This window comes from Natator depressus, chromosome 5 (assembly GCF_965152275.1).
Source record: "Natator depressus isolate rNatDep1 chromosome 5, rNatDep2.hap1, whole genome shotgun sequence".
NCBI lineage: Eukaryota > Metazoa > Chordata > Testudines > Cheloniidae > Natator > Natator depressus.
In genome coordinates this window covers 82,346,039-82,617,497 of record NC_134238.1, presented here as the reverse complement: position 1 = coordinate 82,617,497, position 271,459 = coordinate 82,346,039, and the positions used below count along the sequence as shown (strand labels likewise).

At 40.3% G+C, this 271,459-nt stretch overlaps 1 protein-coding gene and 1 long non-coding RNA gene across 5 annotated transcripts; both read right to left on the bottom strand.

Moving 5' to 3' along the window:
• Nucleotides 1-20,692: 20,692 nt before the first annotated feature.
• On the bottom strand, nucleotides 20,693-26,153 carry LOC141988217 (uncharacterized). Its single transcript, XR_012639699.1, has 3 exons — nucleotides 25,317-26,153; nucleotides 22,524-22,590; nucleotides 20,693-21,750 (listed from the first exon to the last, which is right to left on the bottom strand). It is a non-coding gene; the product is annotated as an uncharacterized LOC141988217 (long non-coding RNA).
• A 56,774-nt stretch (nucleotides 26,154-82,927) lies between these two features.
• On the bottom strand, nucleotides 82,928-271,059 carry AUH (AU RNA binding methylglutaconyl-CoA hydratase). 4 transcript variants are annotated; one of them, XM_074953088.1, is made up of 10 exons: nucleotides 270,824-271,048; nucleotides 258,034-258,101; nucleotides 257,850-257,937; nucleotides 219,137-219,223; nucleotides 187,488-187,580; nucleotides 186,429-186,485; nucleotides 97,478-97,665; nucleotides 89,442-89,492; nucleotides 86,215-86,262; nucleotides 82,931-84,432 (listed from the first exon to the last, which is right to left on the bottom strand). In XM_074953088.1, exons 1-10 carry the CDS (start codon nucleotides 271,020-271,022, stop codon nucleotides 84,355-84,357), a joined length of 957 nt encoding a protein of 318 aa, XP_074809189.1. In that variant the 5' UTR covers nucleotides 271,023-271,048; the 3' UTR covers nucleotides 82,931-84,354. The 4 variants fall into 4 exon arrangements, with proteins under 4 accessions (XP_074809187.1, XP_074809189.1, XP_074809188.1 ...); XM_074953087.1 differs by lacking the exon at nucleotides 258,034-258,101 and having other exon boundaries at nucleotides 82,935-84,432; nucleotides 270,824-270,883; XM_074953085.1 differs by lacking the exons at nucleotides 82,931-84,432; nucleotides 86,215-86,262 and adding an exon at nucleotides 86,351-86,555 and having other exon boundaries at nucleotides 270,824-271,059.
• Between the last annotated feature and the right edge of the window lie 400 nt (nucleotides 271,060-271,459).

Sequence of the window (271,459 nt, the reverse complement as noted above, 5' to 3'; positions counted from 1 at the left end):
ATCATTATACTGGTTTCAGAGGGGTAGCCATGTTAGTCTGTACCATCTTTTCATGTTCTGTATATTTCTACCTGCTTACTGTATTTTTCACTCCATGCATCTGATAAAGTGGGTTATAGCCCACTAAAGCTTTTGCCCAAATAAATTTGTGAGTCTGTAAGGTGCCACAAGGACTCTCTTGTTGTTTTAATCATTATGTTGTGTTTGCTTCTGTATACTAGTCCTACTCCCTCTAAACGTCCAGTCCTACTCCCACTAAAGTCCCTGATGAAACTCTCGCAGAGTTGAATAGAAGCAGAAGCAAGTCCCAAGTGAATAGGTGAAGTGCATCCAAAAATGTCATTTATTTGACCTGGTATGCCTCGTGATACACATCTGCTGTGCTCTTGATCTAGTAAAAGATACTTCCTTACCCACCTTGTCCTGGGATAATATCAGGTTACATCATCCCATCACATGACATGATGTAACACAGTAATACGTGACACACTATAAACAGATGCTGTGTCAATCAGTCAAAGGAAACACCATCTTGTTTGGAAAACAGATGGCTAGCCGTGTATACTTGCACCTACAGAGAGGACAGCAGATATTTCACAACTGGAAGATCTCCAGAGAGCGATATTGACTTGTAGTGGGACGTTAATTACAAGTCTGTCACTCTCACAGCATTTACTTTCTCTGTGATGCCCCTTTCAGAATTACAGATCTTTGTGATCAAGTATTAATTGCCTCCACTTACAATGTTTCTGACCCCAATTCGTGAGAGGAGGGTTTTGAGGCGTTATTTGGCTCTCAAATACAGCAAAAGAACACTTGGTGGCACTCATTCAACATCATTTTTGCCTCTCCCCCCACCATTGAGGCTTCTGTGGGAATCTGAGAATTAGTTTTTATTTGATGGTTCCAGATAGTTGAGACATGTAAATCATTCTCCTTAAATTAAATTAATGCCAGTATTTTGTCACTGTGGACCAAATCCTGAAGTCTCTACTCAGCTTTCAATCAACTCTTATTCAAGTCAGCTTAAACAGAAGGAATTTTGCCCCTGTATTGAGTAAAAGATGAGTAAGGACTTCAGGATTTGGCCATATAATAATGATATAGTAAAGTAATATTTGGCTAGTGCTTGCTAATTGTGTAGAATAACATTAAACATTTCCATGCATAAAATGCTTTGAAATCTCTTTTAATATTGCACCTGGTATTTCACGCCCCCCTTCCATCACTCCATTTAATTGTTTTGTTGCCCTCCGTCAGTTCCACACTTCTCTTTGCCTAGACTCCATCCTGTCTTGACCACAGTTGCAACATGAACCCTGATGCTGAAGGAGCAATTAAGATTGACTTCCAAAATTTCACACCACCTATGGCCATATTTCCTAAATAATAGTTGTATCCCAACCAACATCATGCATCTCAGAGTGCTTCTCCCTACCCAGGAATACCATACCCTGATAAAAACATAGGATAGCAAGTAAACGCCATGGCACTACTCACAATGGAACAACTGAAAAGGAGGTAGAGAATTGTGCCTCATCAATATTCTGAGGATATCCCAAGCTATGCCTGTGGGTGACTCCCCTTTGTGGGCTTGTATGCATATTGAACTATTAGGAAAACAAATAGGATTCAGCATCCTATAGGGATTAGATAAGCATTTGCCCATAACTACTCCAAAACCCTCTTATTCCAGAAATGAGTACAGCCACTCATGAACTAAGACCCCCACCAAGGACCATAGCTTCATCATGTCAGAGACTGTTCAAAGACCTCACAATCAGCAAGGAAATTCTTTACTGACCTTTACAAGCAGGACACCATCACATTAGCCAGGCATGATATGATGCCATGAGATAGTGTAAAATCTGATTGAAGAGGGTGGGGGGTTTAAAGCTCAAGTCCAGATGTCCCTGGAACTCTTCATTTATTATACTCCCAATATAACACATAGCGCACAAAACAAGGAAGTTTGAAACAGATCAGTAGTTACTAGTAGGTGTTCATATTGAGAAAGGGTTTTAGGTAATTGAGCGAAGCTAAGCATAGAAGGCATCCTGCCTTCAGAAGACTGACCCACAGGTGATCTGAAGTCACTTCACTTCATGTAACTTGGTCACTGTGTGGCTCGCCACTGGCTCTGCATCTATTAAGCATTTATTCCTTTCTCAATAGTTATTGCCCGTGTTCACCTTAAAAATCTTCACCAGCTGCACCATTGGAGCTTGTAAGTTCTTTGAACCAAGTGCACATTTAGCTTGCTGTGTATTTGACTAGCTATGCCTGCATGCACTCTGCATCTATGTTTAGATGTAAACCCATAGACTTAAGGAAATGTTCCACTGCAGATGTTCACTATACTGTTTTAAAATAGCCAATTTCTTTTCAAACCAAACGATTCAGTGGTTCTCCAAAAGACAGTGTCCTATGCCCAAACCAAGTTTCAAACTTCAGAGGTTTTTGCAAAGACACCGCAAAGAAAATTTTAGCCAAAACTGTGAATGTCTTGGAAAGTTAAAAGTGTGTGACAGCAGACTTTCCAATAATGGAAATTGTTTTAAGAGCTTAAATATAGTGAGTGCTGTAAAGCACCTGCTACATAGCACTAAAAAGAAAAGAGACAAATATAATGTATTGAAAGGCACAATGTATATTTTACTACAACTATGGAGACAAATATTATGAAAATGTGCTTTCCATATCAACAGAATACACAGTATACACCCGTATTGTACACAGTTCACTTGCAATAATCAAATAACCTTTCACAAAAAAGGACTAAACCATGAGTCATGAAGGGCAGTGCCTCAATGAACAGCTTTGATGAGCTTTCCCCTCACAAGAAGGTGGGGCCATTTTGTACATGAGCTCCCATTGTCATCAGCGGTTTGTACAAAGAATTTAAATTACATCATGCTTTATTGTGGATGTTATGAATTTTGCTAAAGATTAATGACTGAGGGATGATGGCCAGATGCAAACCAATACCATAGTAGCTAAAAGGTTTTCTTAATATTAAGGAGGCAGGTAACTGCAATGAGCTCCCCAATAGATGGCACTGCTGGGATAAGTTATTTTGTGACCCAGTGTGCAAATCAGCTCCGAGAACAGACTGTTAGGACATACCTTGTATATAGTTATAGACTTCACATCAGAATGCTGGCATTTTCCAGACTCTCAGCCAAACAATTGCTTAGTGAGATATACACAGCTTATGTCTCCACAATTTCCAAAGGGTTAAAAAGGGCTTAATAACTTGGAGCGTGGGAGGCGTTTGTGCTATATTTGGGGAAAGTGCTGAAAAGTAGGTCAGGTGCCACAAGAGTAGCCAGACAGGCTACTGGAAGGGGGAAATCAGCTGTTCTAGGCATTGTAAGTTTAGGCCTGGGCAGTTGCTATGTAATTAGGAACCCTAAGCCTTCAAACAGAGTAAACCCTCTTACTGTAACTTAATGAGTCTTTTTCATAATTTGCTCTTTGTCATTAGTAGACGCTGACATAGCAGTTACAATTTGGTAGATCTACCTCTCTATACACATCTGGACTTTTACGGAGACCCACTCAAGGAATTGGAAAAACAGGCACTTAAAATGACAAGTGAAGCACAGTTTAAAGCCCTACATGCACTACAACTTTTAACTGGTTTTATAACCAGCTCATGACGTGGTTGGCTCTACACACTGTTTATGTCAACAAACAACTCAGTTAATAGCAGGTTAGTAACTGTGGCTGCCAGCCACATGCATAGGTTGGCACATGGGTATCTTCCTTTAAGTAGACAAGCACAAGGCAAGGCCAGCTCAAGCACATTTAATTGGCACTAGTTTAATTGGAGCCCCCCTCCAAAGCAGCATTCAGTGTCCCCAGTGCAGGAAAGATGGGGGGAAGCCAGAAAGCAAGAAGAGACCTTTTCCATCTGAGACACCAACAAGTTTCACAGACTGTCTAAATCAGATCTAAAGTTTGGGATCCCTTACTTCTGCCTGTATAACTAATTTGGCCAGTCCTCCTTCCTCCGATCTCTCTGTGCGGTAGAACATCCCCGTATGTTTTTCCCCACCTGCTGCTTGCTGTGTTTATTTTCCACACTATCTCATCTGCTGAAACCCTGTGGGATTGCCGTCCAGATGACCTCCAAACACACTTACATAAACATGATTAGGCAGTGTGGCAAGTGCAGATATGTAAACATGACTGACAAATGGGTGTGTTCTGCAAAAAGCTTCTGTTTGGACACAACTTAATCATGTTGCAGTGGAGTTAGATGAGAGTGTCATTAACTGGTTACAAAACCACAGCTATACTGGCAGGGCATGAATTGAGTTTTTTTAAGTGTTATTTGTATAAAGTTCAAAAGCTCGATAAATTGTTTTGGACGAGAGCCCCAGGTTTCCTTGAATAACCAGAGAGAGCAAACCCTGGGGGACACATTTTGGAACATTGGTACCTCTATTGTGCCTTAAGATCCCGTGTCTGCACCCACCAGGGTTGACATTAGGGTGGCCACTCATCCATCCCAGAATACTGGACATTCCAGTTCTTCTGGGAACAGTGTGCATTCGCCCCCACCTGCGTGACCCCACCCCTGCCAGTCTTGTATGCACAATGTATGCAAGATCACAGCACAGGAGGAAGCCACTATGAAGAGCACCCTGTCCTGCCCTCTCCAGCATGATGATGCGAGGTCAAATCCTGGGAGATGCCATTTTGAAGAGTGCACCACCCCACCCCTAACAGCATGACCTCACATGTATGGTCATGCCAGCTGAGGCAAGGCAGCGCACTCTTCAAAATGGCATCCTCCAGCTGATACTGTACAAAATCCTATCTGGTTTTGTCTCAGTACCAGATGGGGGACAAATCTTAAAAAAGCAGGACTTGTCCCATTTAAAACCAGACGAATGGCCTGCCTAGATGATGCACAAGTCACTAACAGAATTACCAAATGGAATTTAGTACACAGGGCAAGCCAAATCACATCATAACATAACAATCTATTTTTGTTCTAGTCTATTTAGCTTCTTATATTATGATCCATACTTCAGTATCTGAGCACCTTCCAGGAGTACATTAGGCAACATGATAACATTTACAATGTGACAACTCAATCACGTATAATGTGCAATCAGAATAAAGTCCAGACCAGTAACTATATATATATAGTTGATGCTTTAATAGGGCCAGTTTCACAAAGCTGCAAACAATTATGAGTCATATCAGCTGGGAGGAAGAATTTAATCAAACAATGTGAATAATAAATGGGAATCATTTAAGAACACCTTACTGGAGGCTGAAAAAGCTACCATCCCACAATTGAGGAAGATGATCATATTGGTTAAAAAAACTGACCTGGTTTAGAGGGGAAGTAAAGACAGCTAAAATAAACAAATAAAATAATATAAAACCAATAAAACATATAAAGGGAAAGTGGATAGAAATCAAAAGTTAGGAATTGTAGAAAATTGATAAGGGAAGCAAAGAGACACAAGGAGAATTCTATGGCCTGCCGAATTAAGGACAATAAGAAGGAGTTTTAAAAATATATTAGGATAAAAAGAATCCTGACAGTGGTATTGGTCCATTACTAAATAGAAATGGTAGAATTATCAATAATAATGCAGAAAAGGCAGAAGTTTTTAATAAATATTTCTGTTTTGGGGGAAAAACAGATGATACTGTCTCACCATATGGTGATGATTCCAGACTTTCCATTCCATTAATATCTCTGGAGAATGTTAAGCAGAAGCTACTAAAGTTAAATCAGCAAGTCTAAATAATTTGCACCAAGAGTTTTAAAGGAGCTGTCTGAGGAGCTTATTAACATTGATTTCCAATAGGGCTTGGAACACTGGGCGTGTTCAATAAGAATGGAACAAAGCTAATGTTATGCCATTTTTTAAAAAGGATAAATGTGATGACCTGGGTCATTATAGGCCTGTTCACGCCTGATATCAATCCTAGGCAAGATAGTGGACTGGCTGATATACGATTGGATTAATAAAGAAGTAAAGTAGGGTAATGTAAGTAATGCAAATCAATATGGGTTTATGGAAAATAGAATTCTGTCCAACTAATGATATATTTTTGATAAAATTACAAATTTAGTTGACAAAGGTGTTGATGTAATAGACTTAGACATCTGTAAGTCATTCAACTTGATACTGCATGACATTTTAATTAAAAAACTAGAACAAAATACACATTAAATATACTAGAAACTGGTTAACTGATAGGACTCAAAACGTAATGGTAAATGGGGAATCACAATTGAGCAGCTGTGTTGCCGTGCAGTCCCACAGGTATCATTTCTTGGCCCAAAGCCATTTAATATTTTTATCAATTACCTGGAAGAAAACATAAAATCGTCACTGACAAATTTTTCGGATGATGCAAAAATTGGGGGAATTGATAAATAATGAAGAGGACAGGTCACTGGTTCAGAGCAAGCTGGACCACAAGATAAACTGAGCACAAGCAAACAATACGTGTTTTAACATGGCTAAATGTAAATCTATACAGCTAGGAACAAAGCATGTAGGCCATACTTACAGGATGGGGGACTCTATCCTGATAAGCAGTGACTCTGAAAAAGATTTGGGGGTCCTGGTGGATAATCAGCTGAGCATTAGCTCCCTCACTGATTCTGTGGCCAAAAGAGGTATTATGATCCTGGGATGCATGAACAGTGGAAGCTCCAGTTATTTTACCTCTGTATTTGGCACTGCTGCAATCACTGCTGGAATACCATGTCCAGTTCTGGTGCCCACAATTGAAGAAAGATGTTGATAAATTGGAGGGGGTTCAGAGAAGAGCCACAAGAATGATTAAAGGCTTAGAAAAAATGATAAACTCCAAGAGCTCAATCTATTTAGTATAACAAAGAGAAGGTTAAGGAGTTGTTTGATTACAGTCTATAAGTATCTCCCTGTGGAACAAGTATTTAATAATGGGCTCTTCAATCTAGCAGAGAATAGTGTAACATGATCTAATGGCTGGAAGCTCAAGATAGACAAATTCCGACTGGAAATAAGTCATAAATTTTTGAGAGAGAGTAACTAAACACTGGAACAATTTACCAAGGGTTGTGGTGGATTCTCCATCACTGACAATTTTTAAATCAAGTTTGGATGTTTTTCTAAAAGACCTGTTCATGGAATTAGTTCTATGGCCTGTATTACAGAGGTGGTCTGGATAGATGATCACCGTGATCCCTTTTAGCCTTGGAATCTATGAATCTACACAACATCTGTCACATGTTCTCTCACCTTCTCCCCAGGGGGAAAAGCACGTAATGGAATGTCTTGTTTTGGAACTTTTAAAAAAATTATACACACGCACACGTTGATATATGTTTATGTTAGAGAAGTCAAGATCAAAGAAATGAGCCTTGCACTTAGAACAGAAGGTGGTCCTTTAGTTCCTGGGAGAGTTCATTCCATAGTCTCAGACTAGCCCTCAATAAAGTCCTGCTTCCTGCACAGATGAGCGTTACCTGTATTGTAGAGAGTTCTATTGGGACAGAGGAGCAAAGTTGTCAACCTCAGCTTCCATCCCAGAGCTTTCATCAATCTTTAGATACCCTGGGAGGGACTGTCATGTTAAGCCATGTCGATCCTCCCTCTTCATGAAGGGATAAGCTGTCTTTCTACCTACTTAGAAAACTTACAGGAGCCAACATATTGTGGGTGCAGGGAGGGAAAAGATACAGCTTTCTGTATATTAAATCCCTTCATATTGCCTTGTCTAATTCCATTCAGGCACACTTGTACTTGATATATTGCTTTTTCATCCACTGTCAGCCATTAGCAAGAGGGTAGAAATGTATTTTGACATGTACTTAAAAAGGCCTCTCTCTCTCTCTTTTCCCTTCCTCTTCTGTTTCAAAGTTTTAGAAGCATTTTTGACATTAAATTTTCCAAATTTGTAAGGTTCAAAGAGGTGGCTTTTATGAAAAAATGAAATCAATTACCTATCTCTGTTGAAAATGATTTTCAATTTAAGCATTTTTCACTTTAGCCTGATTAAATACCAACGAATGAACACGTTGTACACATAACAAAAGGGTCACACATTCACCAGCAACTGAGAAAATCACCTAGCAATGGAAAAACGTAAGCGTATGGAAGAGGATTGTGCCCAAACAATGGGAGGATTATCAGAAAATAAACTTCAAAAGCTAGCAAAGGGAAAATGCATTCTATCCATGGTGCAATATCTGGATGTATTACAGCACCATCTGTCTAGCTGTCTCTACGAATGCTGCAGCAGGGTAACTATTCCTGTCCCCATCTCTATTAAGGGAAGTACCCGTCTCCTTTTCCATCATCTCCAGATCATATTTGTGACATGTGGGAGAAGGGAAAGGATAGAGTCCCCCCCCACTCCCATCTCTTTTGGCTTGCTGAACTTCACTTGAGTAGTCAACAAGGGAGACAATTAAAGGGTGAGCCCCTCCTCCCTGTCCACACCTTTAAAAATGTCTTCTCTAGCCAATTGACAATCAAGCAGAGTCTGGATTCATTAGTATTCCAGACACACTGCAAAGATTTGCTTTTCCTGATTATTTGAGGAGGAGTTGGGCTGAAGGCATTTTATTGAGATGTATACTATAGAGGGAATTTTATTTATAGGTTGGTATTTATTAGACCCAGATGAGTTGTTCATTGTGTGACATTATCAAATGCAAGTGATGTAAAATCACCCCGCATGTAACGTGGATGTGCATTGTGCGAGGTTTTAGAAATCAAATTACTAACTGTGTTAGTGAGACAAGGTGTGTGAAGTAATATCTTTTACTGGACCAACTTCTGTAAGTGAGAGGGACAAACTTTTGCGCCACACATCTCTCTTCTTCAGGTCCGGGAAAGGTACGCCAAGCTTCACAGCTAAATGCAAGATGGAACAGATTGTTTAGCATAAGTAGCTAGAATCTGTGCTAAGGGAACATTCAAGGTAGAGTGTGTCAATATCGTTGCAGCACTAATGGGGACACTCAACTTTGCTCCATTATCTGCAGTTTGGTGGCCACTGGTTCTAGGTGGCATCGCCTGGAAAGATTCCATGTGGAAGAAAATACATGATAAACCCAATTTCCATCATACCTCAACACACTGTTTAACAGGATTGAAATAATGGTAATCAAATAGCAACAATGTTATTTTAATTTGTAATGGAACCTGGAAGTCAGTCAGTAGCACACATTTGCTTATTCAAAAGTGAAACATTTCTCTTTGCTCTAGTGAATGTAAATAAGATGCTTCACTCTCTAACAGCTAGTTCAGGAAGTGTCACTGATGGGGAGGCTAAGATAAAGAACTGGTGTACACTGACAATCATAAAATAGGGAGAATCCACCGTGAAGGATAACAACATTAGCACACACCATCAGATTACACAAATGTTGGTATAGGAGCTGCTTCAGGGAGGTGAGTGAGGACTCTTTCAGAAGTCAGTTAGGAGAATAAGTACCCAAGGCCAACTACTTGCTGTCAAAATAGCAAAAACAGAGAAAAAAGTATGTTAGCACATCAGCCATTTTTAAACCCACTGAAAAAAACAGAGTTTCTTATAGCTGTAAGTATGCATAGCTCAATTAGCTAGTAATATCACTGGCCATCACCACACACTGTGTGGTGTAAAGCTTACTGCAGTGTTTCCTCCCATGATTTGTTGGCTGACACAATGTTCATGATCAACTGATCTAAGTTCCAGCGCAAATGTTTTCGGTATTGCTGTTGCATCAGTGTCAGAGGGCAAAATATTTTGAGTTTTTCTACTCTGCTTTAATATCTTTCTGGAAGGCACCAACATGAAATGCTCCATACACATCCAGCGTGGAAAGAAACGGCTTCTTCTAAAACAAAGACACATCTGTCACTGTTATACAGTATATGCGTTTCCACAGTCTGCAGAGTGGAAAAAGCTCTTTCGGAAAGTAGTTGAAGTTGAGGGAGGCAATAAAAGAACAGCATGAAGCACTCTATAAAATGTCAACAATAATTAACAGAGCGTTTTAAAGTCTGCCAGTGCTTCCCAACAGAAGGCACTATCAGGTGCTGGTTCGGAACCTTCTGACTTTACATTCCCAAGCCTCTGACTTCTAGTGCCATATGCATATGCCTTTAACACACAGGCTATAAATAACTCCCTTACATTATGGACATTAAGAAACATTTTCCCTCAGTGTGATTTGCTATCAATAGAAAAATGGAGGGGGGAGAGAAAGGAAGCAAAGGAGGTGAAGTGAAGCATAGATGCAGGAAGACTGGGCTTTGCTACAGACTTGCTGGGTTACAACGGGAAAATTCCATATGTCTTGATTTTCGGGGGCGGTGAGCATCCACTGAGCCCATTGGCTTCAACAGAGTGGTTGGTGCTTAGCATCCCTGAAAAAACACCACATTAAGCTCTGTGCCTCAGCTTCCCCATGGGTGAAATGGCAATAGCTTGCCTCCTTATCTCACCGGGGTATTCCGAAGCTTTATGCATGCCTGAAAAGCTATTTGAAACCCTATTATGGAAGATGCTGTAGGAGTGCCAACAGGATGAGCTGATGACATTTTCCCTTCCTCTTGTGTTCACAAAACCCAGAAGTGAATTCAGCCCACTACATATTACTCTGCACTACTATGGATCTTCATTCTAAGGATCTCAGACAGCTATATAAGCATTAATGAATTAAGTCTACCAATATTCCTGAGAAGCAGGAAAATATTGTACTCCCCTTTTCACAGGTAGCAAAACTGTAGCCTTGTCTACAGCAGAGAAATCTCCACTGATTAGTCCCTCTCAACTGATTGAAAAGCACCTTGTAGCAAAGTACTTCAAATGGTTCTCAGGAGGCAACAACTGGTGCAACTTATCATTGAAATGTGTGAGGTTAAGCCTGGAGTCTCAGTTAGCTGAGTGTCAATGACTTGCATGCAAATGCAGATGCAGTGCACTGGCAATCACTGTACTGTCAACACTGATAGCTCCTTCTGCCAGTGAATCTCCTTCATTCACTAGCTAAGAGATCCCTCTCTCCTGCCCACATCCCCAACAACATTCCCCCTCAGCCCACAAATCCCCCTAGCTATAGTTCCTCCCACTAGCTATGCCCCCACCTACATTATCCCACCTTAGAAATTCCTTCTTCTTCAGCTCTGCAGGCCCTTGGCTAATGATCCCGATGAAATATAGATCAAGGAGGGCCACCACCCCATCTGAATTGGTGTAAGGTGTAAGGTTGGCCTTATGGCAGATGCAAGGACAAACCTTAATCAACTGGGGTTTTCAGAGCATATGCCATCAATTATTGTTTTACTTAATCTATGCAAAATAACTGCTAGAAGCACAAATGGCTGAGTGCTCTTGTGTAGACAAGGCTGGAGGCACAGAGCAGTTAAATGACTAGCCCAGTATGCCCATGGCAGAGGTCAGAATAGAACTCGGAGTCCTATCTCTAGACCACATTGTGAGCTCCTTTTAACAACGGAGAGTAAAACCACTCTGTGCAAGATATATGTCATCATGGAAATTACTCTTGAGTCACAGGCTCCGCATTATCACATCACAGCACGATCAAACAAAAAGGAGATGATGAGCACTAAGGGAAAAAGAATGGTTACTTTGTGTCATTTACTTCTATGGTCTGCTAGACAAAGTCACAAAGGGCAAACATTTTTTTCAGGCAGATGCTCTTTACCCAGACATCAAACACTTCTCATGGGTGTCTGTCACAGACGTCTTCCTATCAAAGGCTTGGCATTTGTTAGATGTTTGTCTGGATTTTCCATTACAAAGTTCAAGATGATCGTACTGGGCCACACCAGAATAGCAGCAGAAGCAAGCCAAAGTAGCCAAAATCAAAAATGGTTTTAGTGAAACTAATCCAATAGGGTAATGTGATCCCTGACTAACACAAAGGGAGAGTAGAGTTTCTGCAGCCTCAGCAGACATCATGAAGGGAGGAACCACAGATCATTTTCAGGCAGCCTAGCTCTGATACCACTGAACTGTAGGAAAACCAGTGCTAGGAGGTGGGTGCATTCCCTAATGGATTTTACTGTTTGTAAAAGCTACGTGTCCCACGAACAAGGTGTGTAGGAGAATACCTTTTCATCTTTACTATTTATTCACTGTGTCCTGTGAATCTATTTTGACATGTATACAAAATGTTCAAATGTGTTTAAATATAAACATATTTTATAAGGAGCCAAAGAAGCAGGGACAATAATGAAAAACACCTGGAAGTTAATAAACTTAACATCCTGTTACATGCTACCTCCACCCCTAGATCAATGTCCATAATGCAGTCACATATTTTTTCTCTCTGTGCATCACATTTGTCAAGGTTCCTTCCCCACTCTGAACTCTAGGGTACAGATGTGGGGACCTGCATGAAAAACCCCCTAAGCTTATTTTTACCAGCTTAGGTTAAAACTTCCCCAAGGTACAAACTATTTTACCTTTTGCCCCTGGACTTTATTGCTGCCACCACCAAGCATCTAACAAATATATAACAGGGAAAGAGCCCGCTTGGAAACGTCTTTCCCCCCCAAATCCTCCCAAGCCCTACACCCCCTTTCCTGGGGAAGGCTTGATAAAAATCCTCACCAATTTGCATAGGTGAACACAGACCCAAACCCTTGGATCTTAAGAACAATGAAAAAGCAATCAGATTCTTAAAAGAAGAATTTTAACTGAAGAAAAAGTAAAAGAATCACCTCTGTAAAATCAGGATGGTAAATACCTTACAGGGTAATCAGATTCAAAACACAGAGAATCCCTCTAGGCAAAACCTTAAGTTACAAAAAGACACAAAAACAGGAATATACATTCCATTCAGCACAACTTATTTTATCAGCCATTTAAACGAAACAGAATCTAATGCCTATCTAACTAGATTGCTTATTAGTGCTTTACAGAAGTTCTGACCTGCATTCCTGCTCTGGTCCCGGCAAAAGTGACACACAGACAGAGAGAACTTTTGTTTCTCCCCCGCTCCAGCTTTGAAAGTATCTTGTCTCCTCATTGGTCATTTTGGTCAGGTGCCAGAGAGGTTATCCTAGCTTCTTAACCCTTTACAGGTGAAAGGCTTTTTCCTCTCGCCAGGAGGGATTTAAAGGTGTTTACCCTTCCCTTTATATTTATGACAACATTTGAGGCCCAACACCCAAAGTACTCTGGCTGGTCTCCTCATTGCCTGAGACATTTTCCTTTCTTCGGCCACAAGCAAGTGGCAGTGGATTAGGAAAGTGCTTCCAGCATCTACCAAGGCCACAGTCCATGGTAAGGAGAGAGATATATCCACTGAGAGTTAGCCTAACTTTCTGTGGAGGTTATCTGATTCTCTTTCTCATAGGGAGAGGGAAGCCAAAGGTTATGTTATAGGAGTAGGTCAGCTTTCCAGAGCTCTCCAGCGCTAACATTTGGGAGCATCCAAGTCACCTAGGCAGATACCACCACCCCTTCTATTTGAGCTGGCACAGAACATCCCTTAGGAGCTCAGTAAGCCCAAATATTTCCCTTTAGTCACATTCCGTCATGAGACAGGAAGATTTAACATATCCCTATCCTCAACAATGGAAACAGATGATAGGTGAAGCTGGTAGACCCTTCCTGGATTCTGAATGGGCATCCTTGTCCTTTCTGGTTCCTCCTTCGTGTCCCAAAGTGTCTTCATTCTTCGCTGTGATGGCTCTTCCATCTGTCCAAATAGAGTCTCATCATGGTGGTTTCTCATGTGACTGAGCCTCCAGATTCTCATCCAGTAATTTCATGGCCTTTACCAGTTTATTCTGATGGTGCTCGCACACCCAAGTCTGCACTCTCCCAGGCAGACTTTTCAAGTATCGTTCCAGCATCAGTATGTCCATTAGTTCCTCTACTATTTCAATCTTGAGTTTGAGTCTATAAATTGCCCAGTCAATCAGCACCAACAAAGAAGTGTAGTACATGCCCAAAGACATTTCAAAACCTCCACCAGTACTTCTTCTAACACCATGAATCAGTCCAACTAACAGTATCCTCACTCAGGCCCCAATTCAGGGCTGCCAAATGGGTAACTCAGGATACCACTTCTCACTGAGCTGCAGCAGCTGCCTGCATGAAAACGATCAAGTAAAGCTATGGTTCATTTTCCAGTTCCAGTGTGGATAGGAAACAGCTACATACAAACTAGAGTTTGCTGGCAAATTTCTGAGTCTCTAAAAACTGTTGCTCCTCCTTTTTCATATATTGCAATAAGCCTGGTCAGCAACAGCCTGGGTTTGATGCTGCTATTGTCTCTGCTGTCCCATTCTAATTTCAGGACCAATTCAGTTGTACCCACTTTGTGAAGAAAGTGTTCAGTTCCACCTCAACATCATCTGTAAGCAGGTGCAGTTCTACCTGCTCTTAACACAGTATGCACACTGGCTAGCTTTCACATTCACCCCTTCCATCTGTCTTTGTCCCTCATTTTAAACCACACCAACCCTCCTTCCCCTCCCGCCCCCATCCCCCCCACTAAAAATTTCTCCTGAATCTGACTGTCCTATTTCCTTTCAGGGCCCTTCTACCCATGCCCCTGCTTCCCTCTGTCTCTGCCTCAAGAGAACTCACACATTTTTACATTCTCGGGTTCGAGCTAATAGGACCAATTTAATCTGACATCAGGTTGAATCAGAAAAGAGCTCTGTATTTCTATGCAGCGTCCTAAAATCTGATTCCCTACAGGTAGTTACACTAATATTTAATTATGGCTCTGTACAGATGTTTTCCACTGTGAGGAAGTCACTGTTACATAGGTTTTACAATTTACCATTGAACATTTAGTACAATGTATACCCCAAACCACTCTCTGCCCCAAAACAGTGATGAATATTAAACGCTTGGCTTCTATCCTCCACTGTAATGATTCTGACCTGCATGTTACAGAAATAAAGAAACTCAGCACAAACTCTCCTTACTTTACCTGGGGAAAGCAAAAGAAAGAAAAAAAATCTTTTTCCAAGAGATTCCAAAAGGAAAGCTTTAGATAGCTGGAAAGAATGTGTGGCATGCTGGGAAAACTAGTTTATCCCATCATAAGATCATTAAACTCTGCCTGGATTTTTTCTGAGAGTTTTTTGTTTGTCAGTTTTGTTTTTTATCTTTTCCACATAATCTGATTGTTAGTTGGCATATTTTCAGAAAGAACTTTCACATTTAAAAGTGCTACAGTTGTGACTGAAATAAGAGCTTGTTATGCTCAGAAAACCCCTTGGCAAAGTGCCTTTTCGATGATAGAAAATCCAGCTCATTACAGAAGTAACAGTAATGGGAAACTAGTGTAAAGGAGAAAAAGAAAAAAATAGATAAGCATTTCATTCTGGATGTTTTTTCCCTGTGGGACAATATGGCCTCTTGGACCTGTGATGTCACCCCGGTCTTTAAGTAATCTAGGGCTTGTCTACACTAAAGGGCTACAGCCGCTGTAGTGTGTCTGATGAAGATGTTCTAAGCCGATGGGAGAGAGCTTGCCCATCGATTTAATTACTCCACCTCCACGAGAAGCAGTAGCTATGTCACATCACTTTGTCTACACTGGAATTTAGGTTGGTGTAATTTATGTCATTCAGAGGTGTGTGAATTATTCTCCCCGAATGACGTAACTTTTACCAAAGTAAGTGATAGTGTAGCCAAACCCCTAATCTCCAAACAAACGAGCGTAAAAAGATTTGAAGAAAATATGTTAATAATTAATGGTAGAGAGTGGAAGAAACCCAACAATGAAAGCAATTCTTGTTTTCTAACCTGGAGAACAAGTTTTCTCTAAACACACACAAGGAAAGAGATTACCACATAATGTAGCAAAGCAATGAAGTGAAACAGGATACACATCCTATACTTGAAAAGGTTTCAGCATTTCAGCTATTCTCAGCCAAGATGCAAGCTGTCTAACAGAGATATATTTGGGATGTAATGTCACAGTAAGTCTGTGGAGATTCATAGATTCCAAGGCCAGAAGGGACTATTGTGATCATCTAGTCTGACCTCCAGTATAACAGGCCAGAAAACTTCCCCAAAATAATTCCTAGATCCCTGCCATTTGATTGTTATAATCTGACAGCGTGTGCTTCCAAAACAGGCCTGTTTGTTTCCATAGCTATTCCTGAATGGAAACATCTATCTCATTTGTATTATCTTTCTAGTGTCTTATAAGTCAGCAGTTGCATAATGTTACCATATCAAACCTAATCTTTTTTTTGAACTGGATACTTGAATTGCATCGGTACTTTTTAAAGTATGTTGTTTTTGCACTTTCACTTCTAGTTCTCTGACTGAGCCTTTAGTTTAGATATGGGGGTGACGGGTGGAAGTGTGGTTTGGGTTTACATTCAGGTCCAATTTTTTTCTGAACCCTAAAACTTAAAGGCTGGGTGGTTTGGATAAACGGTTCCCATTTTTGGTCCACGTCTATATAAAATATGAGGCAGGGGTTTATTTTAAGAAACTAAAACCAGGATGGTTTGGATATAGGTCTCCAAATAGAAAGTTTCAGAGGATTCAAATACAGAGTTCCAGTTTTTCCTCATTCTATTTCTGGGTAGTTTTTATCCTACCTTTTCTGTGATTTTCTATTCTCAGACATTGTTTGCTTCCCTGTGTTTTCAATGGAGCTTAAAATTAAATTAGATTAGTTTTACTTCTGCGTTTGCAAACAAAGGTCCAAAGTCCCATATCCAGGTGTAGTTCAACTCCCAGGCTGAGTCAATGAAGTTAGTCTACATCTGTGTATATGTACTACTTTACACTTGTGTACCTGCTATCAGAATCAGGACCCCTGGCTTCATTTCTCTTTGGAGAGACACAAACAGTACTCTGTGGAATAAATTCTGAACTCAGACTGGTGTGTAGCTATTTGATTTTAATGGATTTATTCTGGATTTATGACAGTGTAACTAGAAACAGAATTTGGCCCACAGTGTCTCTCTCTCTCTCTCTCTCTCTCTCTGCAAAGTCTTCATGGTCAAAATACGGAATTTCATCAAGAGGCAAGTTGGGAATCTGCAAGCTAGCAGCAATACTTCTTAAAATTACTGCAAACTTTGTTTCCATTGTGTATGTTGATACTGGCAAAATGCTTGTTTTGGTTTTCAGCAGTCATTTGTGCAATACAGTGCAGCCACTCTGAGCAGATATACCTTTGAGAAGGTCGTTTTTGTTCAAGTGACTCTGGACTGGAAACCTAAACAAATGAATTAAATATGTCAGTGGGCCCACTCTTCCATCCATGCCAAATTATGAATTCTATAGCACTTGTCATTTCAATTAGAGGAAAGAGTCAAACCATGAGTATCTCAGTTGGAGGAAAGAGGATATTGCATTTTCTTCTTAATGGGGAAGACGTGGAATGCTGCTGCCTTATAATGGCCAAACACATCCTTGAACTTCAAGATATTCAAAGGCAAGGTAGAAAATGGACACAACAAAAGCAGCTCTGAATATTAGATTCACTTTTGCACTTCATACCCAGGCAAAATGCCTATTAATTACACTGGGAGTTTTGCATGAGTAGGGCATGCAGGATCAGGCCCATTATATTGTGCAAGATAGAAATTCATAACTATTTAGAGTGTGCCTTATTACTTTTCATAAAGTAAAGTATGACTACATGCTGCGCTCGAAAGTGATATTACAGGGTAAAAAAGTGTGTTTTTAATTTGGCAGGTTTGTAATGTAAAAAGTTACAAAACAAGTCACTTTTGTGAAGTACTTGTCTTTTACACTCAGTAGATTGCAATCCAGTGATGACTGAACATGATATTTAAACAGTGGTGATTTGCCAATGAGTTACATGATCAACAAGAACTGTTAATGTTTTTTTATTCTAAACCTTCTCAAAATGTCAAGTGTTCTTGTCAGCTGCGTGGAAGTGGCATAAAAGTAACTTTTGAAGATGCTGTTGATGAGTTACACTGGGGAACACACTATATAGACACTAAAATCATATTCACAATATGTTCTAATCTCTTACTGATGCAAAAGGATTTATGCACTTAATTCACATTCCCATTGATGGCAGTGCAGTATAGCCTGAGTTTTTCCTCACATAAAGACACTGGACACTCTTAGTTAACACCAAATCCTACCTACTTCTTGTATCTATTCAGGCCCTAAGAAAATAAAAATATAGGACACACCAAGGACATCTCTCTCTACGACCCTGGTCCTGGTGATTCTGACACAGTCCTCATAATAGCACCATTTTTAAAATCTTCTCTGTGCAATTCCAGGGAGCTCCTTCCTATAGAAGTTCACCATATGGTCCCTTATGGGTTAATTCAGAGGAGGGATGATACAGTGGTTACGGCATTGGTATAGGACTCAGGAGATGTGGATTCAATTCTCCGCCCACCACAGAATTTCTGTGTGACCTTAGGTAAGTCACTTAGTGACTCTGTTCCCCATCTGTAAGATGAGGATAATAGTGCTTCTCTACCTCCCAGGGGTGTTGTAAAGATACCCACATTAAAAAGTCAGAGGTTTTAGAAGTACCTAAGACATAGACTTACCTAAGACAGAGCAAGAGCCACCACCCAAGCAAACCCTGTTGTTTAATCCCTACAGGTTCTGGTCCACCAGCAGTAGATACAGGGGGTAGGCAAAGTGTTGTTGGCCCAGAAGGATCCCTCCTGAAGCCCTATGATCCAGTATACCCAGTCACAGGAGTTTGTCTTTGTCCAGCTTGTCCTCATCTATCCCTCCACAAATGCGAGTCAACGCCACACCATTCCATTTTGTTGCAAGCACGTTCTTTCCATTTCCAGCCACAATGTTTTGTCATGGGATTGGCCCAGCATATTTTCAGGCTACTCAGTGGTCGTTTGTGGTCTCTGGGATCCAGTGACTGATGTGGGTTGTCCACCTATTGTCTTGCCTGTGGACTACATGACCTGCCCATCTCCGCTTTGCGTCGTACATCGCCTGCACTACATCGGTCACCTCTGATCTTCTGATTCGCCTTCTGATCTTCTCATTTGGTATTTGATCACAGGAGTTTAGGCACATAAATCTCTCATGCCTACTATAAACATGTAAACAGAACCCTAGAGACTCCATTTTTCACTCAATCTTTCCTGAAGCTGCTACTTAAATCGATGGGTGCTTGTTAATGGGAGTAAAAATGGAATAAGAACTCAGAGCTAGATCATACCTCTATATAAAAATAAGGGCAGGAAACACCACAAGGTTCTTCACAGAGTTTCTTCTCCATTCTTCCTTTGATACAGTGGGGTTTCTCCCCCACATCCTGTGGAAGAAAGTAGTGGTCCACCCCACAAATGCTATAGACCTCAGGCATCCACAAGGAAACACAGTGCTATCCTTGTGAAAGTCCTGTGGTTCCTTGGCAGAACTGTGCTCCATGCTGGACTCACATTTCCAGGAATTCCTGGGTCATAGGTGCCCCTGAAAGTCCCATGTGCAGAGGTGCTCAAGGGAAAGTCAGTACACCTGCTGGCTATATTTACTTTCCTTCCTGATCTCCGCAGGGTGTGGGGCAGAAGGTTGAGGGAAGACAGGGAAAATGCACATGCTCCTCCTTGGTCTGCACATTGCATCTTGAGTCCTTCTGCTCTCCACTCCATCCATACAGACCCACTAGGAACCAGGAGAAAAGGAAAAGCTGCCACAAAGGCAGCTGTCCCCATTTCTGTGCAGAGCAAGAGAGGTCCATGTGAAGATCCAAAAAGCATGAACAGGCCCTGTGAAAGTTATTCAGGATACAGCCTCTAATGAAACAATGAAATACCTATTTTTTCTTAGAAAGAAACAAAGTTTTTCGCTGAATGACACTTCAGTAGATGTTGAAATATAGACTTCATAATTCAAAATAAACTCAAATCAAAACCCCAGATTCAAACACTCCTAAATTCTGGGGAGGGATGTGAAAAACCAGATCTGGAGCCAGTCCTGAAATCTGCAAATGCATCTTCCCTATCATGGTACTAGGCTGAATCAGGACCTTGGCTTAAAAAAACACAGGAGCTTTGGTGTATTAACAATCCAGATCGGGAACTGAACTTTGCTGCTTAGATGTATCTCTAATCAAAATAGATTAGGTCCGATTCTGTAGCATACCTCCAGAAAGACCTTGCACCTCTGAGCTGCTCTAAGGCCTCCAACGGCTCCATTGTATTTCTTACAGCAGCTTCCACCCCTGAACTACATTGCCATGTGTCCTATCCCAGGGCTTGTGAGGGGGGTAGTGGCAGGGCAATTTACAGTGACCTTGGTGGGGGAATTTTCCCCTCTCACCACCTGTAGCTCTTTTATGGCAGCAGAGAGGGGCTGGAGTGGGGAACAGAATCTACCACAGTACATGTGCAGAAGTATGTACTGCAAATGCAAATGCTCTAGACACAAAAGTTCTATGGCGTAAGGAGGAAAGATAACGCTGGGTGACCACACTGAATTTTCAGGTTTCAGAGTAACAGCCGTGTTAGTCTGTATTCGCAAAAAGAAAAGGAGTACTTGTGGCACCTTAGAGACTAACCAATTTATTTGAGCATAAGCTTTCGTGAGCTACAGCTCACACTGAATTTTAATTTCTAAATCCTATTGATTTCATTTTTTCCAAGCATCATTGTGGCGGTTAAATGACAAGACAGAACACAGCTTTTAGCAAGCAAGCAGGCTGGTCTCCGCTAACAGGCTTTTTCCTGTCAGCTTTCCACCTTCCCCTTTATTCTCTCTCTCCCCCCGCGCATTACATTCTCCAACAGATAAAAGGAATACACTGGCTTTGTTTAACATTCTTATTTACCAATTTCTATCTACCGCATTCCTTGCTCTCGGGCCTTGAGCCCAGTCCTGAGAGGCTTCCCACGATACATGTCATCTTGGCGAGATTCCAAGGTTGATGCCCTTGGATGGAGCAGTGTGTGCACTACTCCTACACAACACTCCGCGTGTGCCCTGAATGTTGCCAAGCGCATAAACCTTTATGAATCCTACATCCCCTCCTTTTTTGTTTATTTGTGCTCGGCCATCTCATGGTAGCCATCAGTTTGCATTTGCAAGCCAATTAACTCCCGGACAGACAAGGTCATAACTCGTGGAGCCTGCCAGGGCGGATCTCGACAAAGCCTTAACAAAAAGGGAATACATTGTACACAGCAGCAGCAAAAAATAAGCTTAAGAAGGTAAAGTGTAATTGGCCGGGCCCCAATTAGCCATGCTAGAGTACTGGGAAGAGAGGTTAGAGTAAGCAGCGAGCATCATCTCATTCCCAATTTCCTCAGGGTAATGACATACTGAAATAAGGCACGTACCTAACAATTCTTCAGCTGCTACAAAATCAAATAAACAAAACTGGGTAACATTTGCTATTGAAGCCAATCTTTCCCATAGGTTATATGTCATTCTGGCTCGTAACGGAGGAAGCGCTCCCGAGTCAACCCCTCCAGGAAATAGCAGGCACAAAAGGCATACAATCAGTACAGAATTAGCAGTAATTTGGGCGAGAATTGCCACAAACAAAGTCTCAGGAGCCTCTGGCTGTTGGTTTGCTGCCAGTCTTCATTGAGCCGCGGCGACCAATGCTTTTACTGCTCCGCATGTCACGGGCTGGCTTGGGACGCTACATCTCTTCCATCTCCGTCCCGCCGTTGTCGACCCGGGAGGCACCGCGTTCTCCTCCAAGGTCAGCTGAAACTCCAGTATGGGGTTCGACAGCCCCTGGTGCCATGCCATGCTGTTTCAGTGCCGGTCGCACACACCGGGCTGGAGCCCACAACGGTCCTGCAGGAAGAAACACAGCAGCATATCCCTGACCCCAAGTGATTAAAGGCACTGGGCCCAACCATTGTGGATCGGGCAGCTGACGGTAATAGACACGTGGTCTTTCCGGTACCTCGGACTTGTGAAAATGCCGATCTGCGGGGGTCTGCTGATCTGCGTTCAGCATTAAATTATTTAAAGTAAACAAAAGGATATGCAGTTGTTGCTGAATGTCTCCTAAGATTCGGAGACGCAGCTCCCCTTGTTTTAATTGTTTGTCAAGCAAGGTTTTTTAGCGTGCGATTTGCACGTTCAACAATAGCTTGGCCTGTGGAATTGTAAGGGATCCCGTGTTTGAGACGGACGTCCCATTGGGCACAAAAGGTGGAGAGTGCTGTGGAGCAATAGGCTGGGGCATTATCCGTTTTTTTCTGGCTCGGGTGACCCAAAACAGCAAAACAGGCTAGCAAATGGTGAATAACTTTGGGAGTGGCTTCCCCACACTGTGGGGTTGCCCAGAGGAATCCCGAATAAGTATCAACGGAAACATGTAAAAACGAATAGGGGCGGAATTGTGGCACGTGAGTAACATCCATTTGCCACAGCTGATTCGCTGCGGTACCTCTGGGGTTAACGACATAAGAAAAGGTAGGGGCAGCAGCGGCACAGTGGGGGCAGGAACGAACAATAAAACGTGCATGATCAGCAGGAATGTGAAACTATCGGGCCAAAACAGAGGCAGACTGATGAAAAAAGGAATGGCTTTCAATGGGGTCAGAAAAAAGGGAATTTACCTGACCACGTAACGCGCGATCGGCGCGCGCATTGCCTTCAGTGAGTAGCCCAAGCAGAGGGGTATGACTGCAAATATGAGCAACAAAATAAGGGAAATTACGAGTGGTGATGAGATACTGTAAGGACAGAAACAGGCAAAGGAGGTCCGCATCGACCTGAGGGGTAATGAGGGCGAGGGGTAAATGATCAATTACCTGATAAACATAATGCGTGTCCACGATCAAATTAAAGGGACAATCAGCAAAAAATTAAAAGGCCAAAATAACAGCAGCTAGTTCCAAGGACTAGTAAAGCTCTCCAAGCGCTGTGCATGCAAATATTGTTGTACAAGTGAATGAAGCGCTTTCAGCTTTTCTAGAGGGAAGGGCCACTGGTCAATCCATACGGGCTCTAAGGATTGCCATACCAATGGTAATGCGGATGGCAAGGTGGGTGAGGGAGGATTTTGGGCCATTATATATTAATATCGAGGGTGGTGTCCAGCTTTGTAAGTAAATCACGGCCCCAAATATTGAGGTGGACAGGGAGTACAAAAGGGCGGATTGTAGCAATGGCACGGCCTCCTGGTTTAGAGACCGTGACCCAAGACAAACTTTGGCGCCCGGGTTTGCTACCCCCGATCCCCCACAACTCTTTAGAAGGAACTGTTGGCCAACCGACCGGCCACTCTGGATCACGAATCACCGTAACATCTGCTCCAGTGTCCACCAACCCTGTAAAAGGAACATTATTTAAGAGAAGTGTTAACTGAGGTTTCGAGGGGCGGACCGACATTGTTAGAGCAACAAGTGGAGAGGACGTATTGTGAGACGGTGACTGAGACAGCGTCAATCCAAAGCCGCCTCCGCCCCGGGCTCAATCCTCTGCGGCTGGCACCTGATAGGGGACTAAAATCAATTGTGCAATTGACCGTCCACGCGGGAGCGACTGCGGAAGATGGGTCCATACCTGAACCTTAATAACGCCGGTGTAATCGGCGTCAATGACTCCTGGGATGACAAAAAACCCCTGTTTCCCAGCGTGTGAGCGAGGGAGAACCAGACCCACAAATCCGGCAGGGAGAGGTCCCGTCACCTGTGTAGGTATGGCGCAAACCTCCCCCGGCAACTGAAAATCAGCGTCCTCCTGCATAATCAAATCAAGCCCTGCACTTCCAGCAGTCGCCGCCCTCATGGAGTCTATGGATTGTAAGGCAGAGGAACAGTTGTCTGAGTGGGAAACACCCCCGTTTGGCCCTGGGTTCGGGGGGGACCCGTTGTGCGGTTTCCCGACCCGCTACGACACTGATTAGCCCAGTGATAGCCCTTCTGACACTTGGCGCACTTCTTTGAGGGGCGGGCGGGCGCCGTCGATGAGCGGCACTCCCGCTGAAAGTGACCCTCCTTACCACAGCGGTAACAACGCTTCCCCTCCTTCCCGCTTTTCCGCAGGGTGGCGGCCAGAACTCCAGCTTTATGGGCTTGGGTTCCGATGTTTTGGCACGCCCGCAGCATGTCCGACAGCTCTAGAATTCCAGAGGCTTGTGCAGCCTGGAAAGCACGGCGGCAATCCTCATTTGCATTTTCAACCGCCAGTTTTAACAGGATTTCCTGAGCTGCCTCAGGGTTATCCACCTGTCGGAGGATAGCCTCCTGCAATCTGTTGGTAAAATCCAGAAAGGACTCTGATGCACCCTGACGGACACTGGCAAAGCTTTTAGTAGGCCTGCCCAAATCCGGGACCTTCCGGAAAGCATGCTGGGCGCAGGTGGAAATAATGGGGAAGACGGCCTGAGGGAGTTGAGACTGCAGCTGAACAGTAGCAAACTGGCCCTCCCCTGCCAACTGCTCATAAATGATACCTTGCTCTCTATAAACCTGGGCCTGGCGTTCCGCCATCTGCCGATACTCACTAAGCCAAATAACATACTGACTAGGTGTCAGCATCATGCGCAACAGCGCCTTCCAGTCTTCAGGGATCAGGGAGTACCCACTACCTAGCCCTTCAATGAGACCACGCACATACGTGCTAGTCAGGCCGAACTCGCGAATCGCTTTCTTTACCTCTCTGATCACCGAGTAAGGCAAACTGACCCAGTGCCTGGCCGTCGTCCTGCCAGGTCACCGGACAAACTGAGACCAGATCAGCCAGCTCCTCTGCTGTAATATCTGAGCGAGTCCTCGCTGCATGAACCTTTTGTTGCACCAGCGAAAGCCCCTGAGCAGATGCAGACGACCCCCGGGGGGCCCCGGAGCATGGGGCCCCACGGGCGGAGGGTAATCACACACCGGCTCTGGTGGGGAAGGCCAGGGAGGCGGTGGTAATAGAGGCACTGGGGGTGAAGCAGGGGGAGGGATGGTTGCAGGAGCGGACGGGGGTGGCGAAATCGGCAGCCCCCTGTTGGCGCGGGAGAGGGTCTTTCTGAGGCGACACACTGTGTCGCATCGCTAGGAGGGGGGATGGCTGCAGGAGCGGACGGGCGTGGCGAGATCACCAGCCTCGCGAGGGAGGGCCTGTCCGAGGCGACACGCTGTATGGCGTCGCGGCAGAGGTGCCAGGCATGTAAAGCCTGCACGGGCACCCAAGGCTCTTTGTGCAATGTCTGGCCCAACCGCTCCCAGTCCGCTAGCTTAAGGGTTCCGGCTTCAGGGTACCACGGGCACTGGGCACTCACCTCCTGTAGCAGGAGAGTGAGTTCTCGAGTGGGGCAGTCATGCTGAGCCTTATGCAGCAAATACTGTAGCTCATTGCGGTGTTGCACTTGCAAAGCAGAGAGGGAGCATCCCATACTTACCACAATGAAAAATACTCACCGGGATCCACGAAGCGGATGAGTGACGCGTCTGAAACCCTTGCCGGGCGAGGTGAGTGCTGAGGGCCCCACGTTTGGGCGCCAGTTGTGGCGGTTCAATGACAAGACAGAACACAGCTTTTAGCAAGCAAGCAGGCTGGTCTCCGCTAACAGGCTTTTTCCTGTCAGCTTTCCACCTTCCCCTTTATTCTCTCTCTCCCCCCGAGCATTACATTCTCCAACAGATAAAAGGAATACACTGGCTTTGTTTAACATTCTTATTTACCAATTTTTATCTACCGCATTCCTTGCTCTCGGGCCTTGAGCCCAGTCCTGAGAGGCTTCCCACGGTTCATGTCATCTTGGCGAGATTCCAAGGTTGATGCCCTTGGATGGAGCAGTGTGTGCACTACTCCTACACAACACTCCGGGTGTGCCCTGAATGTTGCCAAGCGCATAAACCTTTATGAATCCTACACATCATCATCATTTTTATTTTATTTTATTTATTTATTTGCTGGTGTAACACCACTAACTTCAGTGGATATATTTCTGATTTATACAAGTGCAAACAGAGCAGGAAAAAAATCCTGTCTTTGCAGCATGGTTGTCCTGTGTCAGCCTCCCTGTGGCCAGCGGCATCAAGATATTTGGTTGAGCCCATTTACAAAAGTGAAATATGCTGTGGTGGTGGTGTGCATTAGGCTGCTGAAAGCTACAGTCAGAAGACAAGAACCTGCTTCTGAAGTCTTACAAGATAACACCCCCACTGAGGTCGTGGTCCAAGCATTAGAGCTACAGCCTTAGGCCAGAAGGGCAAGATAAGGATTCCACCAGACCCTATTAAAATATCTTTCTTGACTAACGAGCAAGGTTTTTTCCTCAGAGTTTCCCAAAGATTCCTGTATTAAATACTGGATCTTTTGAGACACGTGGCGATATGGTTGTGTGCCAGAGATCCGAATTTGACAGTTTTGTCACACATCACAAGATCCATCCCTTATAAAGAAACGTGTTTGAGCCCAAAATGTCTGCATGCCTCTGTGCACTACCAGCAGAACTACTACTTGAGGCTGCCCTTTCGCAAACAAAGATCTGGTTGTGAGAGTGGTTTGTGTATCTACACTTTAGACATATACGGGGCCAAATTCATCCTTCAGTTATACCACCAGCAATCCAGAGTAACTCCACAGACACATAGGTTTGGCCACAATTTGGCCCAGAGCATATGTGCCAGAGCATTCACAGAGATGAGCTTTATACATAACTGCACTTCAAGGATATTCTGCAAACAAGCATAAAAATCTAGCTGCAGTGTGAGATTTGATGTCTATTTTTAGTATATGTAATTTTGTGTCTACATCTTTTCATGTGACCTGTAGCAAATATTACTGCAGGTATTGTTTCCATTAAGTAAGTCTTTCAGAATTTGATTACTTTCAAGTAGCTAACAACTCCTTTGAAATCAGTTAGCAACACTGGTAGCTTCTCCAGAGCAAGGAATCCATGGCCAAACTACTTATTGTTATTTAATCTAAACGTAAAGACAGTTACACAAATATAGCAAATATTTTCATAAACATTGGAAGAACCAGTAAGCCACCAATATTTGCTGTGCTTCAAGGTCATTATGTATATTTGATGACTTCTGCTTTTGTAAACATGATGTGCATTATTTGGTTTAAAACCAAATGTGCCATCAGTTAGTTATGATACTTTATAGAATTACAGATTCATTTACAGATATAGATATATACAGCACATGGATTGACAGACATACAAGGATATGCAGCATCTAGGTGAACCCACCTCCAAGAGTACACAGTGTGTGGATTAAGTATAAGTGAAACAGTTAGAGCTGCCACATCAAGGTTAATGAGATGCTTTTAGGTTCCCAGTCCATCATCACTTCTTCTGGCTTCTCGTGTAAATGGGGCAACTGAGCCAGTTAGTGAGGTTGCGTAGCAGCATACTGTACAGCAGACCATGGCCACCATGCACATTTTCCCGTCCTGTCAGCCACACCTAACTAATGCTATCCAGACAATAATAATTTTGGGCAGTTTGGCTCTTCAACTAATTAACTAGAGGGATTGAAATATTCCTCTACAGCATTAAAACAAAGCAGCACCACTCTACCGTCATAATAGGGTTCACAATAAACTTCATGAACGACCAAGCCACTTACCCCGCAAAAAGAAAACCCAACAACAGGACATGTTAGCTGACTTGAGCAGAGTTATTTCCTTTGACTGAGGACAGGTCAGAAGCAAGAAGCTTCTACCAATGATGAAGAATACTTACTTATCGTTCATACCTTTATCTTCAGATACTTTAATTAATCCTCACACGCACTGTGGCAGAGAGAATAAGTAACTTGGCCAAAGCTACAGACGACATTAGTGTCAAAACTGGGATTAAAATTCAGGAATGTCTCGCTCCCAATCCCGTGCTGAGACTACACCTCTCTCTTTATAATGATAACTGGCTGCCACATGCCAATCACGTTTGTTTTCTGGTGCTTTTAAAGGACTCAGTCCTGCTCCCACTAAAGTCAATGCCCAAAATCTGTTGACTCCAGCCTCAGGGACAGGGACGGTGCACAGTCTCTATGCACAGTGTCTAGCATAATGGGCTCCCAGTCTCAACTGGGGCTTCTATACTCTACAGTAATGCAAGCAAAATAATAATGTGGCAGCCAGCATAAAACTGATGTCTGGAAGAGGCCATCTTGCAACCTACAATTATCTGGGTTGTTAATATTTAAAGCTCAAGCATCTGCCAGTTAATAATGTGGTCAATTCAATCATAAAGTAAACTAAAATAAATATTACAGTTTAATAGTATTTTTAATGTAAATGCAAACTTTAAAAAATAAGACTCTTGAAGATAATTATCAATTTCAACTGTTGCCTGACTGACTAGTTCCTGGAGATTTTGTCATGTAGGGCCCAGTTTTCAAAAGAGAGCACAAGTGCAAATGCAGAAATCCACAACTTACATAATGGGCAGTTGTCCATTACAATTTGGGATGTGCATGTTTAACATACACATATGTGCTATTACCCAATTTCTGTGTGAAAAATCTGGGATTGTTAATGGCCTAGTTTGCAAAAGGGCTGATCACATGCAGCTCTCATTTACTTCATCTGGAGTATGAAAAACAAGCCCTAAGTGACTTGCCCAAGCCCATATAGTGAGTCACTGTCAGTGCCAGGAAGGAAACCCAGAAATTCTCCCAGTCCCTGAGTCCAAACACTAAACACTCTCATCTGTACAATAGGTTGACTCCTCTCTTATTCCTACCTTTATGTAATTTACTCATAAAGTTAAAAAAAATAGGGCATACAAACAGCTCCATCATCTTTAATGAATAGCAAATAATGCCAACTAGGGCAAGTAAATATGTGTGAAGCACCACTCGTACACCCAGTAACTTGCATGTGTGTCACAGATGGTTTTATTGAAGAGCCAAAAGAGAGAGAGAGAGAGAGAAAAGAAAAAACAAGTTACAAGCCACATGAAAAGAGGCAAAAAGAATTTTGTGGTATAAGAAATTAAAAGAAAAATACAAAGCCATTCCCTCTCCTTGAGAATGTATAGACTAATCTCTACATAAGTAGAAATAACAGCTCTTTGAAATGGCAATGATTTGCTTGGAAAACATTCATTAAAAACGTCCTGCAATTATTGACTCTATCATTATTTCTTGGCAACATCTGAGTCTTGATGCATCTTGTGTTTTCCATGAAAAGCAAAGCATTGTTTCGGGGCGGAGGAGGAGCCAAGGACACTATATTTGAAATATGCGCTTGGTGACATGAAACTGATTGCCCAAAGGAATCAGGATAATATATATTTGTGTTATTGTACACGTGAGTAGCTTGAATCATGTACTGCTCTCTCTCTTTGTTTGGATTATGCAGCTCGCCTGGGCAGCCATCCAAAAGATTCACATTAAATTCTAGCTATATTCAGCACAAAAGTCATCTAGCATCAGAGGATCAAAGTTACATCAACCAACAAGCACTAAGGAATTGATAAGCCGCTAAAATTAGGTCATCTCCTAGCAGCTGCTTTTGATGGATGAAGTGGAATTTAGCCTCAGGTTTTCTATTTAAAGATCTGTTACAGCATCTTTTCCTGCAGCTACAATGAGAACACAACAAAGTATAAAGCTTCTGATTAAATGTTTAATCATTTCTATTTACTCTTCTGATTGTTTCTGCCATGCCACAGATTTACAGCAGTCTGTATTTGCAGTTTTGCTAGACATTTTAAACCCACACTGCAATATTTAGAAAGCTTTATATTCCTATCAGGAAAGGCTAACAGGGGATATTTTTCTTCTATTTGGAGTAAATTTTGCAAACATGTTTACTTATTTTAAAGGAGTATATTGGCAAATAATGGGCTTAAAATGAACCTATCTTCAATTGTCTTAATATTGTGTTCCATTACAAAAAAATCTATCACTTCATTATTAGGAAATTTTTAAAATTTTTAATTTACAAGGACCTACAGGAATCTTTTTGTGTGGTTTTATGCTCTTTTTGTGATCCCTTCAGAAGTTAGCTAATAAAATCTTATTGTGAAAACTGGTTACCTTATCAGTGAGGGCGATTCTCAGACAAAATGGATTCATGCTGACTTCTGCCCCATTACAAAAAAGAAGAAAATCTGAATTGCTAATAGGGACTGATTATAGGATCTAGTGCTAGCCATTCTCTAGAGCAGTGATTCTCAAACTTTTGTACTAGTGACCCGTTTCACACAACAAGCCTCTGAGTGTGACCCCACCCCCCTTATAAAGTAAAAACACTTTTTTTATATTTAACACTATTAGAAAAGTTGGAGATGAAACAGGGTCTGGGCTGGAGGCTGACAGCTTGCAACCCCCCATGTAATAACCTCGCGACCCCCTGAGGGGTCACGATCCCCAGTTTGAGAACCCCTGCTCTAGAGCACTGGTTCAAAGAGGAGCCTAAATAGTTCGTGGCTGAAAATTGTTAACATGATAACATAGTGTCCTACGTGAGTTAGTGGTTTCAATCTAGTACCAAGACCTCACTATAACCTCAGCCTGCAATTGGCTCCATCATTAGTGTCTTAGCAGAGAGATCAGGGATGAAATGACCATGAAAACTGAAAAAGTCACTTATCAGTAAGAAAAGAAAGCTATGATTACTTGACCTACTAAGACAGGAGGATCTGGTTCATTTCGACTTCCTTTTCTACATGAGAGTAATTGGACTGTCATGTTCATGTCTTCTCTGAAGAGCAGTCTGTCTCATTTCTCTCATTTAAGTGTGCTGAGGGTTTGGCAGGGAACGTTCTGCTCTTCTAAGAGAGAACAAATGCCATTGCAAGACCATTGACAATATTTCATTAGATTGTATGCTTCTCTACTTGTCAGTTTAAAAATCTAAACCAGATCATCACCATTTCCTGGTTATGATTGTGAGTTTATATGACCCCATTCATTAGGCAATTTGTATTACAGAATACCATCCGATTATAAAAATCAAGTAATGAAGGAACATAGGTGTCTGCAAGACTGTTTGATTTATGGCAGTGTGCTTTGTGGAAACAACATTATTTGCTGGTCTTTGAGAAAATAGCTACAGTACTTTACACTAAAAAAAAAAAAAAACCAGGTGAAAAGAACATTAAGGTTACAAAAGTCAAGCACCCAAGAGTTGGGAAATGCCAGAACTAAGGTTGCCTGTGCAACTTGAATCCACCCCCTTGCGCATATGCATTCTGACACAGGTTTTAAGGCTACATGATCACACACTTTTTTTTGGTAGGATCTCCTGCCTCATTCAGTGAGAGGGAAGCTATTAAATATTTATTTTTACCCTCATCATTCAGTGTGTCCCCTTGGGCTTTATTTACTGTACACCATTCAAAGCCTGTACTGAATGTAGAATTATTATTATTATTATTTGACTTTTCTATGGTTCTTTCATCATAGTATCTTGTTCTTTACAAACATTAATGAATTTATTTTCACAACACGCAGGCACGGTATCTCATTTTCAACACACGGGGATCTGAGGCACAGAGCAATTAAGGCCAGAGTTGTCAAAAATGTAAAGTAATTTTGAGTGCTTAATTTGAGATGCCTGTGTCCTGATTTTACAGAGAGTTTAGTGTCTTATAGAACTTTATATATGCAGAGCCCAGCTCCCATTGAACTCACTCGCCACGCTGAGGGCTCAGCACTTCTGCAAATCAGACAGACCCCAGGGTTTCAAGTTGGATACCCATAGAATGAGAAATGTTACACTGGTCGTCCATCCATATAAAAACTTTGGTTGATATAACTTGCCCAGCATCACACGGAAACTTTGTGGCAGTGTCAGGGATAGAATCCAATTCTCTGGGGTGGCATTCAGCTGCCTTAACCATGAGACCATCCTTTCTCTTCTTGCAATCCCCTGCCCCATTCACAACACACCTTCCAATTTCTGCAACAAATGAGACGGGTCCTACAGACAACAGTCTCCTTCACTACACAATCCTGATTCATACCCAGAGCAGGTCCCTCTTGCGCACTGAAAGAGGCAGGGGTCCTGTGGGAAAGCTAATATGTGATCATGTAATTAAAGACTATCATAATACATACACACAGGGGAATCTAATTAAGGGCACAAGCAATGTCAATTCTGGCATTTCCTAACTTTTAAGTACTTGCCTTTGCAACCTTAATGTTCTTAGAACATATTTATTTTTATGAAAATTCCTATGCTTAAAAATATATATGTAAAAAAATTCTATCATGTGGAACCATATTGACACCCTGCATGGGTCATTGTCAAGGTTCCTCCCTCACTCTGAACGCTAGGGTACAGATGTGGGGACCTGCATGAAAACCTCCTAAGCTTATCTTTACCAGCTTAGGTCAAAACTTCCCCAAGGTACAAAATATTCCATCCTTTGTCCTTGGATTGGCCGCTACCACCACCAAACAAATACTGGTTACTGGGGAAGAGCTGTTTGGAAACGTCTTTCCCCCCAAAATACTTCCCAAAACCTTGCACCCCACTTCCTGGACAAGGTTTGGTAAAAAGCCTCACCAATTTGCCTAGGTGACTACAGGCCCAGACCCTTGGATCTTAAGAACAATGAACAATCCTCCCAACACTTGCACCCCCCTTTCCTGGGAAATGTTGGATAAAAAACCTCACCAATTTGCATAGGTGACCACAGACCCAAACCCTTGGATCTGAAAACAATGAAAAAGCATTCAGTTTTCTTACAAGAAGACTTTTAATAGAAATAGGAGTAAACAGAAGTAAAGAAATCCCCTCTGTAAAATCAGGATGGTAGATACCTTACAGGGTAATTAGATTCAAAACATAGAGAATCCCTCTAGGCAAAACCTTAAGTTACAAAAAAGATACACAGACAGAAATAGTTATTCTATTCAGCACAATTCTTTTCTCAGCCATTTAAAGAAATCATAATCTAACACATACCTAGCTAGATTACTTACTAAAAGTTCTAAGACTCCATTCCTGGTCTATCCCCGACAAAAGCAGCATATAGACAGACAGACGTTTTGTTTCTCTCCCTCATCCCAGCTTTTGAAAGTATCTTGTCTCCTCATTGGTCATTTTGGTCAGGTGCCAGCGAGGTTACCTTTAGCTTCTTAACCCTTTACAGGTGAGAGGAATTTTCCTCTGGCCAGGAGGGATTTTAAAGGGGTTTACCCTTCCCTTTATATTTATGTCAATTCTGGCATTTCCTAACTTTTAAGTACTTGCCTTTGCAACCTTAATGTTCTTAGAACATATTTATTTTTATGAAAATTCCTATGCTTAAAAATATATATGTAAAAAAATTCTATCATGTGGAACCATATTGACACCCTGCATGGGTCATCATCAGGGTTGGGACCTTTAAATCCATAGCACAGTCCTCTACCACTCAAGCTAACAGAGTAACTGGCAGTAGAAGGCTATTACCTTGTGTGTGGATCTGCCACCATAGGGGGATGGAGAGACAGACTTTGCTAGACAGAAAAGGACTGTCAAAACATGGGAATAAGGGGTTCAATATCAGGTTTTGTAGGCGAATCTGCTCAGTGATAACAGATCAGTGTATCTTTGTCTTCCCCAGCCTCTCCTTCTACTCTAATCCACAGCCTCTCCCAATCTCCTGTCCCCTTTGTTTCCATCTCATCTTCTACCCCCTCTCCTCTTGCCCCTGTCCCCTAAATGACCCCCTCAAGGAGTGAACTCACAGCCCTGGCTTTAGCAGGCAAATGCTCAAACCACTGAGCTATGCCTCCCCCCCCCAAGACCCATAATATAGAGAAAATGGCTGAATACGAAGGGGAAAAATCTTACTGTCAGGAAGTTAGATTTTGGACCAGACTTCCAAGTGAAATAGTAAAAGCCCCCTTGCTTGACAACTTTGAAACTAGACTGGACAAAACACTGATCCTGCAAAGGCTCCCAGAGGCTGGCCTGGAAAGATATATCCTAACAGAACTTTTCCAACTCAGATTTCTGGATTCAAACTGGTCTTGTATAGGACAGTTGGCAACGTTACAATGATCAGTTATGCCTGGCCATACTGGTCAAAGAACAGAACATGCACAGCTACCACTGTGGTGCCTTTCACACCTCTTTGCAATGGTAATAGCAGAATATGTGAAGTATCTCACACCCCCTCTCCCTTGCCATAGATAGGAGTTATTCAATCATTTATCAAATGTACACAAATTCCTTTTCATATGCAAATATACCATTTGCCTCAGAGCTCTAGCCAAACAGTTGTGCAGTGCTTTGTCATGAAGATAATATCTTTAATCACAGAGTCCCTTGTTTCCATTCTCTTGAACAGGTGTTGCATAATGTCAAAGCTATTGTAACATCATATTTATTTGTTAACGGAGTGTAATGAATACGTTGTAAGGACATGAATGTGTCAGTCTCATGGTTAGGGTTAGTGGTTTCATGTGATGTGGTATGTGTAGGGTAATGGCATAGACTCAGAGATGCAGGAGTACATTACAGCAAATTTAACTGATGTGGCCTGTTTTAGCTCTTCTCATTTTTGGAAATAAGAGAATACATGAAAGACTTCATTGAAAATGAATACATTGTTCAATGTGGTTAACTCTACACTTTGGCTCCACTCCCATCTCCTTTATAGGTGGGGTCTGTGTGTGACACTTTTTAAAATAGCATCATCTAAGTACAACAGATTTATGCCATATCAGAACAGATATATGGGTCCACCTTATCTGGTATCTTGTTTCACACAATAGTCTATCATCAGATGTAGCAGAGAAAGTTGACTACCTCTCATCCTCAGAATCTAATTTTTAAAATGTGGGTATTTATGGGGAAAGTAAAAAAAGCCTAGCATCTGTAATTACACTAGCAAAGGCAAGCATTGCAAGATCAATCTGTTCTTATGCTTCATGGCATAAGCTGCTCCCAGGCCAGGGACAGTCACCTTCCTCTGAAAGGTCTGATGGTAGACCATTGTGTGAAACAGGATACCTTACTAGCTGGACCATGTACTTTTTCTGATATGTCATGTATGCACCTACAGCTGTAAGCACTATGACCAGCGCTGTTTTCACGGTCCACTTCACCCCTTTCACACACTCAACAATGCCAGCCTAAAGGTCTCTTTCATTTCCTTCTCTCTCCCTGCTATATTCATGTCTTCTCCTATGAAGCCACCCCCTAACCTGGTGTATGGAATGACCTCCAAAAACCCAGAGCAGCAGACCCTACCCTCTCTCATCATTTAAATTCCATCTAAAGACCTACTTCTTCCACAAGACTCATAGATAACAGAACTATGATAAATATTCATTATTATCCATTATTTTATTTATTCTTCCAAATAATTCCAACAGGTTAGAGAGGCATGGGGAAAAGTCATGCAGGTTTGGTTTATATCGTACTTGGCTCATCTACTATAGGTGCTGTATAACTAGAGTTTATAACAATATTGATATTATAGTAGTGCATAAAGGCTCCAACCCAGATCAAGGCCTCATTGTGCACTGTGGAAACACACTCTGAGCTAGTCCCTGCCCATAGCTATTAGTCAAAAACATCAAAGAGGAGGTCATTTGCCCAGCATCACACAGCAGCTCATTGATGACAGAGCCAGGAGTAGAACTCAGGTCTTCTAGCTTCTAGTCCAGTGCCCTGTCCTCTAGGCCATGCTACCTCCTCAGCTGTCTCTCTCCGTCTCTCTACCAAACTATTTATCAGCCTTGATAATTGGCCATCATCTAGTTCTCCAGCACAATAAATGCAATGGTAAACTAAACATTTTTGTTGTTTGTTTAACTATTGATAATTAGTACCCGCAGAATGTGTGAATGAATGTTCTTAGGATCTAATGCAATTTAATTGCATAAGTCGTTACCTTTTTCTCTGATAATGCCTCAGGTTTATTACCTGTAAAGAGTAACCTCAGGATAGATATTTAAATCATGTCAGTTACATAAGTCACATGAAAAAATCTCATTACACAGTGTGCAACTAACAGCAGAATCAGGCTAAAGCTGAAGAACAAATGAAATGCAACCCTTGCTTCAAAGGTAGGGATGCCATGGGTTGCTTAGTGAATACATGGCCCTGAGCAGACTTGGATCTTGGCTATAGCACATGGAGGCTAATTAAAGCCCATTTTCTACCAGAGGTGTATCGACAAGCAGGACAAAGGCAGGTCTCAAACCTCTCCCTTCCTAAAGAAAGTGAAAAACACTACACAGAATCCGCCAAACTGATAGTCCTGCTGAACTCATACACAACCCAAGTTTTTCCATTACATACAATTTTGAGACGTGAAGTATCTGTGGTCAATAATCATTTTCTATCAGATTGTCCAGCTCACCCAAACCATTAAATGGTCGTATTAGCAACTCCAAGAGAAGTCACTCATAATTGGTGGGCAAAAATGCTTTGACAACAGCACATAGCAGGGGAGCAATACCGATTGTATGTGTAAACACAAAACAAAAATATAGACAGATTGATAGAAAGGGGGCAAATTCTATTCCCAATTATATGTGTGTAGATTACTCCAGTTGAATTATCCTGGATCTACACCAGTGTAACTGAGACCAAAATTTGCCCAGTAAGTATAGTGTATTTTATCTTATTATAAATAGTCAATAACATGCTTACTGATATCCAATGACTATTAAATTAAAATAGTATAGCAGCTAGAAGGCTAGGAGGCTTGGCTGATGTAGGTTTTCCAGAAACATTTTCCCCTGCAGAAATAGACTGAACAACATGTTCTAATAGTAAAATCAATATCCTCCCTCTATTAATTTAGAAACAATATTTTTCATTCATGGGATTAACCTATTAGGATTGCACTGCATCATTTAAGTGATGATGGGAGCAACATCCCATTTTATGAGGCAATAACACAGGTCCAAAGCCAACCTGTCTTTTATCCTTAATTGGAAAGAAAAACTGGAAATATTATTGGAGAGAAAAAGACCAGGCCCTTCTTTTTCAGCTCTTTCACTAGAAGCCTTTTAATATTTGTTTTCAAATAAAATGATTAAGATTAAAGTCAGTCTAAGTAAATCTGCAGTGGAACAAGAAGCCATATAGCAGGAGAAGGCACAGAAAGCTCAGCCAATGTAACTCTGGCTTTATGAAAATTCAAGTATGTCTGAAGGTTTGGGAATCTACATGTACAGAATGCAACTATGGAAGGTCCCTGGCCTTTTAAAGTGAGGAGACAGTAAAATTATTAGAATGCTGAAATGATGTGACCCGCACACACAGATAACAAATTACTTGAAGGAGTCTTAACATCAAGGAAGAATCTTACTGGCAACAAGTGACTGGATTGGTTGAAAGAAGAAAAGGAGTACTTGTGGCACCTTAGAGACTAACCAATTTATTTGAGCATAAGCTTTCGTGAGCTACAGTTCACTTCATCGGATGCATACTGTGGAAACTGCAGAAGACATTATATACACAGAGACCATGAAACAATACCTCCTCCCACCCCACTCTCCTGCTGGTAATAGCTTATCTAAAGTGATCACTCTCCTTACAATGTGTATGATAATCAAGTTGGGCCATTTCCAGCACAAATCCAGGTTTTCTCACCCTCCGCCCCCCCCATCATGTGCCAGCAATGCCCCTCTGCCATGTACATTGGTCAAACTGGACAGTCTCTACGTAAAAGAATAAATGGACACAAATCAGATGTCAAGAATTATAACATTCATAAACCAGTCGGAGAACACTTCAATCTCTCTGGTCACGCAGTTACAGACATGAAGGTCGCGATCTTACAACAAAAAAACTTCAAATCCAGACTCCAGCGAGAAACTGCTGAATTGGAATTCATTTGCAAATTGGATACTATTAATTTAGGCTTAAATAGAGACTGGGAGTGGCTAAGTCATTATGCAAGGTAGCCTATTTCCCCTTGTTTTTTCCTACCCCCCGCGCCCCCCCAGACATTCTGGTTAAACTTGGATTTATGCTGGAAATGGCCCACCTTGATTATCATACACATTGTAAGGAGAGTGGTCTGTTTGGATGAGCTATTACCAGCAGGAGAGTGAGTTTGGGGGGGGGGTGAGAAAACCTGGATTTGTGCTGGAAATGGCCCACCTTGATTGTAGGGAGAGTAGTCACTTTGGATGAGCTATTACCAGCAGGAGAGTGAGTTTGTGTGTGTATGGGGGTGGAGGGGTGAGAAAACCTGGATTTGTGCTGGAAATGGCCCACCTTGATTATCATGCACATTGTAGGGAGAGTGGTCACTTTGGATAAGCTATTACCAGCAGGAGAGTGAGTTTGTGTGTGTGTGTTTTGGGGGGGGGGGTGTGAGAAAACCTGGATTTGTGCTGGAAATGGCCCACCTTGATTTTCATACACATTGTAAGGAGAGTGGTCACTTTGGATGGGCTATTACCAGCAGGAGAGTGAGTTTGTGTGTGGGGGGGGCGGAGGGTGAGAAAACCTGGATTTGTGCTGGAAATGGCCCAACTTGATTATTATACACATTGTAAAGAGAGTGATCACTTTAGATAAGCTATTACCAGCAGGAGAGTGGGGTGGGAGGAGGTATTGTTTCATGGTCTCTGTGTATATAATGTCTTCAGCAGTTTCCACAGTATGCATCCGATGAAGTGAGCTGTAGCTCACGAAAACTTATGCTCAAATAAATTGGTTAGTCTCTAAGGTGCCACAAGTACTCCTTTTCTTTTTGCAAATACAGACTAACACGGCTGTTACTCTGAAACCTGGATTGGTTGAGAGAGTCTAATTGCAGTGTAATTCAGGGCAGAGACACTCTAGCCATTGTGTATAACCCTTAAAATAAGCAGAAATAGAGCCAGGATTCCAAAATTATTTTTTAAAAGAGTTCCATAACAACAGTCTCCACCAAGCCAGCTATTAACTGCTCCATAACACTCACTGATAAGTCTTAAGGTTTTGCTACCATGATCTCATCCTCAATTTTCATTATAGAATAGACTAAGGGTCAGTTTATCATGCTGAAAAAACTGAGGCCCTAAGTTCAAACAGCATAAAGATATTAGCTGTTGTGTTTCCTTCCATCATGTCCCCAAAGCTGTGTTTACTTGCTAAGAAATCTTGGAGCTTTCTCTTTTCTTCTATAGAGAAGTCTTGGGTACCTAAAGGTTAAAATCAGACTGAATGTAATAACTAGCACGATGAGAATCTCCACATTTGTAAGGCACTATTACTCCTGAAATGCTCAGCAATGACACTTAGAGCAGTGTAATGTGCTGCGTTCACATGCAAGACAGACTTGGTAAGAGATCGGATTCAAGAAACAGGACCCCAAAGCCGAGTTGTTTGTTTGAAACATCTGTTGTTACCTGAGACTGGCTTAACTAACATGTCATTCATGAAAAAGTGTTAAAATGACTCTAAGGAAGTTTCTTTAATGATATTTACCCATCAGATTTTATTTATCCATCCTCAATCAAACACTCCCCAAACTTGTAGCTGATAAGCTATTATTTCACTCAAATTATGCAGTGTTTCCGCAAGAGCTTTCAGATTATAAATGGATCTTGTCCAGACAGGATACTGCCATGTGTCCCCAAATTATCAACTGACCTGTATTAATCCAGAATTTGTGAAAAGTTATTTGGCAAAGCAGCAACAGAGCTATGGGAGCAGAAGCTACACATATTACTGCACCCCAAGCAGAAGTGACAGCACTAAATTTGCATTATGGAGGTATTTCAAAAGGCTACACCTACTTAGTGTAAGTAAAGAACCCAGAGGGAGTGTTAATTGAAAGTCAGAGAGGTAACAAGCTATGAAAATAAGATTAGAAGAGTTCCAGAGAAAAAGACAGGCTCAACACATGACAGAGAAATTATTCATAAGACCAACCACTGTACTTGGAAAAATTCCATAAGCAACTGATTATATCTTAATATATTTATGCTAAATTCAGAACTGTGAAAGACAATTATTGAAGATGCTAAATCCACATACTGTAGAAGCCACATGGGGACAGATTGACCCTGCCTGAAATTCAGGATAAAGTCCAGAGAGGTTCTACTATTTCCTTTTACTTGCCCACTATGCTCCATTTTGACGAGTGGTAGTATGGTCAGTGCCAGCGGAAAGACTTACTGCAACTTGAGACACCCTAAGTAGCAGTTGTTTGAGTGCCATTATGCAAGGCAGGCTTATCTAACTTACAGGTTTTCAGTTTTATTTTTATTTAGTGCCTCTAGTGGTCATGTGATAAAAGAATCTAAAAACCAACAAACAGATGAAGAACTTTACATCATCTTCAAACATGCATAGTCTAGTGAGGACCGTTGTGCCTGCCAGAGTGACCACGGTTGATGGCATTGTGCCAGATATTGTGTAGTGAAGTTCCCAGATCTGGCTCGCTCCTACGAATTCATGAATCTCTGGGGCAGCCCCGCAAGTGACACCAGATAGGGTCACAGGGTATGACCTTTGCACATGGATGTAGAGCTTGAGAGCACAGTATGCTGGGGTAATTTTGTCCATCCTGGTGACATGGCTGAAGAACATGCAATGCTGCTTTTGAATATAATGAGTGATTGAAGGAGGCCAGATCTTTGTAAGATTGCCCTTGTACAGAGATACTATGACGCCATCTTTCCATTTTGCTGGTACTTTTCCTGATGCACACACTATTAATAGATGATGCAGGCTGATGTTCACTGGTTCCAAGGCACCTTTGAGCTACTAAGGTGGAATACCATCAGATTTCATAGAATATCAGGGTTGGAAGGGACCTTAGGAGATCATCTAGTCCAACCCCCTGCTCAAAGCAGGACCAATCCCCAATTTTTGGCCCAGGTCCCTAAATGGCCCCCTCAAGGAGATGCAGCAGCATGTCCATTCTATAGTTTTTGGATGGTTTTTGTTCTTACTCGAGTGATGGAGGACATTACAGAAGCAGCAAATACATGATGATAATCAATTTTTATATAATAAATTGTTCTATTTGTTTTAAGTTTTTTTGATAGTGCCCATCACAGGTGTATCTAAGTAGTGACTACTGACATTTATATCCCCTGCTCATTCAGAGAAGAACTAATTTGATATATTATTAGTGTGTCTCACTGGAGGATTTGTTGTGACTGGAATTCACAATACTAAATACGGCACCATCCATTTGCATAGTGCTATCGCATTAAATACGTCCAGTGCTGCCATGGTGTTGAGAATATTCTTTGCTCTTTTTCTCCCCTACCCATATTACCAACACTGGATTCTGGTGGACCCTTCTTGCCCTCCCCATTAGATTAACAACAGTTCTGCAGCACTAGGGGTGGAATCCTAGCCCCATTGAAATCAATATAAAAACTCCCATTGACGTCCCAGCAGCCAGGATTTCACTCCACTGCTATTATGTAGTGCAGCAGCCTTTTGTACATCTAGGTGGACTGTTCAAGCCCTATTTCAAATATATTTTAGTTGTAAACCTACCCCAGAAACTGTGGAAGGCCCTGACACCCAGGAGGCTGTGTGGCGGTTGGACCTGCTGCCACCAAACGCAAAAGTGTCAGGCTCCAAGAACTGCCTCCTTACCTTTGTCCTTGATTTGCCTTTAGGAGAGGGACAAGGCAAGAAGTAGTGAGGACAACATACGAGAGCAGTGGCCAGCAGAGGTGGGGAAAAGCTGCCAAATCCCAGTCTCATTGCAGGTATCTCCTCTTCTTTCTGGGAAGAGGTGGAAACAGTTGGTGGTTTCCTGCAAACTCTTTGTTTGTCTGCCCCCAAACTCCTGTGGTGGCCCTCTGGAGTGGCACTTGTGGCAGGCAGAGACTCACCCAGGGGATGATCAGGCAATGTTCTCTTTTGGCTGCCACCAGGAAAAATGGGCAAAAGGCACTGAAGAGTGATCAAGGGTCTGAGAATGGGGAGTGGTATTGGAAAAGATCAGCGGGTCAGGGCCACCAAGGACTTGTGCCTTGAGAGGGTGGTGTGGGTTACAGTGAATATGTTGGGTGGGTAGCACAAAGGGAAGGGCATGGGAACAGTGCATTTCAAAGGTGTGTATGGGTGCCCTATTTAAGTATGGCCTTGGGGTACCATGTGAATATCATTACACCCAACTGGTCTTAAGTTAGTTAGTGGTTTTAAGCAAATCTATTAAACTGTCTGTGTCTCAGTTCCTCCACTTATAAAATGGGGATAATATTTACTTATCTGCCTCACAGAAGTGTTATGAGGTTTCCTTAATTAAATATCTTCACAGTTCTTTAAAGATGTAAGGCACTATAAAAGTATCATTTGACTATGCACAGTCACACAAGGTGTGCTTTCACTTTTCCTTTCTTCTCTCATTTTATACGCACAATGGTCAGGAAATTCAGTTATGCTCCCCAAAGCATGTGTCATTTAGCCACAAAACACACATACAATAGAAAATGCTACATGTGAGCAAGGAGGACTGAATTATAGTTGATGTGGGACTCATAATCTTGTATATTTGTCTTGTGGGTTTATACAACTTCTCAAGCATAATATTGTAGGGAGTTCTCAGCAGTTAAGAACCATGCAGTCTTGTAGCTAGCAATCTCATAATTTTGATATATCCTCCCCTGGTTAAGAAGTCAATTGAGTCATGCTGATTTACACCAGCCAAGATTCTGGCCCAGTTAGCTCAGCTGCTTAATTTGAAGACTGATTCTTATAAGCTGTATTTTCATTTTACTTGCACACACACAGTTATGTTAAGGTGATACGCCTAAATTGAAGGCCCTGTAGTACAGTCCTCATGAATTTACCATGTATTTAGCAACAGCAAATACACTAGATGGAAATGGAGTTGCTCATTCTATTTGTTGTTGTTATCAAAGTACTTAACCTTGTATAAAAGCCCAGCTTTACTTAGCATGGAATAGTTGCCTTCCAGTATTGAAGCCTATGTATTTCTGTGGACCTGTATCCAGCCATTTTAAGTCAACAAACATGTCTTTTCCCTGACCCTTTTGAGCTTTTGTTCAAAAGTCTGAAGGCTGCTTACTGACAAGTGATTTGTTTCCATTAGAACATGCCTCATTCTAGCCATCCGTGACCATTTTGTACTTAGGGCTTTATAAGCAGCACGTCTCAACATTCCTAAAATCCCAGAGAGGATCTGAAAATAGAATAAGAAATGAGCATTTAAATTAAAAGCAACAGCCCTTGCATGAAGCTGCCAGGTTTTTATGGTAGATAGTGTCTTTCTGCCCCCCTTCTTCACAGGATTGTAAGCCATATTTTCCATAATATTTTGCAATGCCATGGAGGTTTGCATTCACTCATCTATTTATAGGAGTCTGTTTTAAAGTGAAACAGGTGTCAAGTTGAATGAGGTTGTTGCCTGCATACATGTCCTTTCTGGAGAGGGTTGGGGGGAGTTTTACTACTTTCCGCACTTGGGGGATTTACAGTTCAATGCTAATCTCTCGGTGAAATAGAAAGCAGGGGAAGGGGAACTTAGTTTTCTACCAAGGAGATGAAACGTTCTCACTCCTCACACCATAGGGCCTTTGCTTTTATTTCTTAATTTGTTTAAAGTGAATTTAGTAATTGAGAAAGATGCCAGATGGCCCATCCTGAGGAATTAAATCCTCTATACAGCCACAGAACAGGTTTACCACAGATAGTGGGAATACATGTTCCCACCCAATCCTTGTGCCACTCAACCTTGTCCTAAGAGGATCATCTCTAAGACACAAATGTTAGTCCAATCACCATGCATCTTCAATCCATGGCCTCTCTTATGTTATTTGTGGTATGGTAGCACCACAGAGGAATTGTCAGGGATCAGGGCCCCATTGTGCTAGATGCTGTACGGGCAAATAACAAAGAAGACCAGCTCTTGATCTAGAGAGCTCACAGTCTACATGTCAAACAGGATGCAACAAGTATATGAAGCAGACAAATGGATTGGAGGTGGGGTAGGATGAGGTATTAATAAAATAGAGGCTAGCGGAAAAGCATGTCTCAGCTTGCTACTTGCCTTCACTCTGATTGCTGTGTTAGCAGTTTTTATTATATTAACACTAATACCCCAGGAACTGGAGTGAGGCTGCAGACTCATTTCACTTAGGCCAATGAACAGCCCTGTTAATCGCAACCTGTATCAAACTGAGTTTATCATCAGTCATTACCATTTTAGCAGTGCTCAAGAGCATGCCAGGCACTTCACAGTACAGATAAGGAGATGTTACTCCTGCCCCAAGGAGCTTCCACGATAAATTCAAACTTGACAAGGGGAGGAAGGACATAATCAAGAAGATTATGTACAGCTCGATAGACTAAAGAAATTCTTTGTTTAGGGAGGCTGATATTTTTCTTTTAAATAAATTAAATAAGTAGGGACAGTCTGTTAAGGTTCATGCAGGTCTTCAGAGGCGATTTGAAAGAGAAGGGAGTGAGTATCCTTGCACTCCAGGCACATGGAGAAGCAGGGAGGAAAGAACACAGACAGGTGTGCATGGTGCATTAAGGCTGGCATCGCTGGTGGAGTGGAGTGGAGAGGAGAGGGTTGTGGGGGTAAGATAATGGATGTGGTTGGATAAGTAGGGACTTGAAAGCAAGGACAAGAAGCTTGAATGCAATGCTAGTTTTGAACTGTGATTTTGAGGTGAAAGGCCCCATCTGCCACTATCAGTCTGCTTCTCCAGTCAGTGTCACTTGTGGTGGTAGGATTTGGTGATGTTCACATTTATTTGACCAAGACCTGGACTGGTAAATCCTATAATCCTCTAAAAATATGTACATGTTTAACTACTATTAAAGAGTAATTCAAAAACGTTGGCCCATTCAAGAATAATGGACAGTGATTTGTGGTTCCTTGAAAGAGAAAATCCACAGGGGGCCATCAATGCTATAACAAGGACTAATGTTTCATTAAATTAGAAGTGTAAAAATCTAGCTGCTGAGTAAACCAGGAACCACTAAATTCATAGAATTGGATGTTGCCAGTCTATAAACAAAACTAAATTATGCAGGCTTCAATTTCTAATATTCCCCAAAAGATCCTTGTAGGCCGAAGATACCCCACAGACTAGAGTCTATTGGTGGTTACATTGTTTTCCAATGAGTAGCACAACTCTTTCTCACTCGTCCCATTTCTATCATCCCTCAGGCTGTATTATACGTGACAAAGTTTCCACTCACAGAAGGATTTAAGGCTTATGTTTTAAACTAGAGAGACTGAAACAGCTTGGGACCTGGCGATCTGAAAGGATAACAGTGTAGTTGCCTTTAGTGGTGAAGCTGGAGCATGAGCATCCCCAGGAAGTGAGCTGCTGGCAGGGTGTTTTCCATGAATCTCCCTCCTGGTTCCAACAAAGCCCAAATTTGTTAGCCTCTTGAACCCTCAAAACTCATATTTTAAACTGTCTATTTTTATCTTGTACATTGCCTGAAGCTTAAGAGAAGCACTAAATAAACTGAAATGAACAGACGTAGCACGGCTACCTGTTGTTTATATGTTAACATACAAGCGCACAACTCAGTCAGTCTCCAACAGAACAGGTACATTCACACTAGTTACAGACATTGAATCACAGAAATGTAGGGCTGGAAGGGACCTCAAGAGACCATCAGGTTTAGCCCCCTGCACTGAGACAGGATCGACTAAATCTGACAGGTATTTGTCTAACCCAATGACAAGGATTCCACAACCTCCCTTGGAAGCCTATTGCAGAGCTCAACTACCCTTATAGTTAGAAAGTTTTTCCTAACATATAACCTAAATTTCCCTTGCTGAAGATTGAGATGATATCTTCTTCACCTTCCTTCAGTGGACCTCGAGAACAATTGCTTACTGCCATCTTTATAACAACCTTTAACATATCCGAAGACTGTTATCAGTCTTTTTTATCCTTTCGCTCATAGGTCAGCTTTTCTAAACCTTTTATCATTTTTGTAGCTCTCTTCTGGACTCTCTCCAATTTGTCCACATCTTTCCTAAAGTGTGGCTCCCAAATCTGGACACAATACTCCAGTTGAGGCCTTACCACTGCAAAGCAGAGCAGAAAAATTACTTCCCTTGTCTTTACAGATGGCACTCTTGTTAACACATCTCAGAATTATATTAGCATCTTTTGCAAATGTGTGACTTTCTCTGGAGAAATCCATGTTGATTATTACCTATTATCCTGTAGTTGCTTACAAATGAATTGTTTAATAATTTGTTCCAGTATTTTTCCAGGTTTTGAAGTTAGGCTGACTGATCTATAGTTCCCCTTGTCCTCTTTGTTCCCCTTTTGAAATACAGGCACTATGTTTGCCCTTCTCTAGCCCTCTGGGACCTCATCCATCCTCTATGAGTTCTATGATAATCACTAACAGTTATATATTTTTGATGGATAATATCAATGTTTATTTTAAAGCTTTTTTATTTTTGTAGGAACCAATCCCTGTACAGCATGCACTATCCATGCAAGATTTAGTCTTTACCTCATTTTACAATCCGGGCTTATTTTCCCATTGTTATCTTGTCCATTGCAAATGGTTCCTGGATGTTCCCCCTTTTCTTAACTAGTACAGACATTCTGCTTCTACTCTGCTGATCCATTTACCTCCCTAATCCTGTCTCCCAAAAAATGAGGTCTCACCCATGTCAAATTACTCATGTCAAGCCAAGACTACAACTCTGCATTTTTTTATGGACATCTAAGATGTTGAGCTGATTCCCCACTATTTCCCCTCTTGTTGCTCTATTACCCTATTGTAATTTTCCATCCAATGCTCTGTTAAGGTTACTTTTAAATACTTACCTGTGGGCTTTTGTCACCTATCCCCTTTGAATTCATTTTTAAAGCCCTCCTCACTAGTTTGGGAAGTCTGTGTCCAAAGAAGAAGTGGACCCCATCTCTTTCCAGCAGTACTTTTTCCCAGAGCAGCATCCCATTGACACCATTGGTGCAGCCATGCATTCATCGCCAGGATGTGTGTGTTCCTGCATGGGCTCTGATGCTCAACTGGGAGGTTGGACAAGAAAACCACCTGCACCCGAATCCTTCATCCTTACTCCCAGAGTGCTGGAGTCACTGCTGGTCTGCTCAGGGTCAAATCTGGCAGTATTATTAGAGCCCACGTGGATGAACAACATGAGGTAGTGGTCAGAGGGACACATGAGCCTTGGCAACCCATCTTTCTCTAACAACTTGGATGCAGACTTTAGACAGGCAGCACATCCTGGGACATCAGATCAGATCAGCAGAAGAATGTCTCCATCTACCTCAGGAGGGAGTCCCCAAGCACCACCACCCTACCTCTCCTCCTCTTGGGTGTGATAGCCATGAACCTGCCAGCCTTGGGGGAAGGTGGTTCCTCTTCTTCAGCTACTGGGGGTCTCCTGTTGCCAGTACAGCATACTGTTTTTTGGCCTCAATAGATGGGTGGAAGATGGAGTACTGTCTACTGCCTAAGGTAGCCAGAACCCAGTTTCCTCCCCCAGTTCCCTCCCTGGTCAAAACCAGGATCTGGGTTGAAGCCTTTAGGGTCAGGATGACTGTTTGACCAGGGCCCCTAAAGGTGCAGACAAAGGAAGAGCTAGCAGCATCAACAACTATCCCACGCTTCAGATTGGATAGGGACTCAATCCTCAGTTGTAGCTAAAGGAATCATTTCCCAGAACAGCAACAGACAGCCTGTGCCACCACTCCTATGCATTATTTCCATCCGCTCATATCCAAGCAAACTCCTCTAGCTTGGATTAAATGAATTGGAACAGAAACAAATATAGCCCCTGGTGGCTGTAATGTTACTGCTGCCCATTTTTAGGGCTTCATCCCTGACACCCTCTCAACCTGACAATTAAAAACCAAGCCCCAAAAGGATCAATTTCTTTGTCACTAATTGCACCTACTGGTCCCTATCTAGGGCTTTCCCCCCATCATCTACTCCCCTATCTCCTACTCACAGTGGTGCCTCTTATACTGGCTCATCCCATCCTACAGTTCTATTCAGATTACAGAGATTCTGCCTGTTAACCTCTGCCAAATTTCCTCACCACCTTAAGCTTGAGTGTGACGTATGTCTACACTGTTCTTTCCATTCATGATGTATTTTCAGTATCTGAAGAACAATGTGTCTCAAGGGTGGCAGAACTAGACTGAGAGTTTCTTGACACTGGGGCAGTAGTTTGAACAGTGCTGAGCACACTGTCGGTGCTCAATAAATAAGAAAATAATAAGTACAATAAAAGCAAGTAATGTGCTGCTAAGGCTGCACGCTCACCTTTCAAAGACGTGTCACCCTTAGGGAGTTCATTTACATTAACATAAATATTCCATTAGTAGAACCATTTATAACGTACTTCTCTCTCAAGAGGTATTTTGCAACGTGATTCTTCAACCACTTATGATTGACTAATGTATATCACATTTGAATAATATAATAAGACAACTGAGTTAAGTGATTGACTGCCTGGTGAAAAACAGTGCTAATTTTCATTAAAAGCAAGCAGCAGTCTCTTAATTTTCTAGAAAATTTACTGCAGTATTTGGCTTACAAATAAAAATATTTCAAGAAAAAAATTCAAATGCTATATTTGTTTTTTAATGAAAATCTTTGGAATTACCACTTCTGTACCATTTCCAAGTTATTTCCATGATCCAGAGCCAAGAATAGCCAAGTTCTATACGTTTGATCATTACCATGTTAACATTACCTAGCAGCAGTTGTGAACGGGACAGTTTTTACACCTGAGGTTAAATCCACCTCTAAAAAAAACTGGAAAAATATATTGGGAAAAACGTTCTTCCTCATGAAATCCTGCACTGATCTCTAAGGGTTGGAAGAGACTTGTTAAGAGAGAGTGAGTAGAATATTAGAGATGGGCTGAGACAAAGTATCTGTTCTGTCTGGGCTACTTGCTGGTGTAATACTTCAGAAACCATTAGTAATAAGGATAGTAACAAGCTGTGGCTATCTGGTTAGATCAAAAATATACCATGACTAATAAGAAACTCTGCCCACCAGTACCCAAAATAGAATATCTTCCCCCAAATAGAATGTCATCATAAAAAAATCCCACCAAAATGAACAAGGTGGTAGGGGAACAACACTAAGTAAAGAATATATTACAATTTAAGTTTAACAAGCCTGCTAGGCCAAGCCTCCTACAGAGAAGCTTCGAACACACTCAGCTAGTGTAAAGTGGCAAAGCTCCACTGACTTCCATAGAGCTATGTCAATTCATTACATCTGAGGACCCAGCCCTGGAGATGCACCACTACTCTGATGTTTTACATTACAGCTCACTGAACTAGTGACACCAGATTTCCACTCCAGGCAGATGGAAATCTGACATAAGGGTCATTTAAAGTGTAATTATTCCCACTGTATCACAGTTGCAGAACGTTTATTTGTTCTCTGCTGATTTACTGTGAAAATTCAAAAGCTTGACTTCTGCTAAAAATTTACCTCTAGTGAGGTTCCAGCAGTTATGTGGAGATGAAATTATATATATATATATGGAGCCTTGAATTAATGTTCCTATAGGAACATTAATTCAAGGCTCCAGAAAGAAGTTTTGCTCTTTTCTTAAGGCTTGCTACCTGCAAAGATATCTTCATTTCTTTTCTCATCAGCGTAAGTCTTTGCTTTTGCATAAATTAATTTTTAAAATCCCTAACATGAAAAAACTTGGAAGGAGGCATTTTCATTTTAAATCAAATTTAACAATTTCTTCTCTACTGTAATAGCTTTAAAGCCACAAAGTGCTTTTACTGAATAAATCACATAATTTCTTATGCTCACAGCAGATGATGTTTCCACAGAATTTCTCCATTGTATTCAGAAAGGTAAACCTCAGAAAAATTACCTGTTTTTAATTAGTTTCTTGGACAGTCATGTAATCTCACTAGAGAACCTTCTTTTAATACAATTAGGCCTTCCGATACTAATGGAGAGCCTTTTTTTTTTTTTTACAACACACTTATAGCTGGCTTTATTTAATTTTTTTTTTAAGAGGGTCCCATTCACTTCTCATATCCCTATTTGTGATCACAATTACTGCAACTGGGTGAACAACCTGAGTGTTCATTCATGCTAATGGCCATTTGACATTTGTTCTGTCCAATCTGTGCATGTGCATATAAATGCACAATTGCATGTAAAAGAGGACATCCACTTAAAAAAAAGGAAAAAAAAAAAGATTTGGCTCTTAAAAGTTACACACAAGGCAAAAAACAAGTTAGGAGTATATATGTATGAGATTTTTCTATGTACATAGAGCCTTATAAGTTAAGTGATCTCTACTATCTCCGAGAGTCACGCCAATTACAATCTATTGAGAGTAGGAGTTTTCTTGGCAACAGCTGCTGCAGGAAATTATTTTAGTTTATGTGACCAAGGGTCCAATATTTTCAACTGTGTGTATATAAATTTCCTTTGTTGGCTGAACTACCGGAGCTGCTCTTTCAGGCACTGCTTCAGCAAAGTACCTATGCATACACCTAACTTTAAGCATGCAAGTATGTCACATCCTTAAAGCTAGGCAAATGCTTAAGCTTCTTACTGAATCAGGGCCTTAGTAAAGATAGGTTTACCTACCTTACAGTGACTGGAGATCTTTGAAATGCTTTTGTCCATATAGATCCCACTGTAGGTATGCGCACAAGGCCAGAATGGTTTAGCCAGCAATGTCCTTTGGGCTGAGCATGCACCATATGCTCCCTCACACCCCCTTCAGTGATAGTAATAAAGGTAGAGTAGCCCCGCTGCCACTCAGTTCCTTCGCTAATATAGAATATCTAAGTAAGGACTCTGTGTCAGTGGGACAGGTGAGCAGGTCGTGGGATCAATGTGGAGAAAGTCATCTCCAGGAACTCCAGTTACTCTAAGTTAAGTAACCTGTCTTTCATCTTTGCACATTTTTCCACATGGCTCCCACTGTAGGTGAATGACTAGCAATTACCTTTCCAGGAGCAGGGAGACAGGAGTCCTATTGAAATAACAATTTTAGGACACCCCCACCAAGTTGGGCATCTGATCCAAAAGCTGGCACACTGTAATAGAGACTGGTAAACATATGGAGAGAACTCCAAGTAGCTGCCCTACAAAGCTCAGAAACAGGGTCTCCCCTGAAACAAGCTACAGCTGTTAACTGAGCCCTAACTCGAGGGGTGTGTGTGTGTGTGTGGAGTATGTAATTTTTGTTAAGTATAGAAAATGTTAACGCAATCTGTTTCCTGCTTAGAGAGGTTTTGAGAGGAAACAGCCTGCCCTTTAGACTTATCACTAAAGCCTACAAAAAGTTCGGATGATTTATGAAATGGCTTCATTGTAGACAGGTAAAAGAAAATAAAGCCTGTGGTGTTTAGCCCCAGGAGGGTCAGGAACCACTACGGTAAGTAGATTTTCACATAAATAAATTTATACAAAATCATATTTTGGTAAACATTTTTCATGTGGCCCGAACATAATTCTGTCTTCATGACATACAGCCTATGGAGGGCTAACCACCAAAGGCTGAATATCACTCACCCTGTGAACAGAGTTGATAGTTACCAAAAATGTGGTAGTAACAGAGAAGTGATATAATGAACATGATGACATGAGTACAAAGGAAAGGACCATCAAAGACCACATTCAAGTTCCAGGAAGGAAATGGCTCCTTAACTAGTGGTTCCTTAACCATGAATTGGGCCCTTTAAAAATTCAGAGCGGGGAGAAGTGCGTGAGGGAGAGGAATGGCCATATGCAGATATAGCAGCCAGATGAACTCTAACAATGCTGATAAAGAGTCCTGAATGTATCAAAGACAGCAAGTAGTCCAAGATAGTCGCAATCGAAGAGTCCAAGGGCTGACTGTGTCTCTGAATGGAACACAATGAAAGAAACTTCCATTTAGCTTTATATGTCCTCTAGCAGAGGCCTTTCTGTTCTGAATCAAAATCTCTTATACAGCCAGTGAATAGTTTCGGTCCACAAAACGTAGCCAGCTAACCTCCATGCTGTCAGATGTAGACACGCCAGGTCCAGACGTAGCACCAGGCTTTAGTTCTGTGAAATGACACCTGGGAGGTTCAGAAGTAGAAAAGGTGGTCTGATTAACAGATGCATTTGGTTGGAGTACCAGAACTAATGTGCCCAAGCAGGAACTATCATTACCTAGGCTTTGTCCTGACTTACCTTTCTGAGGCCTCTGGGAATTAGCAGAATGGGAAGAAAGGCATAAAGCCTTCTTTTCCCAACAAAATCTATCTGCCAGAGATCCTGGACTTACTCCTCCTTTATAGCCGAACGCTATAGTGTTCACATTGGTAGCAAGCAGGTCCATTGAGGAAACCTCCCAATTTAGGAAGGCTTGATCTAGAACCAAGTCTCATGAATGATGGAGCTTTTTCTGCTTAGTTCATCTGCCAAATGGTTTGGGGTACGCAGAAGATGGAGGGCTATCAGGCTGATCTGATGCAGGTGTACCACCTTGTGACATAAAAGGGAGATGATCTCACTCACCCTTATTTACTAGATGAGGAATAATTATTACTCATAATTTGTGTCAAACTGCATTTGGATTGAAATTGGAATTCAATTAAAAGTGCAAAAAACAGCATTTTAAAACGTTTCTATTAGTTAAATAAAATAGTTTAAATGTGCAGGATGTGACAGAGAGGGCAATTTCCTCCAGTATGCCGGACAAACCTTATTGAATTAAGTTAAAGTTTATTGAATTAAGCTTAAGTATTTTAGGAACTCATTGAATTAAAACACAATGTTTATGTGTTATTGTGGTATTGTATGTAACTTGTCTAGGATTCATAACTAATGTAAATGTTGGGAGGTGTTATGAACTTCAGTGGACTGTTTAAAACAATAGTTTAAAACAATGGGTTAAGAATAAGAATGAACTGTTAGTTGAGTAGGTGTCCTGGGACATATTTAGGAGGAGGGGGATGCAAATCTTCTAGATCTATCCTTGCAAAGCTGTGCCTTGAGCAGGAACCCATTGTCTGGCTGACTACCTATTCAGGGTCTCTTCAAACACCCAAACTGGATAAAAGAGTGACTCTCAGTTCAGAAGTGTGCCTGTTCTGAGCTAACAGATGGTATGGACTTGTGACCATGGAAAAACTTCAGGGTGGGAACTGAAGGACCTTTTACTAGCTAGAGCCCCTTGTTGGAATCAGGGGGTGATTCTCTGGTAAGCTTATTGGCATGTGTGTCCATGGTAGCCAACAGGGGGACAGGAGGAAGGGGATGATTGCTATTGATTTCAGTGGGAACAGGATTAAGCCCTATTGCAAAAGAAGAGGATTTGGATCTGGTTTAGAAAAATAACTGGCAATAGGGAGGGGTGCAGAGAAAAACTGCCATGTGAAGGCAGGGGCTTGTGGAATAACCACAGGAAGTGCTGATGGGACAGTGTGAAACACAGGAAAGATGAAGGGAAGTGGATTGACAGGCATGGGGGCAGAGTGTCAATATGCACGGAAGGTAAAGGATCTGGTCCAAACCACCCCTTGCATGCTATAAACATTTCTAAGAGCAACACTGGGCTCCCTGTGGCAGACAGTTCCAGAAACATCCTGGAGCACTAAGAGTTAATATGCAAGACGCTGTTTAAGCTTGACGTGTCAAGAGAAAAGCAGCTGAAACATATAAAAAACAAAACAAAACAGAAATTCCAGCTCTTAAACCATACAGACACTTAATGCCTGCAACCTGGTTTAAAACAACAAACTCCAAACAGCTGAACGTTCAGGGGACATTTGATCACATACAGTTACGAAATTGTGTCAGAAAATATGAAGCTTTCCAGAGAACTTAGCTTGCAAACTTGCCTGGGGGAAGATGCTCACCAGTTACGTCTGCTAACTACACAAAGTACTTATGCTAAGCAGTGTTTGTAGTAATGGGCTGAGCCAGTTTACAATCCTGCAGGTGCTGCTGAACTTGGGCAAGCTGGGCAGCCTGTGGGGAGGTCAGGTGCCTTTTCCTGAGTGCCTGGAGAGAGCTGCACTAACTTTTTACAAGGTTCCAATGCAGCTATGTAATACCGATGAGTAATAAACAAAAGTCTATACTGCAACTACAGTGAGCTCTTATCTGAAGATAATTAAATCCAGCATCCTGCTAAATGGAATTCAAACAGGGAAGAACTTTTAGTGCAAAAACATTCTTCATGAACATTCATTCCATTTACAAATGGCTGCTCAGTTTAACCATATTTGTGCTTCTTTTTATTTGCTAGTCATGTTCTCAGAAATATGCAGGAAATGAGCTGTTCTTGTACAAGTACCCTTATTCATATGCAAACAAGGCTGTTTGTGCACGAATAAGCATGTTCACTTTTATTATTCTTGCAAAAAACATTTTAGCCATCCTGTCAAGAAGCAGAAATACCATGTGACTTAGGTGGCCTATTACATTATAAAATTAGGTCATGTCTACACTACATCTTCTTCCCTAACAATTCTCAGTATCGTTATCAACATAGCAACAACAGTGGGATCTCTCGTGTAAACAGGGGGACACCAGCTGCCAGTGTTTTAACCACCATATCTAAACTAGCTGTGAACAGGGTTAGACGACACAGCAGTAACGATTGGTGCTACAAGTTAGTAGGATGGGTGGTAGCACCTTTAGACAACTTTTCCTAAAGTTTCCCAGCATAGTCACAGTTATAGTGATTCCATAAAGTGAACAGTTATCAAACAGCCCATAGGCTGAAAATTAATTGTCCATATTGTCACAGATACCAGGCTAACTGCACGGCTTACCTCTCCTGGTCTCTTCAAGTACACCCTTGCTTTGGTGTCAGGCCTCTGGCCATCAGCTTTCTCAGGATGAAATCATGCCATTCTCGTACTCTCAGACTCGTTGCTAAGTTGCAGTCCCCTGTTTATCAACCATGATTTACCTCACCAGGCCTGGCTTAGGCTCAGACTCTGCAGTTCTGGTGCCTTCTCTGAGAGCAATGACAATGGTACCCAGTGACCAGACAGACTCGTTCAAGCAGAGTATTATTTATTAGAACAAAAGCTATCCGAGAAAACTATCTTAAAAACAAATAAACCAGCCTATACTCATGCCTGCTTTTCCCTAAGGATTACTATTCCCTGGAGCTGGGATGGATCAGTTCCATCAAACTCCCTCTGCAGAGCCTTTCCCTGTGTCAGTTTGTCTCCCTGGATAGCTTCTGACAATTGACCCTCCTTCTTTTCCTGAGAAGGGTGTTTTAACTATTTAGTGTTCTTTTGATCTCCAGGCTCCCAGCTTCCACAAAATAATGCTTGCAATTTGTTGGAGACAGGATCCTTAAAGCTAACAGTTTGTCTGATTGTCTTTCAATTCTGTGCCTGAGTGTTCTTATCAGGAAAGCGATTGTGTTGCTTTCATGCATAGACCTCATTCAGTTACAGTATTATAGGCATATAATAAATATTCCACTACTCCCAATGTAAGTTAGATCAATACAGTCATAAAGGAAATTTTAACAACCCACTCTAATTATACAGTGCCTTTACTTCCCTGACCAGGTCACACAGCGTTCATAAAATTATTATATCTCAGTCTTCTTGGATTGTATAGCAGTTCCACAACCATGACACACGCTATTCGGAGAATACTTATGAATATCTGTGAAAATATTAAGATGATTTGTGCACTGCAAGAATTATCGATTGCATAATTTATTCACAATGAATAATTCAAACGTCAGGAGATGCAAATAATATAATCAGGTAGCATAGGTCCAGCACAACTGCATGTCAAGCAATTATTGCATGCGTACGTAAAAAGTGTAAACTTCCTGATCTTTAGCTTGTAATCGCAATAATAAGTTTAGGGGTACAATGTTTTCAAAGGACTAACCTCTTCTCCCCTAGCTAGTCATTAGTCCCATTAGTATCATTTTTTCAACGGTTGCTTATTTAATTTCCTTAAAAATTAGTTTGACGAGGTCTTTATTTTCAAGTCACTTTTAACTGACCTCTTTAGTCATTTTTACTCATGGTGAGCATGGCTTAGCATCCTTGATCATGTTACCTCATAGATCCTCCTTAATTTATAGGACTTGATTCTCAGAAATGCAGAGCTGCTGCTCCCATTGAAGTCAACAGGAACTGAGTGCACTCTGTACTTTTGAAGTTAGGGTTCATACTCATTTAGGTAGAGATGATTACATTTCATATTAGTGTGCTAATATACAATTCAGAAACCTCTCTCCACTATTGTGGTAGTTTCAGTTGACTGCAATGATTTTGCTACCTGACTTGAATTCCTGATGCGGAGTCCCTCATCTTAGTAGAGGGTTCTTGACTCTGGAATTCACTCTCTCTTGCACGGTGCAAGAACCTGAGTTTCGTAACCTATGGGCCTGGTGCTAGACACACACTTTCACCTTGCCCTTTGATTTGGGTTGGTAACTGGGTAAACATCAGTCCACAAAGGAGTGGAAAAAGTAGTATGGCATGTGATCTGCTTAAATTGCAACAGTTCTTTTACAAATTTTATATGCACCCAGATAGTGACCGATGTTGCACGCATCAAACAAAACATTAAACTATATTTTTTCCTTTTTTTTAAAACATTACATGAATCTACTTTTGCTGATGGGTAGCTCTAAAGATTGATCTCTATTTAGGAACAGAACACCTATAGCACAGTCAGCAGCAGTGTGACTTTCTCCACAGTGTCTCCCCAATGGACACAAGCCTGACAGCCTCTCAGGGTCAGCGCTGGTGAATCCCCAGCAGTGATGGTGTGATTAAAATAAAAATCACTCAAATCCAAATACTTCTGAAGCTCAAAAAAGTCCCACTCACCCCTTAATGGTAAAATCCTGAACTAATACCCCAGGCACCATAATCTAAAAACCAGAGCATGCCTAAAAAATCTCTTAAATTTCAGATATGCCGGGGTTCCCCATGTATTCTGTACATTCAAACAACTCTACTGGGCAACCCCAAAGCCTGTGTAAAATCAAAGCAGTGGGGTGGAACCCGTTACCCCTGCTGCTGCTGGCCGTGTGTTGGAGTTCCCCACTGCTGTGAATGCTAGGAGTGCAGGGTAGGGCTACTACTCCTTCCTCTTACAGATTTGACTCCAGTGTGAGTTTGGTCTGTGTAAGGCCTGGAGGACTGAAGCCCCAGTGAAAATGAGCAAAATTAAACTCTGGTGTAAGCCTGGGGAGTTGTACCTGGACCTAATATGTGGGATGATCTGTTTAGCAGCCACCTTTTAAAATATATTATTATACAGACAAAATATGTTCATCATTCCATGTTCAATCAAAGATGGGGGTTGACTCACTGCCCTTATGCAAACTAAGTTGTATAAGCCTGTTTTTCACAGCAGTTTAAAAAAAACCCATAAACAATGCGTTGAAGTTCTCAGTTATGAAAGTTAAAAATGTTTAATAAAAGCAGAACTCACTCAGCTTTTTCAGGATCCTTCACACCCACGTCTGGTGCAGTGTTTACTAACTGCTTAAAATAGAAAGTTGGAACTTAATACACCCTTACATTTATCATAGTATTTGAGAATCTATCCAAACACTAAGCATCACGGAATTGGAATTCACTTCAAACAGAATAGCCCTGTAAATAGTCAGATCATCAGTTTTACATTTGCAGAGAATGTAATTGTATCCACTGAGATTCCACACCTACTCCAGCTAACAGAGGCAGGGTGGAAAGAGAGAGAGAGAGAGCAAGAGAAAGAAAATTTCACTTTATAGAATATTCCATCCAAACTATTAAGTTCAGGCCAGTTTTAAGATGACAGTTATCATGGGGGTTGTTTCTTTGTAACAAAGATAAAGTGTTTTTCTGTACTTTTTATTTATTATTATTAAACACATTTCTAAGGGACTGATCCCCATAGTATCTGGTTGGCCAAACTTAAGGAGATTAATTCAGCAGTTAATGAATGTGTAACACAAATTGGGCTTCCCAGTAGGTTGTCAGTAGTGTGATCTACAGTAATTAAACAGAGATTCAAGAAAGATGATTACAAATAAGGTAAATGATTTTTTTAATTGCAGTGATTACTACTGAATTTACAAAATCAATAGGATGGCATCAGACCAAAAAATTACAAGAGTCAATCAACCTGCTATCATAGGATCCAATTCTAACTCCCTTACATCCATGAATAGTCCCATTGATTTGAAATCAGGCCCTACAGGTGCAGGTTCTTTGAATGAAATGTGAAATCAATGGAACTGCTCATAGAGTATGTTTCTGCTCAGCATGACCGAGGGACATAGATCTGTGCTTATCACAAGCATCACTATTCCGGTGACATTGAGCAAACAGCCAAAGCATAGGCACCAGAACAATATGTAAAGTTCCTCTGATCATGCTTATCACAGAGCTGTTCTTGTGGTAAGTAAAGTGGCATTGGAAACAAGGGGGAGTAAGAGAGTATGGCAAGCAAGAACACCAAGGAAAAGGGTAGAGGAGGGGGGCAACAGGAGCCTTGAGAGCCTGGGGAAAGGAACAGGGAACTTGAGAGGGGAGAAGAAAATATGGTTTAAAGACTCAGCTCTATGGATTATATAAAATAAAACAGGCACATTTGGAATTACTAGCTACAATTCTGTCTCAGGGTTCTCATGCTTATGTATGCCTTGTTGAGGTTTGTTTCTGGTTTTTGACATCAGAAGAACCCACTGATGAAATTCTAGCCCCATACTTCAAAGGCTGCCTGTTTTGTTTTATATAATACACAGACATGAATTCTGGTTCCATGCCCACTGCCTGTTATTTATTCAACATGACAGCCACACAGAAAGAAGTTCAGAATATATTTAGAGGGAATAAAAGCCTAGACACCAATGCCACAAGCCACAGCTCTATGGGTGCGGGAGATATTTTTAGCAAAGCAGTGTTCAATGTTGTGGTAAATCAACATTCTTGATTTGAATAAAAGCATTGGTTTGTGAGCAGCAGAGTTCAAGTCACAGACTGTAAAAACCAAGATCTTGCTCTCTGTCAGTACAGGAGAGTTGGATTAAAATTCGTTTCCAGAGATTTCATTGCTAACCAGACTTCAGGTTTCAGCTCATCTCAGTTTATCACCTTTAAAGAATAGGTTTAGAGTACACTAATAACCTGACAGCATGACTGCATTTCCAGCTGCAGACACTGAGAGCTGGTTTGCTATAATTCAGGGACCACTTCTGATCTCACCACCGCTGATTCTACACCGCAGTAACTCCATTGGCTGCAATATTTTATTCCTGATTACTACCAGAGCAACAGAGAGGAATCAGGCCCTCAGATGCTGAAAAAATTCTAAGCACAGGTCTCTGTTTGCCTCTTAACCTTACGTCAGGCTCATTTAATCCTAGATTGGGAGAAAAAAATCCTTCAGAATTCAAGAACACCCTAGGTTTGACCTCAGTGAGCAATGAAATGCCTAACAGTATGTATAGTCACAGAAGATCTTTACCCTCAATTTTAAGTATACGTCAGTGCAGGACATGACTGAACAGGAAAAAGTACACTAGATAGCAAGAACAACAAGAAAATGTCTCTGAAGAGCTAATGCCAATCAAAAAAACAAAGCAGCTTGGTGAAAAGTGTTCCAGTAAGAGAAATAACACTAAAAATTTAGCCAATTAATTTTAGTCACCCAAAAATTTTCAGGAAATTTATAAAGTCCAATTGAATAATCAGATATAAAATCAATTTGGCTGACAAAAAACCAGTATGAGGACACAAAGGAGGAGGAGGACACAAAGGGCCTGGAAGAAACCACAAGATGGAATAAGTCTAAGGTCTAGCGTTAACTTAATCCTTTCACTAGTTGTGCAAAGTAAGTCCAAGATCTACACCTACTTTGCAAAAAGCAGTGAAAGGACCAGGTTGTATGTAAAATATTTCTTAGGCCCAGGTCCTGTGAAAGCTTTCACATGCTTAACTTTACAGAAGAGTAGTACCAATGAAGCCATGTAAGGTTGGGCACACATACAAGTCTTTGAAAGTAGTGACCTTAGATTATAAGCTCTTTGGGACAGGGAATGTGTCTTTCCTGAATGTGTGAGTGCTCAGTATAGTATGTGTGATACCAGAGTATGAATAATAACACTATTTCAACATATTAAACTTTTCATTGGAATACTGTCATTTGGAGGAACAGCTGATAAAATATCTTCATGCATTCCATTCTTTCTGAGGTAAACTGGAAATGCTAAGTCAGAAATGTTTGACATTTCATTTTTGTGATGATTTCATTTTACTAAAATTAATTTTGCTAAGAAGAGATATAAAAAAAAGTCCTTGTGACTGTAGTTTTAAGGCCTGAAAAAGCAAGAGGAGTTTCAGGTGCTCAGCATGTCTCAGGATAATGTTCTCCATGATGATATTCCTGATAAGCATATTTGCTGCTTATACTTATCTTTAGAAAGAACAGAATCTAGGCTCTCTGTTACCCCAGACTTGCAGTACTATTTCAAGTATATAAGTACTTGTATATATTTATTTCAAGCTTATAAGTACATTCAAGTACTATTTCAAGGATATAAGAATTAAAATAGAATTCAATTATTTAATGAACGCAAAGTTGATTAGATGATTTATCTCTGAACTCTTCACTGATTCTTAAAATCTGTTCTGCTGTAAATGTCTTACTGTTTGGTGACTAGAGTATATAGGGCAAAACTGTTACTCTGTTCACACTGTGTGTGTGTGTGTGTGTGTGTGTGTGTGTGTGTGTGAGAGAGAGAGAGAGAGAGAGAGAGAGAAGTTGACCAGAAAAAGGAAGGAGGGAGTGAGCATGGGCTTTTCTGTTAACTCTGTTGACAGTACAACTAAGGACATGAATGTGTGTTCTGCAGACATGGTGGTCCAAATACCAAACTACACAGAACCCTGCTAGGATGATATCATGATACTTTTTTAAATAGATGTTTTCTGCGTGCTCTTGCTCAGAAAATGAACGTGTAGGTCTTACAAGACACCAGGTATTCACCGTCTGAAGTTGGATGTCCCTGATATGGTGACTTTTCTACACAAGCAATGTATTATGGCTAGGGAAACGAATTAGCTGAGTTTTTGGTTGTTGTTTTTTTTCAGTCTCAGGAGTGATGGCTGTATGGTGGCACATGCAAACTGAGTTTGTGATGTTAATGCAGTCATAGTGGACAAGTGACCACATCATTAAAAACCATCGTTATGGACATCCATTTTCAGCACAATAGCCAAAAGATGAGGATCATGGAGACTGAACCAGCCTTTCAACCCTAGAGGTCTTTCCTGCGTAAATGTTGCTTGGCAGCATCCATTTGAACTATACATGAATAGAAATAGTATGCAAGCAGCGTGGTCCTGTACCAGTCTTTCCAAACAGGGCTTTGTAAACCAGAGCTCCTTTTGCTGGCTCAGTTTAAAGAGCACATGCTATACTTTTAATTGATATTATGCCATTCCAGACATTAAAATCATGTTGAGTCCATGTAACTGATAATCAATTTATTCCACATCTAAAACCAGAGCCTTCAACTAAAGAAGGGAATATTAACAACAAACCTCAGGTCACCTGAGTCAGGTGTCCATTGTGCATGATGCTGCTTTTGAGGACACTGCTAATGTCAACAATTCAAGCAGCCCTCTGTGAACATTTTAAAAATATTAATAAAGGAAAAGTTAGGGCCTGATCCAAAATCTATGGAAGTCTTTCTAGAGATTTCAGTGAGATTTGGATCAGGGACTCAAGGAGAAAGGGATGCCTCTCCCCCAGAATGGGTGGATAATCCTAATGGTAATATTACTGGTAATGGGGAATACAAGGCTTATAAATAAGTTGACTGGAGCACTGATGAGAACTGAGAAGAGAGCTGCAGTTTAATGCAACGCTTCGCTGTCCCAGTGTTTGCTTTGTTGAATCCCGAGAATGGACATTTGTTAATTTTAGCATGTGCCTTTAGCAAGTACGCATAGGGGTTTACATTTTTGCTGAGCCAGCCTAGATCGGTAATAAAAACGTAGTCACATACAGCAGTGAACTGGCATTTGAGCAACTCAACCCATTTCGTAATCTTTGGACACAACTGAAGCTGTGAGTTCATTTGAATTCAAATATAAAATGATTTGGTGAGCAAGACAACAATACTCTGCAATTTTCTACTTTACATGCTTATTAGATAGATATATTTGAACTGCTACTGTATATTGCTGGTGCTGATAAAAATTGTCACACGTGCATACAACACCTCTTTTATCCTCATTTCTGAGGGTAACTGCAAACTCTCATCATCCACATAGTTGGAAGCATAAGCAACAGAATATCTCACTACTGAAATATGCAAGACTTGCAGACCTACAAGTAGGTCCAATGGATATTTTAAGAGAACGCTGATGTGAAAAAGGTAATAAGGGGGAAGAATGGATAATCATGGCTGTCAAGTCACACATGCTGTGTGGGTAAGACCTGCCCATCAGCGGCTTCATCTACAGATCCCATTAGCCATCCACAATCTAAGCCCAGATGGTTGTTGGCTGCAGTTGGAGATGAGTTTCTTATCAAGGTTTAGGCATACTTCTATCACCATCTAAGGGAGTCCTGACCACGAACTCTGCCTTCCTCTTAGCCTAAAGCCCTAAGATAACATTAGGGAAGAGAAGAGGGAGAAATGGGATAATATATCTCCAAATATACATTGCAACAAGCCCATTTAATGTGCTGTAGAAATATGGCACCAGGGTAGAAATGGACTATTTCATACTTCTGGCCAATTGGAGTAGAACTACTACTACGCTTTTCAGAAGATCTCAAAGAGATTTCAAATCATTAAACCTTTCACATCACCCTTCTGAAAAGAGTATTATCTCCATTTACATATGGGGAAAATGAGGCACAGAGCAATTAAGTGACTTACTCAAATTTACACAGCAGCTCAGTGGCAAATTCAGAAGTAGAGCCCAAGAGTCCTTACTGCCAGGCCTACTCTCCAAACCACTAGGCCACATTCTTTCCCCACAGGACACGTGTATGTCTGGCTGACCCCTCCATTATTCCTGTTAATAAAAAGACACTTTTCTAGCAGGAAAGGTGGAATTTTAAGGGCCCCAGGACTGTACAAAGCAGGTCAGAGACAGGCAATGAGATGGGGAAATTAGCTCTTTCCATATGCACAACCCAAGACTGGCTTTTGCCCTGCAGAACCTTAATTGCTGGTGATGATGTACAAGAAGGAAAAATAAACTCTGTAATCTGGGTTTACGTTCATAGAGCTGCTTGTTAGAAATGAAATATCTTTTTGCTTGGAGTTTGAGCATAGTTGCGCTGGAATCACTGAGACAAGAAATAAGGAGCCCCACAAAGCCATTTATGACGTTATTTTTCAAGGTCAGAACCACATTTTAACTCAAAACAGCTATTAGAGGCTACACTGCTGTAATGTGATGAGTGCTCCCAACATCCTCCTGAGGGAGAGTGCTCTGCACCTCACAGGATCAGGCCTAGAATTTCCAGCCTCATGTGCACAGAAAAGTTGAGAAATATGCCCTTTATCCAGGAGTCAATTAGGACTAAATGTTTTGCATGTACCAAAACTGAGCACAGTTCTGGCCTATGTTACCTCTGGCAGACACTTACAATCTCCCCCTGGGATAGGCTCCTCAGCCCAGTTCTCTCCCCCATCCCACCCCCGCCAAGATGGCCAGGTTATCCTCTCAAGTAAGATGGCCCATCTCACCCCAATAAGCACACAGCAACCAGCTGTGATGATATGTTTATTTAGCCTTTGATACACTCTTCTGTTAAAGCCCATCTGACCATGGGGGCCTAGATGTTTTTACACACACACACACACTCACTCACTCACACTCTTCTCTATGTTTATAATAATTAGCAGTTTTCCCTTAAGGGTAAAATGTTCTGCAGAACAACTGCTCCTTGTTATGAAATAATGTAAACGCTGTTGGTGTGGTAACATTTTGTAACAGGGTTGCATTGTGCAATTAAGACTGTGTGGGTCACATAGATTACAATGCACCTGGAGACACCAGTAATGTCCTGAAGGCTTGGAACAGTAAATAATATATTGACTTATAAAAAACGATCCAACCCCTACCATGTCCTTTTACAAGGAGTAATTAATTAGGAAAATTGAGCTCCATGTAGTTTCCCTAACTATAATTATCCACCTGGCTCCACAAACATACTTTTCCCTTTTATTTCCCATTGTTCCCTTCCCCCTATTACCTTGTAAATATTAAAAAATAAAATTAGGACAAAAGACAGTTGTTCCTCTTCCCCCCTTTTCCTTTAAGGAAGTGGGGCTGGATTCTCCAACCCTCACATGTGCTAAGAAGTACTTGCTTACACAAGCAATCCAGACTGTACACATGAATAAGTGCTACTCAGGACAAGGGTCATAGAACTGGGCTCTGTTCTTTCAGGCTCCTTTGCTTTGCCTTAGCATCTCTTCCTCAGCCCTGCAGCTGAAAATGTAGAAACTTGCCAAATGCTCATGTTAGCAAAATGAGTCCTATTGCCAGGCACATTATATTTTATTTATTTAACAAGGGGGTATTTTTAAGGCAGTCATTGGGATAAACCTGGGCAGCAGCATGAATGAAATAATTATACAGTATAGAACATTTTTTCACCTCTTTGTTTAATTCCAACAAAGAGCAGAACTGTTCGTGGCTAATTTTACAATCTCTGCATAACCAAAGCTTCCATTAAGCACACTGCAGACCACACAGCTGTACCTGCACAAACACAGTTGGCTCTAGGCTGCAGCCTATCCCATCCCATCAAATATTGGCACTATGGCTGCCTGAGGATCCCATCTCCAGACAGAATAACGGCTTCAATCCCACAGTAACCACATCTCCATCTGGGAGAAGTATAAGCCAGTTGTTCAGCTACCTCAGTGTGCCTCCAGGTTTCTTAGTGTCAGAAGGCAAAAAGGGATAATTAGACCATCTAGTCTAACCTCCTGTATTATCACAGGCCAGAGGATTTCACCCAGATACTCCTATATTAAGCCCAAAGATTTTAGTAGACCGAAGCATTTCAGTTCTCAGGAGATTTAATTGGGTGCCACAGGCAGAGAACAGGAGACTGCAGTGCCACCAATGCCCATGACCCCTGCAATGGCAGGGAATTCATTAGGTGAGATATGCCTAGGAGATCCAAGAAGGTGAATCACACCCCATGCTACAGAAGGCAAAAAAAATCCAGAGGTGCTTGCCAATCTGACCTGGGCAAAAATTCCTTCCTGACCCCAAATCTGATTATCAGTTTGACCCTGAGCAAGTGAACAAGACACTCCAGTCAGGCATCTAGAAAAAGGATTCTCTGAACCATCTGAGAGCCAGGGCCGGCTCCAGGCACCAGCAAACCAAGCAGGTGCCTGGGGCGGCAAATGTAAAGGGGCGGCAAGACGTCGGGCGCTGGGGCGGCAATCCGCCCTCGGCGGTGGTGGGAATTTGGCAGCTGCTCCGTCAGAGCACTTTTCGCACTTGGCAGCAATTCAGCGGCAGGGATGCGACTCTTCTTCAGTCGCCGGCAGCAATTCAGCAGCCGCACCATCACTCCGCCTCCATGTTCGGCAGCAAGGTTTTGGGGGGTTTTTGTTTTTTTTTTTGCTGCTTGGGGCTGCAAAAACGCTGGAGCCGGCCCTGCTGACAGCACTAGTCCATCCCACCCAATGATGCATCTCCAGTGGTGGCCAATCTCTGATGCTTCAGAGCAGGGTCAAACCCCCCTCCCTCCCTCAGAATATATCTCATGAAATGTACATGGGTGGGGATTCCTCCCTGACCACCCCAAGTGATTGACTGAAACCATGAAGCATGAGATTTGATTATAGTCATTATCTTAATGCAAAGCTGCAAGTGTTACAAGAATGCTGTGGGTTATGTTGCCAATCCTGTTCTCCCCACGGCCTATGAAGGAAGGAATGAACTGGAGACTCAGATTCACAGATTCCAAGGCCAGAGAGGACCATTATGACCCCCCAGCCTGTCCCCCCTTTCCCCTCACACACACTCACAGACCACAGGATTTCTCCCAGAAGCCAGATTAAAGCATATTGTTCAAAAAGATATACACTCTTGTCTTAAAGACTCCAAGCGATGGTCTACCACTTCCCCTGTTTCAATGCTTAACCGCTCTCACAGCTAAGAAACTACATTGTATTTCAAGATTGGATTTATCTAACATTAACTTCAACTGTCTCGGCTAGGGAGTTCCATTACCAGGTCCTTCTTAGCTCAGGGTTTGGGGCTAGTGACATCACTGCAGTATCAAAGTGCTCCAACCAGAAAAATCTGCAGCTAGTGGGAGAATAGTTTGGAGGCTCTCCAGACAACCGTGCATTACTGCAGGGTTCCAGGGCAATCAGTGCTCGGAGAGTAAAAGTGGTGCAGGTTGGAGCAGGAGCAGGTTTTACAAAGGAGATAAGTCAGGGATAGATGAAACCTGTGGTAGGAAAGAATGAGGCATATGTGGAGTTGGCAGGCTAACAAAAGGTTTTTGTTTGTTTGTTTTTTGATAGAAAACTCTACTAACACCTCACCCTTGAAATATAAAACTGGAATCTTTGTAAATCAAATTATTTTAATACTGTACTTCTTTTCTTTGCTACTTTTTGTGAAAATGAAGATTGTTCTATGCCATCTTGTCACTTCCTTAATCACATGGAACCACGTAACCCGCCTATGCTTTCTCCTTCCACTCTCTAAAGAGCAATGGAAAAGATCAGAACTGCCTGAATCACCTTCAGAAAGATGTTAAGAAATACTATTTTCTTCATTCTCAGACTGAATACTCTAAAAATAATCTATGTTTCTTTGGCTTAAAAAAAGCGACAGTTTTTATCCTCAATTATCTAACTGGTACAGACAGTGTGATGTGTCCCAGTTTTCCCTCCTCCTGCCTCACTGCTACTGCTGTAAAAGCTGTTGGTTACTCCCGTATATATCATTGTCCCTTCCTCAAGCTAATGTCTGGCCTGCATCCTTCCCTTATTATTATTTATTTGTATTACAAATACAATAGGCACCCTATTGCGCTTGGAGCTGTACAAACATTACGAAACAATGCTGCCTCTGAAGATTTCATAGTCTGCTGCTGCTGCCATCGTCTGTCTTCTGTCCATATTCATTTCCTCTTCTGATCCCAGCTTTGCTCCGTGCTTCACATCAGAACCCAAATCCACTATCACTTTGACTGCCCCTCCTTGATTACTTCCATGGCCCTTACTACTGGATCATCTTCCCCCAGGATCCAGGAACACCAGGTGAGGGAAAGGAGAGCTGACAGAGTCAGCAGGGGGAGTCAAAGCTTACTAGTATTGTTATGTGGCTGTAGCCCCTGGCAGAGCCATCAATGGGTTGCGCTAGGCACACAGCTTCCAAAGTTTAGTTATGCAGCTGGAGTAGGTTTGCAGTAGCTAGTGCGAATGTGCAAGTCTACAGCCATATACCCAACCCTTGTTTGGCTTACTGAGGGCTCAGGATTACTAACAAAATTCTCTCTCTCTCTCTCTCTCACACACACACACACACACACACACACACACACTTGAAAAACAAAGGATGCTGAATAGAAACCAGATTCTTTAAAGGAATTATGTTTTGGAGCATAACATGTTGAACTCTTTTCTTTAAAATAGCTTATAAATGATGAGGCAAAATAAATTCCTGATCCTGACAACTGCTGAGCTCCCTAGACTCCACTACAGATGCTCTGCACTTACAGGATCTGGCCTTGAGGAATTGAGGTCTGTTGATATAATACTGCCTGATTATATAACTTTCAGTATATTTATATTTTTTACTACAATAGCAACACCCTACCTCAAGGTGACCCAAGAACCTGTTATTTGTTCAGCACCCTGCACCTATTGTTCAGGACTATCTTCACCAATGGTGCCATATAGATAACAATACTTATTCATTTCTTTTACTTGAAAGGCTTACGTTTGATTCCTCTCTGCACAGGAACTGCCCAGAGTGACAATCATCAAGAACTGAGGTAATAGTGCTACACAGTTGACCTATAGGTACTTCTGAAAAATATTATATTCTCTTATTGTTATGTAAGCCGACTAAAAGCACAGCCAACCTCCCCCACTTCTCTGTCATCCAGTAGCTACTTCATCAAACCACAGATCTACTCCAACAAATGGTTTTAAAAGAGAAGTAAAAGCCCTAGTTGAATAAGACCTATTATGAAGGCTTTTCCCACACATATAACTCACACTCCCATTTTAGTTTTCATAGTTACACAAAACTGGGTGTGTCTGAATATCTGTTCAGCAGAGCTGAAGCTGTTGATTTCAGGCTCATTCAGAGTTTAAAGTGTAATTCATGCAGTTGCTCCACAACATTAATGGAAGAGAAGGTCTCATCAATCTGATAAAGTGTCTTTACAACAACAGATGGTAATTTGTTGACACTTAAAGCTTTAAATGGACTCTCTTACAAAAGCACTTAAAAAGCTTTCTTTTTTAAAAAAAAAATCACAAGTGTACATATACTTTAACCCAAAGAAATTGCTGACAGATTTGTTTTCAGCCCAGCAGAGTAAAGAGCTGACAACATATTTTTGCAGGGTCTGGTAACTTGGGTCTATTTTTAGGCTTTTTTCTTTAAAAAACATACACCAAAATAGCAGTGGGTTTAAAAATCACCATCTGCTTCTAGCAGTGAAATAATTCTCAGAGGAATGGATGGGAGGCATAAAAAATAAACTGATATTCCCCACAGTAAGTCACAATTTTGTATTTCTCAATGGTGTTTATCTAATTACACAATAAAGGAGAGTCTGAGTTCTATTAGCATTTAAGAAGTCTATTGAGCTATTAATTCTTCACCATTATATAAGCTGTTTACAATTCTGTTGCAAATCTCTGACTGGCAAAAGCCACTGTTATTATTTTATAAGTTCAAATAGCCTAGAACTGTTGATCTTTAGGGCACACAGCTGAGTCCATCTATTCTCCCTGGCTTTAACAGAGGTGGTGAGCGGTGGTGGGTTTTTTTTTTTTATTGTCTATGTTCTGCCAATATTCTTTTGGTTCTGGGGTTTGGGTGAAACTGACAGAGTTGTAATTTGTAATAATTGTATCTTTAAATAATTTCCAGGGCATAGAACCATAGTTAGGCACTCTTTTCTGTATAAATTAAAATGAAATGTCAATAATAAGATATAAATTTTCTTCTACTGTACTTCATGAAAGATCAATCTATTTTTTCAGGTATTAACATTAATGATTTTAAACTTTGGAAAACTCAGAAAACTACAATGAACTGTTTTAAACATTATACTGCATGGTTTAAAAACTAACCACCTTTTTTAACCTAGTGAACATCAGGAAGAAGCATTTCTGTTTATCTAGCTTGTAGCATCATTTAGGTTAAACTTCACACTCCACTGCAAAGAGATGGCACAAGCATAGGCCCAGAGGTCCATATAATTTAGTATCCTATCTGATGGTGGCAAGTACCAGATTCTTCAGAGGAATGTGCATGAAAACAATTATGGAATAAACTGCCTACAGGGAAAGTTTCTTAATCTTTGTCAATCTGTGATTGACTAACATGCCGAGGCATAAGATTACATCTCTCCTAAAAAATAAACTTAAATGTTACAGTCAACACGGCTTTTGTAAAAGGAAACCATGCTTCTCCAATCTATTAGAATTCTTTGAGGGGGTGGCGGGGGGCCAACAAACAAGTGGACAAGGGTGATCCAGTGGATATAGTGTACTTGGACTTTCAGAAAGTTTTTGACAAGCTCCCTTATCAAAGACTCTTAAGCAAAGTAGGCAATCATGGGATAAGAAAGAAGGCCTTCTTATGGCTTAGGAACTGGTTAAAAGATATCAAGGATCTATACGGGGACCAATGCCGTTCTACACATTTATAAATGATCAGGAAAAGGGGGTAAACAATGAGGTAGCAAAGTTTGCTGTTCTGGGTCCAGTTCTTTTCAATATCTTCATCAATGATTTAGATAATGGCATTGAGAGTACGCTTATAAAGTTTCAGAGTAACAGCCATGTTAGTCTGTATTCACAAAAAGAAAAGGAGTACTTGTGGCACCTTAGAGACTAACCAATTTATTTGAGCATAAGCTTTCGTGAGCTACAGCTCAATGCATCCGATGAAGTGAGCTGTAGCTCACGAAAGCTTATGCTCAAATAAATTGGTTAGTCTCTAAGGTGCCACAAGTACTCCTTTTCTTATAAAGTTTGTGACCAATGCCAAGCTGAGAGGAGTTGCAAGTGCTTTGAGGGATAGGATTGAAATTCAAAATGACCTGGACAAATTGGAGAAATGATCTGAAGTAAATAGGATGAAATTCAATAAGGACAAATTCAAAGTACTCCAGTTAGGAAGGAACAATTAGTTGCACACATACAGAATGGGAAATGACTGCCTAGGAAGGAGTACTGCAGAAGGGATCTGGGGGTCAGAGTGAATCATAAGTGAAATGAGAGTCAACAGTGTAACACTGTTGTAAAAAAAGCAAACATCATTCTGGGATGTATTAGCAGGAGTGTTGTAAGCAAGACAGGAGAAGTAATTCCTCTGCTCTACTCCACACTGATTAGGTCTGAACTGGAGTACTGTGTCCAGTTCTGGGTGCCACATTTCAGGAAAGATGTGGACAAACTGGAGAAAGTCCAGAAAAGACCAACAAAAATGATCTAGAATATATGATCTAGGTCTAGAAAATATGACCTATAAGAGAAGATTGAAAAACTTGGGTTTGTTTAGTTTGGAGAAGAGAAGACAGAGGGGACATGACAACAGTTTTCAAGTACATGAAAAGTTGTTACAAGAAGGAGGGAGGAAAATTGCTCTTGTTAACCTCTGAGAATAGAACAAGAAGCAATGGGCTTAAATTGCAGCAAGGGCGGTTTAGGTTGGACATTAGGAAAAACTTCATAACTATCAGGTTGGTTAAGCACTGGAATAAATTGCCTAGGGAGGTTGTGGAATCTCCATCATAGGAGATTAAGAGCGGGCTAGACAAACACCCATCAGGGATGCTCTAGATAATACTTGTCCTGCCATGAGTGCAGGGGACTGGACTAGATGACCTCTTGAGGTCCTTTCCAAGTCCTATGATTCTATGAAAATTACTCAAGATAAGTTAAAGAGTTACAAAGGGATCTTACAAAACTTGGTGAGTGGGTGACAAAATGGCAGATGAGAAACAATATTAGTATGTGCAAAGTAATGCAGTTGGAAAACATAATCCCAACTATACATACAAAATGATCGGGTCTAAATTATTTGTTACCACTGAAGAAAGAGATCTTGGAGTCATTGTGGACAGGTCTCTAAAAACATCTGCTCAATGTGCAGCAGTCAAAAAAGCTAACAGAATGTTAAGAGCCATTGGGAAAGGGATAGACAGTAAAACAGAAAATGTCATACTTTTACTATATAAAAGTATATATATAACTTTAAATACTATATATGTAACTTTTACCATGGTGCACCCACACCTTGAATATTGTGTGCAATTCTGGTGACCACATCTCAAAAAAGAGACAGAATTGGAAAAAATACAGAGAAGGGCAAAAAAATGACTAGAGGGATGGAACACCTTTCATATGAGGAGAGATTAAAAAGAATGGGACTGTTCAACTTAGAAAAGAGACGACTAAGGAGGGATACGATAGAGGTCTGTAAAATCATGAATGGTGTGGAGAAAATGAATAAGGGAGTGTTATTCACCCCTTTTGATAACACAAGAATCAGGGGTCACCCAATGAAATTAAAAAGCAGCCGGTTTAAAACAAACATAAGGAAGTACTTCTGCACACAACGCACAGTCAAGCTGTTGAACTCATTGTCAGGTTATATTGTGAAGACTAACTGGGTTCAAAAAATAATTAGATACGTTAGCCACAATGGTCAGGGACGCAACCTCATGCTCTGGATGTGTCTAAACCTCTAACTTCCAGAAGCTGAGACTGGATGACAGGGAATGGATCACTCAATAAATTGCCGTGTTCTGTTCATTCCCTCTGAAGTCTCTGGCACTGGCCACTGTGGAAAGACAGGATACGGAGCTAACAGAACCTTGTTCTGACCCAGTATGGCCATTCTTGTGTTCTTATGTTAGCTTAAATGGTACATAGGACCTTCTGTGGGATCTCTGCAGAGGGGTCAACTTCACTTTAAGTTCACTAAGAGTTTCAGAAAAAAGGATCAGTCCTTTACAGCCAAGATTCCCAGTGACCTCACTGGGGATTGCATATGCATTAGGAATGCAAGACCAGAATAATATTAGAGATGCTAAGTGTGATCCAGTCCCATTATGTGAATGGAAAAAAACTCCTATTGGCTTGAATGGGAATTAGATTGAACTCTTAGTTTTAAATATTCACAGGTTATACGATATTAATTACTGAGGATAATTTGATTTTTTATGTATGTATTTATTTATTTAGCATATTCACCATTAATGAATTGAGTGAAAATCAAGTCACATCAGAGATTAAAGATAATGTCTATAAAATGGAAGAAAGAAACACCCTGAAAACCAACAACAATGAAAACACACCCAAGTACTCTGCTCTAGTCATATAGATCAGTGGTTCTCAAATTTTTTTTTCGCTGACCACTTGAAAATTGCTGAGGGTCTCGGCGGACCACTTAAAGATCTTTCCAAATGTTGTTTGTACCGTTAGCTAACTATTGTAAAGCGCTTTGGATAAAAGCGCTATATAAAAAAAACCTTAATAATAATAAAGTTTTTTTTCTACAAATAAAAGCAGCCAACTCATATTTTAATATCTGTAGTCTTACCTTTCTAATGTGATGGATGTGTCCTCTCTCCCCTGCCACAGTAGCCCCCAAGCTGGGGCTGGGATGGAGGGGGTCTGTCCCTCTCTCCCCCACCGCGGCAGCCCCGGAGCTGGGGCTGGGAAGGAGGGGGGTCTCTCCCTCGCCACAGAGTTGAGGCTGGGAAGGAGGCCCATCTCTCCCCGGCAGCCGCAGCCCTGGAACTGAGGAAAGTCGCCTTTCTCTGGCCGCTGCAGCCCTGCACATTCCAAATTCCCCCCACCCCCTCTTCTCACCCCACTGCCTGCTCCCACCTACCCCCTATTCCCCCCAAGGCCACCACCTCACCTTACATGTGCATCTTCTCCAGGTCCAGGCAACTAATTAGTGGAGCCACACCTGCATGGTTCCACTAATTAGGTGGGTGGCCCTTCATTCTCTCATTTGCAGCCACCCAGGCACGCACCTTAGAGGGAACTATCCGTGGACCACCTGAATGGAGCTCCCGTGGACCACAGTTTGAGAACCTCTGATATAGATTATTCCAGGTAATAAATCCCCCACCCCCAAATTATGTAAAACATCATTACTAATTGCAGTGCTTCTCTTTGAAACAATATATCATGCAGTAATAGTACTCTCCCCTCCTCTTACTCTACATTATAAGCTTTTGTTATTTAAATGTGATGCTTCCGATTTTGTTAATTACATGGGATCACGGAATGGGACCCCGATTCTGCAATCTGATCCTCACAGGCAGAACCTTACACCCACATGGGGTTCCACTGAAATCAACTGGGTTCTGCACAGGTACTTGTACCCTGAAACAAACTACAAGAATCAGGTAGAATGCCATCACCCTCTGTTGAACTTAGTGGGTGTTCAGGGCACTCAGCTACACACGGGAGTTGATCAGCAACTTGCACAATTGGACCTTTATAATGGCACATCAGAGCCATAAGATTTCCTTCATCATCCATGGATTATAAATAATATGGACTTCATGATGTGAACAAATCTGTTTTGATCTTTTTTTAAAAAAATTAGTGCATGTAGGCTATGTATAAATTGACTCTCCATAGTAATTTCCTGCAAGGGTTTAAACAGTGAAATCCCAAGGGTAAATAAACCAACATTTCTTCCCTTTTTATCTTAAAAGTGTCTAAAATGAATTGGTTGCTAAAGAAACCTGATAGACTTGTGACACACTGTTTTGAAATCCTTAGTGGAGTTCATCTGAAACCTCAGCATAATTGGCATCTTATCTGCGTACTATTCCAGGAAGAAATGCATGGCATTTCGTCATCACAGCTGAAAAACTAGCTGGCTCTGCACGTAGGCTCAGGGAGAACAAGGGCCCTTAGCTATAATGAGACCATGCTGGTAGCTAATGCTTAGTCAGAGTCTGCTTTCTTGAGCATTTGCTACTGCTTGTAGTAATTGGAATGCAGGAAAAGGCACAAATTAGAGAACACATGCAAAAAGTCAATGTTTAACTTCTTTATTTGCTTTCAGTTAAGATTATATTCTAAGGAATAGAACACAAGTGGTAATATGGTAATATTCCTAAACCATCCCTCCTAGTGGAATATTAGTCCTAGAGCCCTTACTCATGCATGCAGTTCTATTTAATGTAACTGGACTATTTGCAAGAGTAAGGATTACTCACATAACTGAAACAATGAGGAGTCCGATGGCACCTTAAAGACTAACAGATTTATTTGGGCATAAGCTTTTGTGGGTAAAAACCCCACTTCTTCAGATCAAGGAGTCTCCATGCATCTGAAGAAGTGGGTTTTTACCCACGAAAGCTTATGCCCAAATAAATCTATTAGTCTTTAAGGTGCCACCGGACTCCACGTTGTTTTTGTGTATACAGACTAACATGGCTACCCCTCTGATACCTGTCACATAACTGAGAGTGTCAAGAGCAGACAATTTTCAGGCTGGCATTTAATATGACTGAATAAAGGGATTATAATAAACAGTGCTCTCCTTGTGATGGAAAATACAGCATTTCAAAGAAATTCAAAGAGCAAGTTGATGATGTGGGCTGAATTTCTAAGCACGCAAAACAACTTTTTTCCTTAACAAAGCTATGAAATATTCTGAACACATAGCAATCAACACCAGGTGTAGAAAATAAGGTATTTTGGATGGCTCTTCAGGTTTGAGGGAAAGTGGGAAAGGGACAAAATATTTATTTGTATAAGTTTTTGACCTATAGAAAAAGGGAATGGAAAGTCATGGTCATTCAAGGATTAAACATTCACAGCCTCTGCTTGGTAATGAAAACAGCAGGAAAAGCATGGAGTATCATTTAGGAGACCTAATTAGTATTGCCATTAACAGAGTAGAAAACAATGCCCTGCCTATATAGCTGCTTAGAAATATCACATTGATAGGGAAATGGTGAGAGAAGGGGACTGAGAAATTATGGAGATTTTTTTTAAAGTGATCAGTTTTAGCTATGAAAATTTCAGGAATAAAATAATTCAGATGTAATATTTAGGAAGAATCAACTAATTTGTGGCCAAATCCTCAAGGCCTTGCTGAGTAAAAACTGAGTCTATACTCTGAATCATAGAATATCAGGGCTGGAAGGGACCTCAGGAGGTCAGCTAGTTCAACCCCCTGCTCAAAGCAGGACCAATCCCCAATTTTTGCCCCAGATTCCTAAATGGCTCCTTCAAAGATTGAACTCACAACCTTGGGTTTAGCAGGCCAATGCTCAAACCACTGAGCTATCCCTCCCCCTGAATTTTTTTTTTACCCCACTCCCCCTGCAACTCTGGATGTTTGCCTGAGTAAAAAGTTACCTCAGCATATTGCCTCTAGACTCAGAACATGTTCTTTTTATTTGTATGTATCTGTGAACTATAATCTTATGTAGGGGAGTAGAACCCATGAATTAACACCAGAGTTACTTCATTTAGGACCAGTGTTCTCTCATAGCAGAATAAATACAGAGCAACTTCAGCATCTTCAGTGGGGCTATTATAGGTTTACCCTGCTATAACTGAGAGCTGAATTAGGCACACACTGGACCAAATGCTGACCTCATTTATATCTGTTTAGCTGCAATGATTTAAATGGGGCTTCAGAGAGCTAATAAGGGCAGCTTAGCTCATTTGCTGAACACTGGAAAGAGTTGGCCAAGATTTTCTCAGGAAATTCAAACTTACACAAGCAAAGGAAAAACACTGTGAATGAGACGCTGCTGTGTGCAAAAATTAATCTTGGGTGAAACTTTAACCCCTAAAAATAAATCGTGTTTTCAGTTCCCCCAAACAGGCTTCTCTAGTCCACTCTGAAGCTTTAAAGCAGTAGTTAATCATGTACAGTACACAATATTAAGCAGTAAAGAGTTCAGTTATTCCTGAAACATATTATTTTGAGGCTATGTTTGAGTCTTCCATATTTATGTGATGAGAGTTATGTCACAAAGTTAATCATTCCCAGGACACTAGCATTCAGGGTAATGAAAAACTTCTTGTGCAAGCAGTCATTAATCAGGGAGTATAACATTGCATAATGTTTCCGAAGCATGTGTTATGTGATCAGAGTACAAGGCTGCATAATACAGCAAAGTGTTTGTGCCATATGCTGACCTTTTCTAAAACAGAAATGGAGCCATGTGATACGTCGCTCTTGCCAGCAGTCATTTATTGCCAATAATTAAGTTTGATGATATGAAGAAACACAAACTTCTATTCCTTTGGAGTTCTGAAAGGAAGAAGCTTTGAAGTTCCTGGTTTCTGGCACAGAGTGGAGTATAAATATGGCCAAGTTGGCTTGGATATATTACTGTTGTCCATTATGAACACCACCCCGTTAAACTGGAATCATGCACTCAATTCAAGTGGTTACTGGCATTTACGTTAGAGGAAACACATGCCACTTTGCTTTGTGATCCAGAAGAGCATAAAGGTTGTAGGAACAAAACAGCCAAATGTATGAATGCTAACTCAAATCTCAATACATCACAGTAACATTTGATGTTCTTAAGCAATAATTTAGTAAGAATATATTACTTAATCTCCCCTACCATATTACACAAAAGAACACTTGTGAAACACTCCAAACAAATATGCTGTAATTACAAGAAATAAAAAAAAAAGCTTGTGTAGTACAAGATGTTTTTGTTACCCGGAATACACATATCTGTGGAGGTACAGTTTTAATTAGCTATGGAAACAAGGCTTTAGAAGCTTCAATGAGCAATCTTAAACCTAAGCGTAGCAGATATAGTGTGCATATATACATATATATCATAGATACATGTACGCATTGCACAAAATGATCCAGATCCTCAGGTATGCTGCAACTGCTTTGTGCTTCACTGCTGGTGAAATCTGGCTATGGTGTTGGAATAACCATCTCCAAATGATCACCCTAGCAAAGAGCTATCCTTAGATTGTGTTAGCACAGCATGGAATCTCCCTATGCAATTTCCTGCCCCCAGTATAGGCGGTGTATGGTTGAGGCTTCCTTGCACCTCACTGATCCCCAGCTCCTGTTTTGGCCCTTTAGGACTGTTGGCAGCGGAGGCACCGACTCCAGGGCTGGAGCACCCATGGAAAAAAAATAGTGGGTGCTCAGCCTCCACCGGCAGCCCCGCCAATCAGCCACCCCCCCCCGCCCCAGTGCCTCCCGCCCGCCAGCAGGCTACACTGATCAGCTCCTTCCCCTCCACCACCACCCCCAGCTCCTCCCGACCTCCGATCAATGGCATGGAGGAGGTGCTGGGCGGAAGGGGAAGGAGTAGGGGTGGGGGGCGCTCTGGGGAAGCGGCGGGGGTTTGGGGGAGGGTTGGAGTGGGGGCAGAGCTTGGGGCACAGCGGGGGTCAAGCACCCCTCCAGCAAATCATAAAGTCGGTGCCTCTGGTTGGCAGCTGGTGTAACTAGGGAGACCAGATCAGCACTTCCAGTCTGTAGGCATTAATATGTGTTAAATAGCTCCTATTCTATTCTATTCTATTCTATTCTATTCAGGTTCTTATGCTGTGATCATCACCATAGTATTTGAACACCTTCCAGCAGTGCATGTTCCATCCCAGAGCTGACTGCATTTCAGTGATCGGGGAATTGCTTTTTGATATATCTTACCTGTGGCAGAGTTGTTTTGAAGCTTAATTAACATTTCTAAGATGTAAGAAACTCCAAAATTACAAAACATTCTAAACTCAGGCACACACACTGGCATCTAGTGAAAATATTAAAAGGGGGTCTGTAGAAGTGTATTAAAAGTGTAGGAGCTAGAAACTTTGTATAACCCCAAAAATAAATGGGTTATTTGAAACCTCTGCTTAGATCCACTTCTCCACTCCGGCTTGCAAGACATATGTGCTACTGGGTTTCTACTGCTCCTTCCCCTGGGCTGGAGATGAAGTTGTGCCAGGAAAGCAAGACCCAAGGTTTCATACAAGTTGCTCTTTGTGTTCCATGCTCCCATGACATCAGCCATTGGGGAACTTTTCATTTTTACTTATTTAATTAAATGTATTATTTATTTATAGTTCATTGATTAAAACAAAAAATAAAATAAAATAAAAATAAAAATGTGGACCTCATAACTAGCACTAATGCTCATCTCACATCTGTATTGTGGGGTGGAAGGCACTGGATTCACAAAGGTACTTAGGTGCCCTGCTACCCAGTGAAATTCTGAGCCATAAGTTAGGCACCCAGACGCCCCATGCATTGTATGGGGAGAGTTAGGCATCTAAGACAGACATTTTTAAAAGTCAGCAGGCTGAGTGAGAGCAGCCTAAGCTAGCCAGAGGAAAGAGGCAGGGAATAGGGGTTGCAGCCTCACAGGTATTCAGGTGTCAAACTGATGGGCTGGAGGAAGGAGACTGTCTCTGTTCGGTATCCTCAGATATGAACCTTCCCCTGGAGTTAGGCACGTGCCTAACTCCATGGGAAGGTTTCTTGCGGCAAACCAGACACAAAGAGAGAGACATCCCCACTCCATTATAGCCAATACCCCTCTGGTCAGAGCACTCATCTGGGGGGTGGAAATTCCAGATTCAAATCCTAGCTCTGCCTGATCTGAAGCAGGGAAGTGAACCTAGGTCTCCCACATGCCAGATGAGCGCCTTACCTACCAGGCTATTGGGTATTCTACTCAGTGAACACCTATGGGATCAGGCCCCACAGGCAAGATAGGTGTGAGAATGCCAAGTTTGAGAATCCCACTTTGGGGCCACAGGCACTTGGGCTTTCACTATGGCTCCAAGCTGCTTGTTAGCTGTGGGGTGGCATCAGGACTTAGGTGACTGTGCACAAGCCAATCAGTGGAAACTTAGCCATCTATGGGGTTAGGTGGCAGCTGAGTAGAGGTTTTGAGAATGTCAGTGTCACCTGAAGAGGCAGTTAGTGGCCTAAGTACCATTGTGAATCTAGCCCCCGGTATCTATGACACGTCAGGTGCAACTGTATGCTGCGACTCTAAGAGGTGCAGCACACAGACAGTTCAGGGTGAGGGGGCTAAGATGGCCTGGTTCTGGCTATTTCGGGGGCCAGCAGTACATGAGGGCCAGACTTAGGTGCAAGGAAATTCCCTCCCTCATCTACTCTAGACTCTGCCTATAGCTCTGACAATTAGCATGGTAACTCAGCTAATCAAATTCGATTTAGAGCCCTATTGTGAGTAAATAACAGCTCTAGGACACTGGTTCCACACAATGTTTTAAAAAATTCCTACTTTCCTAGCATTTCTACTTTTTAGAATGATGGACTTTTTAGAATTCTTACATACCTGGAAAATACAAGTAACAACATTGTGTAACATGAAACACAGCCCCTACCTTATTAAAGATTCTGATACTGCAGACACTACTGGGAACAGTACTTGCTACTGTGAATAATTCCATCAGAGTCAATGGGGCTGTTCTTTTAAGCGCTATCCAACATGACTAAGGATTGGGCCAACAGTAGCTCCAATCTTGCAGTTTTTACAATGAATTATACCAATTTACAGAAATAGTTCGACAAGTGTTCAATTTTAGGAAGCCAGTGGAACTACTCCTTGGAGCACGAACTCATCACATGAGTAAGGGATGCAGAACAACACTCTATCTACAAGAGCACTCGCATGTGTTTATTTATATTCAGCTGTAATGAAAGCACAGCAAACTTTTCCGATACCATTTAAATGTTAAACTTTGTCTTCCTGAGATATACTATGCAGAAGATCCAGAAATAGTTTTTTGCACAACTTGTACCTCTGGCATTTGATTTTTTTAAATATGTTATGAAAATTTGAGCCAAAGATGATATCACGAAGTCCCTTATGTTTAAAGGAAAATGTTAAATCAATTAGAGATAGCTGAAATAAAGGAACGATAATTTTTTGTTTCACACCAGTTTGCAGTGTAAGTTCTTTAAATATAAAACAAAACTTGTTCACGTTCTTTTGAAAGTGATTGTATTATGGAGTGTGAAAGCTGGAATGTACTCATTTCTTTAACACAAATATGGTGTTATAAACGTTTTACTAATTAACACACGCTTTAGAAATGATAAACAGAGTTGGAATCACTAATCAGGACTTTGAAGTCTTTTGTGCACACACACAAAAGCAATGAAACTTATAACATTCAAAACACAAACTTGCACAGGGAATTCTTTACCAAGTCAAAGGTTTTACATTTGAGTGCTTTACGTGGAAACCCAACAGAAACTTATTACAACACAAATTGCAGTCAAGTTCAGGGTATTGAAAGGAACTGCTCCAGTCTGACAGGCCAAACAATTTGTATGTATGCATAATGAATTCTGTAAGATTAACAAAAACTACATTGAATTCTATTCAGAAGCTGAAACTGAATGTGATTTGAAGCTATAATATATAAAATAAAATGATAGTTTCAGATTCAGTCTTTCTGTAGAAAATACACAAACCATTTTTATGAACTTGTTAAAACTGTCCTATTAACACTTATTTAAAGTTTTGTGTTCATGGTGATTAAACTAATCTGTTCAGGTTCTCATATCACATCCATCACCATGGTACCTGTGCATCTAGAAGAGAATACATGTCCCATGAAATAAAACCAAAAAATAGTAAAATGTACAGGAGAAAAAATGAGTCCTTTAAGAGAGTCATGCATGGAGGAGACTCATGACTTTTTACTTTTTGTTAGTTTTGCTAAACATACCTCTCATTTGGTTTATCTGCTTATTATTCTATCTCTTCTGATTGTTTAGGGGTAGCTGTCTCTTTTAAAAATTATTGGTAAAAGTATGTATGACAAGCACACCTTGGAACAAACATATCATCACTCCCCACCCACCCACCCCCATCGTAACTGCATCATTCCCATTATATGGTGTACATCTGTGTCTTGTTGATGGTGTTATTAGTTGTAATGCTTGAGAGATTCAGGCTTTTGGCCCAAAAGAAAGAAATGAAAGCACAACAGATCTGATCATGGGTGAGTGTACAGCAAAGAAACATCTTACAAACAAAAATAAGAAGTGGCTGTGCATGATGTATACTAGTGCTTATTATTTTGAATGCAGTTGGTTAAGAGAGCTGCTGGACAGCTACAGTAAGAATCATGGATCAGAACTATGAACAAATATCATTGCTTGCAGACTGACTGACTTTTTACTGATTTGACAGAAACACAGACCAAACCGAAATGCTCCATAAACCAACACATTCAAAGTGATCTTTAACTAGCTCAATAACCTCAACAGAATCTGAAACATTTTGACAGTGGGGAAAAAATTGTCAAGCGACAGAGTGACTTACCGTATATACTCGTTCATAAGCTGAATATTTGTGGTAAAAACGTGACGCATCAAAGAGCGGGGGTCAGCTTATTAACAGATCAACACCAAAATTTGATGATTTAAAAAACTCTATGAAATCATTGAATTGAATATCTAATACATTATCGTTTTGTTTATCTGGAGTGTCTGCAGGCATGGAGCCCCTCAGTTCCCTGTGGCCGCTGTTTGCTGTTCCCAGCCAATGGGAGCTGTGGGAAGTGGCACCACTTCCCGCAGCTCCCATTGGCTGGGAACGGCAAACCATGGCCACTGGGAACTGAGGGGCTCCATGCCTGCAGATGCTCCAGGTAAACAAAATGTCCCGACTCGCCAGCGGCTTACCCTGACGGGCCGGGAGCCGAAGTTTGCCAACCGCTGAAATATAGGGTTGGCTTATGAAAGGGTCATATGGTTTTTACCATTTTTACTTATCCATCTTGGGGAGGGGGGTCAGCTTATAAACGAACTGGCTTATAATCAAGTATATACGGTAAGTCATTTAGACACTTCTGAAATTTTTACCCAGAGAGTCAATAAGGGTTATTTAGAAAATATGTTAGTATAATAGTAATTGAGAAAAGTCAGTGCTTTAAGATTAATTCATTCATGGATTTTAAGGCTAGAATGGACCATTTTGATTATCTAGTAAGATCAGCAGCAAACTAGGGTATGTCCACACTGCAGCTGCGAGCAGGCCTCCCAGCCCAGGCAGACAGATTCATGCTAGTAGGATTGGAACTAACATGCTAAAAATAGCTGTGTGAACATTGCAGCTCTGGTGGAGACTCAAGCTAGCCACCCAAGCGCAAGCCTGCTTCTGAAGTATTATAAATATGAGTTTGTTAAGAGAGGGGATGAAAGATGCTTATGCCCCCACACCCCTGCCACAGAACAATCTTTCAGGAAAGCTAAAGAGAGCATATAAGGCACTTATACTGCAGCTAAAAAAGGAGAGACAGAGTGTATGTAATGGAAAACAGAATTCTGCCAGAAACTGACAAGGCTGAGCCCCAGTATTTGAAGGAGTGACAGATAGCAGGTATAATGAGCAGAGGTCAGATTTAGTGAGAGAATTTTTTGCCCCAGTACCCCAATTCAGGAAGCAGAATTCTAATATTGACATTAATTAATCAAGATGAAGTCATCATGATGTTATTTCACTTACAATTTATACATACACAGAGGTCTCTCATATATCTTTTGCTGAATAGTTTTCCCTCAAAACTATTCCAGGATCATGACTTACAAGTACTTTGGAAAAAAGTCTCCATCTTATACTCACTTTGCAATATTATTCAAACTGCTGACTTCAAGAGAAGGACCTTAAAATGCCACAGCATGGCCACATTTTTCCCTGAGAAAAAGGAATGTTGTAACTATTCTGACAGCAAAATATTTTACTTAAATCAAACCTCCTAGCCTAAGTCAAGAATTTACACAGTGGGTTGAGCAGACAATTTTTTCTGCCATCATATTTCAAGTCAATAAAATGTTTTCATATACATGTACTGAAGTTATTTAATCAGTGCTTGTTAGAAAACTAAAGGAAGCTCAATAACCAGACCGTATATCATAGTTATGAGACACAAACCATTCAGCATAGCCTTAATAGTTTTTCTCCCATTAACATAATTATTTCCTACTCAGTAAAAATGAAAATGACATTTTAGCATTTTGAAAATAGGAGAAAATGACCTCAAAGGCTTTATATGACTATCAAAACACGCACCAGTGCTTTATTTGCAAATTATCATGCATGAAATGGTCAACTCAGCAAGTTTATCACTCAGCAAAGTGCGTGGTCCACCAGATATAATCAAATTTACATGTAAAGATATGGCTAGATACGAATTTTAATGAGTTCTTGTCATTTCATGTTGATCAGCTGCTATATCACCATAGTTCTGGAGAGTGACCATAGCTAATGTTGCAGAAACAGCAGAACATGCAGAAGTTTCACAAAGACAATGCAAATCAAACATAAAGGAGGTTGTTTCCATATAAGTAAGTTAACATCTGATTGCTAAGCCACATTTACTTACCAGTAAAGTTAACAGAATATTTTAAAGAGGCCATTTTCCATGGCACATATACACACATAGTACACTTCAAAGTCCAGAGGTTTATGTTCCAACAGAGGAAAAGAGTATTTCAATTCAGAGCAGGTGTATATTAATACAGTATTATTAGAACCTGAAAAATGGTCACACACAAGATCCAGCATTTTGGGGCATAAGGAAACTTTCTAGCTTTAAGAATGCGTTTAACCACAGCTCCACAATAAAAAGTTTAATACAGCCTGGAAATAAAAAAACCAAAACAAATGGGACGTGAATTAAAAGTTACTCACTAGTAGACAGTGTTGGTGAGATGATGTTTTGGAGGAATCTGGGATGAGAGGCAAGGTTTACCATACAGCCGTGTGTGACTGAAGGCTGAACATGAATATAGAGTAACACAGAACATCACTGAATAGTAGTCTCAAAATGAAGTTTATCTTACTTATTACAGTATGAGACAAGTAAATACAGTTTATAATCTTTCAAACAATCATTCTTCTGATTTCCACCAACTTTATTAATAATTTACATATTCAGCTAGAATAGACAGTGAACCATGATTTTTGGTTGATATACAGAATCATTTAGAAATCAGATTTGGTATAATTTCACATTTTTGGTGTGTAGAAATCATTTATTTTGATAAAATGGTACAACAGACAAACATTCCATACCACTTTATAGGCTTTGTCTATTAAAAGAATTTACTTTTTTTTTTTAAATTGTGGAATGGTTAGTTTCATACATATGAAATAAAAGAAATGCTTATGAACCTGTGACCTTGCAAATATACAGAGCAACCTTCATAACCAATGCTGAGTATGACTTGATACATATTATTGGGCCAGGCACGTCTGGACATATTCCAGATGCTGTAATGTAGGTAGGGTTTGCTTTAACTTTTGTGGTTGTGATATTCCATGCGCTGAGGCAAAGAGCAGCTGAAAGGTCCTTCCATGTTTATCTCATTTGTATTTTCAAGGCATCAGTTTCTCCTATTCTCCCTTGTAGCGAGGGGGCCTCTTTTCTTTAAAAGCAAGAAGACCTTCAATTCTGTCTTTTGTTGGAATAGTCTACAAAGAACAGATTAACTCTGTATTATCAATACCAAAATTTAAAAAATAATGTATATTGTCACCTTTCTTTAATGGACGCAATCTGCAGACTAAAGTGTAATACAGAAATTACAAAAAGGTGTGAAAACACTCTACACACAACTGATTTACAGACTGTGGGCCAGATCTTCAGTTGGTATAAATCAGTATCACTCCACAGAAGTTACTTCAGCCATGCTGACTTACACTAGTTGAAGATCTGGCCTTCTGTGTTTTAGGATAATTATTAAACACACTTCTTTCAGTACCGAAAGAACAGTTTATCATTAAAGCTATAAAATAAGAAGACCAAAAAAACTTAATTATTTTAAACCCACAGTTATACTTTCCCAGGCAGTCTAACACTGCTGACAGTAGATGCACCCAGAACTACTGGTGAGAGGTGGGCGGGGGGGGGGGGGGGGGGAGAGTTAAAATTCTCACAAGTTCTTGAATGATCAACTACAGTGCCTGCAGTATTTCCTTATGTAACATGTAAATACCACCTTTGGAGGGGATATGGCAATGGTTTGAAGAGATTAAAAAGATGCTGAAGTGATGGGCATATTAACAATTCCTCAGATAGAGTAGCCAGATAACAAAACAGGCTCTTGTTCTACTGTCTAAATGATCAAGCCTCATATCACTTTAGGTCGTCATCAAAAGTTTACTCTTTAGTTTGAAACCCTGCTCACACCTATAAAATTAAAACTACATAAAACTAACCATGCACTGTACGCTTACTTCTAACCATGCAATTCTACTCACACATTTCATAGTCTGACCTCCTGCATAATAGAGCAAAAGGACTTCCAAGTATAAATTCCTGCTTCAAGTTCAATAGCTGTACTTGATCTAAAGCAGCCAATCTTGATTTTAAAATTTCCAGTGATGAAGAATCCATCACAACACTCTGTACATTTTTTCAATGATTAATTACCCTCCTGTTAAACAACTGCATCATATTTTTAGTTTGCATTTGTCTAGCTTCAAGTTCTAGCCACGGGTTCTTATTATACTTAGATTGAAGAGCCCTCTATTATCAAATTTCAGTTCCCACTGAGGTACTTCCAGACTTGGATCAAGTCACCCCTTAATCTTATACACTAAACAGATTGAGCTCCTAAAATCTTCCACTGTAAGACATCTTTTCCAATAATTTAATCATTCTTGTGGCTCTTATCTGAACCCCCTCCAACTGTTCAACATCGTTCTTGAAGTGTGGAAACTAGAACTGAACACAGTATTACAGTAGGGGTCATACCAATGCCAAATACAGAAGTAATATAATGACTCTACTCTTACTTAATTACTTACTACTCTTTTTAAGGGGTTGGGGTAAAACATGCAGGGAATCTCTTCCCTCTGTGTAGGCATCAAGGCAGAATCTCTCTAGTTTATGGATGAGATTATGGACCAGATCCTCAGGCATTATATATCAGCATATCTCCACTGAAGTCAACAAGGATATATCAATTTACACCATCTGAAGATTTGGCTCTACATCCAACTTCCGCTTCCTAAATAGCCCCTTTATACAAAGGGCTTGATTTTGTCTTAAACTCCACTTCCTTCTTTAAGATTTCCATGTAAAAAAAATCGAAATGGCTAAGAGGAAGGGTTAAATTTCATATCCAAAATGCTGCTGGGAGAAAATATAAATTATTTTCAAGCTGCATTTCTGTATGATTTTCAATGCAGGCTTTAACTGAGGGGTTTTGTTTTGTTTTTTGGGATTTTTTGCATAATTGTGTTACATACCTGAGCATAACAGGCTTCTTCAATTGCTAAGCCTGTTACTAAATCCACCTGGGAAACAAAAATTAAATATTGTAAGAGTGAATAACTTTCTGTACATAGCACACACTTTATTCTCTGACAGCTAACTCAAATACTATATTCCTATATCCCAAACATTAAAGTAGTCCAGCAGAGTCCCTCTTCACAGTATCTTTATGCAGAAATTCTTCACTGTCCTGTGGTTATGGTGTAGGGGCAAGGTTGCGGAAGATTGGCGAGGAGCTAAGTGGTGGACTGAGTACGTGACTGGATGTAAGCGAAGGATGCAGGCAGTTTCAATGAACTTTGTCCGACAGACCCTGCTAAAAGATATTGTAGCATAGCTCAGCATATTTTTCCCTATAAACAAGTCAGTTTATGTAATAAGCATAAATCATACATATAAGAATGTAACCAGCTGTTGACCCCATGTAACCTCAAGAAAAGCACGGAGAATATAGAGCTGCAGAGGACTCCCCCTAGGCGGAGTCCTGCCTGGTCAGCTGTCACGAACGGCCAGAGTCCCCGGCAGCCCCTCCGCACGATCTAGGGGCTCCCCGCGCAGATTGGAGAGTAAGTTCTTCCTTCCTTCCTTCCTTCTTTCCTTCCTTCCTTCAATAAAGCATAGTTTACTATTCTTAGGCCTGAGCGTCCTCCTTTCGCTGGTATCTCCCCCCCGGTCCTTGCGGGCACATATGGGTTGGTCAGTATTTTTGTAATCAGTTTCCTTATTCTGTGATGTAATCACTATTTAATAGACTGTCAGAAATAATAGGTGAATGCACAATGCATTGTCTTACTACAAATTGTCTTTGGCTAAAACCCATTAATTAGCTGCATATTTTAATTGTTTCAGCTATTACTGGGCAGAAACCTAGACTGCATGTAAATCAGTCATTAATTATGTTTTAACAAACAAGTTTTGAAACAGTTATCTTCCAGGATGAGACTTTCAGTATGTAAGGAAAGCACCTAGAACATGATGAGTGCTACTGAAATACAAATAATAAGTTGAGATACTTAATCTGAAAAACTAATTATACCTAAGAAGAAGTTACTCACCACCATACAGTATAAAGAGTTATACCTCCTGAAAAGCAGGCCAGATGCTATTTATGTCAATGTTTATTATGGAACTTTATCTTACATTTGCATCAGAGAAGTGCTCATAAAGCCCACCCATTGTTTTGAGAAAACATGTTTGACCCAACTGCAATTTCAACACTTAAAAAAGGGATAATTTCATGATCTTTTCATACTTCAATATATAGTACATAGTGAAAAAACAGCAATCATATACTCAGACATATTTTTGTGAAATATGGTAATACATTGATAAGGTACATATATTCCTGATGTGATATAATATGTCTCCTTCCATTATTTTATTACATAATCTTATTAATACATTTTACTTATATAAATTGTATCATTTTTACATGTCCTTTATTTGCTGTATCAATAATATGCATTGATATATATATATATATATTTATTGTCAAGTTTATATATATATATTGATATATATATATAAACTTGACAATAAATACATTTACATCCATGCATTTTACCTATTATGATTCCAATGTTGTACAATTTAAAATATACTTCAATTTTAACAAACTATTTTAATAAATTAACTGATATATATATATATATATATATATATATGTATGGAAGTCCAATGAATTACAAAGTGTGTTTCTCAAGAAATGCTATTACACAGTCAGCAGTCACATGGTCAACAAAAGCTTTGGTGGTGCAATAAGACTGCCAATAACGGACAGACTGAATACCCACGCAGACCATCTTAAGGACCTAGCTAGAGACTGATCTGTAGGAGCTTGATCTGCCAGGAACCTATATCTCTTAAGGACTTGTCTTGATGATGAAAATATATTTCTCCCACATATAAGGATGAAACCAATTGTGATCTTGGACTGCCTCTGGGACCCTCTGAGATTTCTTTGTGTGGTGGCCTGAACAGCTGGCTTATTTTCCTCCTCCATTATTTCCTCTTCATTTAGCTACCTCCTTTTCATAAGTGTCATCTATTACATCAGCAAGCAGTTTTTCTACTAGTGTCTGAAAGCTGGCACCTTGTGTACCACATGGGGTTTGTCAACAAGGTCATTCTGACTCACCTACCTACTGTGTCTGGGACTTAGAATTTTTCTTTCAAAAGTTTCTCCCTTGTGTACCACTGAATTCAACCTTGGATTTATACCCTTAAAAAACTAATTTGTATGTGTGAGCTTAATTTACACCCTTTGTGTACTTTTCAAATTAATCATTAATGTAACCCTACTGAACTCAGTTGTTTGACTAGTTGTATGTCAACCTTTAAAACAAACAAACAAAAAACCTAAAACAGAATACATCCTTAACTTATCCTGTTATATTGAGGTTTTACATTGCAAATGAGCTGTGATCACACTCTTCTCTGGGCCAGACTGTACTCTAAGTTGTGATGCTGCAAAGATTCATGCCTGTGCTTAACTTTAAGTATCTGAGTCGTCCCATTGAGTTCAGCAGGAGACTCATAGGCTTAAAGTTAAGCACAAGTGTGAGTCTGCTCAGATCTTAATGAACTCTAGAGCTAGATCAATAGAGAGCACTCAGGAGTGGTTACTCGGCATGTCTTTTTGCATTTAAATCAGATTCCTGATATTATGTTAATACTATTCTATTCTATACTAAATTATTATAAGCAGCAATGTCCTTTTTGGCCTTCAGTTTTACTGGAAAACATTTATCCTGTTGATGGTGGGATGGATTTTCATATAATTTAGTTTTAAAACAACGATAGTTTTTACAGCATCCTGCACATGAATTTAGGAAAGCTTTCTTCCTCACCCTTTGACATGAACTAGTATTCAACAAGTTGTATGTTTACTTTCTAACATTAATAATTAGCACATTGTATCAGTTATAGCAGAGGTGGAATTACCAAGTTTTGGTACTGTAGTGCCCAGTCAGCATCAACCATATCTTCAGGAGCAGGATGAAATCAATATGAAGTCACAAAAATAAGAACCATTGCTTTACTATAGACTGGATTCAACCAACTAGGTTTTGAAAGACTATATGGTTTGTAATTTAAAACAAGTCTAGAAAAAACATTAATTAATTTTTAACTCTCTATTTTGGGAACTGTTCCCTGCCCTCTAGGCTTCCACTCACTGTTACCAACAAATATATATCCTTACCTCCATCCCTTGATTGATTGCCAATTTTGCAACTCTTATTGCTAGAGGTCCCTAAAATTAAAAATAAATTAGATAGATTTACATGTCAGCAGATACAGCAAAATTATGATGTAAAGTGTCTACATATGAATGCTATCATATTAGCACTCTGTAGGCTTTGTCTACACTTTTGAATAAGTAATGTGACCATGATACACACTTTCTTCCAAATATATGTTTCTAGAACTAAAAACACTAAAAGCAGCATATAATTTTCAAAAACGATATGGTACCAAAACAACATAAAAAGCCTAAATTTTAGAGGTGCTGAACACCAGCAGCTCCAATGGACTTAAACTTGAGTTGTGGGTGCTCAACACCTTTAGAAATTAGGTTCAAAGTAACCAAATAATGACGGTACTATAGGACTCTATATGATCTACTATATTATGTCCTCATGAGCATATAATAAAAAGACATGGAAGCACCTCAACAAAAAGAAAATAAATCAAAACTAGCCTCAAAACTAAAATGCATAAGCTGCAAAACCATGCCAGCAGTCAGATTATGGTTGACCTCTCTCAGACCGTGCAAGGGAGCGAGGGAGACAATGCAAGAAGCTCAGTGTCCCACAGAAGGGCCAGGAATGATAGGAATCCTTTCATTCAGGGGGTGCAGGGCCGGCTTTGGGTTTTTTGCCGCCCCATGCAAAAAAAGTTTTGGCCACCCCCCTCCATCCCTTTTTTTTTGGCTTTTACACGTTTGCACTTTGCAATGTTTTTGTTTTGTTTTGACTGTTTAAAATTTTAAAAAAATGAAAACAGAATTTGTAGTTAGTGAAATAAAACAATTTCCTACTTGTGTAGTCATTTAATTTTAACAAAATCACAATTACAAACAATTTGGGTTCAACTATACACTGTAATTAAAAACATTAGTGTCTTCCGGTTACTCATAAATTAAAAGAATTTATATGAACTGAATTTTTCTGGTTTTTATACATGCGTAGTCTTTTAATAATTCAGAGAAATCTAAATTTTTTGCAATGGTACTTTCAATGAAATTAATGCGAGTCTTGACAAACGATTTTGAGACATGGTGGACCTCAAATAATTTTTTAGTAATTTCAGCTTTGAGAAACTGCTCACCAGAAGCCACTGATACTGGTAATGTTAAAAGAATGCATAATGCTATAGCAGTGTTTATAGTGAAATAATCATTTCTTGCTATAAATTCTAATACTTTTAGAGGAGAAGTTTTAGGACTTATTAGCTCAGATAAAGGTATTAATTCATCATACATTCTACTCCATCAATGTCAGCAGCGTTATCAGTACTGAGCGCTAAATGTAGGTTTTGGCAGTGCTTCATGAGGTCTTCTTTGGGAAACTGATTTTTAATATTTACAATATCGTATAAAAATTCAAAAGTTTCACAATGACCATGCAACCGATAAAATCTTTCTTCAATGGAAGTTATAGCTACATCCAAAATACAATAGAAACATTCAACTTTAAACCTTTCTTTTGGATCAAGAATAGGATCATCATGAGCCTCATAACAAAACTGTCTTGTTTTTTTCTGAGGACGAATGAATGGTTGAGGTGCAAATGTTGATTCAAAATCAAGATCCTCTGCTATTGTTGTTGCTTCTTTGCAGTTTCTTCAAATCCTTCATCTGAATGGTACTTTTTAAAATATTCCAGCATTTTATTCAAAATCATCTTTGCCTCGCATATGTCTATGGTTATGTTTTGTGGTCAAACTAATTTGATTTAGAATATTATGCCAAATAACTGCAACATGAAAATTGAAACTGCATCATTTTCTGAGCCAACATTTCAGCTTCATGTCGAAATGAAGGATCATATAACAAGTCCTGGCTTATTTCGAATAGTGCATTGTAAATCTCTCCTGATGAATATCGGAATGGACTAATAGCATCCTACTTTCCCATCTAGTTTGACTTAGAGGTTTAAGTGTGAGTTTTTGTTCAAGATGCTTCTTCAAGACTGCCCAACAGTGTGTGAAAGCACTAAAAAAGTTGTAAATTGCTTGCACTGTGGTAAAATATGAAACGGCATTTTTAGATGATTTGGCGGCATCATTGACAAGCAGATTGAGTGAATGCTCATGGCAAGGAATGAAAAAAGCTTTATTATTTAAATTCAATATTCTTTGCTGTTTTCCTGCATGTCGTCCTTGCATGTTTGAGCCGTTATTGTACCCTTGGCCATCTGTGAGGGCTTTCCCAGTAGTTTTGTTCACTTGTATAAATTCTAGAAAGTGTTCACAAATTTTCACTTCTGCATTTTCATCAGTTTTCACAAATCGTAAAACTATTGATGTTTGCTTGGTTTTGCTCAGATCAACTATAACATTTGGCATGTTTCAAATTCGATAAAATTTCATTACGTACTCCATTAGAAATTAATTGTATTATCTCATGTCATAACGATACAGCTAAGGGTAGCCTAGAATTCCTCCTTACCTGTAAGGGGTTAAGAAGCTCAAATAACCTGGTTGGCACCTGACCAAAAGGACGAATGGAGAAAGAAGATACTTTCAAATATTGTGGGGGGGGGGGAGGTTTTTTGTGTGTGTTCTCTTGGGAAGCAGAGAAGCATCAGGTCAGAAAACTCCTTCTCCTATAAACCATCCTAAAAGTCTCTCATATTACAAAAATTGTAAGTAAAAGCCAGGCAAGGCGTGTTAGATTATCTTTTGTTTTGCTTGTTAATTTTTCCTCTGCTGGAGGGAGGTTTATTCTTGTGTTTTGTAACTTTGAAACTAAGCCTAGAGGAAGTTCTGCTGTGTTTTTGAATCTTTTGTTATCCTGTAAAGTTATTTTCCATCCTGATTTTACAGAGGTGATTTTTACCTTTTTTTCTTTTTTTAATAAAATCCTTCTTTTAAGAACCCGACTGATTTCTCTATTGTCCTAAGACCCAGGGGTTTGGGTCTGTGATCACTTTGTAACCAATTGGTTAGGATATTATTCTCAAGGGCTTGGGGGGATATTTTGGGGGAATAGGAACTCCAAGTGGTCCCTTCCCTGATTCTTTGTTAAATCACTTGGTGGTGGCAGCATACCCTCCAAGAGCAAAGAATTTGTGCCTTGGGGAAGTTTTAACCTAAGCTGGTAGAAATAAGCTTAGGGGGTCTTTCTTGCGGGTCCCCACATCTGTACCCTAGAGTACAGAGTGGGGAGGGGAACCCTGCCATGGTGGCAGGGCGGTGGGATCATTCTGAACCAAAAGCACAATAGGATTTTTAAAAGGACATTTTTTCCCCCCTTTTGGCTGCTTGGAAAGCAGGGAGGTTTGTTTTTTTTTAAGGATTTTTTTTTTAAAGCTGGGAGCACCTGGAGTTCTTTTTTCTCTACCTGAGGGCAGGGTAGTTAACCTCCCACAGGGGAATTCACAAGTGTTTTTTTTTTTCTTTCTAGCTCTCGGGTTAGGCTACATTAAACACAGAAAGGCTAGGATGACTGACCGTGACATCTGAAAGAAATTAGAATTAGCCAGATTTGAAGCTGATAAGAGACAAAAAGAACATGATAGACGGATGGAGGCAGAAAAAGCTGCCCGTGAGAGAGCTATGGAGGCCCAGAGGGAGGCCCAGAAGCATGCTCAGGAGGAGAGGGAAAGAGAGAGGAAGCATGAACTGGAGTTAGAGATGGCAAGGGCTAAGCAAAATATACCAGACAACCCTAGCAATCTTTCTCCAGGTACCGCTTCCCATTCCAGAAAGCTCCCCACCTACAAGGTAGGCGATGATACAGAGGCCTTCATAGAAAATTTCGAAAGGCCCTGCCTTGGGTACAGCATCTCTGTAGACCAGTACATGGTAGAGCTGAGGCCACAGCTCAGTGGACCCTTAGCTGAAATGCCTAAGGAACACATGAACAGTTATGAACTTTTTAAAAAACAGGCCAGAATCAGAATGGGGTAACACCCAAGCATGCCCGTCGGCGGTTCAGAGCCCTAAAGTGGAAACCGGACACGGCGACATCTCATTTTGTGTATTTTTACCCAAATAATGGGTGTGAATCTTTCCATCTTTCACTCTTCAAACATGCTCAGCCATAACACTATCAAATTTTTCCAATAACTCAACCTATTTCAAGAAATTTCCACTGTTATTCTCATATAAAATATCCGAGGATCCATGGAATGCGAGGCACTGTTCGGCTAGGAAATTAATGATTGCCAGTAAACGTTCCAACACAGCTTCCCAACATAGAATTTCTAAATTTAGTAGACCTTGCTGTACCGCATCCATTGTTGTACCAGAACGTAATCGGTTTGCAGCTCAATCCAATTTGTCAACGAGCGTAAATGATTTTTTGATGTTTCATATTCTTTCAAATGCTGATGCAAATTTTGCCAGTCATTAAAACCTGCAGTTGCCATAAGACTGTCCGAGTTACAGAACAGTTTGCAGCAAAAACAAAAAACTACATCTTTGGTCTGTGAATACACTAACCACAATCTATTAATTTGTTCCACATTTTTCTCTTCATATTGGATGGCATAAATTGACGATTTGACTCATTAAATGGATATTCAAATGTAGGATCTAGTTTTGAAGGACTTTTTTTCACAATAATCATTAGCATTGCATCGGTAATTATTGTTGGTCCAGTACTTGGACTCCATCCTATGTCAGTCTCTCCACCTTCCAATAATTGTTCTTCAGTTTTAGATTTGGATAACAGTTCTTCGTTTCTGGACTCTTCAGCTGAAGAAGTAAATCTTTGGATGGATTGTGATTGTTCGTCTTTATCAGTTAGCTAAGATAATCTTTGGTAGGATTGTTGTTCATCTTTATCAGTTGAAAAAGATAATCTTTGGTTCGATTGGTCTTCATCAGTTGATGAATAATCACTTTCAATGCATTGCTTACAGCTTTCTCTTGATTGTTGACTTTTTAAAAATACTTATTTGACGTACGAGATAGTTTTTCTAATTCTTTTTGCCATTTCTCTCTTTGTTGCCGGTAAGCAGCACCGGAAAGCAGTTTTCATTTTTGTCCTGGCATTTTAGCCCTATAATCACTGGCACCGACGCGACATGGAAATTGGCGCAAATGGCGCCGATAGGGCGGCACAGTAGACACAAGTAATTGTGATTCCTGATTTAATTAATCAATAACTGTTAACGTTTACACACTTACGCACATTCACATTATGAGTGACCGTATCACGATGTGATACTTTTCACGTCACACTCCTATCACACTACTGGAGATTTTTTTGATCTTCATGTATTATTTTCTTTTTGTACATTCGTGGATTTTTCCGAAAAAAAGAAGGATGGCCAGAATGCTGCCCCTGGAAATGTGCCGCCCCAAGCACATGCTTGCTTTGCTGGTGCCTAGAGCTGGTCCAGAGGGGGTACAAGTACTTTGCATAGCTAGGGCCCCCACAGGCACTAGCTTCTACAAACACACGTATTGGCCAAAAGAGCTGGTAGGATGCAGAGGGGAGAGGCTAGTGCATTCTCTTCAATGGTTATTTAGAATTGTATATGAGACACAATGCCATCAGAGCTCCTATTAGAGCAGTTAACCTCTGCACTGTCTCCAGTGTGAGTCTGTGGATACAAATAATAATCCAGGTCCTCTTTCTTTTAAAATGCATTTTTTCATATGTTTGATAATAGGGTTTTAAAAACAAAAAACAATACTTATTTTCAACGGTAGTTAAATTTACTGTATAATTTGCAGTATTTTCCACCCAAAAAGAGGGATTTCTGCAGTTACTGTGGCAAGCCAAATAAAGTGGTGAAGTAAATGAGAATTTTATTTTAAATGGCGCTCAATATAGACCAGGATCTGGATGGGATTAGTCTTCCCGCAGAGCCTTCAACAGGGAAGAGGATTTATCAATAGCTCCCCAAAAACTCAGTCATATTCTGGACACTGGTGATTCCCCCAAAAATCTTCTCTACTGCCCATGTGGAAAGTCTTCTGAAATGTTTCCCTGAAGATATTCCATTTCTGTTGTGAGCTCAGTATCAACCTGCAGTGCTCAAGGACTGTTCATTTCTCAAGGGCCGTGAAGCACATCAAAAGATTATAAATTTGTTATAACAAATAAATATCAAAACAGTTCCTAACCCAAAGAATTTATAATCTACAAGATAGATAAAGAAAAACAAGATACATCTGGGAGATCCAATGGAGTAAGTGTTGTGCACTTAAAATACATATGTGTATGATTATATATATTTTCATTTTAAAAAATTAAAACATCTAGAATCTCAGACATCTGAGATCAAAGGGAAGAAGTGGCATCTTTTGTGGATTGATGGGAGGAAGAAGAAAGATACAGATTAGGCCATGATCAGTTTTCTCATGGATACTGGGGTGGGGAGGAGGGAGAGGAGATTGGTGAAGACTGATGTCTAGGGCAGAAAGGGGGCATGTCACAATCAATCATCACCAAGGTTCTTGCAGCTTTTTCCAGAAGGTCACACTGATTTCTTCCTAGAGTTCTGGTGTTTTGGGGATGGAAATCGGTCTAGTTCCCTCACGTTTGCACGCCACAGTGAGGGAGGATGACAAATTGGTGTTTTGGTTGATGGTTCAGAAGAAAACAACTACTGGATGCACTGCAAGCAGAAACACTGATATGTGTGCACTTTATTGTGATTGAGAGACAGAGTGGTCAGCTACATAAACAGAGATGGATTAAGAGTTATTGAGGCCCTGGGCACAAAGAACATTTGGGTTCCCCACACCTTGGAGGCCCAGGGGTGCTGGAACCAGAGGGATCCAGGGAGACCATGCCCACTCACTTTTTAACATGGGCATAGTAGCCTTGGGCATGTGCTGAGTGGTGGTGGCAGAGGCTGCACTTCAAGGTGGGAGAGCTGATAAGACTTGCCTAGGACAAGGTGGAGTGTCTGGGGCTCCCCACAGTGTCCTTGGCTCCTTGGGCAGTTCTTACCATGGCCCAGCTCCAGCTTCCAGCTTGGCAGTAGGTGGGACCTCGGGGGAAGAGGTGGAGGAGGGGGTGGATCCCAAGGGGGAAGAATAGGAGCAGGGGTGGAGCCACAGTTCCAGCGGCAGTGGCCCCCCACTTTTACACTGGTTCCGGTGCTCCTGTGCGGGCCCCAAATTGGCTAGGGCCCCTGGGCACAGGCCCCATCGGTTAATCCTCCACTGTTCAGAAAAGTTCCCCCACCATGCTCCCTGACTGATTGCCATGAAAAATCAGATAGCAGATTCTCTAGTCAAGGAGAAGCCAATAGTGACATTTCAAAGTAAGGCAACCCATAATTAACTTATATGAAGTCCTCTAATGCTGAATATTTGGAGTATGGCTGTCTGAAAGTAGTCATATTTCAGGTCTTTCTGCCACTGTTACATCAAGTGAAAGGAAAAGAGGGCATGTAACCTAAAGCAGTGCATGAGAATGATGATATCACTGTGCTGGTGTACGTAGTCCAGAAAGCAAACAAATGAGCCTTCCAGTAAAAACAATATGTTGCATAAATGGAAAAAGACATTAATTTTGGAAATAAATTTTACTGTTAAGTTTCCAAGGGGATGTTAGTAACAAATGTAAATATGAAAAAGAATGAGGATTTCAACAGTCACAGTGTTCACTTAATGGATTTTGTACATGCAGAAAATCTGTACATTTTACTATGGCAAATATATTGAGAAATCCAGACTCCCTGAGCCAAAGGATTAAGAGAAAACTTAATATGGCTAGAATAGTAAGGAAGAGGACAGGCCTCTATTTTCACTTGACCTTTTTGTCTTTCTCCTATCCTCAACTGTTTCCCAAAGTGTTCAATGTCATTTCAATAGTAATATTGTAGTCTCCAGAATTTTTTAATTTGGTAAAAAAATAATCTACAATGTTAATTTGAAAGTAAATAGGAACACAAAACTTAACAGTGCAGACGTTAAATCGAGAGAATGGTAATTTTCTTCTTGATTTACCTGGTTCCTTTTCATATTTACTATTTAACCATTGTACTATACTACTGTGAACTAATCCACTCCATAACAAAATCAAAATACATCTCCATTATCTTGTACCTGAGGTAAAAATTCTTGTGCTAGGGCTAAAGCTCTTCTGTAGGCAGCATCCCCTGATTCATTCTGTTCCACCACATGACTGACCAATCCTATTGATTTTGCTTCTTCGCCATCTACAATACGTGCAGAGAAGATGAGTTCTTTTGCTAGAGATACACCAATCATACGAGGTAACCTCTGTGTCCCGCCTGTAGTTTGTAGAAAACAGAAAATGCAAGCATAAGTTTTATGGAAGTTTAGTCGAAACACTAGATGCTATGCTTTAAATTGCCTGATTTAAACATTGCCATGTTTAAATACATTACAGTTTATTTTGTGTACACACACACACACAATTCGTACTATACTATGATATATGTGAACATAGTAAGATTTTGCTATGTGCCTGAATCACTTTTGAAAATGGGGTCTAGGCTCCTAAGTCGCTTAGGCACTTTTGAAACTTTAACCGTATAAAATCTTAGAAAGAGGTTTCTTATTTACTGATAACAGTTAATATAAAAACAGTTTCCATTAATCAGAAGCCCATTTATTCATAATAAACCATAACTTAAAAGGACAGCTACTTACTAGTAACTGGTTTTCTACAAGCATTTTTCCTATTTAATCTGTGTATTTATATGGTATCCATAACCACAATACAACCACTTTTGCAGATCTATACTCTAGGTAACATGCCACAAGACTCCATACTGCATCCTCTGTGGCCAGACATCGATTCTACCCACAGACTCAAGCACAATAGGCAACATCTATAAAAAGACTATGTCTAGTGTTGCCACCTGGTCGGTTTTGTACTGCCTTGCTGGTGAAAAGATTAATATACCTTTTTTATTTTTTCACTTGGCACACATTAGCGTGCTCTACAATTGACAGCCCTGGTAGCCTGGACTGCAGTACCATGTTAAGATAAGGTAAGAAAAGTGATAAAATAACATATAAATACACATATTGTGTTACTGGTTTGGTCTGGTTTTTAAATGAGTCTCTAAAACATTTTAGTAATAACTAGCTCTAGTCAGCACTAGGACCCTTTTGGCTGTTGGTGATGGTGTGGCCAGTGGCCAGTTTTTGTTGGTAGGGTTGTAGCCAGTGGCCGTTTTGTCTGCGTCTTGGAGGTGGCAACCTTATCCATGGCCCACACTTTTCCACTTCCATCCCGCTGTTTGAAATCTAGCACAGGACTACAAAGCAACAAGGACATAGTGTGACAAGCATGGATCTGTAGAAATAATATTCTCAGAGAGCTTTAGTTAGTGGTAGTTAGCTTTCCTTTCTACTTCAGGAATTACTTCTGTGAATTCCCACTTTCGGGTGATTAACAAGCAGAAACAATTTCCAGAGAGTGGCTGAAGAGTGCTTAATTGTTCAGAGAATAACCAATTTCCCCAAACAATCATGCAATATGAATGAGAGAGTAACACTGAGTACAGCTCTGAACAGAACTCCACATGGAAGCCTTACAACATCTTACAAATAGATATGTCTTTGAAGGCTAACTGTAGAAGTTACCTTTGCTCTAGTAGAATGGGCTCTAAAACTATCTGGGATTGGGACTCTTGCTTTGACATGGCAGGTCTGAATCAAGTATCTAAGCCATTTAGGCAAATTTTAAATAGAGATTCTTCCCATCCAGGATTATTTCCATAAACACATGAGAGCACAGGGCAAGAGAGAAAAAGTATGTGTGGTGGGGTACTTATGGGGGAAATCCAGGGAGGCAAGTCTGCACTAACTGAATTAACAGGTGTTCAACCAATATAAAATGGATGTAATTTCAATTTTAAAAATGGCAGACTAAATCAATATTTAATTAAAGCCAATCTGTTTCTTTTACTGCTGTTTTCAAAAGTATTTAAATATGTCTCTGGGATAAAATAAGCTAATTGGAAATAAATCAAAAGCTTTTATGATTCAACTTTCATTTATTTTTATTATGTGCAACCAGCTTTAGCACTACTGTGTTCATTTTCCTAAAAACATACCTGGTTTTCAGTGCATTACCCAATACTAAGATGTGGTTGGCAGATTAAAAAATAGTGTCTTGTAACAAAAATTGAGATATGGGCTTTGGCAAAGGGTGGCTATAGCTGCAATAAACATTTTTACATTAATGAAAGTTAAAATAAAATGTCTACAATAGCAGCGAAAGTGGTTGACATCCCCCCTTTTCGAAAAAATGGACTTGCTAACACAAGAGAATTTTAATCAAATGGCCCCAGTGGTAACCCTAGTCTAGATAAAGCTCCAGCAGCTTTCTGAGCTTTTACCACTACATCAGTTAAACCTGATCAGAGCAGCCATTCTATGTTTGTAATTCCAATTTAAGTCAAGGGGAGTTTTTATACAAAAAGAATATAATATCACAGCAGGGTTTAACTGACACAGTGGTAAAAATGCTAGCAGCTGCTGGAGTACACTAGATCTCCTACTAGTGTTACCAAAGGTGCAGCTGAATTTTTTTGTTAAAATTATTTTATATCAGCAGGAGAGAAGAATCAAAATAAAGTCCCTCTCCTGAGGTAAGGTTTATTAACAAAAGGTACTTTCACAATCCTTTGAGGGGGTCAACAAGCATGTGGACAAGGGTGATCCAGTGCATACAGTGTACTTAGGTTTTCAGAAAGCCTTTGACAAAGTCCATCACCAAAGGCTCTTAAGCAAAGTAAGCTGTCATGGGATAAGAGGGAAGGTCCTCGCCTGGATCAGTAACTGTTTAAAAGATAGGAAACAAAGAGTAGGAATAAATGGTCAGTTTTCAGAATGGAGAGAGGTAAATAGTGGTTTCCCTCAGGGGTCTGTACTTGGACCAGTCCTATTCAACATACTCATAAATGATCTGGAAAAAGAGATAAACAGTGAGGTGGCAAAATTGGCATATAATACAAACTACTCAAGATAGTTACGTCCAAAGCAGACTCCGGAGAGTTACAAAGGGATCTCACAAAACTGGGTGACTGGGCAACAAAAGGGCAGATGAAATTCAATGTAGATAAATTGAAAGTAATGCACAATGGAAAACATACTCCAAACTAAACATATAAAATGATGAGGTCTAAATTATCTGTTACCACTCAAGAAAGAGATCTTGGAGTCATTGTGGATAGTTCTCTGAAAACATCCTCATGAAAACTCAATGTGCAGCGGCAGTCAAAAAAGCAAACACAATGTTGGGAATCATTAGGAAAGGGATAGAACAGAAAATATCATATTGCCTCTATATAAATCCATGGTACGCCCACATCTTGATATTGCATGCTGATGTGGTCACTTCATCTCAAACAAGATATATTGGAATTGGAAAAGGTGCAGAAAAGGGCAACAAAAATTATTAGTGGTATGAGACAGCTTCCATGTGAGGAGAGATTAATAAGACTGGGAATTTTCAGCTTGTAAAAGAGATGACTGAGGGAGGATATGATAATGGTCTATAAAATCATGACTGGTGTGGAGAAAGTAAATAAAGTGTTATTCACTCCTTCAGATTACAAAAGAATCATGGGTCACTCAACGTAATAAATAAGCAGCAGGTTTAAAACAAATATAAGGAAGTAGTTCTGTACACAATGCACAGTCAATCTGTGGAACTCTTTGCCAGAGCATATTGTGAAGGACAAGACTATAACAAGGCTAAAAAAAAACTAGATAAGTTCATGGAGGATAGGTCCACCAATGGCTATTAGCCAGGATGGGCAGGGATGCAAAACCCGGCTCTGAAGTGTCCCTAGTCTCTGTTTGCCAGAAGCTGGGAATGGGCAACAGGGGATGGATCACTTGATGAATACTTGTTCTGCTCATTCCCTCTGAAGCACCTGGCATTGGCCACTGTCAGAAGACAGGATACTGGACCATTGATGGACCACTGATCTGACCCAGTATGGCTGTTCTTACTTTCTTATGTATGTATATTCCAAAATAATACAAACCCCAAGACTAAGCCATCTAGAGCACATGACTTATGAGGAGAGGCTGTTGGAACTGGGAATGTTCAGTCTGCAGAAGAGAAGAATGAAGGGGGATTTGATAGCTGCTTTCAACTACCTGAAAGGGGGTTCCAAAGACGATGGACCTAGGCTGTTCTCAGTGGTACCAGATGACAGAACAAGGAGTGGTGGTCTCAAGTTGCAGTGGGGGAGGTTTAGGTTGGATGTTAGGAAAACTTTTTCACTAGGAGGGTGGTGAAGCACTGGAATGGGTTACCTAGGGAGGTGGTGGAATCTCCTTCCTTAGAGGTTTTTAAGGTCAGGCTTGACAAAGCCCTGGCTGGGATGATTTGGTTGAGGATTGGTCCTGCTTTGAGCAGGGGGTTGGACTAGATGACCTCCTGAGGTCCCTTCCAACCCTGATATTCTATGATCTCATCTTCAGTAGGAGTTACAGACATTGACTATATGCAGGATCAGGCTCAAGATGAGTTAGCATGTCTCTCTCTAAACCTCATCTCTGTGCCAAAAAATGTGAAGATGCTCTTTCAAAAGGATTGCTTAATACACTGCTGTTCTACCATCATCTTGTAAGTTAATTAACATTTTTGCATTCCTACTGTATATGTCTTTTCATTTTTCATCCGAAGAAACTGTCACACTTTAATCAATGTCTATCCTTGTGAACAATCTAAGTGTGCATCAGTACAGAGCTGATGTCTTTTCGAGAAGAACAGGTTCCTCAGAAGTCAACCTTTTTACCACAGCCTGTATCAGAAATACAATCTTGAAATACATCAGATTCAGCTTTTGATAAAAAACAAACTCTTTGTCCAAATCCGAAGGTCAGGATTCTTATATCTACTGACTGCATCTCTTCTGTTCCTTCCTTGGTCACTCGTGCTTAATATATTTTCCTACTTATCTATCTTTTCTTCCTTTATTGTTTTATCTTCTCTGTTACTGCCTCTACCAGGAAATGTTGAAAACAAAATTTAATTGAGCAACAATATTTCATAACTTTGACCAAACAATGGATATGTTTAAGCATGAAACAATGCTTATGGATGAAAAATGTTCTCTTGCCAGTATCTTGCACAATAAGGATTAAAGAGCAATACAACAGTACACACTGCAAGGCCGTTAAGCAAACGAGCATGTTCTCTGGTTAACACTCACAGAACATTAGCCAACAGTTCAGTGCATCATTCACATATTCAGCAGTAAACACGGCATATATTCAAAAAAGTGTCAAATTCGGTCAAAGATGTACATAAGTTACATAAATCTGCAGGGGAAACAGCAAGAGTATACTGTAGAAAGATGTTCTTTTTTGATAATACATACAAAACATAGAGTTCCTGCCAACCTCAATCAGAACTAAAGGAAGTAACACCCAATTTTCAAAGGCCCTACTTAAACTAGTCATTTCATCTAAAAGTAGAACGCTACTTGATGGAAGAGTATTGTTGCATTTTTTCAAATTTATTGTCACATTATTTCATGGACTAGTATTCTGGTATTTACTGACTGTGCTGATACAAAATAATTGATCTGCAGCTGCACTATAAATGCATTCTTACCAGAGGTACTGCCATTTAATGCAATTGTAAATGTCAGGTTTAGATGACACTCCAGCTGATGTGAAAACCAACACTGGAAAAGACATTTAACTACTGGTATGAAAATTATTAAACAATGGCATTATTTAACAAAATCTTGATTTTCTAGAGAGATATATTTAGTGTCAGTAATTTATCAATTAAAAAATATAAAAATATAGTACACAACTGGTTTGGACTAACGGAATTACATGAACAGTTCCCAAAAGCATATCCAGAATGATGAAGTAACTAGCTTACTGGAAATAGATTCATCATTCTGGCAAAAGATATCTAAAACTAGTAGGTTTTCAAAGTTCAAGGCTCCATCACAACATATTGAGAAAAATCCTGTGGTGATAAAAAATCCAATATTTAATTCAATCATACTGTCATTCATTAAACCACGTAAAAATAATGTTATCTTAGTTACACCAACTTTTTTGATTTACATTAGGCTGGCTTAATTGTGATGCATTTCATTTTTTCTTTTAAAAAGGCCACTACATATTTATAATAGTTTATTAACAACTAACGGTGAGCCAAAGTTCATCAGCCACAGATTTCCCAGTTATTCAGGTCAGCCAAGAAATGTCTGGAATCTCTGCTTCATGGTTCCCATACAAAAGGAAAGGGGAGTAACAGACTTTCTCCTACTCATTAAGACTGTTATAACAGTGTGAAATACATATATCTACTGTAAATTATTTTCCATCTTCCCTCAACACAAAAATATCTGAACTCATAAGTAAGCTATATAGATAAAAGTATGATAGATAAGATAGAAATATACCACCATTTTTAACCATGTTGCTTGTTTTGTTATATAAACATACACACAATTTTTTTTATTTTTATTTAAATGCATCTGCCATCTATTCACAATTCAAGATACCTCTCCAAATTTAAACATTAAAAATCTAAAATGTATCAATAGAATATTTAGGTTCAAATTTCCAGTTACACAACTACCAGTTTACCCCTTGATCCTGCAAAGATTTATGCACATTACTTAAGCTTCTGTTTAAGTCTTTGCAGGATTAGAGCTCTCCCACAAAAGAAAAACTAAAGATCCAACTCAAGTTATATAGCCTAGATCCCAGAAACAGGCCCCACTGGGATTCAAAACTCCTCCTGCTCAAAGGTCGCTGAAACCTGTAGACACCTAAACTTACTTGGTGCCTAAATTTCTGTTGTAGCTGTTCCCTAGGCACCTATGTTTCTAACTCTGGGAATGTGCATTGCTGTCCCACTGTTGGAATCCAGACACCTAAGCTTCAGTATACTTTTTATGCAGGTTGCCCACCATTGCTCTATGGGTATGTCTACACTACAATTAGATACCTGTGGTTGGCATGTGCCAGCTGACTTGGGCTTGTGGAGCTGTTTAATTGCAGAATACATGTTTGGGCTTGGGCTAGAACCAACCTCTGAGACCCTTTGCCCCCTCCCACAGGGTCCCAAAGGCTGAGCCCAAAAGACTACACTGCAATAAAAAAGGCCCTCAGCCTGAGCCTCATGAGTATGAGTCAGGTGGCATAGGCCAGCTGCAAGTTTTTAATTGCTCTGTAGACATATCCTGTAACATTTTGTAGCAGTCTTTCACTGCAAACGCTATTCTTGCTATAAGACCAGGCAGTTTAATTTACAAATCAGACCTTGACTGTCACACACAGTTTTAATCACATATATGTAACTACAACATAGACTTGGTTGATTTAAACATCCTAGAACACTTCAAATCTTCCCCCTTGCTTTTTGTTTTGTTTTTTTTGGGGGGGGGGGTGGGGTGGGAAGGGGGAGGAAGGGCTTAAAAAAAAAAAGCCAGGAGATTGAATCAGTAGAGGGCCTAAGAATGTGAGAAAGCTTACAAAATGACAAAAGCTTATGTGACTTATTAACATGAGACACTCAGATGTAAAGATGTAAATACACTTTTTAGAATTCATTGGAAGTTAAATATTCATAGGCTTCATATCAGACAGATTAAATGTTTTGAGTAATTTGTAAAAAAAAAGATGAGACTTTTTGATAAAAGCAATCACTTTTTTAAGAGGGTGTAAGACTAAGAATGGATTCCCTATATGTAGACATCTGCCCATGTGAAATGCATGAAAACAGAAAATGAATCTGAAAGCTTGTACTTAGAGATAGCAGATTTGAAGGAGTAAAAATGTCTTTGGGGTAAATGAGTCTTCAAAGTTATAGCTGGGGAACAATCAGATCTGTTTGCCTGACATTATTAAACATCTGATTCACCAGCTACAGTAGCCATCATTCATATAGTTTGAAATACTTTGACTCCAGGTAGTGACCTAGTGATACAATAATAATTAGCTCATCCTGACAATGTAGAAATTGACAATGCAAGACCACTTTACAAAGAAATTGAGTGAGGAGGAAAATTATACTTAAATATATTTAAATACAACAAATGAGAGTGCCCATGCATATTCCACAAGCTACCTGCCCTATAATACATATAGCCCTTGGTGGAAATATTGTTTATATTGTTCTGAAGTACTGCAGTAATAGAAATTAAAAGAAGCCCACCGCGCACACACACACACTAAAGCACAATCCCCAGCTTGGTGCAGATATAAGTGAATGGCCCAAGAGAAAGTCTATCTAGCCTTATTAGAGCTGTGCCCACATATTTGTGAACAGAATCAGCTCTTGGCAGCAACAGTAAGCTGGCCTAATGGAGTGTACTGTTATTTTGTATGATCATATCTAGATTTCCAATCACAGGGACTTTAGCCCTAATATTATTTAAGTATAAGAATTTTTACCTGAATTTTAAATAACTGATTTCATACCTTCTATTATCTCAGTCTCGGACTGGTGGTGCCAGTAACAAAAACAAGAGAATAGAAATGCGAAAGTCTTGCACAATAATTTAAAATAGAACAAGCAAAATGCATTTAGATTATCACAGGTGGAAAGGTATTTCATTTTGGTTTACCTGAGAGGATGAACCCACAACCCAAAACTGGGGCATTGTTTTAAAATCAGATAATCTGAAGTCTTAGCTGTCTGTGAACAAGTAGTCAGAAATTTTTTCCTTCCTCAGCTGACCTCCTCCTCAGGGAAATCTATCACTTTCCCTCCCACCTGCCATACAAAGAAATTAATCATTTTGCTGAACCCCACAAAAATACAGAAAAGTTAATCATTTTCTTCTACCCCAAGTTTCATCAAATCCATCTGCTCTCAACCCTCCCCACTGAGAAGTCCATCTGCTCCCAATCCTCCAAAATTAATCTATAAATGCCCACCCCTGAAATTCTCTGACTCATGTGGGGCTCCAGAAGGAGGATTTGCTGACCCTTCTGACTATTGATAGCAGAAGTCCAGGGAAAAAGTAAAGCAGCAGGCTGTAGCTAGGACTAAAGCTGCATGCTTCAGCAGCCAAGTACCTTGAGCAGCAGCAAATCTGTGGAGAAGGAGAAGTTCTGTAGCTAAGACAATCAGCACAAATGAATGGAGACGGAACAGACCAGACCAGGATCCCAAAGAAGGGACCACCAGGCAGGTCAGTCAAAGCCCGTGTCCAACTACAGAGTAACTCTACTCATGCTGCTAAAGACAAATAATTATTATGGAGAGACTAGCTGCATCACTCACAATAGTTCAGGCTGAAACAAGACTTGTATTACAAGGGCATTTCTGACTACCACCTCCTCCAGTCTCTCTAACTTAGTAAAAAACTAACTGAATACCTTCAAAATTAGTAAGTGTATTCTACAAACTTCGTGGTAAATCAGAAAACTGGATTTTGAGAAACCACTTCTGATATTTTTAACTAATCTGTTGTTTTGAAATCCTAACTTTATTTTGTTTGCTCTATTTCACTTATTACTGTATCTAAAAACTCCAGAATGACCTTCTGTTCTTTGTCTCTATGAAGAGTGGTCCTCTTATTGTTATTTTGCAGATGTAGTGGATACCTGATGAGATATTCACAGCTGCAATTAAGTACATACAATCTGTAGACCACCATGCATATATATTTTATACATTATTTTTGTATGGATATTTTAATTTGTGTCTAGAAAGTGGCATTACTTGCCATTTTAGGTAAGGATATCTCTATGCAAGAATAATTACAGGACATATTTGAAATTCTTTATCAATTAAACAAGAAGTCAATATAAACACAAAATATACACAGCTACAGCATGTATTTTATATGACATATTTCATATACCAATTTTATGTGCTTCACTGATTGTGTGTGTAACTTAACACAGTTCAGGCCTGAATTTTCAGAGGTAGCAGGGCTTAAATTCTCATAGGTTTCGAGAGCTCCCCCACCCTCCACTCAACAGGCTATAAAAACTCTCAAACTCTGCACCAAAGTAACAGAAATACACCTTCAAAAATGTTATGTAAGGGACTTGCCAAGCATCACATATGAATTTTATGGCACAGCCAGGGATTGAACCTAGTTTTCCCAAGTCAGTCAATTGTCTTAACCACAAACCACATCTTCTCCTTTCCTATGTAGGTCTAACAGACAACACCTTTATTCACTACACAAATATGAATCATTCACCCATCTAATGCACTAAATGAATCAGAGCACCTGTGGAAAATAGAATATGATCATTTTTCAGAGTAGCAGCCATGTTAGTCTGTATCCGCAAAAAGAACAGAAGTACTTGTGGCACCTTAGAGACTAACAAATTTATTAGAGCATAAGCTTTCGTGGGCTACAGCCCACTTCATCGGATGCATAGAATGGAACATATAGTAAGAAGATATATATATACATTCAGAGAAGGTGGAAGTTGCCATACAAACTGTAAGAGGCTAATTAATTAAGATGAGCTATTATCAGCACGAGAAAAACACTTTTGTAGTGATAATCAAGATGGCCCATTTAGACAGTTGACAAGAAGGTGTGAGGATACTTAACATGGGGAAATAGATTCAATATGTGTAATGACCCAGCCACTTCCAGTCTCCATTCAAACTCAAGTTAATGGTATCTAGTTTGCATATTAATTCAAGCTCAGCAGTTTCTTGTTGGAGTCTGTTTTTGAAGCTTTTCTGTTGCAAAATTGCCACCCTTAAGTCTTTTACTGAGTGGCCAGAGAGGTTAAGTGTTCTCCTACCGGTTTTTGAATGTTATGATTCCTGATGTCAGATTTGTGTCCATTTATTCTTTTGCATAGAGACTGTCCGGTTTGGCCAATGTACATGGCAGAGGGGCACTGTGGGCACATTGATGGCATATATCACATTGGTAGATGTGCAGATGAACGAGCCCCTGATGGTGTGGCTAATGTGACTAGCTGTTATGATGGTGTCACTTGAATAAATATGTGGACAGAGTTGGCATCGGGCTTTGTTGCAAGGATAGGTTCCTGGGTTAGAGTTTTTGTTGTGTGGTGTGTATTGTTGCTGGAGAGTATTTGCTTCAGGTTGGGGGGCTGTCTGTAAGTGAGGACTGGTCTGTCTCCCAAGACCTGTGAGAGTGACGGATCATTTTTCAGGATAGGTTGTAAATCTTTGATGATACTCTGAGGTTTTAGTTGGGGGCTGAAGGTGACAGCTAGTGACATTCTGTTATTTTCTTTGTTGGGCCTGTCCTGTAGTAGGTGACTTCTGGGTTCTCTTCTGGCTCTGTCAATCTGTTTTTTCCCTTCAGCAGGTGAGTATTGTAGTTTTAAGAATGCTTGATAGAGATCTTGTAGGTGTTTGTCTCTGTCTGAGGGATTGGAGCAAATGCGGTCGTATCTTAGAGCTTGGCTGTAGACAATGGATGGTGTGGTGTGTCCTGGATGGAAGCTGGAGGCACGTAGGTAAGTCTAGCAGTCAGTAGGTTTCCGGTATCGGGTGGTGTTTATGTGACCATCGCTTATTAGCACAGTAGTGTCCAGGAAATGGACCACTTGTGTGGATTGGTCCAGGCTGAGATTGATGGTGGGATGGAAATTGTTTAAATCATGGTGGAATTCCTCAAGGGCTTCTTTTCCAGGGGTCCAGATGATGAAGATGTCATCAATGTATCGCAAGTAGAGTAGGGGAGTTAGGGGACGAGAGCTAAGGAAGCGTTGTTCTAAGTCAGCCATAAAAATGTTGGCATACTGTGGGGCCATGCGGGTACCCATAAAGCCTGGAAGAAAGAAAAGCAGCAGCCGAAGAGCCATTTTGTCTGTGTTCTGACAGGAGGTTCAGTTCTATGTAGCTGCTTCAGAGTGATGCAGGATGGTCAGTGAGTTAAAGAGTGTACTCAAGACAAACAGAATGTTCCAAGAATTTAGGAGCAAAACTGTAAAAAGTTTTATTGTGCATGCCATAATGGTGATGTTTGCAGTTTATAATTTAGACAAATCTGGAACAGAGAAGGCACCACTCTGATCCCAGGAATATCCCCCTGCTGAATTTTAAGTTCCTGAACCAAGCTCCTAAGATGCAAGAGCTCTTCAGAAATACAGAAAAATTAACTAACATTAGTAAAACTGCTTATATATTTCACATTTCTCATTCTCAGAAACCACAGCACCAGTTCTGTGGAAATTTTTTTTATAAGATCAACCCAAGGCAGACAACAAGCATGGTAAATTTCAGCGCAACTTGTTATAGTCTGGTAAAGTTATAAGAAAATGAAAAGGGGGATGGGGTTGAATGGTAAATGTTAGGCAAACTTAATATACAGGTAGTACCAACACCTACTAAATAAAGCATGAATACTGCCTGTTTTGATTACTACAAATGAAGCCACTTCGTGGCACATTTTTTTATTTACTTACACATTCTGTTGAGGTATAATACGATAATAAGGGTTTAGTACATTTGGTGCATTTAAAATGGTCTCCTTTGTCCTGTACTCATTCTGGTGAAATAGTCTGTTATTTTACTTTATTCACATTGGTAACACATGTTTTAAGAAATGGATTTCACTGATTTCACTGTTTTCCAATTAAAATATTTAAAAGGTCTCCCTTGAAATTATATAAACAGTTTTTTAATTGTATCCTCAGCAGGCACAAAGCAGTATAGTTCCATTGACTTCAATGGAGCTAAGACAATTTACACAAACTGAGACTCTGTCCCTACTGTTTATTGCTTCAGAACATTGACATGACTTTCCTCAATAGTACTGCTCTTCCACTGTCTTCCTTAGTCTATGTCACCTTCTATCCAATTTATAACATCTACAAAAAATAAAGTTGTCCACTTATAGGAAATCAAAAAGAAAGAGCTGAAACAAGCAATTGTTTCTAGGCAGTTGCTGTCCAGCTGTTGGGGTGCAAAGGGGAAAGTAACATCACTAAGAAGGGACCTCTGTTACTCATCCTACCTGCTACTGTGACATAATAATGGAGAGTTAAAGTCAGTGACTAGTTCATAAAATAGAATCCAAGAGGTATGTAGATAATGAAAATTTCCCCTCCTGAAACCTCTGAAAGGGAGAAGTGTCAGGATCTGCTTGGTGAGACTGGGGGTAGGGTTGCCATGCAGATGCCCTTGTCATGTCTTCTCCAGAACAGGAGGGTGGGCACCTTTAGACACTTAGAACATTAACGTTCCATTAACATATATTTTATTTTTTCTTTAAACCCTAGATCCATGATACAAGAGAGGGGTTATTTGGAAGTACACAAGCCAGGCGTCAAAAAGTGGTGAATTTATGTCAGTTAAGCACAAATAGCTAGCATGGTAATTGGGAACAAATTAATATTAAATAAATAATTAAATATTTTAAAAGATCTGTTAGTAGATGCCACTGGGGATAGTTTATATAAAACAAACAGGAACCCACATAGCACATGCCTATCACAACATTGATCAATTTGCGTGTATGTTATAACCTTTTCACCCATTATAACCTGGCTCTAGCACCTCATCCCCCACTCTAGATGAATACCAATCTGTTGGGAGTTGACTTCCTAAACTTCCAATCCCCCTGAGTATGGATAGTGACTCATCAATGTTCCTAGCTCTAGGTCTCTGAAGCACTCCCCAGAATACAGACCCTGTGTCTGACATCTTACTTGGACAGTAGGACACTGCAGTCTGGCCGCCTTAGACTCTGGAACAAGTCAGCCCTCCTGAGCTCCGTGTTGCTTTAGACACATTCCCCCTCTGTTCACTTGATTGTGGGAGCTCTGGTTTCTAGTTAAATCCTTCAGGGACAACACAGCAGTTCCTCATGGAATACAGATTTAGGAAAGGAATTTCTTAATCACAATTACTTTACTTTTGAAAGCACACTAAAGAGTTATAGATATTTGGAAAATAACAAAGTTATGAATGCATCCCCCTTGAGTCTGATCACATCCCTCTTGCGAATTCTGGATTTAGTCAGCAAACTTATGCCAGGAAGCTTGTCCTGCCTTCTTGGACTAGTCTGCTCACATGTCATGTTGGTCAGCACCAGTTCAGAGAAGCAGTAACCTTTTAAAAATGTGTATTTCCCCTTCTTTGTTATGTGCTCCAGGCTGAGGAACAGCAGCACATTTTCTCAGCTCACCTTCTCTGTAGAGCGTTCTTGTGGGTTACTATTATTAATTAGGATTACTTTTGTGCTTGCTAGTCATGGACCAGGACCCCATTATGCTAGGCACTGTACAAACACAAAACAAAAAGATGGGAGATGGTAGTAGAGAGAGAATCAGAGCTGATGTCTCTCTCATTGTCAGCCCGCGCTGAAGTGTTCCACACGGAAGCATGAACACAATGTCCAGAACAGATTGACCATGGGTATTTAATCCAACATGAAGGTTACAATGTAAAGTGAAGTTTGCAATGAAGGTTACAATCACAAAATGGCATTCACAAAACAAAATGCAATTCACAATTGGACACAGAAATCCCCCCAATCTGTCATATCACCCTTAAGTTATCTGTCTTTTTAGATGTAAACTCATCAGAATAGAGATCATGCCTTTCTCTTTGTTTGGAAAGCACCTTAGATACAAAGGGTGTTACTGCAATATAAATATTAATAATAAAGATATGTATTTTGTGGGTTACTTCATTCCCAGCTGACTTCAATGAAGATAGACTTGGTATGAATTTTGCCCAGTATATTGATAGCCAAAAGGCTGGATCCTTAGGTACATCAGAGTTCCACTTGGTACTAATGAGATGGAAAGGGTGGGTAGAGACATAAGAGACCTTTATTTTCTCTGATCCTGGGAGCAGCCAGGAACTAATTAAGACCACCTGCAAGTTACTACAGCTGCAAGTCTGCTTCAAATTTATGACAGAATAGGTCCCAGCAGTCAACATGGACAACCGGAGTGCAGTGTGTTCCTGCCATGCCTCCTCCCAGGTCCTATGTAGATAGGGGTAATTTTAGGTCCCTTATCTGCTGCTGGAGCAGCACAAATGGCATTACCCTGCATCAAGGATTTGGACTTTTTTATATAAAAGATGCACATAATTCTGTACATCTGCAAACACTATACTTCAATGTTTCAGTATACATCAACATTTCAGACATACCAAAATTTTAAGGTATATCAAGCCACTTTTTCTCTAAATCTCACCTGCAGTCCTTCTTCTCTTTAGCTGACGTTTAACTTTTGCTGTAAAATATTTTGTGATTCTATGAATAAAGACTATTGTACAAAAATAATTGTATTGCACTGAGCATATAGTACATGACAGTTTACAAGCAGTTTTTGAGGTTACAATGGACCTTTGATAGCAGGTCTCATTATTAGTGTAACAAGGACTGAAACTTTTAGACTAGCATCAGCTGTACTTAAAGGTCACTCAGATGGACAATTTTTGGTTATCAGCATACTGTAATTCTTTAAAACTTGAAGTTAATATTGATAAGGACATACAAACTAGGACTAAGGAACACTAACCAACTTCTTAATCTGTATTAATGATTTAACTTTAAAAAGAAAAAAAAAAGACCAAAAGAGTAATTTTAATTGGAAAAAGTGTACATACTTTAGGCACACAAGCAGAAAATACTGCCTTTTTGAGCATCTTTAGCACTAAAATACCTAAATATGTTTAGCACTACATTTTAGATAATACATTGGATACTTATGACCTAATCTGGTACTCATTCCTAAATTTATATTGTGAATAGTGAAATATGTGTGATCAGGCCATCTGCCTTAGATGCTTTTATGTCTGCATAAGATTGGATCAAGGGATAAATGATTTTTTCATTTTTCATTGTGTATTACCGTGTAGGAATACCCAGAAATCTAATTAGATTAAATACCAATATTATAGCAACCAACAGTGCATGTATTCTGATAAAAAAAGATTTTTCAAAAACACCAGACTATGGACCAGATTTTCAAAGAGCTTCAAATTGGATTATAAATTTTGTACATCCAAATGCCAATTGCATGAGCAAGTTTTAAACATTTGTACATATAAAAACTATGTTTAAAATAAAATACAAAATAGTAAAATAAAACAGACATTTTACTTTTGCTGGGATTTCAGCTTCTCTCTCAATACATAAATTACATGCTTTAAATTTCATATCGACACCATATTCATTCAAACAATATTACAATATAAAAATCATGGACAATGGGGCATAAAATAGGGTGTTAAAATGTTTGATGTAATATTGAATAACAAATCAACATTTTTATTGGTGATTATATTAATAGTAATTATAATGAGGGCTGTCAAGTGATTAAAAATTAATCGTGATTAATTGCACTGTTAAACAATAATAGAATACCATTTATTTAAATATTTTTGAATGTTTTCTACATTTTTAAATATATTGATTTCAATTACAACACAGAATACAAAGTGTACAGTGCTCACTTTATATTTATTTTTGATTACAAGTATTTGCCCTGTAAAAAACCAAAAGAAAGAGTATTTTTCAATTCACCTAATACAAGTACTGTAGTGCAATCTCTTTATCATGAAAGTTGAACTTACAAATGTAGAATTATGTGCAAAAAACCCCTACATTCAAAAATATATATTTTTTTTAATTTTGGAGGCTGCACGTCCACTCAGTCCTTTTTCTTGTTCAGCCAATCACTCAGACAAACAAGTTTGTTTACATTTGCAGGAGATAATGCCCACTTCTTGTTTACAATGTCACCTGAAAGTGAGAACAGGTGTTCTCATGGCACTGTTGTAGCTGGTGTCGCAAGATATTTATGTTCCAGATGCGCTAATGATTCATATGTCCCTTCATGCTTCAACCACCATTCTAGGGGACATGCGTCCAGACTGATGATGTGTTTTGCTCGATAACAATCCAAAGCAGTGCAGACCAATGCATGTTCATTTTCATCATCTGAGTCAGATGCCACCAGCAGAAGGTTGATTTTCTTTTTTCGTGGTTTGAGTTCTGTAGTTTCTGCATCAGAGTGTTGATCTTTTAGGACTTCTGAAAGCATGCTCCACACCTCATCCCTGCCAGATTTTGGAAGGTACTTCAGATTCTTAAACCTTGGGTCAAGCACTGTAGCTCTCTTTAGAAATCTCACATTGGTACCTTCTTTGTGTTTTGTGAAATCTGCAGTGAAAGTGTTCCTAAAATAAATAATGTGCTGGGTCATCATCTCAGATTGCAATAACATGAAATATATGGAAGAATGTGGGTAAAACACAGAGCTGGAGACATACAATTTTCCCCTAAGGAATTCAGTCACAAATTTAATTAACACATTTTTTTCCATCAGCATGGAAGCATGTCCTCTGGAATGGTGGCCAAAGCTACAAAAGTGCCATGCAAATGCCTTTTCTCACTTTCTGGTGACATTGTAAATAAGAAGAGGACAGCATTATCTTCTGTAAATGTAAACAAATTTGTTTGTCTTAGCAATTGGCTGAAGAAGAAGTAGGACTGAGTGGACTTAGAGGCTCCGAAGTTTTACATTGTTTTGTTTTTGAGTGCAGTTATGTAACAAAAAAAATCTACAATCTAGCATGGAGGATAGGTCCATCAATGGCTATTAGCCAGGATAGACAGGGAAGGTGTCCCTAGTCTCTGTTTGCTAGAAACTGGGAATGGGCTACAGGGGATGGATCACTTGATGATTACCTGTTCTGTTCATTACCTCTGGGGCACCTGGCATTGGCCACTGTCGGAAGACAGGATACTGGGCTAGATGGACCTTTGGTCTGACCCATTATGGCCATTCTTATGTTCTCATTTGCAAATTGCACTTTCATGACAAAGAGATTGCACTACAGTGCTTGTCTGAGGTGAATTGAAAAATACTATTTCTTTTATTTATCATTTTTACAGTGCAAATATTTTTAATAAAAAATAATATACACTTTGATTTCAATTACAACACAGAATACAATATATATGAAAATGTAGAAAAATATCTAAACTATTTAATAAATTTCAATTGGTATTCTATTGTTTAACAGTGTGATTAAAACAGCAATTAATCACAATTAATTTTTTTATCGCGATTAATTTTTGAGTTAATCGCATGAGTTAACTGTGATTAATCAACAGCACTAATTATCATTACTCAGTTAATAATAACAGTAATGGACGACTGGCCTGGACAGGTTGCAAGCTAAAAGACATATACACAGAAGATGAGAAACTGGAATGCGCTTGTTTCCCTCCTACACAAAAATTATAAACTCACTTCTTGTGTGCCTCACAGAAGTGGGTTTTTAAGAAGCACATGAATGAGAAGAATGTAGACTTGGTGTTCAGTGGTAAGTTAACTGTGGCACAAAGAGGGTAAGTGAATTGCCCAAAGACTCAAATGATCTTGCCTTTTCTCTATTCCTCCCTGCCTCTTCCACTCTCATCTGTGCCTTCTTCTATGTAAACCTATAAGTCTGGAACACTCTCTTTGACCTTGTTTTCTTTGATTCCTTCCTCAAGGCTCTCTGTGGGCATGTGGAATGCTGACACAGAAAAGCAAAGACTACTTCAGCTACTTTGTAACCATTTTAAGAATAAAAAAAGTACTTAAACTTGAAAAAAAAATAGCAAAAGCAAAACAATCTATGCAATTCAATCTTATTGATTGAGCATTTTCTCTCACCGGCTACTTACCTTCTCTACTACTGAAGTCATACTCTGAAGCTGCTAAGGCATTTTTTAGCTAACACAACTTCTACCTACCCTTGAAGTAGAAAACTGAGGATTCAGCCTGCCCCAGCCAGTACATAGTGCTGCTTCAAGTGCAGCATTCAGGCCAGGCAGCAGCAAACTGAGGCTCCAGCATAAACTACATTCACACAAATAAAGGAAAAACATAATGTTCTGTCCACTTCCAACTACCACACCCTCTTTGAAAGAGTCTGCTTGTTCCCTGATGCCTTTAAAACACATTTAAAAAAAGGAATGTTTCTTTACTTATCAAAAAACATTTAGGAATATTTAACTCATCCACCAAATACACACATTTATATCATGTATATTAGTGTGTGCTCCTATTTTTCTTTACAGGCACTCAAACCTTTAGGAGTAAGATTTAGTTGTCAACAGAAAACTCAGACAAAAAAGCATATCAGCCATCTGAATAAAGTTGATTTGTCTGCTTTCACAGATCAAAATGTAGACAACAGTAAGATAAACTCTTGCATAGCTAGGCATTGATATCTCTTTTGGCAATCTTTACTTTTAAAAATAAGTTTGTTTTTGATTATGGTTGACAACTGAAAAATAAATCCTTTGTTGTGGATACCAGAATATAGATGATGAAAGAGGGAGGCAAGGCAAGAAGGGAAGCTAATGTTTCTGAATACTGACACAGAGTTTTGTAAGAGCTGGCTCAAATAAGTCTCTGGAGCCACAATGGTTCTGTGACATAACTCAGGAAACAATATTTCATAAATCATTTTGTCAAACTTCTTTTTACTGTGAGCTAACTAACCCATGCAGCTGTTCTTTTAAGGTGGACTACATAAATGCCAGTTAATTTGTTGAAATTTCCAGAAGCTCAAGAAGAACACACACACACAGATGAGGATGAGTTAACAGTGGCTATGGGAAGCTATTTTACTTCCTGTCTTATTACACTTATAATTGAGTATGAAAAAAAGTGAATAGCAACTATTACATATTGATGGCAGATCTCAAAATGGGTAAACTATTACACCAAATTAGCTAAACTAGATTTCATAAGATTTAATTTTAATGTATTTCAGGTTTAGTGCTGGAGATAAAAAGAATAGATTTTATATTTGTATATTATGTTGGTCTAATGGAGAGCTCCCGAATACTCCCAGCTCCTCTACTAACTACGAGCAAAAACCAGAAGCCCAGCACTTCAATTTTGGAAAAGGGAAGTGTGGGGTGCCTAACTCCTCCTAGCCTCCAACCTTCATGAAAGTTCAGGAGTAGGCTTGATGAGCTGTGGTGAGAACCCCACCAGAGCTCTTCAGCTGGAACATGGTAACCATTCAATAGAATTAAGATAATGAAGGTGAACTGAGGTTCATTTGTCATTTGTGGCATAAATCAGGGGCTCTATTATCTTCTATGACTATCCTACCTTATATCACTAATTTCTAGAGAAACTCCTCTTTATTTAATTTGTCCTTCTTGGCAAAAGTACCGTATATACTCGTTCATTAGCCTGCTCGTTTATAAACGGACCCCCCAAGATGGATAGGTAAAAATAGTAAAAACTGTATGACCCTTTCATAAGCCGACCCTATATTTCAGGGGTTGGCAAACTTTGGCTCCTGGCCCATCAGGGTAAGCCACTGGCGGATTGGGACGTTTTGTTTACCTGGAGCATCTGCAGGCATGGAGCCCCTCAGCTACCTGTGGCTGCAGTTCGCCGTTCCCAGCCAATGGGAGCTGCTAGAAGTGGCACGCTCCAGGTAAACAAAATGACAATGTATTAGATATTCAATTCAATGATTTCATAGAGTTTAAAATCATCAAATTTTGGTGTAGACCCATATATAAGCCAACTCCTGCTCTTTGATGTGTTATTTTTTTACCAAAAATATTTGGCTTATGAATGACTATATACGGTACTTAAAAGTTGTTTTGTTTTTCCTGCTCCGCTGCAATTTTATCTTCATAATACTAAGTTTCAATCAAGATTATGGTACAGTCTCCTGTAATGGCACTGGTTTAGGTGACCACAAATTTTAATTTGATTGGAATTGAGTCTAACAGAGTTCAATTAGTAATGAAAGAGGTGCCGGGGCTCAAGCAATTTTTTTACTTTCATAACTGATGCAGCAAGCCCAGAGGTGCCAGGGCTATGAACTATCATGCCTAGAGGTGCTGGGGCTCAGCCCTGGCAACTAGGGTTGCCAACTTTCTAATCACACAAAACTGAACACCCCTGGCCTGCCCCTTCCCCAAGGCCCTGCCCCTCCCCTGCTCCGGCTGGGGGTGCAGGCTCTGGGGTGGAGTCGGGGATGAGGGGTTTGGGGCGTGGGAGAAGGCTCTGGGCTGGGACAGGGGGTTGGGGTGTAGGGGGGTATGGGCTCCAGGTGGGGCCAGAAATGAGAAGTTCAGTGTGCGGGAGAGGGCTTTGGGATGGGACAGGGGGTGCGGGGGGGGAGGAGGGCTCTGGTTGGGGGTGTGGGCTCTGGGGTGGAGCTGGTGATAAGGGGTTTGGGGTGCAAGAGGGGGCTCAGGGCTAGGGCAGGGTGTTGGGGGAGTGCAGGCTCTGGGAGGCAGGTTGGGTGTGGGAGGGGACTCTGAGCCGGGGCAAAGAGTTAGGGTGAGGGAGAGGGTTCAGGGTGTGGGGTCAGAACAGCACTTACCGCGACTCCAGGGACCTGGTGGCCACTCCCAAGAGTCGTGCAGAGCTAGGGAAGGCAGGAAGCCTGCCTTAGCCCCAGGACCCCGCTGCTCCATCGACCACACTTTAACAGCCCAGTCAGTCCCTTTTTGACCGGCCATTCTGGTCGAAAACCAGATGCCTGGCAACCCTACTGGCAAGCCAGGGCACAAATTAAGCACTGGAGTCTAAAGAGTTGTGTTAGATGCTTCATTTTTTGATACTATTGCTTCTCATTTTGTTCCAGTACTGTCAGTTTACAGCCATCAGCAGCTGTACGTGATCATTAGGCCCCATCCCAGTTACTTACAGGCCTTCTTAGAGTTCAGTTTGGGACCCCATGCTTTTAAGAATTGACATTTTCAGATTGGTGTTAATTATTAATGATTATTATACATTATCTGTACCTATTATTTTTATTATTCTGAAGACCATAAGCTCAATTCTCCCCTACTTCCAATCTCGATTTATAGCTCCCCAGTTCTGTGCCGGCATTGATACAGCATGAGTTACAGTAGCCTAGAGCAGGGGTTTATCTAACTTATGTTACTGGCATTAAGCTGAGTACCCACATAGTTAAGCAGAGCTCTATCTGCCCTCTGGTACAACCCTCCGCCCCTTGGGATGCTCTCTAAGTTATAGGGAGCTGGAGAACTCTCTGCTGGCCATTTACAGCCACAATTTGGCCCCTTTATTTCGTCTGACAAGCACAAAGAAGCTGGTATACAAAGAATCACATTGTAATCTTTGACCTGATGCAGCTGAGGAAATCTTGGTTTGTGGCTTCCAGTGGAAGCTACTCTGCGCATACAGGATTGACGTTGCATATCCTATTTGGACCTAAATATAGTATGATCTTTATTCTGTAATATAAATTGGCTAGGAACACAATTTTGACTACCTACTTTAAGAATTCACCAGCCTTCCCAGTTGTCATCATAACTTACTACTTTGCAATTACGGATATTACAAATCTATTTAAAAATTAACACCAATAAAACTAAAATTTTGATAATTCCTTTTTGTAATTTGATTCTGGACTAAGTTTGGTAGGATGATCATCAGACTCTCCTCTTTCCTAAATGACTAGGGGTTTGGAGTGTTAATGGATTTAGCTCAAGGCTCATGTTTGCTCTTTCTTTTCCAAAATGCTTGATTTCTACCCATGTCATTTAACACTGTCAAATGTTCATGCATATTTTTGTAAAATATACATAAAATATAGGTCTGATTATTGTAAACATTGGTCTTCTTACTGTTAAGTCTTTCACCAGTGTTCATTTAACCTATTATGGATATTTGAGAATATAATATTGCATTTATTTCACTGGGATCCTGATAAACAACATTTAAACTATGAGGCTGCATTACAGACTAAAAAGTTATTGCAAGCTTTCCTGCTCCTATTAAACTTTCACATTTTCACCATATAATATTGATCAATCTGAGAATGACAACTATTGGACTTCTATTTTATTTTTACAAAACTTAATGTGAATGTTAGCAGACCTGGTAGTAACACTGGTGGGATTTTTTTTGGTAAAATTCAATAGTGTAGACAAAAGCCACATACACTAATAATGGTAGGCTGTGCGCCCAAATGCTTACATAAGTAACAGTAATGGTTTGGACTTAGTGTTTTTCATCTGTAGATTTCTAAGTGCATTACACAGATTGGTAGGTATTACCACTTCACAGAATTCATAACTAAGCACAGAAATCTGAAGCAATTTGTTTGGGGTCACTATAATCTATTGTATGCATCTAGCAGGCTGGAGATCTGGACTCTGTTTCCCAGCTCTGCCACAACTTTATACGTGACTTCAGGCAAACTGATTAATCTCTCTGTGTCTCAGTTAGCCCATCTTTAAAATGGAAATGATAATATTTGACTGTCCCATGGGGTGGGTATGAGGCCTTACTAAATAAGGTTTGAAAAATGTAAAGCATTAACATGGCCACATTGGAAAAACAGACAATGGAACTTCAGGCTTCAAGCCCTCTATTCCTTTCTGCAGGTCAAAGTGGACATTTTGGTGAGCTGGTAACAGCAGATTTCCTAAAACTCTGACCTGTCCTGGGAGGACATGTGTCCAGGTCAGTTTGGAATCAGGGCTAAGAGAGATATGGGCAGGCAGTAACAAACAGCAAGGGCAAAGTAAGGGGCAACCAACAGTAAAGGGGATAAAGGTAATAAACAGTGAAGGGAGGTGGGAAGGGGAAGCAGGCAGCAAACAGTGATGGGGGACTCAGGCAGGGCAGGAGAGGCAGGCAGCAAAATGTGGGAGAGAGGAGATCCACAAGGGGGACATGCACTGCAAGGGGGAGTGGATCATGCAAGACAATGGTGGTGGGGATCTAACCCGTCTCTTTCCCAGTCTGGCTCCTCATCCCAAACCCAGTCTTCTCACCCAGACTGTCCTAGTTTCCAATTCCATCTTCTCATCTCAGTGCCAGCCTCCTTGTCCAGTCAGTCCCAGTCTCCCTCTTCCCCCAGTTCTTCATCCAATCTCTCTCTCCCTCAACCCTGGCCCCCAGTTGCTCTCCTTCCTATACACATACATTCCCCATTCCCACTGGCTCCCAATCCTAGTTTCCCTCCCTGGGATCTTCATCCAATTTCAGTGCCCCCGCTTCTCCCCCTGACTCCTTTTTCCAGTCTTTCTGGGCAGCCAAGTCCAGTTCTCTCTCCATAACCTGGCTCATCATCACATATCTCCCCACTCCTCACCTCCTTCACCCTGTCCCACTGCTTCTCAATCCCATTCTCCTTGCCCAAATAATCCCAATCTTCACCCCCACCATCCAATCATAACCACCCCGTCATTTACTGGCTTCCAATTCTCCCCCTTTCCCTTCCCAATTCCCAGTCACAGTCTCCTTGCCCAGCCAGTCACAGTGCTCCCACCCTGGGTTTGAGTCCGCACTGCACTGCCCAGCCAATGGCTCCCACATAGTTCCCTGGGGGAGGGATAGCTCAGTGGTTTGAGCATTGGCCTGCTAAACCCAGGGCAGTGAGTTCAATCCTTGAGGGGGCCATTTACGGATCTAGGGCAAAAATTGGGGATTGGTCCTGCTTTGAGAAGGGAGTTGGACTAGATGACCTCCTGAGGTCCCTTCCAACCCTGATATTCTATGATCCCCTGCCCTAGTCTTCTTGTTCAGGCAATTCCAGTCAGCCCCCTCTCACCTCAACTCCTAGTTTCTACCCACCCCCCAGGCTCTTTGTCCCAATCTACTCATCCCGCAAGACCAGCTTTTGTCCCCTTGAATCAGGCAGCTTCCTCCTCCATGCTGCCTGGGCCCAGCATGTCACTGAGAGAACAGGGGAGACAGGCTCCCTGTTCTCAGTTCAAATGTCTAGGTCTGGCATGCCCACAACAGTCCAGAACTCCACCTGCAGGGAAATTTCTGCTCACTCCTGGGCTGCAGCATGCTTAGTGAGGATGGACTTTAGCTGCTAAAATTGAACTCTGTATTGAACATGTGCAAACTGTGATTTTGCAAAAGCTTATAACTTGGACAAAACTGGGCAGATTTTCATGGTGATGACCAAAGGCCCATTCCTGACACAAAAGTCATTCCACACCAAATTTCAAATTCCTGCTCCAAAGCATGGGGGTCCTTGACCTTCTCAAAGGAAGGTCAACATAATTTTTTAATATGGGCCAAACAACATATTTTTCCCTTCCTTTGTTCTCAGAAATGGCTGAACTGTTTTGGCTGCATTTTTATTTTTTAATTTTTTATTTTTTTGAACATTTCAGCCTGAGGCAGACACTCGGTCATGAAAATTTTAGCTCAAATGATTAAAGTTTGCCAAAGTTATAAGTAACCAAAAACAGGGTCTTATAATGGAAAGGCAACCTTAATAACAGGCAGTGCTACCAACCCCCACTATAAATAAGCATAAATTTGTTTAGCATAGCTGGAATAGCACAAATTAATTTCAATGAAGAAATAATATTATGTTACAAAAGTAATGTGAATTTTGAAATGTGTTTCTAAAAACGATAGGAATTTAGTTTCCTATATACATCACCTTTGATTTGAGAAAAAACAGGTATAGGAGACACAGAAGAAGAGATATGTCAAAACCATTAAAATTAGAATGATCTACCATATTACAAAAACAATTTAATTTGTTTACACTGCCATGTCATGTAACACAATGTGATACGGATACATCATCAGAACTCATTACAATGTCATATGAAGTGCAACAAGATTATTATGTGATGCTCTAAGAATGAAATGAAATGTAACAAAGTAATGCAGTGCGTTGATGAAATTTCATCTCCACTTTAAATATTTTAGAGATTTTTCTTTTTACATCTCCAATTGTCATCATGAAGTTATTTTGTATCTTATCTTAAATACTTCAGTGCTCCAGTTTATCCTCATGACCACAATGGTACAAGGAGGTCAGGACAACCTGCTCTGGATGACAGGAAGCACAAAAATAACTCTGATGGCTAAATATAATATCAACAATAATAATAGATACTGTGGTAATATCAACAAGATACTATCAGTTTGCTGAAAGTTAGGAGTTGGGGTGGAATCTATTCAGAAATCCCTTTGGTATTCTCTTCACACAGAAGCCTAGAAACTATTTTATTAAATATTAATAACAACATAAAAGACATTTGGGCTTATTTTCATTTTAATTAGCCACAATATATATGCCATTCACTTTGAAACCAAATGCTGCTCCTTTGAATTAACCTGCAGGGGGTACTGGAAAAGTGAGGCAACCAGCATTTAGATATTTCTCCTCTCTCCAAGAGATAATTAACATCTAATCTTTGTAAACCATCCTAACATTACCTGATCCCCATATATGAATCTTATATTGATTCCAAAAATTTAAGCACTATGGGTCTATTATAGCACCAGGTCAGCCATTTCTTATAATCCAGCAGAACTCAGTAATTGAATAAAGATACTAACACTGCATCTAACTGCTGACTCTGCAGAGGGAACAAGAATTCATACTGGATGAGACAAAACTTACAGTAATCACTGAGGGAGGAAACCAAACAAGCATATATAGAGCCAGTTAAATTTTTCAGGGAAAGATCAGGGCGACCAAAGCACAATGACCTAATGCTAGCCAAAGCAGCCCAGGGGAATAAGAAACGTTTTGGAAAATAATACTGGGGTAAAGAATGAGAAAGTTAGATAATCAAAACACAGAAGAAGAAATCAGTGATAGTTATAAAGAGGCTGAGATACTTATTTGAATCGATCTTTAATAAGAAAAATAAAGAAAAGCAGATATAAACTATTACAAAGTAATGAAGACTTTTCATTATAACTTATGAGCACAACAACAATTTTTTCACCAGCCTTATTCTCAAACATCTGAAACATTTTGGCTTAACCGCCCCCTCCCCACCCCACAAAAAAATCAGTCTGAGACAGACTTGGCATAGAAAATTTCAGTCCAAATTGTTGAAGGTTGGCAAAGTTATAAGCAACTGAAAACAGAATCTTATAATGGGAAGTGTCAAGCAAAGGCAGTGCTATGGTCCCTCCCTATAACTTTGCTACAAGCCCTCCCTATAACTAACTACAGATATACACATATATATATATATATATATATACACACACACACACACACGCACATATATACACATACACACAGGGACAGTGGAAGAGTTTTTCACCTCCGCTCTGGCCCCTGGGCTGCAAGGCCTGTGCTATGCCTAATAAAGGAGCAGAGCAGAATCTCACCCATGGTTCTCAATACCATATGCAAGCCAAAAACCAAACTGACTGAGGTCAAAGAAATCTAACGCTTTTGTTGTCTTGTCACAAACTTCCCTAAAAACATGTTCAATCCAGTGCTTATGATGCAGAATTTTAAGTGTTTCATAACCTATCATACGTAAGAAAAATGGGATAGACCTGACAAGTTGAAATTGACAAATGAGAGTCTGGGTTGTTCATATGGCAGTCAAGGACTAATCAGTTTGTAGGTTTGGATACAGGTAAGTTACTGGCAACAAGTAAGTAATTTTGAGAACCTTTTCCATCCACTCTCACTACAATTTTAGTTAATGGAAAACAGCAATTCAATATGAAAGACTATTAGTAACACCGTGAAAAAGATTTCATAAGATCTAATTACAAAGAATCTATTTTTACAAGCTAAAGCACAGTAAACATAATAAAAAGGAATAATTAACAAAAGACAATTAACAGAGAGCAGCCATCTTGCAGTCTGGTGATGTAGGTTAGGACAAAGGAAACAGCTCACCATTGCAATAAATGAAACATCGGACAATTTCAAAGTTGTTGTAAGGCGATTACTATTTTTTAAAAATCTGGTTAATTTAACAGTAGTTAAACCCTTTAATAATAATAATAAAAAAGCATTAAGAACTTACAACAACTTTGAAAAAATCTGATTTCCCATCCATTCCACTGCAATGGTGAAATGCATTTCTTTATCTCAACCTACTTAACTGGAATAGACTTCTTGCTGCGAAGTATCAGAAAAACATCAGCCCCCACAGAGAATGACTCCATCACTATTCACTGAATGGAGATATGGAAAATGATAAGTATTTCTAAAATCTTTTGAAAAATATTTTTGATATATACAACCTTACGTAGCATGTACTCAATTTAACTATGCATCACAGTTTTCCTTTAACAAAAACATTGCTTGGATCTCCGTAGGCCAAACATTAAAAAAACAACTAAGAAAAAAATGCATCACAGGACTTATGTATACTTTTAAGTAATAAATTTATTTAAAGGTTTAGGCAAAAGAGAATGTCTCTTTATTGTAACATATGGCCTTTTAATACTGATTCATAGAATACTAAAATTATCACACAGCTATCAGCCCTAAATGAGCACGAGAGTTTGAAACAGATGAGAACCTGAGAACACTTTCCTCTGTTACAATAAAAGACAGTTATCTAACAGTTCTATATATAAGAAGAAATTCACCTCACTGAAGAAGGCCTGCCCTCAGAACTTGTCACCACCTAAACCTACTTAAAACCTCAATATAGTGCTTAATTGGGGCTTAAGTGGATGCACAAGGATTTTGCAGGCCATCTGTGCTAGAATGAATTTCATCCAAAGGGCTCTGGTGTTGCCAAGGGGCATGCAAAACAGCCCTAGGCACGGAAGTGAATTTCACCCTTTTCAGTATTTCAGTGTATCTGCTGACTAGAGCGGTGTTCTGAACAGCCCAAACTCTTAACTTTGTTCCTGCAACACATTATTTCTCAAATCAAACATATTATACATGCAAAACTCTCAGACAAGAGCATTTCTAATACACACACTCCCCCCCCCCCACATACACACACTTAATGCTTCCAAACTACAGAACCATTTAAAGCATTTTAACAATCAAATAAATTTGGTTATAATTAATCTTGTACATTTATTATACACATCAGTGTATTATATGAACTGCAAATCAAGCCTATTTTAAATATAGTCTTGTTAAAACTACAATGATGAAATTAGGGGGATTTGTTTTTTGTTTTGTTTTTTTTTGGTTAAATACAGAATCCAGTTTAATAGTCAACCAAGACAGTAAATAATTTTTAAATGACTGGTGATTATATTATTGGTTAATAAAGTCAAAACAGTATATAAAACCTAGATGTACAAAACTAACATTAAAAGTTTCATGAAAACACAAAAATGTTTAATACAGTAAATGCACCATCATTTTAAACATTAGCAAAGAGCTTGGACTAAACATTCAATAATCTTCAAGTAGTATGTTACTGGCTTCCCATTGACTTCAATGGACTCTGGATCAGGCCCCAAATGGCTCTCTCCATAGACATACAGCAGACAGATGACATTTTAAAACAGAAAATACTCAGAAAGTGCCCTAGCATCTCAAACCACTTTGAGGAAACCTTAATTCAAACCATCACAAAAGCAAAATACCAGATAAAAAAAAGCCGATGAACTGGGTATTGATTGTCTATGTCAGAATTCTCTATAGAAATACTAGCTTTCTTTTTTTCCATCTTGTGTTTCTCTTCTAGTTTTTCTTTATGGGATGAACTATGTGTTTTCTATATGTTTTGATGTGCTAGGGTGCCTTCTGAACATTTGCCGTTTGAGCTTTTTCTTCTTCTTCTTCTTTTTAAGTACCCAAGAAGCAGGCTGGTTACCCAAATTATTAAAACAGTTTGCCTATCAAGCCACTTCTTTTTACTGGATTTGTTTTAAAAATTAAACTGCTGAGGTTTACTCTCATTTGCATTGATCATAGAAGTATGACATTTCACATTTCTTTTAATTGTTTTTTTTTAAACGTGCCTATACAGAAGTCACCTCCTGCAAATGCTTGGCTCATAAGGGAAGTTCCATAAAATGTTTAAAAGAACACAGTACCTGTTTCTAGTAGATGTGCTTACAATGACTAAAAGTTTCTATAGTGACACGTTATCTTCATTACTTAAAGTTCTGACACCATTTCTATTATAAGCACCTATGATTTCAAGGGTCTAGGAAACAATCATGAACATTTATGCTGAAATTTGATGTAGAAAATCTAGGGCCAATAGTAATTGTTTTTAAATCAACTTTTTGATCCCAAATACACAGGGTGGGGGAGGTAAAAAAAAGTATATTCAAGTTTATTGCAGAAAGGAAAGGAAAGGAAAGGAGAAAAGACCTCGATGGTAGCACTCTCTGAAATGCTCCCATTCCATGTCTGTGGCCAGTTAAACATGCAGTACTGCGGGGCCTGAATGCGTGGACAAGATGATGGTGCTTTGAGGAGGGATTGTGTGGTTTATTAGTAACTGGAAAACCTTTTGGGAAAGGAGGCACCTATACAGGATGGAGGGGCTCCACCTAAACCAAAATGAGCAGACTCTGACCAGCAGAGGAGTTTTTGAACTAATGACTGGGGGAAAGCCGACAAGTGTGGAGGAACACACACTTCAGACAGAGAAATCCTTTAGGGGAGGCTTTATTAAAGTGAATAATCTATATCCTAGTAAAGGGGGGTAAAAGCTTATGAAGTACCGGTAGGAACTAAAGAGAAACAGTCAAATGAAAAAGAGTCCCATTCAGTTACATCACATGAAGGCAGACAACTAAATGTTGACAAATTTTATAAATACTTCTATACAAATTCTAGAAGTCTAAATAATAAGATGGGTGAACTTTTATACCTGGTATTAAATGAGGATAGTGATATAATAAGCATTCCAGAAACTGGTAGAATGATGATAATCAGTGGGACATGGTAACACCAGCATACAAAATATACAGGAATGACAAAGTAGGTCATGCTTGTGAGGGAGTGGCGCTATATGTGAAATATAGTAAAAATCTTAAATGAATCAAACTGTACCATAAAATATCTATGGATAGAAATTTCATGCTTGAATAATAAGAGTATAGCAGAATGAATATACTACTGACCACCTAACCAGAATGGCGATGGTGAGTTTGAAATGCTCAGGGAGACTAGAGAGGCTACATAAAGAGACAACAGATTAATAATGGAGGAGTTCAACTATCCCCATATTGACTGGGTATATGTCACCTCAGGATGGGATACAGAGATAAAATTTCTAGACACCATTATGACTGCTTCTTGGAGTTGCTAGCCCTGAAACCCACAAGGGAAGAAGTAATTATTGCGGATACTTATTGTATCCTAAGTGGAGCACAGGATCTGGTCCAAGAGAAGCATATAGCTGAACTGCACAGTAGTAGTGACCATAACATAATTAAATTTAACCTACTAGAGAGGGGAAAATACCAAAGAAACCAACCACAATAGCATTTAACTTCAAAAGGGGGAATTACCCAAAAATGAGGAAGCCAGCTAAATGGAAATAAAAAGGAACAGTCACAAGAATGAAATGCCTGCAAGCTGCATGGAAACTATTTTAAAACACCATAGTAGGGACTTAAATTGTATGTATAGTCCAAGTTTAAAAAACAGTTAGAGGACAAAAAAATGACACCATGGCTAAACAGAGTAAAGGAGGTAGTTAGAAGCAAAAAGGCATCTTTTAAAAATTGGAAGTCAAATGCTACTGAAGAAAACAGAAAGGAGCATAAACTCTGGCAAATCAAGTGTAAAAATATAATTAGGCAGGCCAAAAAAGAATTTGAAGAGCAATTAGCAAAAAACACAAAAACTAACAGAAAAATTTTCTGAAGTACATCAGAAGCAGGAAGTCTGCCAAACAATCAATGGGGCCACTGGATGATCGAGGTGTTAAAGGAGCACCTCAAAGATGACCAAGGCCATTGCACAGAAGCTAATGAATTCTTTGCATCAGTCTTCACTGCAGAGGATCTGAGGGTGATTACCACACTCGAGCCATTCTTCTCAAGAGACAGAATGTGGGACTGTCCCACACTGAAGTGTCAATACAGGGGGTTTTGGAACAAACTGAAAAATTAAACAGTATAAGTCACCAGGATCAGATGGAATTCACCCCAAAATTCTGAAGAAACTCAGATATGAAACTGCAGAAGTACTAACTGTGGTTATGTAATCTATTGCTTAAAAATCAGCCTCCGTTCCATATGACTGGAGGATAGCTAATGTAATGCTGATTTTGAAAAAGGCTTGAGAGGAGATCCTGGCAATTACAGTCTAGTAAACCTAACTTCAGTACCAGGCAAATTGGTTGAACCCATAGCAAAGACCAGAATTATCAGACACATAGATGAACACGGTATGTTGGGGAAGAGTCAACTTGACTTTTGTCAAGGGAAATCATGCTTCACCAATCTAAGAGAATTCTATGAGGGGGTCAAAAAGCATATGGATAAGGGTGATCCAGTATCAGTAACTGGTTAAAAGATAGGAAACAAAGGGTAGGAATGAATGGTCAGTTTTCATGGTGGATAGAAGTAAATAGAGGGGTCCCCCAAGGATCTATACTAGGACCAGTGCTGTTCCAAATATTAATAAATGATCTGGAAAAAGAGGTAAACGGTGAGGTGGCAAAGTTTGCAGGGGATACAAAATTACTCAAGATAGTTAAGTCCAATGTTGACTGTGAAGAGTTACAAAGGGATCTCACAAAATTGGGTAAGTGGGTGACAAAAATGGCAGATGAAATTCAATGTTGGTAAGTACAAAATAATATACATTGGAAAACATAATCCCAACTGTACATACGAAATGATGGGGTCTAAATTACCTGTTACCATTCAAGAAAGAGTGTCATTGTGGATAGTTCTGCTCAGTGTGGCAGTGGCAGTCAAAAATGCTAACAGAATGTTCAGAACCATAAGAAAAAGGATATCTAATAAGATAGAAAATATCATAATGCAAGTATATAAATACATGGTACTTCCACACCATGAATACTGCTTGCAGTTCTAATCACCCCATTTCAAAAAAAGATATATTAGAGTTGGAAAAGGTACAGAAAAGTACAACAAAAATGATTGGGGTATTGAATGTCTTCCATATATGGAGAGATTAAAAAGACTGGGACTGTTCCACTTAGAAAAGAGATGACTAAGCAGGCATATGATAGAGAGCTATAAAATCATGAGTGCTATGGAGAAAGTGAATAAGGAAGTGTTATTTACCATTTCACATAACACAAGAACCAGGGATCACCCAATGAAAATAATAGGCAAAAGGTTTAAAACACTCATGAGGAAGTACTTCAATTAAGACAGTCAAGCTGTGGAACTCATTGCCAGGGGATGTTACCCCACCATGTTGTGAAGGTGGGGTAACAATGCCATGTAGGTTTCCTGACACTTTCTCTGACAGCTTTTGAGGCAATATTTCTACTTCTTTAATCACCTGATGTCAAATGCACAGTAGCTACTTTTCATAAAGGTTTTTAGCTTCTATGATTTTTCTAAACATATATTTAGCACATATCCTAAATATTATGAACTGTTAAATGAGACATCAAATAAATAATTTATGTATCTATATGCTCAGTTGGAATGTATCTAGTACATAGTATCTGTTTTTTAAAATTCAGAATATATATTTGGACATAATGATCTCAAATGAATATATATATCTCCACTTATATTCCATGGAATATTTTTCCTCTTGCATCTTTAGCAACTTTATTGGAAACTGAATTTAAGTGGATCTTAAAATATAGTCCTCGTTCTTAGCCAGGGAGCACTGAGTCTAGCATATACAGTATGAAAGCCATCATGCACCATTCTGAAAAACATGGAGAATTCAAAGACAAACTGAAGAGGAAAATTTCTATTTTTAGTACAACCAATCACAAAACCACAACATTCATAAAACAAATTATATCCCCAGCTCTGGTTCCTTTGCACCACACCAGTTATCCCAGAGCTGGCATAGGTGGCTCTACTCTCCCTTGCTTGACGTAAGGGGCATATCAGAAGGCAAAGGGGCTGGGACCAGGATTTAGAGCGTTCAGTACCCAGCAGATTCCTGCCCCTTCCACAGCTGTGCCAAACAAGCTCTGACATGGCTGAGGATCTGGAACAACATCTAAAACATAAATCCACAAAATAAATTAAGGCTAACAGAAAACCTTAGTATTTTTCGAGCATGGTCTAGGAAGCACCTCCCAGGTAATTTTCCCCACCCCACTAATGAGAATTATTCTCCAAGGATGAAATCCTACTCACCCTGAAAACAAAGCTGAAGAAGAGGCAAAATGCAATTGTTCCACTGTATGGGTGTGAGGGTAATGGTAAGTGTTGATGTAATATACTTAGACTTCTGTAAAGTATTGGACTTGGCATTTTGATTAAAAAACTTGGAAGATATAAAAATAACATGGCACACATTAAAAGGATTAAAAACTAGCTAACTGATAGGTTTCAAAATGTAATTGTAAACAGGGAATCATCATCAAACAAGTGTGTTTCTAGTAAAGTCCCACAGGGGTCAGTTCTTGTTCTATGCTATTTAACATTTTTATTAATGACTAGGGAGAAAACATTAAATCACCACAGATAAAATTTGCAGGTGACACAAACTGTCAACCATCGTACCAAAGTGGAAAAATCGTACCCACAGAAAGCAAAGAGAAGTGGTGAGGGTTTTGAATGGGCTAGGGGAGGAGCATGGGCATAGCCAGTGGGTCTGTGAACTGCATGGATCCACTCGTCATTGACTTAAGTAGGAAACAAGGAAGCAGGTTTAGACTTTTAGAATATCCTATGGGCTGTATCAGAACCTGCAGAATGATTGCACAGGTATCCTGTATATAGGTTAGTGGAAAGGATTGCATACCCCTAGCCTTGGTATAATCATGTACACAAAATCTACTTGCTTAGGCTTTGCATAGGTGTTGGGAATTTCTCTTTACATATTTTATAAAGTCTGCTTTTTAGCTCCAGCTCCTGTAGAGACAATGCCTTAACAACTTCGCTCAGTAAATTATTTTACTGTCTAACCTCACATATGACTTTTGCACAATTGCACCGGTGTACACATTACCCTACAAATCTGAACTTCACTAAACGAACTAAAGGACCCTGTCCCAAAGAGCTCAATATAAAACCACATAAGTAAAAAGAAGTACCAATCTTTTTATAGTGACATGTAACATGGCCACTGGGATGTACATGTCTTAACTCTGCCCTTTCCTTCCCTCTCCTTCCCTCCAAACAGGATATCATCCTTCCAGCATCTCCTTTTCCAAACTACCCTCTCTCAAACCCACACCTTTGCATCAACCATGTACAATTAATCACGTTGAAAGGCAGTAATTTGGTAATGGGGTGTGTGGAGAAGGGAAAGTTGATGGGGACAGAATTAAGATTGCAGTACATGTTCTATGGTGTATGGTAGCTGGGTAATAATAAGGTGTGAGTCTGAGTCAAGGAGTAAAAGGTTTTTACTATTAGGTATCTTAAATTTTCATTTCCTTGTTCTTGTGGGTGACAACAAGGAATGTTACCATGGGTGTAGCAACTCTAACTGCTTCATTACCAAGCATCATTTGTATGTTATGATAATAGCAGTAATAAATGCTTCATTTTTATATAATGCTATTAAATGCTTCTCATTTGCAGATCGAAGACTTTACACAGAAGGGTATCACCGACCCTTTTTTACACCTGGGGAAACTGAAACACAGACTGATGAAGTGACTTGCCCAAGGTCACCCAGCAGGTCAGTGGCAGAGCTGGGAACAGAACTCAAAGTCCTGTGGTTTATCCACTGGAGCCACCCTCAGACCGGTTATAAGTATTCTAAAATATCACTAGAATACTTGTAGATATTAAAAAATTGAACAGGACTGAATATTTATACACATTACTTCTTAAATTGGTTAAATATGCAACAAAATGTTGCTGTTTAATGCACTATAAAATATAAAAGGGACAGTGCAACAGATATGTTACAAATTCTTTTATTTTCTACCTATATAAAGTCAGATTTTCAAAGTCAGGCACAACTGCCCACATATACTTGTGTGTACATAATTTATGTGCCAGATAGGGGCTTAATGTGCAAATGCAGTACCTGATTTGTATAAAATGTGACCCCAATATGATTTTGCATTACAGGTTTTAGTGGCAATACATGCAGTCCTTCCCATTTTCATGAAGTCAAAAATCAGATTCTTGAGATACATCATGAGTTATTTTCTTCACAATTGCTACTCCCTCTCACTGAGTCTATGATTTATGCTTAAAGCACCCAGGGTCATCACATAGAAAAATTACTGATCCCATTTTGCTGGCTGGGAATGTACGCTTGTCCGTTAACCCCCTGATTCATCAAACACTTTAAATATGTGCTTAAGTTCCACTGAAGTCAATGGGAGTCAAACACTTGTGTAAGTGATTTCCTGAACTGAGATCTTAAGAATAAACATAGATCAAGCCACTGGTATGATACTGCTGTATATATTAGTTAGGATGACCTCTTTTTTTGCTTAAATTAGATACTTGTCACAGAAGCCCAGAGTTTTCAGCATGGGGGCTTTCCAGGTTATTAAAGCTAACGGAAATAGAAACCATTTTAAAAGGGCAAGCTCAAGATGACTCTTGGCACAATGACATATTGTATTATTGAGATATTTTTCAAAAATCTACTAGAACAAGCAATACAGATGTTTTACCTATTAAATGCAAACTCTGCAGTAATAAAATTTGATGGTAAAAATATGTCAGCTTCTACTGTGTGGTGCAAATCCTTTGTCAAACACCATCATGTATCCAGAACTCTGAACTGCTGCTGACACTTCATGAGAGAAAATTCTGAAAACAATTTTGTTTTGAGACTGCTTTTACAATCCTCCATAGGTTTTAGAAATGAAGGCGTTTACATTCCATCTTCTCCATCTCATTTAATATTGCCCTGACTGAGCTAAGTATGGGCCCCAACAGACACTCCTTGAATGCCAATTAACTTTAGTGAGAATTCTGGATGATCAAGAAATGCAGGCTAGGTCCCTAATGTAAGTGGCCAGGGCTATGGAGTACACTTCTCAGATTGCAGAAGCTAGTGGAGGCTTTACCATGCCGCATATGGAAAATATGAGTCATATCTGAGTTAGTTCAAAAGCAGCAGCGATTTTCTTCCTTCTGACTGCTAGCTCATAATCAGTATTAGGGAAAGCTTAGTGTTCCTGAAAGCATTTGGAGTCATCTGGCAAAGCGTTTCTATCCATGGAGGGTCAGAATATTGGACCATCCTATTTAGTCTCCCACTTCCATTCCAATATGATTTCAGCAACCTATAGCTCACTAACAAGATAAGACTAGAGAGAGAGAGAGAGAGACTAAGTGCTTGTCTACACTTACAGTGCTGCTGTAGTGCTTTTTGAAGATGCCACCTATGCTAAAGGAATAGATTCTCTCGTTGGTGTAGGTACTCCAGCTCCCCGAGAGGCAGTAGCTATGTCAATGGGAGAAGCCCTCTTGTCGACATTGCGCTATCTACACCAGGAGTTTGGTCGCTCTAAGTGGGTCACTCAGGAGTGTGGATTTTCCACATCCCCGAATGATGTAGTTATACCAACGTAAGTTCGTAGTGTAAACCAGGGCTTAGGTATAGATTGTCACAAGCCTTTCCTGAAAACATGGGGGATTGTGGGAGAGAGAGAATAAGAGGAAGAAGCTTCTCCTTTTATGTCCCTGTGCAAAAACTAGCAACAATCAGGATAGGCAACACAAGCTCTCTATTAAGCCAATGCTGCTGCTAAATCTAGCTACCCCAAAAGGAACTGGAACACTGTGGCCATCTTTCACCTTCCTTGCTCCCTGCATTGGCTAACCGAGTCAACTAGGCATGCTGGACACAAGCAGCATATGCTGTATAGTTTCAAAGAGTTGCAGATCTGATTCATGGGTCACACCCTAAGGAGGAATTCAGGTCAAATCTTGCTGAAGTGTGACCCTACTCACACTCTGTCTTTCAAACCACAGTCTGACCCTGACGCTCCATAAAGCTTGGAAGCTGGGATTCCAGGTTACTCTCAGGTCATAAAATGGTATTAAGCATTTCTAGCTCTGACAGTTTGAAAAGACAGAGCATATTTGAATTAGGCTGGAAGACAAGCAAACTAGGAATTAGAATATTAGGATCACATATCTGAGAACCTGCTAGGGCTAGAAACCATACCATAGCCTCATACATTCAAAAAATGACAATCTGAATCCATTTGCATAATCAATAGTATCCAACCCTGATTATTTTTGAGATATCTGATATTAAGATTTATTATTGGCCCCTAAATCTAACAGCACTGACTATAGCAAGTCCCAGACCTCAGACCAGCGTAACTTTTATTCCTTCACTGAAGTCTGCTTTATGAAAAAGAGAGGACAAGGACTAAAAAAGCACCTTCCATGACTAAACCAGTTATCCAAGCATCATTAGGAGACATGGATGGTGCATTAAGGCATTTTTCTAATCTGTTGTGAAGTTTATTTCTCTTTAGGGAAGTGAGGACTTTTATAGTATTTCACATGGGAGTTAAGCTTCTGCTGCTGCTAAACCACATGTTCCCTTAGGAGAACACTTCAGGTAAAATGCTACTTATAAAAACCTGAGTGGGGAAACAGTGTTAAAGAGCTTATTTACTGGGACACCTTGGGGCTGCCCACTGTAACCCCGTAAATTAGGGAGTCTGCACAGGTGATTTGTGTTATTATGGAATTGAGCTGGCTGAGAATGGTGCAAATTGGAATTCATATCCAGTGCTTTCTGATACATCATCACTGGCAGACACAAAAAAATAAAGACCTAAGATCCTGAGAAGTACAAAAAAAAGTCAGAAAAAGAGAGTTCCTAAAAAAAATATTTTGCAGTCAGAATTTCTTTACTAAAGTTTCACCTTTCTTACCTAACTATATAAATACACTGATACGTCCTGAAATAATTTTTTATCATTATTATTTGTGTTACTGTAGCACCTAAAGGCCCCAGAGCTGGAACTGGGAGCGGGGAGGCAAGCAGCCAGGGATAAGGGGTCCGAGGCTGGGGCCACGGCCGGGAGTGGAAGCCATGGTTGGGGGCCAAGGCTGGGGCTGGGTGTGGAACCGCAGCTGGGACTGTGGCAGAGCTGGGGATGGAGTGGAGCTGGGTGGTGCTCCCTCCCCGCCCACCCATGGGGACTGGACCAGGCCCTGCCACACCCCACAAATGTTCTTCCCTGCCTCCCTAGAGGGCGTACCCCACAGTTTAGCTGTTCTATACAGACAAGTTGTATGTGACTGTAGGACATCTTGATGTCAACTGCCAAAAGGCACAAGGTACATAGGGGTACAGGATCCCCTGGGTAAACCAGAAGAATGTCAAGTAAAGACTCAAATAAAAGCCTGCGTCACACTGGTCATCATAATCATTGTAAAATGTATGTAAAGAAAATAATACACACACACAAAATTATGTTCTCTAGGTATGTGAGTTGACTCCAGTCACCAAAAGGTAATCCACATACTTCTGGCAGTCAAGGGGGAAGAGAGGCTTATCTCACTCTGCCCATCATATGCAAACTGCGTACTGTATCATTCGCAATGAATGCACATTTACAGTCTGAGCAAAATGCTAATCAACAGATTACAGGGGCTGGAGGAAAAAACAAAAACAGCAGAAGTTATCCTGTTTAGGAGTAAGACAATGAACTTTTGAAAGTATATCTGTGGTACAGATGAACCTTAGATATTCCTTCAGTCTATGAGGACAAGCTGCCAGCAGGTTTGATCTTTTGAGAGTGGGTCTCAACCAAAGTGGCTGAAAATGCTGGGGAAAGAACTTGGGGTACACTATCATATAGAAGATAGGGAAAATGTCTTGTTAGTTTACTCCCTAGGAGATGTGTTGTGATTTTGTTTTATATGTAATCATTTGTTTCCCATATTCCTACTCTCTATCACTTGAATCTCTGTTCTTTGGAAATAAACTTATACTTGTTTTCACTGTATTTATATCTATATCAAAGTGCTGTGTGTCACGCAAAGTGGTGATCCTGAGTTGAATCTTATAAGCTGGTGTGTCAATACTTTAGGAATAGCAGATCTAAGAGTTCTGTGAGTGTTCAGTGGAACAGGGGCTGAGCACTCCAGAGGGATACCTGGAGGACTCGGGGGCTGGTGTGTGCCTATGAGTAACCTATACAGAGAGAGCAAGGCCTGAGGAAGCCTGGAAGATAGTGCTTATGTTGCCAGAGGCTGGTATTTTCAGGGCGTTAATCCACAGCAGACACAGAAAAGGTTCCCTCAGGCTAAGGGCAAGTGCTTATGTTGCCAGAGGCTGGTAGTTTCAGGGCGTTAATCCACAGCAGACACAGAAAAGGTTCCCTCAGGCTAAGGGCAGGTTGTGGTAAGGTGCCTCACAACCCAGGTACCCATGGGAAGCACCACAGAGTACAGACGGTGAATGTTCTGTAATGTATCAGGGGGTAGCCGTGTTAGTCTGTATCCACAAAAACAACAAGGAGTCTGGTGGCACCTTAAAGACTAACAGATTTATTTGGGCATAAGCTTTTGTGGGTTAAAAACCACTTCTTCAGATGCATGGAGTGAAAATTACAGATGCAGGCATTATATAATGATACACAAAGAGAAGGGAGTTACCTCACAAGTGGAGAACCAGTGTTGACAGGGCCAATTCAATCAGGGTGGCTGTAGTCCACTCCCAATAACAGATGAGGAGGTGTCAATTCCAGGAGAGGCAAAGCTGCTTTTGTAATGAGCCAGCCACTCCCAGTCCCTATTCAAGCCCAAATTAATGGTATTAAAATTTGCAAATGAATTTTAGTTCTGCAGTTTCTCTTTGAAGTCTGTTTTTGAAGTTTTTTTGTTGAAGGATGGCTACTTTTATATCTGTTATTGAATGTCCAGGGAGATTAAAGTGTTCTCCTACTGGCTTCTGTATGTTACCATTCCTGATGTCTGATTTGTATCCATTTATTCTTTTATGTAGAGACTGTCCGATTTGGCCAATGTACATGGCAGAGGGGCATTGCTGGCACATGATGGCATATATCACATTAGTAGACATGCAGGTGAATGAGCCTCTGATAATGTGGCTGATGTAGTTGGGTCCTCTGATGGTGTCGCTAGAACCATCCACCCTGATCGAATTAGCCCTACATCCACCCTGATCGAATTGGCCCCGTCAACACTTCTCCACTTGTGAGGTAACTTCCTTCTCTTCATGTGTCATTATATAATGCCTGCATCTGTAATTTTCACTCCATGCATCTGAAGAAGTTGTTTTTTATCCACAAAAGCTTATGCCCAAATACATCTGTTAGTCTTTAAGGTGCCACTGGACTCCTTAATGTTCTGTAATATAATCTTCAGTATTAACTTTCCAGGGGAGGGGAGTCCTTCTGATATTAGGACAAAAACTATTTCTTTGATTTTTCTCTAGTTCTCGGAGAGCCATATACCAAGTTGCTTAATAGCAAATGAAATAAGAGTAAAAGCAATATGGTCCATCTTAAAACATAGGTATTCTCCAGCTGAAAACTAGCTGAATCTATGAGTACTATAAACCTTCCATTCTACACAAGCCTATCCTTTATATCTTACCTCTCTGGTATAGTTACCTAACTGAATCAAAGAAACAACTAAATCAGATATACAACAAGAAAAATCTACTAACCAGAAAGTCTGGGAAGGTTCACAAAAGTTACACGAATTAGGCCCCAAAAAATGAGTGCTTGGAGTTAGGCTCCTAAGTGCTGCTTTGAACACTCAAATAAGGAGCTTAAAGCCTAACTTTAGTTACCCGTTTTTGAAAATCTTGGTCATCACTACATAGAATCAGCTAGTTTTTACCTAAGGCATAAGTGTCCAAATTATTTAATACTGTTTTTTTCAAATCTTTATACAAACACTTTTAATAAATTGTGAGCATTTTTAGTACAAACCTGATTGCAATGACTTTTTGGTATACCATCAGGATTGATTTCCTCAAATATAGGCATCACACATATAAATCTAGTATTTACAGCCAACAGAACATTAAAGGGATATTTTGGATAGCTGTGTACTACAACCTGTTCCTTTGTCCTTCAAAAGAGCTTTAATTATGTCTAAGAATTTTTTCCAGTCACTACAATCACTGCTGCAGTATATTTTACAAGTCTGAGAAGAATCGTTAAAATCCTTCCTTTAAGTCGCTGACAATCAGATTGCTGAGGCTTATGAATAGGTCTTGAAAAATGTCAGGATTTTCAATGTTAAAGCATCAATAAGACTTCAGTTCAGGTTGACATCAGCAGTCTGCAATTTAGTTACCTACCATTGCCAAAGTCATGGAGAGGTTAACAGAATATTGGGCTTTTGACCATCAATCTTGTAGGCTCATCTCAGAAGTTAACCTGTCAAAAAGCCAAGCCTAGCTTCATCAGAATGGCTTGGCACAATATTTTTTTTTAAATCAAAACTCCAAAATAAAAGGGAAATTTCATCAGACATACAAATGATTTATTGTAGATTCATGCACAGAAACCACATTTTAGAAATGGTGATAGAATACTCAAGTTGTTCTTCCCCCTTTTCATAATACTGTGAAGTGTTATTTACTATATAACACTGAAATGATGACACTTTGTTCCCCTTCCACCAAAGAACATCAGAAATGGTTTAATCATAAAATACTTTTGAGTAAAAATACATGTTCCTTTTGCTTCCATTATTTTCTTCCCCATTTCAATAATTAATCTCACAAACATGTATGTGCTTTGGCTTGGCTACAGAAGAATGCAGACTAAAAACACAAAACTTAGCACAGCTGCTAGCAATAAAACATGAAATGCTTCTCAGTGTGGGCTGATTAGGATAAAGGTAAATATAGAAATAATAACATGCATATGTCTGAATTGGGGCTCTGGAATAAAGTTGTTTCATTTATTCCCATAGACTTCCTGACATTCAACAGCCTTCCACAGTGAGATAAGTTACTTACAGTCATTCTCTGAACCACAACTGAGTCATACACAACTGAAGTTCCATCCACTGAGATCAAAGCAAAAAATCTTACTTTGCTAAGCATTAAATCATTAAAGTCTAAAACTCACTTTACTTCATCACCTAAGACCTGAAACCTTCAAACAACATTCTAGACTGTCCTCAACCTTAATTCAAAATGCTTCAGGCGCTAACACCTACACAATCTGTGCCTATAAATTGACTTATCATACCAACAGAGCAATTCGTCTCCTTAGACAAATGCTCATGTGATAAAGCAATATCAGGTAAGCAGTCTCTATTTAGGAACTTCATGATTAAATGGCTTTGGGTTCCAGTATTTTAAATTTCTTATTTAAAAAATATTAAAGTTGTCTAATTTAAGACGTCAGCTAAAAAGAATCAGAGCTTTTTCATATAATGTGCAAGATGAAAAATACAAAATAACTGTCTTCAGTAAGTGAAACAAACATAGTCAGTGTTATGATAGGAATTTTGACTAGCTCATTAAATTGGTTAGTGAGGCTTAAATTGTGTTAAACATATGTCTATTGCATCTATCCAGACTGCTGTAATTAAACTTGCTAGGGTTTATTGCCATAAAATAACTCCACATGAACAGTGCAATATTTTTTAATTTCCTTATATTGAAATTAAATATACATTTAATAATAAAACTAATAAAAGTACCATAAAAAGGACATGAACTGCTATTTTTACAATTCTTCTCTGAATTAGTGTTAGATACAAATTTAATCACCAGAGTTCATAATTCACTGATAAAAATGTTAGCCATCAGTCATGTATTCAGCAGTTTGGTTTTTTGAATGCAATGTTCCCTATACAAAAAGAAAATCCTAATTAAACATTCTAAAACTATTTGTGTACATTTTAAAAACATCTCAGTGCCACGCAATGTTTTTAAACTATGACAATGGAAAAATTAACTAGCATTCTGCAGTTTCATACACAGACAAAGACAGAGACAACCATTTTTAATTTAGAAACAAGTCAATTACATTTTCATGTAAACTCTTAGAACATATGTAACCAATAAGAATTATAATGGAGCTGAACTGTAGCCTTGCAAAAGTGTTCTACATATACCAGGCAAGATTTAGTTCTAGACCCAGTCTCTTAGAGCTTCAGATAGCAGGAGCTAAGACTATGGAACAAGGAGCATACTGAAATGCCTGTGAGCAGGGACTTCAGGCTGCTGAACTCAAGCCACATGGTCAGAGCAGGATACTACTCCAATTGAAAGCTATGGGAATTCTTGCAGTAACTTCCACAAAAAAGAATTGGGTCTGAAGAAGGCATATTGATAAGTTCCTTCTGCAGCTGACAGTGAATGCAATATAGAGCCTCAAGGAAAACAAGTAATAGTAGGGAGAAAATGGTAGAGTCTTATGGTAAGTCTACAACAGAGAAATAAATCATTTGTACTTTAACCAGTTAAATATAACCAATTAAATTCAAACAATTCAGTGCACCCATATTGGCCATGTGGAGCTGGTTTAAGCAGCATTAATGACTGCCCCCCATCCATACTATTATCATCTAAATCAATTCAGGTGCAATACATCCTAGGTACCTATTCAACAATGCACTGGCCAGCCTAGGAATGGAAGGTTGCAGAGTCGGGGGAGTGTGAAGACCAGAGCCCTCAGCTCCACTTAACTGGAAGCTGCTTTCAGTGAACCACCTATAATTCATCTACTGAGGATCTCCTTTCAGTATACCTCATCCACACACCTTCTATGCTCCCACATAATCTCTTTCTCTCTCACACAAGCACACAGATGACATCTCCACTAATGCTCTGGTTCAAAATGTCCTCCGCTGGTGAACTAAAGTTGGTTTACTACAGGTGCCCTCTACATATCATCCCCTCTCCTTTGTGTTTCCCCATCCATACTGACCCCCGCCCCCTTTGCTTCAATTCAACCCCAGGCCCAGGGAAAGTATTTATACCTTCTGCACCTTCAGACCATGACTTGCAGCCAGCAAAGCAACTGTAGTGTGTCAGCCACACGTAGAGTCAAATGAATTAATGGCGGATGAAGTGAGGGTATGAAGGGCACAGACTGGGGACCCTCAACTGGCACAATATGGAAATTTGATCAACTGAACCAGTTGCTTCACAGCCCCTTTCCCTGCCCCCGTTGCTCCCAGAGAGGCTACATCTACATTAACTGGTACACGGTGAATGATTCTTGGAAGATTACACTCTCCATCCAATCTGGCACCTGAACAGTTCAAACCGAACTACTTAGACTTTAACCAATTTGTCAACTTGCCAAGAGGTAGTCCATTCAAACCATTTGGGCATCTGCATTGGAAATGAATCATTTTACACATGTTCAGAGGGCTTTAACCTGCCATGGAACACTGAATTACTCTGGAGAAGATAAGGCAATTCCTTTTGTCAGGAATATAAAGAAAAGCTAACACACATACTGGGGGCAATGGAGGGTGGTGAGAAACAACTACATAGCCTATAAAAATTAAAGGCCAGATTTTCAGAAATGCCCATAACACACTGAAGTTGAAGGTGGAGCTAGATAGGAAACTGCTTTCCTGTCCCAGGAAAAATTTTGAGGATTTAACATTTTTTTCTCATCCTCAATCACCCTAAGATGTTGAAATCTAGAAATTCTTTGTAAACTGTTCAGGTGAATCAAAATGTTTCATTTAGATAATTTTAAAATGTTTCAATTTGATTTTGAACTTTTATAAATATTTTACTAAAAATTACATTTTGAAATAAAAAGTCATTTTGAACTGAAAAACAGAACTTTTCATTTAGAAAATGTTTTGATTATTTTGAAACTTTTTTCCAAACAAATTTAAGAGGGAAATTTGTCAAAAATGACCTCTCATGAAAAGTTTCCATTTTGAATCAGTATCTTCTACAGAAAAAATGTTTCATTGAAAAATGTCTGAATCTCCAGTTGTAGGTAGTTCGCATTCAGGCCCTAATTACAATTAGTGCTGGTAGGAAAAATTGGTATGAAAAGTTTCATGACTGCAAGTTTTAAGCAACAACACACTGACAGGGTACACAGTTAGGTAATCCCCGCACACCTTGGGTGTGTTGAGACACAAGGCTGTTTAAGCTTCACTTAAGAAGCCTGCCTGTCCTGTTAGTGCTGTTTTTTCTTCAAAGAGTTATTTTGTTATCACAGCTTCTCATTTCTATGACAGACTGTGAAACAGAGTTACAACAATTTCAAAGGGTTCTGCTTCCATCAGAGTTACCAGCAATTCTTAAAGCACTTGTTTGTTAAAATGAATTCTACAGTCTTAAACCCACCTAATTATTTATAGCTTTGCTAAATGCTCTTTGCAGAGCAACTTCAATTTCAAAATCTTCCTCTACCTGTACAGAGTAGAGAGTAATGAAACATGGAATTACTCTCCTGTGAACAGTAGTGTTTGTTGGGGGACAGTGAGACAGAAGTGTATTGAGAGAAGAACATGAGTCATGAAGTCCTCAGTTCTAATCCTAAAATATGAACACAATTCAAAGGCCCCAACTGATGTAAAATGTATCTGCCCACCTCCATGGCTCAGGCCAACTTTAGTACATCAAATTTATGCTCTATTCCCTTCACTGGCTCTTCTTCTAATGCTGCTCCAAGTTCAAGGCCTTGGTCCTAATCTTCATAGCCATACTGTAGCAGGTCCCAACTACATTAGAGACTGCATATCCATCTAGGAAGCTTCAAAATAGCTGTGCTTCAGTGGAATAATGCAGATCACAAAGCCGTAAACAGAGTGCATGAGTGCTTGAGAAAATTAATTATTAGTCAAGGTATCCCAATTGTGGATATATTTCCATAATAATTTAGAGGATTCCAGATTCTGATCACTTGTAGAAAATACTGCAAAACTTGCCTCTTCAACACAGCTTTTCCACCAGAAACAGAATAATTTTCAAAACAACAGCAAAAACAACCCCCACATACAATTCTGTCCTCTATATAAGATGCATAAAACATCTTAATGTAGTTCGTGTAATTATATACCTAGTCCATTGCTTTCACTGAGCATTCACCAAAATACTGCACTACTGTCCCTGTTTAAAGAAATTGAAACCTGCAAGTACAGTAAATGATACGGTGTATGTATATATATATATATATGCCCCCAAGCAAAGATTTCTCTAACAGAAAAAGGGAGAAGAACCAGAGACTCCCTTGTCATAAATATAAAGGGAAGGGTAAACCCCTTTAAAATCCCTCCTGGCCAGAGGAAAAATCCTCTCACCTGTAAAGGGTTAAGCTTAAGGTAACCTCGCTGGCACCTGACCAAAATGACCAATGAGGAGACAAGATACTTTCAAAAGCTGGGAGGAGGGAGAGAAACAAGGGGTCTGTGTGTCTGTCTATATGCTGCTTTTGCTGGGGATAGACCAGGAATGGAGTCTTAGAACTTAGTAAGTAATCTAGCTAGGTATGTGTTAGATTATGATTTCTTTAAATGGCTGAGAAAAGAATTGTGCTGAATAGAATGACTATTTCTGTCTGTGTGTCTTTTTTGTAACTTAAGGTTTTGCCTAGAGGGGTTCTCTATGTTTTGAATCTAATTACCCTGTAAGGTTTCTACCATCCTGATTTTACAGGGGGGATTTCTTATTTCTAATTACTTCTATTTTTATTAAAAGTCTTCTTGTAAGAAAACTGAATGCTTTTTCATTGTTCTCAGATCCAAGGGTTTGGGTCTGTGGTCACCTATGCAAATTGGTGAGGATTTTTACCAAACCTTTCCCAGGAAGTGGGGTGCAAGGGTTGGGAGGATTTGGGGGGGAAAGATGTGTCCAAACTACGTTTCCCAGTAAACCCAGTTAGAGTTTGGTGGTGGCAGTGGTTATTCCAAGGACAAAGGATAAAATTAATTTGTACCTTGGGGAAGTTTTAACCTAAGCTGGTAAAAGTAAGCTTAGGAGGTTTTCATGCAGGTCCCCACATCTGTACCCTAGAGTTCAGAGTGGGGGAGGAACCCTGACATCCCTAAAGACCACTACATATGTTCAGGACCGGCTCTAGGCACCAGCAAAGCAAGCATGTGCTTGGGGCGGCACATTTCCAGGGACGGCATTCTGGCCATCCTTTTTTTTCGGGGCAGTTGCGCTCTCGGAACTGCGCCACTTAGACGGGGCGAGGGCACCACACCCCCGGCTGCAGCGGGAAGGGGAAGCCCCAGCCCCGGGATGCTGAGCTGCCAGGGCCCAGCCGCTACCTGGGGAGGAGAGGGCGTGTCCTGCTGGGGAGCTGGGGCTGCGCCACCTCATCTGTGCACTGGCTGCTGTGCTGCCTTGTGCCATCCCTTATATTGGGGCTTCTCTGCATGGCCGGGGGGGGGGGGGGAGGGGGTAAAGCCCCTGCAGGCACTGGGAGAACGTGACATCACTCCCCCGCTTCCAGCGCCACCTGCGAGCCCCAGCCCCACCTGAGCTTGGGGCAGCAAAAAACCTAGAGCCGGCCCTGGGTATGTTGCTACTGCAAGTATACTTAATGTGCTCAGATACATAGTGGGATTCCACTTGGAAAATGTGGTCCTTCTTCTGCTATGACAGCTGCAGAACAGTTACATCTTCCAAAGTTTTTCCAACTTGAAATAATGTTGAAAGCAATACTAGTAAGAGGCCTTGTTACTACTGCTACTACCAGGCTGGAGATCTGCAATCAGATCATAGCTTCCATCCAACCCATTTTATAAAAGCGAAGGAAGATCTACACCAATAAGATCAACAATGTATATATTTATTTTTATACAAACTGGATTTATCTGTGCACATTTTATAGTAATGGAAAACTGAATATTCATCTATTACTATTAAAGTGTTTATATTCCAGCTGTTAAAACTTATAACATTGCTTTTCTTATAGTGTTAATACACCAAAAAGCTCAGCATGGAATGAAAAGCTAACAATTAAAATTGTATGTTTAAAGATCTTCCGCAAAGGATATTATACAAACTGGGCTTGTGCCCTCATTTGTTTCCTTATGATGTACAATGAAGGACTGAAAAGTTTCCCCCACTGCTTCCCCCCCGCCCCCCAAAAAAATAAATAAAGAGGGCAGGATCTATGTTATAAACATGTTTCCCTCTGATTTTTCACCTTGGATATATCGGGAATGTCAACTGTGTTTTCCCCTATTTTTGTTGAAGGACTTGTTGAGTGCCTGAAATGATGTATATTGTTAACTTTCCCACCTTCATAAAAGGGGTGGGATATTGAATCTTCAACAAAGGCTTCCTTTCTCCAAAATACCAATTAGTCATTGAAGTAAATAAATGTTAACATAACCAAACAAAAAACAGGTTGTAACAAATCCCTTTCCCTCTCAACTGCTCAGCTTTTAGTCTCTTGCCTCTTGTGATGTTATCATTGCACTAGTTTCTACAGCAAAGAAAACTCATAAAATCAACCCCTACAGGACTTCTTTATACTTCAAAGAAGTAAAATAATGCACAAGCTCAATTTTGCTTTTCTTGAAAATCACCTTTAAAATTGGAGCATAAGTCCCAACTTAGAAGTGCACATGATAGCTGGAAAAAATATTATTTTTTTTTAAATTACTTCTGTAACTTCATTACAAACCAGTTGTTCAAGTACAGATATATTTTCCTACACATAACAAAATTGCCAAGTTCTACTGCACTGTTAAGTATGTTAATATATAATACCCAAGTGCTGATTCGCAAGGCTATAAAACAGGAGGCTGATGATGAGGACCACAGTTCAACCAGTCTTTATCCCAGTGAGACAATGTGATTCATATAATAGACATTTTCTAAATGTCTGAGAAACTATTCCACATAAACTCACCCATAAAAGAAGGATTAAAGTATAATACAAAACCTTCACTGGCCAGAAGGCCTGACGCCCAGAGACCTGAGAGTTGATGGGGTCAAGCAAACAGTGATCTAATACCAAAACTATTTAGTTACAGAGACCTATATGTGAACGCTAAAATGTCCGTCTTATTTGCACATGAACACTGAGTAGAATCGCAATAGAAAAGTTATTTTAGTATGTTGTATACGGGTATTCTCATTTTATAATTAATTTATTAATCTATGTATCTTGTATTAATTCCACTTGTAGTTCCAACAGACTCCAGGAAACGTGCTTTCATTTCAGAAATTTGGGTTCTGCTGAACTCAACGCATTGGAAAGGCCACAAGATATCACAAATTTTAACTCTGTCACCCATGTTTTTTGGTTTTTCCAGAATACCAGGTATCCAGCAGTAGCTAAATCAGCCGTATTAAAATGCCTTGTAATTGGGCTATTTCTAAAACTTTTACATAACCAGTGATAACTAAAATATCGGAGATTCTATAACAGCAACCAGCAATACTAAGCAAATGTTGATACAACCATTTGCTCTTCAAAGTGAATCTCTACTTTATATATCTTAGTACATTATGTGCTGCTTAGATGCACAAAACATCTTAATGTAGTTCATGTAATTATATATCTAGTCTATTGCTTTCACTGAGCATTCATTGCAGTACTGTCCCTGTTTAAAGAAATTCAAATCTGCCAGTACAATAGATGATACTGTGTAAAAAGAGCCCCATGTCTTTCGTTAGGTACTTGCAGTTTTAGTAGAAATGATGGAAATACTTTTCTCTCTAGACTAAATGCATGTACTATATAAAAGCACACAAATATTTCAGATGCAATATAGCATTATTCAATCTCTACTATATGGTCATCTAGTCTATTCTTAGTCTAATCTATACTACCTCAACTACCTAGCTTCAGTAACGCATTCACAAACATCAGTACTGTACCAGCTTACATGAATTTAACCCATGTTATGGACCTCACTAAGTTACATTTCCAAGCATATGGTAAAGCCCACTGCTGTGTGAAATTCCAGTCTAATCATCCTGAATCAATCATGTCTACCAACCATCACGCAAAAGTTCAAGCAATTGCAGCTCTCTGATATAGAGTAGAAATACACAGTAAGGACTCAAGGCAAGGGATATTATCCTTGATCTTAATGTCTCCAAAACTTTTCTGACATACTGAAATATGAGAAAGGTAAAGATTGAGTAGATTACAGAAAATGTTGTTTTTTGTTATTTTTTTTTTTTTAATTCTGAAAGTTAAAAAAGTATGATTAGATAGAAAGAAAGTTTCAACATCTCTCTGGTATCTTGGCACTGCTTATTGAGGATTATTATAATTTTGGTAATTTGCTTCTATCATCTTAAACTATATTTACCAAAACATGACATTATAAGATTCCCTTTCAAAGACATGTTACATTGGAGTTCACATACTCATAGACTACAAGGAAAGAAGGGACCATCATGATTTATCTAGTAGTCTGACCTTCTGCACATTGCAGGCCACAGAACCTAACTCACCCACTCCTGTAATAGACACATCACATCTGGTTGAGTTACTGAAGTTCTCAAATCATGATTTAAAGACTTCAAGTTACAGAAAATCCGCCATTTACTCTAGTTTAAACCTGCAAGTGACCTGTACCGCTTGCTGCAGGGGAAGGCAAAAAAAAACCCCAGCGTCTCTGCCAATCTGACCTGGGGGAAAATTCCTTCCCGATTCCATATATGGAGAGCAGTTGGACCCTGAATATGTCGGCAAGACCCACTGCACAGACATCTGGGAAACAATTCTCTGTAGTAACTCAGAGCCCTCCCCACCTAGTGTCTTATCTTCAGCCACTGAAAATATTTGCTACTAGCATTTGAAAATGGGCCACATGCCATTTTTGGCAATCTCATCATACCATACACTTATCAAGCTCAGTCTTGAAGCCAGTTAGGTTTTTTTGCCCCCCACTGCTTCCTGTGGAAGGTTATTCCAGAACTGCACTCCTCTGATGGTTAGAAACCTTTGTCTAATTTCAAGCTTAAACTTGTTGATGAACAGTTTATACCCATTTGTTCTTATGTCCACACTGGTGCTTAACTTGAATAACTCCTCTCCCTCCCTGGTATTTATCCCCCTGATATATTTATAGAAAGCAATCATATCTCCTCTCAGTCTTTGTTTTGTTAGGCTAGATAATCCAAGCTGCTTAGGTCTCCTCTCATAAGGTTGGTTTTCCATTCCTTGTGTCATCCTAAGTAACCCTTCTCTGCACTTGTTCCAGTCTGAATTCATTTTTCTTAAACACGGGAGATCAGAATTGCACACAGTATTCCAGATGAGCTCTCACCAGTGCCTTGTATAATGATACTAACACTGCCCTGTTTCTACTGGAAATGCCTCACCCAATGCATCCTAGGACTGTGTTAGCCTTTTTCATGGCCGCATCACATTAGCAGCTCATAGTCATCCTGTGACCAACCAATACACCCAGCTCTTTCTCCTCCTCCTGTCTCTTCCAACTGGTAAGTAGCCAGTTTATAGCAAAAATTCTTGCTGTGAGTCCCTAAGTGCATGACCTTGCAATTTGCACTATTAAATTTCATCCCATTTCTATTACTTCAGTTTTCAAAGTCCTTTGAATCTTCTTGTATGGTATTCTGGTCTCCCTCCATATTGGCAATACCTCCCAAGTGTGTGTCATCTGCAAATTTTATTGGCACACTCCCACTTTTTGGGCAAGGTCATTAATTAAACTGTTAAATAAGATTGGTCCCAAGACAGATCCCTGAAGAACTCCACTAGTAACCTCCCTCCAGCCTGCAGCCTTTCAGTATGACCTGTTGTAGTCTCCCCTTTAACCAATTCCTTATCCACCTTTCAATCTTCATATTAATCCCTATCTTCTCCAATTTAACTGTATCAAATGCCTTACTGAAATCCAGATAGATTAGATCTGCTGCATTTCCTTTGTCTAAAAAAGCAGTTATCTTATCAAAGAAAGTGTTCAGATTGGTCTGGCACCATCTAACGTCTTGTAAAACCATATTGTACTTTATCCCAATTACCATTTATCTCTATGTCCTTAACTACTTTCTCTTTCAAAATTTGTTCCAATACCTTGCATACAATTGATGTCAAACTAACAGGTCTATAGTTTCCTGGATCATTTTTTCCCCTTTCTTAAAAATAGGTACTATATTAGCAATTTTCCAGTCATAGGGTATGACACCCAGGTTTATGGATTCATTAAAAATCCTTGCTATTGGGCTTGCAAATTCATGTGATAATTCCTTTAATATTATTGGATAAAGATTATCTGGGCCCCCAGATTAGGTCCTATTAAACTTTTTGAGTTTGACTTCCACCTTGGATGGTAATTTCTGCTTCCACCTCCTCATTTGCATTAGTCACTTTGCCACTACCCCTAAACTCCTCATTACCCTTATTAAAAGCTGAGGAAAAGTATTCATTTGGGTATTGGCCCACACCTAGGTTATCTTTAACCTCTTCCCCCTCCTCAGTGTTTAGCAGCCCCACTTCTTCTTTCCTTGTTTTCTTTTTATTTATATGGCTATAGAACCTTTTACTATTGGTTTTAATTTGATTTGCAAGGTACAACTCTGCTTGGCTTTTGGCAGTTCTCACTTTATCCCTACACTTTCTGACCTTCAAGAGATAGCTTTCCTTGCTGATCCATCCCATCTTCCTTACCTCGTAGGCTTTCTGCTTTTTCTTAATCACCTGTCTGAGATGCTTGCTCATCCTGTTTGATCTGCAACCCTTCCCTATGAATTTTTTTCCCCTTGCTTAGAGTGCAAGTTCAGATATCTTCTGCAACTTTGATGTAACCTAATTCCAAGCCTCTTCCACATTCAGATCCTTGAGTTCTTCAATTTAATCCACTTCCCTAACTAATGCCTTTAATTTCATAAAATTTGCCCTTTTGAAATCAAGGACCCTAGTTGCAGACCTATTTTTGTTTATCCTTCTGTGACGTTGCACTCTATATGATTTTATGAAAATATGCTAATGAGTGTTAATATAATGTAACTGGAATATGCTTCATGCAAAAGGTCTCTTGTAAGGTATCGTTACAAAGCTTATAATCTACTGAGTGTGGTATAAATGTATCACTGTTGTATCTAAAAGTAGAAATATGAAATATAACTCTGAGGTCCTATTGTAATTATGCAAAGTGTGGGCCATTAACGGTCGTTTGGAATTTTGATGGCTCCCATTAACTATGTCAATTGACTGTAGATGGCTCTGTTTACTTGTAAGTCTTCCTGTATACTTGTGTGCTAGCAAGTGGGCAATGAAGTCTTACAGTGACATGTGATCATGTCACCTGAACTGGAATTCATGTTTAACCTGGTGCTTTTCCATTTAGAAGGAGGGGTAGGAACCCAGAAAGGGACAAAGGATTCCCGCCTTGTGCAAAAGATATTTAAGGGGGTGGAACAGAACAAAGGGGCCTGCAGTCATGAGAAATCCCCTAGCTACCACCTGAGCTCGAACAAGGGCTATACCAGGGGAAAGAATTGTGCCCAGACTAGGAAGGCATCCAGTCTGTGTTAGAAGCTTATTGAAACATCTCAGAGGGTGAGATTTTATCTGTATTCAGTTTTCTTACTGTATTAGGCTTAGACTTGCGTGTTTTATTTTATTTTGCTTGTTAATTCACTTTGTTCTTTCTGTTATTACTTGGAAACACTTAAATCCTACTTTTTGTATTTAATAAAATCACTTTTTACTTATTAATTAACCCAGAGTATGTATTAATACAGCTGTGCATATCTCTCTGTCAGTGTTATAGAGGGCGAACAATTTATGAGTTTACCCTGTATAAGCTTTATACAGGGTAAAACGGATTTATTTGGGTTTGGACCTCGTTGGGAGCTGGGCATCTGAGTGCTGGAGACAGGAACACTTCTCAAGCTGTTTTCAGTTAAGCCTGCAGCTTTTGGGGGATGTTGTTCAGACCTGGGTCTGCGTTTGTAGCAGGCACTGGAGTCCCAAGCTGCCAAGGAAAACGGGCTCAGAGGTAGTCTCAGCACATTAGCTGGCAGTTCCCAAGGGGTTTTCTGTGATCCAACCCGTCACACCTTCAATCTAGTTTAACCTAAATTAGTTCACGATCACTCACACCAAAGCTGTCTTCTGCAACCAGTTCTTCAGTGAGGTCCTCATTAATTACCAATACAAAATCTAACATGGTATCACATTTTGTTGGTTCGGTGACTATTTAGTAAAGAAATCTATCGGCTATACTGTATCAGGCCAGTGGTCTGTCTAGTACAGTTTTGTGTGTCTGACAATGCTCAGTACCAGAAGCGTCAGAGGAATGTGAGACAAATTCTGCAGTAGGCAGTTTTGGAATAATCTGCCTATAGGGAAAGTTTTTCCTTAACTCCATTTAATTAGTGTTTGGCTTATGAAGTATGGGGGTTTATTTCCTTTCCATTTGTTTAATTTTTTTTTGTAGTCCTTACTATAACAACTTGATATTTTTGTTATATAAATGTCCAATCTTTAATTAATCTTGCTAACCTCTTAGCCTTAAAATCTATCTATCTGGAGAGAATGAGTTCCTCAGCTAATTGTGAGTTGTGTTACAAATAATTTTTAATCATTTTTAAAGTTGCTGAGTTTCAATATCATTTATCAAATTAAATCAACCAACTATTTGATTTTGCTGCAAAGCAATATGTCTAATGGCCCTTCTCACAAGGAAAGTGGCTGAGTAAATGGCACTAAAAATTGAGGTAAAAGAAGGGAGATTGATAACCCCTAAAGAAATTTGTTTGACTGTTTGGTGGAATATGCAATTTGAAGAGCAGAGTGTGATATCTATATATATATATATATATATATATATATATATATATATATATATAGATATAAAATTTTTTACAAGTTAAGTTTTGTTTCTATAAATGAAAGTAAGGCAAGTTTTCACAACACTGATAAAAACCACAAGTAACTTCTGACAAAAAGTGTCTCAATCATTACTAAAAATGAAAATATTAGTCATATGAATGTGTCTAGCATTTAGATCAACTGATATTCTAATGTAGTTCTTGGAGAACATTTTTCTCCTACACATTTTCTTATACCTGATTTTTTTTTCATTATGGAAATGATTACTACTATAATACCACTGCTATATTTCTGCATACTACTACACCACTTCCACATTTCTGTAATGGTTGATATAATTTACTTAAATCGGATGCTCGCACAGATGAAGCTGCATTGCAAATGACAAATATCCCAGTGTCACTATTCCCATAGTTATATAGAATTAGTTCATGGATTATTTTGGATTTGTAAAACATTTAGAAATTTCCTTACTGTTGTTCTATTTTATATATGACTAGGTGTTACAAATCATAGAACTTTATTTTTATAGTATCTTTCATGCAAAACTGAATATCCAAACTCTTTTTCACAATACACAACAGTCTATGTCTGACTCTAAATTATATTCACTTCCAAAATCTTCATTAATGCAGAGTTAAAGTTCACCTCATATCCTTCCAGAATGTTGAGTGCAAGTAATATCGAAAGCTCTAAAATGAGGAAGGGAAAGTATAACAAACATTTATGAAAACTGGAAAATGCAAAGGTAAGGTACATATCACTTTGACTTCACAACCTTAACTCTTTCCTCTGCGTGGCACCCCGCTTCACCGCAACACACATCATAAAACACTATCCTTCCAAATGATTTGGAGCACTGCAGAAAAGAGCCTAAATAAAGTAGAAGAAACTTGTTTTCACTAAGGTAAAAGTTGTGTTTAGGCAGGTTGAGGAAACGCCAGCTAGCTACTATGCCTGACCTATATATACCTGATCACCACTTCGTGTACTTCACAAAAACCACACCAGTACTGCCAGATGTTACCCATCCTTAATCATTGTCTCATTAATTCCCTCTGGAATATCACCTGTACTTACCTGTGAATAAGCCCTGTAATACATCACGGTGCAGATGCAGAATGCTAGACACTGGATTTATGGCTTATTACAACAAACTGTATCTCACTAACCCCCACTTTTTGTCCTATGACTGCAGAGGTGTTAACAGGACACTCTACCTTGAATGGTCTGTGAGAATATGTGCTAACTGCTTATGTCCCGTCTTGCATTTAGCTGTGACACTCAGAGTACCTTTCCGAGACCTCAAAAGCTTTCCTCTCACCAACAGAAGTTGGCCCAATAAAAGATATTATCTCACCCATTTTGTCTTTCTAATAGCCTGAGACTGACGCAGCTACAACTACACTGAATACAGAAATCCCAATGGAAGGAACAGACTATTGTGCACCTCTACTTGCACTATCAACATAATTAAGCACAGAGAAGATGGTTCCAAGATCTCTCTGGGTGTACAAAACCCTCTCCTCATATTGCTGAGAGTGCTGTGGCTATGTGCTGCAGGTAACCCCTGTAACCAGTCAATACAGCTATCCCTAACACAGTGAACAGGGCTGAGAATATAATTCTGTGGGACACAACACACAAAATAGGACATTTTGTTAGTCATTCTTCATGTATGCTTATTATTGGACATCACTGGCTGGACCATTTTATTCCCAGTGACTATTGTCACTCCATAGTTCAGAGAGATCCCACCCTCATCCAGCAGCTTTACCTTTGTGTTGCCTTGTTTTCAGAGGTTTTGGTTTGTTTTACTGCAACTCTATTTCCTGCATTTTAGATGTTTAAACACTGGTGCACTTGGCATCACAGAGACTTGGTTGGATAAACCATATGACTGCAATATTGGTACAGAGGGGCATAGCTTGTTCAGTAAGGATAGGCAGGGTAAAAAAGGAGGAGGTGTTGCATTATACATCATGAATATACACACAATTCACAAAGAGGTGAAAGGCAGAACAGTTGAAAGTCTTTGGGTGAAGATAAAAGGGGAAAACACAGGGGCAATATCACGGTAGGGGTCTATTATAGACCACGATACCAGGAGTAGGGGGTGGATGAGCCACTTCTAGAACAAACAACAGAAATATTCAAATCAGAAGACCTGGTAGTAATAGGGCACTTTACCCAGACATCTGTCGGAAAACTAATATGGAAAAAACACAATAAATTCTTGGATTGCATAGAATACAACTTCTTGTTTCAAAAAGTGGAGGTAGTAACCAAAGGTAGAGCATTTTAGATATGATTCTGACGAACAGGGAGTAATTGGTTGCAAATCTGAAGGTAGAAGGCAATTTTGGTTAAATTGATCATGAAATGATAAGACTTCATGGGAAGGAAATATAAGGGGAAAAGGAGCCCAAGATAGCTGCTAGTTTCTCAAAGAGACAATATAAAAGGCAAAACAGCAAACCATCCTGATGTGAAGGAAAGATAGGAAAAATAAGAAGAAGCCAATATGGCTCCACCAGAAGCTCTTTAATTATCTGTAAATCAAAAGAGGAAACATGGACAAATTGCTAAGGATGAGTACAAAAGAAAAGCACAAGCCTGTAGGGACAAAAATAAAAAAAGCTAGGGCACAAAATGAGTTACATCTAGCAAGGGACATAAAAGGCAATATGAAGAGGTTCGATAAAAACATTAGGAGCAAGAGAAAGACAAAGGGGTAGGTCCTCTACTTAGCAGGTAAGGAGAGCTAATAATGGATTATATTAAAAAATGCTGAGGTGGTTAATGCCTGTTTTCCTTCAGTCTTCACTAAAAGAATAAATTGTGACCAGATACTTAAACACAATCAATATTAACAACAAGGGGAAGGAGTGCAATCTAAAATAGGGAAAGAATAGGTTAAAGAATATTTCCATAATTTCTACGTATTCAACTCATCAGGGCCTGATGAAATTCACCCAAGAGTACTTAAAGAACTAGCGGAAGTAAACTTGGAACAGTGAGTGATTTTCTTTGAGAACTCCTGGAGGAAGGATGAGGTTCCAGAGGACTGGAGAAGGGAAAACACAGTACCTATCTTTAAAAAGGGGAACAAAGAGGATCTGAGAATTATAGACCAGTCAGTCTAACTTGGATACCTGGAAAGATACTGGAACGCATTATTAAACAATCAATTTGTAAGTACCTACAGGATAATAAGGTTATAAGTAACAGCCAACATGCATTTGTCAAGAACAAATCATGCCAGACCTACTTTTCTTCTCTGATGGGGTTACTGGTCTAGTAGATGGGGGGGGAGGAGCTGTAGATGTGATGATATATCTTGATTTTAGTAAGGATTTTGACACAGTCTCATATAACATTTTCCCAAGCAAACTAGGGAAATGTGGTCTAGATTAAACTGCTATAAGGTGGATGCAAAACTGATTGAAAGACCAGGCTCAGAGCACAGTTATCAATGGTTTGCTGTCAGTCTGGGGGGATTTTTCTAGTGGGGGTCTCACGGGGGGTCTATCGTGTGTCTGGTACCATTCAATATTTTCACTGTCACTTAGATAAGGAGTAGAGAGTATGCTTATAAAATCTGAGGATGACACCACGCTAAGAGTAGTTGCTGGCACTATGAAGGACAGGATTAGAATTCAAAATGACCTTGACAAATTGGAGAATTGGTCTGAAATCAGCAAGATTAAATTCAATAAAGACAAGTGCAAAATACTACCCTTAGGAAGGAAAAATCAAATGCACCACAACAAAATGAGGAATAACTGGTTAGGCAGTAGTACCACTGAAAAGGATCTGGGGGTTACAGTGGATCACAAATTGAATATGTGGTATATTAACAGAAGTGTCATATGTAAGACATAGGAGGTAATTGTTCCACTCTACTTAGCACTAGTAAGGCCTCAGCTGGAGTACTATGTCCAGTTCTTGGCACCGCACTTTCAAAAAGTTGTGGACAAATTTGGAGTGTGTTCAGAGGAGAGCAACAAAAATTATAAAAGGTTTAGAACCTCACCTATGATGAAAGGTTAAAAAAACTGGGCATGTTTAGTCTTGAGAAAAGAAGACTGAGAGGTGACCTGATAAGAGAGTCTTCAAATATGTTAAGGGCTGTTATAAAGAGGATGGTGATGAATTGTTCTCCATGTCCACTGAAAACAGGACAAGAAATAATGGGCTTAATCTGCTGCAAAGGAGATTTAGATTAGATATTAGGAAAAACTTTCTAATTATAAGGATAATTAAGCTCTGGAATAGGCTTCCAAGGGAAGTTGTGGAATCCCCATCACTGGAAATTTTTAAGAACATCTTAGACAAACTCCTGTCAGGAATGGTCTAGGAATACTTGGTCCTGTCTCAGCACAGGGGGCTGGAGTAGATGACCTCTTGAGGTCCCTTCCAGACCTACATTTCTATGATTCTATGACATTCTGGAAAGGTAAGAGGCACTGCTGGTCCCTAACTCGATATTAATTGTGGTTCTGATAGTCAATTTCCCTTGTTTAAGAACGTGATGGTAGGGAGGGGCATGATTTTAGAGCCCTTGTTGTGAGGATGGGATACAAGGGGTCTTAATAAACACAGGTTAACTGTGTTATCTATATTTTGTCTTGATTTATGGTGGATTGAAGCAAAACAGGCATTAGAAACCTCACATCAAGAAGGCTGAGGTTGACAGGTTTTGGGAGCTCACATCAGAAGTCCAACAGTTCCTTACACTAATCGTGGACACTACTTGGCACTATGATAGTTCTGGGATACAGTAACTCCTCACTTAAAGTCATCCCGGTTAACATTGTTTCGTTATTAGGTTGCTGATATATTAGAGAACATACTTGTTTGAAGTCGTGCAATGTTCCATTATAATGTTGTTTGGCTTGCCCCGTTCTGCCTGCCCGGCATTCCAGCCGGGGAGCGGGCAAGCCCCCAACCTCGCTCCCTGGCAGGAGTGCTGGGTGGGCAGAATGGGGCAAGCCCCTGCGTCCTGATCCCACTCCCTGGCTGGAATGCCGGGCGGGCAGAATGTGGCAAGCCCCCATGCCCTGACCCTGCTATGCCCCTGTCTCAACCAAGCTTCACAACCATCATTGGTGAGTACAGGATTAAATTGTTTGCTTAAAATTATTTAAAACTTATACTGTATATGTATATAATGTCTTTTGTCTGGGAAAAAATTCTTCCCTGGAACCTAACCTCCCCTATTTACATTAATTCTTATGGAGAAATTGGATTCACTTAACATCATTTCACTTACAGTAGCATTTTTCAGGAACATAACTACAACATTAAGCAAGGAGTTACTGTACATGAAATTTTCCTTCGTTCATGGTTTTTCTTTCAGAATGTACTTGAAAGAGCAAGACAGTTCCCACATAAGAATATACATAAGAATGGCCATACTGGGTCAGACCAAAGGTCCATCTAGCCCAGCATCCTGTCTTCTGACAGTGCCAATGCCAATGCTTCAGAGGGAATGAACAGAACAGGTAATTATCAAGTGATCTTATAGTGTATTTATTAACTTGTTATTCTTTGCTCTCTGAGTGCTGAGCAACATGCAGCTTTGTGGCCACAGCATTATGTACTAGGTGATCTAGCATTCCAAGGAACAGAGTAACAGCTGGCAGGACATTTGGCACTTTCAAGTCCATAGTGTAACTGTCCAAGGGGCCTTCTACTGCATAAGTGGTAATAAACCTGGCTGGGAATAAGTTTCAGGGCTGCAACCACTCCAGCAAAAATTCTGACCCATAATTCTTCACTTGTGGTAACAAGTGGGAGCTCCATTGTGGATAGGGTGCTAGTATTTTTACCACTGTGGATCCAGTTCTGTAAAAGACTGACTGGTTTTAGGCCCAGTGTATTTAGGTCTAGTGTAGGGTGCCCTAGTGTGTATTGTTTGCTCATTCTATAAAATCTGCAGCAAATTTGACCTACAAGCCATGTGTAATCTTATTCATAGCCAACTTTTCAGCAATTAATTTATGCATCTGGTGTCAAACTTCAGTAGATTTCAATCAATGCCCGACAGCTACCAGTGCTTTTTCAGACAGAGTAATTATAGAAAACAGCATTTAGTCTTAATCTTTCTGCATTTTTTCCTATCCAGAATGCAATCAACAGGATCTTAAATAAGTTCTGGTTTGTTCTCCTCCTTTGATTTTTCTTTTGTATTAAGCAAAATTAAAGTTCAATAAGAACACACAATTTAAATTCAGAAGATAAGGATGGAAATTCACTTTGTTTTTATATTTTATTTCCTATTATAACAAGTGTTGCTCTGATCCCTGCTGTGGCTTTTCTAAGACAAACTTCTTTGGAAATTGCTAGCTAAGTCCACAGAATTTCCATTTGCTGAATTTTATTTCTCCACCACAATATTTTTCTTTATCCTCAAATTTTATGTGTAACGTTAATGATTGCTCATATCAAAAAAGATGAAGCTACTGCATACACTTCTATGCTATATGTTCTTGGCCAGATTTTTAGAATTGCACTCAGATTCATTGTGACGGTGCATCCAATCTGGGTTATTGCATAAGCAAATGGCCAGGTGATCAACTGATTCTTTGTGTACACAAAAACTATGACTGCATAAGCTTGTTATTACCAGCATAAATTACACACATACAAGTATAAAAATATCTTGCCATGTTTGTTTTCTTTTACTCCAAAAATAAGGGAGTTCAGCAAAAAAGCAGGCAGTTCCTTCTGAAACAATATGACATTAGGAGCATGAGCTATGCTGTTATATTTTGTATCTGTACAAAAAGTAAATTTATATAAATTCCTCCTTTTTCATTCAAGAACATTGAAACATTCTATAGACTATAAGGCTTATAACACAGATTATGTCTTCTAACTGAAGCGTGAAAGTAGGGGATCCTAGAGACAATGGGTGACCCTTGGCTCCAGTGTGTCATCTAGGTGCCAGTGTCAACATTTACATCTGAGTCCAGGTCTGGGAGGAAGAGTCCCCTTGCCAGAGTGTCTGGAGGGAACTGAAGTTGTCCTAGCAATCTCCTGCAGTCCACAGGAAGATTATAGTTGTCCAGTTCAGAGCCACTCTTGCCCACCTTTGGGCCTGGATGTGGCAGTATTGCGTAATACTGTGGCTGGAAGTGGGTTGAAGAAAATGGTTGGTAGAATAGATCAGTTACCAAAAGTTCTAGGGGAGAGGTACGAGAGAAGCATTTTTTGCTATCCTTCCCCAGCTCCTTCTGAGACGAAGCTTTCCCTGTGCTCTCAAATCCTCATCCATGTCATTCTGTAGCTTTGAGGAGGCCTGGAAAAAAAGATGGTTCCAGAAAAAGGTTACAGCTTCTTCTAGGAAGGCAAGAAAATATCTAGGGAAGTCTGTACATTTGGAGTTGGAAAAAGCGAATATGAAAATTGTGCATTTGGCTCACCAACACAGGCCTGACTTAAGAGATGAAGAAGGCTCACATATTCATTCATCTATGCTGGCAGAACCTATATCACAATGTTTTTTTTTTTTCCAGTTTAGACAACATATACACCCACGCCAATTTTAGCTGTATTTTGAGTCTGAGGCAGCAAGGTTCCCTAAGGGAACATCAGATTGATCCTATGATACCATAACTTGTTTCTGCTACAAAGGCTGTGGAGCAGAGAAAGCTTTGGATTTTTGAGCTCTCAGAATCAATAGGGCTGAGGTGGATATAGTATCCTCACCATCCTAAGGGTTACCTCTGCAAGTAACTTGAAACCCTAAGGGAACCTATGATCCAGGCATCAGTTCTTAGCCTGTCAGATCCTCATCAGCTATAGTCTTGTGAACCGAACCCTGGATGCCTGAATTTCTGTTACACAATTTAGCCCAAAGGCATAGGATGGAAGCCCAAGAGAACCTCAACAGGCACTATGCAGGATCAAGGGAACAGAGAGCTCTGGAACCATGCAAATTGGCTTCTAAGATTTCTGATAGTAAAAGAGTCTATGAATGGTTCTACCCCTTTCTACTCACCTACAAGGCGAGAGTCTGATAGATAGAGCTTTGGAAGGAAGGAAAACCCTCTCCCAAAAGCAGGGTGTCAAGTTCTTGCATCTGAAAATGCAAACAGGAAGCACAATGTAAAAACACTATCCTGGAACAAAGAATCACAATCCCAGATCTGATCAAAAGCTTATAATAGAAAACACATTACATCTGTGTTCTGAGGACCTCCACACCAGATCTGTTTGCTCAGACCCCTAAGTTGGGCACAGAATCAGTAAGGCAAGTAGTTCTGCAAAGATCATGGTAATGGAAGTACAGTACTGGACTTCATTGATCTGGGTGGATCTGGGGCCTCAGTGGTACAGAACCACAAGAAAAGTGACTTAACAATTAAAGGTGCTAGATTCTCACGTTGGCTGGATCCCTTCTTGGCAGTTGTACTTGGTAATCCTTCATGTTGAGCTGTCAAATCTGGATTCAGGTTCTCACCCTAGATCCATGTTTGGCTGCTAGAGCTCAAAGCAGGCTTGATTTCTGGCTCCAGATCCATACTTGTCGGCTCCAGATACATGCTCAGTTTGCTTTTGAGGCTTCTTCTTTTTTTTTTTTTTTGGTAGCTCTGTATCTGTGCCCTTTTGTGGCTGCCAAATCCATGCTTCATTGTTTCATCTGGATTTTGCAGTCCCAGATCTATGTTTGGCTGCCAGATCCAGATCAAGACTTTGCCACCTCGGATACATGCTCAGCTGCCAGATCCAGATCCAGGCTGTGGAGCCCAAGTTCTGTGCTTGTCTGCAGGTTCTGATCTGTGTGGCTCTAGATCCCTTGGAAACCAGCTCCAACAACCATAAAACCATTTTAGGCACACAGATAGGTCTCCAAGATCAACCTGGACAGAGCCAGGGACCTTGACAGTAACCAGACTGAGGAGCCTCCTTCACCAGCAGAATTGTGTGAGACAGCCAAACCCTGACCTAGAGCAATGGTTCTCAAAGCCGGTCCGTCGCTTGTTCAGGGAAAGCCCCTGGCGGGCCGGACCGGTTTGTTTACCTGCCGCGTCTGCAGGTTCGGCCGATCACAGTTCCCACTGGCTGCGGTTCGCCGCTCCAGGCCAATGGGGGCTGCGGGAAACTGCGCAGGCCAAGGGATGTGCTGGCCGCCCTTCCCGCAGCCCCCATTGGCCTGGATTGGTGAACCACGGCCAGTGGGAGCCGCGATCGGCTGAACCTGTGGACGTGGCAGGTAAACAAACCAGTCCGGCCCGCCAGGGGCTTTCCCTGAACAAGTGGTGGACCGGCTTTGAGAACCACTGGCCTAGAGGACTATCTTTGAAGCCAATGCTGGATTTATTCACTGATAGTTTAGCTGACTGGGCCTAAGGAGCTTCCTATATTAGCAGGGATGTTTGAGGCAGCCCTCCCACTCTTGCCGGTTCAGACAAAGTCTGTGCTGGACAGGCATCTCTTTTCTTTTAAACAAAAAACCTGACTAACTAACTGACAAGCTATAAACAACATTTGCCCCCAAAGGGTAGAATGAGAGGGAAAAAAAAGAAAAAACAATGAGGAAAGCGTTGAGGATGCTGTGAACAATCCAAGCTCGCCTCACCTTTGGCAGTTCGAAGGAACTGAGGGGCAGATTGGGGCCGCTCCCCCCCTCCCACCCCCCATTTTATACCTTCAGAACCTCCAGGATGTGAACGGGAGGAGGGGAAAGTGGCCCTAGTGGACACTGCTGTCCAGAAGCTCGCAGCGCAGGTATCTTGGATGCACAAGTGGGAATATGTAAAGGCCACTCAAAGAAGAAACCCAAATACCATGAGACTTGTGATAAAAATCACAAGAGTTGGCAACTCCACCACTGAAGAAGAGAGAGGTCAGCGCTGAGCACTTTGAAAATCCCACCACTGGCACATTAAGATATTCTTTAAGGTTATCTGGCCTGCCTTCATTCCATAGACCAAGAACTATGCAGAGACTAGGCCAGGGGTCTGCAACCTATGGCACGTGTGCCAAAGATGGCATGCGAGCCAATTTCTAATGGAACGCTGCTGTCTGCCGGGGACCCCAGCAGACAGCAGCGTGCCACTAAAAATCCTGCCCGGCCCGGCCCGGCCCGCTCTTCTCCACCTCCTGCCCACCACTCTCTCCTTGCAGGGCAGGCAAGCTTCCCCCTTCCCCCAGCCTCTTCCCCCAGCGTGCTGGGTTCCTGCCCCTCCTTCTCTCCCTCCCTGCGGCCGATCAGCTGACGGCCCTTGCTGGGGAGGGGGAGGGGGAGAGGGAAAAGCAGAGCCGCAGTGCACTCGCGCTCTCTGCTCTGGGGACCTTGGGGAAGGGGGTGGAATCGGCATATCCCCTCCAGCCCCCTGCTGTGAGCCGCTCAGGGCAGGGGGCTGGGAGCACCCCCACAACCCCAGCCCACACCCCCAGCCCTCTGCCCTGACCCCTGCACTCCCCTCACACATCCCCAGCCCTCTGCCCTGACCCCCGCACCCCCCACACATCCTAGCCCCGTGCCGACCCCTGCACCCCCCCACAACCCCAGCCCTGACTCTGGCACCCCCCACAAATACCCAACCCCCCCCCGACCTGACTCCTGCACCCTACTCACACACCCCCAGCACCCTGCCCTGACTCCTGCACCCCCCACACATACCCAGCCCCCCCCCACCCCATGACCTGACTCTTGCACCCCCCACATACCCACCCTGAGCACCAAACGGGAGCTCCTGCACACACACATTCCCACCTGCACCCCTCCCACCAAATGGGAGCTGCCCAGGTAAGCACTCCACACCCAAACCTCCTGCCCCAACCCTGAGCCCCCTCCCTCATTCTAGCTCCTGGCCAGACCCTGCACCCCAACCCCCAGCCTGCTCCTTCACCCCCATCCCTGTACTCAGCGCACTCCCACCCTCACCTCAGTGCAGAGAGAGGAAGAGAATGGCTAGAACCAGGGAGAAGGTAGGTACCCACTCTATGTGGACAGGGCCAGGACCCCAGACTGGCAGCGGGGCTGGCAGCCGGCACCCTGGCTGGCAGGAGCCGGCGGACGGACCCCCAGACAGGCAGCAGGCTGAGCGGCAGCGGGCTGAGCCGCTCAGCCCACTGCTAGTCTGGGGTTCCGGTCGCCGGCCCCGCTCAGCCCGCTGCCGGTCTGGAGTTCTGGCTGCCAGCCTCTTGCCAGCCGGGGTCCCGGCCTCAGGCCCCGTTCAGCCCGCTGCCGGCCTAGGTAAACGGAACCCCAGGCGGGCAGCGGGCTGAGCGGGCCGGCGGTGTAAGATCAGCATTTTAATTTGATTTTAAATGAAGCTTCTTAAACATTTTGAAAACCTTGTTTACATACAATAGTTTAGTTATATAATATATAGACTTATAGCGAGAGACCTTCTAAAAATGTTAAAATGTATTATTGGCACGCAAAACCTTAAATTAAAGTGAATAAATGAAGACTCGACACATCACTTCTAAAAGGTTGCCGACCCCTGGACTAGGCAAACAAAATCACAAGTCTTCTCATTAAGATGGAATAATATACTTCCCCTCATAAACCTAACCCCTGATTAGTAGTCTTACCACAAGAACCAATAGTGCATGACACAAATGAACATATACTGTACATTAACCATACTTTATATAACTGTACTCTAAAAAGTGCCTTGAAAAAAATTCTGCTGTGTAACACAAAATAATTCTAGCAACTATATTTTTATTTTATTTGACAAGTTCACAATAGTAAAACTATAATGCATTTTTAACACATTAGATTCTTAAAATAATCTTAGATGCCCTAAAAATACTGCTTCAGATTTTTTCCTCAAAGTTATCCCGAATGTGTGACTAAGATATCCACTAGCAAAAAGTTCTATAAAGCAATCACTTGAGGTTGCTTATCCCCTCAAGATATTTATCAACTACAAATATTTTTCTCTGTTTAAGTAGCTAGTTGGTTTTCGTAAGCAGATAGGCTCTTCAACATGATCAAAACCAAAATACTACAGTGTATGAAAATCCTGTAACTAATCATCTAATAGAGTGACCATGACTATTGCCAGACGTTTCCTCTGCCTTTGTAAACTAGCGACGGATTGCAGTTATTAACAGGTCAGTGAATAAATTAATTCCAGGGCACTGGAAATTATGTTTGTGAAATGAAAAGTGGCCTTGCTGACATTGCATCGCTATTTCTAGACAGTGTGCTTGAACACAAAATAAATCTCACAACTTGGATGAGTGCCAAAATCCAGTGACCTAGTTTCATTAGGGTGGGAAAAGAATAGCAAGTGGTCCTATGAGGGGAGATTATCAGAATAACTCTATATAGGAGAAGAGTTACATTCCCTAATTTTATTTTATTTTATTTTTACATCACAAATGATCCATTCTGACAGATCACTGAGAATCCCCTCCCACACAAAAAAGCCATGGACTTTGTGAGATCTCTTAAAATTAAAGTTACTTTAACATTACATTACTCACACTGACATCCCTGTATTGCATTCACATGCACTGTATTAGAAGATTTTTTAGAATTACTTTTACTTCTCATTCATAATATCTTAATATTGTTTTAAATCAGATTGTTTTTTTATTTTCCAGTGAAAAATGTAACACTTCATCCTTAAACCAAAGAGAGCTTTACTAATAAAAGTATGTCTATTTTTAAATATTCAGCATACAGTAATCTGCTCAGTAATCTTTCTTGATTAAAAATTCCTTGGCTTCTCTTCAAAAAACACACGGAGTGTGGATGAGCTCAACAGCTGCCAACATAATTTTTTCAAGAACTCACCAAGCATTACTGCCTCTATAAAAGGCCCCATTTATAGAATGAAGCATATACTATAGAAATCACCTCCCCCTTCCCATCCCACCACCACCATTTATATTGAGATGAAGACATATTGGCGAGAAGTATCCTAACAATAATATGTAGCAAAAATCACTACAAAAATCAATCTTAGATTGATCATCTTTTGAAAACCTCTTACTGTCCTCTGCAAATTGCTTTCCATTCACTAGCAAAGTAAAGTACAGAAGATAAATTGGTGTATTATGTAAAAAAGACTGTTCTTGAAAAACTAAAACATTTGCAGGACTTTTTTACTAAACAGTTTGGGACTATGACATAATTAACACAAGGTATTGCTTTCAAAGAGGTGTCACTTGCAGCCCAATCCAGCAAATCCTACTCACGCAAGAGGTCCTTAATTACATGAGTATGCCATTGCCTAAAGTGCAACTATTCTCTCTATGCATAAGATTTACTTGTGTGAAGAAAAGACCACATGACAGGTCCAAATTTTGAAAAACAGAAGCATACGATTCTTATTGTCCCACCATGATTTACATTACCAGATACACTGCTACTGGACAAAAATCAAAAAATTTTCTCAATTTTTACACAGCCTTTACTCAGGCAAGTTCTCACGGACTTTAATGTGAATTTTTACTGAGTAATGACTTCAGGATTTGTGCCCAATTTTAGAGGGACATTTAGGTACTCAGTGATGTGTTTTGGGATTCTGAAAAAGAAGTAACCCTATATTATGTATAAATTTATAACTACTTTTTTTAAAGCTTTTTTAAAGGAAATTAAATTGGAAAGTTTTAGCATTTTGTCTTTGTTCCTTTTATCTATATCTGAGACAACACAGGTTGATAAGACAAGCACAATTTGTCCACATATTGACAACTTTCTGAATAACAAATGTAAGTTTCCTCACTCTTTCTCCTTTACCTCTTGCATCTTCCATGTTATAGTTTCATGTCTGTGCTAAAGAACGCCAATATTGATTAGTAAAATATTTAATTATCCATAACTTTGCAATAAAAACATTGAAGACAGACAGACAACCAACCTACAAAATAACAAGGCATCTCCCCAAAAACCCTGCATGGGATTCACCTTAGAATCACAGAATCATAGAATATCAGGGTTGGAAGGGGCCTCAGGAGGTTATCTAGTCCAACCCCCTGCTCAAAGCAGGACCAATCCCCAACTAAATCATCATAGCCAGGGCTTTGTCAAGCCTGACCTTGAAAACCTCTAAGGAAGAAGATTCCACCACCTCCCTAGGTAACTCATTCTAGTGCTTCACGACCCTCCTACTGAAAAGGTTTTTCCTAACTTCCAACCTAAACCTCCCCCACTGCAACTTGAGACCATTACTCCTCTTTCTGTCATCTGGTACCACTGAGAACAGTCTAGACCCATCCCCTTTGGAACCCTCCTTCAGGTAGTTGAAAACAGCTATCAAATCCCCCCTCATTCTTCTCTTCTGCAGACTAAACAATCCCAGTTCCCTCAGCCTCTCCTCATAAGTTATGTGCTCCAGCCCCCTAATCATTTTTGTTGCCCTCTGCTGGACTCTTTCCAATGTTTCCACATGCCTCTTTTAGTGTGTGACCCAAAACTGGACACAGTACTCCAGATGAGGCCTCACCAATGCCGATTAGAGGGGAATGATCACGTCCCTCGATCTGCTAGCAATGCTCCTACTTATAGAACCCAAAATGCTGTTAGCCTTCTTGGCAACAAAGGCACACTATTGACTCATATCCAGCTTCTCGTCCACTGTAACGCGTAGGTCCTTTTCTGCAGAACTGCTGCCTAGCCATTCGGTCCCTAGTCTGTAGCAGTGCATGGGATTCTTCCGTCCTAAGTGCAGGACTCTGCACTTGTTCTTGTTGAACCTCATCAGATTTCTTTGGGCCCAATCCTCTAATTTGTCTAGGTCCCTCTGTATCCTATCCCTACCCTCCAGCGTATCTACCACTCCTTCCAGTTTAGTGTCATCTGCAAACTTGCTGAGGGAGCAATCCACACCATCCTCCAGATCATTAATGAAGTTATTGAACAAAACCGCCCCCAGGACCAACCCTTGGGGCACTCCCTTTGATACCGGCTGCCAACTAGACATGAAGCGATTGATCACTACCCGTTGAGCCTGACGATCTATCCAGCTTTCTATCCACCTTATAGTCCATTCATCCAGCCCATACTTCTTTAACTTGCTGGCAAGAATACTGTGGGAGACCGTATCAAAACCTTCCAATTGTGGGGTCTAACAAACTAATAAGAAACTAGCAGAAAGGACATTTGGTCCTATTTCCAAGTATTAATAGCTAGCCTTGAAAGAGTAATTTAAAGAACTTTCAATATGTGCATGACCAGCTTTTTTTTTTTTTTAAAGTAAGACTTGTCCACACTATTTGCTAAGTTGTGTTTAACACTGTGTGAATTAAGACATTTTATAACACTATGCGTTTTTCCAGTGTAGACAAGGCCTAAGGACTGGTGGTTGGCAACAACAAATTTCTCCTAGCTTCTGTTTGTACAATAAAGGTAGGTTCAAGCCTTCCCCTGATCATCTCAGTGGAAGAGGAGAAGTAAACATTTCCCATCTGGGTAGATCCACTCCTGGCTTTTCATCTTCATAGGGATTAATCAGTATCTCTACAAGACACTCTCTTCAACCCGCCTGCATTCTCTCTGACTGTCCTGCCACTAATAAGCACAGCTCTCTCTCTTTTGTGCTTCTGTTACCATAGAGACAAGAAGAATTAAACAGAGCTGCGTTCACTAGCAATCAGTCTGCCAGGGAAACAGAAAGGGAGGGTTTTGGGGAAAAGGGCATTGCAGGGATAATGCTTAATCCTTGCAAGGCTGGTGAACAGGGAATGAACCTCTTCATAAAGATATGGAACCAGAATGGAAAGATGATTTTAAATCTTCACGAGCTAAAGAGTAAAGGATGCTACGGCTGACAATACTTGAACCTGTATTTTTCTGTATTTTCTTTATTGTGTCCTGTCCCATTTCACTGGAGAGGGGTCTTGAGGGCCCCAAATGCATAAGAAATGTATTAAGCCAATTGTGAATTGTCTCCACATAGTTTGCACTCTTCCTAAACTTGGATTTCTAGTCATCACAGACTAGAATGTGTCCACATCCCCACAGACACTCCTATGCTTCATTATAGAATTGAATTATAAATACAAAAGTTTGGCCTTGCTTAATTTTTCAAACATTCTCCCTTTAGTCATCAGTGTCATGGAAAACTACAATGAAACAATCTCAAAAAGAAACCAGTGACATGGTACAACCCACACTCACTGAGGCAGAACTTGAATGGGACCTAAAGCTGTAGGTGTTATGGAGGAGGAAACAGGTCACACCTTCTATCAGTTATTCATGTAAAGTGAGCAACACATTAGTTTCAGACTGACCAATACAATTTTTGAAAGATATGAGGAGAACTGTGTGAAGAGGAAACAGCTAATGACAACACTACCAAAGGGAAATGAACTCACCTCTTTTTAACGTATGTCGGGAAAGGAAGAGATTGTAACACAATGGATTCAAGACCCCAAACTTTTGGGTTTAAAATTCTAGCTCAGGTCAGAAAAAACAACACTTTGGAGTTCTAATCCTAACCCTGAAGGTACACAACAACAACAAAAAAAAGAGTTGTGGCAGCAAGTCTCAGAGCCTGAGTCAACTGAGTTGGACTTGTGGGTCTAAAAATCAGACACTGACTCCGTGGATGCTCTGGGGTGGGAGCATCCATGGGGAAAAAAATAGTAGGTGCTCAGCACCCACAGCTGTTCAGCCAGGGAGCACCCCCCAAGAAAACTAGACGTTGGCACCTATGCAAAAAATAGCAGCTTGGGCTCTGAGCTCTGAAACCCAGCAAGGGGGAAAAGGTCCCTGACCCTGGACTCTAGCCCCAGACCAAACATCTATACCTCTATTTTAGCCCTGCAGAGTGAGCCTGAGTCAGTTGACCCAGGGTCTAAAACTAACTGCATGGTTTTTTTCCTGTGTAGATGTACCCTATCTGAACATAGCACACTGAACTCTGATTCTCTATAAGGAGCAGGTCATTGCACTACCAATAGTTTGGTGAAACATTCTCAGTTTATACATAAAGATGTTGCTATTGTACAATTGTATTTAAAATTTGGTAAACTGATTTTGAATATTAGCATTGTGTGACATTTTAAAACTCTGCCTCCACACCAACATCGTTAGAACTGCTCAGAAAGCCAAGTATAAAATGACTCATTTGGTGAAAGTCAGCTTATTTTTATTTAAGAAAAAAGAACAAATCATATGAACCATAATTCTCCATAACCTGCTGAGGTAGAACTAATTTACCTCCCGCTATTAGAGTTCTACATATTTTGTTTAATTACTTTGAGACAAGAGTGGATGTTCAAAACATCTGTTTTCAACACTATTAGCATTTTTTTTTACTTGAGGCCATTTATTTAACTTGATAAAAAAATAAATATTACAAAATATTAACATGCAAATAAGGCTCTATAGATTTACGTTGATTGAAGAAAAAGCCAATAGATGTTCACATACCAAGTTACTTGTCTTATTACAATACCAAATCATGATAGCTATCATGAATGCTCAACATTGGGACAAGAGACAAAGTGGGTGAAGTAATATCTTTTATCGGACCAACTTCTGTCGGTGCAAGGTACAAGCATTCAAGCTTCACAGAACTCTTCTTCAGGTTAGCTCTGTGAAACTCCAAAGCCACTTCCTTCCCCCAGAAAATGAATCTAAAGCAAAACAGATCCACCTTCTATTTATATGTTTTGTTTTTTCGTAGTATATACTAAGGACAGAATACAATACTTTAAACAACAACTTCTAATCCGGCTCTCCATTCCGGGAGGATTAAGATGTTAAATTTCTATTTTAGAAATTTGAAAGTTTTTCCCCTAAAAATTTTCCTTTTCCTCTCACATTTAGCCTGTCATTGTATCATAGAAATTAGAGGTGGAAAAGAGCAATCAAGTCTTCTGTTACATCAACCTGCCAATGCAGGAGGAGTCTCGGCAGTAAATAAATGATATTTTTAATTATCTGGAAGGCAAAATGTTCTATTTTATTTCAAATATTCTTAAATTAGCATCTGAGCAGAGAAAAATTACAAATTGTTTTTGATGTTGAGAGTCCTGCTTCCCTCCCCTCTCTGCCATTACCAAGTTGTACAATACTTTTCTACTTTAGCAGAAGCTACAGTATTTATAGCTAGAAGATACTCTACCATAAAAATGTGGGTCAAATTTCAGGCTCAAAAATACAACAGTCTTTCTTTAACCTTTTACACCTGCGTAGTTAGTACAACTGCTGTTTGCATGAATGCATTTTGCATGAGTGTCACATCTGGAAATTCCCCTCGTATCTTACTCATCACAAAAGGAATGCTTTTCAATTTTAAGGCAAATCCATTAATACAGAACTTTATTCTGGTTTTAACTGCGAAAAAGGAATAATTTAAGGGATGCTGAAGATTCACAAAGATCCACTAAGACCAATTAGCATACTTTCCTTCATTTTCTTTTCATACAAAGAATAAAACTATCCATGTTCTTCCTCTATATTCTTAGAATCCACAATCTGATAGCTCTGACTTTCTAAAACAGGTTGTCAAATCAGCAAAAATGGTCAAAAATAAGAAAAAAATGAACTGTAAAGTTTTCTGAGGTGACAGTTACCAAACTGGAGAAAAACAAATAACCTTTAAAAGCTTCAATTAATTCTTCACTTGCTCGACATCTGCACCACACATTCAAGAGACAATAAGTCCTATGTATCTAGGTACATATTCTGTATACAGTTGCATCACTGGAAAAATCATTAGTTGCATCGCTGCAAAAATTTGAGACTTGTTGAGAAGATGACAAATGATATTTATAGGGTTAAATAAAGCCTTTAGGGTGAAAATATTTTATCATAATTGCAAAAAATGTCAAGAGTTAATGTACAGGGGAATTTTTTTAAGACACCACTGTTCTTCAAGACTTTGTGGCAGACAGCTGCATAATGAAATAATCCTATTTGAACTAAAGGAAACAATGGTAAAATTTGATCTTTGATGAAATATTGCAAATTAAAATGCCTTTTTAAAGGGTTTAGAAAGCTGTAAGTATGCAACTCCAGTACGAGGATTTCATCTAGTTTGGTCACATTTTCTGTTGACATAACTCCACTGACTTTACTGGTGTTATGCAAGAGCATAGTTTGTGTCTATCGCTGTCAATTTTTCCAAAGAACTCAACACCCCATATGCAATCACACCAAGAATATTCGGTTAGTACCAGAAAGTACCTCCTGTTTTTATCATAACAGTATCCTTACTCTGTCATTTCCTATTAGCTCAGTAAAGTATTTGTGAGTCTACCAGAATTACAAACTAACCAACCACACATTGTTACTCATGTTATGTTCCCACAGTTATGTTCTTTATTAGCACTTTCATGTTCTCATGACACAGCTAAAATCCAGAGCCTCTTAAATAATGTACTACACAAATGGAGGCAGTTCTGCTGACAAGGAACCCTCCGAACATTACAGCTCCCAAAATAAGTTTACAATGCTAACCAAGAGAGAAATAATAGCAATAAACTATAAATCAAAATCATTCAAAACATCAACAAACTAGAAAAGGGAGAAGTGTTCATATACATGTTCTGAGAAGAAAATTTCCAGATAAGAACAAAATTACCCTATTTTCATATATAGTTTCTGCCTAAGTCAAGAGGTACTACTGGAAACGACATCCAGATACTGAAAATGTATTTTTCTGTGCTTTAGTTTAGGGCATAGCCATAGGACAGAGATGACTTATGTGGAAAGGAGAGATGAGTTTTATAGGAAATCTAAATCCATGAAGAGTACAACTTTTTCTTGATAAAGCTGAAAAATGGCTTTGAGACAGAGAGGCCAAAAAGCTCCTCAGTCCTCTGAGCAGCAGTAAGACTTGAGAAAGGTTACATTCACTGATACAAAGTGACGTTATCTCATGAGATTCAAAAAGGGGGATTTCATAGGGGTATAGACCAACTAAGTTCAAGTTCCAGCTCACTATAGGTTGTCAGGTGGCAAGTCAAAGTCTGGTGATTGCCTGAGGAAAATCTTGCACTGTGGTTATCGCAGACTAGATTCCCTTGCCAATGTAAGATCTTGAAAGCCCTTAACATTGTGATATGAACCTGGAGAGAGATCAGGTCCAAAGCCTTGTGAAGTCACCCAGATTAAATTTTAGATAGTCCCCCTTTCTAGGAGTTGGGGTTTAAACTAGCAAAGGGTTTTTAAATACATGAAGAATACTAGAGACAGATCTTGACTGCACAAGACTGTCCGCCAGTAGAGATGAGTAGCCAAAACCCAAACATTTTAGCCTTCCACAGTGTCTGTTTCACCAATGAAAATATCCCTGGGTCAGAACACAAGATTGGCCCCTGTAACAGAAAGACCTTGTGTGACTGACTGACAATATCCTGTAATATCCCAAATGAAATTTACTGAATTAAGTTAAACCTTATTCAACTGGGTTTGATGCCTTAGGGGTCAATCATATTGAAAATGAAATTGTTTCTGTATTGTTCTGTTCTAATTGTGTTCTGTTACTGTATTGTTATTGGAGGACTGCATGTAACTTTTCTAAGGTCTTGACTAATGTAACTGTTAGGAACTTCAAAGGACTTTGGGGGACTATGTGTGTATAGTGGATTTCCTAGGAAGTACCTGGGGGATAAGGGGAATGCAAATGACCCATTTCAAATACATCCTGTAAAAGTTATGCCCGGGGGAAGAAATCCCATTGTCTACTAATTACCTGCTCCTGGAGTTACCCCTGAACTGTGTAAAGGGTGAACTAAATATGTTATGAGTGTGCTAGTTCTAAGCTGAGGCTGTGATGAACTTGTGACCACAAAGGAAACCCCAAAGGACTGCTACTGACAGAGCCCATATTGGAGTTGGGGTGATGTCTAATTAGCTTGCATGTAGGTTCTTTTATTGTTTTTAATGTTTTCTCAGTAATGCCTTTTACCTTAAGAATAAAGTAGGTTTGCATAGGAAGTGCTGTGTGGTACCAGCTGGTGTCCTTGGGCAACCTGTCTGTGTTGCAAATAACACAATAAAGGCAGGGAACTGCGCAGCCTGGAAATGCCCCAGTCAGACACACGAGCTTCCACCCACGAAAGGCAACGGGGCTGGGGTGCTGGAAGCCTGAGAGTGGGTGCCTTTGCTGGACCACTGAAGGGAAAAACAGGTACAGTGCCAGTTGCCCTGAACTGTGACACCTTACACGTGGGCAGTATCCATGTAAACAGAATATCTCTACTATATGGTAAACCATGTCCTGCTAGGCTAATATGGAGCTATGGACACTATGAAGATTTGTCATTCTGATCTTTATGGCTGCCTTGAAAGGACAGAGAAAAGGCATAAAGGGCCTGATTCTCAATTACAGGAAGGCCCATTTACAACTGCCAGACCAGTGTAAACAAGAATCAGGCCCCAAAAAGAGTTCTGACACTCAAAGGAGAATGCATCCACCTTACATGTCTTGTTTTCCAGGTATCTAAAGCAGAGGAAGCTTATTGTTGATGAAAGATGGAAAGAGGCCAATCACCTGGCATTCCCATTTGAAAGGACAAAGTGCAAAACTTGTTGATTCTTTTTACATTCACCCAGAGATATTCACATGAGTTTTCTTGTCATCTTAAGTACTTAGCTTTCCTTAGGTAGAAGGAGCCAAATTCACCAAATGGAGTTACACAATGAATCTGACCAGGAAGTTGGGACTGTCAGCTTATTGTCTCCATGCAGTGAAGAATTCGCAGTACTTTTGACCTAAAAGAGGGACTCTGTTCCTCTTCACTTCTTTATGTAAGTGAGGAATGTACAGTTGTCCCTTTGTATTAACAGAGAGTTGGATTCAGAAGCATTGTGAACATCCTAAGGGTACTTCCTGTGATTCTGAGTTCCAGTCAGTTACTACTGTGCTGCTCTTGTGAGGACCATTAGCTCTGATGTGTGGTGGCTCACATAAGCTCCACAGACCTGATGGGTGTCTATTATGATTTGTTTTAGTACTGGTTCAGTCATTCATCTTCCACCTGATATTCATGTTGAGAGCCCACCACTTTATGAATCATGAATCTCTGGGGACGAGCAGTCCAGGAATTAATTGCATCCTTTTGGTAATCCTAGACAAAAGGAGAATAAGAATAAGAAGGGTCTCAGGTGGATGACAGCTCATCATATACAGCCATTAGAATAGTTTGTTGGAGGATCTGACAAATAGTAATGTTTCTGTGGGAAGGAACAGATATTTGGCCAGAGACTTGATACTGGTACTTCCTTTTGAAAAAAGAAGCCATGTATAGGGCTATGCAGAACCTGGAATATAGCTCACAAGAGATCTTATCCCTATTCATCATAAATCCACAAGTCTAAAAAACAAGAGGAGGCCTGAAATGTGTTACTTTGATCCATGGTGATTAACTGTTGTTAATCTCCCACGTATTTTTTTGTGAAACACCTGACACACTAATTGGTGCTTAAACAATAAGGTTGTCCAAATAATGGAAGACATGAAGTCCCTCTTCTCTCATAGAAACCACCATGGCTGACAATGAGCATGGAGAACATATGTGAGGCTGATGAAAGATGAAATGGCAAGGCAACAGATTGGTAGCAAAGACAATCCATTGAGAAGCAGAGGATTCTGAAATGTACCTGTGAGAGAGCAGGGAACATGAAGATACAAATCCATAAAGTCAACTGAACATAGAAAATATTTCATCCCACAATAAATCTTGTATAGGGAGATTTTCCCACATGGAAGAACCTGGTTCATTTGACATTAAAGGAGACATCATATCCCGAAATGGTTAAATACCCTATTCTTCATTGGAACTAGGAAGAACCAAATACAGATCCCTGAAACCTTCGCCTAAATTGGGGATAGCTCTCATACAGCATAGTTTCTGTGTTTGTTCCCAAATACTGTATCTTGTGTTGTTTGAACTATTCTCATAAAAAAGAAGAGAATATTGGTGGGGGCGTTAAGTTTATTAGGTGATCTCATTTTGTGTTTTCAAAGTTGAGAATCCCCTGCGGGATATATGTACTCTTTCAGCCTGTCCCCTCTTAGGCTACGGTCTGAATCACCATGCCCTGCTTCTGTCTGCTGGTGGAGGGGCCAGCCCTGATCATTTAATGACTTTTGAGAGCTGAAGAGAGACAATAATATTTTTGGGCTTAGTGGCATGAAAGATTGATTCCTGCTTTTTCACTGAAGTATCTCTCTTCTGGCATGAGCAACTTATCACAGTCCATTGCCTTCTGAACACCAGTATCCAAGGCTCTTCTAGATATCTTTTGCCCATCAAAGGCAGTATGAACCAATTGAGACCTGAAGACGGACTCTATGTGCTAGAAACCAAGCCAATCCATAGATGGCAGAGCATAGAAGAGAGCAAGTTAGGAACCTAACTGATGTTTTAGGGATATAAGAATGAAACGAAAACAATTCTAGATGGTTCAGACTCTCTGATATGGACTGTATGCAGGGTTTATACCCTGAACCAAACAGCAGTGTGGCTGAGCTGATAAGACTTGGGGCTACATATGAGGTACCAGGATTCTATTTCCAGCTCTTCCTGAAGTGACTTTTTACCTTTTTTGTAATTAACTTGCCAAAAAATTTATTAACACAGAAAGAAAAGGAGTACTTGTGGCACCTTAGAGACTAACCAATTTCGGAGATCTTCGAGGTGCTGCTGAGCCTGGATGTGCAGCTGGCGGAGCTGTACCATATGCATCCGATGAAGTGAGCTGTAGCTCACGAAAGCTTATGCTCAAATAAATTGGTTAGTCTCTAAGGTGCCACAAGTACTCCTTTTCTTTTTGCGAATACAGACTAACACGGCTGTTACTCTGAAACCTATTAACACAGAGTTAAGGTTGCCCAGTGCTGCCTCAGGACCATCCAGAATGTGGAAAGCTGGCTCCACTTCTGTTCCCCAACCAGTATATCGCTGGACAAAAAGGTGTCCAACCTTCCCCCTCCCTGGCTCCCCTTATCATTCTGCTCTATCAGCACATCTGAGCTCCCAGAAAGCAAAGGTCCCTCTGATGACAATCCCTTATTCATCAAAGGATCTTAGGAAAAACTGCTTTTGGAAAGTCAGTTCTACCTCAAAGCTCATGTCAATGAACCGGGTTTTCAGAACCAATGTATGAATGGTCATTTACACCCCCGCCCCCGACACTGCTCCAACCACTCCAACATTCCCTCTAGCATTCCCATTACTCTGAACCCCTCCCATACCCTCACTGCACTGAGTCCAGTTCTACCTCCCCCCCACACACACACCAGCTCCACCCTCCTCCTTCCCACTCCATGCACCTGTTAACCTGGAGGAGAAGGGAAGGTGGTTGGGTTGTGAAGAATGCATGTACCAGTTGGAGGCAGGAAAGGGAAGGAAAGTAGAGATACAGTGTCCCTGTCTGGGCAGAGTGTATGAGGAATGGACTCTGTGCATTTATCTGAAGTATAGAAGGCTCAGAGAGGTGTGAAGTGCACCATTCATCTCAATAAGATGTTCTCCACTGAATGACAATACACCACAGAGATGAATACACTCTGGAATGATAACACTGAGATGTGTTAACTGCTCCACTCATCTCATCCCCACCCCATCTCTGCAGTTTCAGCACTTGTGCCCGTAATGTGCATAGCACACAAATCACCTACGCAGAGGATTCAACCTCACTGTCCTTGGGATAGCACTTGTACCCTTAAACCACCAAGGGATTACACTGATCAGTGTGTGTCACTCACAAAAATTTCAGAGGAAACAACAGCTTTCACAGATGTTTTAAGCAGAGGTAGTAAATGTTTTGTAGTGCAATAATATTTGAAATATTTCTAAACTGGTCTTTAGTCCCATTTAATAGCTGATCTCAGGGACAGTCCATGCTATAAACTAAATGAAGGTGGCCTTAGGATTTTCCCTTAGTCTACACTAAAAAAAAGTTATAAGAATCTTAAAGTGTTATCAGCAGTTCATTTTAGGGGGTCTGACTCAACAACTCGCTTTTCTTTAATCGTATTCAGTCCCACTGTTAAGGAAATGGTTGAGGAGCATAAGTCATGATTACATTACCCTAACTGCTTCCTAGAGTCTCATCTTCCCTCTATTTAATTAATGCTAATTTTCTTGACAATATTTCTCAAGTAAAATCAGAATCTGTGTGTGGATCTTAGAACACTTTGAAATATCAGCTGTTAAAGCAGATTTTGGGCAGGGAGCAAGGAACATGAACAATATACATTCTCTACCAAGGGAAGGATGTGAACTCAGAGTACATGGGTGTTGCTTAGGTTCAATGGGCACTGCATGTCACCTTGAGCCACGTTGTTACTCTGACATTGGGCTGCCTGCAAAGCTTCCGACTTGCAACAGAGCCCTAGTCTTGATGCACACGTACATTTCACTTTCTGTGGCATTTCAGTTTAGCTTGAACCAACCTGCAGTTACAATTTAACCCTCAATATCTTACTCAATATTGCTTCTTCAAAAGGGCAGTGGGTGCCATGAACTAACTGAAACCAATCTTGAGCATGTGATATCAGGTTGCAGAAGATGAATACAATAATTTGAGCCACAGGAGTACACAAACCAGAGGATTTTGTAAACACATGATTTATTTCAGGGGCCTGTGTCTCAGGAACCACCCCCTTGTTTAAATTACTCAAAATCTAAACCATTAACCCTACCCTGTATCCCATGAAGCACAGAAAATTTCAAGACAATCAAAGTCAGCATGAGAATTTTAGAACACTTAGAATATTCAATTTTTTAAACCCTAAGTGACTCTACTTTAACTGTAGCAGAGTAAGGGGAGCTGGAACAATTTTTATAGTGTGGGTGCTGATGATCGAAACCATGTATTTCATGTTTGTTATTACTACTTCAAGCCAGGCAGTGTGGCAGCACCCCCAGCACCCCTAGTTCCAGCAGCACTGAGCAGAGTTTCCGTAAAATGTGGGAATGACACTTGACTTCTTTCTAGGGGAGAGTATGAGGCCTTGTGCAAAATTAAGAGCTCTGAAGTTCACAGAAGGCTTCCAACATTAACCACCTTCCTCAGGCTATAAGGTATTTGCACAGGGAGTCTCTCTCTCAGGTATCTAATAATACAACACACACATACACTTTATAGATAGATAAATTACACACAAAAACACTACTTTAAAAGATAAAAAAAATTATTAAAGTGCAAACTCAAGAGTAGGAAATGTCAGAATTAGGATTCACTGTGCAACCTTAACTCACCCTCCTTGCATTATGATACCATCATTAATTACACGATCACATACTATTTTTATCCATTCAGTGTACAGGATAGATGGTGCTTGATATTTTTGTTTTCTCCTCATTATTCAGTGTGGCCCCATGCTTTATTTACAATATACAGTTCTAACCCTGCTTTCAAGACAGACATATTAAACTTCCTCATGAGTTTTCCTATTGGGCTCATCACGATAGTATCTGAGTGCTTTACAAACATTAATCAATCTATTTTCACAACACTTCTGTGAGGTGAGGCCATGATATTTATTCCCATTTTACAGATGAGGAGCTGAGGGACAGAGAAATTAAGAGCAAAAGTTTTTGCTAATTTTGTGTGCCTAATTTGATATGCCTAAGACCTGATTTTTCAGAGTCATCATTTTCTTTGATTCCCATCCATCAGTTCAGCAGCTATGATGGGGCTGAATGAAGTCTTTCCACCACTTTCTATCTGGTACCAGCTTCACAGCTTCCTTTATCTTTAAATCTTTTTGCTTTATCTCCATTCTTCACCATGTCTATTGATGCATACTTGGTCTTCCTCTATTTTTAGTTCCTTGCACTCTGGTATTTATTGCCATGTATGGTATCCTTTTCGAGTCCATTCCTGACACATGTCCAAATCATCATAGTTGTCTTTCTTGAATTTTCTCTAACAGTGTTGTTTGTTGCCCTACCCATTTTCTTATCAACTTCATTTTTTATTTTCTGCAGTCTTGGAATTTTTAATATTGGCCTCAGCAAATATCTTTCATTCACGGACTTTCCTCACTCCAGTATTCCAACCCATACGGCAGTATTGGCACAACAGTTGTCTCATATATGTTGATTTTCATTTTAATCAAAATGTCTTTAGACTTCCAGATCTTGCAGGGTTTTTTTGAATGCCATAGTGGCTAATCTGATTCTTCTTTTTATGTCATTTTCACAATTCCCATTCTTCAGTACTAGTCCTCCAAAGTACACAAATTCTCCCACTTGTTCTAGTTCTTTGTCTTCAACTTTAATCTTTACCTCTTCCTCTTGTCTTCCAATTGCCATAAATTTTGTCTTCTCCATGCTGATCTTCAGTCTGAATTTTCTGATTTCTTGGTCTATCTTGTCAGTTGTTCTCTGTAAATCCTCCTTAGTCAATGCTATGAGGCCAGTATCATTTGCAAATCTAAAGTTATTTACTGTCCTCCCACATAACATGACTCCTCCCATTTTATCTCTGAGTGTTACCGCCATTACTGCTTCCAGTACCAAGTTGAACAAAGCTGGCAATAGTGTGAATCCTTGCCTCACTCCTATGGTCATCCTGAACCATTCCATCAGCTTCTTGTCTATTCTCACTGCTCTCATCAACTTGCCATAGATATTCTCTATCAGCTTGATCAATTTCTTGGGGTGCCAAACATTCTCAAAACTTGCCATAGCCCTTTCTGCCAAATGCTATCAAAAGCCTTTATGAAGTTTATAAAGTTGTAATAGAAGGTTTGGTTGTGTTTGATGTACTTCTGATACCTATCTTATCACAAATACTGATCTACTGTAACAGATCCTGGTCTAAATGTAGCCTGCTCCTCTGCAAGCACCAATTTCACATACTTCATTCTCTGCAATGTGTTGATAAATGATTTTCTGGGCACACTCAATAAGCTGATTCCTCTGTATAAAAAAAGTCATCTAATATATAAACAGTACTATTATCACTTTTCCCCATTCACTAATTTAATAGCTTTTCTCCTCAATTATTTTTACACAAGGAACGAACGAAAGAGGATTTTTCAGAGTACTTAGCATAATACAGTACTTTATATGTTTAAAGCACCGCTCCCGTTGACTTCAGTTGTAGCAGTAAGTGATCAGCACTTCTGCAAATCAGATCCCAGCGTGATCATGTAATTAAAGATCATCATAATGTATATACACAATGGGGCTGAATTTAAGGTTGCATAGGCAGTATTAATTCTGGCATTTCCTAACTTTTCAAGACTTGACTATTCAGTTTCAATCTTGTTTTTTCAGTTTACTTTGTGTGGGTGTCTTTAATTTCCTAGGTTTTAAAAAAAGCTGACTGGAAACAAAGAAGTCCCACCATGTGTCACCAACTACATCTTGGTCATCAGCAAGGTTAGAACCTTTATATTAATCACACAAACCTCTGCTACTTGACCTAACTGAGTAACTGATAGCCTTTTCCTCCTCTATTTGGAGCAGCTCTAGAGGGAAGATGAGACACTCACTTTGCCAGTGGGTTTCACAGCTACTTGCTGACAGCAAAGGAATGGTGAGACTCGGGAATCTTGGTTCTATTCCAAGCTCTGTAGGGGTGTGAGTCCTAGTGGGCTAGGCTCCCTACTCTCAGTTACAGCCCCACCCTGTCCTGAAGCAACTAGAAGCAGCCATTACTGGGAAAAGTCTGGCTTTGCCCCTGTAGCATGTAGACTCACAGACTTCAAGGCCAGAAGGGACCATCATGATCATCTAGTCTGACCGCCTGCATACTGCAGGCAACAGAGTCCTGTAAAAGACCCATAATCTCTGGCTGAGTTACTGAAGTCCTCAAATCATAATTTAAAGACTTCAAGTTATAAGAGAATTCATCATTTACTCTAGTTTAAACCTGCAAGTGACCTGTACCCCATGCTGCATAGGAAGGCAAAAAGCTCCCAGGGTCTCTGCCAATGTTCCCTCTAATTTTTTCCATCTGTGTATGGAATGAATTTTGTTATGTGCACCAATATTAAGGTAAGGTAATGTGCGGATGTGCGCCACCAGTAGACACAAAAACCCTAGATATAATATATATTTTTGAAAAGTTACCATAGGGATAATTACTCCAGGCAGGACAGGTTAGGCATTTTAGAACTCACTACTCAAAGAATTAAATTTAAGTGTATGAGAGAAATAAAAATTATGAAATGCATAGACCAGTCAAAAAACTAAAACAGCAGCACTTTGAAAGAATAAAATTACAGAGAATATACGTGCATTGCAGGAAGTATCACGAAGTAACAACAACAATAATACAAGTATGTGCTGGGAGGTAAGTGTGTGAGAGACAGAGAGAGAATGTGCGTGTGTGTGTGTGTGTGTGTGTGAGAGAGAGACACACACACACAGACAGTGTGTGAATGAGAGACAGAGTGTGTGTGTGCTGGCTGCTGAGGAAGTATATGAGAGACAATGCACTGTCTCTTGAAGCACAGCCACACTCACCAGTCTGAAGGCTCGTTCAGACCGCAGCAGACACCAGCAGCTCTGTCTACCTCCTGAGCCCTGCCCTGACTCTGCAGAGATGGGGTACATGGGCAGAGGGAGGCGGGGGGGATGGGGACACCCTGACATCAGTGTCCACTCGCCCCACACCCTGCACAGCAAGCAGGAGGGTCCCAGGAGTAGCTGGCCAGGGGCTCCAAGGCAGAGGGCAGGAGCAGTGCGGCAGCAAAGCAGAGGAGTGGAGGGGCACCGGAACACAAGTTGCCGGATGTGCGCAGCTCTACCAATCAAATGCACGGCACTCAATTTACTCTTGTGCAGCCATGCAGGCATGCAGCTTAGAGGGAACACTGTTCTCTGCCAATCTGACCCAGGAGAAAATCAGTTAGACTCTAAGCATATGGGCAAGTCCTACCAGCCAGACACCTGGGAAAGAATTCTCTGTAGTAACTCAGAACCCTCCCCTTCTTGTGTCCCATCACTGGCCATTGAAGATATCTGCTGCTACCAGTCGCACATCAGCTATATACCATTGTATGCAGTCTCATCATAATGTCCCCTCCATAAACTTATCAAGCCTAGTCTTGAAGCCAGTTAGGATTTTTTGTCCCCACTGCTCCCCTTGGAAGGCCGTTCCACAACTTCACTCCCCTAATGGTTAGAAACCTTTGTCTAATTTCAAGCTTAAATTTGTTGATGACCAGTTTATATCCATTTGTTCTTGTGTCCACGTTGGTGCTTAACTGAAATAACTCCTCTCCCTCCCTGGTATTTATCCCTTTGATGTATTTATGGAGAGCAATCATATCTCCCTCTCAGCCTTCTTTTGGTTAAGCTAAATAAGCCAAACTCTTTGATTCCCCTCTCATAAAGTAGGTTTTCCATTCCTTTGATCATCCTAGTAACCCTTCTCTGCAACTGTTCCAGTTTAAATTCATTTTTGTTAAACATGGGAGCCCAGAACTACACACACTATTCCAGATGAGGTCTCACCAATGCCTTGTATAATGGTACTAACACTTCCCTGTCTCTATTGGAAATACCTTGCCTGATGCATTCTAGGACTGTATTAGTCTTTTTCACAGCCACATCACATTAGCAGCTCATAGTAATCCTGTGACTAACCAATATACCCAGGTCTTTCTCCTCCTCTGTTGCTTCCAACTGGTAAGTCCCCAGCTTATAGCAAAACGTCTTGTTGATAGTCCCTTTGCACTATTAAATTTCATCTCATTTCTGTTACTCCAGTTTTCAAGGTCCTCCAGAACTTCTCATATGATATTCCAATCCTCCTCCGTATTGGCAATACCTCCCAACTTTGTGTCATCTGCAAATTTTATTAGTACACTCCCATTTTTTGTGCCAAGGTCATTAATGAAATTGTTAAATAAGATTGGTCCCAAGACCAATTCCTGAGGAACTGCACTAGTTACCTCCCTCCAGCCTGGCAGCCTTTCAGTATGACCTGTTGTAGTCTCCCCTTTAACCAATTCCTTATTCACCTTTCAACCCTTATATTAATTCCCACCTTCTCCAATTTAACTGTATCGGATGCCTGATGGAAATCCAGGTAGACTAGATCTACTGCATTTCCTTTGTCTAAAAATGCAGTTATCTTATCAAAGAAGGAGATCAATATACCTTTTATAAAACCATGTTATATTTTATCCCAATTACCATTTACCTCTATGTCATTAATTACTTTCTCTTTCAACATTTGTTCTAAGACCTTGCATACAACTGAGGTGAAACTAACAGGCCTGTCATCTCCTGGATCACTTATTTTCCCTTTCTTAAAAATAGGATCTTTATTAGTAATTCTCCAATCATAGGGTATAACCCCCGAGTTTACAGATTCATTAAAAATCATGGCTAATGGGCTTGCAATTTCATGTGCCAGTTCCTTTAATATTCTTGGATGGAGATTATCCAGGCCCCCTGATTTAATCCTATTAAACTGTTGGAGTTTGACTTCCAACTTGGATGTTGTAATTTCTACTTCCATATCCTTGTTCTCATTAGCCACCCTGCCACAACCCCTAAACTCATCATTACCCTTATTAAAAACTGAGGCAAAGTATTTGTTGTGGTGTTGGGCCATGCCTAGATTATCTTTAATCTCCACCCCATCCTCAGTGCTTAGTGATCCCACTTCTTCTTTCCTTGTTTTCTTTTTATTTATATGGCTATCGAATCTTTTACAATTGGTTTTAATTTTCTTTGCAAGGTCTAACTCTGCTTGGCTTATGGCAGTTCTCACTTTATCCCCACATTCAAAGAGGCAGCTCTCCTTGCTGATCTGTCCCATCTTCCATTCCTCGTAGGCTTTCTGCTTTCTCTTAATCACTGTTTGAAATGTTTGCTCATCCAACTTGGTCTACAATCCTTCCCTACAGTCACAGTCCAATCACAAGTAGGAGCAGAGAACACATGGAGCATGCTCAGTCACTCTGTAGGGGTGGTGTAAGTGCAGTGTGGTCAACACTAGGAATTGTGAAAGGTTTGAGCAAGCTCAATGAGGATGGAATCTTTGGAGATTTTAGCTGGTAAAATGAAAGAAGTCTCTACCGAGCATGCACAAACTACAATTTTTCAAAGGCTTATAACTCGGACAGATTTGGGACAGAATCCACGTCTTCATTGCAGACACATCCCTGACAGAAAGGCATGGGGGCACTGGAGCTGTTCAAAGAAAAGCTCACTAGAATTTAACATGGCCAAAACAACATGTTTTTCCCTAGTCTCATTCTTGAAATGACTGAATATCAACCAGCCACTGCCTATACTAACTTTGGTTTTCTGTGTCTAGGATGCCATCATCCTCAACACCACCCTGTGGGAGCTCTCTGAAAGAAAAGAACACAGGTAATCAACACCTCCTTCACCTACTCCCACTAAGATCCACTGGTAAGGCAATAATATATCATGATCAACAGCACCACAGACAACTGATAGACCTAAAAATATGTGTATGAATACCCCATCTTCACCCACGGCTAAGAGGGGATCAAACATCAGGATAACCCAGTGCTGTACTTATGACAAACAAAGGTCTGAACTCAAATTGAGAATAAACTAGGAGATCTGAAACACCTAATTAAGATATTGTGAGATGTCTCATCACAACTTCCTCAATAATCTTAACCAATAATGGAAAATTTGAAACAGGACAAAAAGCATCCAGACTGTCAAATTCAAGTGGTTGTTTCTTATCCAGAGGTTGCACCAATGTTTCCTTAAGGACAGTTGACACCCTGCTCTCCCTGCTACAAGCATTGACAATTTCCATTAGCAACAGACCTAGTATTTCCCCAACAGCCAGAAAGAACATTACTCCAAAGCTGAAGTAAAAAATTCTCAAAATACTTCCAGCAACATTGGCTAAAGCCCTAGCAGAGAAGTTTTGTTTTCTCAAGATATTGTTCTTCCAGGCAAATAGGACAAAGGCAAATAGCTTGGTTCAAATCAGGGTGCTTTTATCTGGAAAACAAAAATAAATGCCGTTCACAGTAGAAGGGACTCAAATCAAACATCATTATTATCCTTTTATTCTTTTCAACCACCCTGAATCCTGAGTAGGGCCAAGTGTCCTTCCAAGTGGAAGAGGGTGTTAAAATAAAATAGTAATCTCTGTCCTCTGAAGATAAAAAAAAAAATCTGAATGAGATAGAGTGATACATACACCACACTGTCACAGTCAGTATCTTCATATAACTGATTAAAAAGCAGTACAAAAGTTGAATTAGTGTCCTAAAGGAACAGATTTAGGAATAGATTGATTTAGTTAGGGTTGGTCCTGCTTTGAGCAGGGGGTTGGATTAGATGACCTCCTGAGGTCTCTTCCAACCCTAATCTTCTATGATTCTAAGATAGTATACAGTGTTGGATCATCAAATTAAATTACCATTTCTGCTATACTAATAGTTACAAATCAGTGTTTTTGCACATGCCCCTACACAAATGACATCAGCCTTCAAAGACATTAATCCCATTTACATAACCGTTAAGGCAGGCATTCATTAAAAAAAAAATAAAGCCTACATAACTCATTTCTTTAAAGACATCACAAAATCTTTTTACTAATTTTCAGTAGGAAATATGGTTTGAAACTATGTTAATAACACTTAATAAAAAATACAAAGTTAAACATAAAATGCATAACCAACAATGCAAAATCACAAGCACCAAGACCACTGGTTAGCAGTTGGGTTATCGTCAGTATTGTACAAAACATAAATTCATACCTGCACCTGGAATGATTGCCAGCTTTGTTTCAACTAGACCCATTTTAGCAGAAGATGCTTGAAAAGAAGCATAAAATGTAATGAGTTCTTGATATAATCTATAGTAAATAATAATTTGAAAAAGTTTATACAAAAGAAGATTCTTTACAACAATCTGTTAATTTATTAAACTTGTCTTCCAAACAACAAACCATCACTTAAAAAAGCATTTGCCTATGGAAATACAGAAAGACACCAAATTGATTTGCATTTATTAAAAGAACTAAGAAGCTATTCCCGTCAAGACAGGCTCTGTACCTCATTAATTTTCACACAGGAAGATTGCTGATGCAAGTAAATTATTTAGATCCAATAATGCAGAGAATTATTTGTAGATTTTAAAGCACTAAAAGAAAGTGGCAATGTTATTATTTAACAACTTGAAATGGTGGGGAAGTCTGTTTCTGACGATTATGAATTCTTTAGCTGACTGACTACTCCCTCAGGGTCAAACAGCTTAATATACTATGAGTATGCTGGCAACTGCTCAAGAGCAAGTTTCCATTTACTTTCCAACAAATGGTTTTGTAGTTCTGACAGCTGGATAGATCAAGGTTCCTCTTTTCATGTGCTGTTGTTACATTTATTTTATAAGAGCTTAATTGCTTGTTTAATAATACACTCACAAACTAGTTTGGCCTATTTCCTGCAACCTGTTTGTATAGTAACAAATTTTGATGACAAGAGCATTTTAATTATAAAAAAAATTCTCAACCTCTGCCCTAGCCTTCTGGGATCACTGCTAATGATATAGTGAAGACTGCTAACAATAAAATGAAGATCATAAGAATAAATTAAAACAGGCAACAAAAATGCTCTAGCTATCAACAGTAAGTGGTATGAAATTAAACATCAGCAATGATTTCAGTCAAGTTTCTGCTAAATCACATAGAAATAATTGAGCATATGCAATGTCAGAATATAAAACCAGTTTTATAAGGACTGTTGCCAAGGCAAGGATTAGTCAAGCCTTCTGTAATGCTAATAATCTCCTGTTCATTTAATAGGATTCAGTCTTACCTGCCACTCTTATGTCACAGGCTAATGCCAGTTCTAGGCCACCACCTAATGCAGTCCCATCTATCGCAGCAATTGTTGGTACTGGAAGATTAGCTGCAAGAGAAAGTATCACTTAATACCTGCTCACAATGAACATTTGTGAGTCATTCCTGTATTATCTCTTGTTCAAATTACAATCAGATGAGGAAAAACAGTAACATATCTTCTTCAATGACGATGCTGATCTTAAAACCAATTGTCCAGAATGATTGTTCAGTGAACATATGACACTCAATCTTTCTGCAACTAAATTGTGTTGCAAACTTTCCCTTCAGCAGCTGCTCAGTTCTGCCCTTAATTTAGATTGTAAACTCTGAAGGCACAGTCCATGGCATTACAGAAATAACAAAACATTTAAAATTGTTGTATCTGTAGATTTCAGAGTAGCAGCCGTGTTATTCTGTATTCGCAAAAAGAAAAGGAGTACTTGTGGCACCTTAGAGAGACTAACAAATTTATTTGAGCATAAGCTTTCATAGCTACAGCTCACTTCATCGGATGCATTCAGTGGAAAATACAGTGGGGAGATTTATATACATAGAGAACATGAAACAATGGGTGTTACCATACACACTGTAACCAGAGTGATCACTTAAGGTGAGCTATTACCAGCAGGAGAGCGGGGGAGAGGGGGAAGAGAAGAACCTTTTGAAGTTATAATCAAGGTAGGCCATTTCAAGCAGTTGACAAGAATGTCTGAGGAACAGTGGGGGGTGGGGGTGGGGGGCATAAACATGGGGAAATAGTTTTACTTTGTGTAATGACCCATCCACTCCCAGTCTCTATTCAAGCCTAAGTTAATTGTATCCAGTTTGCAAATTAATTCCAATTCAGCAGTTTCTCGTTGGTGTCCGTTTTTGAAGTTTTTTTGTTGAAGTATTGCCACTTTTAGGTCTGTAATCGAGTGACCAGAGAGATTAAAGTCTACAGCCAAGCTCTACGATACAACAGCATTTGCTCCAACCCCTCAGATAGAGACAAACACCTACAAGATCTCTATCAAGCGTTCTTACAACTACAGTACCCACCTGCGGAAGTGAAGAAACAGATTGACAGAGCCAGAAGAGTACCCAGAAGTCACCTACTACAGGACAGGCCCAACAAAGAAAATAACAGAACGCCACTAGCCATCACCTTCAGCCCCCAACTAAAACCTCTCCAATGCATCATCAAGGATCTACAACCTATCCTGAAGGACAACCCATCACTCTCACAGATCTTGGGAGACAGGCCAGTCCTTGCCTACAGACAGCCCCCCAACCTGAAGCAAATACTCACCGGCAACCACACACCACACAACAGAACCACTAACCCAGGAACCTATCCTTGCAACAAAGCCCGTTGCCAACTGTGTCCACATATCTATTCAGGGGACACCATCATAGGGCCTAATCACATCAGCCACAATATCAGAGGCTCGTTCACCTGCACATCAACCAATGTGATATATGCCATCATGTGCCAGCAATGCCCCTCTGCCATGTACATTGGTCAAACTGGACAGTCTCTACATAAAAGAATAAATGGACACAAATCAGACGTCAAGAATTTTAACGTTCAAAAACCAGTTGGAGAACACTTCAATCTCTCTGGTCACGCGATTACAGACCTAAAAGTGGCAATACCTCAACAAAAAAACTTCAAAAACAAACTCCAACAAGAGACTGCTGAATTGGAATTAATTTGCAAACTGGATACAATTAACTTAGGCTTGAATAGAGACTGGGAGTGGATGGGTCATTACACAAAGTAAAACTATTTCCCCACGTTTATCCCCCTCACCCCCACCCCCCACTGTTCCTCAGACATTCTTGTCAACTGCTGGAAATGGCCCACCTTGATTATCACTACAAAAGGTTCTCCCCTCCCCCACCCCCCTGCTCTCCTGCTGGTAATAGCTCACCTTAAGTGATCACTCTGGTTACAGTGTGTATGGTAACACCCATTGTTTCATGTTCTCTGTGTATATAAATCTCCCCACTGTATTTTCCACTGAATGCATCCGATGAAGTGAGCTGTAGCTCACGAAAGCTTATGCTCAAATAAATTTATTAGTCTCTAAAGCGCCACAAGTACTCCTTTTCTTTTTGTATCTGTAGCCTTGCCAGAGCACAGTTGAAACATACATGTAATTAGCAGCAACTGTAACCAGGTTAGAGCTGGCAGCTCTGTGCATCTGAGCATTGCCAAGTATGGTATCCCCACATCATGATGGGTCTTTTCCAATGTACTTGACCATGGGAGAGCAGCTACTAGATGGCTGAGTAGGGTGAAGTACGGGAAGGAATTCTCAGTCTGGTGATACTAATCTCACCAAACATATCTAACAGGTTGTATGGTCACCAGGGAACTGTGAAATCATGATATTGTTTGCATATCATTTTTATTATAAGGTATGCATATATAATTGTGATAAAAATATAAGCATCCACCCTCATCTTTATTGATTTTAGGTTCTTTCCTTTCATGTTCACGGTGCACTAAATGAAGACTGGAGGAGAACGCTATTCTAGGGTTTCCTACCTTCTTCAGTGTGTGGATCACAATTTAACAAAGAGATAGCTGAGAAGACAACCTCTGACCAGCTCCCCTCCTATTCATGAGCACATAATATCTCTTTGGAAAATAAATCAATTGGTTACAGAGAAAAGAAGTATCAGGAAACTAATTCATTTTTAGGTGTCTTTATTGCAAAAATAACAGAAACAAAAAGGAAAGCCCGCACAATTTGTACAGCCAGCAGTCTTTAGACCACCAATAAGCAGTCCATAGATCACCTCTAGTTCAGGACCAAGAGTTTTGAAAGTTCTGCATTATTCTATATTACATCTATGCTATTACAGCAATAATTGACTCGTTGAAATTATCTGTGAGTAGTCTTTTACTGCCAATAAAAACTGGCGCCAATAAAGCACCCTAAAAAATATTTGTCACTCCAGGCATCAGAAGTTACTTGCAAGGCTCCAGAATAGCTATTACACACACCAGCTACCAGATAGCATATAGGGAGTAAAGGATCAGGAACCAGGCCTACCCAGGTCCTATCCTTGTTCGTCCACTTTTCCCATATATTGTATGTGAAGATAGAAAGGACAGACTTCTCTAACTCCGTTCAGGACCTGAGCTGCCAGCATGATAATCAGGAATCCATATCTATGCCCTTGTATACTAAGCATGACAGAATCTGGCTTCAAAAGTTAAAAGTTGCCATAGATCAACTAACAAAGATAGATAACTGAAAAATAACTCCTGGACCATTGAAAGCTTAATTGCCAGTAATCACAATTTTTAGTGATTATTACCTACGTTACTCCTGCAGGAATTCTGCGCGACTGTGCATGCACATAATTTATGAGCCTTGCACATTTTTATTTTTGCGCAGAAAAAGCTTTTGCTGAAAAGTTGCTGCAGTTCCGCCTTTTGCCCACCAAAGGGCGCTGTGACAATAGCCCACAGCAGTAGCTCCCATCAGAAAATAACTTCTGCAGGTCTGCCTGTTGCCCACTAGAGGGCACTGTGGCAATAGAACAGAGCAGCTGCTCCCAGCCCAGCTAGGGAAGAGAAAGAGCCTGCAGAGCCTTCTTCACAGTACCTGTAGGGCCAGGTCAGGAGACCAGGGCTATGGAGAGACAGACAGTGTGGGGATGCTGGGGGGGGGGTTCAGACAGGGGCTCATAAGGGCTAGTCGGGGAGGGGCTCAATGGGAGATGAGGCTTAGGGCCACAGCGGGAAGGGAGGTGCAGGGCCACATAGGGATGGGGGAGTGGCTGAGTGGGGGCACAGAGACATATAGGGATGGGGGACAGGGTGCAGGGCCACATAGGGACAGGGGATGCTTGAGTGGGAGCACAAGACACATGGGGACAGAAGGAGGGGGTGCAGGGCCACATGGGGATGCAGGAGTGGGTGTCTGAGCGGAGATGGAGCGACACATATGGACAGGGGGTGCAAGGATACATAGGGATGGGGAGTGAGTATCTGACTGGGGGTGGAGGGACACATGTGCCTGACTGAATGGGAGAGGCTAGGGGTCAGCCAGGGTCTGCATGGGGGGAGCTCCCTAACAGTCCTTCCCTTCCCCCGCGCCCATACCCAACAACCCTCCAAGTTCACCCCCAGGCTCCTTCCCTCTAACTCAGCTCCTCTGTTACCTGACTCCCCCCAGCCTTTGCACTGCTTCTGGGGTGTGTGGGAAATATGGTTCTGTACTGTAGTTTAAATGAATTATTGCTCAGAGTTCTGCATTAATATGCCTACTAAGGAATCTATTTGTCAAAAAACATTTTCTGATTTTGTTGTTGTTGTCTGTATTGTTACAGACATACTTGCTGACAAGTATTTTGAATAAAGGACCAAAAATACTTGAAACTGGTGTGATTATATTTGAATTATTTATTTTAACAAATAAAATATGCAGAATTTTGCAGAATTTGAAAATACTGTGCACAGATTTTTTAAATTTTTTGTTGCAGAATTTTTTATTTTGGGGGGCAGAATTCCCCCAGGAGTACTAAGAGGATCCTCTTGAGAGGATAGCAAATAATCACAGCCTCCATGGATAATGTTCTGAGTACTAACTAAATAATGACTGGAGGACTCAAAGCTAGGCTGCTTCATTTGGTGGTAAAGTAGATTAGTCATTTAGAATGTTAGCTACAGTGCAAACCAAACACACCATCACACAAGGAAATGAAGACTCAGGAGTAGAAAAATATTATAAAATCAACTTGTTTTAAAGAATTACAGCTAAAGTTCCTAATAAGCAGTTCTAAAATTCAAAACTCAGAAATAAAAAGGAGTTTGGTTTTCTTTACCTTGTGTTAGCATGCTATGCCATCACTTCACAATGAGTTTAATTCTAAAGAGCCAATTGCAAACTGGCAGTTGACTGAGTGACACTTGAAAGGTAGTCTTTGAATTCTCCATAACTGCTCTGTGCTAATCTGTGACATGCACATATCAAAAGAACAGTAGAATTATCCATTTTAACATCCTTTCACATAACAGAAAAAAATAAACATAAATGTAAAACTGTAATTGTTTTGGATAAAAAAAATTGCGTTCCAAAGTAGTAAAAATTAACATCAAGGGTACAGCCTGTTGGAATATTCACAGATTGCTTGTGTTATCTTCATTTTTGAAATTCTGTATGCATAAAACAGTCCAGTTCAAAGCAATTCTGATCAAACATTTGAAGATCAAGTCCTGCAGATTCAGTTGATTTGGATGCACTCATATTTGAAGAATGCTAAATTGAGCAGATAGACATGTCAGTCTCAACAATGATTTTACATGGCAAGACTCAGTTGCCAAATGGTGAGTGACAGACAAAATCTATTTAAAGCCTTTTCCAGCAGCTTGATTGTTTTATTCCAGAACATTCCACAATTTTAGTCACTCTCTGGAATGGTTTTGACACACTGTAAATAAAGGCACACCACATTAAGGCATGTTTTGCATATCCTAGTCAGCAGCTGGGCAATAGGAATAGAGTTCAAATGTGATTAGTATTTATCAATGCAGAATCACAAGGTGCAAGTCTACAGAAGGAATTAAAAGTATGGTTGGGTGGGCAGATTAATGAATAATTTAACAGAAAAATAGAGAGTGCAAAATACAGACCAGATAGGTAAAGTAATCTATTCTAGTATAGAGCTGAAAGTTGTATTTAGAGGGAGAAGTAGTAAAAACTTTAAAAAAAGGTCTAGGTAATAAGGTAACACATTAAAATATATACAGAAGTTAGGTTGTGTCAAAGTATAGCAGAGCATCAGAATAAGGAATCAAAGGCAAAATAAGCCAGGTCATATAATGAATTTCTGAAGGATTATTTCACACATCACATACACTGTGAGTCACGAAGCAAATAGGCCAAGGACCTTCAGTCATCTAAGAGAAACAATAATTCACCAAAAATACAATTCAACTAGAATTTCTAAACAAAAACTTGATGGGAGAGGTAATTCCCTGCATTTATTTTGTATTACTGGCAAAGGTACAACATTAAGGAACTCAGACACCACAGTGGTGGATACAATATAAAAACCTAGGTAGGTAGATCACACAGTCAATCAGAAAACTTCAAAAGCTGTGTCCAGAATTGAGGATTCATAACACTGCAGATTGTTATAACAACACTGGTAGGTATATGGACCTTCTAGTGTATGGTAGCAGGGTCACACAGCCAGTTAACACATGGCAAGCTAGTGCGCTGTAGATTTACAACCTGGCTTTCCACCCAAAAAGTGTCTACGTAAACAAGCCCTAAAATAACTGTCTGTCTGTCTGTCTGATTGGAGGTGGGTAGTAGGAGTCCTACTTAAACAATAACTGCAGAACAGTCCTACTAAAGTTGGCATCTGGTCTGGAAGCCTCTACTTAAGAGCAGTGTCTTGTAAATGTGTGGACCAAGCTCCACTTAGCAAATTTCAGAAATGGGGCCTCTCATCAAACAGGCCGCATAGGCTGCCTGAGCTCTAGTGCAGCAGTTTTCAAACTGTGAATCGGGACCCCAAAGTGGGTCATGATCACATTTTAATGGGGTCACCAGGGTTGGCTTAGACTTGCTGAGGCCCGGGGCCAAAGCCCAAGCCTCACCAGCTGGGGGCCGAAGTCCAAGGGCTTCGGCCCTGAGCAACGAGAATCAGGTTACAGGCCCAGGCTTCGGTCCCACCCTGGAATCGTGTACTAATTTTTGTTGTCAGAAGAGGATTGCAGTGCAATGAAGTTTGAGAACCCCAGCTCTAATGGAATGAGATCCAATGTGACTCTAACCAGGCTAACTTGTAACATGCCTTTAAACAGTTGAAGACCCATTTAGATAATTTCCATGAGACTATTGCCTTCCCCTTAAACTTCTCTGCAAAAACCACAAACAGTCTAGGTGTGTTCCTGAATAGTTTTGTCCCGTCAATGTAAAAAATGATAGTGCCCTTACCACATCAAGTGTTTGCAGGTTAACTTCCCCAGAGATGGAGTGAGGCATGGGGATGAAAATTGGGAGACAATTAAACTGGTTCACATGGAATTCTGAAAAAACTTTGGGCAGGAACTTGGATGAGGACTAAGTGACTCTGTCTTTATGAAACACTGTATAAGGGGGACCCATCATTAGGGCCTGAATTTCCCTTACCCTTCAAGATGATGTAATGGCCAATAAAAAGGCAGTCTTTGTAGATCTATGGTGAAGGAAAAAGGCCTCTAGGGGATTAAAGGCAGAACCCACCAACCCTGCTAATACTCTACTGAGGTTCCAAGAAGGACGGGGATCCTAAACTGGGAGAATATATGAATAAGGTCCTTAAGGAACACTACCATTGCACAGTGGGAAATACAGTATGACCCTGGATAGGAGGATGATGTGCACATACTGCTGCAAGATGGATTGTTATGGTCCACCAGCTGTTAGAAAGTCCATTTTGTTTCAGAGCTAGTAAATAGTCCAATATTGCTGAAACTGGTAATGTCAAGGGTGACAACTGGTGCTGAAATGCCTAACTAGAAAACCTCCTCTGTTTAGCTTTATAAAGTCAGTTAGTCTGGCTGAGGATTCCTGCTTTGGAGCAGAACATTCTGAACTTCAATTAAACAGCTTCTTTCAGTGGATGTCATCAAGACAGCTTCCAGGCTAACAAATGTAATAAAGGTGGGTCTGGATCTGATGGTTGTTCCACAAGACTAGAGCAGGTACAGTCATGTCAGCTAGAGCAGGTACAGTCATGGGGGGCTGTGTTGAGTGGTTCATCAGATCTGAATACCAGAACTACCTGGCCCATGCTGAGGTTATTATAATCATCAGTCCAGAGTCTTGCCTCAATTTCCTCAGAACCTTCAGTATCATGGGATGGGCAGAAAAGCATATATTAGTCCCAGTGACCAAAGGATGAGAAAAGAGTCTGCCAGGAGCCCAAACTCAACACTTCTCTGGAACAAAATGTTTGAAACTTGTAGTTTTGGCTTGCAATAACCAAGTCTATTTCTAGGAATCCTCACTTGCAAAAGATGTTCTGAATATTTGACAAACTACTCAGGGTTGTTTGAAAATTACTGCTGAATTTGTCTGGTAAGGTGTTCCAAAGATCAATAAGATTTAGAGCCACTGATGTGATTTGATTTGGAATGCACCATGTCCAGAGCCAGATGGATTCCAGACAAGAGTCGAGATGACTTGGTTCCTCCTTCTCTGTTCATGTAATGCACAGCTGTGTTGTTGTCTGTCAGCACCTGGATTGTAGCTCTTCAGAGTAAAGGCAGAAATACATTGCATGCCAAGTGGAAGGCTCTGTGTTCCAGGACATTTATATGCAGATGAGCTCCCTGAGGGGACAACATGCCTTGAGTTATTAAGTAATCTAGATGAGCTCACCATCTCCATTGTGAGTGTAGACATATATCATTAGTGCCTTAGTAGGTAGAAGTGCAGAGAAACTTATTCACTTGCATACCTGAAGAGGGGCTTTCCACCAGTTTAACATGACAGCTTCTTGACCAACATGTCCATGTGGTTTCTCCTGGGTATATACACTGTTTTCAATCATCCTTGCATGGAACATAGGTGAAGTCTTACAAACTGCATCATACAGGTGCATGAGGCCATGTGTCCCAGATATCTAAAGTATGCTCTTACTGATGGTTTTGGCTGAGCCTGAAGTTGGTTAATGAGGTTTACTGTCACCTGGAATGATTCCTACGGAAGATCAGATCTCACTGACCTGGAATCTAACAGTACTCTAGTGAATTCTATGCTTTGTTCTACAATGAACAAGTTTGGATTTCTCTGTTGACTTTGAGTTCCAGGTTGTGAAGAGCTTTAATGGTCACCTGTTGGAGTGATCTTCCTCAAACCAGCCAGTTGCTGAGGTATATATAGCTTTGGACTTCTTTTCTCCTTAGATTATCCTCATAACTTGTCATTCCAAAACTGCAGCCAAGACCTGGTGTTGTCACTTGTCTCAAATAGTTCCTCAGGGGTAGGATGTTGACGGGGACACAGGATCAGGCAGTGTTCAAGTGTTTGCTTTGGCTCTTCACTTTTGGGGTTATTCCTCAGCTTCTACTTGATCATATTGTCTACAGTCTTTGCCATCCTAGCTTGCACTCAATTTAAGGTACAGCAGTATTTTCATTCAAGATCAGTGCTTGGGGAGGGATTCGTTCTGAAGAAGACAGGTTCTCCAGGATCATTGGAATATCTTGCCATTTTGTTACTCTGTAGCCTTGCACAGAGGTATTTTGGGGTAAAGGATTTTCAGAGGCAAAGTTTTTTGTGGACTTTAGCCTCTTGCATGGTCAAATGTGCCCATATAGTCTCAAATTTTATGCACCTGTTTTTTGTCCCTCCTTTCTACTGAAGGCATCCTGCCTCACTGATGATGGTGTAATCCCTGTGAGGCAGTGTAGAGACAGCATCCAGGTCGGTTTCAAAGTACCTGTGATGATCCTATAGGCTTGACTGAGTTCAGTATCAATTGTGTGTGCATGGCTTGAACACGACCATACCAGAGCACAGTACTCTACAGCTGAGTAACACAAGTCAAGACTGGTTGCTCTGTGTATTTTGAGGTCAGCTCCCCATATTGTACTGTGTACTCCTGAGCTAGTGCAAGTCTGTCAACCAACATTGGGAATCACACCTCCCAGCTGCAGTGTAGACATACCCTTTGTGTCTTTCTCCCAAGGTGTTGATTTGGGAGGCCCTGGCTGCTGCAACCTCTCAGACAGCAGCTACCACAAATAAACCTGGTAACTACATGGAAAAAGTATTCAAATCCCTTGGAAGAGACTTTGTACCTCCTGTCAGCTCACTTGGACATGGCCAGAATAGATGCTGGTACGTGCCACAGGCCTTTCACAGGCTCCAGCAGTCCCTCGTTTATAAGTATGATGAGCCCCTCCCCAGGCATGGAAAGGCACAAGATGTTCAGAAGTTTGTGAGGATGTTCCTGCACCACTTCCAGAGGCATATCTAGAGTCTTTGCCATTAGCTTAATGAAATTATCAAATAAAGGAACGATTGAGGGATTTATTGCTTCACTGGGAGACGAGGAGGAGACTGGAGCAGGAATAAATTGATCTTCCCATACAGATGTAATTCCTCATCACTTTCTCCTGCCTTTGCAGGATCTGAGGTTGCACTAGCTAATCTGGCTATGTGGGTTTATAGTGCCTCTTTGGGAAGGGTGATCTAGGCCTAGAGTGGGTTGAAGATGCAGGCCATGAATTGTGAATTTGGCTGTTCCACGAGGGCATTCAGTAGGGCCAAAGCTGATATAGGTATTGGTACTGGGATAGGGGACACATGAGGGGAGGGAGGAGTACAAAAAAGAATGCTCCCTATGAGCCCTGCGTTCTTTCCTGCTCTCCCTTACAGATCCGTCCTCAAAAATCTCTTCCTGACTCCCACTTTGCCACCCTAGGAGAAGGAGGAGGCTGCTGCTATGTAGGAGATGAGTCCCAAGTACATACCTTGGAATGAAGGTGAACCAGTACACCATTTTCAAGACAGGCACCGTCCTGTGAGGAATTCTCTGTTTCTGCTGGACTCTCACTAACAAGGTAGGGCATGAAGTCTGTATCAGAGATATCTCCTTTACCTACCATGTCAATAGACTTAATAGCCAGTGGCTTAGTTATCACCTCTTTCATTCAGGAAACCCCAGTACAGGGACCACTATTAAATCACTTGGTACCATACATGTGCTGGGTACTAAAACACTAGGTACCAATGCGCTGGGCACAAAGGAACAGAATTTCAATGTTGCCTGTACAGAAGCACCGTTTGCCAGCATGCTGGGTTGAAGAACCAGTACTGAGGTTAGTGGGTGCCATCAGTGCTCTCTTAACAGTTGGGACCAGGGCACCAGAGGGATTCTTCCCAGGCCATTGGCTGCCTTGACTGTTAAGCCCCAGTCAACATGACTTGTGTCATAAATATAAAGGGAAGTGTAAACCCCTTAAAAATCCCTCCTGGCCAGAGGAAAAATCCTCTTACCTGTAAAGGGTTAAGAAGCTAAAGGTAACCTCGCTGGCACCTGACCAAAGTGACCAATGAGGAGACAAGATACTTTCAAAAGCTGGGAGGAGGGAGAAAAACAAAGGGTCTGGGTCTGTCTGTATGCTGCTTTTGCTGGGGACAGAACAAAAATGGACTCTTAGAATTTAGTAAGTAATCTAGCTAGGTATGTGTTGGATTATGATTTCTTTAAATGGCTGAGAAAACAGCTGTGCTGAATAGAATGAATATTCCTGTCTGTGTGTCTCTTTTGTAACTTAAGGTTTTACCTAGAGGGACTCTCTATGTTTTGAATCTAATTACCCTGTGAGGTATTTACCATCCTGATTTTACAGAGGTAATTCTTTTCTTTTTACTTCTATTAAAAGACTTCTTGTAAGGAAACTGAATGCTTTTTCATTGTTCTAAGATCCAAGGGTTTGGGTCTGTGGTCACCTATGCCAATTGGTGAGGATTTTTACCAAACCTTCCCCAGGAAGTGGGGTACAAGGGTTGGGAGCATTTGGGCGGGGGGGGGGGGGGAGACGTGTCCAAACTCCGTTTTTTCAGGAACCCAGATAAAGTTTGATGGTGGCAGTGGAAATCCAAGGGCAAAGGATAAAATAATTTGTACCTTGGGGAAGTTTTAATCTAAGCTGGTAAAAGTAAGCTTAGGAGGTTTTCATGCAGGTCCCCACATCTGTACCCTAGAGTTCAGAGTGGGGAAGGAACCTTGACAACTTGTGAATCCTATACCTCAATTTAGTAGACACCAGACAGAGTGATCTATGGCTTAGTTCAACTCTGGAGTATTGCTCCTTCCTAACCTTGCCAGAGGTCAAAACCAGAATGGAAATGGATGACAGGGACTTCTTGGTTGAAGTAGCCAGGGAGCTCAGGGTGGAATCTCAACTCTTTAGAGAGCTCAAGGACAGGGACTGACAGAGGACTGAGGGACCAGCTGCATCATTCCTTTTGATGTCCAAGGTAGCTTGCATAAAAAGATCCAGGAGGAACAATTTTAAGTGAGCTTGTCCACCTTTCTAAATCCATTTAGAGAAGGAATGACATATGGTAAATTGCTAAGGAACATGTCCTTCTCCTAAATGAAACTTGTATCTAGAGTATTCAACATTAAAGTACTGAAGGTTAACAGAAGGAGCATGTTTTAAACCCCATAGATTTTGCTTCTACTATTGAAGTAGTAGAGTTCGTGTGTGGGGAGAAAGGGTAGGGGTCCTAGCCTAAAAAACAAAACCTGACTAAAATGGTTGCTTGGGTTTGTGTTGGTAACAGACAACAAAACTAACAACTAGCACACTGAACAGAGAAGCAGGCAGACACTGCAAGAGTTCCATCTTGCTGCCATGGACAGTAAGAAGGAAGTAAGGGGTGGCTGGGCCCTCTCTGCCCTTTATGCTTTCAGGTGGGGGACAGGAAGACAGAATGCAGGCATGGTCCCAGCAGACACTGCTGGCTAAGAGAATCTGATTAAGCATACAAGGCGCATACGCACAGGAGTGGACTCCACATGGATAATCACTTGAAGAAGAATACTATAGACATTTGTTCTATGCAAGGGTATGTCTACACAGCAAATAAAAACCCATGGCTGGCCCGTGCCAACTAACTCTGGCTCGCAGGGCTCAGGCTGCAGGGCTGTTTCACTGCTGTGTAGACTTCCGGGCTTGGACTGGAGCCCGGGCTCTATGACCCTGCAGGGTTGGAGGTTCCAGAGCTCTGGCTGCAGCCTGAGCCCAGAAGTTTACATAGCAATGTAATAGGTCCGCAGCCTGAGTAGGCTGGCATGGGCCAACTGCCAGTTTTTCTTTGCTGTGTAGACATACTCTAAGAAGACAATTTATGAAGTCCACTCATCTTCAGAATGTTGGAAGCTATCCCCGGTGAGTTTCAGAAATTTCTGAAGAATTTAAGTTTTCACTTATGACCAAGATTTTCAAAATTAACTAGTGATTTTTGGTACCTCAATTTATGAATGCTCATCTTCAGACACCCACTGAGGCTTGATTTTCAGAATGTGCTGAGCTCCCACCTCCCAGAAAATTCACTAGGATTGACCATGAACACCTTTAAAAATGTGCTAGCTGATAAGTCTATAATAGGTGCTAAGTGGTGTTTAAAATATGTTAATTAAAACATGCTAGCTACAATACAAGCAAATTTCCTAATCAATACAGGCCCATGATCTCACAGGTATTTTTCACTTTGGTTCAAAGACTTAGGCCATGTCTATATTAGCACTTACATTGGCAAAACTTTTGTCGCTCAAGGGTGTGAAAAAACATAAGCCTTGTGCGTACAGCGCTACATCAGCAGGCTACCACCATAGCTACCACTGCTCGCTGAGATGGTTTTATTATGTCAATGGGAGAGCTATCCCCCATTGGCATAACATGGCTACACAAGTGCTCTTACAGCGGCACAGCTGTATTGGCACAGCTGTTCTGCTGTAAGCTTGTAAGTGTAGACATGGCCTTAGTTTTCATGCTAGCACGTGTCAAGTAAATGTTTTCAGGCCTTAATAATAAAGTCTCTACACCAGAAAATTGTACTGACTTAACTAAAAGCTGGTCCACACAGAGTGAAATTGATACAAACACTATATTAATTTAGAAACAGATTGATATAATTAAATTGGTGCAACCCCCTAGTGCGGTCACAGTTATACTGGTATAAAGGGGATTATATCGATATGGTTTATTTCTGTAAATTTACAAAAGTGTAAAAATATTGTGTGTAGACAAGTCCCTAAGTCAACTGAGAAACCAATTTAGTTAAATTGGTGCAACCTCTTTGTGGAGACATTCTTAAAACCAAACTAAAGTCTCACAGAGATATGGCATATGTTTCTGAGGACTGTAGTCAGACATTGCTCTGATCTTTGTTTTGCTGGATGAGTTTGCTGAGGAGTGACAAATACATGCTGCAGTAATCATTGCTACTTGATAGAGTTTATATTGCTAATAGCCTTGCAAAGGAAAAATTATAAAGTCAATAAAACACATTAAATGCATATGCAGATCAGGAAGTACTGTAAAGTATTTTGAATATGGATTCCCAAGGATTTCAGTTATTCAAATACAGACTGGAATAACAATGGTGAAAAATCACTGAATGGATATACATGACATGGCAGTGCACAACAATTTCCTTACACAGTCTGTTGAGCAACTAACAATATCAGACGGTATTTCTGACTTTATAGTGGCAATTAAAGTAAGTATGACAAATAATATAGCACTCTTAAAGCCTCGCTGTTTCTACAGCTACTAATAACACTGTATTTTAAATACTTTTGAGACTATATTAAACAGCAATTATCAACAGTTGAAAGAAAATATTTCAAAACAATGTGCAATGAGTTTTTCTTTAACACAAAACAAAAAAATGGTGTTATCTGTTGTCTGGATCAATGGCTACACTTAAGTTAATCAGACTGACATAGAAGGTGCAAATCTAAGGTCATCATGATAGCATCTAGTTCAGAGAGATGGGCAGAAGAAGAAGAATATAACAAATCTCACAATACAACATTGTCCTGGCTCTAAAATTGCAAATGTTCTGGCTCCATTTCTGAAAAACGGGTGGCTGGCATACTTTCCGACTGAGATACTAGGGGCAACTGACTTCAGTATTGGTGACACTACAATTGGGTACTAATCTGAAGAATGGAGTGTGGATCAGAATAGGGACAAAATACTTTTCTAGTGTACTGTTTAGTTGAACACTAGTCCCAGAAGAATTAGGAGGATATAATCCTACTAATTCCATACCTACTCTTCTGGTCATGTGAATCATCTTTTATATATTGTACACAGTGAAAAGAGAGGAAGGAATGTTGCAGCTGGAATGCATTTGCAGCTTGTTTCCTATCTCGAATAATGGATTTTGAACTATGTAAAGACACCAGGGTCATCTGATTAAAAATGGGTTGCATCTGTCAATGATCTATGCAGTACTGGAGAGTCATGCACTGTAGACTGAGAGATATATAGAAAGTGCTGCAATTCATTATGAGTGTAAAGACATACGGAAACAGTGACAGATGTACTACATACGTATGCCTGAGGCACTAGTGAAGAGGGAGAGCCTTCTAATATTACCATACTCAAAAGACATCTTCCTCTCTAATATCTTTCCTAGTATATTTATCAAGAAGGCCTAAAGAACAGTGGTGCTTTCTAGATAACTAAGTGATTGCCCAAAAGATGATTAAGTAGAGCTAGTCATTGTGTCACAGTAAATTATACAAAGTAGATGGTCTTATCACTGGGAGAATGAGAAGGAAGAGATAAAAATTACAATATCCAGTAAAAATGTCAAATTATGACTTTCTTCAAATGTTATTTTATTTATTAATATGTTAAAACGCATGTTTATCAATATAATTTATTTCATACCGAAGACTTCTTGTAACCACTTAACATTTAAATATAGCTTAAAACTGCAACTTCCACCCTGCAGGCTCATTCCTACAATAGTGGCAGTGAAGAAAGATAAGGAGAAGAGGCTGCTTCTTTAGTGCTGATTTACTACTTCAACCTCTGCAAATCATCTGGATGCAATTAGCAAAATATTTTCAATAGGCCATAGATTTACATAAGAGTTTTGACTCTAGACTGGTGATGATTTAAAACCAAATATTAAATTAATGTAAAATTGCTATAACCACTAGGGTTTTGGCTTTACGATAATTTAGTTTGTGTCTAAATATTCATATTCCACTATTCACGGTTACTTGCATGAAGAGGCTTCTCTTAAATATGTTCATTAAACAAGTCTATGCACTCAGGAGCAACAGCTCAATAAGAGGTTACCTTAAACTGAGATTTTAGTCTCACAAAATATAATCTACTTTAGTGAGTGGCAAGCACAGACAGTTAAAACAACTTAAATGGTCCTTATATTAGGAACATTTTTCTGATTTCCTGTAAAAAGATTAAAAACAAAAATAATTTTAAATCTTTTTACAGGAAATCAGAAAAATTAAAATATCAAAAGAGACAGAATTTTAGCCATTAATTCATTTTCTTTATTCTCAAAAATAACAATATCAAATGCCAATGCACTGCTTGTTCAGATTAAGACCCCACATATATTCAGGTTTTGTTTGAAATGAAGAATTAGATGTTGTGTATACTATGGTTATCAAAAAATGAAAGGTAAATTTACAAATCTAATAAGGGCTTAACAACACTAAAATGCATATAACTTCATAAAAAGGATATGCTGGATCCTCATTCCTGGAGAGTAAGAAGGTCAAGGGATATCTCAAAAAAAAAAAAAAAAAAAAAAAAAAAGAATAGAGCTGCAAATAGTACAATAACAAGGCTAATGCCAACAGCGTAAATAGGGAATGAGTTTGTGATTCTCATACATAGCATAAACATAAATAGGAGAAATCTACCTTTTACCAGTCCAAAAGCAAACACGACATTCAAGTCTACAGAGAATTCACTCACTGGCCAATTAAAAGTAAAGGACATCCTGAAATAAACAAGAACTTCTTTTCAGAATGGGAAAGTTAGTTTCTTCTTCCCTCAACTTGAAAACAAGTTCTGTTATGAAAGTCTGAAAAAGATTCACTCCTGGAGGTCTAATCCAAGTAAGAATGCTCTTAAAATGCTAGAGAGAGAACAAAAATATAGCTACTTTGCAGAAGTCTGTGATGCAAACGTCTGGGAAGTGGACCCATAGTAGCAATCTTCCCACAAATCCAGCTAACTTATTCTCAGGTTAGCCAGGCTATAACAATGCAAAGTGCAACCAGATACCCATTTAACACAGTCCACATTGCTCAGCAAACTGATGCTAAAAGAAACAAAAACTTGAAAAGAAGGGAAAAAAGCTTTATATTAAGGGCTTAGTCCATTCCAAATAGAACTCTCATATTTGACACCGAGACTATGGAAAGGAGCTTAGTATGGGTATTGCAGGGATGAGAAGAATATTGGCAAGCCAATTTAAGGCAGCACACCAACCCCAACTTAGAGAAGAACGTCACCTGAGTTTGCAGCACCACCTTCACCTTGTAAAACCTGGTATAAAGCTCAGTCAGTCACTAAAGAGTGAAGCTTACTCAGATTCTGAGCTGCAGCCACCAGGAAAAGGACTTTCTGCATAAGAAACTGAAGCTCATAGGAACTGAGTGCTTCAAAAAGGTGCTTTCACCAGTTTTTATCAGGACCTACAAGACAATGGGCTCCCTGCTCCCAAAATTTCAAAAGTGTCAAGCCACGCAAGAACCTGACTACATGGGCTAAAGAGATGCTAGTTCAACATTTAGTTTATGATAAGGTGAAATAGCTGTCAGGTTTATCTATATGGACTTAGTTTTTAAGTTAAAATAAAACAGATGAAAGTTGGTCAAACCGTTTTTGTGCAGGGCAAGCGAAGGAGATCATTTGTGCCTGACTTCATCCCACAAACCTTTTCCTGTTGGTGTTGAGAATCTTTTTGGTAGGTGGCTTCAAAGATGTCAGAGACACTTTGCCAATGGATCTCTACTCTGTCAGGAACCAAGCTGTCAGGAAAAGAGCTCTCAGCTTGGGAAGGACAAAGGTGCCTTGGTTTTTAATGATGATCTGAGACCAGGCTCTTAGCCTGACAAGATCTGCTTTGACCACATGCAACAGAGTTGATAACCTCACCCATCTGAGCATGGGGTTGTTAGAAGATAATGAGCCCTCATCTGTACTGAGCTTTGCCAGAACCTTTGCTATTAGAAAGGTATATAGGAGTCACCTTTTTCAGTGAATAGAGAAAATGTTACTTGCTGATACAGACTTTTCTTATTACTAGGAGCAGATTATTGCCAGTATCTTGTTCAGGTGAGTTAAGAAGAGAGCCACCTCTGGTGTCTCCCCAACTGGAAGATCTGGTCTCCTAATCTCCAATCCATAGACCATGTGTTAGATCAAGTTAGTTTGCCTGTGATTGTGTTTTTCTTCCCTGTTAAATGTGTGGTAATTAGGAATAGCCTAATACAGGAGATGCAACTTTCTGCTTGTTTCTGTACTATACTGTGACCCACCTCTGTCTGACTCAGGACCACCAGTATCTGAAGGTCATCAGTGCAAGCAGAACATTTATAAGAAACTACTCTTCCCAGAGAGACCATTTCCCCAGAAGTGAAGACTTTCAGCATGGGCTTCCCATCCTAGGTTGGTTATATCCATGGTCACTACAAGGTGATGTTTGGAAGTTCTTTCATAATTGCTAATTGTCACTGCACTGCCACCAGGTCAGAAAGACTTGTTAGAAAACTGTGTAAAAATTGTGTTAGTCAAATAAACATACTAAATAATGTTAGAGAAATGATTCTATATATTCTTATTTTATATAAGAAAATATAAAGGAAGTTTTGCTTTTGTATGTGTCTCTGCTGATGTAGCATTTCAGAATTTAGCTGAAATTGCTTCAGGGTTGTGTAAACCATGAAAGCTGGTTTGTGTGTCTTAGCTGTAAAACCTTGTCCTGTATAACCAGCAGAGTGAAAAAGTGTCCTGAAGCAATTGTTAACTCCAGGTTCCCCCCAAGACAAGCTAACCAGCAAAAAACCAAGGCCACAAAACCAGACCAATAAGATAAGACCTGGATGAAGCCAGAGAGGTTAACAACAAAGAATAGATGGTATAAGTAGACAGATAAAAGGAACTTAAAAAAGCAGGATAAGCAAAAATGTATTAATTTAGATTACTGGGATTTATGCATGAGTGTTTTAATTAGGGGGTTAGAATAGATAGGTACATAGATGAAATAACTGAGTAAACAGCCTATGCAAAGTTACAGAACAGGGGATAAAAGATAGGTGATTGACAGCAGGAGAGTGGAAAAGACAGAGGGAAGAACATAGAGACTTGAAAAGAATCACCCTATCCCCAGGAAAGGTAACTTGTTCAATTATCTTTCTTGCATTATCTGTTTTTGCATTTTTATGTAATTCATAGGTGTTAAAAGTACTGTCTTAAAATGAACAAAAATAAAGGCTAAAAAAAATGTTTAAGCCTGAATTGAAGTGGATCTCATTTGTCATCCAACAGATTTGAGATTATCCATTACTCATGTACAATGCGAGAGCAGAATTATTCCCCCTATTAAAAACAGCACAAATCTTCATATCTTCTCCATTAAAAAGAGATACCTATCTTGAGAGTTTTAACATCATGCTACTTGGACTTGACACTTTTAGAAACAGTAAGCATCCTTTGGGTATATCTACATTGCAATTAAAAAACACAGCTGGACCATGCCAATTGACTCAGGCTTGCGGGGCTGTTTCATTACAGTGTACACTTCCAGGCTCAGGCTGGAGCTCGGGCGCTAGGACCCTGTGAGATGACACAGGCCAGCAGTGGGTCTTTAACTGCAACGTAGACATATCCTTAGTCAATATATAAGCCTAACGGCACAGAGATCCCACTTATTTTTTTAAATGTAGGGAGAAGATATACATACATATGCCCATATAAGTCCTTTTTACTACCCATTATTGTACTTGGAATCACTAAAATCTTGTCAATCTTCATTTTTCTGTATTGATACCTATGAAAATTATGTCCATGGACTTGCATTCATATAGACTCTGATACAGATACATCAAGAGTCAAGAGCAGTATACATTTCTATTGCTGAGCAACTCAGATTACAAAAGATGCAGCACGGCAAGAGGATCAAGATATGCAGCACCAAGCCAGAACAAGATGGTACACAACTCTAAGGATGAGTCTCCATGGATGACTGAAGAAACTTCAGTTACTGGTAACTAAAGCAACCTCCATTTTTTCCCATGTACTATATATATCTTCCTACTGTATTTTCCACTCCATGGATCTGATGAAGTGGGTTTTAGCCCATGAAAGCTTATGCACAAATAAATTTATTAGTCTCTAAGGTGCCACAAGTACTCCTCGTTGTTTATACCAAAATAGTATCTAAGTTAATCAGATCATCTGGATGCTGTACAGTAGGCAAAAACCTGCACTTCCTTTTGTGCTCACTACTTGCCATGTGCTGACAAAGATGGCTGTTTCAACTTCTTGATTCACTAGATGACAGAAGAAAAGATAATTCAAATATATCTCAAAAGGTAGATATTTACTATAATTTGAGGGCTCTTCCTCTTAACTCTATAATATGCATATCTTGGGCTAACACACCTTGGCCTTATGATCTAATCTAGTTCAGTGTATGTTCCCGCTCAGAATCAATAAGCTCCCTCAAATACCGAAATAAACTTTTCAAAGAGGGCTCTGTCAGAAGTCTCACTATTTAAAAAAGCAAAAGAAAGGCTATTCGTGCAAGATGTTAATATCTTAAATTAAAAACTAAGTTCTTGCCAAATACACAAAGAGAAATCCGTGCATCCAAAAGCATGCCCAGGCAAATAACCTGCAATGAGTCAGAGTATGCACATACACAGTTTTTATTTTCTCTGTAAATGGTAAAGAGAGAAGCCTTGCTGTTTGATGAAGAAAGTAGATACTGTAGATTGTTTCTCGCTGAGAGAACATCAGACAAACTATTACCCAGTTAGGTTTCTCCTCTATGCATCAGAAGCTACCAGTGAAAGAGGATGTCCTCAAGATACAGTGTTTTTCCTTCTCTTCTACAAATTTCCATCATCGATGGAATGAATACAGATTATTCTATAAGCAGCTTTTTAACGTTACAAATCAGTGTTTTCTATACCAATGTCGAAACATTCATATAGACCATGTATGAGAATGAATTAATCAAAACAGAAAATCAAGGAATTGATGGAATTAAGATGGATGTTTAAAGAAGACCCTCTAACGACAAATATTGAACATATATTCCCTGATTTCCTTACATCTTTTTGTACTAGGGACAAATGTTTACTTTTCATTTAACCTAGCTGACATGTTGCAGTCTCTTTATGCAAGAACCCGATGTGCATCCATATTTACTAACCTGGGGCTCCGATTCCTAGCTATTGATTTTTCTTCTAACTCCTGTCCCTGACTCCTGATCAGCCTACCTTGCATGACAGCCCACATGTGGGTCACATGATAGTGGGGTTCCTGAACTGTGGTAGGGCAATAACAGGAACACTTATCCCTATTCCGGCACCCTCCAGTCTTGCCAGTGAATACATAAAACAAAAGGGGTACTTTTCCATGATTATGCAAGTGCTAGTGGATCACCAGACATGCTTCACTGACATCAATGTAGGCTGGTCTGGGACATAGGTTCTGGAACAATAGGTGATGGGTGTGCAGCAGCATCCCTTGGCTTGAATTGGTTTCCATGATATGGAAGGTTTAGAGTTTGGTCCCATGGTTTTCAGCACCCCCATTATACAAATTGTTCCAGCATCACATGTGAGGAAAGGTGCATGCTGCTTGCATCTTTAAGAATATGGGACTTTTTCCAAAAAATGCAAGCAGGAACATTCTTCCCTGACTAGCACATTCTCATTGATGATGTTGAAATGTCAACTGATTCTGGGGGACCCAATTTATGCCTTGCTCCCCTGCTCATGAAACTGTACACTTGCCACCTCAACAGAACGAAGGAAAGATTCAACTAACAGCTGAGCAGGTGCAAGATGACTGTTGAATATGCTTTTGGTCAATTAAAATCTCATTCGTGATTTTTAGAGATTAGGTTGGATCTCAGCAAGGCAAACATTCCTATCGGTTTTGCTGCATGTTGTGTATTATATAATATTTGTGAGGTGAAGGGGAAAAGACTACTGTAAGATCGAAGGGTGAGGTGGACTGGCTATCTGCTGAATTTGAACAGCCACACACAAGGGCTATTAGAAGAGAGAACTGTGGAAGTACATACAGCGGAAGGAGGCTTTAAAAGAATATTTTAAGCAGTTAGACATCAGATTATTGTGTTATGCTTTTGAACTTGTGTGCCTTCATGTGCATAGACTTTAAATATGGGTGGGTTACTGACTCCCATTATGGATTTTATAACGTGGCATACATGCTTGCTGCAAATCTATAAATATACTCTGAGTTTCACAAAATACAACTTTATTGTGTACAAATAAACAGGAAACAAAGTGAAAATAAATATTTTAAAATATTTTAATAGTGCTGTAAGAGGGTAACCCAAACTTATAAAAAACACAAACAATAAACATACATACTTACATATTAAAACATATAACAAAGTTTTATTCATGATAAAAATTAGTGCACTTTACTTGCAGGCTCATCCTGCAGTTATTGCAGGTCAGTGAGTGTAGGTATAGTCAAGGTTCTCCTTGTTTTCCCTTGACATGGAGTGACAGAAGTAAGAGTTCATGCCATGCTGTCACCTCTTATGCTGAGCAACCATGCTGAGCAACTCAGCAACCATGAGTTTTCCATGGGCTGGAAAGTCTGCTGTGCATGAGGCCTTTGGGCATTCAGCTCAAACATATTCTCCAACATCTGTTTGTTTCCTGAACCATAATATCCTGGTGCACTTCCCATGCACCTCTCTGTCCTTTTCCCTCTCCTCCAGCAACTGCCCTCCCCCAACTCCTCCAAAACGTCATTAGATTTACAATCACAATGGAAAGATAAGTCCCAAAACTCCCTTATTAAAGGTCTTATGGGAATAATGTAAGAAATTCTAATTGCAACTTTAGTTTTGGAGCACCTCATTACACAACTGTTTTGCAACTCAAGCCATGGTGAGCATGGGACTAGCCGGGACGAAGCAGGGGTGGGGATTGTTGCATGAGAGGTTTAGAAGCTGGGTGCCTCTGAATCTGAGTATAGGGAAAGTGCAGTGAATATTGCCAATATTTTCACAGGCAGTGCGATTTTGGCTGATCTCTCACTCATGAGGGTGACAGAGGCCCACAGAACACAGCTGTTATTCGCATCCTGATGCTGCCCGGGCATATATGCTGCTGCCGATTTACTGCAGTGGTGCCTGTGGAAATCATAGCAGGGGCATTGGAATGTCTCCTATTATGTGGGAAGACATAAAGCAGCCATCCCTAGAAATGTTCGGGAAACAACTGCAGAGTACCTCCATGAAAATTTCACTGAGATTGTTCAAGAGGATAAAAGGGATGTCCCTGTTCCGATAAAAAAAAGTACTCTGTTTGGGGTAGAACTGTGGACTCCTTCCCCTCCACCCCACCCAGTCCAACAAGCCAAAGAAAGGAAAAGCAAACTCCACTTTTACTTTTTTCTTCTAACCTCTACCAGATCATAGGGCAATGATCTGATGAGGACTGTGTAATTTGGCTGGCCATACTAATTTTTTTAAATGTATTTTCTAACATATATTAGTTGATTGAAGTGGCAACTGCATAAGCACTCCGGAGCATTAACTTTAATTATATTCCCAGGGGTGGTTTTACAAGTAAAATGAGGAATCAAAAGTTGACACCTTTGCTCTCTGAACACATGGATGCGATGGTCGCCATTTTTAAATAGGGAAGAAGGGAGGGAGAGACAGGAGGTATCGGACAACAAAAAGAGGGGAAAATGCTTATAGGGAATTATGTATCCACACACTTACCTGAGCTTCCCTTCCCCTCCCCATCTGTAATTGCCTGGCAGGACTGGCTTGACTCCAACTGAGTTTTGAATACCTCCTGGTTCACTGCATGGTTTGCATGCCCCCTGTCTCCACCCACCGCCTGCCCCATGCACTGCAGCGGTTTCAACGTCCATCTCTCACCAAGTGTCCACAGTCATGGTGCTGGTGTGGTCCCCGCCAAGTAAAGCAGCAGAAGCAGCAGGTCTGCAGGGGACAGCTCCAGATTTGTTGCTGCTCTCCCTTGCCTTATGATGGGCCTGCTAAAGTTTCTTGGCTTTCACCAAGAATTGCTGCTCATCCCTGTTGTGCCTCAGATTTAGCAACCCCTGCACAATCTGGAAGTAGTTGTCTATATTTCTTTGGGTGCACCTTAGGGTTAGGGTTAGGGCTAGGGCAAAGGAGATCAGTGACTTCTTTCCTGCTCCAGGCAAGAGCACATCCACTAGCTTTCTGTCTGCGTGGATCTGGCATGGTTGGATGCTTGCAATGGTGGACAATCAGGAAAAGGCATTTCAAAAACAAGCTGGAGGATTTAAGGTGTAGGCAGACTTAAGGTATCAGTGACCCCTGGGCAGTGGCCTTCAAAATTGTGACCTGAGTGAACATTTTTGCAGCGACAGGGGCATTGTGGGACAGCTCCTGGAGAACAGTTAGGGTCGACACAGGTAATGCCGTGTCTACACTTGCACTACGTCAGCAGAAGTAGGTCAACTTTAGCTATGTGTCATCTGAGGAGGTCGTGTTATTACAACAATGAAACAGGGAACTTATGTCAGTGAGAGGCAAATTAAGATGTGGACCCATGCAAAGTTATATAGAATCATGTTAGGTCAACCTAACTTTGTAATGTAGACCAGGCCTTAGATCCTACCTGGATCTGGAAGATTTGGGACATTAGTATCCACATTTCCTTACCCATCCTTACAACAAATTTTAGAGTCTTATTAAGAAAGGGAAAAAAAGTATAACAAAAATCCTGTAAGCAATGTTGTTATGTAAATGGATAACAAACAGCTTGGATGGAGAAGTTTAATGATGCATTCATTGGCATGATCAAACTTTATCACTGCGTTTTTTAATTAAAAACAATCCAATGAAATTTGACAAAGCACATAATTTCAGGTCCGCAGAGACAGCACTGCCTACTTAGTTAACTGACAATACTTAGTTATTTCTTATATAAAGAGTAATTTAAATTAATTCAACATTAAAAGAAGCAGTAAATCAAAGCTACTGCTGGAAAACAACCAAGAACTCAGAAATGTGTTTCAGCCTACTAGCAATTCTGACTAAATTAGCCTTGCTCTATACTTCTGCTGAACAGGCACTGAACTATCTACAGCTGGAAACACACTGGGCAAAATCCTCCCCCCTTAACATTGAGCACAAATGAGAGGGATGGTGAGCTAGGGTAAGGTCAGATATGAGCCTGTTATGGTTCAGGGGTGAGCGTACCTATGATCTTCTTCATTCTTTCTGTGGGTACTCTTTAAGTAATAGGCCTACACCTGCACTTGAAAGAGTGCCCACAGAAAGAGTGTATCCCTGCAATTCACTCCACTTTAGACTGGATCACCAGGCTACAGCACCCCCTGTTTACCAACCATGTTTCACCTCTCTGGAACTGTGATCAGCTGATAAAAGCAATGGCCCCCTGCAGTGTTTAGCCATTAATCATGTTTTTAGCCAGCACAATATAAGCACCAAACCCACAGATACATATTTAACATTCATAGAAATTAATGCAGATTATTCCCATGTTCTTCACAGAGCCCCAAACTAGATAAACAACATTCTGATAGGATAATGTATCATAGTGTTTAATATTTTATTTATTTTCTTAGCATTGGTCATACCAAAATTGTGTTATTTACCAGAAAGAGAGGCTGGAGGGTGGGAGGGAGGAGGCGGGGGGCGGGACACAACAGATTTATAGCATGACTATTATAGAATTCACTTTGCTAGGTTTAATTATACATTAAAATTCACTTCAAGATCTTGACGTGGAACCAATTTTACATCCCTCTTTGAGAGATATTCTATGTCCTTGATTGAAACCTATGGATCATTTCTCATACCTCACCCACTTTCCACACAAAAACCTACAATCTTCCAGCTGATTGGAACAGATCTCTGAATATATTAACAGCTTTTAATCATCCAGATAGATCATTGCTAGGCAAAGGAAAGTACGCCCTCAGGTCTGGGTCACTGCCTCCACAGTTACACTACGTATTATAAAAGTAGCATCAGTAGATGTACTACAGCCAACATGAAGGATGTACAGTACAATGGTTATGTTTCAGGCAGAATGACTGTCGTTAAACAGGTTTCAGAGTAGCAGCCGTGTTAGTCTGTATTTGCAAAAAGAAAAGGAGTACTTGTGACACCTTAGACACATGTACTCCTTTTCTTTTTGTAGTTAAACAGAGTCTCAAAAAGCATAATTTAATTGATTTTCGTCTATTCTAGTACTGCTCTGACCATGTAACTCCCTTCTTCACATTCTTTCACTGGCTTCCTCTTGCCTCCTCCTTCAAGGCACTTCACCAACACCCAATCTCTGTGTGTATTACCTCTTACTTCTCCTTCTACTGCCTACACTATCAAACCCATTTTGCATAACCCTTTACTGCCTTCGTCTCCCATTCCCGTTTTTGTGGTTTGGAACTCTCTTCCTCTCCATGCTGCAGCAGGTGATGTTCTCTTCATTCAAATCACTCCTTTCAAAAAGGAAAGAAAAAAAACCCACTTTTACGGAGTCTTTCAGCAATAATCCCACAAGAATTATCTTCATTGTTTCAAGACTGAATGTTATTCATATTATTTTATGTGTCTGAAACTACTGTACCATCTAAGTTAAAACAGTACATTCCTTGAAACAGAGACCATTTATTTTTGTTTCCTTAGTATCAAGCACACTATAGGTACTCAAAGACATTGTCAAAGATATTTACCAACAATAATCCACAAAACACCAGCAGTACTGCCACTATCCTCTCCAGGAGGTTCCATCACCACAGAAGCTGATCTTTTAACCTTCAAATCAGAGCCCCAAAAGAACCCCACTGGTTGAAACACTAAATTAGGGCATCACCTGGCCAGGCTGAACCTGACCCTACCCAGGTTGGCTCTGCCTACTTTTGAGGCTGCGCCAGCCAGTTTTATAAATTGAGAAGTGGTGATCGATGGCTGGTAAAGCAGGGGTCAGGGCAATTTATGTGGTTGTGCATTCTTGGGGGCTAAGGGACCAAGTTCTGCTGGCCAGTGCAAATAAGAATTTATGGCATTAATTTGGCATAGTACTTCTTTCTAGGCAGGAAGGATGTAGGAGATTAGGAAAAGAAGATTTCAGAGGATGAGTGATTCTTTCCAAAGTCTGAGCAAGGACTTAAAGTTTGGAGGTGACACTTGGGAAATTCTTAAAGAAAAAGGGATGATAGACAGAAATTAAGAGAGAATAAAAATGTGCCTTTCAGGAAGTTCTCTAGAAGCAACTATTTGCTTAGGCTTTGAATATTGATATCCCAATAACTAGTGCCGTTGTTCAGGGAAAGCAAATGAAAATAACCAAATGTATGGCCTTTTGATCTGGGAAGGTCATAGTCAAAGAATAAATTAAAAAATAATTGAGGAATGTGAAAGCTATCTCCAAACAAAATAATTGCATATAACCCACTGCCTACAGCCATAACAACCACCTCAGGGTAAAAATTAACTAGCGCTTATAAGCCAAACAGAGTATGGCTTATTTGGTATTTAGATGGAAGATGTAAAACAAAAACAAAAAACCAGTTACTTGCAGTAATACAAAAATTTGGTAGCTCTCTTCGTTGAGTTGGTACTGAATCACTGATCCAGCATGGTGCCAGGAAGCAATGTGCTGCTGTAACCCAAACACCTCCTGGGTGCGGTGCTCTGTCCCATGTAGTAGCACTGAGACTACTTAGAGCAAGGGTGGGCAAACTTTTTGGCCCGAGGGCCACATCGAGGTTGCAAAACTGTATGGGGGGCTGGGTAGAGAAGGCTGTGCCTCCCCAAACAGCCTGGCCCCTGCCCCCTATCTGCCCCCTCCCACTTCCCGCCCCCCTCAGAACTCCCGACCCATCCAACCCCCGCTGCTCCTTGTCCCCTGACTGCCCCCTCCTGGGACCCCACCCCCATCCAACCCCCCCTGCTTCCTGTCCCCTGACTGCTCCGACCCCTATCCACACCCCCGCCCCCTGACAGACGCCCCGAGAATCCCACACCTATCCAATCCCCCTGATTCCCGTCCCGAACCGCCCCCCCAGAACCCCCAACCCTTCCAACCCCCCCTGCTCCTTGTCCCCTTACAGCCCCCTCTTGGGACCCCTCCACCCCTAACTGCCCGCCCTGGAATCCCACCTGCTCCCTGTCCCCTGACTGCCCCAGCCCCTATCCACAGCCCCATCCCCTGACAGGCCCCCTGGGACTCCCACACCTATCCAACCACTCCCTGCTTCCCGTCCCTGACTGCCCCGCCCCATCCAACCGCCCCCTGCTCCCTGTCCCCTGACTGCCCCCCGGAATCCCCTGCCCCTTATCCAACCCCCCCCCCCCCCCCCCCGCAGCAGCATGGCCCGGCCGGAGCCAGCTACACCGCCCAGAGTGCTGGCAGCGCAGCTAGGTGAGGCTGCGGGGGAGGGACCGGGGCTAGCCTCCTCGGCCGGGAGCTCAAGGGCCGGACAGGACAGTCCTGCGGGCTGTAGTTTGCCCACCTCTGACTTAGAGATTAATGAGTCCGTCTACAACCTTAGCCAAGAGCCGTACGGCTTTTAGCTCATGCAATAGAGATTCATGTATTTAGCTCCAGAGGTCCCAGGTTTGATCCCGCCCGACGACACCCGGGATCTGTCAGTGTTACACTGCCTTCAGACAGAATATAAAATCAAGGCTGACCACTCTTGGGCTGGGATTTTCAAAGGCATATAAGAGAGTTAGACATCCAAATACCACTGAAATTCAATGGGATTTGACTCCCAATCCTTAGGGATTTTTGCACATTTATAAAGGTTGTGGACAAATTCCAACTGGAGTAATTACATATAATACTGCCAATTTTTCATTCTCCCTTCTAAACAAAGTGTTTTGCTGGCACAGAATGGCTACCATGTTCCACCCCACAAGGAGTTACATGTTATTTTATAGTTAGAATCTCACTGGATGAACTGCACTGTGTAGATATAAAGGGACAGATCCACAGTTGGCATACGCAGACATAGCATTGACTTCATTGTAACTATTTCAGTTTACACCAGCTGAGGATCTGGCACAAGGTATTATTTATTTCCAAAGCATCAAAAAAGGGATGCATGTGTGTGCGCCAATGAGACTTTGCTTTAGTTTAGCCAGAAACCCTTTTGAAACTGTATACAACTAGGCAGATCTACTAATGTTTTCCCCTCTGAGAACTTTCAGGGTAAAAGCAGCCTTATGTCAATAATGCAGAATCTCAAGGTAGAATACAGTAATGGACAAGTAGTCTTACGTTCCTGCTCTATAAAAACAACCCACACAACTCTGATATAATTTTAGCAAAAGCAACTAGTGCTAAAAATAGCGGCATGCTTTGATTCCCCCGTCCCCAACTTTAAGTATTCAGAGCTACAACTAAGAGCTCAGTACAATTTCTTCTGCTCTTTTTTCAAATGCTTATTTTTATACCAAGTGATATTTAATGTAATCTTAATACTTCCCCCAAATTTAGCATGAAGTCATAAATTAATCCCACCTACAATTCTATTTAAAAACTGTAGCAAACAAGTGCAGTACGATTTTAATTTATAGAAAAATCTTTTCTGTTGTTACATTCCTAATTAATGATGCTGCATCTTTAAAAAAAAAAAAAGAACTGGTACAAGAACAAAAAATATAATCAAATTGTCAATAACTACAAAAAGCTAAGACCTACCAATTCAAAAGGCTGATTTTTAATAGTTATTAAAGTCTTAAGCAATATTTATCTTTCATCTATTTTGGCTACACAGTTAAATAAGTTATTTTTCTTAAGGGCTCTGAAGACACACATTGCTTTAAATGTATCTCCTTACTAGGTCAAACATCTGAATATAAACACTGTTTTCATAATGTGTTCTATTTCTGAAGAGCAGAAAGTAGTGCATATTTTAAACTGGTTTTCATTATTAACGTTGTATAGTAAAGGGACAAAAACAGGAAATTGAAAATATGTTGCTACAGCATTTGTACAATGACAAATAAATAATTGTCGGAAGATATTTTCCCCTTCGTGAAGTGTCTCTTGACATTAGGGTTGCTTCTGGGCAGAAAAAAAAATCTTCATCTGCTTGTTTTCAGTATACTGATTCATTGCCAGGAATCCAATGCAAATACACTGTCCCACTTGCTCTACTAAAATTAGTTTTTGTAATGCTAGACTACTCCTTCAGAAGAAAAAAAAGAAGAACTGAAAACCTGACTTGTTAAAAGATTAATGCTCACTTCCATTTGTAAAGGCATCATACACCTCACACTACACTGATCTCCAATTTCTGAGGTATACTTTTTATATATATATTTTTCCATCAGCTTCATGATGGAGAAGACAAGTTGCAAACTATTTTGCAGAAATGTTTCAGAATAAGAGTTATATTTATACTGTCATGGCATGTACTGTTGACATTGAACGTTCAAAACAATAATGCCCATAATATGTAATGAATATATTACTTGAAATAATTAAACAAAAAAAATTTGTCAAAAACACAGAACATAAAAATAAGTGAATAGCATTATGTGTGGATGGTTTCCTGGTATAACCCTGGAACAATCTATTCCCATTACCTTTCAGGTATATAAAATTAGTCTTTAAAAAGTAATTGGCTCCTCTAGAGCAATTTTGAAGTATTAATAATTCATCTTTTTAAAGGTGAAATGAAGATCTAGCCCTAGCTCCCCATGATAAAACCTAAAATCTTACAGATCAACCTTTGATCTGGTTTACACTTCATTGGACCCCATTGATTTCAACCAGGTTATGCAGAGTGTTACATCATGGCATACTTTGGCTCACAGGGTATACATTTTGCTCTCATTCTTACCCGTGTAAATTGGGAACAACTCCATTGTCTTCAACGGCTCTCTGACTTTTGGGCTAGATAACACCTTCCCAAACTTCTTAATATTTAAAATAAACAACACACACAGTCCTACAGTTTAAGATGTTTATGCTCCAACATTTATTTTCTTTAAAAGGAATGTAAATCCCACACAGCAACCCTGGAGGAATACACATTTAGTTTTTAAAAGAGTAATACTTTAAAAAATGTTGCTTGGGTCATCAGGCACTGTCAAAACTGCATATGATTGGATCTTTAACCCCATAATAGTAATTTTTGTAGCTTAAATTTATAAAGGGGATTGCTCCAGAGATGCTATGTTAGATTGATCTTCTTTTAATAAAAATACATTAACAATATCCTGTCAAAACCAAACAGATTAAAATCTACAGAAATGTCACTTTTGGATGGAGATTTCGTATTCCAAAATGCACAGGCAAATTATTAAGCCCTTAAAAGGAGTACTTACCACAAAATGGAATTTAAAACCAAAACTATCATTACTAAAAGGCACCATTATAACAAAGTAGATACAGATTTAACAATATTTTGCAGTGCCATAAAACCACATTTTCCATCAACAGCACATGTTTAAAACATTTATACGATATAAATTTAAAACAGCATTTGCTACATCCAAAAGAAGAAGGGGATAATATAAACAAACCCCACACCACCGAGGGGGCACAGAACTACAATTCTTCCTCCACAAAAATATGATTCCAAACCACTTGGCTATATTGTTAATCAGTCTGTGAAACAGCACCTTAATTTATTCTATAAGAAGTCAAACACTATTGTGCACATTTTAAAACACAATGTGCCAGTGACTCATAATTATCTCATTGACATAAGTAGTTTGGATATCCCACCGCATAGCAAGAATTAATCATACATGTTTATATCACTTCTTTGATCTGACCTTTAGAGGTTAAAGAAGTCTGAGCTGTGCAACTGTTCAACAGTGAGTTTATTTTACTTACCCATTTCATTAATAGTTGCTCTTGCTTTTGAGACAAAAGAACTAACTTCACTGGAGTGCATTTTGGCTCTTTCCTGAAGGTCAGCACCTGTAAGTGACATTTTATACACATATTAGTAAACTAACTGCAATACGGTAAATAGCATTCAAAGCTGTGCCAATAAGATTCAAGTGGACTTTGAAATACTGCTTGTTCAAATTAATCAGTTATTCTCAGTCTTCTCATAGTTCAAGGAAAATATAGAATTGAATGTTTACAGTGAAAACAGTGAAATACAGACTATCCACTTTGATCAATTTTGCTCCAACTGAGACTTCTCCCGCAACTTAAGGGCTTAATGACCTCAATACATTAATGCAACTGTCATGTTTGTGTTCACTTTTTTCAACTGTGTCCCAAAGCCAGGACTCTGTATTTTTTCATGTTACTAAACACATGAATAGAAATTCTTTGTTTCTTTCATAAAGTATATACTAAAACACTTCTAGCAGCTTACTTATACAATATTGTGATCATTACAATGTGTGTTATAAAATTTAAATGTCCTTTGAAGCTTGCTCCATGAAAAATGCCTTTTTTTTCCTTATGGAAAAGAAAGATATAGACAAAATCACAGTATCTAGATATGGAAGAAACCTATCAAACAGTAGAATATCGTGTAAATGGAACAGACACAAGCAGTCAGCACATGTGCATGTATTCTCCAGACAACATGTATGTCATTCCCACTAGGATGAATGGAATATTTTTCTCTGATTTGTAAAAATGCTACTATCAAATTAGTATTTTGGCACATGTACAAAGAGTTTAAAAACAAGATATACAACTAATGATACAAACTGAACACATTTGCATCCCAAAAATAAAACTATTCCCCACAATCAGCAACTAGCTCATTCAGGAAAAAGCTTCAGACTCTGATCCAGCAAAGCTCTTAAAACACATGCTTGAATACTTTACTGGATCAGATGTTCTTACTGGGCTCTATTCTTGGCCTCCTTCTCTCCTCCTCCTATACCCTCTCTCTGGGGTCTTTCATACAAGAGCACGGCTTTAGCTATCATTTTTATACTAACAAATCACAGGTTTACCTCTTCCCTCTCTGACCGTGTCTCTTTCAATGCAAACTCAAATCTCAACCAATCTGGTGTATCCTTGTGGATATGCAGCCATCATCAAATTCAACGTGGCCAAAAATTAGCTCTTAATCTTCATCTCCCACTTCCACTGTACCAAAGATGCCAGCTTTTGCCACCCAACAATCAAATTTCCCCTCAAGGTACTTCACATTTTCTCCCATGCTCCTGTTATGCACTGGGGAGAGAGAGTGTGGGTGTCTCTCTATAAAAAAACAAAAAAGCCACTACATTACTCTCCTCTAAACCTATTCTTCAAGTCCACCTATGCCATGAGGCATAGAACACTCAACAGCTACAGTAATGCAACTACTGCTTATAATAATAATCATAATTGTCTCACTGTTTCTTTGACCTCCATCTGTTCACTCTATTTATTTGTTGCGCCTAGTCAGACTTGTGCTGTAACCTTTTGGGGCAGGAACTGTCTTTTCATTATCTGCATGTTCAGTGCCAAACACAATGGGGCATCAATCCTGACTACTGCCTCTACATAATACAAATAAATAATAATATAATATTGTCTACAGCTAGCACTGTTAAGTTTAAGTAGCGCTATTAGATACAGGCCAAGTTTCCAAGTTTAAGGATAGCCCCCTATTGACAACAGTGAAATAAACTAATTGGGTAGTCATGAAAAGTGGGGATTACTGTGGTCAAATCTGTATTGGAGAGGAACGGCTCCAATCATTTACCCCAGTAATCCACAGACTTTTCATACCAAAAACTTACCAGGAACCTGAAAATCAAACAAAATATGCATGTGAATGCGCATAAATTTGGGTATGATTTAAATCATAGACAAATGCACCCACCTATTCTTTTTATTTATAAAGCTCTAACTGAAGAGAGTGCTTTACAAGACACCAAAAGGGAAAATATATTTTAAAAGCTGAAGAGGAAATGGTGTGCATAAAAACAGTAGCACTGTTGCTTTGACACCAACTTATTAATGTTTGGCTTTAACTATATAACTGTATCTAAAAGCAAATTACAATCGTCACTTAAGAAAAACAATCCTATACTTTACAGACTGAAAAAAGCATACGATTACTTAGTTAAAAATCTGACTCAAAACTTTCATCTACCATACAAACTGAAATATACTATTTACTTCACACACACTTGAAAAATGCATAGAGCCAACTTTAAAATGAGCACAACCAGTGACCCTATGAATGCATCAGACATTATAGAATATAGTGTCATTATGAGTCTGAGAGGCAATTGTAGGGTTTTGTTGTTGTTGTTGCTGTTAAGATTTATAGCAGAAATGGTTTCCAGCATAAATATAAGTACTTTCAAAGAGACCTGCATGAATTGCAGGCTTCTTACTTCACATAGAATATTTGTCTTTTGGGACAGACAAGGGGGATGAGGTAATCTCTTTTATTGGACCAACTTCTGTTGGTGAAAGAGACAAGGTTTCGAGCTTGCACATAGCTCTTCTCCAGGTCCTTTGGGAGACATTCATAGAAATTCAATCAATTTTCTTTGCAAAACTTGGATAAGAGCAGATAAAAGGATTGTAAGTGTATTAAAAGGGCCACTGTCAACCTGAAATGTAATTGCTAAAAAAAATAGTTCAAAGTCCGTTTCAGGTACTATATTTGCTCTTGAGTACCCTGGCCAATTTCTGTGGTTTTACAATTACATTTTCCTATTTTAAAAAATGTTTCTGCCCTATTCCCACAAAATGGTGTCAAATTCCCACAGCAAACAAACTGAAAAAATAGTGTGTTTTTTTCTAATCTCTTCCTTTTTTAGTAATCTTAGATGTTGTAACAATAATAACTAAAAAATTTTCAGAGAGAAGTGCAAGCTTTAAGTAGACGGTGTTCTTTTAACTTCAGCTTCAGCATCTTTTAGTTCAGGAGAGAGTTGGATTGCCAACAATTTAATATTTTTGTCCTCTTTAAAAGAATCAGCCATTGATCAAACAATTATTAAAGTATCTTGATCCATTTTGCAAAGGAACTACTCAGAGATATTTGTCAGCAATTTGTTCACAAGTCAGAAAGTGGCAAAGGCTATGTTACCAAAGGCAGTCATGAAAAAGATTGCAGCTACAAGCAAAGGCCTCCATTTCCTTAAAAGATTAATATTTTAAAACATCTGAAAATAATACTTTGTCAACTGCTCAGAATCAAGAAGTAGCTTCAGATTTTCAGACAACAGACAGCCTTGTAGAATGAGCCTTCATAAGTTTCCTCAGCGGACTGCAGCTGAAGCCCCAGGTTCTGTTTAGCCTAATCCTTCCCAACACCCACTCTCAACATACCTCCAGAGGTTGCAGATTGTGAGACAGACTAGAGGTCCTGGGCAGCGGGTATCGTAGGCAGGGGAAGGCTGTGCCTCCTCAAACAGCCTAGTGTAGCCCCACCCACGCTCCACCCCCAGACTCCCTCCTGCCTGCTGTTCTCTTCTGTGGTCCAGAGGCTGCGGGGCCACGGTGTGTACAAGACCACTGGGATAGGGCCACGCTGTGCTGCGCTGCGCTGCCCATCCTCCGTGCGCTGCGACCGCGCTGCCCACCCAGTGCTCTGGACATGCCACCCATCTGCCCAGCGTTCCGGGGCTGTGGGCGCTCCGGACATGCCATCTGCCCGCCCAGCACTGGGAGCATTCTGACCGTGCCACCTGCCCATCCGTACTGCGCTGGGGCTGGGGGCACTCTGGCCATGTCTCCTGTCTGCCCACCCAGCGCTGGGAGCACGTGGGGAAGGGGCCAGCGGCCACAAGCAGGGGGTGCTCTGGGCTCCAGGAGGGGAGGCAGGGCAAAAGGGGCAGGGCCTCAGGCAGAGTGGGAGGGGTCAGGGACTAGCCTCCCCTAAGGGTGTGTTCACCCGCTGCCCATGCTAGAGCTCATACATCATACTCTGAATAGGCCTTTTCCTTCTCTTATTTATGATACCAAACTACAACAGAGAAGCACAAGACGAACTTTAATGTTTAGGATAGAGCTATAACTGTATTAAACACACCTCGCAGTTCCCCTGTAAATATCTTTGCCCTCAGATACACGTACAACTCCCACTAAAGTAAATGGGTGAAATCTTGGCTCCACTGAAGGCAATGGCAAAACGCCCATTGATTTCAACAGGGTCAGGATTTCACCCAATTGGAGTTATCCATACATATTTAAGGGGAAAATGTATAGCCTGCATACAATCAAACTTGGGAAACAAACATTTAGTAATAACTTTTTCCTCACTTTGACAGTAATTTTTTATATTTTCTAATATCTAGGTCTTATACAAGTTCAGTCAAAACCAAGCTTCTTCTGCTTCATCCTGCAATGAATTCAGAACCTTGCACAGAAACTACACTATTGTAATGTAACATACACATTTTACTGAAAGATCAAGAAAAAATAGATAGACTGGGGAGGAATAAAGCCTTGTTTGAACAGAAGTAGCATGTTTGTTAATTATACAAGTCACAAAAATAAAAGTTATGATAATTATTCTACAAAGTAAACAGATTGTGCTTCGATTTAAATCCCATAAAAGTTTCCCTCAGTACAAAAATTCTCATTTAAAGCTGCTGTTAGTTATTTCATCAAGCAGTCTTCTACACGGACAGCCATTTGCTTGACAAACCACCATAAAAATCAAAGCCATCGAAATCTTTACCATTGTGTCTAAAACCACTTGCAGGAATGAAAGGAAAAACTCTTATGCTTTGTAGACCAAATATACGTGTTTGCATAATTAAAATGTGACTCTAAACTTTCAGATACCACACAGAACATCCCACTCGCTTTACAGAAATAGCTAATTTATACATTCAAAATAAACCTTAAAAGGACAATAAATCAGTAAGGTACAGAATATACTTAGCAAAAGAAATGTATCAAGTAAATTAAAATAAAATCAAAATAACCTAGTTTTATGTTGAATTCAAAGTGAAAAAAAATGTAAAGAGGACTTCACTGGTTGTCACTTATATACTGCACAAAACTCCATTTAAAGAAAAGTGACCAGTGGCAGGTAAAGTAAAAATAAAGGTTACTTTTATACCTGTTAAAAAGCATATATACAAGAAATATTAAATAGAGGGACAGACTGAAGTAATTTCTAAAAACTATTACCATTTAACTCCATGGCTACCAAAACAGTAGTTGAATATACCTTTCATATATAAAATGTATTTTTTTTTCCAGTCAGAAAATGGAAGTCACCAATAAGATCAAATGAATAATGACAGCAGTTGTAGCTTAATATTTATCAACAGAATTTTCTATAGTATTTCAGGATTAGTAACACATTTTGTTTTTAATATTCTGTGTGTGTTTTGTTGTAATGTTTAAAAATACACGGGTAAATATTTACCCCTTCTTAACATTTCAGTAATGTGTAACCATTTCATCTCCAACTTCTGTCACACAAAAAATGTTTCTAGTACGTAGTTGTTAAATCCTGTGTGTTAAATTGAAGGTCAATTTTCATTCTTACTAATATTAGGAAACAACATCAAGAGTTCACTTAAAGTGCAGTTTTACTCTCAAAAGTAACTGTTTGAACCCCATAATGCTATTTTTAGAGTTGACTGTCCATCAGTGATTTCAGATCAATTATGACTAATATACTAGTAAAAAAAAAGATGGTTTTGCTAATTGCTAGCTTTGCAAATTCAACATATGATCTAAACGGCAAATTGTGTTCTTTCTAATACTAGTGATGATGCATGAGCAAATCAGGTTCTCTGGCCCTGTGTACAGTATAGAGACTATAGCCACATAGCTGCAGCAGGTATAACTCTGTAGCGTAGACACAGCCTATAGCAATGGAAATGGTTTTTCAGCAATCAAATACCAAGATCTGCTGAGTAAAAAACATTACTTAACTTTACAGTAACTGGAGTTCTTTGAGATGCATTGTCCAGAGAGAGAGAGAGAGAGCACGCACACTTTTAATGCACATGTGCACCTCGTGCCCTCAAGTCAGAGTCTTTGGGCCAGTAGCATCAGTTGGGAGCACACACATGCCTTGACTGTCCTTGTGCTCCTGTACCAAGGGCGTAAAGAGCAGTGCAGACCCAACTGCCACTCAGTTCCTTTGCCACCACAGAATGCTAATGTAATAGGACTCCATAGTAACAGGAAAAAAGGGTGGTTTGTGGAATTTACGTACATGCACAACACATTTCAAAGAACCCTGTGATGATATGGGAATCTATATGTATAATTTATTAATTCTTTGTGAAATTATAAACTATCTGTATGTACCTTTACCAAGATGCAAACTCCATTTTGAATGTGAAGCTTGTTTGTCTATTCTGTGGGGTCTCTGCCTCCATTTTGGATTGAGAGTCCAACAGGGGTAGTGACCAAGGCCTAACAACAGAGTAATTAAACTTTGACAATTGTGCTTATAAATTACAAAGAGATGGCTGCTGCCCAAGGCAAGCAGGGTTTTCAAGTCTGAAGTGGGGTGGGGAGTTGCCTTGGTAATAAAGTCACTTGGTAGGTGTCTCTGATCACCTGTGGAGGCTGAGCAGGACATCACCTGACAAAGAGGGCTACAAGCTATAAGCAGGCAGGGGCTGCTCTACTCAAGGAGCCTTTTTTCTCCAGCTCAAGATGAGGGAGAAGCAACTCAGCATGTAGAAGCCTGATGAGGTAGGAGATCCTGCCTACCTTCCTGAACAGATGGTCCCTTAAGGACTCCCAAGGGTAAAAGTGAGCTAGTGAAGGGCACTGCAGTCAGGATGTTTATTGCTTTCTAAATGATCTGTACTTTCATGGGCTTTATCTGTAAAAGAGAAATGGTGTTAGAATCTGTGCAAAGTATTGGGAGTTATATGCTTTACACTTACTATGTGCCTCCTGAGAGAGTTAAACTGTAATCTAAAAGGCTCACACCTTTGAGTGGAATTGCGGAAGATGTTATGTTTAAGCAACAGGGCACCTAAAGGGTTAGCACTGACCACAGGGACTAAGCAGCTGCACAGCAAGTTTCAGCTCGGCTAGAAGGAGTGTCAGACAGACGGCCTGCACCCCAAGAGTGCGCCTAGGGACTCCAAAGACTTGGGCAGTGACTGGGCTCCAGTCACACATGAAGGCTTGAAACCCCCAGGGACCCAAGGGCTGGGTTTCCCACACACACCCATACCAATATAGTAAGTAGCAAATAGGGGGCACTCAACTGAGGCCTGTGACAAAGCCCAATTATTATGAAGATAAATAACCTTTCTTTTTTAAGTGTTTGTCACTTATCTATTCCCCTGTTGGTGATTCCCAACTAGTGATCTAATATAAGGAGGTGGGTACTCAGGGTCTACTTAAAGATTACAGCACTGCTCTGCCAAAAGAAGCATCAGACCTAGATGTTTACACTATGGAAAAGTGCTTAGCAAAAGTATGCATTGAATCCCAAACAATTTCCTTACAGATGACCAAAATGGGAATGCTTTACAAGGAAGCAACAGAGGAGGTCTGTGCCCGATAGAGTTGGCTCTAATAATAGCTGTGGGTTCTGAACTACCTAACTCACAACAAAGTTTAATACATCCAATAACGCATTTAGCTAATCTCTGGGATGAAACCAGTTGACCCTTCATTCTTTCAGTAAAATATTGCAACTGATTTTGGGGAAGCTCTGAAGGGTTTGGTACTTTGCAGTAAAATAAAAAGTCAAAGCCTTACAACCACCTAGGGTATGCAATATAGCATCTCCTTGATTAGAATGAGACATTGACAGCACTTCTCTTGAAAAGCCAGACCTTTGGAGCCAGGATGCCTGTCTCAACTACCGAGTTGTCAGAGACCGTGAAATTATATACTCAGTGTCTAGAGCTTCCTGTAAAGACATTCTAGTGATCAATGGTCCCTTTTTATAACTAAAGATTTAAATCCACTCTGCTTTCCTAAGATAATTTATAAATAAGATCGAAACATTTCATGCAATTCAAGAAATCATAACAGGCCAACAATGCTTCAGTTTAAAAATTCTGAATTACGAACTGGCAGAGGAATAACATTACAACCAAGTAAGTCAAGACATTTTGGTTCCCTTTCACCTGGAGTCGTTCTTGGTTAATGCTGTGGTTTTTTCATGAGCTGCCAATAGTACCAACATGTCATATACTGGATATATATAAAAATATTCTGGTCCAGTAGATGGCACCTGGTATCTTTTATTTGCTCTCAGAGATGGGACGACCATCACAGAACTTTGCCAAATGTGCGTGGCAGAGTCCAACAGAGCCTCATTAATGGGGAATGCCACATGCCCAGGAATCCAAGCCTGGAGCTTGTATGGAGTTTCCTGCTATGCATGTGAGCAGCTCTTGGATCTATTATAGTCACTTGGGTGAGACAATGCAGCTGTGATTGCTGCCTCATCCAGGGATGAGGCCAATATAGTTAAAACCAGTGGTGAGCTGGAGCTGGTTCGCACCGGTTCACGTGAACCAGTTGTTAAATTTTGAAGCCAGTTTAGAACCGGTTGTTAAAGGGTGGGCAAACTCTGGCCCGCGGGCCACATCCGGCTGGGGAGGCTCCCCTGGCTGAGAATCCCTTTTTAATTTTCACTTAGCTGGCGGCACTCCGGGTCTTCGACGGCACTTAGGTGGCGGGTCATTTATTCGCTCCAGGTCTTCGGCGGCACGTACTTCAGGGCCGCCGAAGACCCGGAGCGAGTGAAGGACCCACCGCCGAAGTGCCACCGAAGACCCGGAACAACTGAAGGAACCGGTTCTTCAGATTTTGGCAGCTCATCACTGGTTACAAGTATCTGTAAATCTTCAGTCTGAGGGTGTTCATCCTCCAAATTTTTCTCCGTTGACTGAGGATCATGTGTTGCCAAGTAAGGCGCCATAGATTTTTCGTTTGGAATAGGGGATGAGGTATGCAGCCTAAGGGGTAATCAGGGGAATGATGCCTTGCTCCCTATGGACCCCAGGGTTCCAATATGACAACGCTGGCAGATTAGAAGGACCCAGGGGGCACAGAGAAAGGCAGAGTATGTCCTCATCCTCATAATTCCTATGAGAACTAGATCAATGTGAATTTCTTGACACCCTCCAAGAGTCGCATTATTCATAACAGGAGTCCTTGGGGAATAAGTAAAGGGGCCTCCTCAATGTGTTGAGATTCAGATGATGAGATATGAGCATTCTATCACTAAGGAAGGGGTTGCTGATGCTGGACAACCAGGTTGTAAGGTACATCTAGAGATAGCCAGTCCTGAGTAGGCACTCAGTACTGGAGAAACAGAACTGGCCATCTGTACTGTGGACTGGATGTTCAGCCCTAAAAAAAGTAGATTCCAGCTCCTAACATCCAGTGCCAGACACTTCCCCATTACTGAGGCCAGTGCCACGAATGTAGGTGAAGGAGTACAGTGCACTGGGGTTGATAGAACAGAAGAACGTAAGAGCAGCCATACTGGGTCAGACCAAAGGTCCATCTAGCCCAGCGTCCTGTCTTCCGACAGTGGCCAGTGCCAGGTGTCCCAGAGGGAATGAACAGAACAGGTAATCTCACCAAGTGATCCATCCCCTGTCACCCATTCCCAGCTTCTGGCAAACTGATAGTGCTGACATGCCCTGTATTGATTCACTCTGAGCCAAGGACCAAGCTTCAGAAGTGCCAAGGAAGCTGGCACTGTAATAGTCAGTGCCAAAGCACTCTGTGCCAAACTAAGCCCCACCAGGGCTCTAGCCTTTGTACTGGAGGCAGCTAGCTTTGGATCTCGAGGTCTTAGTACTGTACTGTTACCGGATGTGCCCGTTACTTTGGGGTATGCTCATTTATTAGGGTTACTCTTCTGGGGGAGGAGAGAGGGGTTCTGTAATCCTATTAATGTACTGCTTATGTCACTTATGTGTTCATATGGAGCTCTACTCCTTCCTTCTGCTAATCCCCACCCAATGGAGCTATCCTGCAGGACCTCTAGGTTCCCCAGAGCTGGGTTCCTCCAGCCCTAGAACTAGATGAACACACGCACACACTAACAGAGCAAGTCTGAGTGGACTGGGTCAATAAGCACTCTCAAACGGATACCCTCATGTCATAAAAATAAAGGAAAGGGTAAACCCCTTTGAAATCCTTCCTGGCCAGGGGAAAGCTCCTCTCACCTGTAAAGGGTTAAGAAGCTAAAAGTAACCTCGCTGGCACCTGACCAAAATGACCAATGAGGAGACAAGATACTTTCAAAAGCTGGGAGGAGGGAGAGAAACAAAGGGTGTGTGTGTCTGTCTATATTCTGTCTTTGCCGGGGATAGACCAGGAATGGAGTCTTAGAACTTTTAGTAAGTAATCTAGCTAGGTATGTGTTAGATTATGATTTCTTTAAATGGCTGAGAAAAGAATTGTGCTGAATAGAATAACTATTTCTGTCTGTGTATCTTTTTTGTAACTTAAGGTTTTGCCTAGAGGGGTTCTCTATGTTTTGAATCTAATTACCCTGTAAGGTTTCTACCATCCTGATTTTACAGGGGGGATTTCTTATTTCTAATTACTTCTATTTTTATAAAAAGTCTTCTTGTAAGAAAACTGAATGCTTTTTCATTGTTCTCAGATCCAAGGGTTTGGGTCTGTGGTCACCTATGCAAATTGGTGAGGCTTTTTATCCAACATTTCCCAGGAAAGGGGGGGTGCAAGTGTTGGGAGGATTGTTCATTGTTCTTAGGATCCAAAGGTCTGGGTCTGTAATCACCTAGGCAAATTGGTGAGGCTTTTTACCACACCTTGTCCAGAAAGTGGGGTGCAAGGTTTTGGGAAGTATTTTGGGGGGAAAGACGTGTCCAAACAGCTCTTCCCCAGTAACCAGTATTTGTTTGGTGGTGGTAGCGGCCAATCCAAGGACAAAGGGTAGAATATTTTGTACCTTGGGGAAGTTTTGACCTAAGCTGGTAAAGATAAGCTTAGGAGGTTTTTCATGCAGGTCCCCACATCTGTACCCTAGAGTTCAGAGTGGGGGAGGAACCTTGATACCTCATATGTCCCTGTACTCAATGGGCTGGGCTGAGCCGCACTTTCAGCTGCCTCCTCCCCCCCCTTATGTGCCACAGGCTTAGCACGTCCCTAGCCCACTTTCACGTCACAATTGTACTGGCAGTAATCCACTTGATGAGCAAACCCCACAGAATTTTTGAGCCCTATCGGGATTTTTAGCTTAGGTAAAAGAAGCATTGTTGCAGAGTAAAAAGGGGAAGCTAAAAACAGTAAAGTTCAGAGAGAGAGAGAGAGAGAAGCAACCAGCTTAACCATAAAAGTTATTTACTGAATAATAGTGATAACTACACAAGGAGGGCTAAACCAACATAACATACATTATCAAAGGTTAATACCTAAGGTAGAAAGCAAAACAGAGAGAGAGAGAGAAAGAGGGGGATCTCACCCACTCCATGAGGCTTGAACTGGTCAGGGTTCCCAGGTGATGGTGGTAGCTCAGGGTCCTGAGTGCTGGAGACTAGCAAAGCCCCCAGCACAATCAGTCAGGAGAAGATGGATTCCCAGTGGAACTGATGCATAGCTTGGCTCTAAGCATCAGAACACTTACTTGGTCATAGATAGGGGTTTTTGTAGAGAAAATACAATGGTTCAAGGGAGAACACTAGATTTGTTTATGGGTAAACTGATGATTTAAGGCTAGACAATAGGAGCTGATCACTCTTGGCTATGGGTGGAGTTTTCTTCCAGGGAGCTCACAATGCAACTAGGCTGCTTCAAGAAAAGGAGTACTTGTGGCACCTAAGGTGCCACAAGTACTCCTTTTCTTTTTGCGAATACAGACTAACACGGCTGCTACTCTGATAGGCTGCTTCAGTATTTTGGATATCAATCAAGGATTTATTACTAGAATTGGTCTGATAATTCCTGAGCTGGGTGTGTGCAGGCATAGGTTCATTAACATCTGGAGCAGAGATTCCCATGATGCTGTGCTTCCCTGCCTTTCTGATTCCAGAGTTCAGTGCGGTTCTCTGTTCTCCATTCTGTATGCAAATTGAGATGTCTCCCTGTCCATCTTTCATGCAGGTGAGGCTAGGGGAGTTGTCTCTGTTTTCCATTCTGTATGCTAATGGAGATGTCTTAATCTTGTCATCGTTGTCAGGAGGGGTCTACGTGTGTCTCCCAACGACCTTCACTGCTCTCTGCAAGCCTTTTCTCTGATCGGTTTTGGTTCAAGAAGAGCCTGGTGGGGGGGAAAGGTCTTTCATGTGTCAGAAGGCTAGATACTGCGTCCTGGTTCCCCAAAAACACAGAGCTGACAGGTATCAGAACTTCAAGGGTACACAATCCATCCCACGGTGTCTCTTTTCAATGGGGGTGATAAGGTGACTTAGACCTGCTTTTAACAGAAGTTCCCCTCAGGGATCTGCCCCTCACTTTAGCAAAGGAGTGATGCTCCTTTTCTTCTGAGGACTTAGCATTACCCAACTTATCAGATTCTAAAACTGGAGCTTTCACAGATGAAGTCCAGGAGCTAATGGAACCAGATCTCACATGGGGACTTCTGGAGTCAGGCAAATCTTCCCCAGGGGCGTCTGCCATGCCCAGATCAGAGGGCAGCCACATGGGGCAGCCTAATAAACACATTTTGAGGCGCACCTCCCTAACTTCTAAGGTCCCTTTTTTAAAGAACTTGCACACTGAGCATTTACTGGAGATATGGGATTCCCCAAAACAAAAAAGACATCTAGGGTGCCCAACATTGATAGGAATTGTCATTTCGCAAGAGGGTCAGTATTTAAAACCAGGTGATTTAGGATGAGACATCCTAAGCTCTGGTACAAGAAAAGATCCTAATGCAGGGAAGAGAGGGGCAGAAAAAAAATCACACAGAAAATAATGAAGGAAGGTAAAAACATGCTACATTATCAAAAAAGGAATCTATTAAAAATAGGCAACTAGCAACTCTCTAATGCAAACATATATAGTATTAAGCTTAAAGCTTGGGAAAGAAGTGCTGTGACTAGACATGGACACTGGAAGCTTTGTCTTCCAGGCTCAGGAGATAAGAAAGAACTGAGTGGCAGTAGGGCTTCTACCTCCCTTTTTGTCCTCTGTACAACAGCACACAGACACTGAAGGCACATGTACAGCTTCAATGGACAATGCTGGCCACACAATTCTGATTTTGAGTGCATGGGGAATCTGCGCACAACAAATGGAATATATAAACTCAAAGAAGGTACCATTTTTACATTTCACCTTTCAGAGAGAATCTACATTTTAAACAATAAGCTACAACAGGCTGTTCATTCTTGAGTCACTTGAGTCACTGATGAACAATCACACAAAAAATCAAACCATAAGTTAAATAAAATATGGGAGGAGGGAACAAAGAAAATTTTTGTGTAACATTCTTTCACTATGAAAGGAAGGATTTGCTGAAGGATAAAATTAAAGGAGAAGGTATTTATCTTCTCTTTTTTGAATTATTTATAAATTTTAAAAAATTGGCAGGGGAGAGCATGGTGTTTAGGCATCTTCTTCTTCCTTAGTCCCCTTTTGGTCTAACCACCCTCTCAGTAATAGGGCCCAACAGCTCATTTTGAAGCTTACTTTCTATTCCAAAATCTACATCTGAAGTGTTAACCTGGCGCTACGTCTTCCTCCAGCTCCTGTTCTCCCACTCACTGCTACCTCAGGCTTGCCTCTTTGGTTCCTTTTTCATCCCCACCAGCTAGCATGCAACTGCATAGCTCCTCCCCCAAGGCAGGAGGGCCAGCCAACTATACTCAGTCTACAGACTCTCATGTCCCCATAATGAGGGAGCGGGGGTTGGGGGTGCGGGGAGAGACTTACCCTACAGTAACTGTGGTTGTTCAAGAAGTGTCCACATGGATTCCAGTCTTGGTGTACATATTTCCCAGCCTGCCTCTTCCACTACCTTACTGCACTGGAGATGTTCTGCCACGGCTACCACAAAACTCACTTGACTCTCACACCGCTAACACTCAACACTAATACCAATTCCCAATTTAAAAAACAAAAATCACGTTGTTAAGCAGATTCATATTTAGCTTTTATAACAGAAAATGAGATTTAAAGTGGCTTATGAGCTACAAACCCCTCCTCTTGAAAGGCAGACAGTGGGCACTTCTAAGAATTTAATTTTACTCAAAAAACTAGTTTGGAAATCTGAAATAAGCCCTCAATTCAGGATTTTATTAAATGTTAGCTTTTAAATCCCAACTACGTAAAACCGTGCATGAAAATTAGAAAGAAAAAAAGCAGTCTTTCTCTGAAGTAAATCTTTTCAAGGGCAAGCAGAACATCACAGCAACCTAGTGGCATGTCACACATGATACTCTAGCTGAGGAAGTGGGAAAACATACTCCAGCTGCTTTCTTTGAAGTTTGGCCACCAGCACTACTCAATGATCAGACAGAGTTGCTATTTTGGATTTCAAATATAGTTTCTTTTCATTTCCACTTCAGCCCACACAAATTCTAACCATCCCACTTTGGGGCAGATAAGAAAATCAATTTCACTTTTGAAGGAACACAAGAAGTACTATGCTAGACAAGAGTATTGGACAATTTGGCCTGGTATCTTGCTTGCAACAGTAACTCATCCCTTCAAAGACAGCAAAAATATCACTCCCAAAATGTACTTCAACAATTGTGCATTGCTGTACATGGTGACAAACTCCTTCTTATCCCCTGCTGGGGATTTTACACCTCTAACATGGGATGAGATTTCCCTTATTGTTTTGGTGTACATAGCTAAAAGTGACACTAAGGATCATAAAATCAAACAGTCCTTTTTTAAATGCAACCACAATATTTGCCTTGACAACCTCTTCAGCCAGTGCATTTCACTGGTTAACTATATGTCATGTAAAATAGCATTTCCTATTATTGGTTCTAAATTTATTGCTCTAATTTAATGCAGTTCCTCTTCTACCATGACCACACACTGAATTTCTTCTTGTTTGATATATGACCTGGTAAACAAAACAAAAACCACAATGGCCTTTACAAACATTTAGTCAACCTGTTTGTCACTTGCTCTCTCTCGGCTCCGTACAATGTCTGGGAGGAACCCTCTTCAGTGCGACAGCCCTTCTCAGGGGTCCACTCTCGGGATGTAAGCCGTAGACCCCTTCACCTCCTGGAACCGTATGTCCCTGAGCCTTCGGCATCCCTGTCTCTCACCATGGGCCCCCTCAGGAAGTCCACTCGCTCTGGACCCCCAGCACCTCCACACACAGAGGGAATAATGCAATCCTGATCTCTAGACTGGAGTGACTCTCAGTCAGCATAACATAGAATGGTTTACTCAGCATCTGAACCCAACACAGAAAACTCTCCAGGCCCTCAAGCCTAGCATCCCTCAGCACAGTGCATCTAGGTCTCTCTTGCATCCAGAGGGGCTTCTGAACTGCTCAATTTAGTGTCTCCTCTTTGGACAACATAATCATAGTTCCTATAATTTCCTATCCCACTAAACATTAATCACTTCTCTCTGCTGATCTCCTTTTCATCTCAGCTACATTTTTAACACAAAGAAAAAAAATCTTACTTATCCTACAGTAACTGTAGTTGTTCAAGAAGTGTCCACATTGATTCTGCTCTTGGTGTACATACTCCCCATGCATCCGAGATCAGAGTCTTTTGGCCAGCAAAGTCCGTTGACGCTGCAGCTTCACCCTAGATATCCTCACCATATATGCCCTGGCTAGTGGTGGGGAGATAGAGTGGAGCAGGCACAACAATCCTTCAGGTCTTTTACCAATACAGAATCCCAGAGGAGCAGGACTCCTTGGTAATGGGAAAAGAGGTCAAGTCACAGAATCCATGGAGCCAACACATCTCAAAAGAACCAGTTACTCTAGGGTGATTGTTCACATGGATTCCACTCTTGGTTACTACCAAACAATTGTCTGTTTGCTTCCCCAAAGATTGATGAGGCTTGTAGGAAAAGACTGAGAGATGAACAAACAGGTTGATATGAAATTCCAGAACAACTTTTGGCAGGAATGTGGGATGAGGCCTGAGAATGAGCCAGTTCTTCTTCTATAACACTGTATAAAGGGGAAATATGACCTTCCATAAGGGCCTGAATATCCCCTACCCTTTGCGCTGATAAAATGGTTAATAAAAAGTCTTCATTGACAAGTGGTATGGGGGCAGGTTGTTAAGGACTCAAAGGGGTGCACTCATCAACCCTGCTAATACTACATCGAGGTCCCAAGAAGGAGGGTGATCCTGAACTGGGGGGAAAAACATGAATAAGGTCCTGAAGGAATCTTCACTGTAGAATGAAAAAACATAGTGTGGTCCTGAAAAGGAGGATGGTGTGCATATATTGCTGCAAGATAGACCCTTGTGGAACTGATAGAAGATCTAGATTGTTTTAGGACTAGTCAATAGTCTATTATTATTGAAATTTGTGTTACAAAAGGGAGACAGCTGGTACCAAGATGCTTAAATAGAAAAATTGTGTACATTTAGCATAATAAGTCAGTCTGGTTGAGGTTATCCTGCTTTGGAGCAAAATGTGCTGATCTTCAGCAGAACATCATCTTCTGATGGATTTCAGCATACAGGCTGTCAGATGTTACGAGCTGGGGTCTAGGTGTAGGATCTGACCGTTTGAAACTATGTCAAAGCAGGCAAAATGATTGAGGACTACATTAAGAGGTTCACCAAATCAGAGTTCTAGAACTGACTGGCCCATGGCGGGGCTATTAATCCAGCATCTTGCCTCAGTTTCCTCAAAACCTTCAGTGTCAGGGGGATCAATGGAAGGCATACCTTATTCCTGGAGTCTAGGGGATGCGAAAGACATGCAAAAGGAAACGCAGAGTGGAGCCCCCTCTGGAAAAGAACACTTGGCATTTCTTTTTCTAGTCTGTGGCAAATGGGAATACCTGTCAATAGACCTATTTGCGAAAGATGGTCTGCAACAGTGGGACCTAGATCAACTTGGCTAGTAGAGGTGCAGAGAAGGGTACTCCCTCACACACCCAAAGTGGGTCTTTCTGCCAGTTTAATGAGGAGAAGACTTCCTGTGGATCAGTGATCAACAGGACCACGCAGTCTGCTGGTTAACCACATGGAGCACTGGTGAAGTCTGGCAAACTGTATCACATAGGTTCATGAGGCCATATGTCCCAGAATTCTGAGGCAGGCTCTTAGTGATGTCTTTGGGTGATCTTGAAGTTAGCTGATGAGGTCCACTATAGTTTAGAATCTTTCTTGTGGAACATAAACACTCACTGACCTGAAATTTAAGATGGTCCCTATGAACTCTATGCTAAGAGTAAGAATAAGTGTGGATTTCTCTCTGACTTTGAAGTCCAATGTGGTGAAGAGTTTCAAGGTTATGATCTTTGCTAGATCCCAAGAAGAGGATATGGGAGACTCAACTGAGCTACTACTGAGAAGAGTCAGTTCCCAAGGAAAGGAAGTTAGCAGATTTAGCTGGTACAGCATGCACTGTTTTCATAGCAATATAGAGGAGACACCAGAAAAATCCAACTAAGGCCATTAGCTGTCCTTAGGCTTCAGAGCTTGAGACAAGTCTAACATGTCAACTCTTCTGCCTTGGTTGCAAGGGTCCCAGAGCAAAAGACCTACGTCTCAGCTCATCTCTGGAGTGATACTCCTTCCTACCCTTTCTTGAAGAGATTGACAAATAGATCGAAGTCAACCACTGGGGTCTCCTTAGACCTCTTAGCCTTGGAATCACAGCTCACTGGGGCACTAGCCTAGAGAGAATAGAGGGAGGACCAACAGAGCCTTAGCTATGTTCCTTCTTCGTATCCAAGGAGGTTTTCACAAAGCACACAAGAGGAAATAACTTTAACCCGTTATTCCTAGCCTTCTGAGTCCACTTACAAAAAGAGTGACACATGCCACAACGGTCAGGGATATGCCTTTCACCTAAACCAAAAAGGCGCTTAGAGGGCCCATCACTGAGTGGCATAGTGAGGGGTGGAGGGGGACACCAAGTCTACTAACAATTAAAAGTTAGTAAAAAAAATTCTTTTAAAAATTCTTTTTTTAAAAAAAGCCAACAAGCAACCTAAATTTTACTACCTACCTAACAACTACACTAACTGCATCAGAGTCACAGAGAAGCAGGCAGACATTGCCAGGTTCTGTTTCACTGCCACAGGAAGTAAGAAGGATGGTTAGGTCCCCTCCACCCTTTACGCCCTCAAGAGGGAGGGCATAAGGTCATCTAGGTACAGACTTACCCCAAACAGACACTGCTGGCTAAAAGAACCTGATTTCACACCTATGGATGGAAATCATGTGGGCAATCATTTGAATAGGAAACCAAAATTAGACTAAGATTATAAAATTATACCTCAGATAAGGAATACCATTGTGATTTATAGTCACATATTCCAGTCTTAACAATTCATTCAAGTATCTCTTCTTTAAAAACAGAAAAACAAAAAAACCCTCCTGTTGTGTGCTAGGCAGACATCTACTTTGAGCTATCCACTATAGTTTCTAAGTCAACATGTGATACTAAATTTAGAGAAGCCTGTATTTCTATTTGCAAACAGTTATATTTTCAAGGGGTAAAGAACAAATTAAATCACAAGAATCTCCTAAACATGTGATAGCAGCACAAATTTAAACAGGGGTAACACACTGAAGCTGGGCCCAGAACATTATTTGATACCAACAATTTACAGAAAGTTTTAGATGAGGCATCCCCCTATCCAGCTGAAATTTAGACAGGCTCTGGAAGCACTTCTCATTGTGTGCCAAAAGGACATCTTAAATTCGAGTATCAACAGTTTTTGAATGGTCACAACAGTTTTATTTTTTTATATTTCAAATTAATTTAACTTGTATGGAAGGTATGGGTAGACCACTGGAGTAATGTGTCATTTGAGAAAATAGGTCTCCCAATGTGATTCGACCACCAAAGCAGCACTAATAGATATAACAAAAAAGCACACTTATTTTGTTTTCAGCCAACCTCTTCCAGTTCCCTTCAGGAAATAAACAATTAACTAAATAATTCTGAAATAGGATCAAGGTACAAAGTTATTCAAACACAGTGTGAAATGTTGGCTATAAACCATTTAGCATCAGACTGATAAATAACTACAGTAAATTTGTGTTCAAGTTGAGCCAAAGGTTCAGTTAGATATTCTAAGGTACAGTTATCAAGTAACGTAAATCAGTTATATAAATTTTAGTTTTCCTTCACTATTGAAACAATTTTAAAAATATCTGGAAAATTGGAACTACACTGTAGTTTTATAGACAGAAGGGTAACTACAATCAAACGATGAAATCCCAGCCCCACTAGCGTCAGTGGAAATATTGCCACTGGCTTTAAGCAGGCCAGAATTTCACCCCAAATAAACATTCTTCCTAGACTCACCATTCCACTCCATTCCAGACACTTCAATTACAAATACTGGACAAAGTGCATCTGGAAATGAAAATAAATTAAGGATTTTTTTATATACAGAAAACAAAACCCCAGTATGAACTTCAATGTTCTTTAGAGACCCATTAAATTGGAAAGGGTGGCAGGTCTAAACATTAAAGTTTCTTGTCAATCAGCATCTTATATTAGGCACCCCCACATGCGGGTGTAACTCAGACAGGCTCCGGAAGAAACTGTTACATATTTTATATTGATTTACTTTGAAATGAGTCTTCAAGATGGTCTGTGCATGTGGATCCCACATATGGTGGGCTGGTGCCCCTGCACAGGAACTTGGAAGTTTTTCTCTACTAGTTTCCTTTAAGGGTCATGCATGTGTGTCTCATGTTCTCACAGTCCTTCACCTGAGAGCTTAAGGGGCAGAGTGATCCCAACCAGTTCCTTGGCTACCCAGAGCATTAGTGACAAGGCTCTAAACTATGGGAATGGAAGGCAGGTCATGGGATCCACATGCACAAATCATCTAAAAGAATCAGTTACTGTAAGATAAGCAACCATTTTTTCTTTTTCAACTTCATGTGCATTTGGATCCCACTCATGGTGGCTACCAAGCATTGTAATTCCTTCAAGGTGAGAGAGAGGAATTCATCAGAACAACGACTGTAGAATTGCTCTTCCAACTTGAGCATCTGCTCATGAGGAAGCCTCTAACGAGTAGTTCCTAATGAACATATTAACTGAAGACCATGCAGCAGTTCTACATATTTCTATCAGATGGATCTTGCTGAAATATGCTGTTGAATAGGCCAGTGCCTGGTAGAATGAGCTGAAATGTTTGATGGAGGGTTTATCTTATTACTTTCATAGGCTGTACTAATGTAGCTCACAATCTACTTAGTCTTTGGGACTACACAGATGTACACTTAGCTCTGCCACTAAATGCTACAAACAATCTAAAAGTTTTTCATAAAAGGTCTCATTCTGTTCAAGTTCTTTTAACATCTGAGGTAAGAAGTTTTGATTATGCTGGAAAACTATGGGATCTAGAGAAGAAAACTGGTAGGTGCACATACTGGTTAATATAAAAATCCTAAACCATCTTTGGTGGAACTTAGGTTGTGACTCCATCAGCATGAAAAACAGTGCATGGATGGTGAGACAGGAGTGCTTGGATTTTACTAACTCTATGGGCAAAAGTAATAGCTACTAAAAACACAGCCTTCATTCATAAATGGTGAATAGTGCAGCATGATCAACAGTTCAAGGGTGGTTCTATTATACCCAAAAGCACTAAATTCAAGTCTCATGAAGGAGAATTTTGCTAAGTGGAGAAAACATGAAATTTAATTTTTTTAAAAATCTGATGACCGTTTGAAAGCAGGTTTCTCAGTTTTTCCCTGTTGGTGGGTAATAAGCCGAAACTGCCACCAAATGAATTTTAATACAGCTTAAAGACAACCCAAGTTTTTTAAAAATAAAAGGTAACCTAAAATAAGTGGAACAGAAGAGGAGGTAGGAACACATCCTTTTATTTTCACCCAAATTAAAAATCCCTTCCATTTTGTCATGCATGTTTTCCTAATGGAGAGTTTTCTACTCTAACAGTACAGAATGTACTTCAAACAAGCATTCCTTATCCATTGGTGTTAGCCAGAATTCTTCTATGCTGTCAAATTCAGAGACATAGGGTCTGGATGAAGCACTAGACCCAAGTTTCACGAACTGATGTCCTTTTGAGGAGGAAGGATTATTAGTTGATTCCTTGAAGCTTGAGAAGATCTAAAAACCAGAACTGACAAGGCCATGCTGGAGCTATGTGGATGACCCGAGCTCTGTCTTGCCTCACTTTCCTTAATACGCTTGGGTTTAGAGCAGTGGTTCCCAAACTTGTTCCGCTGCTTGTGCGGGGAAAGCCCCTGGTGGGCCACGCTGGTTTGTTTACTTGCCACGTCCGCAGGTTCGGCGGATCCGATGGATGTACTGGTCACCGCTTCCAGCAGCTCCCCTGTCGCCCATTCCCAGCTTCTGGCAAAAAGAGGCTAGGGGCATCATCTCTGCCCATCCTGGCTAATAGCCATTGATGGAACTATCCTCCATGAATTTATCTAGTTCTTTTTTTGAATCCTGTTATGGTCTTGGCCTTCAAAACATCCTCTGGCAAGGAGTTCCGCGTTGTGTGGAAAAAATACTTCTTTTTGTTTGTTTTAAACCTGCTGCCTATTAATTTCATTGGGTGACCCCTAGTTCTTGTGTTATGAGAAGGAGTGAATAACACTTCCTTATTTACTTTCTCAATACCAGTCATGATTTTATAGACCTCTATCATATCCCCCGTTAGTCATCTCTTTTCCAGGCTGAAAAGTCCCAGTCTTACTAATCTCTCCTCATAACGCAGCTGTTCCACACCCCTAATAATTTTTGTTGCCCTTTTCTGCACCTTTTCCAATTCCAATATATCTTGTTTGAGATGGAGTGAACACATCAGCATGCAATATCAAGATGTGGGCGTACCTTGGATTTCTATAGAGGCAATATGATGTTTTCTGTTTTATGATCTATCCCTTTCCTAATGATTCCCAACATTCTGTTCACTTTTTTGACTGCCACCGCACTTTGGGTGGATGTTTTCAGAGAACTATCCACAATGACTCAAAGATCCAAGTGAGTGATAACAGCTAATTTAGACCCCATCATTTTATATGCATAGTTGGGATTATGTTTTCCAATATGCATTACTTTGCATTTATCAACATTGAAAAAAGTGGACTTTCTGTTTTGTTTTGTGTTTCCAATGCTGTTGAGCACATCTAACCTTCCATAAACTTCAGTGGGCTTTGTGGGTGCTGCTCACTTCTGAAAATAAAGCCATTTATTTTTTGTTTCCTAAAATATAAGTTTAGGAGCTTAACTTTAGGCACTCAGTTATGAAAATATGGCTATGAAATTTCAGCTTCATAAGAATGAATGCATACAGCTATGTTAGCATACTTGAAAGTAGCACAGTTACATGTGATCTTGAGCAGTTGGACTCTTAGTACAGCTTTTTGGAACACCTGAAATTAACATTATGCAAATTATCTTTAAAAGATTATCAGTGATAAGCGATATATGTCCTGGGCAAAATTTTATAGTGACTTGGGGTATGTGAACTTGCCTTGAGCAGCCAGGATTTATACAGGGAAATGAAATCTGGTCAAGATGACCTGGAGCAGTGGAGGGCAGATAGTTAACAAGACAGCTTCATCCAGATGTGAAGCAATGCAGCGTAGAATAGCAGTGGGAGGACTGCCTGAAGCAGTATACTGAATTCAGAAACAGGAAGCATTCACATGTGCCTTATAGTGGTATAATTCATTACAAAATAAGAGTCACGTCACTACCAAAGCATATTGATTAAAGTGGGATAAAACGCCAGAGAAATAGAAAAAAGAAATTTTGTGCATGTGGACGTAAGGCAGCTTATGCTGTAAAAGCTAAAGGCATACCAGAAAGCCTTTCCCATACAGGCAAGCCCTTAAACAGTGGTGTAAGTTGCTGCATACAAGATGATCTGAAAACAGATGTAAGTATTAAAGTAGTAATTTGAACACGTTAAATCTACTTCATTCACAGAGGATAGGAGAGCTGAGTGGAGCAAAAAATGGCTGGCTTGAAAAAAAAGTGTGTACAGCCAGGAGAAAGTATCTCATTCATCTACGTGAGGTGATGCAGGCAACTTACACGTGGACATTCATGCTTTGAACACTGACGTCACCACATTAGACTTTCCAAAGCTTTGCTCCCCTTTCATGTTACAGGCCTATATGGCAGAAACATATAGTTTTACTATACATTAGTTAATCTTTGAAAATGTATTTTCAGTACATCAAGATCATATGTTTATACTACTGATTATAATCATATATACACATGATGCTATAATTTACTTTGATATATAACTGTCAAATTTATTTTTATCAGGTTTATATATGATTAATGTCTCAGAAGTGTGGCTGGATATATGATTCACTGAGTTGGTCCATGTATTTGTCATCTCTGCAACATGTATTATGTCGCGGTGACCCTATAGGCAATTGGAAGCTGTTGCTAGTAGGATGTGCAGTGGTTCACCTCCTAAACACAGTGAACTGATATGAATGAATCATACTTTGCAAAGGTTTCAGTGAATTAGGGCCCAGCTGTCTCAGTGACTCTGCTCTTTTCCGAGGCTCCTGTGCTGTCAATGTTTTTAGCTGATAGAGCCAAGATTTGATCTCTGGATGCTCAGAACAAAGTATTTTTAGTGGAGGGCTCATGACTATCGGATTCATTTTTGTAGGAGATAAGGCTGAGCCTGAACTTCACTTCCTTAAGAACACAATGCAAGATGCACCTTTTTGAAAGGACATTGCTTGTTTACAATGTATGTTTGAGTTGACAAATTCTTTTACCTCTTCTATTAAAAACTCCTTACCATATACACATTCTAAAAATATATAAGAACACACGAACAGCCACACTAGGTCAGATCATAGGTCCATCTAGCCCAGTATCCTGTCTTCCAACACTGGCCAACACAAGGTGCCCCAGAGGGAATGAACAGAACAGGTAATCCATCAAGTGATCTATCTCCTGTTGCCCATTCCCAGCTTCTGGCAAACAGAGGGTAGGGACACCACCCCTGCCCATCCTGGCTAATAGCCATTGATGGACCTATCCTCCATGAACTTGTCTAGTTCTTTTTTTGAACAGTTTACATATTTATTGTCTTTATTGTCTGTATTTCTCTTATTGGACAATATAAATAAATTGTCACACTTAACTTTAGCTAGTTACACTTTCATTTTCTTAGAGCTTCTGTTTCAGACATTTCAGGGGAATGTTTCTTTACAAACTGTTTTTACACTGTGACACTTAAAGTTGTGGAAACATTTCTCTTGGCCTTAAGTTTTATAAAAAGCTTATTTTTACAAAATTGTAAATTTGGGCTTTAAAGCTAATGTTTCCCCAAATAGCATCCTAAGATGCATAACTCACCTCTCTGGAAGTCAAACACTGACACCTGATCATTGAAAAAAATCTGCTAAGGAGGAGGAGGAAGAAAGAAAATTATTTCTTGAGAGAGAGTGACTGGTTCATCTTTCATATCATATGATGCCAATTGCTACACTGGTGGTAGCATATAAAATACATTTTCAATATCCTCTCTATATTATAGGAGTTCCACCTTTATTATAATTGCATTTTTAAGGCTTCCACCACCCTAGCATCAGGCACAAAATAAAGAAGGCATGTGTCTGGCTGAGGACCATGCTCTTAATTTTTTTTTTATTGTGCAGTCACTACTGTTGTGCGAAAGCTTGTGCAATTATGAGTCTTGCATTCTGCCATAAAGGTTGAAAGATTTGGGCATAAGCTTCTCTCTTGTGGTAGATAATCATACAGGCAAAGGAATTCTCCAGTGAATGTCATGTCCCTGACCTTTGAGAGTTTTCTCCTGGGCTCTGTGAGAGACCATCTCCGTATTGTTTGCATCTGTTGTGAGAAGTTGAAAGACATAGTGTTCTATGCAGTGGTGGCTTGAGGCCATTTTTATTGTGGGCACTAACTTGATTTGGCTTGACTCGTGTTCATTATTTTAAGGACACTTTTGAGACCTCCTCTCCAATGAAATCCTTCTCCTATTTGAAGCCTCTTACAGGAATATATGCATATGTACTATAAAACGTGATGCACTGGAACAGCTGTCCCACTGGTATCCTTCATCTGAAGGAGCTATTCCATCAAGTAACAGCTATAATAGTATAGACTGGGATCAACATACGTTTATTTTACTTTCAATTTATTTTCTCCTTTTTCCAAGGTGGTTAGTGCCTTGGGCCACAATGGGAGAACCTCCACTGGGTCTATGCAATAACTAGGCACTAAGCTGTTGTAGACTGTAAATATTAGAACCAATATCTGAAAATTAATCCATAATTGTAAAAGGAGCCAGTGTCATATGAAATCACTGATAAACAAGTTGCACATCTTATTTTTTTTACAGAATAGGTGAGCTGATATGTGCTGAACCCAACCTGTGCTTCCAGGAGTCACAGAGTTCTTCTCCAAAGAGGGCCTTATAGCAGTCAGCTCTGCAGGGCATGATTGCTTGGATATATCTAGATCAGGGGTGGGCAAACTTTTTGGCCCAAGGGCCACATCCGGGTTGCAAAACTGTATGAAGGGCCGGGTAGGGAAGGCTGTGCCTCCCCAAACAGCCTGGCTTCCGTCCCCTCCCACTTCCAACCCCCGATTGCCCCCTGACTGCCCCAACCCCTATCCATACCCCTGCCCCCTGACAGGCCCCCCGGGACTCCCACGCTTATCCAACCCTCCCTGCTCCCTGTCCCCTGATACAGATCAGGTTTAAAAACTATTGGAAACTTTTTTATTGTTTTAGTTTAAAAACAAATTTTTAATTAAAAAAAAATCATGACTAGTAGTCAAATCCTGCTGGTTTTACTCAGTGTGTAGTTCCATTGCTTTCAAGGTGATTATTTGCATGATTAACATGTACAGAATGTAGTTTTCTGTAACTTCGGTTTCAGGATTTCTCATTTCTGCTGTCAGTAGTTTACATACATTTTGAAGTACCAGAAGGTTTTTGTGGGATGGAAGTACATTTCGGTCTAGAATGAGATCTCATGCATATCCTGGCATCTTATGAATGTCTTGCTGTCCACTGAAACTCAACATGACCAAAGCTGAGCTCCTGATCTTTTTCCTGAAGCCTTGCCTTTATCTATCCTGCGTCACCCACAAATGTCTGTGTGCTTTCTCACGTTGTCAGTTATATGTTGGAAAAATTCCCAGTCAAAATCTCGAAAGCTAATACTTTACAGTATTTCTCAAGCCTTTCCTCAAAGCTCACCCTTGCCATAATGTATACAGAAAACAGCTATCTGATATGTATAGTGAAGTGATGAGTTGTATTTACTGATTGGCTAAGAAATAGGCACACAGTCTGTGCTAAATCATCATATTATTGCTGTTGCCTCTGTACTTCTCATGACCACTTGTTTGTTTCATCTATCTCTTATGTCTTGTCTTCTTTAGATGGTAAGGTTATTGGTACAGAGGCTGTCATTTGGTATGTCTTTGTACGGTGCCTAGCACATTGGGGCCTGGACCTGCTTGAGGCCTCTAGACACTACCACAATATCAATTGCAAATTATAATGGTATTAAATAAATGGGGCAAGCAGGAACCCAGTGATATTCTCTCCAAGGCAGGGGGCCAGTTTAGGAGGGGGCATCGCTTTTAACACACCTATTCATTCTAGCCTACTTGTTTTTGGGTAAATTGGAGAGTGCTCAGGGTGAATGTTTGCACTGTAGTGTTTTAAGTTGCAAATATCAGTGATAGAATTAACTTTTTTTTTTAATGTAAAAAGAAACAAAATGGTGGTTTTAACTCATCCCTTCAACATCTTGTCATTATCACTTTTTAGCGACTAAATGTTTCAGGACCAAATTATGCAGACTTAATTCAATCAAAGCTTCTTTGGGATTTGTAACTGAATAAAGATTTTAGGATTTTGCTAGGAGAGATTTTAACTTTCCTTTTCGTACCCCATAACTTCTTCCTCTGTGATTGCAGCTCCTAATCTGACTTTAAAAAACAAACCAAACATGCTATTAATTTTTTTTGTAGTTATTACTAATCCAAAATAGGTATACCAAGAATTATTAATTCCTAGTAACAATATATTGTTTTTAAACTCACTTTTGCAGTAGCTAAATGTACAGTATGTGCAAAACACTTGAAACAATCATCTGCATCATTTCAGTGAAAGGTCTGTTTGTAGTAATTACATGATTTACTAGAAATCAAAGAGGAACGAACCCACTGAGTTACACAGAATTTTAAATGAACTCATTTCTCTGAATTGTAGGGTTTCAGTACCAGTTACTAAGAACACATATTCTGAATACCACCTTGCAGTCTTACACAAATTTTAATGTTAAAAGGGGAAGGGAAAGAACCTCATCGCTGGTAAACTTTAGGAATGTTGACTCTAATTAAAATCAGAAAATTATGTCTGCAGTCCTATCACTATGTGGAGCAGCAAAAATAGTGCAAGTGCTATAATTGAAAGGCATTGTTACATTAATGCTATTTATTTAATAAGATAATGTTAAAATAATTATATATAGTTAATATATTGTGTCATGTCTTTCTTTAGGTCTAAATTTAAGGCACTGGAACAGCCAGGGTTAGATTTTCTTGAGAATTTTGACATCCAGATTATAGGATAAACAAAAATCATATTTTTCCATAGTAGAACTTAACTGTCCAGTTAGTAGGGAAAATACCTATTTAAAATGTATAGTCTAAACAAGATTACTCTATCAAAGAAATGATGAGGATAGAAAATATCATTCCTGTTTTCATCAAATGAAACAATATTATGCCTAATATTACAGTAATTTTGTAAGCATTTTTTCCCTCAGTGAGGAGTGAATTTGAAAATTAAAAATGATATAAAGGAAGCTGGGTTTTTAATCCAGTCATTGCAGTACTTTAAAGAAATACTTCCTTAATACAGCTCATTGTGCAAATAAATTTAAAATATAAATACTGTAGGAACTGGCTCAACTCTTTTTATCCCTTTAACATACAGTACTTGCACAATATACTGTGTTCCATTAAATGTCAACATTTACCCACAGCTACCACAGAGTGACATGAAGTATAATCCTCAAAACACACGTCAATGCGCTACCCAAAAAGTTGGGTTGTTAGCTGGAGATGGCAGGATTTGCATTATTGGATCATACTGGTGATTCAGATGTCCCAGTACCTTGTCATGAGCAGTGGCCAGGAGCAGATGCTCCAGAGTAATGTGCAAGAAACCCTACACTTGGAAGTTATGAAAGAACCTGTCTCCAGAGAAACAGTAGTTATAGGTAACTTAGGCGCCGAAAGAACCTGTCTCCTAATTCTCAGTAGTTATAGGTAACTTAGGCTCTGTTTAGATCCCTTCCAAACTCTTGTTTGTTTTTTGCTGTTGAGTGTGTGCAGGAGCTTATCTTTATGACACAGAGAGGATGTCCATGCCATGTGCAGGTGTCCAAATTATCCCTGTGACCCAGTGCAAGAGAACCACATCTATTGTGAGCAATATGAATAGGATTTGGGTCAGGTTTCTGTGGTTGAGCAAAGCCAAAAGTCTGACTGTCTTAATATATCCATGTTGAGATACCTTCCCTTTTGAAGTAATAATTTAGAGTCCTTTTCTGAGTGGTACTCGAATGCTTAGCCTGAATTGGACTTAATGATTATTGTCTTAAATAAAAACCAGATTTACTAGAGAAAGTAAAGACAAAGTAACTAACAAGTTATGCTAGTCAGATACTTAGGGTAAAACACTGTGATAAGCATTGCTGGTTAGGCCTGACCCTTGCTTAGGCAAATTAAAACCTCACATAAAGTCCGTGTGTCTCTCCCGCTCCCCGCCCAACAGCCATACCTTCTTTGTGTCTCAGTATCTCTGTCTGGAAATTTGTGACATGACCCAACAAACTAGGCCCAGGGTCAAGATCTCCCTGTTTAACCAGTGATCTTTTGTTTATGGTGCTCTTGGGCTTAATGAGTCCAGGTTTTAAGTCTTTATTAACATGTTGAATATTAACTCATTCTTCAGCTCAGACTTAAAACACGAATACCATAAATGTGCATTTAAGTTCCCTTAGCCTATGCCTCCGGATACATAACACTTCCTCCTAATTTTCATGAATGCATATACAATTATTTTTACTCATTTCAAAGCACTATGAACCTGTGTAAGTATTAGTTTCTAAATTCAATTTAGAAACCTTACATACACACAACCAATTAAGGAATACAGAATACTTACAAACACCTTGCAAAATGTCTCCTCCACTTAATGTTTGAGAAAATATTTTGCTTTTGGAAGCATCTTTTAGTATGTTAATGATTTCTTCATCCTAATGGTCTGTTTTCCATTTAATTTGTCTGATAGCATGTTTATACATGCAGTAGTACATGCACTAAAATTTGTTTTGCAAATAAAATTCATACTAGACTCTCAAGGAGCACTGATAATCTCTAACATCAAATTAAATGTAAACAAATAGGACAAAGTAAATTATAATAGTAATTCAGAACCCTGGCTTGAACTTCAAGGTGGGGAGTGAGACAAAACTGAGATCCCCTGGGAACCCTTTTTCAGTTTAAAAAAGAAGAAAAGCTCTAAGATATTCTTGAGACTGTGTGTGCATGTTTGTGTGTTAACAGAAACCTTGAGTTCATAACTCCTTTTTAAGGAATAAAAAAGTGAAAATCACTAAGGAATAGGAGGTCGCTTGTGGTATGTCTACACTTAAAACACTACAGCTGCGCTGACAGGAGGGGTTCTCCTGTTGGGATAGGTAATCCACCTTCCCGGCGTTTTATGTGAGCTTAACAATGCTCCTCAGCAGTGTGGATTTTTCACATCCCTGACCAACATAGTTAAACTGACCTAATTTTCTAGTGGAGACCAGAATTTAAGGTGAAGAAGAAAAGTGAAACAAATCCACTGAACATCAAGTACTGGTCTAGGTGTTTATTTTGCCAACAAGGTATTATTGTCACAGTGCCATAACTCATCTCTCAGGACAAGCTATTTTTCATGTAAACTTCATCCTTTACTTGGCCACACATGCCCACAAGTTGACAATATGTTGTCTTTCTGATTTACAATTTATGTCACATTGGATGGATCACTTGATGATTACCTGTTCTGTTCATTTCCTCTAGGGCACCTGGCATTGTCGGAAGACAGGATACTTTGGTTTGACCCAGTTTAGCTGTTCTTATGTTCTTAAGGTGCCTAACTTAAATTTAAGAACATAACTTTAAGCATTCATGTATGAAAATTTTGGTCTACTTTTGCAATAATTAACTTTTTTTAAAAAACAAACCCAAAATCTATATATAAACAGGCCATATAATCAAACAAATAATAGATGGTGTGTGTTTTACATTTAGGAAAGAAGGGTACAAGTTCTTGTTTACAGAAGGATATAGTCCAATTAGCTACAAAAAGAAGATTGTTGGGTTTGGAGGTTTTGTTTTACTCAAAGTAATTATAGTACTATGGAATGATAACATGAAAAATATTAAACGGTGAAAACACACTTTTTTAGTATTTTATCAGCAATTCAAACTTTTTATAACTATCATGGTATTATTCAATAGCCAAAGGATATAAAGTATATGTCTTTTCAAAAATTCTGTTCTCAGAAGATCCAGTGTAACTCACAGAAGCGAATGAAAATTCACTCGTGTTAACATAGGTTATCAGGTGGGTTCATGGTTCAGCATGAAGTGAGAAAGGATTAGGAAAGTGGTGTCTGAGCTATTTGCATTCAATCTTAAATATAGGACTCTTCCCACTCCAAAGCTAGACCTGAAAAAGTATGTCCATTATATGTACAAAATGGAAATATGACTGTACTATAAACCAATACTAATCCTACCCGTTGCACTGCAGAGTTTACCCTTCAGCTAAGAGTTCCATCATGCATCAGTACAGGAGTCACCAAGCCTGACTGTTGTTGGTAAGTTAAATGTCCGTACAGATGTACACTGTTCTAGATTTGCTCACTTTTTTTATGGTCATCATGACAACCATAGAATCATTCCAGGTGATTTCTGGCTCAACTTGGCAACAGCCGGGATCTCACGTCTGAGCTAAAAGAAGGGGAGAGAAGGATCATTCTTTTGTGATGGATCAACCATTGTCTTCTCCAGTCTGAGGGTCAGGGCACACGTTTCTCACAAGGGAAGTGATGAATAATGAGTCTATTTAAACGGGCCTGCACTCGAAGACTAAGACAGACAGTGTAATTTTAAGACTGTTGAGGGAAAATATTGTCAAGCCAAGAGATCACTCTATAGGTCATCTGGTAGAACTCCATAATTTATCTTTAACCTTGATTTAAAATAGGCTGACCCCTAAATTCCCTATTCACCAGTTTTGCTCTCAAGTCACCATGAACCATGGTATACAACTCGCCTGAGACAGATGAAGCAAGAAGGAAGACTGCACAAGATATCCACCATTGTCACTCTACCCAATCCAACTGATTAACAAAAGCACATTTTTGAAGCTTTATGCCAGGGCTATAAAAGGAATGAAAACAGATTTTTTTTACTTCTACAACAGCCTATGGGAAGCTCAAAATGAGGAGGGAAGTTCAATGTAGTGGGCAATGTTGTTAATTCAGCTGTCTTAAACAGTTTCAGTGTGGAGTTTCTCTGCAAGATACTAATACTTTTTCCCAGTGGATCTTAGAACATCTTGTATACTAGTTCTTGTGAGATGTTGAAAAACTTTATATACCCAATGCAATTTTCAATTTCATAATTGTTTACAGGCCATAATCTGATTTCAGTTACACTGGTGAAAATCCACAACAATTCCATTAAATTTGCCTCAATTACTACATGGCATGAAGAGCTGAAAAATATACAAATGCTTTCTTAAGATTACATTCCCATGTAAACAGTTTCTGTTTCCCACAAGAATATTATGTAATCACACATGAAAAAGCAGATAAACAAAGAGAATCTGTCTTTAAGATATGGCTCAGGTTATGAAAAAGAGTATAGAAGCACTAGTGTGAGCAGTCCAGAATATAGTTGGAACAATTCCATCTGCCTCCTGAGTAAGCAGAGTCTCTTCTGCTGTATCAGAGTTGGAAAAAATAAATAAATAAAAGGAATGTTTGCTCTCGATGGTAGGAACCTTGTATTCTAAACACTGCCTCATCCAAGGATTCCCTATACAATTTACCTCTTGTGTATTTTATGTAGCTAGCAGATAATTTACGTGGTTACTGCACTGGCAGGCACTGATCTGGCTAAAGATAGGGTATCCATTGACTTGCTTCAAGGAACTAGCTGCTGGGCCAACAGACAATTATGAAACTTACTATTAGTGATACCTTGTCAGAAGGTTGTCAAAGTAAACATGACCAAGATATACACACTGCTATACATCATTTGGTAATGGGGGCTCATTTTAATAAAACAAAATGCAAAGCCACACATACACCTAGGATCAAAGAATGTAGGTACATTAGGTGGAGGTCTGAATCCTGGAATGCAGCAACACTGAAAAGGACTTACAGGTCATGGTAAAAATGAACTGAACATAGCTCCTAGTGCAATGATGTAGCGAGAGTAGCTAATGTAATCTGGCATGCATCAACAGAATATCAACAAGTAGGAGTAAAAAGATAGCAATACATCTGTCTGCGACATTAGTGAGACCGTTACTGGAACACTGCATCCAGTCCTGGAGCTCCCACTTCAAAAAGGAGGTTGACAAATTGGAAAAGGTTAAAAAACCATACACCAAAATGATCTGAGGCCTGGAAAACATGCCTTATAGCAAGAGATTTAAGAAGCTTCATCTATTTAGTTTATACAAGAGAATGACAAGAGGTGACTTAATCATGGTCTACAAGTATCTTCATTGGGAAAAGGTTTCTGATAGATGACTTTTTAATCTATCAGAAAAAGACATAACTGTGATCCAACGGCTGTATCATGAAGCTAAAATTCAGACTAGAAATAAGATGCAAATTTTTAAACAGTGAGTAACTAAATTAACCATAGAAATAACTTATGCAGGGACCTAACAATTATCCATCCTCTGAAGTCTTTAAATCAAGACTTGACCTATTCTAAACCTCTTCTACAGCTCAAACAGAACTTTGATCTTGAATTTGATGCAAAACTACTGGAGGAGATTCTATGTCTTGTGTCACACAGGAGTCAGATTACAGGATCATAAATGGTCTTAAATATTTATGAATCTTTTTATCCCATCTTCATCCCACAACGCTACTGTGCTACACCGCAAAATGCTGCAACAAGGCTCCTTAAACACAAGATTTTTCCACACACACACACACACACACACACACACTTAGGGACAAAGTTTTTAACAAACAACAAAAATCCTTAAGATCTACGCACAAAAATGGGCATGCATGCACTCAGCGCAACAATCTATCAATCTACATAATTAGGCTTGGGAGAATTTAATTTTTATATCATTTTGACAAAATAGCAATGTTTATTTTTAAGCTTTTTTTAAAAATCAATTTAAGTTCACTATTGTGCAAAATTACGGGATTTATTTATTTTGATTTAAATTTTCAGTTGGGATAATTGCAGGGCGTCAGACTTATGTAATGACAGCAGATATTGAGATTCACAAAGATAAAGCTTTATAATGGTCAAAACACAAATTGTCAACATCACATCATATATACAAAGTACATATCCTTAAATCAAATTCTAATATGCTCTCATGCAGCATTTTTCTTACTTTGTCTTTCTGTAAATTTCAGTCATCAATGGAAATACTTTTCATCCACTTGTGTGTGTACAGTGAAACCGACATTTACCAATAAAAATCTAATCCTTCCAACCCTATATAAAAATAGTATTACAAAACAAAATATTAAGGTTACAAATTCAAGCACTCAAATTTGAATATGGCAGAATTAAGGTTGCTTGGACAACCTTAATTTTCCCTCCTTGTGCATATGCATTATAATCCAGTATTTAATTACACAGTCATGTACTTTTTCCACAGAATCCCTGCCTCTTTCAATGCCCAATAGGGACGTGCTCTGAATATGAATCAGAGTTGTGTAATGAAGAAAGCTGTTGTCTGTAGGACCCTTGTTTTACTTGTTGCAGAAGTTGAAAGGTGTATAGTGAATGTGGCAGGTGATTGCAGGAAGAGAAAGGAGGGTCTCATTATTAAAAGTAGTTGAATGCTGCCCTCAAGAACTGGATTCTATCCCTGAATCTGCCATAGAGTTCCTAGAAGGCTAAGCAAGTCACTAAACTATTGAGAGGTGGTCTTTAATTGTGCATTCCCCATTTTCTGGGTCCCTGACTTGCGAGACTGAAGTGTTGAACACTCACAGCTGCAACTCAAGTCGATGGGAGCTCTGCTTTGAACACAACGTGCTAAGTCCTCTGAAAAACAAGATCTTGGGCATTTCAAACTGGGCACTCAAAATTAAGGTTAAAAAAAAAATCCACTAATCTCTCAGTGCTCAGTTCCCGGTCTGTAAAATGGAGATAATGCCTTTACTGCCCCATCTCTCAGAGGTAGTGTGAAAGTAAAATTAATGCTTGTGAAACATTCAGATACTATAATGATGAGTGCCACAGAAAAAAAACAGAAGGAAATTAATAATTCTGTCTTCAGAGCAGGGTTTGAACATAATGCACTAAATAACATATGGGCTAGGCTTTGAAAAATTAGAAGAAAACAAAATATTAATAGCTGTTCATTAAGTGAGTACCATCCATTGTGTGCCGTGACTATCATAATGCATATGCATAAAAGGGCCCAATTAAAGTTGCACAGGCAACTTTCTGGTATTTCCTAACTTTCCAGTGCTTGACTATTCAACCTTAATACTGATATTTTAATTTAGTTTGTGTGTAATTTTCCAGGTTTTTTTTAAAAAGAGCAAACTGAAAAACAGGAATTCCACCTTGTGGCAGGTAGACACCCATGTGGGTTATCAGCAGGCCTGGACCCTTTAGATCCACACCAGAGACCTCTGTCACTTGAGCTAACAGAGTAAGTGACAGCAGCAGTAAATATGCATCCTCTATGTGGACCAGCACTAGAGGGAGACTGGACATGTTGCCAGTGGGTTTCACAGATATTTGCTGAAAGCAAAGGAATGGCAAGACTCAGGAATCTTGGGTCCCATTCCAGGCTCTGCAGAGAAGTGTGCTCTAGTGGGCACAAAACTCTTCTGTCCAATTCCCCCAATCATGACCACTTCTGCCCAGTCCCCTCCAACCTGCCCCATCCCAGTCCTATCTCTCCTGTCCTCCCCAGCTCCTCAATGCAGTCAGTCCCAGTTTCCACACAGGCTTTTCATCCCATCTCCTTGCTCTGAAGTCCTACCCTCATCTCTCTGGACACAGCATCCCATTCTCAGTCCCCCCCCGCCCCCATCAACCCACTAGCTCTTTGACCTGTTCATTTGCCCTGGCAGTCCCTCCCCACCAGCATTCAGTTGCCACTCCTTCCCATATTCCCCAGTCCCACTGGCTCCTAGTCCTACTATTGCCTCTTTTTATCCCTGGTTCCCAGTCTCCTTGCTCAGCCAGTCCCAGTATTGCCACCACCAGCCTGCCTCCAGTTTCCCTCTCCCAGGTCTGGCTCTTGTCCCCTCTACACTTGAATCAAGTAGCTTCCTCTTCCACATTGTCTGGGCCCAAAGGGAGGAGTGGGATGTCACTGAAAGCACAGGAGAGACACCTGCTCTCAATTCACGTGCCTGGCTCCGGACTTGACACAGCTCAGAGCTACAACTGTAGGGAAAGTCCTGCTCAGTCTGGGCTGAAGCATGCCCAACATGAATGGAACTTCAAGGAATTTAACCAAGAAGGTCTAGCAAGTCTGACCACATACAAACTGACATTTTCCAAAGACCAAAATAACTTGGCCAAATCTGACCCAATTTGCACAGGGGATGTGCTAAAAGGCACATTTGATACAAAAATCCACTCCCCAGCTAAGTTTCAAGTCCCTACTCCAAGGCATGAGAGGAGGGCAGACCTTTTCAGGAAAAAGGTCATCAGTTTTTTTTTTTTTTATAAACAGGTAAAAACCATTTTCCTCTAGCCTTGTTCTCAGAAACAGCTGAACAGTTTTCACTGAAATTTTTAAAAAAGTAATTCAACCTGAGGCAGACACCCAGTTACAATCTGGCAAAGTTATAAGCACCTGAAAACAGGGTCTTAGAATGGGAAGTGTTGTAATTTTAATAGGCTGTGCTGTCAGCCCCACCTATAATAAAAATGACATCTGAGATAATCTCTATCCTAAACTACTGAATAGAAACAAGGGAGCTAAAATGAATCATGAATAAGTATAAATGCCAGGTCCTAACAAGCCTAAAGACAAACAAGATTACTGGTGTATATAATCAACCTCCCATTTTATCACTCAAGTTTGGAAACGATGGTTATTATTGGATCTTTAGCAAATTCTATAAGTCCAGATAGCAACAATGGCCCAGGCAGCCTATTTTACCACCTTCACCTATCTCATATCACATGATCTTTTCTCTGAGAAGTAAACCTTGATACAGTTCTTTGTACCTTTCTCACCTCCATACTGGATTATATGCAGTGCCATTTACTTGACAGTACCCTTGAAAGCTACTCAATTTTTAGCTACTGCAAGATGTGCCTGCTGCCTTAGTAATGCATCTCATATGGAAATACATTAATTTGAGTAACATAAACTGTACTTACTTTCCAGCTATTTTCAAGGGTGATTTGAGGTTTATCACCTAACTCCTTTTGGTTTGGGGCCTCTATTTCAAAGAGAGTGAGAGAGAGAGAGATGATACCTCCTTATACATATTCTTACCCAGCAGTCAAAATCAAGGGGGACAAATCAGCTGACAATGTCATTATTTGCATGGCTACGGAAAGGACATTTCTGAAATATTAGAATCTAAGCTCCCTCCCTAGCCCAAATTTGTTAGCCCTTGAGGGCACCAAAAACTTATCCACAGGTTTTCCTGAAAATGTAACTTTCCTTTTTTTTTTTAAATTTTGGGTGTTTTTCTGGGGGTGAAAGAGAAGCAAGGAAGAGTCACCATATTTCTGAGATTGTTGACATATCAACAGAGACTTAGGACTGTTCTATGTAGTTTTAAAAACTGAGCTGAGACATTACTATTGGTGCATTATACACACTACAATAAAATATGCAGTAGCAATTTAGGTATCGATCAACGGGATTTTATTACTATAATACACAGATTTAAGGACTCATGTTTTAGCATTCTTTTAAAAGTAGATTTCATTTTTGTTTTAAAGGTAAAATGCCCACGATCTATAGACACACAGCCCCTCCTCCAGAAATATAAGCAGTGCTTCTCTTTAGATATTTTATAGCACCTGAGGGTGTGCTACACACTTTATAGCAAAGCATGATCCCTGCCTTGAATAGCTTACAATCTAATTTTACACTTCACGCAGTTAGTGGGAGGTAACAGTATAAGGAGAGGGAAGGGAGTGATGAAAGATTAGGGTTAAAGCAATGAGATCACTTGGGTTTCTCACCTTTTAGACGTGCACATTTTGGTGGTTCTGTTAAGCACACATACAAAAGTATAGCCTCATTTCCCGTAGTCATTGCAAAATAAGAGACCTGAGATTTGAACTAAGTTTAAGAAATAGCTTGGTGGATCTCACCTCTCCTGGGTTCTGACCCAAACAGCGTATCAGTGTTACCCATAGTAGTCTCACTATTCTGAGATGAACTTACTCCTGTTCTCTCTCCACTGTCATCACTGACCTACTTTTCCAGCAAGGAGGACAGGCAAGAAGCCTATTCAAAGTCAGAGACCAATGCAGCTCTCTAAACTTGCCAACAAGGGGTACTGGCACAGCGAATAGAACCAGGTGTCCTTGAAGCCACAGTACATCAATTCAATAACATATCTGGGGCTTTTTCTGCGAGTAAGACAACTGATATTTGTGAACTCATGTTTCTCATATCACAGCCATCAAGATAGCCACTTAAATGTGTCACTTTAGAAAAATATGTTTTTGAAAACCTTGATTTGGTAACCAATCCCACCTAATGGCTTCATATACCCAAATCACCCATCCCACACATTACAATGCATTTGTATGTATTACTAGTGAAGGCACAGGATCACATTCTTTAATAAATTACCCACATTTAAGGGAATAGCCAGTTAAAGTTTGCTATCTCTTTTTAATGCTATATAGTTTGCCTAATTCCACAAGTTGTTTTAATGGATTTTATACCTCCAAGTTGAAAGTGAAGACAGCATCCTTCTCTATTTACCATTCATACTCTACCAGTCCCATTAACCACTTAGCAATATTAGGCTCTCATTCCAGAGTATAAGCAAGTCTTTTAAGAATTCAACAGAATGCATTTATCCACTACTTTGAAAAAATCTACTACATATTGTGAAATGTTCTTTATGATGCAGAAAGAAGAAAACAGAATGAAACATGTTTCTTTCTTGTTAAAAATCAAGGAAAATCATATGAAGAGGTTTTGCTTACAACTGAGATGAATGTGACAAGATACAATGCTTCCTTGGAATTTGGGCCATTTCTGCTACAATGCTAGATTACAGATATCCAACTTCATAGTAAAATTAAGTTTGCATACCAGCACAGAATATCCCAGGGACTTCACTTCGGAATATAACAGTTCGTACTTTCTTATCAGATTTCAGAGCATCCACAGCTTTTGACATCTACAGAAAAAGGAGGGGGAGGGGAAATTTTTTTTTCAAATATTTATTTCCAATACATTGCCTTCAAATTAGAAGCAGTTAGTTTTTCCCCCTTACCATTTTTATAAGATTTTTATTAAGTGCATTTTTGGCACGAGATCTGTTTAATCCAAGTACCACAATTCCTAGAGGAAAAAAGAAGAGTTTGAATCAGTGTCATATTAAAAATATAAATTAAGTACATACTTGTGTCCATGTTATTTTGACTCGAAACAGATATTAAATTAGGACTGTAAGAAAATTGACTCATGTAATTATTTTGACTGATTTATTTTGTTTGTTTCCTTTTTCAGAGTGTTTCAATAGCCATTAGAAATGACAATCGCTTTAAGGACAGACTCAGAACTCATGACCTGATACACATGAAATTACCACATCTGTGCACACAGCCTGACTAGGCCAAATTTGCGAAAGCAAATAATCATAATATTTTCCTGAATAATTAAGCATGTACTTTAAGTACTTGGTACTTAAACGTAGTCTTCAGATATTTCTTCATAAAGCATTTTAAAAAAAAAGTTTTTATTTAAAAAAGAAAAAAACCACAAAGGCACTGCCAGGCCCAAAATGTATGTGTGTGTGTGTGATGCATATTTTAGCATAGCACCCTCTTGGTCTTGACAACTCATTCACTACACAAAAAAGCATGGTTCATGTTAGTTACAACAACAACAAAAAACCCACCACCAGCCAGGTACTGATACTTTGCATGTAGCACTTTTTCTTAGCTGTATTCCAATTTATTCCTTATGTCAAAATTATTTCAAACAAATATTCAGCTTGGTCATAGAATCATAGGACTGGAAGGGACCTCGAGAGACCATCTAGTCCAGTCTCCTATACTGATGGCAGGATTAAGTATTATCTAGACCAGGGGTAGGCAACCTATGGCACGCGTGCCAAATGCGGCACGCGAGCCGATTTTCAGTGGCACTCACACTGCCCAAGTCCTGGCCAACGGTCCGGGGGGCTCTGCATTTTAATTTAATTTTAAACGAAGCTTCTTAAACATTTTTAAAACCTTATTTACTTTACATACAACAGTTTAGTTATATATTATGGACTTATAGAAAGAGGCCTTCTAAAAATGTTTAAATGTATTACTGGCCCGTGAAACCTTAAATTAGAGTGAATAAATGAAAACTCGGCACACCACTTCTGAAAGGTTGCCAACCCCTGATCTAGACCATCCCTGACAGGTGTTTGTCTAACCTGCTCTTAAAAATCTCCAATGATGGAGATTCCACAATCTCCCTTGGCAATTTATTCCAGTGCTCAACAACTCTGACAGTTAGGAAATTTTTCCCAATGTCCAACCTAAACAACTCTTGCTGCAATTTAAGCCCATTGCTTCTCATCCTATCCTCAGAGATTAAGGAGAGCAGATTAAACATACACAGCTGTGTGTACATGTAGTGAACAGAGTGGGCCTAGAGCTCTGATTTTAGGTTTAAAGGTATGCTGCAATTCTTGTTATGGAAAGGTTTAAGGATTTGGATGATACTATAAAAAAAAAACTTCAGAAATTGTGTGACCTTTTCACCCTTTGTGACATCTTTTTTAAGTAAAACATGTACTTATCTCCAAATAAGGATGATCATTGTTTTCTAAATTCAGTAATAGTAATACAATACTGGAAAAGATCCCCTAAATAGCCGTAATGAAGCACTTCTACTCTGCCATGTCATGCACACACGTCAATAAAGCAGCTACAGTTCTTGTGGACAGCTGAATTTTCCCTGTGTGTTTTTCTGTGCTTGTCATTGGATTTATACATCTCACTAGGAACTACAAGTTAACACTGACACCATCCACTCCAACAGAATCAGAAAATTCTCTAAGATGTTCACATCAGCCTTCTTTCTTCCTTTTGTTTATTTACAATTGGTTTTTCATATAGTGCCTGAGAAGCAAGAAAAAGCCCTAGAGACAGAAAAACTTGAGATTTTTTCAGGTATGCCGTGTACTCTAGTTATCGTATGTGTTACTAACAAGGCACCATAATAAATTTCATCACTTAGCACAAAAGTATAGGAAAGAGTTGACAAATATGGTTCAGAACCTTACAAAGGTTTTTTGTTTGTATTGGTTGTACAGAATATTTTGACTGCACTGAATTGTCCATCTCGACCATGATAGACACAGACTAGGGAGAAAATTAATATTCATGTTAGCACCTTAATTAAGAATGTTCCAACATAAGGATTAAAGTTGTTAAACACAAAATATAACAAGTTCTCTGCAAGGGGAAAATCCCTAAAGAGAAAAAAAACAAGTGTATAAGCCAATTCCTCCTACTACTCCCACCAATTTCACAAGTCATAACCCTACCACTTTCTTCTCCCACTCAAAAAAGTGACAAATGCTCAGCAGCCCTCCACCCAACTTTCCAACCTTCCTATTTATGGAAAAAAGTGATGTGAGAATTGTAATCAGAAATGTGTGAAAAGATTAACATAGCAGGCATAGAATGTGCAGTCAGGTGCATAGAGACATCTTCCATGGATTCACCAACCCACCCCTTTTTCTTTTTTTAAATATAGCCATATCACCGTAGTATCAGATCACCTCTGAAGATAAATTGTCAGGTTTATCTTTATAGTGGCAGTGTAAGATAAGGAATGTATTAAATTGGTGTCTGAAGTACAGAAAGTCAAATGATTTGCCTGAGGTTGCATAGGATGTCTGTGGCAAACCAGGAATTAAATATAGTCCTCCTGAGTCCCAGGCCAGTGATTTAACCATAAGATGATCCTTTCTCCTTTTTTCTCTCTTGAATAGCTCCTACTCAAATACCAAAGAGCAAATGTTGACAGTTTTAGGAATTTGACAAGATTATAGCCATTGGCAATATGGATACAATGTAGTCATTTTATCTGCTGTCAAAATTCAAGGAAGTGAGAACAGGAGCAGAAATAACTGGGTTTCCCTCATACCACTATACGGCAACACTATTAAGCTACAAGGCAAGGGGGGGTGGGGGGGAACACTACAGTAAAATCTGCCAAGAGTGACCACTCATAAAAGTGGCAATGTTAGGGAGCTGATGCCCAGCAAAGCACACTGGAGGCAGGGGGGTAACTGGGTGATTCACTGTCGTGATATCCCAATAACTGTCACAATAAGGTAAAACTGTTTCCTGTGTTTTAGTTATGGCCAAAACAAACTTGGGTTCTTGGCTTCAGGGCCCAACAAATTAAATTCTGCATATTAAAATAACATATGGAGAATGTTGTAGTAAAGCAGTGTCTATAAACGCCATAGGGAATGAGGCTTGGGAGTGGAGGAGTCAGCTTCCCTGCCACACTCTACATCCTGCATGCACTGGTGGAGAATAAGAGAAATCTTTTGTCCTGCTGGATGATTTGTCAAGAACTGGTAAAGAATATAGCAGTGTTGATTTTGTCATCATTAGACTTCAGGATTAGTATTTCTTGGACATGAATAGGGCCCTACAAAATTCATAGCCATGAAAAACACGTCACAGACCATGAAATCTGGTCTTGTGTGCGCTTTTACCCTATACCATACAGATTTCATGAGGGGAGACCAGCATTTCTCAAGTTGGGGGCCCTGACCCAAAAGGAAGTTGCAGGGGGGTTGCCAGGTTATTTTAGGGGGTCATAGTATGTTGCCACCCTTACTTCTGCGCTGCCTTCAGAGCTAGGCAGCTGGAGAGCAGCACGTGTTGGCCGGGCCCCAGCTCTGAAGGCAGCACCCTGCCAACAGCAGTGCAGAAGTAAGGGTAGCAGTAACGCAACCACCTCCCGCCCCTACAATAAACTTGCGGCCCCTTTACACTTCTTTTGGGCCAGGACCTCTACAATTACAACACTGAAATTTCAGATTTAAATAGCTAAAACCTATGACCATGAAATTGACAAAAATGGACATGAAGAAGGCAAGTCATTCCCTGTTTGGGTTATTTCAGGGTATTTGCAGGCTTAAGAAGACTGGTTCATATCCAGAAGGCTGCATATTAAAAAGTAATTATTTGCACACCACCATATTCAGAAGGCCTTCTTTGCAACCATAAAAGAGTAGAAACATAACTTCCTGATTTTTAAAAGAGAGCTTAAATTTTGAAGAAACAGAGCAGCTCATTAGAGAGGTGTTGGAATGAGGTTCCAATTCTCCTTGAGCCCAGTTGGAAGTCCAGGACACAAATCTCTATATGCTAGAATAAGACTACATTAGAAATGAAATGCAACAGTAGTGTCTTGAAATTTTTTTAGATTAAAAAAGATTCTCTCACTTCTAGAAGCCATTTTAACTTGAATTTGTCAAGAATAAAAATAGCATTATTTGCTTTAATTCCTGCAAAATACTGGAGAGAGAGAATTGTGAGGAAAGTGGTCATATGATACAGTGTGGTTGTTATTCATAGTGTGATCATCATAGAATATCAGGGTTGGAAGGGACCTCAGGAGGTCATCTAGTCCAATCCCCAACTAAATCATCCCAGTCAGGGCTTTGTCAAGCCTGACCTTAAAAACCTCTAAGGAAGGAGATTCCACCACCTCCCTAGGTAACCCATTCAAGTGCTTCACCACCCTTCTAGTGAAAAAGGTTTTCCTAATATCCAACCTAAACCTCCCCCACTGCAACTTGAGACCATTACTCCTTGTTTATCATCTGCTATCACTGAGAACAGCCTAGAACCATCCTCTTTGAAATCCCCTTTCAGGTAGTTGAAAGCAGCTATCAAATCCCCCCTCATTCTTCTCTTCTGCAGATTAAATAATCCCAGTTCCCTCAGCCTCACCTCATAAATCATGTGCTCCAGACCCCTAATCATTTTTGTTGCCCTCCACTGGACGTTTTCCAATTTTTTTTCACATCCTTCTTGTAGTGTGGGGCCCAAACTGGACACAGTACTCCAGATGAGGCCTCACCAATGCCGAATAGAGGGGAATGATCACATCCCTTGATCCGCTGGCAATGCTCCTACTTATAGAGCCCAAAATGCTGTTAGCCTTCTTGGCAACAAGGGCACAGTGTTGACTCATATCCAGCCTCTCGTCCACTGTAACCCCTAGGTCCTTTTCTGCAGAACTGCTCCCTAGCCGCTCGGTCCCTAGTCTGTAGCAGCACGTAGGATTCTTTCGTCCTAAGTGCAGGACTCTGCACTTCTCCTTATTGAACCTCATCAGATTTCTTTTGGCCCAATCCTCTAATTTGTCTAGGTCCCTCTGTATCCTATCCCTACCCTCCAGCATATCTACCACTCCTCCCAGTTTAGTGTCATCTGCAAATTTACCGAGGGGGCAATCCACACCATCCTCCAGATCATTTATGATGATACTGAACAAAACCGGCCCCAGGACCGAGCCCTGGGGCACTGTAGCTCCATACTGGAGTCGTCTTACTACTTGATAGGAAACGTGATCTGTACTCTAACAGAAATTTTAAAAAGTGGAAAAAGAAACTGCAAGGGCCAGCCTATTTGAATTCCTACTTTTAGTCCTTTATAATTTCACTCAAGCTTAGGCCATATCTACACTGGGAGCACTTTCCCCTTACAGGTGCATTATACTGGCAAAGTGCTCCTACTGTGGATGTACCTACATTGGCAAAGCTATACTTCATGCAGGAATGGTAAACTGCACCTCCCCATCACTTTGCAGGTGATTGAAACAAACTATTTCAACAAAACTGCTTTTACTGGTGTAACTGTGTCTGTATTAGGGATGTATGTCAGTGCAGCTATATTAGTCAGTGATCACATCCCTGACTAACACAGTTATGCTGACAGAAGTCTGTAGTGAAGACATAAAACATACATTAAAGCTAAGGTAAGATTTTGGTTTTTTGGAAGCTTGCAACAGAGTTTCAAGTTATCTTTTAATTATATGGCTGAGGCATATTTTTCATGTTTCAGTTTTTCTAAAGTGACTTTTTTTAATTATTTAAAATACTTTTCTGAGAGCTATCTAAGGGCTGGTCTACACTTAAAAGTTAGGTCAACATAGCTACGGAGCTCAGGGATGTGAAAAATCCACCCCCCTGGATGCCGTAGCTATGCTGGCCTAACCCCTGGCATAGACGTGGCTATGTTGATAGAAGAATGCAACCATCATTTGGAGAGGTGGATTAACTATGGGGATGGAAAACCCCATTCCATCCCTGTAGGAAGCATCTACACAGCTGTTAGGACTGTAGCTGTAGCACCTGTAGTTAGACATGGCCCAAAGGTCTGAATGCTACAGAAACCCACTTTAACCCCTGATGTTCACTGGAAACTTGATGTTCCTAAGGACATAGCACTACCCCAACTGGATGCTGTTTGATGACCCTCTCACCTACACTGTTGTATCTTTAAACCCAACAGCACATTTACATCAATTATATATCTTGCTATGTAACAAACATTAGCTGAAGTCACCAGACAAGCACAATAAAAGCCCAAAACATCTCATTTATATCATTCTTAGTTGTAGTTATAAGTTAGCTTTACTCAAAATAGAGTATACCTAATGAAGACCTTTCTTTCATAATGTTGGTCCAACAGTCACTTTCTCCCTACTGACTATTCTTACTCCTGAAAGTATTAGGCATTGTAACATAAGATACAGCACTGATTTCCGCTAATGATACCGGTCCTTCTCTTGGCCCTACCCCAAACCCCTTGCCCTTCTTTACTAACAGAACAAGACTTGCTCCTGTGTGAAGACGGGCTCTTCTGGTCAAAGGCAAGTGCAGAAAAGATGTCTTCCTCAAACATAGTCCAAAAATTAGAAAGATATTTCAGTAGAATTGCTTCCATATGATGTCTACAGCATACTCGTTGCCCCAAAATGCCAATTCCCCCACTCAGACATTATTTGTTCTTTGATCCTTGATCACCGTTCCCTTGTGTGTTAACGAGAGGATATGGCTGATATAGAAGAGACAGTCTTAAAAGCTAGAGGCGAAGCAACCAAGGGAGTTTGAGAAGGAGATCCCCTACTGAAGGAGCAAGCACTACTTCTTGTGGTGAGTGAGCTCATACATCTGTATGGTTCTTCTTTTGGCTTGCTTAAAGTTTATAATGTGGTCTGTTGGGGACACTAGCAAGGCTCTAGCCTCCTGTTTTTCTTCTGTGTGTTAGAGGGGGTAGGGCTGACCTAGAAGAGAAGAGTTTAAAAGCCAGACACTAAGCAACCAAGGGGAGCTAGTGAACGGAGGCGTTTGTAGGATGGAGAAAGAATAAAAATCACCATGGTTTGAGACGGCTGCAACACCAGTGCCAACACTGTTCCTGGTTCCTCCATCTGTGTCCAGACAGAGAATCCAACCAGGGGTGCCCCTACCCAGTGTTGGTATATCTTTGCAGAGACTGTGGCCTGCATTTCCCTGTCACAGAAAGGCAGGCTGGGAAGACCATCAGTGTGAGAGGTGCTTACTGGTAGAACCTCTCAGAAAGCAGGTGAAGGCCTCAGGAGGAGGCGGCTAGGCTGAGGAGGATCCATTGAAAATACACATATGGAGAGCTCCAAGATTGAAGAAGCAATCCAGCTGGAGAGGACTGCAGTAGCACCATCAGGGAAGGGTGAAATGGCTCTTTCACAGGAAAGAAGATGCCTGCTGACTACTACTGGCACCGCTCCACCCCTGCTCCCAACTTACAGTCCACAGAGATTAAAAAATGGTACGCTGCCCTTGCATCAAGGGATGAGGAATCTCCCCCAAATGTAAGGGAAGAGAAGTCAAGTACCCCAAGGCTGGGAGGATCATGGCTATAACTTCTAAGAGGAAAGGAATGGTGGTGGTGGCCAGTGACTCCCTAAGCGGGGGCAGAGGCATCCCTCTGTCTGCCTGACTTGGCATCCTGGGAGGTGTGTTGCCTACCAGGGACCCATATACAAGACATTACAGAAGGACTGCCAAGGATCATTTGACCCTCTGACTACTACCCCACACTGGTCTTCCATGTGACTACTAATAATTCTGCAAGACGTGACTCTGAGTAGATCAGAAGTGACTACACAGTTCTGGAGTGAGTGTGAGGGAATTGGGGCACAGGTGGTGTTTTCACTGGTCCTTCCAATCAAGGGTAGGGCCCAGGCAGAGAGAGAGATCCATGGCTGCATGGATGATGTTGCCAGGAGGGCTTCCGCTTCCTCAACCATGGGACACTGTTCTGAGAAGATGGACTGCTGAGCAAAGATTGCAAAGAGTATCTTCAGATACAGACTGGCAAACCTATTGAGGCAGGCTTCAAATTAGGTTTGACAAGAGCAGGAGACAAAAGCCCACAGGTGAAGGGATGGAATCTGGGGCGGGAACATGGGCAATCATAACAAGGACAAAGGAGAGTCACGAAGAAATACAGAAGGGAAATCTGACAAACATCTTAGCTGTCTGTCTAATCTCCATTCTTTTTGCATTAGAAAATAGAAAGAATTAGAAATATTAGTGACTAATCAAAATTACAACATAATTGGCATCACAGATCTGACTTGGTGTGATAATTCGGATGACTGGAATATCGGTAGAGAAGGGTATAGCTTGTTCAGGAAGGACAGGCTAGGAAAAAAGAGAGGAGCAGTTGCCTTGTACATGCATACACTTGCACTGAAGTCACAATAGAAGGGGAAGGCAGACCAGTTGAACATCTCCAGGTAAGGCTAAAAGGGATAAAAGAGAAGCATGATATTATGGCCGGGGTCTACTATTGACCACCTAACCAGGAAGAGAGGTGAATGAGGCTTTTTTTAAACAACTAACAATATCATCCAAAGCACAGGACTTGGTGGTAATGGGGGACTTAAACTCCCCAGATGTCTGTTGGGAAAATAAAACAGAACACAGATTAAACAAAAAAGTTCTTGAAATGCATTGAAGGCAACTTTTTATTACAAGAAGGTGGAGACAGCAACTGGGGATAGCTTGTTCTAGATTTGATTTGCACAAACGGTAAGGAACTGATTGAGATTTTGAAAGTGGAAGGAAGTTTGGGTAACAGTGACCTTGAAAGGACAGAATTCATTATTCTAAGGAATGAAGAAAGGAAAACAGCAGAATAAAGACAATAGACTTCAGGAAGGCAGACTTTAGCAAATTCAGAGAACTGACTGCGAAGATCCCATGGGAAATAAGAGAGGTGGCAGTTTTTTAGAGAGAGAAATTATTAAGGGCACAAGAGCAAACTATCCCAATGTGTAGGAAAGCCAGGACATATGGTAAGAGACCATACTGACTTAACCAGGAGATCTTCAGTGACCTGAAACAAAAACAAACCCCCAAAAAATCACACAAATAACAGAAACTAGGATAAATTATGAAGGATGAATATTAAAAACAAAAAAACAAAAAACGAACAAGCATGTAGGGACAAAATTAGAAAGGCCAAGGCACAAAATGAGATTAAACTAGCTAATAAATAAATGGTAACAAGAAAACATTTTCCAAACACATTTAAAGCAAGAGGAAGACCAGGGACAGAGTAGGACTATTACCCAAGGAGGAGGGAAAGACAAGAGAAAACGCAGCAGTGGCTGAAGTGTTAAATGCCGTTTTTTGTTCCGGTTTTCACCAAAAAGCTTAGCAGCGATCAGACAACTAACATAGTGAACATCAGTGTAAATGGGGTAGGATCTGAGGCTAAAATAAGAAAAGAACAAGGTAAGAATTACTTAGACAAGTTAGATGTCTTCAAGTTGGTAGGGCATGACAAAATACATCCTAGAATTATTAAGGAACTGGCTAAAGAGATCTCCGAGCCATCAGCAATTCCCAGAGGACTGGAAAGGGAAAATATAGTACTTATCTATAAAAAGGGGAATTAGACCAGTCAGCTTAACTTCAGTATCCAGAAAGATAATGAAACAAATAATCAACTAACCAATTTGGAAGCACCTAGAAGAAAAGAAAATAAGTAAGTCAACATGGATTTTCCCAAAACAAATCACATCAACACAATCTAAAAATCTTTCTCTGACAGGGTAATAATATCTCTCTGCTTTAGAAAGGTTTTGGATGATGTCTCACATGACCTTCTCATAAGCAAACTGAGGAAATATAGCCTAGGCAACCTACTACATGGTGGGTGCAGAACTGGTGGGGGAAATCATACGCAGAGAGTAGTTATCAATCGTTCACAGTCAAGCTGGAAGTGTACATTGATGTAATAGTGTTGCAAAAAACAACAAAAAAAAAACAACAAACAAACAACATTCTGGAATGTATTAGCTAAAGCTGGGGTAGGCAACCTGCGGCACGCAAGCTGATTTTCAGTGGCGCTCACACTGCCAGGGTCCTGGCCACCAGTCCGGGGGGCTCTGCATTTTAATTTAATTTTAAATGAGGTTCTTAAACATTTTTAAAACCTTATTTACTTTACATACAAACACTAGTTTAGTTATATATTATAGACTTATAGACAGAGACCTTCTAAAAACGTTAAAATGTATTACTGGCATGTGAAACCTTAAATTAGAGTGAATAAATGAAGTCTCGACACACCACTTCTGAAAGGTTGCCGACCCCTGAGCTAAAGTGTTGTAAACAAAACACAAGAAGTAATTCTTCCATTCTACTCAGCACTTACAAGACCTGATTTAGAGTACTATGTCCAGTTCTGGGCACCAAACTTCAGGAAAGATATGGACAAATTGGAAAGAAACAAAAATTATTAAAGGTCTAGAAAACATGACCTATGAGAAAAGATTGAAAAAATTGGGTTTGTTCAGTCTAGAGAAGAGAAGACCAGGGGAGGATGTGATAAGTTTTCAAAAGGAGGGCAATAAACTGTTCTCTTTAACCACTGAGGACACACAAGAAGTAATGGGTTTAAATTGCAGCCAGGGAGATTTAGGTTAGACATTAGAAAGAGCTTCCTAAGTGTAAGAGTAAGAGTGGAGCAAATTACCAAGAGAGATTGTGGAATCTCCATCGTCTAACCTGTTCTTAAAAACCTTCAAACACCTGTCAGGGATCGTCTAGATAATATTTAGTCCTGCCTCAGTGCAAGGAACTAGACTAGATGACATACTGAGGTCCCTTCCAAACCTTCATTTCTATGATTCTATTTTGTTTTGACTAACAGGGATGGGTATATGCTGGGAACAAGGAAAGCATTTAAAAACAAAAACAAAAAAACCCAACACTCTTCAACCCCCTGTATAATGCAATCTACAGTACACCATCACATGCATTCAAGAATAAACTGAATGTAAATGCAGTACTGTATGTCTTGTATCTTTGATCACCTGACTCACACTCTAACTAGTAATCCATCTTCGCTGAAAGTACAGGACTCTGTTAACATCGTCAGCCCCTGAGCAGCTTCAAATAGTCACTATTTCAAGCACTATTCAATCATGTGCCAGTGAACAATTTAAGGTCAAATATTTCACAACCCCACAAGACTAAATATGGGTGTTTTATAACATTTAAAAGAGGGATTCTCAGTTTCCCAACAGGGCACAGGATATACTTCTAGCAATGCACTGTCACGATATACTATATATTAAAATCATAACCTTTTGTAGGCATAGTTATTATATAATGTTTACAGCTGGTTAGACAGGAAACATCTCACCAACGCTTTTGCCAAGATCTTTACCCCTTTCTTCCCCATAATTCAAAATGTCACTGAAATTTTTAAATTTGAAAAATTTCAACACTTTTATAGCTGGTTGCAAAATGTGGACTGTAGCAGCAGGATCATCATGGTATTGGAAGAAGATGAGAGCAGGCGTATCAGTGGTGCAGGGACAAATTCCAAGGCCAGATTAAGCCACTGGCACAAGAGGCCCATACCTAGGGCCACAACGCCTGAAGTCTGGTGATGAGGTCAGAATCTTAGCTTTCATTTAAGGAAAAAATATGTTTCTAATGCTCATGGTTAAGAAAAGCATGAAAAAACAACCCATGCATAACTACTGTAGTGATCAAGTATCAGAGGGGTAGCCGTGTTAGTCTGGATCTGTAAAAGCGGCAAAGAGCCCTGTGGCACCTTGCACACTAACAGACATATTGGAGCATAAGCTTTCGTGGGTGAATACCTGACACGAAAGTTTATGCTCCAATAAGTCTGTTAGTCTATAAGGTGCCACAGGACTCTTTGCCGCTAATGTAGTGATGTTTGCCTGAGCCTACAGAAAGCTTGAAACAACTGGAGAGAGATGTAGATTGCACCAGAAATCTCAATATAATTAACTCCAAGACCTACTGCTCTAGCGATCTTTGCCAACCCTATCCCAGCAAAGGGCTTCATCTGTGGCAGAAAAAGAGTATAGCAGACTAGGATCACCACTCAATGTAGACACACCCCTGCCACGGAAGGGTGTAGCAGGGCCCCTACTTCCATGCCTGCAGCTCCCAGGGTGTGAGCGCTCCTGAGACTTCTCAGACGCTCCAGGAAGAGGGTGGGGATGATAAAGTGCCCCACGACCACTGTAGGTGCGGAAGGCACTATGTTATGGCACACAGGGGGGCCCAGATTCATGCCCTCAGAGCAGCAAAGCCTGGGAGCGCGGACGGGCTAATTCAGAGGGGGCTGGCAGCCTACGGGGTTGCTGCAGCACTGCGGTGTAAGTGCAAACAGCTGCTCCCACTCCACCGCCCATCCGCGCCCCCCATCCCCAGGGGACGCACTGCGCATGGGCAGCGTGTGGAGGCGGAGCAGCCACTCGTCTCCCCCCCTCACCGCCATGCTGCCGCGAGATCACCGCGCTGCGCCGGGCGGGTGACACTACGGGCCTCCGGCGGATCGCACTGATGCACCAAGCGAATGGGGGTGGGGGGTGACACCAGTCCCGGGGCTCTCTCTGCAGCGTCCAGCGCGCAGTGATGGGCAGCTGCACCCCGGCCCACAGTTCTCGGCGGAGCAGCCTCCCCCCCCGGCCCGGGCTGCCGTTACCTTGGTTCTCCTCATCCAGGTACCGGACCCGCAGCTCCTCCTCCCCCTTGGCTTCGGAGCTGTAGCCCCTCCCGGTCGGAGAACAAGCGGCCCCTCCCCGCACCAGCCCCTGCGGGCCCGGCCGGCTGAGAGACGAGGCGGCAGCGGCTGCCGCAGCCAATCTGACTCTGCCCTGCAGGAGGCCCAGGGATGCCGCCATGCTGCTGCCTCTTCGTGCCGCGGAGCCACCCCTCCCCCCAACGTTCACACACACCACGTGACCCTACGGCACGCACCGCTCCCTCCCACGCGCGACACCAGACAGCGGAAGGCAAGGTAACGGTCACCCTGGGAGCGCGTGCGCCCCGCCCACCAGTCGCCACGCGCAGAGTCAGCCACGCCTCGCGATCTGGGCCCCGGCCCCCTGCCTCCCCCCTCATGCCAGGAGCCTTCCAGCCATGCCCCCTGTGGCTGAGCCTGTGTGACCAGGCACCCAGGGCCAGTGAGCGGGGACCATTCCCCGGTGACCCCTTGGCTGCTTGGAGGAACCCTGCCCCTATCATTGCTCCTCCCCACTGGCGCACGGCGCAAGACCCAGCCCCCCTGCAGTCACCCCCTTCATAGCCCCTCTGAAGCACCGCGAGTTTGGTTTCTGGT

What these genes read in the sequence shown, in the direction of transcription:
- AUH (XM_074953088.1), bottom strand. Translation starts at nt 271,022, where the DNA reads ATGGCGGCATCCCTGGGCCTCCTGCAGGGCAGAGTCAGATTGGCTGCG. An exon ending in AGCAACTATTAATGAAATGG is followed by an intron (nt 187,581 to 219,136) that starts GTAAGTAAAATA and finishes TTTCTCTTGCAG; the next exon opens with CTAATCTTCCAGTACCAACA. An exon ending in CACAAGAATTTTTACCTCAG is followed by an intron (nt 89,493 to 97,477) that starts GTACAAGATAAT and finishes TTTTAATTTTAG; the next exon opens with GGACCTCTAGCAATAAGAGT.